At 42.3% G+C, this 288,358-nt stretch overlaps 7 protein-coding genes across 12 annotated transcripts; 3 read left to right on the top strand and 4 right to left on the bottom strand.

Annotated features, from left to right (window-relative positions):
- Window positions 1–78,071: 78,071 nt before the first annotated feature.
- RPS6KC1 (ribosomal protein S6 kinase C1) lies at window positions 78,072–163,935 on the bottom strand. 4 transcript variants are annotated; one of them, XM_038134141.1, is made up of 16 exons: window positions 163,266–163,925; window positions 158,595–158,630; window positions 154,136–154,256; window positions 146,969–147,084; window positions 144,917–145,010; window positions 141,159–141,218; window positions 139,986–140,348; window positions 126,039–126,157; window positions 118,486–118,578; window positions 107,669–107,716; window positions 105,989–106,121; window positions 96,463–98,037; window positions 96,102–96,191; window positions 84,663–84,745; window positions 83,852–83,947; window positions 78,072–80,687 (listed from the first exon to the last, which is right to left on the bottom strand). In XM_038134141.1, exons 1-16 carry the CDS (start codon window positions 163,368–163,370, stop codon window positions 80,577–80,579), a joined length of 3,243 nt encoding a protein of 1,080 aa, XP_037990069.1. In that variant the 5' UTR covers window positions 163,371–163,925; the 3' UTR covers window positions 78,072–80,576. The 4 variants fall into 4 exon arrangements, with proteins under 4 accessions (XP_037990069.1, XP_037990070.1, XP_037990072.1 ...); XM_038134142.1 differs by lacking the exon at window positions 96,102–96,191 and having other exon boundaries at window positions 163,266–163,935; XM_038134144.1 differs by lacking the exons at window positions 158,595–158,630; window positions 163,266–163,925 and adding an exon at window positions 157,296–157,314.
- A 2,114-nt stretch (window positions 163,936–166,049) lies between these two features.
- Window positions 166,050–182,178, top strand: ANGEL2 (angel homolog 2). Of its 2 annotated transcripts, none has more exons than XM_038134147.1 (9): window positions 166,050–166,752; window positions 168,295–168,731; window positions 170,875–171,128; window positions 172,346–172,415; window positions 174,162–174,583; window positions 175,563–175,689; window positions 176,340–176,400; window positions 178,273–178,436; window positions 181,589–182,178. In XM_038134147.1, the coding sequence occupies exons 2-9, from the start codon at window positions 168,302–168,304 to the stop codon at window positions 181,741–181,743; spliced, it is 1,683 nt and encodes a 560-aa protein (XP_037990075.1). In that variant the 5' UTR covers window positions 166,050–166,752; window positions 168,295–168,301; the 3' UTR covers window positions 181,744–182,178. The 2 variants fall into 2 exon arrangements, with proteins under 2 accessions (XP_037990075.1, XP_037990073.1); XM_038134145.1 differs by having other exon boundaries at window positions 166,083–166,693.
- A 607-nt stretch (window positions 182,179–182,785) lies between these two features.
- VASH2 (vasohibin 2) lies at window positions 182,786–217,544 on the bottom strand. The gene is made up of 7 exons (XM_038134148.1): window positions 216,993–217,544; window positions 211,783–211,871; window positions 209,373–209,429; window positions 200,857–200,931; window positions 192,153–192,534; window positions 190,190–190,305; window positions 182,786–185,661 (listed from the first exon to the last, which is right to left on the bottom strand). The coding sequence occupies exons 1-7, from the start codon at window positions 217,296–217,298 to the stop codon at window positions 185,592–185,594; spliced, it is 1,095 nt and encodes a 364-aa protein (XP_037990076.1). The 5' UTR covers window positions 217,299–217,544; the 3' UTR covers window positions 182,786–185,591.
- A 14,331-nt stretch (window positions 217,545–231,875) lies between these two features.
- FLVCR1 (FLVCR heme transporter 1) lies at window positions 231,876–242,208 on the bottom strand. The gene is made up of 10 exons (XM_038133124.1): window positions 241,476–242,208; window positions 238,230–238,374; window positions 237,550–237,690; window positions 237,178–237,245; window positions 236,832–236,935; window positions 235,599–235,709; window positions 234,468–234,573; window positions 234,139–234,250; window positions 233,562–233,629; window positions 231,876–232,192 (listed from the first exon to the last, which is right to left on the bottom strand). The coding sequence occupies exons 1-10, from the start codon at window positions 242,124–242,126 to the stop codon at window positions 232,130–232,132; spliced, it is 1,569 nt and encodes a 522-aa protein (XP_037989052.1). The 5' UTR covers window positions 242,127–242,208; the 3' UTR covers window positions 231,876–232,129.
- Window positions 242,209–258,685: 16,477 nt separating this feature from the next.
- Window positions 258,686–263,555, bottom strand: TATDN3 (TatD DNase domain containing 3). Its single transcript, XM_038133049.1, has 10 exons — window positions 263,430–263,555; window positions 263,326–263,358; window positions 263,164–263,237; window positions 262,881–262,965; window positions 262,077–262,139; window positions 260,928–261,037; window positions 260,474–260,529; window positions 260,159–260,271; window positions 259,312–259,392; window positions 258,686–259,047 (listed from the first exon to the last, which is right to left on the bottom strand). Exons 1-10 carry the CDS (start codon window positions 263,481–263,483, stop codon window positions 258,904–258,906), a joined length of 813 nt encoding a protein of 270 aa, XP_037988977.1. The 5' UTR covers window positions 263,484–263,555; the 3' UTR covers window positions 258,686–258,903.
- A 37-nt stretch (window positions 263,556–263,592) lies between these two features.
- Window positions 263,593–273,347, top strand: NSL1 (NSL1 component of MIS12 kinetochore complex; the record flags this gene model as incomplete). Its single annotated transcript, XM_038132171.1, has 6 exons — window positions 263,593–263,838; window positions 264,044–264,128; window positions 265,824–265,954; window positions 268,337–268,391; window positions 271,036–271,103; window positions 271,692–273,347. Coding segments are annotated over 6 exons (864 nt in total), but the record flags the coding sequence as incomplete, so codon positions are not given.
- A 3,329-nt stretch (window positions 273,348–276,676) lies between these two features.
- BATF3 (basic leucine zipper ATF-like transcription factor 3) lies at window positions 276,677–281,591 on the top strand. Of its 2 annotated transcripts, none has more exons than XM_038133849.1 (3): window positions 276,677–276,827; window positions 278,046–278,150; window positions 280,575–281,591. In XM_038133849.1, exons 1-3 carry the CDS (start codon window positions 276,714–276,716, stop codon window positions 280,758–280,760), a joined length of 405 nt encoding a protein of 134 aa, XP_037989777.1. In that variant the 5' UTR covers window positions 276,677–276,713; the 3' UTR covers window positions 280,761–281,591. The 2 variants fall into 2 exon arrangements, with proteins under 2 accessions (XP_037989777.1, XP_037989779.1); XM_038133851.1 differs by lacking the exon at window positions 276,677–276,827 and adding an exon at window positions 276,924–277,422.
- The last annotated feature ends 6,767 nt before the right edge of the window (window positions 281,592–288,358 follow it).

Raw genomic sequence — 288,358 nt, 5'->3', positions numbered from 1 at the left:
CATCTCATTGTGGTAGAGAGCTCTTGAGAATGTTATTAGCTGGGTGTTCGCCTTGCCGTTTTTCCACATGAGGCAGATGGGTAATTACGAAGCTAATAGTCTGATTGAGAGAAATCAGATGCAGTGGTTTGCCCAATTAGATGATACATTAGCTTCCTTCTTTGTAAGCAGCTAATGTGTGAAGCAAAGTGGTATTTTTGAGGGTCAGAATCCTTAAACAAGTGCCGAGTTGCAGATTATTGTGTCTCTCTTTTTTTTTCTAATGGAGGAAAAGTGCTAAGTCTTCATTACTAAAAGCATAGAAAATGCAAATCAGGCTCTGAAACAAAAGAGTGAAGGGACAGGCGAGAATATTTGGTGTCCAATGTGTCAACCTACAACATCAATTACATTGAAATGCAATGCATGGGAGCCTAATCAAGGATAGTGTAATTGTAATAATTGCATGCTTTTGTTGGAGAGCTGCTGCCATTGTTATTGTCAACCATTTGTTTTTCTCTATTGTTTAAGGGGAGAGTATTTAAAATATATATATGTGTGTGCATATATAACTGTGTATACTTGTCTGAAGAACAGTATAGGTGGAAGGTTCTGCTGCTACACACAGAATGCGTTGTCTTTCTTATTCCTGTTCTTTGGATGTTGGAAGCCCAAGAGTCTGAAGTCAGTTAAGGCAGGTAATGCTGAAAACTGAGATATGGACATTGACCTACAATCTGTGCTGAACAAGGAGTTACTTTGCCTTTTGCTGACACATCTCCTGAGCCAGGGACATGAGTTACTCCCAGTGACTGGCAAGTCATGAAGTAAGCCAGTGCTAAATCAGCCAAACAATCCCTGAGACACCTTCACTCTGCCTTCCTTCTTCAAAAGAGAAAGAGGTCAAAATAAATATTTTGCCCTGTTACATTTTCTACAGAGCTGCAATCTCTTTCTGCCATTTAAAAGGTTTTTTAAATACCTACAATCTTGACAACAACATTCAAGATAAATGAACATACAGGAGAGCACTGCATGGGAAAAATGACATCATGAATTTACTCAAGATCTTGTTAAGGGGGAAAAATGTAGGAGCCTCCTGGAAATAAAACAGTGATGTTTTCTGTATCCCGAAGTTAGGCTAGAAATTCTTCTTATAGCAAAGTGCTCAACATTCAGATCAAATGAGAGGTTTATTTTCTCACATCACTTTGGCTTGCCAATAGGTTGAAAGGGAGGCACAATAGAAACAGGCTAAAACATTTAACATAGCTGTTAAATCTCATTCTCCACAGCTAAAAAAGAACAATGCTGTACCGTCTTTACTGAGAATACACTCTCCTGCCATAGGAGGCTTTTCATGTATCTCTAACAATCCTGTACATACTCCAAAACTCACACTAATTAAAAGCAAATAATCAAATACATTCAATTTGAAAAGTTGGCAAACTCGCTTGTATTATTGTGTTAGCACCTTGGCACCAAAATGATCACATCGTGCTAATCTCATTGTGCAGGAGAGCTCTTGAGCATGTTATTCAGTAGGTCTGCTCCCTGCCCCCCATCTCCCAAACCCACTCCATCCTCCTCCTCCTCCTCCACCAGTGCTCTCTTTCTTTAACCAGACAAGCAAAAGCAGGACAGTATTTTCATGTTTCACTCAGAGGTACCCAGGACTTGTGTTACCTTTTACAGATATTTTGTTTCATCCAAGCTTAATTTCATCACCCCAGATACAGTGGGTAAACCTGAGAGATGTCTTAAAATAAACTAAGCAGGCTGCATGTGTTTCTCATTAGCTCTTACATAACATTCTTATATTATTGTATAGTGTAGTTGCCCGCCACAGAAACGTGCAGAGTATAAATGCAATAAACAAGTTAACAGCTTAATGCTGACCAGGTGATGAAACCCAGAAAGAAACACTTTAGGATTTCTTCTCTTTTAAAGATTTATTTTACAATCTTTTGCATACAGGCCTGTGCGCACCTGAAGTTAATGACTAACACCTCTAGATGCCCATTTGTGCACTATGAAGAAGTATCAGTTTAATTTTCTGCAAGAGTCTGGGAGGAATTTTCCCCAATAGTCCAACAAATTGAGACTGAACAGACTTTCATGATTAAAGATGTATTCATCCCAGTGCTTCCAGCCCCCGTATTTTTTCACAGCTGCAGTAGTAGCTATGGCCAAGGGCTACGTATGACCATGAGCTGGGTAGGTACAACCATTCAGCACTAGATTTTCTGCCTTGTTAGGTACGTAGGTTAGAACCGATACATTTCCCCCAGCCTCTTCTTCTTCTGAGCTAAAGGAATCATAATTCTTTCCAAAGTTTTACACTGGGGTCTTATGTCTATGCTTGGACATGTATTTGGTTATTAAATATATGATTCTTATCGGTGCCTTCCAATTTCAGATATTCCATGGTTTTCTATGATGTGGCCTGCCATCCTCCAGCCAGCACTTGCAGGTGGTAGATTTTTGCCTGCATTCCAGAATCTCATTTGAGAAAGAACTGTCTCTAAAAGACAGTGAATTAAAGGTCTGTGTCAGGAGAAATACCTATTTTTTTTAATTTCTTGACAGTTATTGGATAAAAACACATTAAAATTAGGCAAGTGCTACGGAAGTTCAGCACTGAAGATCACAATATTTCATGCAAAAAAAAAAAAATTTAAAAAATTTAAAAAACAAAACCAAAACCAAACCAAAACAAAAAACACCCCAGGAAATATCGGGTAGCTGGAGGACCTTTTCGACAGGACTGGAAGGATCCCACTCATCTCTTAGCACAAAGGCATTCACAGTGGAAGGTGGCACTCTAATATACTCTTTAATTGAGGAGGGTGCTACATAAGAGAGTCTAATTAATTTTTGACCTTCAACACAGTTCATATTCATGGCTGAATAATAAAGGAAGCCCACATGGCTGAACCTCTTAGAAAAACAACCCAAAAACTGCTGGAGAATCAGTACCACTGATTAGTCCCTGAACTCCATAGAGGAGAATGTGCTGTCCATACACCATCTCACAGGCTCCATTCCTCCTAGCAGGGTCAGAGGACTGCCCAAAAGCCTGAGGGAGACCTGTATCTAGTGGGGCCATGGAGGGAGAGCCAGACTCAGATTAAGGTAGCACAGACTTCCTAAATTGTGCCAGGTTGTGGTGAAGAAGCACTGCTTCCAAATACCCTGCTCCTCTAACTGGAGGGTTTAGGTAACTATAAACCTGACTTCTTGAAAAACACATTCATCTTTCTGTTGACTTCAGCAGGTATAAATCAGGCACCATACACGGACAGGCCAAAAGATGGATACTGCTGTTACTTACGTTAACTGCTATGACATATTCATAGTACAACATTTTGTTCATAAAGTTTGCAGTTAAATGTTGCTAAAAGGTGAACTGTGATTCACAACAAAATAGTAACTATTTGACTAAGCAAGTTTTACTTTTACTTTGAATTGCACCTAAATTTCTGTCTGTCATGAAGAAAAGTTCATAAGCCAACACAAGAAGTGTCAAGAGTAGCATCCAAGCTTGGAAAGCCCTGACTCCACAGGAAGAACTTCCATTGATACTACCAGGAGAAATGCTTGTAGACATCAGGATAAAATATGGTCTCTGAAATCAAAACTGGTTTGCAGCTTGACACATGGATGGATAGATACCACAGTGAGATTGAAAGAAATATGACAACCTAAGTCATACAAGGCAAACATGTACACACAATCACACTCAAACAGATGCTTTGGCTGAAACAGGTGCTTTAGAGGAACACGTAGATCTGTGAAATGGAAAAATTTAGATCTGAGAAATGGAAAAATTAATCTAAAACTTACAGTAGGATAATGAACTTTTGCAAGCAAAACTGAGGGAGGATTCAGAGGAACCCCTCAGGGACAATGTTAAGAGAACATACTGGCAACAAAGTTGTTGATGAACCTAGAGTAATTTTAACAGCAAATCTAACGGAGTTCTTCCTTCCCCCAGCTTTCCTATCAATTGGACCAGAGAGGTTTCAACAAAACACCCCCACAGCACAAAAGAGAAGGAGAAGGTGGATTTCTCCTAGGCATTACAACAGGCTGACACAAACACTTCAGTCTTGTTTGTGGTTAAATGCATCACCCCAGAGATCTGAGTGTGAAATCTGGACTTAAAGAAGAAAATCCTCATTTAGCAAGGAAAGCACTGCAATAGCTATGTGTGAAAGTTTGTCCGGTGCTGTTTTCTGCTTGCCATATGGCCATCTTCACCCACATTGAGAGCAACTACTGAGTAAAGCCTCAGCATCCTGAGAGATACAAAGAGAAATGCAAGTGTCTCATCAGCAAGCATGGCCCAAGGAACACTCAGTTGTCTATTTACACTGTTGCTTTATCTTTTTCTGATTTAAAAAAAAAAAATAAGTACCAATCCCAGAAAGTTTGGAATCACTTACATAGTTCAGTAGTTTTGTAGCCAAAGTTATAGTTTCAAACAATTTAAACTATTCCAGTATCTACTGTTCCAGATCTAGGGACTGTTAGGAGGAGAGGTGTCCTAAGGTCTTTCTACAGACTCATAACACTCAGGAGCGAAGAGAAATATTAGCCCTGTCTCTGTTAAATATATACACAGGTGTACCCCATAGGGAAGAGAATTACCCCCAGCCTCCCATCCCACAAAACCAATTCCTCATCTGTGTTTGGCCCTGATATTCAAGGGTTTTGTGGTTTTGGTTTTCAGAGGAAATATATAGGCACCATTTACTCAGATTCAGAATGCCATAAATTTACCACAGTGGAAAAAAAACTTTTGCCTCCTTTTTTTCCAGGGATTCAGGGGATTGTTTACTGTCAGCTGAGCCAGAAAACGGGTTCCTGCACCCCTCTAAAATCCAAATGTCTGTATTTACAACCGGTGATTCCATGTAAATGGGCTGCCTCACACTTTTCCTCATAGAAATTAGTGGCACAGCACTTGGACACCAGCTCTGAGCGCAGGGAACATCTGATCAGCACTTGCAGCTGCAGGGACAAGGAGCTTCCTTGCTACAGACAGAAGTCCCCAAATCTGCTGGCATCATCTGCTCAGCAGCACCTGAGACTATGGCCAGCCTCCTATGTCCTGTTTATCTGACACATCATCTCTCACCAGTAAGACTCCTTGGCCAGGGCTTTCAAAGGATAAACTTTCACACTGTGCAACAAGTCCTGAAACAGAGAGAGTTCTGAAATAAAAGGCCTCACATATGACCTATTGTTCTATATTGCTTTCTCTTTCCTGCTTGCTAATTACTGATGCTGCTAATACCTGAGTACGTTCTTGCTTCCTTTCAGCCTCCCCTTCCCTCATTAAGATCTCTCAGTGAGAGCCAGAGTCCTGCCTATTGCATGTGTTGGCCATGGAACCATGTGTTGGCAAAGAGCCACCTTAAACGTCACAGCCAGGTAGCACTGGAAGTTCATAGACACACCTGTAGGAAGAGGGGGCATGCTTTGGTTAATAAACAGCTTTAAACTCTTTATAGATTAATGCTGTGATGAATTTATAGATGGATTCAGCTGATGAATGCTTAAATGGACTTGAACCAAAGAAAATCAATATCTGATTTATCCAGAGGGTAGATAATCCAGAAACACAGCAGTCCTGTCTGAAACTGCCCTGCAGAAACATTCCTTGGTCCTGAGCTACAGGAACCAACTTTAATGGCTCCATATCACTGAGATTTTCCTAAAAAATTTCCATTGCTGTTACTGCTGATGGGAACTCTAGTGTAGACAAGACCCTCATCACATCCAACATTTTTATGATTACGTCTTTTAGTCTGTTTTCCAGGTTGGATGACATTGCTTTGCTTATTCATCACTTTTCCTTCTGGGTGCTGCGCTTGGACCTATTTGGTAACAGTCAGAAATTTTAATGTAGAAAAATTCTGCTCTGCTGCATTACCTGCTTAACCCCTGGCCTCCCTGGTGAGAACATCATCAAAGACAGCAGTTAAAGTAATGTGTAGATGAAAAAATAAACAGGGACCACCCATTCAGTCACCTGCCTCAATGACTAATCTTCATACAGTGTAACAAATTTCAGGCTCATAAGATGGTATGGTTCCATAATCCATCCCTGACTATCCAGGTACTGAGAAAATTCTTTGCATAGGTGTGAATATTCCCCTTTAGAATTAAGCAGAAATTAGCTTGTGTGTGAAAATCAATAAAAACTACCACTGGTGCCATTCAAATACAAATTGTAGTTACGTTTTGTGTAGTATTTGGAGAATTTTTCAGTTTTTAGCCTGGCAGATAAGAAAGTAAATTACCAAGGTAAAGAACAGCTATGTTCAGTGAGCACTGAAGCCTAGTAAATATTCAGTTTTTAATGGCATCCACTTCTATTTTGTTCACTGAATTATTGGGCTGACCTTAAATTAGACATCTGGATGGAGCTGAATTGAATATTGTGAAGATGAGTGTAATTACCTTGCTTCCCTTTATTCTAATTCATTTTATTTTTTTAATTCTTGGTCTGTGTGACAAACTGAATGTCAGAGTCCTTGTGGGTTTATCCTCACAGTAACAGAGAGCAGAGCTGATAGAGCAGATAGTGGCACAAGGGAAGATATATCCGCATTGCAGTCAGGGGCGTGACTGCAGGACCTTCCTGCCTTCCTCTTCATGAAAGGCCTGTTGAATGTACTGTCCACGTGTCAACACAGGCAAAAGAAGAATGCCAGAATTCTGGCACCTGCAAATGAGGTCCCTGCCTTCCTGGGAATTTCATCCAAACCATCTACACACCAGGCTAGAGTAGCAAGGCAAGTGCATCTGCCCACCTTAATCCACAGCAAAGGCACAGCCCTGGGATGTGTTTGGGGCTGTCTTTCACTGCTCCATACAGGCACTTCAGTTAATATCTCTTTGTACCTTCTAATTAACTTCAAAAACTTTCTAATTTTTTTTTCAGGCATATATTAAAACTTTCAAGTATCTCCTGAGCTCCCCTTAAAATTAGTGCTATCTAGCCTTCCATATTTTGTTGCTGACACCTTCTCTAACAATTACTTCTCCTGACCCACTTCATCTTGGGGAAATAAGACTCAATACTCTTTGATAAGTCATGAAGTAACAAAAACCGTGTCTACTCAGTCAGGGAAACTTGGAGTTACCACATGTACACAGACACTCAGCAGAAGTAGGTGTAGGAATAGAGAGTCCAACTGGTTAATGAAAATCTGTACAGCAAGCAAAAAGGAAGAAGGCCAACGGGAACTCCCGATAGCCCTAAGAAAACATGCAATGGCCCTAGATGTGTTTGATGGTAAATGTGACATGTCAGAGCGGCCTGGAAATTACCCCTGAAGACCATATTGCCTCAGAAGTTAAGTATTAGCAGCTGCATGCATGTCATTAACTCCTCACCTACCATGCAACTTTGCACTTGCCCAGGGCCAAAGATGTTAAAGGAGGGTTGACTGATTTTCTTACTGGGGGTAAGAAAGCTGCAGGACTTGCAGTGCCCAGAAAAGAGCACCCATGTACATGTGCCCTTTCATAGGACATTTATGTGATAGCACTGAGCATTTCAGGACTTTCAGCTGATTTGAAGGTTAATACTCCCATTCAGCCAAACAGCTGGATAACAGGCTATATTCCATGTTCTCCCAAATATTTTACAGTTATGGTCAAGCATACTGCTTTATCATAGTACTAAAGGTACGGGAATTATTGTTTACATTGACTTTGTTGTTTCTTGGCTGTGTAATTTTTTTATTAAGCAAACTTCAGAAGCATATCTTGACCCAGAGGGGTCAAGTATAGAGACAGTGTCAGTGAGAAGACTCAATTACAATGCAAAGGGAAAAACTGCAAAACAGTTCTACTGTCCACAAAGAGCCATTTGGAAAACAAAGGACTTCATCATCCTAACCCTCAGCATGAACCCAGATTTACTCCACAGACAGCAAATTCAGTGGTGAAAGCAGCCCAGAGAAGGGCATTGGGGCTCATAATACCTAATGTAAAAAGTTAGAACTATCCATATGAACTCGAACCTGAGAAAATGTTCTCATAATTTAATGGCAGCATAATAGACTGTGTCCAGGATTTTCTATTTTAGCCTTCCCATGATGTCTGAGACTTCACAACCACATTTCTAAAAGTACAATATCCTCTCTTTTGCCTGCTATTCTACAGAAACTTTTTTAAAGTTGTCTAACTAAGGGCCATGGCCATACACTTTGATCCACAAATGAATTCAGCATAAATGTGAAAGAGTATGTGAGGAATTTACACTGTCTAACTTAAAAGTCTAACTTCAGGTACCCACACTAAGACCCTATATAATCAATAGAGATAGGTGACTGGCTCTTCATGAAGGCCATCCAAAGGAGTGAACTCCAGTGTTCCACAATTACCTCTAATTTTTTTAAAAGTTTTGATTCTATTTTGTCTTTTCCATTTTATAATTTTAAAAAATATCAAAAAGAAATGAGGAGAAATAAAGAAAATGGCAAACTATGAAAAATGTACCTTTTATATTGAAATTAAAATTTTAATTCCAATAAAGTCATAGGAAAACTATTACTACTGACTACTAATTACCTAAAGGTATATTCTTATGATAAATGTTGGTGAAAATTGGTGTGAAAGTGTCAGAAGCAAATCAAACTCAAAGAACACCCATAGAAATTGTGCATAAAAGCATCCAATATTGCACCACTGTTTTCCTTAAAATTTACTACAAGCTTTCAAAGCAGAAGTTTACTGCATCTAACATAATAAGCCTCTTCCATACACAAAGTTATTATTATTAATGGATCTGGACATGCTCAGTAATGTCAGACCTCTACGTGCTCAGTACAGAAATACCCATTTACAGCAAACCAAACAACAAGAAAATAGCATCAGATCTAATTCCTTCAATTCATAGAAGCAGTTGCACAGTTTATCATCTTTTCTAATTCCCACTTAGAAATCGAGGGATAGGCCCTTAATAGATTCTTTTGGCTTTTTCTAGGGCAAAACAGGAAATAACTAATAAACTGGGATTTATTAACAAAACATACAGGATAATGTTTGAAAACCCTTATTTATTCATCCTTCTTAGATGGCTGACTCAGGTATGAGCAGCAAAACAACTTCTTTCCAGATGAACAGCATTGACCAAAACAAAAATAAAATTATTATCTACTGCTTGCCCACAAATAAGCTGCAAGATTGCAGTCTTATGGTATTCAGATACTCAAACTGAGGGATCTACCTCAAGCATCTGAACCAAAATGTATATTCCATAATGCCACATCCTATCTGAACACAGCACCTAGGTTTTACAGCAAAAATTCATCAGCTGCCAAACGTACAGGGCTGCAGATGCAATCCAGGCTGAAAAGTCTTCCTGCTGAATCCAAGACAGCAGTTCAATCCAAGACACTGTTCTGTTCATCTGAGCCCTTCCTGCCAAGTCACTACATCTGGCCCATCAGTATGTTCAACTAGAGGTTTTCTGGGAGCAGCTTTCTGTGGCTTTGGGGTTAAATTGCAAAATCTGGATCCTAAATCAACAGATCAGATTTGTAAGCAAATATAAGCACCACATTTTAATGCAGTTTGCTCTGTAAGTTCCTCTCAAAAAACAATCACAAATTAGGGGTATCTACTCTTACCCCCACAATTCCTTTCTGTGTTGCCAATAAACTCAGAAATAGAGGAGATTACTCTTGAAAGGATTTCTGTCTTATTTCTACACTAACAAGGCATTAGTGTGTCTTCCTAATTTCAGAATTTTTCTCTGAGTACCGCTAATGCTTTATTATCCAGCAGCAAAATTTAAAAGAAAGGTATTAATGTTTTCATTGCAATGGCTAAAAGATAGCCAACAGCTAAGCAAATTAGGCAACTGAGAATGGATTTCTAATACTCCAGTACAAGGAACCATATAGAATATATTTCTAATACTCCAGTACATGCAGCCATTCAGACCTCCAAGAAGGAGGCTGAAGCCTGGGTTAGAGTCACCCAAGCTGGCTATTCTGGAACGCCACAAGAGTACTCACAGTTCCTCCACAAGACCAGACTGACACTTTCCGCTACCAAATTTGGGCATTTTCAAAGCTGGCTACAAACTTTATTTCCTTATTTTCTATTCCAAGACACACTGAACACATAGGAAGACAACTCAAATATTTGTAGGTGAAACTTCAATTTCTCAGTGGGACAGCTTTCTGTGACAGCCACAAATTAAGGGGCAATTTTTTGACTTCTTAAAATACAGCGTGATAAACTGAAATGCCTGTAAAGAACCTGCTGTGGTCTAGTAGATTCACACAGTGACCTGAATTATTTTCAGCATTAACCTGTGTTATCACAGTGGAATTATGGGGGTGAGAGTGAGTTCACACTTCTGTTTGCCTTTGTTCCCTATGGTCATTGATATCAAAAGCCATTCTGCATGGGCTGTGAAAATAGATAGTGTCATCATTGTATTAGGCACTGTTGAGATGTATCCGAATAGATATTTTTGCCTAATAGATGGAATCACAGGCTAAGTTCTAGGTAGTCTATTTCACTACTTTGGTAAAACAGCAAGTTCTATCTGTCTGAAAATTTAGGTTTTTTATTATATCATATTTCTGTTATAACCTATTATAACATTATTTTAATATAATTATTGCATAAGTAATACATTATTTTATATATAATATTATGCATTGCAATTTCTATTATAGCCTATTTTGTATTGCATCAACTCACCTGAAAAAGGTAAGACCTGTCCCTTCAAGATATTTCAGTCCTCTCTAATATTCTCAGACTATCATGGATTTAATTCTATACTTCATGTCTTTTTAACTAATATACTCCTTCCATTTAAAATAAAACCTAAATAAGTAATAGAAAGTAAGCTGCTCATGTGCTAATAGACCACATTCTGAGCTTTGGTATAAACTGAATTGCAGAAAAGTTATATAAGAGTAGAAAAGAGAAACCTGGTCTTCACAGCCAAGCTTGAGCCAGCAAAAGCAGTAAATGCTGAAAACCTTGAAAACAGCTAGGGGAGCTGAAAGCTTTAACTTTCTGTTGTTAATTGGGAGATGTCTTTAATAGTAGGGCTGGTGACTCACACCACTGAAAACACGGGAAGAGATGCAGTGCATTAGAAACCTTGCCAGAGCCCATCACTTTAGAAGGCAGAAAGCTGAGATGGACAAGGAAAGCATGTTAGGTAAAAGCCATTATTTCCATTAACGGGCTAGTCCAATCATAGATTTTTGATTTGAGGAGTCATTGTTCTTGTAAATATTCATCTGGCTTTAAATGTAGCCAAACATATTCTGCTTCTGTGATTTCCCAATCTGTATCCAGTCATAAGAACTGCAGCAAAACCTGGCTCTAAATAGAGATAGCGAAAAAATCATTGAATCTCTATCTCTACTTGAAACACTTTACAGTATCTTAAGATGCTGGCTTCTGCAATGAGTGGACAGGATTGTACAAAGCTGAAGTCCCAGGCTTTTTCAATCACATCCGTCTTCTTGTACATCAGATTATTTCTGCCAAGCTGGCTGTATTTTTTTCCAAGCAAACCCTAACTGTCAGGGAGGTCTAACACACTGTTCCTTTACCATCAGTTTTGTTTTCAAACATACAATGGTTTGGCATGACTCCAGTCACCACCAGGTGATTTTTGGCCCTTGCCCTTTTTATTATCTGGTATCTCTTAGGGAACTGCAGATGAAACCAATAGAAAAGGAGAGAAAAAGAAAAAGCAGGAAAAAAAGAAAGACCTTCTCCTTTGCTTTCCTGGTAATGTGACATCTTGCCCTCTTGCACTGCATATTTCTGTCCAGCTGATGCTTTGTCCTAGTGGAATCGTGGTTCTGGTATTAGCTCCAAATGGTAGGCAGGCACTTTCATTAAAAACAATTACTATTTCCAAACAGGAGCTGGTTCCTCAGTTCCAGCCATTCTTGCTGTAAAACGTTCAGCTGAGAGGAGCAGATTGTTCCTGCTGAAAATGAATGGAATCTGGCAGGAAAACCTCATGTTTTTCCAATCCTAGTTTTTTACAAAGAAAACACTGGGATCTTGTTGAAAAATCACAATTGTTTTGGTGTGCACATAATTTTTCTCAGTTGAACTGTTTCCAGCTACAGGAGACAAGTTTTGTGCATACATATGTGCATGTGTGTTTGAATATATATGCATATATCTGCACAAGCACACAAGATTTTGTATCTAATTGCTATGTAAAAAAATATTAATAAGTCAAGGAAGAGTAAACTGGTTTTTGTTGTTAAAAAGCATTTATGCAAATTGATTTTTTAAACAGCTTCCACATTATGAACCTTCAAAAGAAAGTCAATGAGTAAAATACCATATCATAGTAACTGCTAGCCTCTCTTTTAATACTAGGAGAAGAAAGAGGCCAAGGTGACTGAACTGTTTATCCCTTAGTTGTTCTCAGTAACTTAGAAACATTGTCAGACTGCATTATTCCGATGAAAATATCAAAGGAAAGAAAACAGAGGAGACTGCCACATTCACAAAAGGAACAAGCTGCAGACGTCCCCATATTGATCACCTGTGTGGATGCTGCCATTTGGTAATAAGTGGTTTTGTTTACCTCAGACAGAAATAGATAATAGGTCAGGCTGACCTTGTGTCCATATGAGGGTGGAAACACCTCCTTCTAGTAGCTGGTTTTCCCCTTTCATGTGAAGCAGTCATGCCAGACAGGTTGGATGCTGGTGTGCCTTGTGCCTGCTGCACCTTGAGAGTTTCAGAGCACTCTCCAGGCAAAGCTCAGCCCACCATATTTGCAACCTTCAAATCAGGTTCTGACCCTCTGCACCAAACAGGCAGGATCCTGACACTTCAGCTGTGGCATCTCCAGCCACAACCTTCAACATAATTCAACTGCCTTCACCTGCACCTGACGGTCAGAATTGTCCAGAATTAGGCAATAAAACTTTCTCTACCAAAAATGTGCAACAGCCTAGTACAATGGCGCAGAACAGCCCACAAGCTGATCACTTCAAGCTGATCACTGCGAAGCCCTCTGATGCACTTTGATCACAGCTGCAAATATACAAAAGTCACACAAAACACTCTTGAATTTTCCTAGGCCGAGAAGCGGAGTCCCTGGTGTAGCCAGCTGTAAATCCCCGATTTTCACCAATCTTTTGGATCACCTTTTGACCCAACACAGATAAATCACAAAGGAAATTTAAATGGAAAGGATGACAGTATTATGGTAATTGCTCATTTTAAAAGCAATCACCTGACATAGAAAAGAAAAATGAGAAGCATTTCCATTTTCTGTTATTGCTCACCTAGTAGAATTTCTTGTCTCCCCTTCAGATGTTCTCACCCCAAATTTCATCATTATAAAAATAAAATTAGATAAGTTTACAGCCAAAAGGAACCTCAAAAGATCTGCTAGTCCAGCTCCTTGCAGCAAGGCAAGATCAACTACCTACACCTTGTCTAATGGATAGCTGCTGAATTTGGACTTAAAAACCTTGACAGAGAGTTCAAAACATCCCTTGTGAGTTTGCTGTTTCAATTGTTTGTCCAGGAAATAAGTGTGCAGATCTACCCACTCAGCACAAAAGCTACCACAAAATGAAGCATTCCTTCTGTGCTCCCTGCCAGCTTCTGGTCTGAGCACACTGCTCCATCTAAGCCCTAGGACCTTCCTGGGTGAGCAGGGGTCAGCAGCTTCCCATTGTGCAGCTGTGGCACACTTACCACGACCCCAGCCTCAAGATCCCGGCTGCCTTGCATTGCACAAGGGCCACAGATTCATTGCTCTAACAGGATATGGCACCCCACAGGCAGAATTTGAATGGCACGAAGTACATTGAACAAGCTCACTCTTCTTCTCATAATTTAAAATCACACACTAAATAAGGTGTCAGCAGACTTCCCACAAGGATCTACCTGTAAAGTCTTTATTGTTGTGTTTGCTTTGAAGTCAAGAGGAAAAAAATTCTTGTTTGCCAACTTATAATTCAAAAAATGCCAGAAGAACCTTCTTTCAAACAAACAAGATGCAAAAGAATTGTTGGCACCAAAGTGGTGCAGTCTTGTGAATTATGGAGTTATGGAATCATTTTGAAAGTAAATTGTATGCTACATAAATGTTCATGTAAATAAGAATAGATTTCTTCCACAGAAGGGGAGATACAGATCAGAGATACCAAAACTGTTTATGGTCAGCCATCGGAACTGTTTACTTGGTACACAGGTATGCAGCAGATAACAGAAAGAGGACATTCTAGTGTGGAAGAACTATAAAATAAAAATGAGGGGAAACTTTCTCTTTTTATAAAACACATCTGAGCCTGCAGTCCTGCAACACATACTGCATAGCAAAACTATTTCTGTCACTTGCAAATCGAGAAGCCTGCCTTTGTCAGCCATTTGCACATGTGAGGGATCAGAGCAGCTATTGCTCAAATGAATCAGTCATTTTTCTTGAAATAAATTAAAGCTCTGAGCCCTGCTGAAGGAGCCCTTTTGTATTTTTCCAGCAATTTTGTTATGTTTTCCATTTGTTCTGGTTTATTCTGATTTACACCATTCTCCAGTGTTTGAGCCCAACAGCTTCCATTTTAGAGAGAAACAAAACACTGCAGGGGCATTAAAAAGGCAGATACCAGAGACCAGTCCAGTTCCATACACCAGAGAATTCACCAGCACCTGAGCACAGCTGTGCCCACCAGGGCCTTGCACTTACCTGTGGAAAACACCTCATTGTAAGAGCTGATTCCATTTCTATTGAGTGTGTGTGTGTAACCACACATGTCTATGGGCACCTAGTAGGCCTGAGTAAGTACAGAAGTACAGAAAGGCTGTATCAAAAGTTGGGAAGTTTGCTGTTTGAAATGTCATTTTGGAGTACTACCAAAACCAAGCAGACAATAAAAACTACATTAAGGTAGAAAAATCAAATGTGACTGTTGTAACCCAGCTGTTGTGAGACACTTCCCACTCTCTGAAGGTGCACAAAGCACACAGCACAGGAACATATTACTGACAACTCATCCCACCAGCAGCCTCAGCCTGTGGCAGCAGCTCTGTGGGAATACCAGGACCAGCAGAGAAGGAACACAAGAAAAGCTTTTCCAACATGAATATAAAACCCTGAGGTCAAAGTTCTCACTTAGCCTTAAGAAAAAATTTGGTTCAGGCAAGCTGTCAAACCCCACATAGCCTTCTATCCGTGTAAGGTTCTTCCTGACAGGAATTAGCTGTGCGCACAGCTCTGCTGTGTGGTGGCCTTCAGCACACGAAGGAGCCACAAGCTGGTGGCACTCTTCCAAGGACCTAAACTACGGGCACAACATTTAACATTCACAGTCAAATCTGCACCTCCTGGTTTTTGCTTTATCCATGGTCTATGCAGTATATGTGAGCACTCCCCAATTCACTCCAGGTCAAATATCCCAGCTGAAACCACAATTTCCAGTTGTGTAACTAACCCTAAAACAATTTAAAGATAGAGGAAACCTATCCACTTCAGAGTGACTCTGAAGAGAAGGGCAATAATGTCTTCTATGGGTGACTCTAGATTCAGAGGATAAACTTTCTTTGGCCATAAAGGTGAAAAACCTGCCAACTGTTAAGTGAAAGACCGAGTTGTTTTCCTGCAAGATACCTCCAATCCTAAACTCAAATGGAAATCAGACATCACCAGTTGTGACCCCATTGAAGTCAAAGGCAGTTTTGTCATTGACTTTAACAAAACTAGGATTCACCCTAGGGTAAGGGGCATGGTGTTTTTCAGCAACCACTCATGTGGAAATTTTGTTTAGATGACTGACTGCCTGGAAGGTAGCAGTGGTAGACCACATAGTACCAGAAATGTTTCTGTTAACCCATATACTCCAGCATTTGAAACTGCAGATATTGAAGTACCCTCTTGTCCTCTAAAAAGAGTATGTTTCTATACCCTTGGCTTCTTACTCCACCTGAAGCTGGTTGTGCACCTGAGGTACCTAACCCGCTGTTCAGCAGTGCTACTGGGTCTGACTGTTTATCAAGAAACATCAGGGAGTTTTTATGTTCTCACATTGTAAATAATGTGACAGACCTTGAAAATATAATGTGTCTTTTTATAGCTACTGTATGCATTGTGAATTATAAGAACTCCTGAAAATAGAGTTGAAAATAGGCTGTTACATTCCTGCTTCATGCTCACTCAAATTTTGATTGAAAAAAAATCCACTTGTAATGTACATTGAGAGCATAAGAAATGGATAAAAATATAATAAGCTGGAATCTAAAAATTAATCCAACAGCATGCCTAGAAAATTCCTAAACTAATTTGAGGAATTCATCTGGTACCTAGGCTCCAGGTGGAAAAACCATCTGAGCTCAAAAGAACTAACATACATATGAAAGGATATTTCAAAATTCCTCTGAGTTGTGAATCTAAACAAAAGTTCTTGTTATTTCTCATGGTTTGACCCTACTCAGCAACAGAAATACAACCAAAGTCCTTGGCAAGACTGCTTGCTTGAGCATTGGCTTTTCAGTATAAGAAGTCCTACACTTGGTAACATTCATAAGAATTTTTACCCATGCAAATACAGTTTGGTATTAAAACTGCCTTGAAAATGCACACTGTGTAAAGGTTAAAACCACATTGCAGTACAATAAAGCTTATGCTTAGCTGAGCTGATTTTACCTGCTGTAATTAGAGAGGGCCTCGCATAAATAAAAGATAAAAATCAGAGGTGGAAGCAAAGTATCAGAAAATCAGAAAGGTTGAAAAAAAAAAAAGAAAAGAAAGCGAGAGAGATCCAAATAGCAGGCTTTGCATCTCAGGCTTCTTTCTAGTTCAGAAGCATCCATGAAACATTCCCCAAACTTTTTTAAATTCTTCAGTCTAAAAATTAGAGTAGAAGAGGGGATCTCACAAAATTTCCACCATTTCCTGCTTCTCCTTTCTGCAGTGAATTCCTTAAAAGCACTTCTCTGCTTCCACTATTGAGTCAAGTCATACAACAGGGTCAGAAGAAACCCCAGATTTCCTAAACACCATTCCTAAAGCACAGGAAGGGCCCCTTGGCTCCTTCATGTCCCTGCCCCCTCAAAGAATTTTTCCATCACTGTGCAAATGAAGGAAGATGCTCCCATAAATCCCTTTCCCCACTTACAAACTGCCTCTCTTTGAGGTATATTTTATGTCCACCATCCCTCTTTAGCTGCCAAAGAGCTTTCCACCTCAGCACTAGTGCCTTACAGAGCAACCACAAAACCCTGCAGTACAACAGAGCAGAGCTTCTATGGCTGGGACAACTGCTCTGTTCATCAATTCTTCAGCAAACCAGCTGATCATAAAAGTTATTCTTGACTAGGCTGCCTTTGTAACACCAGTCACCAGGAGAGCACAGCACTTAGGATTGGCTGTGGCCCTCACTAAAAATACACTGCATTCTCACACAACAACAAAAACTCCCACAAGGGCCAATGGACAGCAGACTAAAAACAGTAACCAAAGCTTTAAATCGCACAAATTACAAAGGTAGAAGAACTGAAAGCAGCATGCCACTAAAAGCCATCTGCCATCTTGGCCCGCCCATGTGTCCCTTCTCCCCAGCAGTGTTTTATATTAGTAATGATGTCTCTGTATTATGTATGACAGAGTCTCTGCTGCTTTGAGCAAGCAACAATATAGATGCTCCTTCAGTCTGGTGCTTTGCATATACACACTAGCTGCGGGAGCAGAAGATCTGCCTCCCATGTCTCTCTCTCTGGATCTAGTTCAGTTGGAAGGCAATATTCACATGCATATATTTTCCAAATCACATGTACATGCTGTATTATCAGGACTCTCATGTGCATTAATAATACACAAAAATACACAGAAGTAAGCATGGATTCAGCCATGATGTAGATTAGATGAGACAAGAAGGGCCAACATAGAAATACAGGAAGAATCAGCAAATGGTTAGTCTGATTATGGCCAGTTTTCAGAATATAAAACATGGTTTAGGTTTTTTTATTAATTAGTTTTATTAGTAGGTTAATTACTTCACCTGTCATTGAAGTTGTCATTTATAAGACTCTTTAAAAAGAATTCTCAGAAGAGTTTTGAAGGAAGAGAAATATGAAGCCAAAGAGAAATATGTTAGCCCTGGAAAGGTAACATAGTGATCTGTAAAAACTGCTGCCACTACCTAAGCTAATAGGTTAGCTCAGGTGTTTCCATGCAGCCCTGCAAATACCATCCAAGTCAAGAGGCTGTACTGAGAAAGGACAGTGACCAGGGACCAGAGAAAAGACCATAATATTAATCAGAGGAAAAAGCTTATCAGAAGCAGGTTCAAGTGAAATGACTACTTTTACAGCTGACCTCGGAAACCACTGCAGGGAAATGAAGTGGGTTATTGGCAAGTTGGTGGAAAACTTTATTTGCTAACTATACAAGTTCATTTATTCAAAGCATTGTGCAAAATACTCTGCCTAACCCACTTTCTGGGCTGCTGCACATTGGAAGTAAGAGAATCCAAAACACTTTAGCTGAAGTTCAGTGGGTGCTCTCACAAGACAGAGCTTGTAGATCTCTGCTACCATATGACTACAGACATTAGTTAGTTTACCTCCAACTTTCTAGTCAAAGAGATCTCCTCCTGCTCCAATAACTTCCTCAGCTTTCCCATCTCACTTGAGGAGACTTTGACAGACATCTGAGTAACTGTGAGGTTCTGTAAGGAATGTGCCATCAGCATGGCTCAGCCCTCCTCAGGAGAAAGGCTGAAGGCACAGGATATATCCAGGATGAAGGTAGGGAGGACTGAAGAGGTGCACAGCACAAAAAAAAAAAAAAAAAAAAAAAAAGGAGGTGGAAAGATATGAAAGCAAAGGAAGGATCAGACAAGGAAACTGCACAGGGAGAAAGAGGGAGGGACAGGAATTATCAAAGAAGGAAAACAGAAACCCAAAGCTGAACAGGTAGATCATGTGTAACGGTGGGTAACCAGCAGCTTAGGGAAGAACAAAGTCTGCAAATAACAGGAGAAATAAATAGCATGATGGAATGGTTGAATCCATGAAGAACCAGAGGAACCACAGAGACAAATGAGCTGTCCAAGTTTAGAAAGACAAAAGCAAAGGATATGTAGTAGATGTATTTTTCTATTTCGTTGTTAGAGCATTTTTCACTGTTAGAATACACAAGAATCATTCCACAGCTGACTTGGAGATCCCAAGCCAGTGTAATCTGTATTTGAGCACAGGATGTTATATACTAGCAGATGTCCTGATTTTCAAAGGTCCTAAAAAGCCATCCTGGAACAGTAAAAGTTATTTTACTAGATTCATAATTTGGACTCATCAAGCCCCAGCTTAGAGAACTTCTGGACAAGAACAGCTATTTGGCTAGCACACAGTATGGGTGAAGCTGTTCTTCAAGTCAAAACTTTTTAGGTATTCTCCCAGGCAAGCCGCTCAACTTGTGATTCCTTATACCTGTGAGATGAGAACATCTAATTCTATAATTCCCAGGAATATTGGCCAAGGTATAAAAAGTGCAATGAGATCCTCAGGAGAAAGGATTAGTTTTAAGTCCAGAGAGTTGACATTTACTTGTTTTTTCCAATCTGCTGTTTCTTGTAACTCCAAATCAAAAAGGATGTGATGGTGCAGGCAACTGGCAATATCATTGTCACAACAGCGACATCAGGACACAGAGAGCCCCAGCTCGAAAGGCAGGAGGAAGCACACAAGTTGCTACATCAAAGAGGACTGGCAGCACAATGCACTGTGTGGATGCCACATTCACTGCTCTCTGAAAACTGCACTTTCAAATCCACCATTCACCTCATATTTGAGTTTAAGCTGACTGTTATAGGGAAAAATATGTTTAAAAAAATATTCTGAGCCTGAGACTTTGTCTTGCTCTTGATTCTTGCAGCACATGGAGGAAATCAGCAATTTTGCACTGAAATGCCATTGAAGTGCTGGTCTGGACTGGGCTTTCTCTTGGCATTCTGGCTGTTCCTGCCTTTGTAAAAACTATCAGGCAAGGGTTTGTTTCTTTTTGAGAGATTTAATGAAGCTACAGACATCTATTTTAGCCAAAGTGATTTCATCTGTTTTTCCTCCAAGGCTGCCGAGCTGAAGAGTTATCATCAGCATTTTTCTCATCACAACTGTCACTCATTGGTTGGTGACCAACCTACTATTCACTTCTTCCAGCCCTTCTCCAGACTTGCAAACATCAAACAGTTCAGATGTAGATCAGAAAAAATGATACAAATAAAAACTAGTAGAGAAAATAAAAACTCAAACTACTCTTCAGAGATCTGTACATATTTTACCTCACACTGAAGGTATTTAAGAGAGAATCTACAGGCTACTTCCTGATTTCTGGGGATGTTGAGCTTCAGGCTCATGGTTTGGCCTCTTTTTTTTAGCCAGGAAAGCACAACTACAGGATAGAGGAAGAATTGCTCATGGATCCAATTACAGGACTGAAAGCCAGGAAACTGTGAATATCAATATTATCACCAGAATTTTCCCTTGTAAATCACTTAATTTCAATGCCTCCTCATTCCTATGTCTGTCTGAAGACAGACAGACTTGCCTACTTTTAAATAAGTCTCAAAGTTACTGGCAGAGAATCCCTTAGGCCAAAATCAGATTTGATTCTTGAGCACTTGTCAGGAGTTGAATGTGTAAATTACCAAGATTAGAAACAGCAATTTCAAAGTTAAAGAGGGCTTACAGGCTCTGAAGAAGCTTTGGGGAAGTCCAAACATATTCAAGATTGATCTTGTACGTAGAGAAGTTCTTACTGACATGAGATTTGTTTTCTTTTTGTAGCACTGGACCACAGTTGGAGGCATTTTCTGTCTGTCATTTGAGAGTGCAAAAATGTTGCATGAAAAATTGCTCATTTGACAGTCAAAACATTCCTTTCAGCACTGAGAAACATAAGAAACAATTAGTTAAGACATCCTAAGAAACAGAAATGTTTCACTTATTTACATAGGCATTAATGCAGAACAGAAAATCTAAATGGGGGTCAGTATCAGGCAATATTCTCTTAATCTTTAACTCCCATGGGATATTACAAGGAGTCAATGCATGATCTATGACATTGCAAGCTATGCAAGCTTAATTTAAGATCAAATACTTGCAGAATTAAAATAATAATAATAATAATATTTTTTTAATATGCGAGCTTTTCACCATCCATTTTTATTTAGTGAGAGACTGACCCAAGAAATGTGATAATGTACCTGATGTACTCAGTACAGAATGTCTGAACTGGTAATCAAAATAAGTCAAATGTAGGGGGAATTTTTAGAAATTCTTAATAACATAAAGTTATTTGGCAAGATTCATCAATTTTTAAGGGTATGTTACAAAGTGACTTTGCTTGATGTAAAGTACAGCTATAAGCAGATATTTGATCAATGTAAAAACATGGATCATCAGTCCACCAACATCAGAGACATCCTGATTTACTTAGACCAGTTGCTCTGCCAAAAGATGTGTCTTCAGGATGATTAGGTCCTGTCTATATGCACGAGGAGCAGCCAACTGCATTTTCATTAAGGCTCCTAAATGAAGTGGGAAGATCAGGATGATGATGCTGGAAATTGTGTACAGCTGATTTGAATCCTAGTAGCATTTGCTTAGGAGTGAAAATAACTGTAGAAGCCAAGTTAAAACTAATGGGGAGTTTGTTTCAAAAATTTACTCTTCATCATGTAATGTTACAATTGCAAAGATACAGTCCAAGTGTGGAATACCAGTGGGGTGTAAAAATCCCCTTGCACATTTGGAGAGGGATCCATCTCACACCAATGCAATGTAAACAAATATAAAACACATAACAGTGCAGATCTCTTGTTTATTTAAATGAGCTCTATTCCAAACCACAGAGAGATAATAATTCTGTAAAGACAGCCTAGAGAAGGAACAGAATTAAACCCCTAAACAGGATATACTCATCACTTATTGGAGAAGTGTTTAATGAAAAAATGCACTGGTTTCTCCAGCAGTGTTGGAAAAAGACACAGGCATTAAAATTAAAAGCAATATCCATGATGAAAAAATAAACGAAAAGTAAGAGATTATGTTCTAGCCCCAGATGAAGTTTATAGAAAACAGACAAAACAGAACTCAGTGATACACATAATTTCTCCTGAAAAGCACAAGCAGAATGTGAGGTTACAAAATCCCCCTAGAAATACAGAAAGGCTGACAGGATACCTTGCTGAGAGTAATGAATTATTTGCATTAATCACTACCCTTAAAAGCACAGACATCCAGAAAGAGTCCAGAACATTCTCAGTTTACTGGGGACAACACTTCCTGTTTTCCAGGCTTTCAGAGGGCCCCCAGTAGCTGCTACCTCAGCCAAACTCATGTAAAATTATTAAAGAAAGTGAAAAAAAGATTAAATTTGAAAAAAAAAAAAAAGTGAAAAGTCCTCAGAATAATACAATAAATGAATATTAAACAGTTACTTGGATTAGAAAATACATATTCTAGAGCTCCAAAACAAAGATGTCACTAACTTACTGATAGAGGCCTGTAACCAAGACCTCAATTCTGCCTTAGTATCTGAAGAAAGAATAGGCAAAAAATGTGAAAATATTGGTATGTTTCCTAAGGGCTCCATAGAAGACTGAGAGAATGAGAGATCAGAAAACTTGACCTCTGCAGCAGATAAATTGCTAGAAACCAATATGATGAATAAAATTTGTAAACGCATGTAAATATGATGTTCTGGGGAAAGATCCAACAGTTTCTACAAAAAGGAGTCATGCCTCACAAATTTTTTAAAGTATTCAATGAGCATAAGGACTAAGAGAGTACCAGGTCAAAACAGTGTGAACATCTCCACTTGCAGTGAAGCCAAGTATTCCCAGAATAAGAAATTAATAGCAGAAATCAAACTGCCCAATTAGTTTTCCCAATGGAAAAAGCATGTTCTTCACTATATTCATAAACAACCTGGGGAAGAAGTACAAGTGAGGTGACAAAGTTTGCTGGCAATACAGCATTGCTCCGAAGAGCCAAAGCTGAAGCTAATTGTGAAGAGCTGCTGAAGGATGTCATGAACTAAGATGAAACTCAGTGGTGGGAAATGACAACTAACACATGTGGGGAAATATAACACTAGTTATAGGTACACAGTGATCAGCACTGCCCAGGAGAGAGATCTTGGAGTCACTTTGCATAATTATAAAAGGTCACCTCGGTGCCAACTGCTGTCAGAAATGCCCAGAGGGGCTTTTAGGAATTGCCAGGAAATAAAATGAGAGAAAAACAGAATGAAAAAAAAAATCCATCTTGCTGCATAAATCAACAGTGCACCTGCATCTTAAATATTTCTAGTGTCTATCTCAGAGCACAGAATGCACAGGAATGCTATGAAGAGGGGTGGAATAGCTGACCATAGGCACAGGAGAGCTTTTTTTGCAGTGAGAAATGAGACTGTAACTCATCATACTGGAAAAAAATACAGCAAAAGAGGCATGTGATAAAGTTTACAAAAGCATGAATGGTTGTAAGAAGGTGAGCAGGGAATGATTATGTTAATACAAATAGTTGGGGCACTCAATGAATTTATCAGATAGAAAATCTTTTTTTTTAATTATTCTTCATGCAACACAAATTCTGATATTAGCTGTCATAGTGTGTTGTGAAAGCCAGAAGTATAAATGGGTCCAGAAAAATTAATGGAGAAATAAATCTATGAGAGACTATTAAATACAATGCAGTCAGAATTTTAGAAAGTTTCTGAAGTCCTGATTGCTGAGAGCTTGTAGGGTAAATCTTTGGGTTGCATTTAAATTTTCAGAAGGTGATGCTGTTATTGCTTTATGTTATGGCTCTCCTTCAAAGCTGACCAGTAAATCTAGGGTGTCTCTTATGCAAAGCATGTAGTCACATAACAGAGATGTTCTCTGTCCTCAAAAATATATCCTGTGTGGAGAGAAAAGCTCTAAAAGTCAAGACACTCAGTTTCAATTTGCTGCTGAATCTGAGAAACTCCAGATTTTTTTTTTCAAGCAAGTGTCATTGCTTGTACTAAGTAATCAGAAATTATGGGATGAGATAAAGAATAGCAAGATGCTGTAAACGGGATGGTTCCTGAGAGTGCCAGTAAGAGTGCCAATAAGATGCATTTAGTTTGGACTTACTTTAAGAAATAAGATAAATAATCAACCCATAGAAATACTTCACACCATAATACCTGAATTAGCAGATTTGTAGTTCAACAGTGCGAATGAACAAACCAGCTCTGATCAGGACTGGTTGATGGCAAGTGAGCCTTCGTTTAGTGCACAAAGTGTACTCAGCTGTGATAAGTACACCAAGATTTAAGGACACCATGGTGACTTAGATGCTCCTTCACTTATGCACGGGAAAACCATGCAAAGCCATTAGCTCTCAGTTCATGGAGCAGGATCTGAGTGCAGCAGCTTCCAGCCGGGGCACTTCTACCCACCATCAGCTAACCCTGGACAGGCTTCACTGAGCATCAGGATTTGCTCTCTGACTACACCCAAGTGAAGGCTGTGCTGCTAAGGATAAGAGCAGGCACCCTTTTCCCAGAGAGATATTGGAGCCAAGTGTACCCCGGGCTATAGCACCACAGGTGCTTGCTGGCACAGGGCTGCAGGCATGATTTGACACAATGGGAATGGGAAGAAGTCTGGTATTATGACCTCTCTTGCTGCAGCTTGCCGTGGCAGAAGAGAGGTAGGTCAGATATCCACAAAAGTTAAAGCCAAACATGAGGGCCTGTTTTGCTCTTCATTCAAAGGTACAGCTGCTGCATATCCAGAGGGATGCTCTCTTCCCTGCTTCCAGGAAGGATTTTCTGGTTTTGCAGCCAGGAGTAAGACTATCAGCATGTTTCAAACAGGCCACAGGTGATGCATGGAGAAATAAGCAATTTCAGAAAAGATCTGAAAAGAAGATCTGATCTGAAAAGAATCAAAACAGTGTAAGATGCCTAGTGACAGATAAGGAAGTAAAAGAAGAAGCTTTCTGCTTCTGTTATCTTTTGCCACTTCCTATTAATAATTTCCCTTGCACATAATTCTCTTCTTTCCTGCTCAGCAGCTGATACCACTTCTTCCTTACTGACAAGTAGATACTCACCACCTTAGATTCCCCAGCATGGATTCCAGCTAACTATCTGGAGAAAATGGTTTCCATGCCTGTTAAAAATGCCCTAAGAGGCTTTGCCCTTCCTCACTTCCGTTTGTCTGCATTGCAAGGCAACATTTCTGTTTCCAAAGAAGGAAATCATTAAAGGCAGTAAACAAATAAATCATGATAGTAGAAAAAGGAGAAATCACAATCTTTGTTCCATTTACATTTTCAAGAAAAACTTGAGACCACATGGATAAAGTCATATTTTGAGAGAAGTTGCATGTGAAGCAGACATGAACAATGAACAGAACTTGTATTGTTACACTGCTTTTCATCCCCTGTCAGCACAGAGCGTCTCATAAGAGAAAAACGTGCAGCCTCACCCCGAGTGCTGTGTGCGGTTTTGAGGGCCACAAGGTAAGAAGGATGTGAAGCTATTAGAGTGTCCAAAGGGCAATGAACAGGGTGAAGGATCTAGAGGAGAAGCCACACTTAGCTTGTTCAGCCTGGAGGAGACTGAAGAGAGACTTCACTGCAGTCACAACTCCTCATGAGGGGAAGAAGAGGGACAGGCACCAATTTCTGCTCTGACGGTGCCCAGTGACAGGATCCAAGAGAATGGCCTGAAGCTGTGTCAGGAGAGGTTTAGGATGGATGTCAGGACAAGGCTCTTCACCCAGAGGGTGCTTGGGAACAGGCTTCCCAGGGCAGTGATCACAGCACCAAGCCTGGCAGAGCTCAAGAGGTATTTGGACGATGCTTTCAGGCATTTGGTGTGACTCTTTGGGGTGCACTGTGCAGGTTCAGGAGTTGGAATTTGATGATCCAAGTGGATCCCTTCCAACCCAGAATATTCTGTGATTCTGTGGTCCCAGAGACCCTCTTTTCCAACTGTCTCAAATATGAGTGAATGTGAAGTATTTGTATGTCTTTCTTGCACATGAGCACGCTGCCTTGTGCATTTAAAAATATTCATGCTGGACAATCATTGCATGCACCTGAAGGTTTCGATTGCAGTTTCAGAGTTAAGCATTTTGGAAGCATACAGCCAAATCACAGGCACAGCACAGCACAGAGCAACCTCTAAGAGTCCCAGCTGCAGCAGGAGAGCAGATGGAGACGGATGAGAGAATACTTCTTACTGTATACAAGAATGAAGTTCCCAAGGGAGCTGCCATAAATATTTTCACTGTAAGGCTCTGATCCTTGTATTTTTACACCCTTCAGGGTGAATATCCTCACAAAGTGCACTGAAAAAAATAGCATTTCTGAAAAAAAAAAAAAAAAAAAAGAATTCAGATTTAGAGTGTGACATTTCAAAAGCATACTTCATATCACGATAGGTCTGCTCTCATTAAGGAAAAGGACCCCATTTTGCAGGGAAAGCTGGTGTGTGTGGTAGAGAAAAAGAAAGAGTTCTATTTTCAAGTTCAAAACACCACACAAAAGCAAGGTCATGTTTCCAGCAGTTTTGTTGGGGTTAGGTTACATCCAGTTCCAATGACGCTATACATATCAGACTTTAAAATAATACCTCACTTGATCTTACTCAGTAGAAAAGACAAACCACATAAAACAGGTGCTAGAGAGCAATGCAGCCTCCCCACAGTTATCTGGTTTACAAACAGTAAACTCTTTAGCCCTATTATTGTTCTCTCATTTGCCACATTCTAGCTCCAAAAGGCACTCTAGTTCTCTAAATTGTTAGCAGCTTTTATAGCCAAAGATAAGTATCCATCACTTTTAATTTTCATCGTTGCATCTGTTTTGTCATTTAGCTGCAGCAGGTTGTATTACAATGATTAATGAGGAAATGGATACAAACATTTTTATTTCGAATAGCAGCTCTCCGACAAGATCTGGAAAACAGAACCAAGCCATATGATTGTAAAAAAATAAATAAATACACACACACACAAACCTAAACAAGTGGGCATTGTGCCACTCTCTGTGAACACCCTTGAAATGCAAATATCTCTAGAAAGAAAGAAAAAGGTATATTTTTCACATTTGCTCATGTGATGGTTTGTTTACCTGTATTCGTTGGAGGGGGGTGTTTTGTTTTGCAATTAATTTGGCCCCTTTTATTTCACATAAATGTCCAGCTCAAGTGTGCCACATCAACTAATGGGTTCATTTATCTTTCAGGGAAAAGCCAAACATTGCATTTCTGTTTTCAGAAAAGGTAGCATATATAAAATGTACTGCTAATAGCAGAGGCCTTTAGCATGAAAAATAATAATTTTTATTGCTCTCTCTTAGACATTTGCTGTAAACATATTTCACCTGTAATTATATTCCAAAAAAAAGTATTATAGTTACCTAGAAACTTAGAAGTCAAATAATATTTCACAATTCCTGCTGGATGGAGGAAAGATTGCAAGTGCTTTTTGCAGGAAGCAGAAGACTCTTTCAGATTGAATCCCCTTTAGAACAATCCTTCAATTCAGAAGAATTAACTTTATTTCCTTAATACTGGTATTATATTCACTAAGTTCAAAGATTTTTCTAAGACAGCAAGAAAATTTATAAAAATATAGCCACAGGAAAGAATTATTCATCTAACAAACAAAATGTGTAAAACACAGATGAAGACTATAATATTAGACTGAGATAAATAATCTAGCTGGAGACCTATTAGATTCTACACTTTCATGTCAATGAAGCATTTGGCCTACCGATGTATTTTTGCCTACTCTGCCAGGCAGGGCTCAGGCTCTGCAGGAGAATATAGCCGTGGATCTCTGCAGGAAGAGAAGACCTTTTTTCCCAAGTAAAATGTTCCCTAACTCCACAAGGGAGGTTGGCAGTAGATCTCAAACTCTGGCCTGTCTTTTTAATACCCCTACAATAGCTCAGTTGGATTGAGACCAGCTGTTGGTGCATTACCATTTGTAAATGCTTAAAGCAACTACTCCTTGTTTTCTTGGCAACACGTACTGTGAAGGGGGGAGAAAAAAAAAGCACTTTCATTCAGACATTAAGAATTGCTAGATGCCAGCTTTGGCTTACACAAGCTATTGTTTGCACAGCTCCCTTCAACAAGTTTTCACCAAAAAAAAAAATCCTGTAGAGATAAACTGAGCCCCTAAAATTCTGATTTACATTATCTACTTCACTGGAAACAAGATTCCTTTTTTTAATCCAACGATTTAAGGTCACAGGTCTTTCAGAGTTTCAATTTTCCCAACACCCCCACAAAATCTACCAGATTGTCTTAGGAATTAAAATTATAACTTTCTTACTCACTGTTTAAAAATAACAGTGATTTTTTTTTTTTCCTGCTAATATAAGCATAAAAAAAAGATCTAAAATCAGATTTTGAGCATATGGAAGCTTGGGTGCAGGGGTAAAAAGAAAACAAAAATCACATTGGCATTATACTTCATCATTTGAGAAATACTGAGAGTCTCAAAATACCAGATTGATAGATTGGGTTGCCACAGTAAAAAGAGCCTAGTCACAGTAGAGAACATACACCAACATTTTTTATGATTATTATTGTTGTTCTTGTTCAGATATAAACAGTTCCAGTGACCTTTCATTGCCTCATCCTTTCCAACCGCCCCTACTAGAGCTTGGTGTACTGGAAGTGTCTGAGCATGAATGCGAGCATCTTGGTGGTTGCAGCTGCTAGTACAATAGGATTAATTTGCCATCCACCAACTCTAATGCCCTTCTGTTTCATCTTCTTTCCCCACCAGGGGCAGTGGTGACAGCATCTGTTCCACTGTTATTTTAGTGGCGCCTTTCGTGCTGTTATAGTTAAGGGTCTGTCAGCATTTCCATTACACACACACACACACACACATATGCATTTCTTGAGGAAAGGAATGGCTCAAATCAGCCTCCAGGAAAAAAAAATACTGAATGCATTGGGGTTGACAATGGTATGAGTGTATCAGAAAAGAAGCATTTGTATGTTTGATTTTGTGGTATTATTTGAAAAAAAGAAATAGAGATACAAGAGGCTCCAAGTAACCTATTTTGCATTTAGCAATGGCAAATAATGGTGAAAGTTGATTTGGATTGTTCTATAATCACAGAGAAAGCAACAATATCAAAAAAAAGACAAAGGAACATAATCTAAACAAGGTAATTGTTCCCCACCAAGCACCTTCTTTTAGGCAATTAATTTAGATGACAGGATACTACTTTAAAAGCATCTCAGACAAGATTTGATGAACAGATCAGCAATTGTGGGTGACCAACTCTCAACACATATCAGGAACCTCAGATCTTTAAGTTGAGAGTGGTAATCACAGAGTCATAGAACAATTTGGGTTGGAAGCGACCTTCCAACCCTACTGCCATGGGCAGGAACACCTTCCATTAGACTAGTTGCTCAAGAGCTCCATCCAGTCTGGCCTTGAACACTTACAGGGATGGGGCATCCACCACTGCTCTGGGCAACCTGTTCCAGTTCCTCACCACCCTCACAGCAAAAAACTTCCTCTACTATCTAATCTAAACCCACTGCCCTCCAGTTTGAAGCCATTCCCCCTTATCCTGTCACTACAGGCTCTTGTAAAAAGTCCTTCTCCATCTTTCATGTAGGCTCTGTCCAGGTACTGAAAGGCCACAGTTAGGTCACCCCAAATCCTTCTCTTCTCCAGGCTGAACAAACCAAAATCTCTCAGCCTTTGCTTGTAGGAGAGGTGCTCCACAGCTCTAATCAGTTTGGTGGCCTCCTCTGGACTTGCTCCAACAGATCCTTGTCTTTCTTGTGCTGAGAACCCCAGGGCTGGACTCAGTACTCCAGGCAGGGTCTCACCAGAGTGCAGTAAGGGGACAGAATGAGAAGAACATATTTTCTGCAGGTAGTCAAGAACACAGAGAGGTAAAAAAATCTCCCACTGCTAGGAGCTTGAGAACCTACAGGTGGCTGTTCCCAGCCTCTCTGATATGTGTGGGATATAAAGGGTAACGCTTTCTGCAGTCTGCAAGACACAGGCTCATCCCACTGGTGCTTTGTGGGAGCTGTTGCCCACACACACATCTGACTCATGAGCATTGCTTTCTATCCACAAAAGGAACAGAAAAAAAGCAAGTGCTGGGGCAATTAGAGAACAGGTCAACTTATTTCAGCAAGGAAAACCCTCTGGAAGATGAAAGGCTTGAGGTTAAGCCACTTAGGGCTGCTTCACAGACCCCACAGGTGATTTCTCTCCTCAAGCTATGTCAGACTTTCCATGTGAGATTACTGTGCATGTGCAGGTTTCCACCTAGTCCAAGAGAACTTTGAACTAGAAGAACTCAGATGAGTTCTCAAAATAAAGACCCTCTTCTTTGGCATGCTTCACTACTGCAGGCAGGTGTGACTCCTGCAATAGAAAGCAGGAATTATGTTTTTCCAGAGATCTCTCCTTACAGAGAGAAATTAACAGAAAATTTAGAGGGTCAACACAGGTCTTTCCTAGCATCAGAGTACTCACTCTAGGATTGGTATAATCTGTAATGCCAGATGTGAGTCTCCCCCTAGTCATACCAACACCCTACCATTTGCCGCACTTTCTGCAAATCTCTCCAGCATTTTGAAGTAATAGTGATGATTTGTCTTGCGAAATACAGAGACAAAAGAGATTTTAAGTTAACTGGGGATTTTCTCACAGCATACTAGGAGGGTAAAAAACAACAGTTAAGCAATTAATTTGGAGGCAAGGCTCTGAAGCAATGCAGATTTCTTTAGTCACAATCATGGTAAGCACAGTCCAGTCTCTGTGATTCAAAATGGATTAATAACATGATGTTTCTTTTTCAAGTTACATTATCAAATACCTAGGTGTCTTTTGTCACATCACTTAACTGCTCTGCATTTCAGCATCCTCATCTGTGAAATGGAATAGGTAATTAAACACTCATGAATGCTTTGGGACTCTTTGGTGGAAAGAATTATTATGGTGTCTTATTACTGTGAGACAACATGCAATTGTCTCAGGTCTCTGTAACAGCTGAGCCTAAACAGAAAAGGAAGAAAAATCTAAAAGCTCCACTGAGATCTTCTGTCCTATCCTCTGCAAGATGCAACTACTACTTCAGTCCATTTTCCATGCTGAAGAAATTGCTCTGAGGTTGATCACGCTGTGAAAATATTGTGTTGCAGGACTTTCAAAACTAGTCTGAGAAAGGATAAAAAAAATAACGTCTCCCAGAAATACTGTATCCATGGATGGTAGGAATTATTTAAGAGATGACTGAAAAGAGGAAACTCAAAAGAGGAACACATTATATAAACATATAAAGCCCTCCCTTCAGGAAAAAAAAACAAACTTAAAAGCAGCAGAAACCCACTCCCCACTGTACAGACAATTTCCCTAAAGCTCACAGCAATAAAAAATATTTTATATTGTCCCAAATCATGCCAGCAGAGAGATCTAGGTGGCTACTGCCCACCTCACAGCACTGAAAAAGCAAGTGCCCAGTGGGTATCATTCTCCATTATCTCTCAAACCTTTGCCACCAGCGTACAGATAGAAGTGACGGAAAAATGAAAAGTGTGTATATTGTAAGCGTTGGTTAAACAACCCCACAGTAATTCTTATTTGCTGGAGGTTTTAGAGAGCAGATGTAGGATTGGCAGGGGCTGGGAGCTGGCTATATTGTTCTAGCACATTTAGAGCCAACACAGAAAGAACACGGAAAGCTGCATTTTTTTGTGTGTATGCATGTGAATGTCTGTGTGTACGTGCATGTGTGTGGTGTGTGTGTGTTTGCCTTTTGCCATCAGCTCATCTAAGGTTTCTTGGATTCACACTGACACATAACAAAACCAAAAAAAAAGCTAGGTTGGTTCTCTTCCAAAAGAAATATGACTTATATCAGCTGCTGCATGAGAGTCTCTCAATTGCCACTACTAAGCTGCCTATTTTGCAGTAGCAAGTGGCCATGTGCTGTAACACACTGATTGCCTGCTTTGGTGGTATCGGTTGCTAGAATAAGGGCAAACAAATGGGGAACCAAATATAAAAAGCAGCCAGCAGCACTGAAGAAGCATTACAGCTGCCAGGCAATAACTTAGATAGTTACAGCTGCCATCACCTAGTTCACGCAAGCTTTTTAATATCTTTTGGCAGCGCTTGGTGTCACAGCACAAAAGGAAAGTTGGCACTTCCTAGCATACTTTGTTTGACATAACTGTGGGCAGAACCCAGCTGATACCTTCATCAATGTGTGTGTGTTTGCTCTTAAGGTACGTTTTAGCAGATCAAACATTGTTTTTCTCTTTCTGTTGCACACACCATGGTTAAATCATAGGTTGGGAACCACACCAGATAAATGGGAAAGAGCTCACTAAGCTGCAGCACACGGCCAGTCCCAGCAGCACCTCAGATAAGGAACACAAAAAACCCTGAAAAAAAAAGAAAAATACAGTACAGCAGGAGGGGCTGTGGAGGGAGGTTTAAAAAAAATAAATATACTGCTTTGCCAAAATGTTCTCCTGCCTCGCCAGTAGCAGCAGCAGCCTCAGAGCCAGGCCAGATTCTCTTCTCCATTTACCGTACTTATAAAAAACCCACAAGCACAAACACATAGACCATCACATACACATAATTAAAGCATCGACATCCCTTACTGTGATTTACAATCCACACCACCAGAAGTACACAGGCGCTCCCAGGATTTCATCAATGTCTCATCTGGTGCTCTTGGCAAACCCAACCTCTTCCTTAGACACAGCGCATGCTGCACCTCGTTCTCTCAGAAATGGGGATGCAGAGCTCTTCCCCTTATGTGAACTAGGGAAGACAAGCATTAAATGTGTCAGCACTGGCTGATTTGCTGCTATGGGACCTCATTTTGCAGGAGATTAATAAAAGACTAGCCTGCAGCATTGACTCTTGAGACTGCTTTCTATCATCACAAGCCTTCTATGTGGCCCACGAATTTGGGTTACAATATTGTACAAGGGACTGGACAGCCTCTGCATAATGATATTATTTTGCAGCTCTTAAAAGCAAATATACGGAGGGGGAAGATTCTGCCCCCAGGAGCTTCCATTGGCCATGAACAAAACAAGCCCATAAGCCTCTACCTGAAATCAGCCCAGGGTTCTAATAATGTGTTGAGTTAGTTTATTTGTAATTCATCCCCTTAAATAAATGCACTTATCTTTTAGGCCTCTGGCACTTGAACAGCATCAAAAAGCAACAGTATTGAAACAAACAGTTTTACAAGAATTTTCAGGTGTAACACACCAATGAAGAGTAGCAATTAAGCTGACAGGAGGAAAGAATGCAGAGAGCAAATATCAAAATTTCCATTTGAAAATTAGGAAACTACGGCACATGGATGTGAGATGATTGGTCCAAGCCTGACCCAGACAAGAGGGGCAGAAGGCTGATCATCCTGAGTTCATACTCAGCACCTCACCCCCACAAGCCAATTGCACCCCTGAACAGCAGAGTGAAGTGGGCTTCCCTTCAGGAAGAAGTGGAGTCCTGCCCCAGTCTGTCTGCAGCTCCATGGAAGCTGAGGGCTTTTGCTGAATCCAACCCCAGAAACACCAAAGGGACATTACGGAAGTGTTGCATGTTTTCCTAATGCATAGTATCTATACTGGACATTCTTTGGGTAAGGCAGATACTGACAATAAAATGAAAATGCATGTCAAGAATCACACCAATCTGAATTATTTATTTCAAGCTGATCTAGGAGCAAACTGTTTTAATGGGCAACATACAGGACAAGTGAACTGACTGTGGCTAGGAATGAATAAAATGCATGTGGTGGCCCATGGGAAGGACAAGAAGTTTTCTTTGGGACCCCAGGTGATCCTTTTGCAGTAGCAGAAAAGGAAAGCAAATCCATAAACATGCATATGTCCCCCCAGAATGGTCCAGGCTATGAATATATTTTGGAAGCTCCTAATACGCTGTGTAAAGAAACAATCATTCATGTGCACACACACGAAAGGACAGTCCCAGATTTACAGCCACCCACCAAGGTAGAACAGGTGGCTGTAATGTAGTAAAAATGTATTGCAAAGAACTTGTCATGAATTTCAAAAACAAAGACGCCTACAGACATAATAAAATTGATGTGACATTCAGTTAAAGCTTAAGCTTTCACCTATCTTAATAAAATGACAATGCAGGGGAATTCAAGGAAAGGGAGCCTTCCCATCAGCCCTCACAGAACAAAGTGTTTCACTCCGTGCAAATAACGTCATTGATCTCATCAATGGCATGGCTTACACCTGCTACATGGGTAGGAAATCAGGACTAAAGACACCCAACAAAATCACCCCAGACAATTGATGTAGAAAATAAATGCCTCAAGGTCCTGGCAAAGAAAGCCAAGTCCTTTCCTTCCTCTACCACAGGATATTGCATCTTCTTTTCCTTGATTATTTAAAACATTTCAGGGGAGATAATTCCAACTGTTAGCCACGAATTGCTTCCTCTTTTCCTTGATTGTGTTTTTAGTGGCAGCACATGAATTTGGAAATACTAGAAATCCAAGTCACCTCTCAACAGCTTGGGCACAATAAACTGACAGATGTCCCTGAGAACCCCAAAAACTAAAGTGGAAAAAGAAAGAAAACCTGATTTAAATTTTGCAGGCAAGGTTTATCCATCTCTATTAAGATGCAGATTAACAAGTTAGCCAGTCTGATAGCAGGTTATCATATATTTTAACTGGGGGAAAAACACAGTCAGGTGCCATGGGATAGAGAACAGAAAGAGTCTGGGATAAAGAATGAAGGATAACCAATTATGATAAACTGGTTTCCTTGGTAACTATATTTATAACTCTAATGATGTTGCTATTCTTTTAGCAATGAACATAAAGGTTTGGTATAAAGTTACATAATTCAGGCACACAAACCAGCATCTGTTCCATTGGTAAAGCTGAATCTATGCCTTAACACAAGACAAGGCACATCAAAAGATTTGCAAATGCTTTTAAACAGCTTCCAAATGTTTATAAACTTTCTCCTCAAGACAGGTGAGCTCATAGTGCTGAATTTCTATCTCCACATCTGGGCCTGGCTGTATGCAATTACCCCATGATCTTTGTGCCTGAAATAACACTCCAGATCAAGAGACAGTGGGCGCAGGGGCACACAAGAAAAAGAGAGGAAAGAAAACAAATGAGAAAACCTTGGGAATGATATTTGAGTTGTTGAGCAGTTAAGTGCATGTGATCTTTACCAAATGTTGCCATAATTATATATGGCATTCCTGACTGCTTCCAAATATTATGTTGGTAAACAGCCCCTTTATTTTGAAAATGTACTCAAATTTTCACTACTATCATCTGAAAGTGAGGTCTATTGATACCTCTCACTGCCATTTTAACCATTTTGAAAAGTCCATTGAAATTCCAGTATAAATTACACCTGTCCTATAAAGGGTCCCCACAAGGACTCACTTTAAAGAAGTAACTGGGGACAGCACCTAAATGAAGAATGTGGGCACCCTGTTGTTATGAATCTGTGATCCTGAAAGCAGGTCAGGTATACAGGAACTGGCTTCCTCCCTCCACATGTTCCCAGCTTTTCCCCCAGTGATTTCCAGGGTTGAAGGACAAGCATAGTTGATGCTCAGTTTGCACTTGGAAAGAAATAATCCTCCTGCTGAACTACACTCTGAGATAGGGGCTACTGTGTGCCTGAGTGTGTGAAATGTAAGCCTTCCTTGCCTGACTGAAGCAGGCTTTTCAGTTGGTGCTCAGCACTGACTAATGGAAGCACTACAGCTCTAGCATTATAATGCTCACAAATTTTACCCTCTGCTGTCTCTTTAGGCCATTGCCCCAAAGGCTTTCATGTTCCTAAAGCTGTCATTTAAAACATTTGTGAATCAGGATGTGTGGACAATAGAAGAAGCTGGTAGAGCCAGGGAGTGCAGATGTGAAATAATTTAATCAACAGCAATTTTTCCATTTACTTCAATGGGCTTTGGATCACCCGCCTCATGAGTGGAACATGTATTGAGGAGGAAGCAACCCGAGCCAGATAAAGAGCCAAGATACCAAAGTAACAGAGTTCCACCAAACAAGAGAGTCCACAGCAGCTGCAGCTTGAGATGCATGATGTAAACACAGATCTAGACTCAGCTAGCAGACTGGGAAAAGGACTGAAGAGAAAACTGAAAATAAGCAAGGATTTAGCCATCAAAGAACAGAGCTGTATGAGTTACTACTAAGAATATTTTTGCGGTAGGAAATGTTACATAAAGTACGAGCAATATTTAAAGAGCTTTACAGAATTTATCTGATAAGGAAATGAACGCACAAAGAAACAAAGTGAAAACCTCGGAATGCAGATTTTTTTGCCAAATCAGAGGGAAAAAAAGCCTGAAGCTTTTTATTCCCTATATGACATAAGTATCAGGCTATGATACTCATTGTAATAGTTATATCACACAGTGGTGCTGAGATCATTGTATGCTAGTTGACAATGCTTGCCCTAATTGGTGCCATTAAGTAATAAAATAATAATTGTACCTCAGATCATTGACACTTCAGAAATGGCCATTTCCAAGCGCAAACGGTGGTGTGTCCCTGTGCACAATTCAGTGCTGAAATGGTTAACACCATGTATTATGTGTCAGTAATGAAAACTAGCACTCAAGCAAGGAAATTCAAAGCTAAGGCTGACACATCATCGTTAACGCAGCCCTTTGTGCTTAGCTACCACAGGAGTCTTGGAGCAGCACATGGTGTTGTACCCCACACAATATGTGCTACTACAATACCGCATTCACAACACAATGAATTGAGGTCAAGTGAGTGACCTTAAAAAGAGCTTTCTTTTATTTCTTTAAAGAAACACCCCATGATATGTAGGAGCCCATTAAACAAAGCTGCAAGAAGATACAGTAAACTTTAATTAGCAGTGAAGGCAATAACCTCACTTTATACTTCATAATTTCTCCCACCATGTTTTATTACATGGAACAGTCATTTTAGTACCTTTGTACCTAAGGCAGCATCCATGTGGTGTGGAAAGGGATGTGTTGTTGGATATTTATTGTAATGGGGCTTCATGTGGTTGGAGGTCAAAGTGTAGGACTTTCATTTGTACATCACTGCTCTACTATCTGCTCATGTCTCTGGGTAACCTGATGTTCAAACCTTTTGTAAGGCAATTGCTGAGGAGGTTGTTCTTATTGTTACGAGAACTTGGAGAAAGGATGCTGCGCCCTGGCTTCGGCACAAGCCCACTGTGTGACACAGGGTACTCCGCCAAAATTTTTTCTCACACTCATCTCAGAATCTTCCATTTTAGGGGACTCAGGTGCAGCTCCTAGGATCTGGTCTCAGAAAGCCTGGGAACCAGTAGGTTCTATTGGCTTCTCAAGGCCATTCAGAACCAAGTTTGGAAAAATCACAAATTCATCTCCTCACAAATTACCTACAATTTTGAAATGTTGCCTTTTTCCTCTCTGCCTGTCAAAACATCCCACATCAAGTTGGACTTATGTTTTCCTAGCAGCTTGCAGTCTGAAAGGGGTACTATTAAACTTTTCTTTGTCCTTTTTATGTTAACTATTTATCTGATAATGGGGCACAATAGCTGAACTCCTTGGGGAGATAAGGACACTTTCTGCAGTTTACTGGTAGAAAACTCAATGCTTCTGGACCAGATTCACAACAGTGCTTGAAAAGCTATAACCCATCTGCATGGCAAAGATATAAACCTCACAACACCCAGAAGTCTTTTGGCACATCAGTCAATTGTGTTACATTTTGCCCAGTTTCCACAATTTTGCTTCTATGCATGGCTAGAAAGTGCTGTCTTGAAAAAGTCCACTCACTCAATGGGGATCAAGTACTTCTGCCCCTGCAGGCATCCACACACTTCCATCTATGTCAGAAGATCAGCGTGGCCTTATAGGCTCCTTTGGAACATGTGCTAGGAGGGCCTTCCATACAAAACCATCTCCATAGAACTCCATTTCCTATGCACCAGGGCTACAGGAGGAAAGTACGCCTAGCATTAATGGCAGCATTGGATTTGTATTATGTGTTTCACAGTCTTTGACCCACAACCTTCCTTTCTTAAGCAGGTGTGCTAACTAATGTGCCACAGAGTTAGGCTATCCTCACATCCTTTTTCTACCCCCATTAATCCTGAATTTTACAACAAGAACTGTTTTAAGGAGAGGCATGAAGAGTGTCCTCTCCTCTCATCCTGCCTACGACTAGCTTGATGTGTAGGATCTAATCCTACCAGAAAAGAGATGAAGGAATTAAGGCAGGAGAAAAGGAAAGTGAACTCCAATGTTTTGGATTAATTTGCAAGCCAGTAAGGTATCAGACAAATTTCTGCTGTCGCCTTGTCGGTTCTTGAGAGAAAGGTCAGACACTGAGCTAAGCCCAGGTACAGGGTGACAGTGCTAGTTAAAGAGTGTGCCTGGAGGACAGCATCTTGCAGTGGTCTCTCCCTGGCCAGCTCCAGAACTCCATCTAGATTTTACAACAAACCTGCACACCTACCTTCAGGCTGCCAATCTCTCTGTGGGCACTGCGCCACTGAAGAAAGGTGTTGTGACACTTGCTACAATGGCACTCAGTGTTGTATCTGTGCGGTGGGGCCAAAAGGCTTGCCAGAACTAGTACAGAAAATGAAAATATTCTGGAGGGATAAAATATATCAACCCAAATGTCCAGTGTGATAGCTGAGACATGAATACTGGATCAAGTTTTTCTTCTTGGAGCTTATTCATTTTTCTTGCACACACAGTTGCAAGCAAAATTCTGCTGATAAGGGTGGGACGTTCTGCTAATAAGGGTTGGACAATCTTCTCCTATACAATATTCTTTAACATGACAGCTTTTTCATGGACTAGCTCCTGGTCCACTCAGTGCTTTCTCATTATATAACTAAGCATTCCTTGGTGCTTTTCACATAACAAAGAAAATAAAACTACTTAATGACAAGAGGAGTTGGAAACCGTAACACCCAAAAGTCACCAGGAGGCCTAAGAAGCAGGTCTAGGAACCGAACCTGTTGGAATTCACTTGTTTATACAGATTGCAAGCTGACTGTGCCATTTGACATTCACTTCTGGCTTCAAGAAAAAGATTCCACTTTAACAAAAAATGTCAATATTACTTCTTCTTCTTCGCCTTCAAAACATACATTTTTCATGTATTCTGAAGTAAAAGGTCTATCCCTTCCCTTCTGTCTTTCTGAAAATGTCTGGAAACTGTAACAAATACAGTATCTATGTCAAATAGCATACCATAAGGCCTGATTTTCTTTCCCCACTTTTATCTATGTTGTTTAGTACCTTAATCCAGGAGGATATAACACAGAAAGACTCGTTTGCTGAGAAGGACTAAGAACCGAAAAGGTAGACAGGTACATACCACCCTTTATTTGAGTTTGCTGATGCTTTTCCTCTTGTAGAAGAGAACTAATTCTGCCCAGGTTCATATTAGGTATGACTCCTCTTGTGGTCTGAGACTCCTCTTCTAGGGCTGAGACTCCATTCACAGTAGGCTTTACCCCTAGGACGATTTTAGAAGACCACAGCCCACATGAAATAACAGGATATGGATACAGTTGTGCACTACATGCTCCCCAAGATCGTCCTTCCCAATAGCTTTATCTGCACCATCTGAGGGCCAGAATTATCAGAGCTCAAGCAGGGACATATGTGGTTCTGCATGGGAGCACGTCAGGAGCTTCAGCCAGCTGGTATCTGCACACACAAACACACACAGCCTGCAGAATATCCAGAGATATGATGCAGGTGGCTGGGAATGGGACACAAAGGTTTCTGGATTTAGAGTGCTTCTGAAGACTCTTTGCTCTAAGCAGGGCTCACTGAATCCACTCACAGGTTAGCCCTGGCACCCTGCAACCGCAGGTATCTGCATGCCTTCAAAATAAAATGTTTGGGACAATATTATGATGTGTAAAGAAAGAAGAAAGGCACTTTTAATAATGTGTCCTCCATCACTCCAGTTGATGCTAGTTAGCACAAACACAGTAATGTACCACAAAGTGTGATATATCCCCATCAGTGCTGCAGAGAAGAATGTCTCCCAGGGCACTATAATTACTTAAATGAAAGGCACAGTCAGCATTCTAAAAGGGAGTCTTGAGGTTTGAGAAGGGAACAAGAAATGTAACCTGTAGATGCTAAATGTTTACATCTCTTACTTTTCATCCAAACAGTTCATTTGTTTAGATCAACATCTCCTCAGATGTTTCTGCTGCAAGATGTTAAAGGATTAAAAAGAGTAAGGGAGAAGAAATTACAGAAATAAATATGATGCTCCTTTCCTCTTTTTCATTCCTCCTGACAAAATACAGCTGAAACCCTCAATATTAATAATGGGTGAGATATTACTAGTCTTTTTTTTCTGTTCTGGCAATGATAGGGCTGCAGTTCTGTCTGGTTCTACCTGACAGAAACACTGCAAGAAGCACCTAGAATAAAACGCAGTCCTTCAAGAGGTGAGGTATCTTCACCTCCCTCTGACTTAGTAAAGCAGCACTCCTGAGCATCTGGAAGATGCTACACACCACAACAAGCATGTCAACAGCATGTAGACCAGCCTTAGCAGCAGGCAAGAACAGAGGTGCTGCATACTCCCAGCAGCACATCCTCAGTGAATGCTGGGCTGAATGCTCTGATCCAGCACAGGCCTCTCAATTGCCTGCAAAAGTAATTTTGTCTGAGCACGTTACAGGAGCCTACCCACAAGGTGACAAACACACAGGTAACTGCCACAACCTCGTGACACAGGAAAGGGCAAAATCTGGACAACCCAACAAAGAGACAAGAGGTGGGTTCATATGAAAGCAAAGGAGAAAATTCAGCAGAATTAACGCAAGATGAATTATAACTTCTTTCATAGGTTAAGCAAAAGGGGCAATAACACTTAATGGTAGGTGTATTTATCTGGGTAATTTTTCCCACTTTATGAAAGGCACCACAGTACCATGGGTGTCATGTAAAAGTCCTATTGGGATAAACCTTTTCTAATCTGTGTTGAGTGCCTAAATCTTTGTTGCACTCCCAATCCCAGCAGGCTGAGTACCCAGACAGTATTGTCATCTTGCTCTACAAAAAAACATTGTAGAACTCTGCAAGAGTTCCAATAATACCAAACAAATTCCACTGTAAAATAATATCATCAATAACTTCCTTTCACACAACACCTTTATATCTAGAAATTATCAAAATATACTTGTTTAGATTCATCCTTGTTGCAACAGTACCAAATCTGTCTGCAACAAAATTATATCAGGTGTGGTTTTGGCCCTAGGGCAGCATTCAAGAAAATTTCAGTGCATTGAGGCTTAAATGCACCAAGAGGAGAAACAACCAATCAGCTCCAGAAATTCCAGGGATGCCTTCATCTCTCTGTTTTCCCTGTGTTTTTATAGAATTTTATTACGTATGAGTTACAAATGTGGGAAAACATTAAAGTTGAGCCAACTACAAAATAAGCTAATATCTTGTGTTTTCTAAAAAATGCAAGCCTAATTAGAGTTTAGGTAATTAAAGCTTTCACAGTTATAAAAATACAATACATTCATTTATGCAAATCTGCCACTGAGTGTGATTTCAGTAAAATACCATGTAATGTGCATAACGTCAGAATTTTGGTTACAATTGAAACGTCTGCAAAGCAAGTTCTCTTCCTAAATTTCAGACACATGCACTGTAATTCTGTTGCATTATGGATTTAAAACTCAGATTGCTTTGTCTTCATTTAAAAATGATTAGCAGTTTACATCGGATTTATGTGCTGGCATAGACTTTGTATCATTGAACAACTACAAGCTGATTTACAAAAGCCCAGATACTCTATGTGTATATCTATGTAACTACAAAGTAATATGTGATGGCAGGCATAACCAGCAGACATAATTTATAATTAAGTGATTAGCAATATAAGCCACTATTATTAATTAATGTGTAATGCTGACATTGTGCTTGGGGCTGTATAAACTACAAGTGTAAGGCAATCTCTGCCTTGGAGTGGCAAGAGGCTAAAATGACAGGTGACGTCTCCCAGTCCCACAGCTTCTGGAGAGGTGGGAGAAGGCAGGACCCGGCAGGAGTCCTGAAGCTGGTTTGGCACAGCTGGAGTGGCTCAGCCAGACCCAGGCCACTGCAGGCTGCCACAGCCACCAACACCTCTGAAATTATTAAATTATTAAAAAATTTTGCAGTGGCAAAAGCTGAGTCCTTCTCTCTAGTCCGAAAGCAATGAACACCAAATGCATAAAAGCTCTCCAGCATTTATAACCCTGGGAAAAAATCAGTAAAAATACAGAAGAAGGCAGACCTGGTGTCTTTGCCTCTTGCTTGATGGGGAGCAAGCGGGGAGAAGTCTCTTTGGGAGCTGTACTGATGACCTGTTTGCCACTCTGTCACTCCAGAGCTGAGATCGACTCTTGAAAGCCAAAGCCTGACCATTTTTCCTAAAAGATGAAGAAAGATTCACAGCATATAAGATCCCCTCAAAACTCCAACAGCTAGTTCTCATGAGAAAGCACCTAATGCACATCTGCATAAAAAAACAGAAGTGAGGAAGGTGGTTCAGAAACACAGTCTGAAAAGTGAGATGTCACAACCAGAGAAGTTAATCAGGATATGTAGGAGCACAAGAGCAGTCACTAAATATTTGAGGGAAACATGACTTTCCAATTAGAGCACATACTTGGGTTTGATCCTTTCTTTCCAATTTAGATTGAGATTTTAACAGGAGCAGCACATAGGAGAGCTATTTCTTGTTCACAGCATGCACAAAATTGCTCTGGGAGTAGTCACATTTCCTTGAATTCAGAAGGCCAAAAGATATGAAACTTCTTCCACAAATCAGTACAGCTCCAACAATGGTAAATACCCAAGAAGAAAGAAAAATCCCTTTCCATATAAGGAAGGGGAGAGACATATTTTAATACCTGCCCTATGAATTAGCCAGGTGAAGGTTGCAGTAACTAAAATTGGGGTTAATATTTTTGGGGGGGTAATTAGACTTTTTAAAACAGGTCTAACAGATACTGCCACTAGTTTTGAAAATCCTCTGCTTCTTTTATGCTCAGCAATCTAAATGGGAAAAAGTCCAACTTGGAAGTGTCCTTCATCATTATTTACATAGAGCCTTACCTGCTCTTTTGTTGATAAATCGAAAAGCTGTATTTGCAGCAAAATAATGATAATATACAGCTGCATGGGCAGATTACGAACAGCCAAGCAACCAGACAATTATTTACTGCGCCGCTATAAGACAGGCACTAACTTTCTTTACATCAACAAGTTTTAAAACTGTCACGCAGCTTTTAATTGCCATTAATAAGGTAGAGATAAAGCCCTCTGGGTCTTAATCCCATCATCATGGTGCCGCAAGTTAATGATATGTTAGCCAGTGCTTTGTATCACCAGCTTACAGAAGGGTCAGGGGGGACATTTCATCCTAGGCCATCAAGACTGTATTCCATGGGTAACCTCTAACCTGTTGGAGCTGTCAATCAATGAGCACTATGCATGAACACCATGCTCCTGGTAAATCTCCTTTCACACCTAAGAGTTTTGTCAGTCATCATCCATTATTAACAGTTCTTTCAGTTGCTACTCCTAGACTTCAAGTTGCCAGATCTTTTTAGGACAGCAGAGGATGATGGGCTATTGATCTTGTCTCAGAGAATTAGGGATCTACTCATGGGCTTGGCTAGCTGATGGCACTGTGAAAGGTAGAAGATTGTTTGGCTTGCTTTGAAGGACCTCAGAAGGTTACAAGAATACAAGAACTGTAAGAAACCTGTAAAATATTGAAAGGGCTATCAAGGAAACAGCTTCAGATGAATTTAGCTAAGAGATGAACTGGGATCATAAATGTCAGGTCATGGAAAGTAGCTAGGCCCCAGTAATGAGCAGGACCTCTAAAAGGTATTGTCACACAGATAATAGAGATCTGCATCCAATCTAGCGCAAGATTCATTGGCACTTTGATCAGATCTATGTCTCCTGTATAGATAAGGGCAAACAAAGAATCCAAAGCAAAGGCCATTTTCCCTAGCTTGCTATTGAAGTCTTTTTACAGAAAAAAAATACTCTGGAGACCAGGGGCTCTGTTGAATAGTTTTACATAGGAAATAGGACTGGAAGAGTCCTCCCAGGTCATCCCCTGCTACGTCTAACACATCATATCTCATTGATATCACAACATCACAATCTCATTGATAAATTTCTCAAGTTTTTTCTTGAAACCATGTAGTTTTCTTGCCCCTGTGACTTCTATTGGAAAACTGCTCCAAAACTTTACGTTATTAAAACCTTCATCCCTTTTCCAAAGAACATTTATTCAGTTGGCTCCTATCAATTGTTCCTATGGCATTCAATACACCCTTAATTTAACCAGTTCTCTCTCACCACTTACCCTGATAATATATTTATAAGGAGAAAGAGATCTCTACTCAGTTTTAGTTTTGCTAAAGACACAGTCCTTTATACCCCATTTCCTATCTGAATTTAATTTCCCTTCTTCTGGAGTCTGTCTTTTTTTGGCTGTCCCCAGTGCCTTGTACAAAAGTAGTCAGGAATGCCACATGTTTCCTGGATATGCTTCCCCTGATGCAACATCCAGGAGAACATCTCAGGGAATACTTCCCTTCCGTGCTGTTGTAGAGCCCCAGCATTTGTCAATCACTGGGAGATTCAGCAAAACACTTCTCTCTAACTTCCAGCTGACGAGCCTCCTGCTCAGAGCAAAAAAACATCTGCATGACCTTGTGGTTTATTAGTACTTCATTTTATCCGTTTTCCACTTCTCCTGTTGCCAGGGTCAGTCCTTCTCTGAACTGTCAAGGCCTCTCAGCTGTCTCTTTACAGACTTTGTAGTTGCACAGATTTTCTGCTGCGACTACAAATAAAAATGTTCAGATAGGTCAAAAGACTGATCATTAACAAACTTTGCTAGTTACTGTTCTTGTCCCTTGGCAGTTCTTTTAGTTCAGTTTTCAGCAGTCTTTCCTTAGCCATTTCTTTACATTTATTGTGCCATGTCTTCTCCAGCCCAAATAGTTTTCTTCTGTATATCACTGTATTAAACATTTTCTAGAAATCTTGATGAACTAGAATTTCTACTATATTTCTCTTGGTCACAAACTCAGTGAAATCTATCATAGCAATGTAGCAAAATTTATCTTTGGTAGGTAGCTATTGCTGTAGCATTTGTTAATTAATCTTTCTTCCAATAGATCTACACAAAGTTCAGTGTCCATGTATTATACTGCCAAAAAAAGGTCAGCTGCCCCTAATCTCACTCTATGAGAAACAAAGAGCTTAAAAACTTAGTGACATTACTCTGTGCAAAAAAAAAAAAAAAGATATAAGAACTGACCTGGCTTGGAACATGAGCCATTATGTAAAGCCATAACAATAAAATAATTCATAGAAAGTGAAAGAATTTGCCATCTCAAAATTATGACGCTATTTATTTAGAATCAAAAGAAGTTGAAATGTCCCACCAGCCTTTGATATGTTTTGAAGTTTATGACAGGAAGTATCATTGGTCACTGTTGTTAAGCTAAGACAACACCATTTAGTTGCATACAGCTACTTACCCTGGAGTGGGCAATGAGAGTACAGCAAAATTTTCTGTGTTGTCATAAATCATCTCTAACTTTGCCTTGGCAAATCCCAGGTGCCAGCCCCTCTCTAGTTATGACCTTGTGTTCTACAGGACAGTAACTTCAAAATTACAAACATGAGCTGAGCCCATGCTGCTATGGGCCTTTTCAGTCTGCTACTCATGATGTTAATGGAAGCATAATAATATGGACAACTGCCTGAAAATTACATTCCTTTGTGAACTCCACTGTCTCACCAGGTCAATTTAATTATTCAGACAAGACTGACAAAGAGACAAAAAAGTCCCATCACTAGACCCAAACCATGTACTAGCCACATCCTTCTGCCAGGAGAGAGGATGACTTTGACTTAAATAGAGCTGAGAGACTTCCAGTGGGACTCTGGATGTCCTTCATTACATTGGGTAAGTAATTTCAGCTTTTTGTGCCTCAGTTTCCCCACATGTAAAGTCTCCGTCATGATAGCACACTATCACAGACTCATTCTGAGACTTTTAGATCCTTAGGTGAGAGGTACTAGAAAGTATTGTTGACTCTGTAAGTATGCTAAGAAGCAACAATTCTGATTTTCAGCTGCGCCAATAAGGCTACCCCTCATATAAAGCTCTCAGCATAACAGTTCTTAAGGGTTTAAAGAGCCTGAGTTACAGCTTTGTTGAAGGAGCTTGAGCTTTCCTTTGTTGAAGGAAAAACAACAGCAATGTGCACAACATAGTAAGTGTTGACACACTTGTCACTGGAAGCCAGTAGATTTAGGTGAACATGAAGGTGACAGCAGACAGATACCTCAAACCCTGACAGAACTAAATGGCAGGAAATGTTTTAGCAAAGATCTGGCATTTGCCTACAGGCCCAACGCTACGAACTGCAGGGCACCGTTTCTATGACAGCCATTCACCTAATCCTCACTACTGATTCACTCAAAGCTGCCTGAGCAGTCTAAAACATTATCCTTTTCCTTACAGCTATACAATTTCTTTATTAAACTTCTCAGACCTGGGCTTGTATGAAATCCAAGAGAGGTCACCAAAAACTCTGCCCGTAACCTGCAGACCTGTGCAGTATGCTTGACTGTCTTCTTGCTAGGTATGCATAACTCCTGTTGTCCAGCCTTCTCTAGAGAAAGAGGACAAGGGGAAAGTTCATTGTCTCCTCAACAATTTGCAAGAATATCTGAATCAAAAAATAAAAGTTTTGTCATTTGCATGGCAAAGAGAGCAGGGAAAGAGAGGAAGTATTGTTAGGTATTGGTAATGTAAAAACATAAGTATGCTGTTATTTATGTAATTAGTTATTGCTTTCATTATGGGTACAGTCTTAATGGTTATAGTATTTATGTATAATTACCTTAATATTCACTGAAATTTCCAAGTAGCTCCCTAATTAACTGTCTCAAATATATAATTACATTGCATCTTTACGCAAGACTTGCCTAATTAATGTAGTTACACCACTTCTTTGTGAATGTGCATTATTAAATGCTCTTCGCATCATTCTTCTGACTTCTTGTAATTCACTCTTTACAAAAATTAAGACCCTGAATTAGAAACCTTCATGAGCAACCAGCTCCAAAAGCAAGCACCAGATGATCTTTTCTTAACAAAAAACAAATCTTACTAAGCCTCATTACCACTCCTTTCAACAAAAGCTTTCCATCTGGATCTGAAAGAAATCCCAGGTACCATTGTCTTTTAAGAGGGCATAGAAAACATATTATACATACATTTAAAGAGAAGAAGACTTTGCTGCCATCAAGGGTCCAAACTCCTGGACTTCCTAACTCATACAACAATCTAGCAGAGAGATCAAGTGACTGCTTGATAGCACCCCTATCACTTGACACTGTCAGGTGGCATTTTCAAAATACAAAAAAGTAATAAGAGATTTCGGGAGACTGTCATTATCCTCCAAAACCATGTGTGACATGGTTTAAATCAAGAACTTTGAAATCTTTTTTCCCAAGTGTTCCACCTCTGTGCTTGGCACACTGCAAGCCACTCTCAAATGCCTTGCATGTTACAAGTTAGCAGTGTCTCACAGCTTAGGGGATCTTCTCTTGAATTCAGCTCCCAGCTTCATGGGCAAAGGACTGAATGCCACCATCGACCAACAACGCATGTAAAGGGAAAGTTTCTGCTGTGAAGAATTTAATTCCATTTACAGATTGAATTCCTCTGACCCTCAGCATCCCGGGCAGCCCAGGTAGTGACCAGAGAAGAAGATTAAGAAGAAATTCTGGGACCTTTTCCGGTGGCAAGGTTTTTCTCAGGGGTCATTTATGCCCATATTCAGTTGAGGACATTACCAAGCTACTGAAGTGGCAGAGAGGTTAGGCCAGACACAGTTTCTCCAACCAGGAGTAGATGCACCGGGAAGTAGCAGAGCCGTGGGTCAAACTGAATACATTGCACACAGAGAATCTAGTTGGCAAAAAGAACATGACAAGCCTTACAATGTCCTCCAGTAGCAATGGACTCAACCATGTTCAGCTTGTTCAAAGGCAGCACATTTTTCACACCCTGGGTGTGAACGAAGAACAATAGGGTATTCATCACAGACATTTTCCAAGCATGTATGTACTGGTTAAGGAGTTACTCCAACAGTTGGGATTTGGAGAAAATCTTCCCAAGTGTACTTGTAGACGCTACAAGTGCTTCAGCAAGTGACACCCACCTGTCAAGTGAGTGAAGTGGGGGAAGAAACATGCTTCAAGGACATTTGCCTAGAAGATGTTCACCTGCAGAACTGAGGGGAAGGCTGACAGAACTATGACAAATATAGCTGCTGTCAGTTCCAAATAACCTGTTTTTTACATTAGTTATCCCTTTCCAATGTGAAATTTGACTTGACACATATTCATGGCAACTGAATCTCAGAGGTAAATTGGCAAAGCCTCTGGAGCTTAGGACCCAGGCTCATATGTACTTAGTTTGCAAAGTTTTCAGCAACGAGCTGTCAAATACAAGCGTTACAGGTATGTAAAACTAAGCAGCTCATCCCATTTCAGCTCCAGGCACACACTCAGCTCCACACTACATACTAGCACTAGGATACACCACATATTAACTACACCATACAGGAAGAAAACCTGATCCTGACAAGTCTGCTTGGATACAAATATAATTACTTTGGTAAGCAAAGAGTTAGAACGGCTGAGCTTTACAAGGCAGGCTGATATTTTCAAGTGTAGAAATACATTGTTAGTCATCTTAATGGATAATCTGACTTTCAGAAGTCCGAATAAGACCTGCCATGTGCATCTTCAAATATCCTGCCCTAAGCCTGTGTGTTTTGGCCATTTAGTAAGTCCTAAACTACCTACATCAGACAAACCTGTGCCTAAACAGGTTCAAGCACTGAACAAATATTAAATCCATCACTGCCAGCAAATCGTTGCTATTTTAAAAGAGCCTCTTGCTTTTTGAAATAGCAGATGCCAACTCATACCCTGAATGGATACAATAATTAAGCCCTTTGTACAGCAGTATTTTAGATAGATGTTTAATGTATCAGTTGAACATGTTTCAGTCAGCATGTGACAAGCGCATGGAAAATACGCTATCATTCCAACATGGGGTTTTTCCACTTGCCTTTTTTTTCAGTTCTGTAGTACGCAAAGAGTTACTGAAATAGCCAGCCATACAACATCTGGGAGAAAAAAAAACACACACAGGAAAATGCAGCACAAGGGCAAGATTCATGAAAACAGGAAACATTAAGAGGAGAGTGAAAATATGTCAAAACAAAGGAGGTAATACAGTGTCAGAACAAATGAGTTCACCAATCGGCAGAAGTTCCTCAAGAGCCTTCAGAGACCAGCCAGGTGACGTCTGCCACTCCTGACACAACAGGACAGCAACCTTTTTAACCTCCATTTTGAACACATATGAAGGATGGTGGTCTGCTCACAGACATGCTCATTCCACACAGAGAGGTCCATTTTCTAAGCCTGTGCCTCTGATGGGAAACAGTAGCATTTAAAGAGCACTACTAACAGAAAATGCAGATGGCCACAGGTGCCCAGCAGAGGTGTTTAGATCTAGTTAAAGCACCATTTACAACACCCACACTGCAGAGGCCTTTTGCTTCCATATGGACTGTGTCCATATCCTTTTCACCAGTGTTGGCAAAAATAGCCTTTTATTCGCCCAAAGTTTTGCCAGTGCTTCTTGCCTTCCAGGCACACAAGAGTATTCATTTGCACCCTTCATCTTCCCTCGTGTTTCATTCAGAACAGTTTAGTCACTCACTCAGATGTTATTGATAATATTCTGTGCATTGGGATAGTTTCACAACAGAAGAAAAAGTGGTAAATACCCAAAATGAGCAGCCCTCACTCAGACTGAGAACTGTTCACCCAAGCTCAGGCAATGTTTCAGTGACAAATACAAGTGTAGAAATCAGGACATGGTGCAACATGAGGAGCTGTGAAAGCAGAGGCCATTCTGCAAGAGATTACACAGACTTTAAAGCCTGTCAAAGCAAATCTCCCCCCGCCTTTCTGAGGGGACCCTCAGATAGAGGGAGCCTTTGTAAGACATCATCAGCTCTTGAATCTCTATAACTTTAGACAGAAAAGCAGCCAGGTATCATCTGTACAAAGACAAGTTCCTTGTGTGGATTTTCTCAGTCTTCTTATCACAAAACTATCTAGGAGGATTTCGACTGAGGAGATGAGGTATCTCAATGCTTTGTAACAAACTAATTCCCAGCCTGTGAGAAATGAAGGATGTTAAGGCAATTTAAAAAACAGAAAAAAAGACCAAAAAAACCTACAAAAAACAGTTCAGTGTAGCCTCACCCATTGGCTTTCTTTATCACTTGCAACAGATATGTGGGCTCTACCCGTTTCACAGTATTTCCCTCACACACAAAGGCCATTTAGATGTGTAGCTTCTGTTGACTTTCAAAAGAAAGTAAGCACTTAAATGCATTTGTGCCTTCAAAAATCTCCCCCTAGTGACACAGCTGTAAAATTAAGCCTCCAAGACTCGCAATAAAATGTGTTCACCAGTGCCCTATGAAACACCCCAAATAAAAATCACACTTGCTCATGGGAATGAAAGCAGTGCATGAAACAGAGCATTACTTTTGCTTCTCCAGCATAACTAGCCCTCTGTCTTCACCGACAGGAAGGGAAAATGATCCTGGCACAGGATTTGCCCTGCCCTGGGCAAGAGGAGTCATCAGTTGGGCCCCACTTCTCCTTGGGGCATGATTTTCCTTCCCCTCTGGCGCAGGGGGAGGAGTGGGGAGCCCTTGGGACCAAAGCAACTGTGGGCCATGGGCACTGTGGAAGGGCTGAGGGGAGGACAAGGAGGACAAGATGGACACTGGCAGCTGTGCAACAGAGGTTCTGGCCTAAAAATCCCATCAGCTTCAGTCCCAAATGTTGCCATCTGAAGGGTACACCATCTCCATGAACCTGTGTCAACACATGGCCTCTAAAAGGACTACAGGAGATAGGTTCTTTGGAATAGCTGCCCCCACAGGGGCAATGCAAACAGTTGTTAGACGCCAGCCTTGGCAAGAGGCATCTTTAATTTATCTCTTTGGAAACCGTGAGCTTGAGCTCTCCCTCCAGCATTGCAACTATACTGCCATTGCCATGGGTGCTTTATTTTACTTCAAGAAATGTTTAAGAGTTTCAAAATCTCCAATTTTGGTTTCAAAGGTACCCAAAAATCCTGTGCTGTGCACTCAAGATGCAAACACGATTGCAGAGTAAAGTATTGTTCCTGGGCATCTGTCAGGTTGCAGCAGATGTTGGGCCAAAAGATAAATGACTACAGACCCTGAAAGTTCATTGTAATCCAGAACCATGTCATATTACATAAAGACCTGCCGCTCCTGACCACAGATCCCCACAGTTATCAGGCAAACAAGGGATACCCCAACTGCCCCAGATGAAAGACCAATAGCAGCTGCCAAGGCAGCCCTATAAATGCAGAGAGAGCAGCACACTCTTCAGAGCCAGGCATCAGGAGGACGTGTGACCCGACTCCAGCCCCTGCGAGTGAGCAGTACTGTGGAGCAGCACCATGCTCAGCAGGACACTGGGAAGTGAGTCCCTAGCCACACATCTCATTTTTACAAAGTTAATCTTAACCATTACCTGAAAGGCAGCTCTTCCACAAAGTGTTAATCATTCGCAACAACAATGAAATCAGGAAACATTCAGGGGGTTAGGGAAAAAAAAAAAAAAAAAAGGAAAAAAGCCTCTTAATTACATACAGTGCTGCATGACTTCACAGAGCAAAGCTTTTCTTTAAGATCTTAAGACCACCCACAAGCATAACACATGGCCTGGAACCTGAAGAGAATATCTGAACAGGGGTCTCAGCATAAGGATGGGAGGGGGGCAGTTTTGCTTGGGCATATGCAAATGTTTGCTTCTATGGGATCAAATAAAAATTAACTATTTGCTGTGTCTGGTTATCATTTGTCAGAGCTGAGAGCTGCTTGGTAAAATGTGGAGAAATAAACCTTTAAAACCTGTCATACAGGAGGATTATTTGCCTGTGCAAGGCTTTAGTCGTGGGTTTTGGTGGTTTATGTGTGGATGTTGTGTGGGAACAGGACAACAAAGGCTTTGTTCAACTTGATCATCTCATCAAACAAGGCTAAAAGAATAAAAGTTGGGATGCAGGACTAAATGGATATGATCTGAATGCATATTTGTGTTACATCTAATACAACTAGCATCATAGATGAACAAGATCAAATAAATGGTAAAACCTGACAAAGAGAAGAATAGATGGTGTGTGGAGCCATCTGTTTTGGAGGACACCCAAATCTGTCTGAATCAGGAAGGCCAAACTACCAGCTATTCTAAGATCCTCCATTCCAAGAGTGGCCTAATACGCAACTACACAATCAGCTTCTCTCACCATCACTTTGGCTGCAACTTTTTTGTGCAATTAAGTAATTTATTCCTTTCTTCATCCTCCTGATTCTAATGAATCCAAGCCACAAACAAGCCCCAGTTGCTCCTATTCAAGGAGTCTGATTGCATCTGGCAGTAATTGCTGAAAATCCTGAAGAGGAAACAGGGAAGGAAAGCATATTGTTTGTGGGGGTAATAGGTGAAGACCTGCCTCTCTTGACCTATAATACATTAGTGTCAGTGAACATTTGGCAGCCTTCAGATGATTAGCAATGAAGATGAATCAAGCAAAAAAAGAGGTAGAAATCTGCCTCATCTGAATCGCCAGAACTGCATAAATTTGCATGTTGATTAGCTGTTCTTTTGTCTGTGTTCCTAATTATTATGACACATTATGTCTTCATCATGCAAGATTCTGATCTGTCTTGTTCAAAATGCATGTAGAAAAAAGTGCTGTTTATTGATTCAACATGTAACTTTAATTTTTATGTTTGCTTTAATTAAATACATATTTGATTGCCTTTGACTGGTGTCTCCTATTTTTTTAACTCTTATTTACTTCATCCTGTTGACAAACAAACAGGTAACCTTTCTTTATTCTCAGATCACTTGCTGATTGAAAACCTCCCCACCCCCACCCTTGTCTTCACTCACAACAACCTTTGCTTCCTTGTTAGAGCAAAGATTACCAAAAGAACTCCTTAGGTGGTGAAGTGTGATATCTACAGCCCTGAGCAGGATTGCAACGACCTTAAAAGCGTTGACAATAGGAAAGAAGTGCACACACTACAGGGTCAAGGTAATTTTCTTACGCCACAGATTCATCAGCAACAAGCCCAGGGAAGTACCTCAGCCTGCAGACTTTTTGATTCCCAGCATTAGCTACAACGGGACAGACTCTGCACACACACTTTTCCACTGACTTTCATGGTAGCCAGCTCAAACTCCAAAGCTCCTGAGCCCAGAGAAAGTGAATTCCCCACCATTCCATTGACTCTCCTAACTGGTTCCAATAGTTGGAATATTTTATCTGTTTCTGGGAAGTGGGAAACTTAATATTGACATTTCTTCCTTCAAGCTTTGTTCAAGGGGCTATAAGCAGTCAAATCTAATCAAAGCCAAATCAAAAGGTAATATGTAATCATGAGTTGCTTTGACCCAAAATAAGTTTCCAGAAGTTTTCCTTTGTTTAGAAAAAAAAGCATTAGGAAAAAAAAAAAAGCAGATTATACCATTCCAGCAAAAAAAAAAATCATTCACTCAAAGTTTAATTTATATTTCATCTCTTTCATTTTACTTTTTTAAATAAACTGGAAGTAATTTTGAAAATTAAATAACATTTGTAGTTGTGAAATCAAAGTATTTCATTGTAGAACATATTGGAATGTTTAGAAATGCTGAAATGAAACAGGTTTTTGGCCATTTTTTACTTTTTTCCCAAAATTGAAACAACTCCCTTCAAGCAGCAAAAATTCATTACTCTCTTTGTTTGACAGAAAACTGCATGTTTTAACCAAAAATCAGTTTCAGATTAAACATTTGACCCTCTCCTCTGCTGGCTAATATTAGTTTACCTTCATTACACGTGTGCTTATTGGGAGCTCTGACCTGTTCATAATAGGGCAAACAATACTTTGCTGGAATCTTTGTTTGTTAAATAAAAATAAATATAGTATTGTAATTTAGAAAACTAAATAGCTCACAGATCTTTTCAAATAATTCTTCAGATTCTGGGTAAAATATGAGAATCATCAGCATTGACTGACTTCCTCTAAACATAAACATTAGGTAATTTTTTAATTTTTTTTTTTAATTCCAAAATCCACCTCTTGGAGAAAAATAGTGAACAACCTATTAAATTTTCTCTAATGGCAATAGGAAAATGCCAGTCAGTGTACAGATATTAATCAAAGCCGTGCTGATAAAGATGCCTGAAGGTGAAAAACCCTGTATATTCAAGCAATTGATTTAGCTGTTATTTTTTACCATCATACCCCTGCCAAACCAAATGAGATTTGAAACAACAGTGCCTGCCATTTTTCACTGTTAATGGCACAGGATTGGCTGCAAGTGTAATCAGTTGCTTGGTACCAACTAATCATCTTGAAACACAGGTAAATGTAAATCCACATTTATAAGAATATAAACATGTAATTAACACGTAGCTGCAGAAAGAACTACTCAGACATAAAGACTTAAAGGTTTTGACATTGATCCATAAAGTAGGAAGGAAAAAGTTGTTGCATATTCAGGCTCTTTGTGTTTATTTTTGTTCAGTGCCAAGTGCATTTGGTCCCAACCTGATGGTACACAGTAACCACCCCCATGGATTTCCATTAAATACTGACAGCCAGGAGGAACCAAGGAGCCAGAAGAAATCTTACACATAGACACAAATAATCTCAGGGAGCTCAAATGAGACAGGTAATAGACTTTCTCCTTTCTATAATTCTCTCCTTGAGGCACTTCAGCACACACTGATCTGCACAGAGGCACAAGAGCTCTGGGCTCACCCAGCTTCCACAGCAACCAAGCAAAGCCAGAACAACTCAGTGTGTTGCAAGCTGGGGCAAAGTGCAGTGGACAAGTGGCCATTCTTTTACATATGGCTAAAGTTACTGTCATTTTAAAATCCTAGCAAGTGCTCTCAACCATGTGATTACAGAAAAAAGTGTTTACCAGTGTGCTGACAGGACAGGGCTTCTGGCTGCAGCGATACACCTCAGAACTCATTCCTGTCCTGGATTTAACCTGGCAATGTTGTCGGGCTTCCTCATGCTGCCGTCTGCCCAAGACTGTTCCAGAGTCCAGCGCAGAAGGTCCAAGTCTTGAAAGAGGGAAGACGGGGAACACCAACTGGGGAATTACCGACATGTTGGGAATTGACTGTCACCCAGCCTTGAGAAAATCTACCCTGTGGACATGAGTTCTTCCTAATCAATATCCAAGAGGGTTCCCAACTACCAGGAAATTTCCTACAGTTTCTAGCCAAAGGGCAGCTTGAACTATACCTGCTAAAGGTGAATCTTTTAAATCTGGCACAGTCTGGATTGAAGCCAGGACATGGAACTGGAGCTGTTCAAGTGGCATTGATGGATGACACCCTCCTGTCAGTGGAGAGAGGGCAGGCATCCATCCTCATCCTCCTTGACTTCAGCATTAACTATGAGATATTGCTGTCTCGCCTGATGGGTGGCAGAAGTCCAGGGTAATGTACTAAAATTATTTTGAATCATTCCTGCTGGTACACACCTCCTGACTTATGAAGAAGTGTTATCTCCAGCACTACACTCCTCTCTCCTGTGGACTCCTGATCTGTATTCGTCGTGGTGCCTCCCTGTTCTACACGAAGATGCTGAGTGATACAGCATGGACTGAATTGCCAGGTGAAATACAGCTATGCCTAAATTTCTCTGTATATACATACACTGCTACCACAACATGGCAGTAAAAGAAAAGCTGGTTAAGTCCAAGCAAAACAGAGGGAAGACAGATAGGAGACAAGAAAGCTTCTCTAAGACTTTGTCACTTGAGTGCACTGTGCATGGCTGGATGGTATATTTCCCCAAGTGGTGTGTTGGTTTCGTAATTTAGGTGTGCTCTTGGATTTGCTACTGATGCCAAGTTTTCCCATTGCGACCTCTGCAAGAAACACTTCTTTTCCATTGGTTAGGAGGCTCTGTGCCACCTGGGAGGTGATGACCTTGTCTCTGTTATTCATGGCTATGTCACTTCTCAGCTGGACTACAGTTATTTGAAATACGCAAACACGCAGCATTCACGCTTAGAAAACTTTATTTACTGCTGCAATGCATCTCTTCAGTGACAAAGGCATATCAAACCTGGCATTGGGCCTGGCACCAGCTTCCTGTGGAATTCCTAATTGAGTTCATGGTCTTCATTCTTATAATCCTCATCACATCTAACACTACATGAAGCTGCAGCGAAGGAAACATTTGACAGATTCACTCTACCAACCCTATGAGCTCTCTGCAGGAAGAATCACACATATCTGTCCAGAGCCCTCAGCTTGAACACCTTCAGGGAATGCAAACCTTCAGCAAATTTCACCTCCATCATATGGCATATTTGACTTGCATAAATGATAACATCAGAAACACGATACTCCATTATGTCCACTTCTCCCTTGGCAGGAAGAGGGAGGAGAGAGAATCAATGAGCAACTGATGAATGGATACAAGGCTCACTGTATAGTTCAGGGAGCTGGCTGTTATGAGCATGACCTACATGAGTTCATTCCCCACCAATACTACTGACCTCAGCCACCAACAACTCTTTCACAGGCCTCTCTCCCCATAAAAGTCTCCTTGTTGTGCTGCGTGGTTCCACCAGAAAAACCTTTTCCCCAATGCCTGTTCCCCATGAGACTCTCTCTGCAGGCAGCAGCAGTCCCACCAGCCACGCCAAAGCTTGGTGGCCATGGTACAGCTGGCTTGGCATGACCTTGGCACCAGCTGTGCTACCCCTCCCAGGGAAAGGGGGGCACTCGGGGGAAACCAGTGTGCAGGGCACACATTTGGGTCAGAAGTCCATGTCAGACCTATTGTGCCTGGGAGTTGGCCTAGATGTGACTGGAAAGAAACCAGATCTATCCCACTCACATTGCATTCACCATTTCTGTTTTTATTGGAAATATTGTTCTAGTTCAAATAAGGAGTTTGCATTAATTTTATACTTTGCCAGTTTCTTAGGATGGATATTATAATTGTTTAAACTGAAAGTTTATACATTCTTCTCAGCATATTAAACATGGTTCAAATGGCCTTTAAAATCATGTGTTCTTCTCTGAAGTATAAACTTCAATCCAAATAAGGCTTTTTAAAATTGATTTTTCAAGTACTGCAGTATTTTTAAAGCATTATTGTAAATCCCATCTTCAAATACTGAGCTATCTCTGAGTCCTGAAATCTGGAAAAATCACAGCAGATGTAGGTGAGATGGCAGTCACACTACCAGTAAGCACATGGAAATTACTCACAGTACAAGAACTTGTAAATATAATGAAGACCTGCATAAGGGATGAAAGCATTTTGCTTAAAAGCACTTTTCACTGAAATTCACACTAATTAAGTTATTGTGGCAACAGTCTCTTGTTCTTCCCCACAGGCTTCTTCCCCACAGCTAACTTACAAGTCACTCATAATATGGTTCTTCCTAATATGTTTATATCTGGGAAACTGAGTGTTGTATTGCACCTACTTTTTTTTTTTTTTTTTTTTCTGTAAATACTCTTTGTCTTCAAGAAAGATTGACACTAGTTCCATACTGAGATTTCTACTGATATAATGGAGAGTTAGACATATTAATTTTGCCCGATATTCAAATTGGCATAATTCCTAATCTACGCCAGAACAGAGTATTTACATAGTACAAATCTACTTGTGCTGTAAGTAAGAAATCACTACCATAAAGCATCCTTCTATCAACTAAATTGCACTCACACAACAGAGGTTGTGTTAATTTAACCAGGCTAACATGATCTGAGAAAGATCATGCAAAGCTTGCTGAAGTCATGGCAGCGACCTGCTTGTGGTCTTCCCTGGGGAGAAGGCTCACCAAAGTTCACATTGGCTGGAGCATTTTCACTCTTTTTGTTAGTGTGGCTTGCCCAAATCTCAAAATCAAATGAGAAGGGGAAAACAAAACAAAGGTGATGAGACCTGTGTTGAAACTTTGGAAAACAGGAGTTGGCCAGAAAGTTTACAGATATGGTCTACCCACTCAGTAGAAGACAGTTCAGGGTCTGGGGGACATGGTGCTTCCTGACCTTCCCACATCCCTGCCTAAGGGCCTTACCTGGTTTTATCCACCATTGTGCTGTCAGAATCCCACCATCTCCTGCTCCACTCTTCTCCGAAAACCTGGAACAAATCAAAGAGCATACGGCTGTTACAGTCTCCTTATAATCTTGCCTTTTTTTTTTTTTTTTTTTTTTTTTTTTTTTTTTTTTTTTTTTTTTTTTTTTGCTGAGGAAAGATCTCTAAAAATCCACACCGTAGTCCATGCCCTGCCACGCCTGCTCCTGAGGGAGCTGGAGGGGCCCTGATCACCCCCAGGAGCCTTAGCCTTGCTGGGGTGGGGACAATCCAACAGGTTCACCCAACCCCACCCTCCTTTTTTGAAGTTTTGGAAGGAAAGGGAAAAACAAAAACCTGAATCTGCTCACGAACTGACGAGCACGATTACCACAGTTAGCTGTGTAGATGTTAGCTTCAGGGCGGGGGCAGTTAAACACTCTAAGGGACAGAGTTACAGACAGAAATATACGCCAATAAGGGGTTGGCAAATTCCTTGAAAGTGAGGATTTGCAGGGTACTTTAGCTTTTCTGCTCTCATGGGTCCTGGGCAGCCCTAAAGGGAGGTCACCTCAGTGACCCACAGCCATGTCCCCAAGCAGGAAGAGACAGTGACATGGCTCTTGCCATCAGCAGCGGTGAGAGGAGCACCACTTTAGGGCGCAGATTATTGTTCCTCATATTCCTTTGTTTGCCATTGTAATCTCGGCAGTCATTCTCCTTGATAAACAAACAAGTGAAAAGATGCAATGAGGTGTAAGAATAGATTTGCACAGGGCAGACAACTGAACATTTAATTTATTTACCTCTCCTAACAGATACCTGGGGTGACATTTATTAATAAACGGCATTATCAGGTGTCTGATATGTAGCTCACAGAAATTAATTACCCAGCCCATGGTAAAACCATAACAAGCCTGCAGTGCTGTAACATTTGTGCTAATTGAAAATGAGATAAGTGCTGTGGGTGCAATTTGCATTCAATGCAGTGTATTAATTATCTTCAGTTCTCTTCATGATAAATATACCTGACTGAACCACTCTGCTAATTTACTGGGTAATAGAGTCATAAGTGGATTCCCTTAGGTGACCAGCTACAGGCATCGGGCTCTTTGGAACATCAAGGCCTTCCCCTTTCCTGAGCACTTATATGGGTTAGCAACCATGGATCACTTTTCTTGCAGGCTGGGCTGGAAGTACATGGCAGCAAACGCTTCTTGTGACCGCACGGCCACTCAGTACAAAATTGGGAAACAACACCCCTCACCCCAAAACTTCTGCACTGAAGAGAAGGCAGTTTGCCTCTGTTGATAGCACGCCGTGGTGTCTGATGGCAGCTCCATAAGGAAAGGATTTTCCCACCCTTCTCCTCACTCCCCTCCTCTTCATTTCACAGTCAGGTTATCGTGGGATTTAATTACATTTTGTGTGAAATATAAATTAATTGACTCTTGTAATACCCATAATGATCAGGAAAATTCAGATTTAAAGATACTGTGTAGTCCCAGTAGATTAAAGCACTAATTGTTCTGCTCACACCAACTATGATTTATGTGGGGATCAGGTTACAAAACCAATATGTGCTCAAGTTAAAGCTCTGTGGTACCATACAATTAGGGCTAAAGCTTTTTGTAAATGGGCCCAATAATGCAAAAAAGCTCTTTGCTAATCCTGGTCTTTTAATTCAGAGGTCACGCATTGTCTACGGCAACCGCTTATACTGTACACAACCACTGTCCTTTATTCACCCTCCCCGTGTAGCTTGGGTATCTGAATTTGCCACTAACCTTGGACGTGCTGTTACTAATTTCAGGGTAGGTGATGGCAATCCAAGAAGATCAGGGCCAGCGCTTTGCTGTGCTGCCCCCGGAGCAGCCTGGGCACGTTGTGACTGAGAGGTGATATCTGCCTCCCCCAGCTCCCCTTCAGTGCGCAGCCTGCCGATGGGGTCAGCTTTTGGGCTCTGCTGTCAGGCAAGCAGACATCCGGGGCAGCAGACGGATGGAGGTGACAGTCACTCTCACAGCTGAAGGGAGCAGGAGGTGGTGCAGGCAAGGAGAAGGGGCAGCAACAGAGGAGGGGGCAGCAACAGAGGAGGGGGCACAGGCCCTGCTCCCCTTCAACCCGCCTACCCCATGGCCAGCAGCACTTTGTTATCTTCATGCAGATGAGTGCTTTTCCATCATTTTGTCCTTGTCCCTGGGGTGCTAAAATTCAGCTTAGTTTTCCCTGCTGAGCATTAGTAGGACAGCTCTCCACCATTCTCCATCAAGTGCTGGATTCCCATGTAGTGAACGTGTGTGTGCTCACAGGGCAGGAGGTGGCATGGGACAAGCACATGGTCAGCGAGCCAGAGGAACTAAAAGGTGAGAAAGATCAATTCAGTGCCAGAAGAATCAGTTTGCTTTTTCAAAAGATCATCTAAGTAAGAGCAAAAGAACTGGAGACAAGGTGTGTTTCTGACAAAGACGGGTTCACATGTTCCAGTTTAAGACAGAGAAAGCTCTCTCAGCTCTTACTCTGTCTGTTTCTAAACACACCAACAACAAAAACAAGTTGTGTGGCTACCCAAATACTCCTTGCTTCTTGAGTTTGGTCAATTTAATATGAAAAGAGCACTATAACATTTTGAAACTATTTTTAAGGTGCTGATATTATCTATGCCAGAGACCTTAGCAGCGACATCTACAAAGGAGGCATCAATTATATCTCCTCATCCATTTCTTATTCTTTAGTAAGGAATTCTTTGGAAAGATGCAATCAAAGAAATCCTATTTCTTAGAAAACTCTGTGCGTTAGCTTAGCAGTATCACTTGGTTCAAATGACAGCCCAAAACCAGATTTCTTATTTTTCCCTTCAGTGGGCAGATATTAAGGAAAAGGAAAGCCTGGAAGAGTACTGGTTCTCCCAATCCAAATAATTATCTCACTAAAAGGACAAGGGATGAAGAGGGATCTTGTAAGGATGGAGTACTGCTGTAGTCCTGAACCCAGAGCAAGGGCAAGGTTATCCCACTGACACCAGAGCTGTCTGACATCACTGACTTGTGGAAACAAGCAGGCATGGGACAACATTCACTGCAGCCACCCTTGCTTTACCATCCACTCCTTTTTATCACCCAGGTCCAAGATGAGTTCTTCTCAGCTGTAACGCCTCATATGGACTCCACCTTCTGTTTCTGGAGAAGAGAAAAAAGTTCAAAGGGGAAAGGAGATCCACAACATGTCTGCAGTGCCTAAGGACCCCCAACACAGATGTCTGAGCTGGCATCCCTTAGTGAAATGTGCTGCAACACCTGCCTCTCTCAGCACCATGCAGCCCACCTGCATCTTTATCACCATGGAGTCCACCAGCAACTTCAGCAGCGTCACAGCCCTTGCTGGGGTGAGTAGGATGGCTGCTCTGCTGTGCTGTGCTGCAAAGGTGTCAGCATCCTCACCCCTTGGGCAAACAGGACACAGCAGAGTACAGGCACACAGCTTGCCCAGGGGTGCTCAGAAGGCTGCACCAGGGCTCAGGCAATGTCCTGCCCTGCTTTGTCCTTGTTTTGCTCTCAACATGCCAGACCTCACTGCCTTTGCACAGGTGCAGTGGGTAAAACACTTTCCTACTCTTTCAGGCAAGCCAGCTCTGCACAGAATAGGACATGAGATGCGATTGAAATCATGGCAGGGAAAACATGAACAAAAAAAGTCTTAACTTTTAGTGTGAAGCACACATTTGCTAAATAGAATCCTAATGGCATTATTGTAGCTAAAAACAGAGACTTGAAAATGCTGTATACATTATTATGTTCATTATCTACCAACTGCAAGAATGCTGTACTAAAACTAACTCAAAACACCTCAGGTAAGGTAATTGCTACTAATGGATTTGAAGTGTGCAAAATTGAGCATTATTACACAGACATAACATTCTCAACTTGGTGAAGCCGTTGGATATTGTAGCTACCAGCTCGCTCATCTCTCGATCAGGGAGAGATTTGAGGAAAAGGGCAAGCTCTCTTTCATTCGGCACTGGAAGGAAAATTCAACAACACGATATTGCAGCAGCCTGTTTGCACCTCTGTGCTTAAGAGGGGGTCAGTGCTTGCTTTCTGAATCAATGCTTCAGAAAAACATCTACAAAAATTTGCTCCTGGATTCAATATCTCGGGAAGGACCTGAAAGCAGACTTTGCATTTATAAACTTTTGCAACTTGTAGATCAAAAGAAAAGAATGGAAGAGGAGCCTGCAAAATTATGAGGGGATCCATAAATCCTATGTCATATTCTGATGGAAATTAAGGGCTGGCTCTTCAAGACATTCCAAGCCACTATAAAGCCCTTCTGTCTAAATACAGAAAATAATTTTAATAGACTCCCTGCTATGCTAGGATATGTCTGTGGGTGAATCACAGCAAATCTAAACTTCAGCAAAGTCCAGGTGAGTTTGAAACAAGATCCTTGATTCACCTGCTGGAAAAATCCCATATAACAATATAACGAATACATTTAGTTTGCTTGATGTCTTGGTTTTCAGGAAGGGTAGGATTAATTTTTTTAATTAGTGACTCTGCATAAAAATATATGATTCTTGTTTAACTGTTTGTTAACAGTAGCCCCCAGGTTATCCTCAGAAAGGGCCTCCCAGGAGTTTAGCTCTCTTTCATGAAAACAAAAAATTGAACTCTACCAGAGCAGATGATTTTTTCATCTTTGAGAAGTTACTATCTTATAAATTATTTTAGTAGTAACGCTAAAACTATGAAATGGTGTTTGGATAAAATTATGTAAAACATTGTCATTTCAGTTAATATGTAAAAAAAAAAAAATAAAATACGTGGCCGGGAGCTAGTAAGCTTCAATTCCTTCTGATTATGTTGAGGAAAAGAAATTAAAAAGGCCATGTATGTTCAAGATTAAAGCAGTCTCTATCTGAGTACAGAAAGCACAAAGAAATTTGAACTCACAGCTGCAACTGAAGGCAATGGGAGCTGTGCTTTGAACAGATAACAAACTAAGTCCTCTGAAAAATCAGACCATGCATCTCAGATGGGGAACTTAAAATTAGTGAATACTTTTGTACTTAATCTCTTTCTGCCTCAGTTCTTCATCATGAAATGGGGATAATACTACCACCCGATGCCTCACTGCAGTGCAGTGAAAATAAGTTCATTAATGTTTATAAAACATTCAGTTACCATAGTGATGAGTTCTATAGAAAAGCCCATGTGGAAATTAATATTTCTGTCTTCAGAGCAGTGTTTGAATAGAACACATTTAGTAAGGCCTGGGGCCACACAATGGGGAGAAAAGTAAACAGTAAATAACTTGCCATTGAAAGATAAAAACAATAATCAAATCAAAATGGCCTGTTAAACAAAATATTTTTAAAGAAATCTTGTATTTCTATAAAGTGAAATTTTATTTTACAAATTTCTACCAATTTCTTGGTAAAAAAATCCAAGCTGTTTTGCTCTTAACTTTCACTACTCTAGTTTTGTAGAGCCTGGGAGAGAGAATTTTCCTAAGGAGATTATTTAAATAATCTGGAAACCATTATCTTCTACTTTTCAAAAATCAAAACTTTTACCAATTTGCTTTGGCAAAATACGTGAAAAATCAGCAACATCGGTGTCCTCAAGATTGCCAAGATGGGTTCCTGAACAATCCTGACCCATTCAATCCAGCAATTCTTCTCACCAAGTCAGTTTGCAAAGTGGGCACTATAGGGTTTATATTTTGAACCATAAACCCAGGTACCTGGTTTGGATTGGTTGCAGGCATATCAGGTGCCAATTGGGCAATGAACACATCTATCTCTGAATTTGAGTCATTAACCTCTTGGCCATAAGTAAATCACAGGCAAGTACAAACTGACTCTGCATGACCTGTGCAGATAATGTGTAGATGAGAAAGCACCCCATTTTAAGGAGAGATAGTTCTGGCAGGAAAAGAGTCTTACCAAGAAACTGCCCCCATGGCCAATGGCAAGTTCCTATGGCAGGTGCTGGGTGACCCACAGCAAGCACAGATCAGGGATAAATTTGCCCAGGAGTACACTTTCCACCATTTCATAAGCTGCTTTTGAAACTAGATCCCCATTTTTTCCCTTCAAGCTGTTTTGCAGTCAAAGGCATTGCCTTTCCTTTATGAGAGAACTTTGAAAAAGCAAAGAAAAATCTGAATACACCTACCTTTCATGGAAATCAATTATTTAAGTCTTTCTCCCACTTGTCTGCTTTTGTCATTGCTTTCTCACACATTTCTGCCATTGTTTCCAACAGACATTTCACAGAACCATAGAATGCTTTGGGTCAGAAGGGGTCTTTGAAGGTCATCTAATCCAACAGCCCTGCAATAAGCAGGGACAACTTCAGCCAGAGCAGGTTACTCAGAGCCCCATCCAATGGGATCTTGAATGTTTCCAGGGATGGGACACCCACCACCTCTCCAGGCAACCTGTTCCAGTGTTTCACCACTCCTGTTGTAAAAAAGCCTTCTTTCTATCTAATCTGAAGCTCTTTTAGTTTAAAACCTTTACCTCTTGACCTATCCTACCTGTCTTTTTAGAAATTTTGTCCCCAGTTCTCTTGTAGCCCCTTTAGGCACTGGAAGGTGCTATAAGGTCTCTCTAGAGCCTTCTCTTCTCCAGGCTGAATCCCAACTCTCTCAGGCTGCCTGCACAGCAGAGGTGCTCCAGCTCCATGAAAATTTTCATTCCCCTTCTCTGGACCTCCTCCAACAGTTCCATGTTTTTCCTGTGCTGAATATAGTGGTAGAGCCTTCTACAGAAGTTTTATTTTCATTTAGCCACAATGCTTTTTTCTGAAAAATGAAGTTTCAAAATGTTGTAGGTGACAAGACTGAGGCGGGATAATAAACTGCTGGAATTATGTATTGTGCTCGTTTATTGAATTTGATACCAAGCTGGGTTGCTCACCTGCTTTTTTTCTTTCTGGTCAGTAACACTGTTGTCCTGTTAATTACCAGTAATTTAAAGCTATTATTTTAAATGTATAATAACAGAATTAATAGAATATATTTCTAATGTTCCTATGTAGGAAGCAAAGGAACCTGTTCACTCATGCAGAACTTCCACAGAGCCAAAACTTCAAGGTGTGTGGCTGCAACTGCTCTGAAACCCTTTTGTCCTCAGCTGTATTGGGAGGTGCTTCTGCTCCCTTCGTTAGCACAGGGTGACTCTCCTGCTACTCAGGAATTGCTGTGGAGCTGAGCCTGGGAGCCAGCACTGCAGGCAAAAGACAGCATTTCTAGTTAAACACAGCATCAATTGGGCTTGTGCAATCCACTGTCAGAAAATCCACTTAAAACCAAGACATTCATGGCATTTTAAAAACAATAAATAAATATTTAAAACCTGATAAATTTTAACAACAGTTCAAGCAGATCTAGTTAAAGCTGTTCAAGTAAACAAAGGTAAGATGGGTATAATCTTTCACATTTCAAAGCAAAGTCTGAAACTAATTGGACTTTGCAGGGAACTCCACCTACAAGAAAATTATGTCATGGTTCTTTATTATAGAGATGAAATTCTCAGGCAGGTCTGGTGCTTAAAAAGAAAGAAGAGCAGGCACTCAGGGCAGTGAGCATTGATTTTATTTCAGAATGCCTATATTTCTATATAGCACCTAAAGCTGAGGAGGCTGCAGCGTCGCTGGTGCTGCGTTTTTGCCAGGACATGCAGGGAGAGAAAGAGCAGCTGTGCCTGGAGCCTTCAGTATCCTGTCACAGGAGTGGCACTGCCTTACAGGCAAGGAGCAAACCAGCCCATAGTTATAAACTTGTCCCTCTGAGACAGAGAATCATGCAGCCCTTTTTCACAAACTTCAGGGAGCTGCACCAGGATTACAGAAGCTTTCAGGTTTCCTTTAGGAAAAACTCTTCCAAACCGAGGTAGCCTAATTATGAGACCTGAGTCTGCTACACAGAGCTCTCGTACCAGAAATGATGTGAGGGCCAATTGCCAGGAATAAACATTTACTGCATCAACAGGTGTTACATGTTATGCATCAATGAGGTGTACATCACTGAAACATAAAGACCCAGCAAGCCAACAGCACAGCTATCAACCAGAACAACACAGCTATAAAATCCTAATTAGCCTCATACACATGTTGTGGACATTTTTATTTATTGACATGGTCAAATTAACAGGCAGCAGCATTTATTTTTAATGATAGCCTTGAAATCAGCCCAGGAAGAAAGTTAGCATTAATGTTCAGAATACTGCATGCCATCCACGTTTTTCCAGATGAAGGTATATTTTAAAATAATAATTAAATATTGTCACCCTAATTAAGTTACCTTGAGCAGGTGAGAGAAACCCAGTTCTCAGTCAATGCAAATCTTGTTTGTCCTATTCTCAAGCTGTACAGGAAAACTACTCAACAGGAGAAACTCAGCAAGCTCCATGGTTTTAAGTGTGCACTTAATTTAGGTGAATGATGAGCTGTGTCTGTAAAGATTTGTGTTGGTCACCATGGAATGGAAGATTCCTGTGAAGCAGACAAGATGTAATTGCCAGTAAATATCAGTGCTAGCTTGGCCACACAACATTCACAGAGCAGGAGGGAATATCTTAGTATATTTATTATTACAGTGGGGAATTTTGAGAGTCACCCTAATCACTCTTTGAGACAGGTAAAGAGAAAGGAGCTGGGCAGCAGCACAATTATCAGCTGGGTCAGAGAAAGCACACAGAGCAAAGCAGAATGGCGAGCATTTCACAAGGTATTTTAAACAGGTTTACATTTGGATGAAGATATTAGGAGTTTTTGGATATTAAGCACTTGTGGAAATTAAATCATAGCTTCATGCATTTAAAATTTACTCGCTAGAAGTGCCTTCACAAACTAGACTGCCCACTTTAAAACTTCTGATCTACCCACCTTAAACAAGAATATTCTATAAATTGCAAAGAAAGACTGGGAAATGATCTGTGTGTAATAGCTGAATCAAGCAATTTGCATATTTTCATGAATTACTGTAATGTGTTCTGCTTGTAATTTCACTTGTATACAAAGGATCACAGTTGCAAAAAGTACCAACATCTCATGTTCAAAAGTGATTCAGGAGTCTAATTTCATAGTCCAAAATGCTCAGATGCTTAAAAATTAGAAGTTGAAATCATTGTTCTCTTCATTGCACTAGAAAGTTTTGCACTAAATCCTGCTCAACGGCTTAGATATGGGGTGAAAATTGGAGGGAGAGGAAAACCCTAAACCAGGACACACTATTAGAGGCTCCTTGGTTCTTTTGACTTGGCATTCACACATGTGCATGCAGATAAACCTGTCTCAATCTATTAAAAAAAGAAAAGAAAAGAAAAAAAAGAAAAAACCAAAACAAAATAACTAGAAAAATCTATTTTCACTAAAAAATTCTGGGTTTTTTTTTTTTTCAGGGAAGAAAAGGTCTGTAAGCTTACCTGAGAAAAATTTTCCACAGCAGTTCTATTTTTAAAAAATGGTGATGAATGACCCACAGTGAAGATGGGAGAAGGATCCAATTTCTACCCACAAGGGAGAAGAGTGAGGGCATGGTGGGCACCTCGGGCTGCAAGAGCAGGCACAGGATAGGGCATGGACACACAGAGCAAGTGCCTGTAGCTCCTGGCCAGTCTCAGCCTCTGTGGGGTCTCTGAGAGGGGCTGAATTATTGTGCCCAGGGAGCTCCCCCCCATCCTGGCCAAGTCAGGATACATTTTTATAGCCTTTCTTCAAGTGATAGAAATATCGAGGGGAGGGCAAAAAATAGGGGGGGGGGGGGGGGGAAGGGAGGCAGTTTCCAGTATTTGTCATTATTATAGGTTATATATACAGGAAGAAAGTTAATTAAGCTTTAAAAAATCCATCACACATCAATGGGTGCATTTTAATGAGTACAAAAAGTTGAGATGTTTACTGCCAATTAAAGTGGTTTTTAAATAAGCATTAATTAACACGGAAATTCAGAAGAAAGTTATACCTTGTCAAAGAAAGGCCAGTGCAGTCTATGCCCACTTCTGCTCCCATTCATACTCAGATAGTAATTACCACCAACCCTATATTTTCCATAATAATGAGGAGAGGCTGTCATGGCTGTCAAACAAAAACAAAACAAAAAAAAAAAGAAAAAAAAAAGAAAAAAAGGTGCTGCACAAAAATACTCTCAATCTGAAGTAAACTTTTGTTTTTAAATATATAATAAAAAGCCACAGGAGACGGCAATGTAGAGCAAGGCAGAGAGTGGGGCAGTCAGGCAGCCATGCCAGGGGCAGCTGGACACACATGGCTCCTTCCTAGGGAGCAGAGACTTTGGAACCTGTGAGAAAGCCTCCCCAGACAGTCCAGCTGAAGAAAGACCCAAGAAAGCCAAAAAATGAGCCGGTGTTTCATCCCTAGCACTGTTACTTGTGGAGGAGCTGATTCTCCTGTTAAAGCCAGGGAAGCTGTTTTTTTCCACAAAACGTGCTGACAGACCAGCTCCATGCTTCCCAAAGTCAGATCAAAGCAATCACTGCAAATAAGTTCAGCTTGCATGTGCATTTCCAGCTGGTGCAACTGGTGACATGGAAAACAGTATAACCCTCAATTCTGTCACTTCTCCATCCTTAAGGATTTCTTAGTAATTGTCAGGAGTTTCAGCTCTATTTCAGCTAGTGTCAAATCCTGAGGGGAGAGCAAAGGAAGTGAATTCTCCTGTTGTTAGCCAGGTGAACGTTTAAATATCTTAGGAAAACCTTCCCTCCCCCAAATGCATCTTAGGCACCAAGATTTTCAAACTGCCCTATTGAGAATGGCTTCTCTCCTCATTTCCCCAGCTGTGGAGAGATAAAAACCCCACTGCCTTTTCAGCCAATAGAAGAGGCAGGTCCCATTCCCAGCAGCCTAACAAATTTTAGACAAATCTTTGGTGTAGTGCTTTTGAAGTTAATTAAAAAAATAATAAAAAAAAACCAACCAACAAAACACACAAAACACAGAAAAGAAGGCTGTAGATATGCACAGACTCCTGTTCCTGACCCTTGGCATGTCACTCAGACAGTGTGCAGCCTCTCTGTAACTTGTGTCTATCGGGGAGTATCTGGGAGCCTTTTTCCTATTCCATGTCCACAGGCAATATCTGCAGTGAAATAAAAAAAGGAGAGCATTAAAAACCATTAAAAACATGGAAGTTTTGTTGAATTTAGCTGGACACAGTCTTCAGATCTTGCACTAATCTTTCTAACATACCTGATGGCACTACAGAGGAATATTTTATTGCTAGAAATAGTTGAGCGATTACTTCAGAGAAAGGACGGACGTAACACAAAAGAGTTTCCAAGTGCCGACAGGAAGGAGTGTTGCTCATGCAAAATTCCACATTAGGTGTTACAAAAATAATAAAAAAAAACCACCGGCCCTTGTGATGTCTGAACTCTCTGACACTGATATATGGACAAGGGAACACAGGAGGAAAATGACAGGGAGAGCAAAGCAAATACACTGGGATGCTTATGAACTGAATACAGGAGCCAAGTGTCACGAGTTGACCCTCTGTGTTTGCACTGAAATTTGACCACTCCAGACAAAATTCCTTCCGTGGGTTTTACCTGGGTTGGAGTTCAGTTGATAATGGCTATTTCTTACAATATTGTGACATCAATGCTGTTGAATCAAGACTTCAGCAGAGAAGTTGCAACTTTAATTCCTAAAAAAAAAAAAAAAAAGTAAGACCTTTATGTTTTCCTTAGAGGGATTTGACCCAGCTCTGATTAAAGGCTGGAATAAATAAGCATTGTGCATAGAGTGGCACACCAGGAATATGGCTTGCTTTGTAACAAATAAGCTGCACACATCCAAGGAAAACGCTCTCTCCATGATGACTGCAGAAAAGCCCTGTTGTATTCCGTGCTAGAAAATCTCTGACTTTGGCAGCAGAGCTGCCCAGTGCTCAGTGTGGATGTGCTGTACGTCACCCTCTGGGACTCCTATGGCAGCAACACCTGGACACCAGCACAGGGGGTTCTCATCATTCAGGAGCAAGGAAAACAAGTGAGGAAGTTGTGGTGGATATAAATCATCTGCACCTTTGTTATTAGGGTGAGCGTGGCACTGGGCTGGGGAGCATCTGGGAGAACCCGAAGAGAGGCTGAAGAGCTCAGTCCCAGCAGGATCAGTGGTACCAAACACCGTAGCTTCAGCCCCATTTTTTCAGGCTCTCTGATGTGAGGCCATTAGAGCTCTCAGTTCTCTGGGGCTGAGAATGTTCCCTCCTTCAGGCTTCCATGGGTTGTATGAGATTGCAGCATAAAGACAAAATAGTGCTACCTCACTGAAGACAAAACAGGATTTTTTCTCTTATCCATCAGACTTTTGGGTTGGTGTCCTCCTCCAGCTGGTCCAATTCACACTTAGTTGGAATGGGGACTATACCAGCCCCACTACTGGCAGGAATTCTTGGTGCTTTGAGTTTTGCAAAATAAAAAAAAAAAAAAAGTCAGCCTCCAGCCAAAAATCCTGTTCAGAAAGACCAGTGGGAACAACAATCATACTATCAACAGCAGGGTTAAAAGATAGAAACCTGAAGAAACCCAATCTGCTTTCAGTCATCTTCTGGAAGCTGTACTGACCCAGCTCTGAAGGTGGACTCTGAATTCAACTGACTGACAGAGCTCTGCAGTTAATCTCTTAAAATCATGAAAGATGAAGGACAGAAAGAGAGCTTTTGTTTAAAAAGGCCTAGCTGAAGGTTGACTTATGCTTTAAGCCAAAAGTGTTTCTAATTTTTTTTAATATTTCTCATTCATATAGAAATATTTTAATAGCCACACAAACTTCTACAGCTCTTGGGCCTCAAAATACAAGCTATAAGGATAAACTAAAAAGAAGGGAACATGCTTTTAAAATGTTAGAATGGAAAGAAAGCCAGCATTTCTGCAGCAAACCACCCTTTTGGTGGCTAGGACACAAGTCAGAACCAAGCCCATCTAGAAAAAGACTAAAAAATAAATGAAAGTAAAAACTGCTGTCATGTGAATGATAAAACCAACATTCAATGAATAACTTGGTTGTAAATGGAACCCCCTCAGGAGGCACATATATGGAGAGAGGAGGAGGAGGAGGAGGTATTCCCTTGGAAGTAATGTAGGAGCTGTCCAGGCTCCTAAGGCTTTGAGTAAGAGTGCCTGGTCTAGCCAATAAGCAAAGCTGTGCCATACTCCTAAGACTGTATTTTATCCTGGGTTTTTTTCAGTTAAATCAGTGAAAAAAACCCTACCTGTACTCTCTGAAATCAGTGGAAACCTGATTTCTTTGCATGCTGCTCTCCGCAGCCTCATCAGACACAACTGGCCAGGTGAAGTGTCCTTCCATAGGGCACAAGCATCATGACACAAGTGTAAATCTCAATATAACCAATGTCTTGCACCAATACTGGGACTTAAAAAAAACCCAAAAATGTCAGACAATGTTGGCTTGGCCTGGATTTGCCAGGAAATTGATAAAAAGTCTCAAAACCCAGCAGCACCACCAGGTTCAGCTCCATAAGTAGTTACAGCTGTAGGACAGACAGCTTGCCTGTACCAACCACTTCAATCATGCACAGCTTTATTGGTGATCCTGAAAGAAATGCACATCTCCTTCACTGACACATACACATAGTGACCCATCTATCTAAAAACCAACTTGACAGCTCTTGTCAACCAACTTGTACATTTTTTGTACAACTGAACAATAGGTTCCCATTCCAGTGAGGTATTCTCTTTTGGTCACCCCTCAATAATACACCTTTTGATTAGAAAATCACTTGCACACTAGAAACATTTTGAAAGGACTAAAGAGATGCCACACTGTAAAGAGAGTCCAAAGAAAATCTCCAAAGACATCTCTCTTTTTTCCCATTGACTGTGTGGCAGGAGCCCTGATTTACACCTCTCTACCTGTTCAAGTGACAAAGGTCAACAGCAAATTTCCAAAACGGAAACAAATCTTTAATTTTAGATACTACATTTCCAGAGATGAGGCCAACAATGTGACAAGATAGTATACTGGTATGAAGGTGAATATTATTGTGAAATGGGTGGGAGGTCAAAAAGCCACCCCCGAGCTACAGACAGGAGGTGACCAGTAGCACAGGTTCCATATCCCTGTGCCAGAAAAGCCAAACCAAAACATAAATCCTCACGTGCCTTTGCACACGTGCTGCAAACCAAGGTGTGGGACTCCTAAAGGGGCCGTGCCAGTGCTGGTGTCACATCACAGACAGGACCTAAGGTCTGCCAAGAGAGCTGCTACCTCCATTGTAAAGACAGCTTGCCATATGTTTTTTATTCGAAAACCAAAAATTATACATTTTCGAGAGAGAAAAAGAATTTTTCTAAAATCTAATTGACATAACAAAAAAAAAAATAGAGTACTGTGTTTCCAAGAGGGTCTAAATAAAAAGACACCCTGAAAACCTCACGTGAAACAGCTCTGAGCATTTAGAGGTTTCTCATGCATTGTATTGTAAAACAGCAGCTCATTCTTTTCAGAGCAGCAGAGGTAAGAGCACACAAATGATTAAACAAGCAGGTTTAACTATCTTGCACTGACGAGGAATTTGTCAACATGGGCTCGGTATTTATGCAGCTCTGCAGCAAATACTGTGTGGCTGCAGGAGTCAAACAGCTGTCTGTCAATAAAGCTATTCTCCTCGCTGGAACATAATAGCACAGACTCAACATGACCCTCAGAGGCCTCTTTAAGCTGCCTGGCTGTCTCCTCCTTCCCCATCCCTCCAGAGTCCTTCACCAGCAAGCTCTGAATTAAAAGGGAGAGTTAAAAAAAAAGAAAGAAAAAAAAAGTATTAGACTCTTTTCTATCCATCTTAATATTAAAAGTGACTTAACCCTGGGCAAGTCACTCTACACTCACAAGCCTGAGCTAAAGCAAAGTTAGGGAAAGACAGCTTTGATTCACCGCATGTGAAGGGCTACTGACAATCCCTTTTAATAGAGCTTGCAACATTAATGTAGCCAGAGCCACATGTGACACCCATTAGGGCCAGGGAGAGCTCCCACGCATATATTTCAAGGAAGCAGTAGATTCCCCGGTCCCAGAAGCTGTCTTCATTACAAAAGTCTAATGCATTTTTTATTATTCAGCCTTCAGTGGAAATGTCACCTTTCTAAAGCAAGCTGTTATCGTGTGTTTCCCATGCCAAACACATGGCCTCTAAGGAGAGGGTTTTATCTCTACATTTTTAGTGATTTGTATTTCTCTTTCAAGGAGCTCCATGCCTTAAGGCACCTGAAACGCTCACAGCACAAGAAGGTGAGGTTACACGGGATGCTGCCGACGAGGACAAAAAAAACCCAGGGCCGGGAGCCGGTGCAGCTTCCAACAGTAGCTGCCCTAGCCGATAATTCCCCTCCTTTAGCAGATTTAATTATTTTCCCTGTTCTTGGTTGGGACCACATCCTCAAAGAAGCAGGGCGCCCACCAAGCGCCGCCACCGCAGCCTGACAGCGCAGCCAGCACCACTGCCCGGCGCCTGCCAACCAGCCAGATGCTGCCACATATTGGCATCTGGGGCCTGGAAAAGCAACTGCGGGCTCCGTTTGGCGGCGAATCCTGACCCCGACAACTGAAGGAGACAAAAGGAAGATAGACGGGAGTGGGGGGCGGAAATCTCTCCTGACAATTTCACTGGTAAAGATTTAGACAAAAACCTATTGTTTCATCGCTCTCCAAATGAATAAGTTTCAGAGAGGAGAAGAAAAAAAACCCGCCCGGCATATTCTAAATGCTGTCAGAGTCCAGGGTGCAAGGACAAGGGATTATTTATGAAAAGAAATAATGAGGAAACCAGATGCCTGCCTTTCTCAGCCCTCTGCGCTCCAGTCACCCTAACAGGGCTTGTGCAACCCTGCTCATCAAAGACTTCTCAGCCTTAAAACACAGGGCAGGCTCTCAGTAACTCTTCCCATCTCTGCTACCAGGCAAAATGCCCTCCCTGTTTTATAGGGAGGCCCCCACAGTAAATCAGAGGCACAGCAAAGGCTGAGGGAAGACTAGCAGACCTAACCCCAGCCAGGGAGAGTAACTGAACAGCCATATTAACTGCACCCACCAGAATAGCAAAGAAACCAAAACAACATTAAAAATAAAAACCAAACCACAGAAACCAACCAAACAAAAAATCCCCACGCCTATTTCACTAACACCAGGACTGACTGTGTGGGTGTGCTTAAAGTAGGAAAGCAAACAAGCTTTCTATACCTGTTTCCAATGAAACTGGCTTCTCTCTGTAATTGAAGGGTAAGCTCCTGACCCCAGAAAAGTCTAAGTGAAAATTCCCAGTGATGTTAATGGGGCTGGGACTTCACACTGTGAGGTGACTTTACCCTGGGAAGGTGATTAACTCAGGACTCTGCAGTATCCCAGAGCACCCGTCAAGGGGCCTGCAAGGAGCCAGAGCAGCCAGGGTCCGCGTCACCCTATTGTGTTTGCTGGGCCTGGCAGGGGCTGGTTGCAGAGGAGTTCTCTGTGGCCAAAGAAGACACGATGCTGGAAAGGATGGCAGCAGAGTAGCAAAGGCAGCAGAGTAGCAAATTTTAAAATCTGGAGAAAGGATATGTGCCACTTGGCTCATGACCCATGCTGTTGAAGTAGCTCTTCTCCATGCCTAGTTTGTAAAGGAAGATTATGAGCTGGCAAATGTCAGACCACAGAGCACAAGCAAGACCCCAAGTGGAGCGTGGCTGGCCAGAGCTGTGTTCTAAATCATGGCACACCACCAGTCTCTCTCAGGGAGGCTCCTTCCTCGTTATCCCACTGCTGCGCGAGGTGCCATAAAACTCTCTTTACTCACACACTGCTGGGGGAACCAATTTCCTAACGCTTTTACAATCCCTGTACTTTCATATTGTGGGAGTAATCCTCTCTCTTTGCTTCACCAGTGCATGGGGATAACTGCTGCATTTAATAATCTGCTCCTGTGTCCCAGCATTTTGGGGCAGCATTTCAGAATCAAGGGCACAGAAAGGGCAAGAAAATCTATGACCAAGGCTGAAGGATGCAACACAGGACACGGATGGAGAGAGCTGAGGAAACCTAGAAAATACCCTGGAAATAAATGGCTCAGCTCATGGAAGGGGATGGGAGAAACTGGCACAAGTGAGGTTGTATCAAGATAAAACATCTCTTCTCCAAGGCAAAGCAAAAAGAGGTTATCAAGGCTCTGATAAGGAAGTCCACTGACCCCAGCAACTGCTTGTTCCTTGTCTGGTCCATTTTTATCCAGCTCCACCACTTGGCAACACCCTAGTCTAGCTTATCACCCCCAAAAGACTTTTCTCAAACTTGCCACCCTTAGGATCTCAGCAGCAAAGCATCAAGGTGACCACCCACAGCCTACCCAAGACAACACCAATTTCCCGCTGCCCAGAGCTGCACGTGTCCCCAGCCTTCCCACACATCACAGAACCACTGCAATCCTCTGGCAGCAGCACTAATCCCTCCTGATGGGTCCCTGGGCCAAGAAGATGGAGACAGAGCAGCCTTTGGAGAAGGAGAGCCTCTGATCTGCCAAGAGACAGTGAGGTCCTGTTGGGGCAGCACATCAAGCTGTCACCCGCTGCCAGGAGTCTGGAGCATCCTCTCTGCTGTACCCTGATTAGCCTCCTCTGCCCCGCAGCAGGGGTGCGGGAGATTTCACTGCACAGCACCAGCAAGCGGTGGGATCACTTTCATCGCTTTGCCACTAACAAGTTGGGATTTTCTTGAGGACAACGCAACCTTTGGGCCAGGGCTGCCCAGCTCTGCTCATGCAGATGGCTCAGGCAGGCACCAGCGCTCCACCGGCCCCGCGGCGCAGCAGCCAGCCCTGTGCTGCCAGTCTCAACCCCTGCTGCCAGCAGCAGCTGCTCAGCACCTTTTAAGCAAGTCCCATTCCCCCTCTGGGAGTTGGCTCTGCCACCCCTTCCCAAACAGCAGCTGGAGCCACGCAAGGCACCCTGTCCTGGGGGCTGCCAGCATCCCTGCTGCTGCTTGGCCCAGTCCCTCACCCCCCCCTTGTTCCCAGACCCACTCCCCTAAGCAGGAGCTCACCCCAGCCTGGTGACCTTGCCACAGCCCTTGTCCCCATGCAGCGCCATGGCGTGACACCCACAGGGGGCCCAGCCCTGGAAGGCACAACCACACGGAAGGTCCTCAGGCACCAGGGTGGCCAAAGCCCCAGATCTGGTCCTCACTATGCCCCAGCCTACCCTTTGTTGGGGGGCACGTGCCAAACAACCACCATTAATGCACGTGGTGCCACGAACCACCGCAGAGCAGAGCCCGCAGGAAGGTGCTATGCAGGAGCATGGCTGAGGAGAACAACAGGCCCCAGCCACATGAGGGGCCTCTCTCCAGCAGCATCTGCCATAATCCCCTCAGGACACCACGCAGCAAGCGCAGCAGTCCTCAGGGAACAAGCCACTGAGGGAGGGAATGGGCGACATTCAGCAGGGCGCTGCTGCAGCAAACCAATCCTGCACACCAAACTTCCTGGGGCCTGCAAAAAGCTGCAGGGCTCTGATTTGAAAGCCACGGCTCAGTAAATGCACGGAGCTGAGGGCCGGCTGCCGGAGGTGCCGCTGACTGGAGGAAGACGCTGGGTTGTCCAGCCACAGGATGGCACGTGCCGGGGCCCCCCTCACTTGGAGCACAGGACGAGGCAGAAACCAGGAGCCAGAGCACTCAGCTCACAGCAGAGCCCTCACAGAAAGCAAAAACCCAAAGAAACTAACAATTGTACTTTTTCATTTTATTGCTAAAATCCCTACCATAAATCTCACCAGAGAGGAAGTTTCTGTTTCTCCAGCTTCCTACTCAGCGTCCTTGAGAAAACAAATGATACCACACTCAAAAAAAAAAAAAAAAAAAATCCTGTAGTGGTTTACTTCACACTTCCCTGTACCTTGTTATGCTGAGTGTTTCATTTAGAGAGAGCTGACCTCCCCAGCCTTCTTCATCCCAGTGCCCTTCGCTGCGGGGACACACCAAGGAACAGGTTAGCACTGGAGAGAGGAGCCGGGTGGATGTTCCAGCGCGGGTAACCCTGCCAACTCAGCATCCCAAAGGTGCGCCCGGAGTCAGCGTGACAGTGACTGCTGTCTGCGAGGTGATTTTTACAGGAGACACAGGAGCTGTGCTACAAGAACAGAAGCTGTGAATACAGCCATTCAAAGTTATGTCCCTTGTATTTCATGAGGTGCAGTTTCTCCCATAGGTCTGGGCAGGGGCCCAGGCTTACCTCACGGCAATTCTACCCAAGGCAAGCCTTTGAACATTTTGTATCCCAGTTTCTCTTAGTAGGACACAAAGAATATTACAGCGTGGTTCAACAGGGTGAAAAGAATTACCACTTTGAGATGCCCCAAGTGTGTAATCTGCTGTACCTGAACATCCAGAGGAGAATAGGAAAATCTATAGGTTTATTTTACCATGTTTTACATAGACTGTAGCTAATTCTTGGGGGGGAAAAAGGCACTGATTTGTTTTGCTGTTAGCTATTAGGTGCAACAGAAGGAAGCGGGAATGAACACTCATCCAAATGGAGGTGTGCATCACAGGGCTTTGTAACAGGCACCAAAAAGAAGGTAGCTAGAGCATTTCAACTCATTAAAGCAAAGGATAAAAAGCACTGATCAGGTATGGTCAGTCTCCAAGAACTAAATGTGAACTTCAGAAAGCAAAGGTCTACATTAGGTTTGAAAGGTTTTGTTTATTAAAGGAATACATGTAAACACCAATACAACATAATACATGTCCAAGGAAAAAAAAATAAAAATAGAAGCAGGATTGGTTTTGTGCAATTAACTCCAGACCGTGCTTCCCTTGACAAACAATTATCTGAGTCAGTGGTAATGTTACAAATACTTGTAGCATCTCAAAAGCTCATTTCTGGCAAGTCACTGCCATTCCTTCTACTCTCCATGATCTAGATTTCCTCACTACTAACATACTTGAAAAAATATGTTGGTGTCATTAACTAAACCGAATGCTTTGCAGTGGGAGTGACTGATCATCTGGTTTCTGCCAGAATGGAGTTCTCCTGCTGCTGCTCACAGAAACCAGCTTGTGCTCCCATGCTATCTTATTCTGCCTTTGCTTACAGCCAGCACACAAGCACAACCTGAACACGACAGCATTTCAAAGTAACATGGAAAATACTTTTTTTGTACAGTTATCATCAGGCAAATGCAATGGGACAGATTAACACAGGCAGTGGCATTATCTGGTAGCTGGGCTAGAGAGCCCCAGGGAGGGAATCAGGTGGCCAAGGGGAGGGAGGCTTTCCTTGAGCAAGAAGCCCTCTCCAAAGTCACAGCCAGGGCAGTGCTGGAAGGAAGCTTGGGATCAGCTTGGTCTCTGCATTAGAGATTTCCGACCCGCTCGGCACAGGAAGTTGTTCCTGTGGCTCACCTGAGGGAGTTCCTGTTATGAAGCCAGAGGGTGGCGGGTTGAAATGCAGCTTCTGTGAGTGATGTAATCTTGGACGGCCCTGGGTAGGCAGTGATACTAGTGACCTGGTTACAACCTGCAGTGTTGTGACAGCCCCTCTGCTGGCCTGGTGATCACAAGAAAGGGAAGAAAGAAAAAAAAAAGAGAGGAGTGGAATAATTTTAAAAGGAAAAAAAAAGTTTCCAGATTTCCTTTGTTTAAGTGAAGCATTTTCCTTTTCCACTTTATTTGAATACATCGACCTGATGTCTAACAGATGGAGACTGTACAGATGCACTTTTGGGAGTGCCCATAAAATACACTGCTAAAATACAAATGGAAGGATCACTTTTTTTTTTTTGAGTTGTAAATTCAATAATCGTTGCTGTCACCTCACTTTCCCAAAGGAATTTGCCCTTTGTTCTCCGGATAAAGCTGGGCAGAAGGGGCGGGGGGGGGGGAAGACTGCAAGCAAAGGGAATATTTAGGAAAAAAATCCATGGATACATAATCTGTACATTGCAGTGTACAGTGTTTGTACATCAGGAACCCATACAGGCATGGCTGCTTAGCAGCACTAGCAGCACTCAGCAAAATATTCTGCATGTCTTATATTTTTCTCCCATTCTCCAGACATTTCTAGCAAACAAACAGGTCAGCTAATTGGCTCCTGCCCAAGTCTTACCCACTAGGGTTTGCTCAGAGATGTCACTTAGTCATTTGGCATGAGCAAATCCCAGGCTTCTTCCTGTTAAAGCAGCAGAGTGGGTGAAGGCTTTCTTTGATTTATTAGGAGTATTAACAAACAAACAGAGGAGTTCAGAAGCTTCCTCAAGCACAAGAACACGAGCAGAAAGGTTTTTTTCCTGAAGTAGCAGCTAAAAATAGGACACTTAGAGGAAGTAAAGTTCATTAAGTGATAAAGCAGTGGCTGCAGCGATGAAAGAAGAGTTTTTCCTTTTTTATCTATATATTTATTTAGTGTTATGTGTTCTTGCTCCTTATTAGAGTGCTGAAGCAGTGTTTATCCAGCTGAGGAAAAGAAGATTTCCCTTTCTGTAGTGACTTTAACATGTAGCTCATCAAATACAACAGTCAAGAGTTTTAAACAGACATTGCCAGCCAACAAAGTACAACATTTGACAGCATTATTTGCCTTTTATATGCTCTTTCCAGAATGGGAAATGATATGCTATTTTCAAGACATATTCCACAGTATTATGCAACAGCTTTCTTAATTTTTAATGATATATTATTTTTAATGTGTCAACTTTTGCATAAAGCATTTCAGTATTTTATTTAGTATTTTCTTTAGCACATACCGTTAATAAATTATTTGCTTTTTCCTTCCCTACCCCTCCAAGAGCTGCACTTAGCATAGGGAAATGGTCTATTGACACAATAAAAAAATACTTTCAACTGGCACAGTCTATAGACACTTCTATCACCGGACAAAGCACCAGGAGGACATTCCTGCCCCTGCTTATCTGGCAGTGCCAAACATGCTGCCCAGGAGCTGCCTCACAAACCTTCCTTTGATGAAAGGACTCACACACACGCAGCAACCAGCTGTGGTAAAAATAAGCCAGCACCCTGTACAACCAGTGATTCCTGTTAAAAGTGTTCACTTTTGGCTCTGTTGCTCCAGCATCCTTTAGCCATTACATCCAAGTGGTTTGAGACATCCAAAGGAAGCAAGTCAGGGTGCTCCTGTGCCAGAGAAACTTGTCCAGCTGACCTGAGTTTGTTCAGAGAGCACGTGTCTCTCATCTCTGCAGATCTGCCCATTCTATAAGGGCAAAAAATGGATGAGATTTGATGTCTTCAACACCAGCAACGCCAGCACCAAGACGCTCCGCAGGATTAAACTGCAAAAGCTTGACATAAAAGAAAAAAACACATGATTCAGTGAGTAAGAACAAAAACAACTGCTTAAAAGTTCCAGAGAGGTCTAAGGTAAGGGACATCCTACTGTTTTCCTGCTCTATGAATTACTTTCAAGAGTGCAAAAGCATACTTGAAATTCCTAAAATCCAGTAAATGGAAGAAGACTCCTTTCCTTGAGTATCAGTCTTACAGTCTTCAGAGACTACTGATCACAGCATGCAATTCCCTGAAGCACTGCACACTGGGACTTCATTTCAAGTGTAACCTCATTTTAAAAAGAGACAGCAGAAGCCAGAGCCTGCATCAGTAGAACTAACTCTGGACGCTGCGTTTGCTTCATGTTAACCTTTGCTCACACCACTGTGTTATGGCCACATCAGGGATAGCAGTCTGTAACTTTCCGTTTCATAAATTTTGAGCTGGTCCTAAAATATCAGGATAACATAGCCAGCTCTCCATTTCCTAAAAAAAAAAAAAAAGTTTTAAAGAGTCCTACAAATGGCCTAAAACTTAAAAGTCAAAACCCCAGTGAAAGAAACAAAACAGCCTAATGGCTTCATGGAAATTTCCTGAAACTCAGCACCTCATTTGCTTTTTAGTTGTACATCACATGCTGAATTCATGTGAAAAGGAAATCACAATATTTACATCTGTTTAAAGATACCAATCCATATAAAAGGGAATGCAAAGGTAAACTCCAAAGAAACTAATAAAGACATACAAACATATTTTGCAGTTTTCAAGAAGTGTTTATACTCTATTCAATTACAGCCAGTACAAAGGCACGATCTCTTGCTTGCTTTTTCTGCAACAGCTTAATAGGATAACTTCTCCCAGTTGTCACTTGGAAAAATGTGTATTCATATCTTGATGCAGTCAACATCTAAGTGAGCCTACATCCATAAACATAGGAATTTACACATTTTAAGATGGCTCTGCTATTTGCAGTCATAGTGTCACACAGTAAAAGTAGCTTGCTGACAGTGAATGGTGCTGCTCTGGTATCTCCCACAAGCCACAGATGCAGCCAGGGTGTATCTGCCTTCCCAGGAAATACAGGCAGCACCACCACAGGGAAATCACGCATGGTCACTTATTTTCTGGAGTTTGTCCTTCCAGAATAACTTTAATCTCAGAAAAAAAAAGTAAACTGAAACAAGACACCTATTGAAAAGCCACATTGCATATTTTATTGGTAGTAGAACTTGAAGGTTCCTGAAAACAAAAACCTGAGTGCAAAATTCCTAACCAACATAAAAAACAACTTTATCTTTCAGCAGAAATTAGCAGATCTCTGTTTTTCAGATGCTGGCTAAATGAAGAAGATGTTTACAATGAAGTCATCTGGACTGGAAGCCACAGCAGGAGACAACGCCTGACACAATTTTCTGTATAGCTGAACACTGATCCCGGAGAGTTACTCTGTGATGTTTTGACCTGTTTACCCTTGGCAGTGGGGGGAAGGAAAGTCGCAATGACAAATTGCTATCCATGCCAAGAGAGCTCTCTTCCTTTTCCTGACAAGGCTTCCTCAACAATGAATGGCAGCTTCCTTGGATAGTCACACAACAAAAATGTGATTTACTGCTTCATATAGCCAAACCTCCACCAGATAAGCCACCACCCTGCACTAGACAGCTTCATCTAACAGGCACTGGGGAGACTGTTCTCTGAACAGACATGGCCTTGTAACACAGCTGTGAGTGGCAGAAATACATTTGCCACTGAAACCCACCGGTGGCAAAAGAGAAGACATTCTTTGGCATATGTGAAAATAGGCAATACATTTGAATTGTACTAGTACTAATAATACCAATAGTAGTAATAATACTAATAGTATTATTGGTAGTAGTATTACTACTAATAGTATTACTATAGTGCTGGTAATACTATTAGTAGTACTAGTAATAATTAGTATTAGTCTACAGCAAAAAACAATCCTACACTGGCAGGGACACATGGACTGGACGACTTCATTTGTCTTCTAGTCTTAATGGGAGGAATTCCCTTCATTAAATGTGATTTTGCTTTCCTTCAGCTATTTGTCCCTTATAGCATCTGTGGGTGAAAATGGGATTTTTCCTCAATCACTTCCCTTTCTACCTTTGCCAGACATGTACTTTCACCTTCAGTGACTTCATGTCACTTAGTCAAAATAGGTGGTGTCCAAACATACAGTTCCATTTCCACTAACCATGTCACAGTAACAGCACAGAAATCAATCTGTCCCTGGCTCTTCTCACTCACTGAATTTTCAAAATCTGTTTCCTTTGTTTCCTTCAAGAAATACTTTGTCCACTCTGCTCTGTTCAAAACTACATCTAAGTCATGCCACTATTTATGCACCCGCTACCAAGATCCTCTTCAAACCTGAACAGCACAATTCGCATATATTGCTGCTTCTTCTCAAGTGGAACAGATCAGATCTAGGCACCACTTCCACAGTTATGTCAAAATTAACTAGCAGGAAGATTGCATTAATTGAATTTGAAGACCCTGTACTATATGTTCAGTTATGACTACCTAAAGCTAAGAGTAAACTAAAACCATCAAACAGTACTATTCCCAATAATTTTTAAATGGTGAATCAGTCTGGAAGCTTGTCTATATCTTACAATTTTGCCTTTTGTCCAACCTACCCACTTCTGACTACAAAAGTCATTGGATTCACCATTTAAAGCACTTTTCTTAAAAATGGCATCCAGAAAGTTTCCTGGAGGAGAGCTACACACTTTCAACCACAGCAAGGTCATAACCTCAAATCAGTGTGCTACAGGTTTCATAGCACTTTGAGCTATTTTGCTGAATTGGCATCAGCATTTTTTACTTTACTTCACTACAAATGTTTCCATGAACATTTAGGGCACAATTCCTAAAATGTTCATGCATCACCAGCAGGTATTTCCAAAGCATTTGCCAAACTTGTTCTTTGAAGAAATGGCAAAGCACTCCCGTTTTCTACAGACCCAGCCGGCAGCAGAAGTCAAAGTTTGCAAATGCAACAAGACAACTGGGCAAAATTCATTAGTGCTGACAAAAGGGCTATCCATGTTCCTACCAGGAGCTTTCTGGTTTTACATTTGCTTCACCAGAACAAGTTAGGTAGGTAAGTATTTGTCGCATCCACAGAGAAAACAAATTCTCCCCTCATCACCTGCTGAATCAGTGATCTGGCCTCCTTCGATACATGGTCTGGTATATTCAAAGAAGTATGAGTGTTTATTCCTGATGGATGGCACTCAACCAGAGACTGGAGGAGAAAAGGAAAAAGGGAAAAAATAAATGAAAGCAGGAAGGCATATTTATTAATTTCAAAACTGCAGTGCTGGATTATCTCCTACTGTCCATGCAAATTTAACACACAAAGCCAAAATTCAGTGCTTCCTAGTATGAAGTACTGGTTCTGGGAGGAATGTCTACAGGTGCTGATGAGCTCCCTGAGTTAGAGCTTTAGAACATTTACATCTTAAAGCTTCTGTTCTATTGCTCAAGTTTGAAGAGCCTGGGAATTTGGTGGACTTTGCTTTCTTTGTGCAGAGCCGTCAACCAATTACCAGTTTGATTTGGCTGAGCGCTCTTTGTCTCAAAATACCGAATCAATGTGTAACAGCAATTTATTGCTTCTACACAGTCTCAGGAAATACTAGTGGAAGTATTAGGGCAAAAGTTTTGTACATGTACAGATGGAATGTTAGAGAACTTTGATTTCACTGTAGCTAAGAGGGCAGCATAGTTTTGGTTATTTTTTCAGTCCTTAGTTTGGTACAGCTCTATTAAGATGCTCTGCTGAAGCCTGAGGATGTTTTGTTTCTCTGGTCCCAGGCAGACTAAGCAAATTGAGAGTGCTCAGGTTGGCAAAGCTCATCAGAGAAATACAATCAAGGGAATCACACCTGAGCACACCACTGGTAAGAAACTACTGGCCAAGAAGTCACTTTTATCGAGTCACTTGCCCCCAGCCCTACCTTCCCAGTGAGGAGTTCAAAAAGAATGGCACCCAGGCTCCACCAGTCACAGGCTTCAGTCTCTTCTAGGATAGCACCAACCTCTAAACATGAGACATTTCAATTAATATTAAAAAGGTCAGTTACACCTTCAAAATTAACATATATTTACAAGGTGACTGTTTAATGCTGACAGAACATATACTAAATACCACAGAGCTTTCATTATGCCTGCAATTTAGTTAGCCCTTTAGCCACCTACAGATTGCATTGTTCAAGCACAGCAACACCATACATTTCATGCATAATTTGTCTTTTCCATGCATACATAGGCACTTTCGAGACTTGGAGGCATTACAGTTATGGTTTTTCTATTCTGGACAAAACTGAACAATGACAGACAGTAAAACAAAGCATATTTAGAAAATTTACCCTGGCCAGAAGAGCTGGACAGATCAGAGTGGCCTAAAACATCCAGAAGAGCAGCACAAGGGAGGGTGCAGTAGTGCAGTAGTCTACTGCATGCCTTAGTTTCACATTTGAGGATAGGATCTGTCTCATGGCTAACCCACACCCTTCACTGGGATCCCCATGGGAGGCTTTTCCCAATGGTCTCATAGAGAGATATCAAATCTGCTTCCCACAGCATAACCACAGCCAGTAACTGTGTATTGCTACAGCCCAGCCCAAACTGTACATTGGTATGAAAAGTCTCTTCCCCTTGCATCCAACCCAACACTGCTATTGCTGCACAGGCACAAGGGACAGCAGGGAGGGGAGAAGGGGGTGACAGTCCCTGGCCATACACACACACACACACACACACACACCCCTATTCAGTAGCATGATGCATGCAGAAAACTTGGCCTTCACTGACCCAGGCTTTAAACTACAAAAATTATTAAATACAAACACACCACGCTGTCTGCTCTAAAACAGGCAGAAAACCAGATTGCAATGAAGATGAAATCTTCATTTTGACTGTCCAAAAAATGCAGAAGCTGCACTAAAATAGCTTTGGTGGCAAAAGCCACACCAGCTCCCCAGCAGAGGACAACAATTAGCATACAGTCACATAGCTGTTGCTGTGAAAAGCAGTGCAGCATGGGCAGAAAAATCCTGCTCATCATTTTATGGAGCTTAGCATGAGCACGGCCAAGGAGAGCTCCAGATGAGTCCCAGGCCAGGGTCAGGGAGAGGGAAGCATCACCCCAGAGCTCCCCAGAGGCAGGGAAGCGCAGCCACACTGAGCTCAGGGATGTGCAGCTGCCACACAAGCTGGAAGAGGCTCAGCACCTCCCAGAACTAAGCTCAGGCTGCTGTTGCAAGAGCAACAAGGAAGGATGGCTCAGACATTGTTTCTTGAGGTAGCACATCCCTCACATTGAAAAGTTTACTACACTTAATGGCCTTGGAACAACCGATACGTCACTGTAAGGTGCCACACAGCAGAATTCATTCCACTCCTTACAGATTAATGCTCCTATCAGCAACAAGAAACTTTTATAAAGATGTAACAGCAACCACATGAGGAACTGTATCAGGATAATTACATGCATTTTTAAAATGTTTAAAGATCCCAAGCAAGCACCAGGATGAAGCTGCAGTTACAGTAAATTGAGAGAATTTGTGTAAAAATCCAAATGTGTTCTTGCAATTTAATTTTAAAGTCCTTCAGAAAGTCCAACCTTCTAGATAACTATCCTTTAAAAAAAGCAGAACAAAAAAACCCTCAAAGCTGGGCCTTTTCACACAAACCAACTGGTGAAAGGTATTCACAGCAATTCTCAGTGAAACCTACTAAATGGAAATGCATTTTCAGTTCAAGGGAGCTCTCTTCCCAATAAGTATAGATTTTTATTTTTAAATTAAATTACACACTTATTACAGAATAAGGACAACAAAGCCAAGAATTAATAAGATTGACGACTACATTCTCCGTTCCACTAACTATCCCATATTGACACACCTTAAATTTTAGAATAATGCCACAGAAGGAAATAATTCATTTTCCCAAAGGCATTTAGTGGGAATGGGCCTCATGAGTTACAGCCCAATTGAAAAAAAAATTGCCTAAATGTGAAAAAAATACATCATTCAGAGTACAGGGAAAAGAAATTCTACCAAAAAAAATTTTACTCAGTTTTGGTGCTATTTCTCTTTATGCTGGCAATCAGAGATGCTGATCCAACTCTCTAAAGAACCAAAGTTACAGTGTCTCCTTTCATACAACTGTTCATTACAGGAAGTAGCACTGATGAAAATGGACTTATATAGAATAAGAGTCAAAAAGCAAACCAGAGTCCACTTCCTCAAAATCCAAGCTCATTTTTTCAACTGGCAGAACACTTTCAATACACACCAAGCCAAAACAAATGTCACTGCAGTTCTCTGACAAGAGCAGCACTGAACTGTTCCATCCACTTTTGGCCATGACCAAAATGACACGAGTGGAATAAATTAAGATCAGGCAAGTAACACAGATTTCTCCCAGGGCTGAAGGGCTCTGCCTGGGTTCTCATGCACAAGCAGAAGCTGCATAACAAGTCATCTGAACCAACACAGAACACAAAATAGAAAACTCAGCTGAGGGCAACACCTGAGTCCCCTCCTTCACAAAAACTAAATTTTAGCTCAACATTTTTCCTATTATGCAATGTCTGCCTTCCAGCTGCTTTCTCTAGGTTCCAAAGTTTCCTTATTCCAGGTTAAAATAAATGTTTTCCTTAAAAAAAAAATAAAATTTAAAAATCACTGTGTACACTACAAATAAACATATGTTGTTTACATTTCCTTCCTTCGAACAGGTCTCATGACTTCTGATGCAATACTGATCATAATAAGTCCAGGATACCACATCAGTATTACTGCATTTTAACTTGACTAAACATCATGGGAAAATTTAGAAACTGTAGATTATGAAGTGCTTTTGAGGGACACGGAGTAGCTGGCTAATGTAATATACCACACCGGGCATATGCTTTTTTTAAAGCTTCAATATTGCAATAAATCTGAACTACAATATCTGCCTTCACTAAGAAAACATTTTCATCTCAATCCATCAGCAAAGTAATTTAGACAATAAATGGTAGTGACACATAAGCTTAAGTGAATAACATGGGGATATTTGTGCCAAATCTTTCGTTCACAAACCTTGAAATCAAGGACCTTACTCGGATTTGTACAAAAATAAACATGTGTACACATGTACACGCTGTTGGTGCTTCTAGGACTGGCAGAACAACAGTTGCAGAAAAAACATTCCTATCATCCTCAAATAGAAAATCAGAGAAATAATAAAGTAGGGTGAAAAAAAGTCAATAGCTCTTCCAACTTTACTGCAATTTCATTAAAGAGAGAGCTTTCCTCTTTCTCCCTTCCCAAAGCATGGCCATGACATCAAGCACCACGAAGCACAAGTCAACAGCAATGCTACATTCCTGCACAAAGCAATTCCAACAGCAGCCACTGGGATAACTGAAGGGAAGGAGATTTGTAAAATGCTCTCAGGTTTAGACAGAGACAGATGGTGCAGGTAAACAAACACCTTCACTACCCTGTACTGTCCTCCTTCCAGAGCAGCTGGTCTCAACTGAAAGGCCATTTCTTTATGGTTTCCATACTTATCTCAATATTTGCATTATACGCAGCAATACCTTACTTCCTGATAAGGGAGACATAGCTGACAACATTTTTGTATTTTAAATAGAAGTGCCAGTTCTGAAGAAAGAGCAGAACTTCCCCTCTCCTGAACACACATTCTCAATAAAGCTATTGATGGCAAACCAAGGCTTATTTTCTCATTCTTTACACAGCAAGTTGAAATATATACCTTATATATACCTTTCCTGCTGAAGGATTTCAAAGGCTTTTACTACCACACTTGCCACATTTTCTTCCAGAAACAGTTTCCTCCAGGGCTGACAATAATGCCTCATGACCAGCACATGCAAACAGTAGCTAACATGGAAGAAGCCAGGCTTACAGGAGGCCTGTGCCACTCAGGCCAGATGGCTCATGAATCACAAAGAACAAAAAACTTAATAAAAAATTTTGTAGGACAAACAGTAAAATAAAATTAAAAAATTAAAAATTTTTTTAAAAAATTTAGAAAAAAGCAACTCCAGTCAGCTCACAGAAAAACTGGCTCTAGGTGGATATAGTGCATCCCCAGACACCCAGGAGTCAGGAAAGGCTTTTCCCTTACCCCACACTGCAAGCAGGAATAGCATACTCTCAAGTATCATTCCTACACTGATAGGAAAATAAGGAGACCCATCTGAACTACCATCAGGTGTCTGAAACTGTTCATGAGGAATTGGACTTGTTCAACATCCTGAAAAGAAATACAATGTTTTCCCCTTCTTTAGCCATTAAGATAAACATTGCATGAAAAACCATTAGAGACTCTGGAAATTCTATTTACCTTACACTCACTTAATTTTAAAAGATGACTGTTTTATCATCTTTTGATATCTATATATGTAAAGAAACATTTGCAGAGAATCAACTAAAATAATTCCAACCTAATTCACTCTCAACAGACTCAGTCAGCCAAGATACCGTAAGATACAGTCACTAAATAAAACATCCCACAAGCAATCTGGCCATAATGCTTTGCCTAAAATGCTTCAGCAATTTATAGAGCACAGTATTGAACCATTTATATTTAAGTATAAGAAGTTTATCATGGTCTTTAAACAATAAAGTAGTGAGGCAAGTCCAATGAACATTTGCTAAGATCAAATGGAGTATGAAAATAGGAAGTTTCATCTAAAAGTTATTCAAAAACATGAGCATCTATGTTCTTCTTTTGGGGGGGGGGGGCAGAAAGAAGAAAAAATAATAGAGGGAACTGTGTTCTTTCTTTCTTTCTTTTAGCAGCCCAAGATGGAATCATGTGACAAAAGAGACAAAATTTTATTACTGTTCTGTTATCAAAACAAAGCACACATTAATTAACCTCACAGCTAGCTCCCTTTATTTTCACAAGGCATCTTGTATGCTATCTTCAAGGTTTAGTCCCATCTGTAATATTAATACTACTAATAACAACAGACATAAATAAACAAAGGTAAAGTACAGTTTTTTCTGGAGTTAACAACTAGCTTTTATGACAGCCAGACTAAAGCATCTGATTTTCACAAATCAACAGCTTGGTACATCTTACTGCTTATTCTAGTTACAGAGTCTAAGAAAAACTACAAGACCATGTACTTCACCTGAAACACACTGAGTACTTACAACAAGCCTGAGATCAGATTTTTTTCAGAAAGTACCTGATGCTCTCCCCAAACCTATGCCTTCAATTACCAACTCCAAGTTCATGACATTTTGCTATTCAGGGAGCAGTCAGTTGTCACTGTTTTCTGCGGGACACTCTAGGGTCTTTAGAGAGCTGTCCCACTCCAAATGGTTGCTGAAAAACTGTTACTCTCAGCCTCACAGGAATCAGTACTTTTTCTGCACATCCAGACCTTATTCACACCAGCCATATATTTTTTCATGTTTGTGTTCGATCCTGTTTCCTATTGTCAGGGTTTTTCAAATCAAGCTAGCCCATTTTTCTGATTTTGATGCCCAAAGCTCCTTCACCTATCCAGATATTTTCTTTTCTTTTTCAGATAATCCTGAAACATTATTGTCATACAAAATCTAGGACAGAGTCAGAGGTAAAAAGCAGGAAGTCCAGTCTTACAGTATAACCATGAGACCAGCCCACCCCTCGACACATCTCAGGGTCAATGGCACTTTAATCTACCACAGTTATTTTGCTTCTTAAACAATCTACTCAAATTAAATTACTATAATACAGAATAGCAGATTTAATGAGTGCCTGCAAACTCCTACTGAAAAACACATACACAAATAATACGCAGATTTTTCTGCATCAAATGTCTATTTGGTAAACAGAGGCAAATAATCTTTTCCCTTATTAAGTAAATAAAAATTATAGCATGCAGGCTAATAATATCAACTAGCAATTTTTATTTTCATGCCATCTATTTTAGGTGACCAGCTGCACTTTGCATCTGTATTTTCAATTGTTTAAGAGCAAAAGTGACATATTTATTTGGGAATACAAAAATCAGGTTGCACATTGAAACATTTTTGCCTTTTTTTTTTGGAACAAAACCCTTTACACACAATGCCTTCTTTTTGCTTAGGTTTTGCACTGTGCACAAGTAACAGCAGGTTACATAAAACCAAATTTACCATATATTTATTTGTAGGCTTCTGTGAATGCTACTCTGTGTAAATAAGACTTGATTATAGCACACAGCTTATGAAAGCCTCAGAATAATACGATGCATTACTGATGGCCAGTTTCCTACTTACATTTTCTAGGAAGCTAAGCTCCCTTTGGCTTTAGGATCTCAAGCAGCAAATCTCCAGTTTTTAGTAAACACAGTCTGGTGAAAACTTGTTTAAACAAGAAAGAAAAAAGACTCTAAAGGCAGCCCAGTTCTGAAACCTCGTCCTCCAAAAACACTACAGGGATGCAACAGAAAGCATCCCCGCTGCTGGAACAAGAACTCAGGGAGTGTAAATAAAACATCTCATTCACACATCATATTTACACAAGATGTCAGACCAGCAAGCAGCTTCTACAACATGACACTTCACAGGTTAGACTGAAAAAGTACCTTAAAGATTTCTCTTCATGAGAAAATCCTCAACTTAAATCTGCTTTACTCGAAGACAGCCTTGACTAGGCAACGGCTGTAGACAATTCTGTCTTTCTCACAGGTATTAACCATACTGAGAACGGCTTTTCAAAAAAAAAAGTTACCAATTTTATTTTTTAAATTGTGACTGTCAGGAATGGAATACAATTATTACTGTATTTGAAAGTTAACAATTCTTTATAGTTAAGATCACAATGTTGGCAAAACCAATACTTAAAATAACAGAAGGTGATAATTTGCATTTCAAAATTCATCTATCTTGCTTTTCTCTCAATTAGACCAAAACATGTTGATTCACAGGTTTGTGTGTGTGTGTGTGTGTGTGTGTGTGTCTTTTTTAAACTTATTTATAGAGCAGAATAATGGCCCCCCTGCTAGGCTGGCATTTGCTCAAGTTTCTGTCCATGTAAATTGAATCTGTTACTGGAATTTTCCCCCCTTCAGAATACCAAGGCACATTAACCAAGAGATAAAGAGATACATTGCTGATACTATCAGCCACCAGGCAGGTGGATAAAGCAAGGGATTTTTTGTTAGTTTTCGTGGGGATTTTTTGGACAAATATGTGATAAGAGGTCTCAGGGGGCATGGAGAGCAAAGGGCTGTTTAAACAGAAGTGAATCATTCTCATCTGATCTGCTAATAACTTTGTGCTCAGACATCAGCTGCTCAGCGCACTTTAAAATGTTCAGAAAACAAAATTACTATAAAGAGTAGGAAAGTTAAAGGAAACAAAACACATAAACCTCACTATAGTCACCTTAGCCATATTAACACAGCAGAAATTCTCAGTTACAAATGCTTAATTTCTTCTTTAAAAGCAAATAGGTCATTCTTAGCCAAACCTCCCACAGTTTTACTTGAAGTGGTGTTGAGTTTATATGGTATGATTTATAATCCAACGTTTCCCTTGTGAATTAGAGAAACAACATTTGACTTATCATAGGTGAGCAGCAAAAATTTCGTTTGGGCAATAATCAAAGTATAGCACAGACATTACTTTTAAGCATCTGCAGACAGCTTTGCTGGTGCCAGAGCTGGTTCGGGAACTTTTGGGTTTTTTTAAACTGAGCAGAACTATACAGCAGTAAAGAGTTACCCAGCCACACCAACAGATTCAGCAGCACCGTAACATACCACGAGCTTACGAGCACAATTCTTGATGTGCAAATCATCACAAATGAGCCGCATCTTCCGTCTCCAGCTCTTAGGAGAAGTTAAGCAAATTAAGGGCAGCCAGTGCAACAGCAACATCCATTAATGGTACAATGCCACCTCCCGTCGGCAGCGGGGAAGTGCCACTCCTGCAACAGATGCAGCCCGGCTCGGAACCTATGCACGATGCAAAACGATCATTGCTATTTCACACAGAACTCATTATCCTGCTCGCAGGGAGCGCGATGAAGCTTTTTAAACTATTCCCTTCCCTCGTCTTTTTGAAGCTTCTGCATTTATAATCGTTGCAGTTGTTCTGTTATTTTATATATGCACTGCATAATGTCTTTTAGACATGTGCAGTCAAATTGCCTCTCCACTTCTCCTAGTACAACAGGAGCTGAACAAGTCCCTGCGCTTCACCAGGGCAGGGATCTGATCACTGCCGCGGTACCCACACTGCCTTGCTTTACCTTAATGCAAGGTTGCACTCTGGTACTCAGAAAACCTTAAACACAAAATCCTACACCCCACAAGCAAGTTCCACGTAGGTGGACCTCTACTGTCCCTTGACCCTGCAAAGCTTCCATACTAATACATTACTATCCTTAGCCCATCCAGCAATTAGTTTTCAATATATAAATTGCAGAATTTAGACTTTATGTTTTTCTTCAACAAATAGCTTAAGATTTAAATGCATCTTCATGCACTTCACTGCAAATCACTTTATAAGTTACACTGTAGAAAAGCAACATCTGAAACCTCAACAACTGAAAAGACACAACTGTTTCAAATACGTTTAAAATTTTAATGTAATTCTGTAATACAATTTCCTACCTGTTTTAAACTGAAGATATGCTGCAATGTGTTTAAATTTCACATTCATCCTCCCCTTTTTCTGCCTGCAGAACTTGCTCCTCAAAAATCAATGCAGAAAAAAACTGCAGCCCTAAACTTATCTGTTCTCAGTCTCCAACAGGAGACCCTAAAAAGCAATGCTTATTGATAGACACCTTCCCTTTCTTGCATACGTTGAAAGAAGGCACTAAATTGTTGAAATCAGGTAGAATACAAGTTATCATATCCAAATCTACCTCGAACTCTGTGAAAAGCACACAGCAAGCAAAACACAAAATTTTTACAAGCCAAGTTTCACTGCATCCTTCAGCAAAAGAGAAAAGGAGAAGGAAGGCTGACTACCCAGAGGCAGGGCAACACAGCACATAATCCTGAAAACACCTGGAAAATTCAGAACAAGATAAAGACTCATTTTGACATTTTGAGTCACTTATTTTAGACACTTTGTTTTATTACAGTAAGAAATCATAAGACCTGATAAAATTTTGTGAAGATAATTGTTAACCTCTAAAAAACTACAGCATTTTCCTCAGGAAAAAAAAAAAAAGGCAAAACCAAGTTGTGAGAAACACTTATATTGGAAAAAAAAAACTTAAAAAATAATTTTAAAAACTCAAAAACTTGTTCCTAGTGTACTGAAGGACAAATATAATTTCAAAATCCTTATTCGAAGAAGCAGCTTGAGGAGCAATGCTTTCATGATAAAAGGGTTCCGGGACATAGTACACTCCTCAAAATGAAAAAAAATTATCATCCAAATGAAGCTTTTTTTTTGTCCCCTGTAATACTGGAACCTAGATAAAGCTTATTAATGTGATTATTTATTTTAACACTGGTCAAAAGTTCTAAAACAACATTTACCAGCAGCAGTAGCCCTAAGAAAGCTGCTGTGGACACAGCTATACACCATTACTGAATCATTCCTCATAAAAGAATGACACTTGACTCCAAAATATATTTTGTGCTGCTAAATTATACCAAGTATTACTCTCCTTCTAAAAATTAACATGTAACAGCTACACTGAAGTACAAGCGTGCTTCACAGAGGTAACATTAAGATCAAGAAATCGGAAAGGCAAGAATCACGGAGCATTACCAATTCATCCACCTTGAACACATCTAATACTTGCATTTGCAAATCTTCACCTTGCAGACACACAAAGCAAATGTAGCCTGGGGTAGGGCAGAGAGGGCAGAGAGGGGAGGGCAGCTGCAGCAAAAAAAAGCCCGGATGGTACCACACCTGTGCTGTGAGGTGGAAATAATGACTGTGTGGAAAACTTTATTCTTGCATTCGGGGACTTCTAAATATTATTTCAACTGCTCCCTAAACACTTAATTACTGCAGGAGTTGGCTGGCTGGGGCTTAGGGGGCAAAAAGCACCTCTCTTTGGATCCTCATTAAAGTACAGAAAAATTAAGCTTTGACTTTCACAGCTCATTAATGATGACAGGGTGGGAAAAGGCTGCACTTCCATCTTTGCTAGAACTCGACTGGGGAGCGCTCTGTTCGCGGCTGCGTTAGGGAGGCAGGGAAACACCTCTCTCTAACAGGTTGTCACACAGGTTGGCAACCAGGACAGCCATCTATTTAACAAACACAGTAATTGCTGGGATTCCCCAATTATCTTGTTCTTGAATAAAAGTGGCATGAGGGTAGAACTAAGGTGTTGGATTTACTTTGATAGGTGGAAAGAATTATTTTCTGTGATACCTGCCCTTTTGACTTCCATAGAAAAGATTTTATTTTTCATTTATCTCAAGAAGCTGACATTCAAAGTTTGTTGAGACCCTACCACCTTTATTCACAGAGGCAGTTCCTTGCTGCATTTCATCTGAAGAACAAAACCACAGAAGAAACACCTAATGCCAAACTAAATTCAGAACTCCCTGGCTGGTAACTCTTATTCTAAATTTTTCTAAGCACATTTGCAGACCCTGAGCTTGAGGACTATCTGCATGCCAAGTTGCAACGCCTGGCCAGACCACGCACTCTATAGAAAGTTATGTTGGCATTTCAAGGTTGGAATGAAAACATAGTAATTTCAACTCTAAACATAGTTTTTATAAGTTAACTATGAAATTTTTAAAATATGAAGCTGTAAATGAAACACCTGATTTTTGGCTGTCACTGCCAAAAATCACAGACCACTGTATTAGCAGAAAATAAATTGGAAAAAGGAAAAGAGGGAGGCTCAGTTTCAAGTGCCATCCTTGCTATAAGATCCCAAGAGATATTGATTTTATCACTCTTGTGATTGATGAAAGCAGTTCTAAGGAAAGAGCCCTCTAAACTATTTCAAAGCCCACTGTAGCTCATCAAAAATGTCAGAGGCATCTCTGAGCCTATTAGGGTTGTATTTTTCAAACCTCTGTCATTCTCCCCCCACCACCCATGTCCTTTGCATGCATAATTTTTTTTTATTTTTAAGGGTTTTAGTGCCACCTTTTCAGCCTCATTTGCTGTTTTCATTTACCAAGATGTACTCACACACAGGAAATAACTGGAACAGAACATTCCTAACTTGCTTAAACAAGACATTCAGTACAACTACACATTATGGAAATGACATAACAAACACCACAGTTCAACAATAAAGCAGTTATGAGCCCTGTAGCTTTTTAAGACATTAAGGAAAAGAAGCAAAGAAAACTCAGATATTGCATGATCTCAAGCTGTATGCTACAGAGACTATATGAGAAAATGAAAGCTGCTAATCTACTTTCCAAGTGAAACATTGCAGGTGATTGCTCTAACCTGGGGCACAGTACATTCTCTCTATGGCATCGTTGTCACAGGAATCTTCAACCTCCCTCCACCTGCTAAAATACGTTAGCTGAATGTGTCCTAAAAACAAAACGACAGGAGAAATCAAAACATTTTTCCCTTCCATTTTCTGCAGAAGTGAACTGTAATTACTCCTTTTGTAGCTAAAAACAGTATCATTAAGAATAATGGCATCATTAAGTACTAGAAGCTATTACTGGGGGTGAATTTGCTGCACTGATAATGAAGCTCTAGACAGGAAATGAAGATACTAATTACAAGATAAAACGCCTACTCAGTTAATTGGAAGCAACAGCGAATAAAAAGAAATGCATTTGCAAAAGTTCCTGACCTCTATCATTCAATAAGATGTTGTTTGGGTTCAAATCGCGGCACACAATTCCTTCTCTATGTAAAGCATCAAGGGCTACCACCATTTCAGCTGCCCATCTTTGAATGCAATCCTCTGGGATATTAAACCTGGAGGTTAGCGCTAATCTTTCGTCGAGGTCCTGAAAAATTTGATGTATTTCTTTCTGCCCTGCTCCTGCTATTTTGTCTTCCTTCTTTGGTGCAGTCTTTTTACTTGCAGCTGCTGGTGACATAGCCGAGTCTGCCTCCTCTTTCCTGCTGTCTTCAGTTTGATTGGAAAACAGCGACACTCCATTCCTCAGCACATCTGTGTCCAAGCTAACCTCTGGAGCACCTGAGAGCAGGCTGGAAACACATGAACTTTCTTCTTTGCTTGTCATGTTTAAGGAGCAGGCCCCAAGCTCTTGGAACAGAGCCCCATCTTCGGAAGCACCTACCTCTTGGTCAGATGAAAAGAGGGTCCCAAGAGCCCCCTGAGTGACACCGCTTTGCTCATTAGCTTCCTTGTGGGCAGGATCGCCCGCTTCCGGTGCCACATGATTTGGCTCTTGATCAAATGCTTTGCATGGCTCTGTAGAATTATTTAATTGCAAGACATCAGGTGTTTCTAACAACTTTACTTCTGACATATCCCTATCAGATTTTGTAAACTTTGCTGGCCTTGACACGGCTGGCTCCTCTGTTTCATCAGACATGCCTGGTAAGTTTATTAGGAGATCAGGCCTTCCTTCATCAATGCTATTCACATCATCAAAAGCAGCATCCTTAAAGGAAATAACTGGCACAGAGTCATTTGAACCCCTGCTCACAGTGTCATGAGCTTTCACACTCATTTTGCTCTCCAGGGCATCCAAGCTTCTGTCATGATCTGGGACAGAAAACAATGGCTTTAAAGGCTCTGATTTCAGGTTATACAACTTTTCTCCAAACTCAAGCCCCAGGAGCTCACTAGTGCTATCTTTGCTGTCTATCCTGAAGAGCTCCATGGGGCTGTTCTTGGACCTAGTTAACGAGTCCAGTATCCTAGGAGGGCTGGCCATTTCTGACTCGGCATCGTCGATGAACAGCTTTCGTTCCTGAGGTGCAATCTGGGAGGTGAAGCTGTCACTGCCAACAACACTGCACCTCTGCAAGGAACTCCTCTCGTTGGTATGCAGCCCTTCACTCTCTGCTTTAGCCACTGGTTCCTCATTTAGGGAGCCAGAGTCAATTTTCTCCTGCCCGTATTCGTTGCACAACGTTAAATAACTAGTGGTGCACTCTTCTTCTGAGCTGGATGCTGAGTCCATCCACTTGGAACTCTCCTGACCATCTTCCTGGTTGCTGCTGTCATCCTGAGAGCTCGGTGTCAGGCTGCTCCTCAGTGGGACCACCTTCAGCATGCTCTCCCCATAGCTTTCTCTGGAATCAGTGCTGCTACCAGTTTCTTTAGGAGTTGGTGTTGGTTGCTCCAGGTAAATTTTAGTTGAACTGGATATTCTGGATTCAGGAATTTCAAAACTCTCTTCAGGACTTCTGTTTAGGAACTTACTGACATAAGACCACAGTTTCCCTCCTGAAAAAAAAAAAAAAAAAGAAAAAAAGGAGAGGATCTCTTAATTTCACTCAAAATAGAATTTAGAAATTTTTTTAATGAAACAGGAAAATATCCTCACTGTCACTATACCCTTATGTCCATGGAGCTATTTGGATCCGCTACTCTAGCAGGAAATAATTACAGGGACCATAACTTGCTTTTCACATAGATTTGTATTATTACATAAATATTTAAAGAGCTGCATCTGAAATTAAGCTGTTGCTTTTTTGTTTTTAAACTTCAGTGAAGTCTCATTTCAGGGAGTGTCTCAAATTGCAAAGTGGTCACTACTCTCCACCTGCTGCCTCAAAAGAAGCAAAAACTAGGGAAGATCAAATTGTTAGTGCCTATCACCACCTCTGCCTACACTGAATAATTCTGTACCACAGCTCTAAACTCATCAGCAACATTAGTGGAAATGGACTGAAAACTAAACAGCAAGTTCAGTAAGGGAAATTACCATATTAGCAGGATATTTTAAGGGTCTGTGTCTGTCTTTGAAAAAGTTGGGGATTTTAGTTAAATATTGATATACTTCTTCCATTTACTTCATAATTCGAAAAAAGCTTTTTATGTTTTGCTCCACCACACAAGGATTTATCAATACTTTAAGTTACACAAGCAAACAGTTCCTTCACAGCATCTAAGAAAGTTACATTTCAAAAAACAAGTTACATTTAAAAAACACAAACCAGGACTCTTCATGTTTCCAAATGCTGCACATATTAAAAAAACTCAGAGACCTCAAAATGTAATTTTAGCAAAATAAATCAGGAAGTTACTGTACCTCTTGTATGTGCCGAAGAATTTGGCTTAAAGCTAGCAAGTCTCTTTTGATAACGTAGGGAGAAATGCAATGTCAAGACATTTCAACTTGAAAGACTGTACAGAAGTTCTGGAAAATGCAGGAGTTTGAACAAAATCTTTGTAAAAGAAAAAATAAGTATCCATCCCATTGGGCATCTGCAAAGTTGATGGGTTTTTGTTGGGTTTTTGTTACTTATTTGGATAAAAGAGTTTTCTATTTTTCCAAAATACATTCTTTAATAGTCTGGGTTTTTTTAACACTCTCTTTATCAGGCAAAATTCCTTTAAAAAGTACAATAAAAGAAGAAACTATGATTGCCTAGGAACAGATTTTCTACACTCCCAGGTATTTCAAATAAAACTTATCAAAGACAGAAAAACCTTGACACTTTAAAAAATTAATTTGAATAATATAATGTGAAGTTTACCTGCCCTCCATCCCCCTGGCTAATACAAGACTTGTTTTTCAAGGGGAAAAATATCTCACTGGTTATGGTGAAAGCAAGTATATTAAAAACACTAAAAGGGAATTCTAACAGCTTGAGTCCAATGGTAAAAATGAAATTTTAGGTCTGTTAATTACCCTGGTTTCTGCCCAAAGTACAAACAGAGTTAGCACCAGGTCAGGATGACGCTTGCCACCTTCTAGAATACGGTGAGAAAGGATGCCAGGTAAACCAACAGGAGCAAAGGGAAGCAATGTTCACAGAGAAAGGAACAAGAACTGCTATACTGACCACTATAAACATAAGCACTTTAAATTCTTACCCAGACGTGCATTCAAAATATGCACCCAAGGTTTGCTCTGCCATAGCAGCAAGGCACAGCCCCTGGGTTCCTCCCAGCAGCTGCAGCCCCCCAGCCCAGCGAGGCAGGGCAGTGACTGACTCTGAGCCTGCCTGGGCACAAGTGACACCAGGCCCTGTGCTGGTGACACAGAGGGAGCCAGAGCTGCCTCACGAGCAGGATTTCAGTCCTGTGAGAAGCAGGGAGCCCCTGCACGCTCTTCAGGTGAGGCCACTTGCTTTAAACACACCGGCTCACACAGCAGGGCAAAGGAAGCCTGCCCTCGGAGCCCTGCAGCTTGCACAGCACTTCAGGATTACTGGTCTGCAGCTGATTGGTGAAAGCAAGAGTTGTCCATCCCATAATCACCAGCAGTTCTTTTGTAATGTTATACTTCTACATTTATTCATATTTTTGCTATAAAATGGCAGGGAGATAAAAAAACTAGAAATGTGAATGAGAAAGAGAGCGAGAACATACATAATTTTTACATATGTGAGAGTTTATCATCTTTTTCACACTTTTATCCATAACAATTAATTTCCTTTAAAATTTCAATTAAATTACTTCAAGTACTATAATAAAATAACTTTGCCCAGTTTATTAACTAGGCATGGAATTATTCTCATCCATTTCATACCAAACAATAAAATCTAATTTGAGAAGTACCTACTGCATTTAATAAAACACACTATTTAATAAAAAAAAAATATAGTCTCCCCATCCCACCTGCAATAAGATTAATTAGTACAAGCTAAACATTTTCATCTGCATATTACCAGTGCTTAGTCACAACAAATTTATTCTGAAAACACAAACCTCAGGTGTCAAAGTATGTTCACAGACCATGATCCATGAAGACTCATATAAGATTTCTGGAGCTTTGGGAAGTGCCTGGCACAACACACCACTTCAGCCTCCAGGTATGGCTTTAATGCAAGTATGAGCACCATCAGTGCTCCCTCTGAAGAGAGGGAAAGAAAAGGTCTTTCTAACAGAGGTCTGCCTTGAGCTTTGACCCAGGGTGACAGAAAGCTCAAAACCTTCTTCCTGTGCTCTTTTGTCACATCTTTTTCCTGTGTCATTACTGGACACCAGGTGTGCTTTCACATGTAACACCTGAACAGCTCTCACTGACCCAAACGTTTTGTACCCCTACACTAAGATAAGAAGGGGCTGGGCTACCCACAATATAAAGAATGCAAGAATTATCCTTGCACAACTTAAGTTTTTCACCTATTGACAAGTTAAACTGCTCTCAGGACGACTCCTGCCTTCTGCTCCCTCCACCTCACTTCATGCAAGATTTCATGCAGCCTCCACTAGATTTGGGCTTCTACTTGGATTACTGCCACTTAAGGGAGACCCAAGAAAGATTAAGGAAGGAAAAAGAGACATGTTGGGATCAATACTTCAAAAATCCACAGAAAAACCACTGGCAGATTTGAGAGGTTCAGTAAACATGAAAGTTGCAAAAGACAAAAAAGAAACCTCCTTATTTTTACAGTGTTCAGGAATTCACCACTGTCCACTTGTGAAAACAAGGAGAACTGCAACAATTCATTTGCTTTTGCAAATCTATTATCTTAGGTTTTCAAAAAGAAGTTGTACATTATTAATAACTTGTATTTAAAAACCACACTGGAAATGACTACTTACTGCAACTTCAACTTAAGAGTTAAACACAAGTAAACAAAACAAAATAAAAATTATGTCCAAATATGTTAACATACAAATATTTCAAGACTGGCCTCCTGGTCAAGTGGAAATATGTAAATAAATGCCATGCAATAATTGTGTTCTATAGTGAAAAACAACAATTTCATTCCTTTTTGAAAACATTCAATCCAGGGTCAAACAAAAGTGATATTTGTATCTGCGTATGTAATTATGCCTTTATGAATGACATACTAATAATCTTTCCCCCTCTCCCCATGTGTTGTGTAAGATCAAGAAAACCCATTAGCAAACCATGCTAATATAGGATCAGGAATCTATAAAACTAAAATTACAGAAATCAATCCAAACAAGTAAGCTTCAGTCACTGTCAAATAGTCCAACAGACTAAATAACTATAAAAGCTACAGTATTAAGCTAAAGTTTATTAGTGTTTAATGTAATTTCAGAACTATATTATTAACGTAACTAATTATTGTTTTCTTCCACCATGAACTGATTCTACAGCCAACCTAGTTCAGTCTTTCTGGTTTTATAAGCACATGAAAACCATCAAGGTCCACATTCTTCTGCAGTTATTCAATGAAAAAATTCTTATTAGCAGTGCCATATTTCACCAAATTTCCAGTATTCTGGAGCTCATACCTCTGCTTCTAAAGGCAGAATCTAAAAAGTTAGTGGCCAAAATAATCAGCAGGAAATTCAGCATAAAGTGACCAAGTGATGAACCTGACTAGAAATCTTTTATATTCTTTCAAACATTTCTGCAGCTTTTTTTATTAATAGCACTGGATGTAGGAACACCAAAAAGAAAATAAGAGACTATATAGCACATAAGACAGAAAAAAACAAAACCTAACAGATCAGCAAATTTGTCTCCTAAACATGTTTTTGTTCATGTTTTGCTGACAAGAAAAATTCACGACCAGTTGGATTTTTCCTTACCCAGTGATCAGACACTTCCCATTTCAGCTTCACATCCTGAAAGACTGGCTGACTAAGGAGTCATATTCCAAAATAAATCAATAGCTTTTGCTAGCTTGGCCCATGAGATTATTCCCAAGGATGAAGTACTGCAATTCTCGCAGAACTGGAATGCAGCTAAGAATGCAGCAGTCACTGTATTTAGGAAATCCCAAACAAAGTCAAAGTGAACAACCCAGGCTTCCAAATAATTGTAATGTGAGAGGGAAGAAAAACACAGTACTGAAAGACATATGCCTAAATTGTTCTCCAAAACTGGGCCCAACTCTCTACATCACTGCATAAGGATTTGTGTATGGCCAGGACTTCCAATCCTAAACCATGTACCTCATGAGAATTAATAGCCTTCCTTGCTGGAAAAGGAACCATTTCATGGTTTTCAAAGAATCACTGTCCTCCTTTAGAACAGAGACATGCCTACCAGTAAACTTCGCTATGTTAATGCAACGGCTACAAAAAATGGGGCTTGCACAGTTCCTAGGCCAAAAGCAAAGCAGACACACAGGCACTGCCATGGCACAACAAGAACATTCCACAGCATCCCAACGGCAGGCACAGTGGAGCTGCAGCTCCACATGAACAGGAAGCTGATCTCCTGCCTAATCTCCAACATGACAGTAGTTACAAGCACCAGAGTCCTGCATCTGCAGTCCTGTATTTCCAGTGCTGCTGGTGAATCTCTGCTGCAAGGTTTGCTAGTTTAGGCAAAGCTCCAATGCACTTGGAACAAAAGCTACTATTCCAAAGCAGCCTCCTGAAAAACTCACTTGCCAAGGAGCATATCACCTTCCCTACATTTTCTGATTGCTGTCAAATATTTACAGCTAGCATTATCTCCTCTCCTAACAACAAATCCCCAGCTTTGCAAGGCAGAGCGCTACTACCATGGTGTTGTCTATCAATTGCTGCATGCAGCAAGCCTCTTCAGCAGGAAGTTTCTTGAGTGCTCTCCAGATTGACAGGAACTCCAGCTTGTTTATGCTAAAAGAGATTTGACAGCTTCTAACAGCCACTTAAACTTTGATGTCCCATGGAAGCCCCCCAGCCTATTTTGAAGCATCTGTTTCTAAAATTTCAGTTGTTAGTAGTGCCAGGAAGAAGCAAGGCCTTATCAACATCAGATTGGCTCTCTCCCACACGAGAACTTGGCAAGTGTTTTCCAAAAAAGCTACAAGGTAACTTTATGGACTTTTGTGCTTCTGATGCATCCTTGAAGCCGCTTACTGTGGCCGGGAGAAAAATCTCTAAAAGAACCCAAGACCTCACTCACCGACCCTATGCACGTTACACCATCATGATTTACCAAAACAACCAACCAACCAGAGTCTTCCTCTTGAGTCTGTGGTCAAGCTTGCAGAATTCCACACAAAACCCAACAGTGCTGCTCTTAATAATATAGTTAAAATCTACTATGAACAGGAAACAGTAAGCAGCTTAGCAAACATATATTGTCCATTCATAATATTAAAACCTCTGAATTTGCTACAATACGAGCCACTACCCATTTAAATTAGTATTTTACCCTTCAAACTCACAATGGTGTAGCTAACATACCTAACCTCATAAATCAGCACCGCTTACAAACTTGACTGGCACAACCTTATTGCTTAGGTAGAATTACTTGGAGTATGAATATTTAGAGCATTCATAAGTAAAATTTCAAGAGACTATTACTTAAAAAGTACTGTCTTTAGAAATTTTTATCCTTTCCCAACATCAACTACAAGCACCTTCTCTATTCATATCTAGTCTGAGATGGACAACATTTTAAGATAGGTTTGTCTATAAGGATTCCTGGTATTATTATCCTTGTAATTTAAAGAATGAGTACTAATAACGTAAGACTAATCTGATCAAGACCATCATCAGTGGGATGAGCAAAACTAGTCTGCATACAGTGAAGCATAACTTTAGCCCTATTTTTTATTTAGCCTTTATTCACACAGAGTTAGAAGTCTTTCTCCTGAATCCCTTTCCAGCATCAGTGTCACAGCAGGGTGAGAAGCAGTGGCCATTGCCCCAGTTTGGGATTCGGAATCAGGCCCTACATCTGCAATACACTTATTGAATACATTCTCAGGCAATTTACTCATCACTGTGTACCCCAGCTACCCCTCTTCATGACAGAATGTATCACTCTTCCTCTCCCTTTGCGTGTTCTGAGCCCAGACAGTAGGTTCATGAAAATGAAAGAGCTCTGATCGTGCCATGTGTCTATTTTTCTTACTGTTATCACAATAAAATTAACACTTCCAGAAGACTGTCGTTGTCAGCTGCTCACATTAGGCCTTCCTTAAAACTTTTGTTCTTACATCTGACCACTTCTCCCACAAAATTCTACTACTACTCCACTCACTTTTCCATCTGTCTCAAGAAAGAACATTCTTTCTAAAGAGAAGAGCAAAACTGTAGGACTTCAGAGACTGCAGAAATATTAGGAAGACTTTTTAAAGTTATGTAATTATGCTAGTCTTAAGGGCAGCTGGTATCTGACAAGGATTGTGGGTGGGAATTTTTGTTTGGTTTGGAGCTTCCTTGGTTGTGGGTTTTTAAAAATACTTTTTCTCTGAACAAAATGTAACGGCTTATGTGGAGATTGAAGCTCAGGTGAGAATTACTGTGTCTATTATTATATACACACCTCAAAAAAAGTGCTGCACTGTACAGAGCAGCACTGTAAATTCCCAAGATCACCATCAGGCACTACTGCACTGTGAGGCTTTCCTTCCTGCATCAGTGGTCATGGCAAAACCAAGTCACACATTGCAGAAACATTCATTCCTGCTGCAAAGCTAACTCTAGCTGGCTTCATATGACAAATTGTTCATGAAAAAGCCAAAATCTAAGTTATTAGGGGAAAAAAGAAATAATATTCAATGTAATAAAATTATCTTCTCTATCAGTCAGCTTAGTTTCTTCTCATTGTCCATTCTGTCTGAGTTATTAACATTTCCTTAAAAAATAACTATTAGCAACCCCAAAATTTACATTCTGCACTCATTCTAAATAAATATGGGTAATTACATTTAGGGAATATTTAAATCCAGGTGTTAGACAAAAAAATCAAAATGTAATTATTTTGTGCCACCTGTTCCCTGTACATTTAACAGGAATTTTATAAATAGTTTGAAGGCACAACTCTGTGGTTCTGCTTTGAACTCCTGTGTGATGCCACTAGCTGTTTTCTTAAAAATACAGATCAGAGCAATATTAACCAACAGGAAAATGGTCATGGTTTTTAGCAGAGCTATTAAATTCTTGTGCAAATACTTCTCATTTTAACTAGGAGATGCTAAGAAGATTTACTAGACAAAGTTTATAAAAAGTAGCCAAAGACTTTATCTCTGAGAGGTAACTAAATAATGCAGATAGTTGTTGCAGTCAAAGCACTCCCTCTCCTGTAGAAAATAAATTGGAAGCTTTCAATACTGCTACAATTCAAGTAACACATCAGGATTTGAGGCTATTTGAAGCAGGAATCAGATCCACTGCAGAATGAGAGGGGAAAAGGGAGGGACAGAGGAATAGAGTGGGGTGTCTTACATGACACCTCTCTGCCACACTAAAAATATTTTAACTGGATGGATGAGAGATTCATTTGACAATGAAGTGCACCATTGATTAAAACTGAAAACCTTTGACTCTTTTCCACAATATGCTTAAAGCAGAGACAAACCTTCTGCGTGCTGCAGCACGAGGAAGACAGACTCCTCGGAGATGATGTACTTGTGCAGACACACCATGTTGGGCACGCAGCGGGGGATGATGGTCGTTCTGCTCCTGCTGCACTCACTACTTTTCCTTAGACCCTGACAGAGAACAAAAAGGTCAGTTGTACCCTCAGTTGCCTTTGGAGCCTGCTGTGCTCTGTGTTTATCAACCAAACTAATCTATCCGAGTTACTCTGGGCTTCAGAGAAACCACTCATCTGCTGCTCTATGCCCCTCGGTCCCCCGAGGCTGTGCTGATGGCATCTGGCGCGTTTCCAGAGAACAGAAGATGGCACAAAGCTGCCATTAAAATCAATTACATGGGTCAATGTTTTTATTAGAATCTCTCTCAAACTAAGTCATCAGGATGACACTCAGTTATTTCCCTGTGACCTTTTTTTAAATTTTATTTTTGCGTGTGACCAAAAGACACTATTAAAAAAATTCAATTCAAGTCTTAAAGACAAAAGAATGCCTTAGCCTCACAGGTAATCCTCACATTTCCATTTTACTTTACTAAAGACAGCAACCACCTCAATAAAAAGGGAAGGAAAGGATTAGTCTCCTTGAGAGGCAATGATTTTTGGGAGGTAGTGCAGGGATGAAGTTGCCAGAAGTGAAAAAATTGATGTGGGAGGGTGGAAGGGAGGGGAGAGAGAAAGAGAAAAAAATTATGTCAATAGTGTGACCTATTACAATATTGATAAACATAGGCAGTTACATGGGAAATTCAATGTTACCCTATCTGCCAGTAGATAATGTGAGGTTCTAATATAAAATATTCACAAATGAACCTTTATGAGAAACAAACAGGTTTGCTGCATCCTGCACATACAATTTCAAAGGCCGATGCACAAAGTTAAGGTGGGTTGTAAGCCTGATCTGAAGCAAAGTCACAAAATGTTAACAAGTAATTGTTAAAGTTTCATGTTTGGGACACAGCTTTTTTCCCATCCTTCCTGCCATTAGCAGTGGAATTCATGTCAAGCGGTGCCTGAAGTAAATGGCCACAAAAACAATACTCATAACTAAACCAATTCTCAGCATCACAGATGCTCTGAGCCCATTGGGGTCTCGATCTGAGCACTTTCTGAAACATAAAAGAGTAATGCAAAAATTTTATTCTGACCAAATAACTGTACAGACATGTAGTGGGTTAGTAACATTAAACTCAGTTATCTCAGTCTATTGATGTAAAATATAAGGAAACAAATTTGAAGAAGGCCAGTTGTATATTTCATCCAGAATCCACTTTGGCCAGCATGATGTTCCTCAGCTAAAGAAGACCAAACACAAAGTGAAGTGAATGTGCTTGGATTAAGGAGAATTTACACCTTTATCAGAAGTCCTGAGCCACCAAGGCTTTATAGATGTTTTAAGCAGCACATTAAAACATTAAATGTGTGATTCTTTACCAAAGCCTGCAGAAGCACCTCAGGTGACTAAACCAGCACATCTGAGCACTAGGGATGTTAAAGAGAAAGGAAAGGAATGCAACCAAACACTGACAAAAAGAATTCCAGGGCACTTAACATGTATTACCACAACAGCAATATATTGCAGGGGTACCTCTATAAATTACATACAAATTGATCTTTGTGTGGTGGTATAATTTCAGAGATCATATAATAAAAGATTTTACTCACCTTCAATATAAAAGTCTGTTGTGTTTTAGTGTCCATTACAAGCAAAACCTAAGCAAAAAGTAATCAGAATTTATTTAGGATTCACAGGAGTAAGCGAACAAAACATAGTTCTTAACTCTAATGTTGAATACTCTTACAAAGAAAGTGATATAATCAGTTTAAAAATTAAACCCCTGCAGCATACAGACTTGACAACCAATCTCTTTTTTTTTTTTAGCAAAAAAATGACTGAGAATATAGATCTCTAAAATTAGGGTAACAACAACAAAAAAGAGGATTTATTTAAATAGAAAAGTACGGATGGGTTTGCTGCAGAGACAAGAATGCAAGGAGCATCTCTGCTAGCAGTGCATCACCTCTACTGAAAGCACTTTAAACACAACAATGGGAGAAGCACTAAATAGCACCTAGACTCTTAGCAAGCTCCATTTGGTTATGTGTTGAAAACACAACAAACAAAAAGATACATGCGTATATACATTGAAGAAACTGCATCTTTAGAAAGCTGGAGCCCTCCGCCTTCAAGTCACCCTGCTCAGGAATTAAGTGCTTTCAAACCCTAAGAAGACAGATGTGCTTGAAAAGCGCCAGCTGCAAGACAGCCACACGAGCAGCACAAGCACAAGCTCAACCCTCCTCTAGGAACAAGAATGTGCCCTCACTGTTTATTTACAGCAGACATTGTAAGCTTTCAGTACAAATATTCACATACAGTTACAGCAAAAGATTTAGGCTGCAAAATCAAACTCCTAAAGGGCTTCTCTCCCTTGCCAGCACTGGGGTTACCTAACACTGGGTTGAACTGACAAGGAGCAGTGAAGATCAAGTCATCTTGCACCCACAAAGACTTCTTGCAGAGGAATAACACACCAGGAGCAACAAGGCTTCATCGGGTGGCAGGAGAACACCACCCAGCCTCCCTCAGCTCCCTGCTGCGAGGCGCAGCCATGCAGCCATGCTCTGCTGTCTCTGCATGGCAGCATTCAAAACCTACTTCTCCCCCCATTGCATCTCAAACATAAGAAGGAGAACTGAAGTATTTTCCAATCATTTCTCTCTCACAATACTTCACCAACGTAAACGAAGTCACAGACTCTTCCTCATTTCAAAGACGTCCTCTTTTACTAGGGTTGCAGACAGTTTTAAAAGCTTTCTTCTCTATCCTTGGGGGGTAAAAAATATCAACAGACGTTGGTGCTACTGACATTCTTCTAACAAAGGAATGACACACAGATTCCATTTCAAGGGCATGGTAAGGAAAGGCAAATATTCCCAGTCTTTTGAGTTAGCCAAACAACTTTTTAGGCCTCTTATATAGGGCTTCCAGAAACAGTGGAAACCAACTCAAAAAACAACAACTGTAAAACTGGTTTTGTTATCCTTGCTTAACCAAAAGGTGTAAAATTAAAATTAAAGAAAAACACAAAACCACACCACAGAAAATAAACAGAACAAGAGAAAAAAATAAAAGCCACTTTACAAGAGGTGCCAAAAGAAAATAAAAATGGTTTGGAAACACCCATGTGTTTACAATCACTCTCCTTCCTCTTCTCCCAAGTTTGTTTGCAACTAGACACTGTTCACATTGAGGCAATAAATACGAGAACATATGTGATTTTTTTTTTAAATGTGCCCTTTGACTGTCAATATCTCCCAAACAGGTGTTGGCTAAATGATTATAAATTGGCCTCTGGATACACCTCTTCAACTGAGCCGTACAGGACTGGCGATAATATAATTAGACCTAAAAACATCAGGCTGGTGAATGCTTTCCATCTGTTTGGCAATAATGTTTAGTTAACAATAGTCTTTAAAAGAAGCACCTTCAACTTCAGTTCTTAAAGTTATTTATAGGGCCATTCTTAACACACCAGCACTCTTGCTAACAAGAGCTTTAGCCACTTGGAAATTATTAGCCATACGGCTGTATATGAAAAGGAATGGCAGCATTTAACATCTGTATCTCTCCAGATTTACAAGCATCAACCTCATTTAAAGTCATTTCTTAATGAACAGCTCCGTGGTCTGTATTAATATTATAGTTGCATGCACAAAGATCATAAGGAGCCAAACATTTTTTTAATACCAACAGTAGGCCAATCAGTAATGAAGCTGTCAGCATAAAGGACAGAATAATAGCTTCTTTAACCCTCAAACAGGATTTGTTCATTTGTAGAGTAGAAGACACCAATTTAAAAACTGCTCATGGGTTTGCTCACCTTTATAAAGACAAAAATCTAATTTGGTACTAATTTGATACAATTGTCTTTCCAATAAAAGGCTCCTAAAGCCATCTTTTATTCCATGATAAAACAACTGCTATAACTAAAACTGTCATGAAATAATTACCTTTGATAGCATACCTTATTGCACAAATACAATTAATGTATTCCTCCCTTTCATTTTTCACACTTGCTTATCAGCACTGTATTAGCATATGGCGCAACAGAAGAGATTACTGAGCCCTCTCCCTGTAAGTTGAGGTACAGAAGCACCACCACCAAGGCCAATAAAGCAGGCAGCAGGTCCCTGTAGGGTAACTTCATCAGCTGTTATATTGCAGCATCAACACGAAAGCAGCAGCTACAGTTTTATACCTGCAATAACAACAACTGATATCCCTGTGCTTTTGAGGTTAACTACCTACATGGACTACCCAGTCCAACTAACCAGCTCCTTTGTTTTTAATTCCTATCAAGCATCCTACCTTCCCCAAGTGACTGACACCTCATTTACAGCTCCACTTCATTTTAGGGACAACTATTTCTTTGTTGATTCAATACCAACCTTTGGCAAGACTGTTTACTTCAAAAGAGACTCCAAGAAGCCAAGGAAGTGCCTTGGAAGTAACTTCAGAAATTCATGTAGTGATGGTCCATTTGGCCCTGGCAGACTGCAGACTTTACATCTTTACATTTACCTTTTATTACCCACCAAATCAAAAACTTGTTTCAAGGGAAAGCAGCCTGCATGCATTACTACAAAGAACCAGATTGTCCCAAATAATTAAAGGACAACATAAATGGGTAAGTCACTATCAGAAAGCTATTTCAGGAAGGGCTAAGTCCAGGAAAGAGAGGGCCGCAAGTATAATTGCTTGAATTTTTATCATTCATCCAGAGCAGAGAAAAGTCAGCAGCTCTTGGATGCATTACAACACTGCTGCAGAAGGGCACAACTGACCCAAGTGCCAACTTACTCTCCTCACCTCATGTTTTACGGTCAATTTATAGATAGCAGTGCACCAAGTCTCCTGTTTGCATTCCTTCACACTTCTCTACCGTGGCAAAAGTGTTTTTGTAATTCTAAGATTCCTTTTTAAAATGCAAAGTGAGTCCTCACCCTAAAGGCACGATGGGACAAAACAGGATTGCACAGAACATTCCCTGGGACAAAGCTTTGCTATTGTCCAGAGCAGATCACACAGAGATGCTGGCATTAGCCGAGGCTGCTTCTAGCTCACAGAGCTGACAGAAGCTCTTTCACCATGTAAGTTTTAATATTTAACTTCTCCTAATAATGAACTGCCAGCTGTAACATTCAGCATCCTGTCTCAGAGAGGAGGGAGAAGAAGGCACAGCAGGGCACTCCTGGGCACTGAGCAACTAGACTGTGACACAAAAGGAGACAAGGCAAAATCCCATTTGTAATACTAATGGATGAACAGAGTCAAGGTCCACATATCATGCTGGCTCTTACAGCTCTGTTGCTTACTCATTCTTTCTCTATTTTTTTGCACTGATGACAACCTCAACATGGCCAAAACCACTGACACACAAATAGCAATCACCACAAATAAATATCTAATGTAAATAAGTGTCTTCAGCAGCACAGACACCCTAATTTTGTACAAGCACTGGAGCTCTCAGGAACATCCCAAAAAACAAGTGAACACAGCAGCACTGCATGACAGCATCTCAGTAAAGTGCAGACAGCAATACCCCTCCATGATGCCAAATAGGATTTCCTACTCGTGAATTTTTTTTCCTTTCCTAAGTCAAGAGTTAATTCTGATGCTGACAGCAGCTACTTAAAAAAATTAGCTTCTTAGATTTGATTTACAGTGTACCCAACAGCTTAGAGGAAAATAAATTCAATTCAATTCAATATAGTAGGTCCAATTAATTGGAGAAAAATAAAATAAAACCTGCTTGGTAAATAACCATAGTCTAGCTTTAAGAAAACAGTTAATTTTAAGATCCTTTAAATGCACAGAAATTAGCAAATGTTTCGGTATGCTAATTTTTTTAATTAAAAGATATTTCTACAGTAAAAGCTCTTTCATATGCACTACTGATTCTTCATCAAACGTTAAGTTTCCAACTTAACACCAGTATAGCCGGTGGCAGCCTGAAGGTTTACCATCTGCTGCCACCCAAAGTCACGGTGGCCACCTTCAGAACATATGCATCAAAGCCCTGAGATAAGAGACTGAAGGAATACTGCAGAAGTCAGCATAAGGGGGAGCACAGACCCAGGGGCAGGCAACAGGCAAGTCACCAGGAAAAGAGAACATGGTGAACCAGCAGTCACCCCAGCGAGCACCCAGCCAAGGTCACGGGGGACAGCTGTGGGAGAAGGAAGGGCTGCTCTGAAGCGCGCTGCTCTCCCACCGGTGGCTTTAGCACCAGCGCACAAATCCTGTCACGCTGCACACATTTGCTTCCCCAGTTCCCCTTCCTTTCCTGGGATTTTTCCCCCTCTCTTCTTCACTGCCCAGCATCTCAATACTGATTTTTTGCCCACTTTCTGTTCTTTCACAGCACAGAACATACCTGTGCTTTTTATTTACCGGAGCAGCTTTTAACACTAATCAAAACAAACACATCAACACATTTGCTTACAAAAATGTGACTTTAAGTTCACTAACACAAGTGAAAAATAGCTCATGCCTGATCAAAGAAAATTGAATAAGATCTCTTACTGCGGAATCAGACAGCAGAAAGGTTTCCAAGACAAACCACAGCTAAGGGATTACTTTAAAACCAGCTCCATTTTGTTATTAAATTGCTGCTTTACACTGAAAACACATCATGTAAATATTGTCACCAGTGGGCCACCTATTAACTCTAGTCCTTATCTGCTAAACAAATGTACCCTTATCATAGAATAGATACTCTAGCAAAAGTCCTACAAACTTGAGTATGTATCAGATGATCATCTAGGATTTTTTCTCTTGTGTATACCCGAGGAGCTGAAAAATGCTGTAGTGACAGATGACAAGGAATGAGGCAAGTCATCCCCCTGATCCCTGGCACGAGTATTTGGGACTGCAAGAAAACCTCAGCCAGGGCTGGAGCTCAGCTGGGTGCTGCACTCAGGACACAGCTCTGTTGATGGGCAGGAGCAGGGGTGCAATTCCTCCTGCTCTCCTCAGCTGTGCTGGCTGTCACAAGGCTACCAGGATTAAAAGATCTACTTAATACAGATTTATTCTTGTCACTTTTCAGATTATACCACCCGGACTCTCACTCATCTCCCTCTGTCGTTACAGAAAGAGATTACATTTGGCTAATATGTATGAAAAATGTGATTATTCCTTATCCTTGTACCTGTGCAATATGAATTATCTTCAGTTTGCAATTATTCCTCCTTTCAAACCATTATTCTAAGGAACTTACAGCCTGTATATTCTATGACTTGGAATAATAGTGTACTTATAAGACAAATGGTGCAGCTTTAAATAATGAAAATGCTAAGAAAGCAGCATATATTCAAATTCGAATTTTTAAATAATTTGAGTCGGTTGGTAACAGAGAGGAAAGTCCATTTTCTTAAAGTAAACTAAAAACCGGCCAATAAATTACAAATGGTGAAATATTAACCTAGAAAATATATCTGGCAGGTTTTACTAATGAAAGCATTTTACAATATGAAATGCCACTGGCATCCCAGAGTAATTGCCTGGCACAAATTATTAAGCAACTTAGGAACAATTAGGAAGACAAACTTATATAATCTTGGCTTAAAAGAAAATATCTCAATAATTTATTTCTTTCTGAAGGCCAGAAGACATATAGTACAGCCTGCAGAAGAACATTCAACAATGTAATTTATTTTTCTAAAGGCAAGGGCAAAATTTGCATCACTCTACCAAATCTCACTCAAGTCAAAAGAAATTTTAGTGAAACAAACAGGAAAGAAGCTAGAAGAAAACAAGGGTTACAACAACAAACACTGAGAAATGTTCAGATTTGTGTAAATTGAAAGATTTCAGGAAAACAAACGGCATGTGTTTGGGGGCAGAGAAGAAGGGACAGGACCCTTTCTAGTTGGCAGAGAGACTACGTTTCAAAGTTGAGCAAGCTTTGTTACTTGGGGCTTGAAACCTGACAGTAGTTTAGGAATAATCCCACAGCAGTAGGGAAAGGAAGGTGGTGAGCCAAGAAATCAGTTCGACAATAACTCTGTAGTTGGTTTGATTTTGTAGGACTTGGCAAGCCACTTAAGAAACTAAAAGGTTATCAAAACATCAAACCAGCTCTTAAAAGTTTATTTGTATGAATAGTTACTATTATTACTTAGTTTCAGATTTTCAGCTTTTTTCTACTTCTATTTTCCATTATGCCCTGTTTGTATGTACATTCCAGCTCCCTTTCCCCCACACCTCTTAGGCACACGCAGCCGCTCACAAATCTGTAAGATGATCTAAAGGTGCTCACGGAGTGCACCTGAGAGCCAGGGGAGAGAAAACATCTGCTACGGTCAACGAAGTTTCACAGCTGCAACAGTCTTTAATCTCACCTCACAATAAAAGGCTGAATATTTAAGTTCCTAACAAACACTAACAGGATATAGCTAGCTATGTCTGTTACTCAGGCACAACACCACACATGCTGCCATATGTAGGGACTATTCCTCCTACCCAGATTAAATTTCATTAGAACTAGCCATAAACTGTTTGAATTCAACTCTGGGTCTGCAGATTATGCATGTGAAGTTGACATATATTCTACCTATTTCTGCCTTTTGGCACTTTCACTCATTAAGCAAACAAGCAGTGCTCACACTTTATAAATAATTAATAATATTAATTTGGTTCTCCTGCGTATTTTTAAAGTCACTTCACCAAAATGTACAGCCACCAAAATTAGGACTTCTCAGGACAGCATGGGAGACACAAAAACCCCCTATATTCACAATTAACAGAAGTGCTTCCATTTCTAATAAACATTATCTATCTCAGAAACTCCAAAAATAATTTTAACACGAGGCCCTGATGAGAGTATGTGGTTTTATTAGGTTTCATAATAAAGCTTAATAAAGTGTATTGAACAACAAGCTCAAATGCATGGCCAGCTGAGGAAGAACTGAACACAGCCAGTGCCAGTAACGACAGTGTGCCTTGACGGGGGACTGGGGAGGGGATAGAAGAGACATAAAAGACAGCCATTGGTTACAGAGGCATAGTTATTACTTAATGCACTCTGCTTTCAAGGTGAATCTTTAAATTGAATGAATCTAAATAACAGAGGGTTCTAAAGAATAAGAAATTGGGTTTGAAACAGCATTGTGAAGGTATCCAGCAGCACCATAACAAAGTCGTTTCTTTAGGGGCCGGTTGTAGCTTCAAAGGAAAGATTTGCCTAGGGCAGAAACTCAGCACAGAACCTGCAACCTTGATTTTTAATTAGGCAAATTTTGAAAGCAAAACTCTTCCCTATTCCAAAAAAAGAAGTTTCCTACTTTAAGGTACATGAGATGATAAAATAATTGATCATTCGTAGTTGGTGATAACAACAACTGCAATATTTAGGTATTTGTTTCCAATGCAGTACCTCTGGAAACATTATTAAGAGCCTTGCTGCCCAAACACCAGCACCTCACATTTCACAAGGTTTGCAGGACAAAAGCCACCTTTACAATTAGATTACACTTCCATTTTTAGAAACCTACTCACAGGCAGGCTCTTTACATATTAAACATATAAAATACCTGCAAACACCACCTCGTTAACTTTTGACACCATGAAGTGAGGAAACACAGCAGCAGCAGAACTCAAAGAAAAAAAAAAAGAAAAAAAAAAGGCTTCCTCAAGCAAAATATAAGTCCACTTTGGTATACTAAAATAGTCAGATTTATACTACAGCCTTTGCACGAGAGCAAAAGCAGAAGGATGGGAGGAAAGGCACATATGGGCATACTTCCCTGAATTTTCACAATAATTTAAAGAGCTTAATAATGCTAAGATCTCTAACTCTCAGATTTAGCAGAAAAGAGTCAAAGCAACAAAAATTATTGAGGTGACAAGGAAAGTGAAAGGGCAGAAAGGGAAAGAAAGATTGCACATTGGGAATAAACTAGGCTAAAATTAAATATCTAATCATTCTGCCTAGTCTAAAATAGTTTGAAAAACCCAGAGTTTCAGGTAGCAACAAGCATTTTGTTCATGAAAATGAAGCCAATTCAAAACACTTGAAGAGGCTTCAAAAGAAGAACAAAGAGTGACATTACTCTAAGGGAAAGCACTGAACCTTTCAGCATTTGAATAAGGGAAGGTTAACAGCTGGTTTTCTCGAGGCAGCACTGCAGCAGGCAGACACCACTCAGGGCTTCAGCCGTGGGAGAACAAGTCTGCAAACCAACCAACACCATTTTAAGTCGGTGTGTTTAAGCCAGTCTTGCACGGGGTTAGTCAAGCCAACAGTTACAATGCCAGTGGCTCATTACTACCCACATACCCACTTTCTGCTGAAACCAAAGCAGCTACACCTTAGGGTTAGAATGGAAGATTATTTTCAGGCAAAACTCTGCATGGTGCTGAATCAGTTACAGCCTTGTGCCCAAAAGCATACCATCTTCAATGCTGGCCCTGAAAATCAAAATCCATTTTCAGGAACAAGCACGCTGTGTCATCTACTTGGCTGCAGCAAGGATACTTACACATTGATTGGATTTCTCCATGATGAGAGCTTTAGGGCATATGGAAGCAGAGAAGGAGGGAAATGACAGTGATGGTTAGAAAGGAAGGGAGATGATGCTTTAAACCAAAGGCAGGGACATCATCTCCAGCCCACATATACATCTGCACACTTTTGTTTCATATTCAACTGCATTTTGTGTACGCATTATAAAACCAAATAAAATATTCTCTGGGCTTAGAGCAAGTTTTCATTTGCCTCCCAATTTTACAGACCTCTAAAAATATATGCTAAAAAGCAGCATACTCAGAATAAGGCTAAGATTGTGACACGAGAATCTGGAAGAAGGAATGCAGAGTACAAAGACACCTGAAAGAATCTGGCTCCCTTTCCTACACAGTAATTAAGCATGAACTCTGGGCCCTATGATACTGCTCACACAGGAGCATTCCAGCTGTATGCACAGGCCTGCTACTCCTTGCATACATCTTCAACTCAGAGAATCCTGTGTTTTTGTCATCATTGGAACACTGATTCTCCCCAGTTCTGCTTCAAAGATCTGGACATATTCAGCTCACACCTGGGATGCTTACTGAAACTGCTCAGAGAGAGCTAAGGAGATTGGGTACCACCAAGGTCTGCAAAAGCTTCATTCTGATCAAGCATCTTTTCCAGTAGCTGTTCATTAGCACTACACAAGAATGGAGATATTGAGAAAATCTTTCTTGATCCATTTCCAACATTTCTGCAGGCTCACTCTGTCAGAATAATTCACAAAATTCATGCACACCGCATCTATATAGTGGCCACTAACTTAGCACCTAGTAAGAGGTGCTACAGATAGGTGGTCTTTCCAACATGTCTCTCTGATATGTAGACAGAATGGAATACAGGCTAAATTCTGTACTTACAACTGAGGAAAGAAGATACAATGAATATGAAGTCAGAGCTTAGAAAACCTTGTGTGCTATAAAAACAACCATAGTACCTAATGTATACAGCCCCCTAAGGAGAAGTTATCAACTTATGCACACAATTACAATGAAACAGGCAAAGAAAAACAAAAACTAGTCCCAATAGCTAGGTTCAGTCCAACAAGAAAAAGCAACCAAGAAATACAGACCTCAAGGGATGAGCCACAGGTTTTTGATGCGCGTTACAAATGCATAAATTGACCATGCATCAGTAGCTCATGCACAAACTAGGGACTACATAAGGAACTATCAAAAGGCACAAGGGATTTGGCACAACAAAAAGGAAACGAGCCGTTACAGTCTGCATTAGCCACTGTCACACTGCTGAATAATGCATCATCTTAAAAGTATTTGGTAAGGTGGTAACTAATCAGCATTATCAAAACAACCCAACAATTCTTCTGGTCTCTTAATTAGGCTTGCAAAAAAATCCGTATGGTCCTTTACTGTTTACAGAATGGTATTATCCTGGGACTCTGGAAGACATTATTTGCATGACTCAAAAATAAGCTTGGCTTCATTGCTGAATCTCTGTCTTGGCAAGGGATTTCAATTCTGAATTCTCAGGGAAGGAGAACAGTCGTGTGTGTCCTCAGCTCCCATTTCAAGTAAGAGTTCAAAAGTAAGAATTTCTAACCTTCTATATTTTCAGTATCCACCAGACTGTTCAACTGAAAACACATCAACTTGTCATTACCCCAGAACAGCAACCATGATTTCATTTTTTAAAAACAGGCCTCTTCCTACTGAATGCTACCAAACATGTACCTTGTCCTTTAGCTCAAATACATTTTGCATGACCTTACATGAATTGCTTAGATAAAAGCCTTTTTTTCTTCTACTTTTGTTATTTTAAAGTGCAGATGCATTTGAGTCATTTTCCCCTTTTGTTTCATATCCTTAAGATCCACAGCTTCAAAGACAAAATGTCAGCATGCAGTCGATTTATGACTGAATTCTTGAAGAGACACTGAAGAATTACCTTGTCAATCACCCCAAGGACTCTGAAGGTCTTCAGTTCCTCGGCAGGGCTCCTTAGGTTCCAAGAGGGCCTTGAACTTAGTGATCCTGGAGGCTAATGGAAGATATCAAAGATTACACATCAATCAGGGAGGTACTTGAAGGAAGACTGCCTGCTGAAGCAAATGCCAGGCCGAAGGAAACTAAATTTATCATAAATCAGAGAGACTGAAGATGAAAGGAGAAGTTTTCTGTTTGTCCTTAGTGGGGGGAAAAAAAACAACTTGCAAGTAAATAAAGGTCAAGATAACACTGAAAACAAAAATTTAAGAAAGAAAAAAACAATGAATTTTTATACTTTCTATGCTTAATGGAACCCAGAAATTGATTACTTAGTTCTTACCACATAATAATAATCAATCAAAGCCTTACAGGTATTCTGGGTACAAAATAATTCAGAGATCACTGAGGAGGAGAAAGCAAATTAGAGGCTTTTTAAGCCTGAAGAACATAAAATATAGAACTATAAATGGGGTTCTCTTGCTCTCTGGTGAGCTGTATGAAATCTTTTTAATAATAAGGTGCACAACAGAAATTATTTCTAAAGCTGCCTTAAAAGGAACTAGCTATGTATCATTAATCTAGAAATTAACACCACAGCAAGAAAATTGGCAGGTGCTAACTATTCAAGTAGTTAATATGCTAATAGACATAGATGTTTGTCCATACTATGTTTTGTAGTTTCTCAGAGCAAATTCAAAGCTTGCATGCCAGAGGGGGGATCAATGTTTCAACTGGAAGTCTTTTGGGACAAAGATCAACATTTTAAGCATCCCATATACCTCTGGCACGTAAACAAATATTTTCAGCAGTTTCTAGTTGCCAACTGAGAGAATTTATTAGATCTTCCTCCAAAAATTCAACATGTAGCTTCTAGTAGAACCACAGCCACAGACCTGTATCTTTTCCTCACAAATAAGGTGCAGAGCTGCTGAATGCCAAACTCCTTTGAAGCATAACCAGGCCTCCCCAAGTAGATTTCTATCACACAAAGGTGTAAAGGAAGAGGGAGGTCAGCATTCTGAGGCAATATTTAAGAGCTACATCACAAAGGAAAATGGTTGGTAAGCAAATATGCTGCAGATTAAATGCTTAAGTATCAGGAAAAATCAAAAATTTTTCCCTTGTGATGAGAAACTCTAAGATCCTGAACTAGGCAGAGCAATTTCCTGCCACCCTATTTTTCCCCCTCAGGCATCTTTACTGTGCTATCCTCCAAGGCCAAAGCAATTCCTTGAAGCCTTCCCCATTCACTCAACAACATTCTCACCTTCCAAATTCCTTCCTAAAAATCTGTACTTATTTAAGTACTGATTGCCAGCAAAATCCAAAAGAAAGGACTACAAATACATGTTCAAAAAGCTTGAAGAAAAGTGTGCTTTTCTGGGCTCACTGTTGGGAGTTTCTTAGTTATCTTCATTTTTTTGTATGGATCAGATAATTGTTTTGTCACGTAAACCCTGCCAAGCAGGAATACCAACAGCAGTTGAGAGAAAACAGCCCACATTCTACAATCTATAACTAAAGGCTTTAACAGGAAGAAGAATAAAAAAAACTCTACATGAACTTTTTTTCTCCAAACCTAATTTCAGTTCCACATTCCAGTGAGCTGTTGGAAGTATTTTGAGAGTAGGCAATTTTTCTGCAATAATGAAAAACTTCCTTTGAAACAAAGAGTTATGCTAACACAGTTTATTCATGACAAGATTTCAAAAGCATTCTAAGGAAGACATTTAAAGGAAGAGAACATTTCCTAATCCTCTAGACTACTATGAAAGATTTTCACTTCTATCTGCTTGCTATTACATTTCATAACCATTCCTCAATAATCACACTTTTAATATTTTCTCTTATGAATAACATTTCAACCATGAATTAAGTTCATACATCTCTGCAGAAGTTAATAGTTGTCTAATAATGCTATACAATCAGATTTCTGCACCCATCCTGTCCAAAGAGCCAAAAAGCCCCAGTATATATATTTTAGATCCTTCTCTAAAATGTGACCAGTGGTGGCACCATTGGTAATAGTGTGTACAGAACTGATTTTTATATGCATGCTCTACAGTCACTTCTTACCTTAAAGGGATTTACAATCACATCCACAGCTCCCAGCAGGTTCTCCATTTTTATCAGTTTTGTTCTTTACAGTACTTTGGTTTCACTGTTTCAAAAGTCTAATAGAAGAGCCCAATGATGGGAAGGCATCACATTCTGTTGTGAAGCAGGCTGGAAGCAAACTCTGAATTCCCAGAACAATTCCCAAAACTACAGCAATTAAGCACTCTATGAAACAGCCTGCTCCTCTGAATAGAGTAAAAATCCAAGCTCAGCATCTGGGCAGCAAGAAGAAAAATAACTAAAAACCCTCACTCTCATAAAATAACAGAGGAACAAAAAATACAGGAAGAAGGATAACAAAAAAAAAATTTAAAAGCTTCATTTGCCTTTAGAAATGAGACAAATATTCTGAACAAACTGTCAGGCTACCTCTACCTGCAGAAGGCCTTCAGCAGCCTGTCCAAATGCTCAGCATGCTGCTCAGGTATCCCAGGATCTTCTCTGTTGTGGTCATGCCCTCTCTATTTTCAGACTACACTCTGACCTGCATAGCTGGATTTATCCAGAGTTGGGATAGGTATCACCAGATCCTCTCCCACCATCACCTTTTACCATGTATAGATTTCAAGTAGAAAAGGCCAATGCTGATTGTGATGCTCCTGCAAGGACCCAGCAGCCTGTGGCCACTGCTTTCCTTTGGAAAGCTCTGGTTATGTAAGCTACACAAGGAATATGGCCAATAGCCCTTGCCTCAGCTTTGGCATCGCAGCCAGCAGGGAGAAGAGCACATGGAGGCAGAGAACTCCACCAGTCAAGTAAGAGAAAGGGCATTTCATGTTAACTTCATTTAAGGCAAGAGCACTATCCCTAGCCCAGTGGCACAAACACCATTTGATGGGAAATCATAGAATATCCTGAGTTGGAAGGGACCCACAAGGATCCAGCTCCTGGCCTTGCACAGGGAAACCCCAAAAACCACACCATGTGTACATCTCAGGCTGGGGGCACCCCAGCATCTGTGGTGGGGTTCCTTGCACCCTTTTTTTGCTGGCATGCAGTGAAACACAAGGAATGGTGGTGTCTTGGTTGTTCCTTGGTTGCTCCAAGCAATCCACGTGTTCAAGCAGTGATGCCCCTTGCACTGGTCTCTTAAAAGCTTTCCCAGCACAACTGCTATTTTCCCTGGATTTCCCTCTCATTAAATATTTGATGTTTATTTTCCCCTCTTCATTTTTTTCACCCAGAAACCTCTGCTAATTTAACTGCTAATGCTGCCACCTTTGACATCAGCCACCACAGATCCTCAGGATAAGAAAAGAGAACTTTCATGAACACCACTGCAGATCTGCACATCAAAATGCAATCTCCCTTTGCCATTAAGAGGTCTGAGTCTGATATTTCAATATCTGTCTGCCTGTAGCATAGCCAGATCTTCACTTGCAGCAAGGAGATTCCTTGTTTTAATACAGATACACTGGAATCTGCCTCATGGGTGTGACAGTGCTTCCAGCTCTCCTGGTATGGCAAACATCCCGGCTTCTTCCTCTCTCTGTACCAGGAGAAAACCAGGCTGGATTTCTGCCTGCATCTGAACCAGACAGAACTACAGTGTGCTTCAGGAGGCCCTCAGTGAGCACCAGCTGGGGAATGCACTTTTCCTGAAGCTGGGACACACCTTGGATCCTAGAAGTTGAGACTGAATCTCTTATCTTATGTTAAATTTATATCTCACAGAACTACAGCAGTGCATTTTCTTTATACTTCATGCAATTTTCATGCACATTTAATGAGAATTTTAGGAAGATATCTTATGGAAACCACAAAGACTGCTGCTTCTGTTCGGGCATCAGGCTTGCATGTACCTCTTGTTACTAAATTGCTTTGAAAAATCAAAAATAATTGACATTTTAAAAGACATCAGCTTTCATAATGGTGCAAAAAGAAACAACTCTGAATATACAAAGTTAGGCGTAAGTAGAATCAGAACTAATTTCAAAGAGGGAATAAAAATATGCTTTATAAAAACTACCAGAGTTTAAACTGCCCCACAGCCTGTACAAGCAGCTGTGCTGGGCTTTGCAGCTGACAGCTATGCAAGACTCCAGCTTTCTGATGGTCAGGCCAGTGGGATTCAGAGGCTGTTGCTACAGCTCCCACTCAGGCTTGGAAGTGGTTCCCCAGAGATGCTGCTTATAAAGGGGCAGAGGAGAAAATGCAGCTTGAGAATCTGCAAAATGACCCAGTGCTGCTCTTACACAGCGCTCTGCAGCACTGAGAGGGCCCTGTAGGCTGCTGTGCTGCACCAAAGGAAGAAGAAGAGGACAGCATTTGCTACAGCTTGTTTTTCCAGAAGGTTCATGTGCCTGTTTAAAAGCTGCAGAAACTGTCTCCACATCTCCTACTCTTATGGGTCACAGCAAGGCTTTTCTTAATGTTTACAAGACACTCATCTGAGTTCCCAGCTCAAGGTCAAAGCTGAGTCAGTTCCCTATGTTTCTTTTCAGCCCTCCACCCAAACCCTTTCTTTAACAATGCCAAGGATTCTCCAAATACCATCTTCTTGTGCTCCTCTCTTCACCACTTGAACTTGCAAGCAGCAGGGTGGTTGCTAAGGATGCTATCCTTGAGAGCTACACTGCTGAAAAGTAACAAAGTAGTTGTTCTTCATTTGGTTTCCATGACATCAAAGACAATTTTGCTTCTCAGCTCTCAAATACCAGACTTTTGCCTCTTTAGGGAAATCTGGTCTTGGAGCAGGCAAGGGCCTGGCATTTCCAGCCACAAAAGAATGGCTCACTTCCTCCTTGCCCAGGCCCCCAGAGAAAAGCCAGGCTCTGTGCTTTACCTTCACATAGTATTCAGATGGCAAAGGGTACATTTAGTGGGCACAGTCTTTTGAGACTGCTGCAGGTGGCTCAGCCCATGGCTCAGCACATGGCTGGCATCTCAAGCCTTTGGGAGATCTGACAGGCTAAGAAGTGCAGGATAGTAACTGAACCTGCACTTCTGAGTTTACCCCTTCCCTTGCTGGACAGTTCTCTGGCCTGGTGGAGGAGAAGAAGGAAAAATTCCATGTGTAAGAAGGACGGGTCAGCCTAGCTCTGATGCCCATGACTGCTCCTTTTAAGGGCACCACAGGAAACACAAAGCCACCTACAGCAGGCAGAGGTGACAAAGCAGCTCTGCCCTGTGACACCAGGTCATGAACAAGAGCACTTTGCCTTAAATTCCCACACCCACTTACTAACCAGACCTCTTCCTCCGAGGTACAAATGGTCTCAGCACTCCCACTGCCCATGACATTCCCTGCAGTGAACCATGCTTTCCATAACAAAACTGCACTCTAAAACTCCTAACAGGGGCCCAGGTACTGCACTAACGTGCTCATCATGCACTTAATGTCTTTAGAAGGACGCAAAATATCTGCAAGTTGCCACTGGTATCTCCCAAGAATCCCACTGTCTAGAGATGGAGGTTCTTCCAGTGCACTTATCACTGTCCATATAGAGTGGATTAATTCATGCAAACTCCAATATAAACTATCTTGGGAAGTAAAAATAATAAGCAGTAACTAAAGTGCAAGAATTCAGGCCTGCTCACCAGGGAACCAAGACATGGGAACAGTCACATTCCTCATTTTCCTGAAGACATTAAGCAAAAGCACAGAGCATGCCAATTCTTTGTGGTCCCTACCACTACCCTCACAATAATTTTGGGGGTTAAGTCCTTCTCCCAGGTAACTTTCAACTGTGAACAAGAGACAAGCTGTTCCTCACCACAACCATCATGACCCATAAGCACCATGTGCCCTTGATATCAGCAAATTCCAAAATTCTAAGATAAAAGTAAAATTTATGCATTATGAAGAGCAGTAAATAAAGGACATTAAAATACATGTACAAACTTAGGAGAAAAACAAGGCTAAATCATGGCTGCATGGCCTTTTTTGTAAACAGAACAATCAGCCAGGTACAACACTTTGTACAAAACAAGATTTGGCGTGATTTGCCAATTTTGAGTTTCAACACAGAAGGAGAATGGTTTTTTATTCTATCTGCTTTTTTTTTCTTGTCTTATCCCAATTAAATCTGCTTTTCTTTGGATCTGCAAAGAAGGCATGTGTCTTATTCAGTACAGCATAAAAGAGGAAATACTTTACCTCTCAAGCTCACACAGAAAAATGCAACCTATTTCTTCCTCCTTCCCAACCACAGTTAGTTTTTAAACTTATAAAAAGGCAAAAATAGGTTGTTCGTGGATTTTTTCTCTCGTTCTTCAGTTTCCAAACACACTGAGGATTCCATTCAATATAGCTTCTTCCCCATTTTCAGGGGTGTTTGACCCAAAGAAAGAATACCTAGTAGGAGTTCATATCTGTCCAAAATATTAAATTGTTCAAAGTACAGTTCATAGCAACAGCAAGACTCCAAGCCTCACAAAATATATCCCATTTGGAACATCCTCAAAATTGTACTTGTGGGCTCTCAACATGAAAAAATCTACCCTTAAAAAAATCAATGTCTTTGCTTTTTAAATTTACTTGTTAGATAGACAGCTTTTAGAAGGCTTCCAATTTTTGCAGCAGTTGTCTCCTTAAAGCATTTTTAGATCTGTGCAAAGTAAGAAGCAATAATCTTCTATCCCTTTTGTTATCCCTTGATATTAGAGAGTCAGGAAGTTTGCAGCTTTTATACTTACTGCAATAGGGCAGTCATTGACAATAACACAGTTTAACATGACTGCAGCGAAAGTCTAAAGTAGAAACAGATAAATCCTAAAGGAACGTTTAAGGAAGGGCAAGTTAGATATTTATCGAGGGATCTTAGAACAAGCTTTGTTTGTCTTTTGTACAAGCACAGATAAAGGTATCCTGCTCAAGAAAGTGGAAATTAGCAGGGAAACTTCTCAAAAATCAAAAGGGAACTGATCCCACAAGCATATCCAAGAGAGACATTTCAAAGGATCAGGAAGAACCTTTGCTCTGCTAAGGACTTGTTCTGTGGAAAATTGATCTGATCCCCTCCACCCCGTGCTTGATTCACTTGTGATACAGCACTATGTGCTAGGCTAGAGAAACCAACAGATTTCTCACTCCCTACAGGAGTGAGACCAACATTCTCATGGAAAAGTCGAATGAAATGTTACACTCTAGCATGGTTTTTTCCTTTACCTTTAGATTCTTCAGTATGATGAAAAATGTCTACCTCATCAACCATGAGCAGTAGGAAAGCACATCAAAAGCAGTCACGTGTTAAAGCAAGCACTCCTCATAAAATTATGAAGAATCAGAAAGAATGGCAACTTAAAAGAAACACAACATTAAAATACTCCTCAGGCCTCCAAAAAGAGAAATTCTAGACAGCTTTTGAACCTTAAGCTAGAATAAGCTTTGCTACTTAATTATAACAAATTCTGAAAAAAATTAATTCAGAAAAAAAATTAATTAAAGCCTACCATAGAAACAGATGCATCTTCAGAGGTTTTATAGTAGAGACTGGAAATTTTTTCAGCACGCATAAGGTATTCTGCAGTCTTCCTTTTCACTGCTTCTCGACGAGTTGGACTTGATTCACCTCAATGGAGAAAAAAAAATTATGTTTTCTATAAAGAGAGAGGTACTAAGTAAACAAGCACATGACTACTTTGATTCTACCTTTTTGATTTCCTTTGGGTTATTCCTACTCAAACCTAAAGATATTCATCTTCTAAAAATCCAGTACTATGATCTCAGAGTTCTACAAAAATAACAAATTAAGCCTTGCTATAGACTACGGTAAATAAAAAGCCTTTCCTAATATTTCTGTTATTTGGTCTATGTTCCTATGGTAACATAGATTAGAACTATAAAACAAACCACTGACCCAAACCCTGCATTCCAAAAAGCAAAATCAATTAGGAAAGAAAGAGTAAGATGCTTACAACAAAACAACAAACTTATTTTTTCCTCAGGTTTCCAGTATGGACTCTCCTAATTATACATGAAGCCTAGAAATGCTATCGAAAGCAAGAAGGCAACTGAGGAGAGGCACTAAGAACTCCTGCTCACAGCTTTTCTATGCTAGACATTCCTTTCCTCTTGTCTTGGGGTAACATGGGAAGAAAGCAATAAGCACTTGCACCAACTACTTCACTTTCCAGATGGCTAAACAACCATTGTATTATTTCTGATCTACCCAGACTCTTGGTGAGAAGCACATGGCACCACACAAACACTGAATTCACTCTGAAGCTTTCAGTTTGGTTTAGGCATTCACATCCTGAGCGATGCATTGCCGCAACAGACTCAACCTGTGATGGCAACACCTAACCAGTCAACTGCCCAACAAAGATAAGAGACTGTGAGACACAATTGCTATAACAGATATTATTATGCTGAAGAGATTATTATGCTGAAAAAAAAAGACAGAGACAACTGTCCCAGAATAAGACTGAAGGACAGCAGAGACTTGATACAGCCCTGACAGTCTCTCCCAGCCCTAACTGAGGGCATCCAAGACTTGCAGAAACAAAGCCTTGACTGGGACAGGCCCTGCACTGCCAGGTGCAAGCCAGCACCTCTCAAACAAATGCTCAAACAGGGCAAGGAACTGCAAGGATATCTGCCCAACAGCTACTCCACATGAAAGACAAGGCAAGGAACAGGAGAGGCAATAAATTAAACACACAAATACACAAACCCCAACCAACGGCAGATAACAGGCATTAACGAAGACTGGAGCTCATAAGACACTGATCACCGGGCCATGAAAGGAACCGAGTGTAGCCTTGAAGGAGTTCAACCAGAAACTTTGTAACTGATAAGCAAAAAACAGGATTATTGTGGGTTATCAAGAACAAGTCTCATAAAAAAGGGCAACCTTATTATGGAACTTCTGATAGAGAACTCACCGTGTGAATGCTTGCATTCAGAAATTACAGTGGAAGGTTTTCAGGGGGCAATTGTGGCAGTGTGTAAGACATGGTGAGATTTTCAAGGGCAGAATTAAAGGTAGGGGGCAAAGGTGGATTGTTTTAAAATAGAGACTCCCATTCCTTTCATATCATGACTAGAGACTACCCAAACACACAGAACCATCACACCCAGACTATCAAGAGCAAGCAGAAGAGACTTTGGATCTACTCCAAGTTCTGGGATAAGCGATCGCTTGTAAGTTTTACTATCTGCTTCACTGCAGGAGGAAAAAGTGATTGTTCCCTCCTTAGATACAGACACAAGACTGCTCTGCAAAACCTTTGTCTACACGTGGTTTGAGACAGACAGAAATTCAGCGCACTTTCAGGATATAATATTATGGATATTTATCAATATCTCAGTAAGTTCTCTCATTCTAAGACCTCGGGAAATCTTGGTAAAAAGTTCCCTTCGTAAGACTGCCAGTCTTATTCCCACCTAGGATTTAAAAAAAAATAGCATCACTCAACTCTTTGAAGTTAAAGTTGGCACTATGAAAAGAGAGTAGATATACAGTATTTTTTTCAATAAGTCTGTGTTGCAATTTCCTAAAACAGGACTAACTCTGGCTTTCATCTCTGCAGGTAGTGTGAAAGCCCCGTGAAACTTCCTCGTGCCGATGCACTGGTGAGCACCCACATTCTCTCAGACACACCAAGCGGCAGCTGCTCAGGGAAAACAAGACATCTGCACAGCAACAATAAGCTCTTCAGCCAGCATTTCCTTCAAGCAGGCTGCTAGAAAACTGCTAGGTCAGTGTCTAAGGCTATCATAAAAGTCAAGCTTACTGCTTAATTGTTAGTTATGCGTATTTAGTTTGGATGTTTCTTGCTTTTTTCCAATGCTTCAGTCATTTTACAGTAATTAACGCAAACCAGCTAGGATGTCCCCTCAGAGCTGTCTTTGTTCTCCGTACTTTCACAAGACATGAATTTCAGTTTTCCTTCTACTTTTCCTTCCCGATTAATTTGTTAAATAACCTTTGCAAGCTGTTCCCCTCATTAAAATCTTCAGCCATAAAAAAGGGTGTGAATTCAAAATATAACATTTATTCAACAAGTTCTCACATCGTATTTGTGGATAAGATCATTAACAGTTTAGACTTTGAATACTTTAACAGGTGGATGATTGAGAATTAGGTTTATGGAAATAGGATTTTGGCCTTTTTTTTCATTAGTTTAAACAAGAAAATGTAAAAAACTACATTGCAATATAAATTCCCATTTAAACAGCCAATATCTCACAAAAATCTGTAAATAAATACGGGATATAAATTTAATAAACAAATAAATGCTACTTTAAAAGCCTCAAACACAGAGAGTAACAATAAAGACCCCATTAAGCTAAAAATAATCTTTAGCATTTATGCCAAATTCGAGGTCATAGAACTGTTCACTTAAAACCAAATAAATCACTAAAACACAGTACTAGAACAAATCCTTATATCTGACAGATGTCAAAGCTGTGATTCAGACTCGATGGGTTTTTTCAAATGCAATGTTACATTTTGCCATGAAATATTGGTTTTAGTTAAGCAAAATGTATTTTCAAAAGCATCGATTTTATTTTATAATAACTAGGAATAAATGATTATTCCTAATTTAAGAACTTTTGATTTAAATATTGTGTGAGCATATTGAGCTCCTATTTCCATTCTGTGGTTAGCTCACAATAATCTAAAGAGGTATCTCTCTAATTACAACTTAAACTTGAAAGGCATTTTTCTTTAAATGCCAGCAAACAGGAAATGTTTAAACTGTGTCAAAGCCTTTGATGAATCTTTACAACTGCTCATAAAAGCTCATCCTGCTTAAAATAATATTGATTTTTCATTTATTTTCCTAGATACTAGAAGATTTATGTTTCATCTGATCAGGATCAAAGCTTCTCCCCCCTCCTGATCACTGGGATTAAATCAGTAATGTCATTTTACACTTTTAAAAACTACAGTGCTAAAGCAAGATATAAAAGTGCAGCAAGGCTGATCATAGGGACCTAAGAATAAAAACCCCTCAAGATTCCCCATTTCTCTCTCTCTGCTTTAGCTACAGAGCAGCTGTGCTTCACACAGATTCACATGAATGAAAATATTAAGGCGAGAAACCACCCACTTAGTTTATTTTCCATATGACTTTCCTGTAATTATTTTGTAAACTGTTCACACAACAATATATAAAAACATCTGCAAAAACAGGTAATTAATGTGTCAAGCCAAACTAATGCATTTTTTATGGTGTCCATGCTTCGTCAACTGTAATTATAACTCTTTTTAAGCAAATGATGATGTGTTTGTTGCAATGTGCAAGTGGTTATTTTAGATGCTCTGTTTACTATTACTGCAAACAGAATATAAAAACTCTACAGCTACTTTGTTGCACATACAAGCTTTCATCCACACGCACAAGGCACAAGTAGGCTGCTCCCTCATTTTCCAAAAGCTTTGCCTATTTCAAAGAAGTAAAAATATCCTAAAATGAAAATTGGCTTTGGAAAGGCTGACCAGGCCACCCACTGACCAAAGTAGCAGTAAACCAGGACATTAGGACAGTAGCCAATGATTTAAAATTTGTTCTTTAATTTATATTTCTAAAGACAGCTCAGCTACAATATATTTACAAACATAGATATTCCTAACAACATTCAAATAATTTTGGGGGTTTGATAGAGGAAAACCACAAATATCAGAACAATTGTGGCACTGAGTTCTTCTGTGACTTGTCTGATTGTTTGCCCACAGTGCACTGATTTGAATGAAAAACACAAAGAAGCAGCACTTCCACAATGTACAGCAGTGGCATCTGGAAAACTAGCAGTATTTTTGTTTGTCTTCTGCTCAGAGTCTTCACTCACACTTCACAGTACCTCAGAAGAGGACACACCTTGGAGAGATCAGCTAACTCAACGCTGAAGTGTTCAGCTCAGTTAACTGCTCATTCACACACCAAATCCTCTGTAATTCTACCATATAGTAAAATTACCAATGCTTAGGTAGTAACAGCAAAAAGCTATTGAAAGGGGGCCACACTCAATAAACTTAGACAAATTTTAAAAATTGGGTCAGTAAAGACCGTGGACAAAAATCTGTCCTTTTTCCCTCAAATAACCAGGGATACTACAAAGAGAACACATCTCAGATGCATAGAAGTGCTGTCAAACTTGCTCTGGTGTGTAACTATTCTCCTCCAAGGATCAAGGATGAAATCATGGTGAAGATCTGTTTCTCTCTGGATGGTAAAGACAGCTCTAGTTGCCATTTGCTACAAACACATACATCAAAAAAAAACAAAAATCAGTAAATCGTTATATGTAGCATTTTCCCAGAAATTAGGAACTCTTGATATCCCTTCCTTTCTTTGTGCCTGACCAGTTCCAAATAGTCCCCCTTAAGATAATAAGAGGTTTTCCTCAGCAAGAGTTAATCTGTCGGGGCAACAGAGGTGCACTCCCTACTTGAGTAGGTGGTTGGCCGGGACAGGAATATTTTCACAGAAAAAGTAAGGCCATAAAGTTAGTATTACCTGTCCCAATCCTCTGTGACCTCCTCTTCCTGCTTTTCTCTCAGACTTACTAAAAATATATGTGGGCTGCCTTCCTTTAAAGAAGATATCAGAAGAGATTTGCTCCAGGAAGGAATATCCTCTTGCAGAACAAGCTACAAGGAACTTGTACGAGACTGCCTGTTGTGCCAGCCCCAAACTCCACGTTCTTAACAATTTAAACAGTGAAACTTTCTCTAAATACTGAAATCTTCAATGAAACATTTATAATTGCCAAATCTAACAGCTATAATACCATTTTTTATTTTTAAAAGTTTCTTTATCTTCTTCACAGTCTTCCTGCACATATCACCCAGCTGGATTGCTGAATTTTTCAAAGAATTGCTCTCTATAAAAATGCAAGGGAGTAAGCCTTAAAAGATTTATTTCTTCTCACAATGAAAAGAGGTTTAGCAGCACCTTCCTTATTAGTGGGTAGCCCAGCTGTTATTTTTGCCTAATTGGTTCAAGAGGACCTCTGTTCTTCTTAGGGCAAACACTTCTTACATCATGTGAAGCAGACTCCTTTGTCCATATTAGCCAAACAAAAGCTCAGGCACACCGTAAGTGACAATGCGACTCATAATCCAGCACGGGTTTGTGATGACTTTGGACACTGTTTTATAACCCCAAAATTTATTTCAGGAAGGGGAAAAGCTGCTGATTTTGGAACGAGTCTCCACCAACTTTCACAGGAGGGTGGGTAACCTTTAATTTTCAAACAATTACTTAAGTGAAATGTAGCAGGTGCTGGGGTAGACAGATACTGCAGCATCAAGGAAAGAGCTATAGATTTGAGCAGCAGGTGGAAGCTTGGAATTGTGAAATAAGACCACTGCCTCATCAGCTCTAGTATGCTTTACATTATATTAACAGCGAGTTACTTTGAGGTGCTGATCAAATTCTGCAGCTGAAAAAAACCTGTAAATATTAAATAATAAGACAAAGGTTAAGCCCATTATGATAAAACAGCTTGAAGTGATCTTTTTTCCTCTTTTTATTTTTTTCTTAACGTTTTGAGAGAGCTAAATTTATTAAGATGCAACACAATTATCAGAACCATTCTTTCTTGATTTTCTGAAGATTCAGGACAGTACTGCACTCTATCAACCAAGAAGAAAAGCCACTTAAAAGTTAAACCTTTCACACTAAAGCACAAATTTGTGACAGTGAGTGAACAACTACAAATTCTTCTTCCAACTTTCCAGTATGCTGGTAACTATTATGTCCATATGTTACTCACATCATCTTCACTGCAGGTTGCCTGAGACCCTTAGAGATCTATATTTCCTATGAAGTTGCCAGTTCTGCATCCTGTAGAAAACCTATGGTTACACACCTGTCATGTAAATGTCTAGGTAAACATCTCTCTAGGGAAAAAAAAATGTTAGCACATTTGCCAAAGCTAAGATTACACAGCAGAATGGTGTGGGTGAAACGTGTTTGAGTGACCAGTGAAGAAGGAGTCAGTAACACTGAACATAAGAAATGTAACTTGCCAGAAATATTAACCAACAAACATCTCCTTCTAGATAAACTCTCATGTTAAATCCACAAGGTGGTGGTAGCTTTTCATGGGTATGTACCTGGAAAAAATAAAATGAATGGTCACAGCACCCAGCATTTCAGGGAGGAAAGTCTTAACTTCCCATCTATCTGTTGATACTTGTAGTTTTAACTGTGAGGTATTTCACCAAAATAAGACTTAATATGACAAATATTCTTGAATGTTCTTCTGTTGAACTACTTCAGAAGGCAATAAACCCTATAAGTGTTTCAAGACAGAAGGACAAGCAGTGACATTCTAGCACAGAGGAGGGAACAAAATGGTGACAGCAGCAGCAAGTCCTCCAACACAAGCACCATTGGAACAGGGGAAGAGCACTGACAGTCAAAACAAGGAAAGATGTTATGCAGGCCACCATCACGAGAGAGAGGAAATTTCCAACTTCTCTGCACTTCTTGGACAAGGACAAGTTCAAATTAGAATTAGCATCCACAAACATCCCTTGCTTCAGAGCAGAGGGAATCCAGGCATACAGAACAGTTTACTGCAGGGGAAAAAAAGAAAAAGGCAGATTGAAAAAACCCAATTATGAGATTCATAAATCCTGACAGTCTAATACTACTCATATTTATGTATTAAATGCAATTCATATGTAGTTTTATATACTACTATGGGAAATGGTATTTTCCCCCTAGCATTCACAAGAATCTCTAAAACAGAAGAGCCAGCGGCAGGCCTTGTAGAGATCAAACCTATTCTAGTCCTAGAGAGCTCTGAAGCTAAGGAGGCTATTTTAAGATACTGGAAGAGTTAAGAGGGAAAGAAGACAGGAAAAAGAGCAAAGGAGGATGTGAAAAGAAAGAAGCTGTATATGCAAGAACTGTTTGGGAGAGAATCAGAGCACTGATTATCATGCAGCATCATGCCGTTAAACCTATCTATGCAATTTTTCTATTCCAGCTAGTAATTTGCCTCAATTCACCTACAGTGCCTAAGGCATTGAATTTTGCAGCCAGAGACTTCAAATTTTGCACCTGCGGACAGCAGCGGCACTGTAACCTAATCAGTCTGCCCTGTCTACCCTGCATGCTGCAAGAACTGTGGCAGCCCTACTGGGTCTTCTGATGGGAGGCAGAAACCCCACACAGCTACAGTCAAAAAAAGATTCCTGCACTTTGCAGCTAAGTGTTGTGGCTAACAACAGCTGAGATAAAAGGCAGTGCAGGCTGGAAGAGATGTCTGTCAAAGAGGCCAGGCACAGGCAGCAGCCTGGCAAGGAATTGCTATGAGGAAAGACTCAAATCTTGGAAAGGTCAGAACAGCACCAAGTCAATGGTGCTAGCTGTGTCCCAAGAGGGAAGGAAAATGAGATTTCTAAGGCTCACCTGGTCACGTATTTATTAATTCTTTAACAGTCACCTGCTAAGTAACCACATTCAGAGTCATCTCTACATCTCTACACCCTACATACTGGCTTGCAGGCATTACTACAACTCACTTTTACATGTATTGCAAGGCTCTAAGCTCTACAGCACGTACTAAACCTCAGATCTTTATCAGCCTCCTGGTGCAGAGAAGTCCTGCAGTTTAAATTGAACTTTGCCTTAAGTGTTCCTTTACATAGCCAAATCTGGCTGTATTTATACAGTAACCAGTTTCTGGCATAAACTATATACATTAACCATACTTTACTGGCACACACTGTATTTTACTGCTTTGCCACAATGAGGTGTCTAAAGCCAGCACTCTCACATAGGGAATGACATCACTCAGGGTAGTCCGTCCAGCACCTACTGCACAGTGAAGGATCCTACAGCACTGATCTGCTCTGAAGCTCTGTATGGTCTGCAATGGGCTTGGAAGACAACACATTCCAATTATGAACAGTTCATAGTCCATACTAGCACATGTTTCAGCATCACTGGCAGCATGATGAGATGTGACTTTTTTTTTTAACCAATCACAGTATTTCCAACATCCATTCTTAATCCAGCTGCTCATCAACAGACAAGTCCTGTCACATTTTTTTTCTGAAGCAGCAAGGTTTTCAAGGTTTTATGAAGGACTGTGATTTCAAGGTTTTATGAAGGACTAAGAGAGAGGGAGCACTTTGTATCATTGTTCAGAAAGCTCAGCCCAAACAGTTCTATAGCAAACAGGTTGAGTGATAATACACCATAGGAACACAGAAGCCTAAGGTCAGGGCAGGGGGAATGACACTTGCATCAGTCATCCCATCACCAGCCTTCCCTGTGGAGTTCAGCACAACTCCGAGGGTTTCCCTGCAGACATCAGCTCACACCCCAATTCACCTTCTCAGAAAACAGGTCTGTTGCTTCCTTAAAGACACTGCCATAACCAGACACATGTGCTGGATAGCTCAACTGTTAACGTAACTGAGGAACACTACTCAGAGGCCTTCACGAGTGAAAGGAATTTAAAACAGCTACTGTGTGGTAACAGAAGTTGTCTTCACAAGTGCCATTCAACAAACAAGCAAAGGAAGCCAGAAATGCGCTGGTGGAACGCCATGGCTGTTTCCCTTTTCGTAAAGTACTGTCTTCTTGGCATTCTATCAAGCATGCTCCTGTTTGCATCCCTGGCTCCATCACAAGTTCAAATCATAGCCCATCATAATCCCAGTAATTAGACACAAGTTGGTTTGTTTTCAGTATATCCAAAAATATCATCTAGTTGTCCAACGTATTCCCAGCATTTTATTGTATATGTATTTCTGGGTTAAAAGTCAAAGTCATTTTAGCAAGGTTTCAGTAATTTGTGTAATTTTTGTTCCAGCTCTGTTTACTGGATAAACATTAAAATAGCACAGAGCAGTGCAAAACTGACATTCACAGCCTGCTTTCAAAGACACCAGCAGCCTATTCAGAGCTTGTAGATCCCTAACACAAAACAGAGATACCTGGAAGACAGCTTGTGGCTGCTGACACTCCAGACTTCATGCAACAAGGTTCATGATGCCTAAACTAAATCAATATTCATTCTGCCCAGCCACAGCTGCTGCACATGTGAAAATAAACATCCCAAAACTCCAACGGAGTAAATGGGTCGTCTCCCTTCAGATGTTAATGTGCAACATGGACAGACCAGCAATGAACACATTTGATTTCTAAAACACATGGAAGAGATCCTGTACTTTTCTACATTAATTAGGCTGGCCATGTTGTGCAGCATTTTTGCTTCTTCACATGCCTGAAGTTACTGAAACACAGCAATAAGCAGCAGTGTTAACTCTGTTTATCACACACCTCAGACTGCCCAGATCTATAATGCATATAACTAAAGAAAGGCTGCTGTAGTAAAAAGAGGAGCAGTTTATAAAAACAGGATTACCTCCTTTATTACAAAAAAACTCTCCACAATTTCAGTCTCATGATCTGCTTCTTCCTAACGTAAACTATGCCCTATACCAAAGTCAGGGAATGCACTACTTTGCATTAAACAGAGTTAACTTCCAGCTAGAAGTTGGTGGCTTGCTATTGATTAGTGCATTTTTTTTCCATCTCCAGGCCTGAAGCAATGCACTGACCTCAAAGTGCTCTGACATGCTAACAAAACAAAGGAGCAGCTATAATTGTGAGCCAAAGTTTCTACCAGTTAGCATACTTGGTATGCTTAAAAATGCAGAAAACCTTGAATTTTAGAAGGTTTCAGATCCTAGAGAATTGTTGAACCATCCTACTCAACCTATGTCTTCCAAAAGTTTCCAAACCCTGCATGCAGCAATGCCCAGGAAAAAACAAGCAGAGCAGCAGATTTGGTACATATTCAGAAAAGGAAATTATGGCAGCTACTCCCTGTCCCTGCAAGCAAGTGAGCCCTGGTATACAAAAGGTGCAGTTCAAGGGCTACATTGCCAGTCCAAGATTTCATTCTTCTTCACACTGACAACTGGTTAATATTAAGAAGAGTATGGAGCTGAAGTAGGCCAGACCTGTATAAGGAGCAGATGCCCAGAGTCCAAGGTATACACCAGCCTCTGAGCACGCAGGCAGCAGTCTTTCCCAAGGGATAAAAATTGGGTCTCTTGGCAGGACTACAAATAGGACATGAAAGGATTTAGTACTAAACTCTGCAAGAGACTAGCAAAAGAAAATACATATGCACCTTGCCCAGAATAATTAACACCACTGTACATCCGAGAGCATGTGCACAGAGCTGAAAACAAAGTCAAGATGGACATTTCTCAAATATACAACACTTGCCTCGCCAACACTAGTGCCAGCAGCTCAGAGAGCTGGAAAGTCATCAGGAATATAACAGGCTCAAGCGTGCTCAGCTGCCTTTACGGAAGCCACCTACCTCAAACTAACCAGCACAGGTCTGTAAACCTGCAGCACTGAACTTTCCCGCGCATGGTTTTGTCGAGGCAGCCTTGAGTAGCAGATCTTGCGCTGAGCCTAAAGGAGCGACTGGCGCCAGGCTAACAACAGCTGAGATAAAAGATCCGCCGAAGCAGCTCACAGAGGCGCGGCACCTGAGCGAGCGGACTGTCTCAAAAGCACCGAAGATGGGCGGCATTCCTTCCCCCACCTCAGTGCGCTGCTGCAATCGTCCGATTCCAAGTCTCGGGTGGCAATTTCTATTTCCTTGCCGCCACCTCGTGGCCAAAGTCTGTATTCCCGTGTCACTGCACTTCCCAGGGAAAAAGCCACCTGCGGCCCGTTCTGCAGAGGCTGTGCACAGAGACAAGGGCACTGCACAGGTGGGTAAGGATCGATGAACACTGTGTTTCACTCTCAGCTGTTACAAAGTCTTATTTACACTGAAGAGGTGCAAAATAATCAGTGGCAGACGACCAGAAGCGTTTTGTAATAATTGCACCATCCTTATCTTTGAAAGGATTATATTATCCGTGTGAAACACATAACTAGGGGGTGTTTCAATAACAAGTGATTAGGTAGAAGCTTTGTGGGTTTTTACTACAATATACATTAAATGTTCACGTATTTATGCTAAACACGCTGCCGTCACAAAGCAGCTACATTAAAAAAGGTTTGTTTGGGGTTTTTTTTTTGTTTTTCTACTGTCCTCATAGGTCATGAGATGGCACATTTTTAGGAAGACATTTGGACCAGCCCTGCTATCATGAAGAGGGCAACAGTGTCTCTCTGCCAGTTTTCATAAGCTTCAAGGAGAATGGGACAAAATGAGCTGGATCTACCCAAATCTAGTGTGAATACCCAGAAAAAAAGGAATACTCCTTCACAGCCATGCAGGGTAACACAGAGAAATGAAAAAATAGCTGGCTGCTAAGAATCACCCAGTGTACAATTATCCCAAGGGATAATAAGATGCCACCTAAAATGCAACTCATTTCCATTACTCCCTCTTGTGTGCTATACAGATGCAATGTCAGGGATTGCAAAGAAAAAGGTGCTGGTGCTGGGTACATGTTTCTTCATCCATCAGGAACACTGACACACACCACACAAATAACCATCACTAACAATTTATTAGTAACTCCCACTACACTGAGTGGCATCAAGAAAATCAGGCAGAATATCACAATTTTCTAAGATTCCTTGAATTTCTACCTAGCCTGAAATAAGTGGGATATAAAAGGATTAACAGTTATCTAAGGCAGCTGGAAGAGTGGCTAGTCAACAGCACAGAAGAAAAAATTCTTGGAGGAAATTTTGGCAAATACAAGTAAGATGTTCAACCTACTCTGGTTTAACAAGTTCATATGCATGAGTTGAGCAAGTCACCTACATGCAAAAAGTCTTTCATAACTTTAAAGCAAACATATTACCCTAAGGATTACCATGAATTCAAAGCCAACACATTTAACCACCGCCTCAACTCAGGTATACACGGTAATTACCACAGCAAAAATGATGTGCGACAGACTGACTTGTTTTCATCCCCTAACAGTTTGAAACTGTTTAATAAAGAAAGCTTTTGAAGTTGAAGTTTGAACTGTCAGTTCAAAACAGCATCATGGCAGCCTCGCATCATGGCAGCCTCGCATCATGGCTGGCAGACAGAAGTGTTTATGACAAAATAGGATGTCCTTCAGAAGATCACAACTGAATGGCCCACAGGTCTATGAAAAGTGTACTTGCAAAGAAAGAATAGCTGGGCTCTCCAAAAGAAGACTGCCAGTACATTCACTAAGAATGAAAAACACTTTGACAACACAGGCAAGGAAAGGAAGGATGCTATTGAAAAGCCACAACAAGCAGCAAAGCAGCAACCCTACTGACATCACTGAGACTTGAAAAGAGGTGGATTTACTTTTGCCAAAAAGTGTAAGACACTTTAAGCAAAGGCTATGCACATATCTTGGCTCACACCTCTAGTTCTCATCAGTAACCTACCCATTATTTTTTGCCAGGCCCCATTAAATCAGCTCAGCAGGTAATTTCCATTGCTAGAACTGTTCAGAAGGTCTGGACCACTGCTGTGCATCCCACTGGGATGCAGCAAAGGCTTCTTGCTTGTGTGTGTTTGGTACATTCATGTCTAAGTCCAGATCTGGAGCAGCAGAATGCATCTGTGCTGTACACTGTCAAACAAAGGCACAATTCTAGTATCACTCATTTGATCTGTGTGGGACAGAAGCACAATACACAGACCCTGAATTCACTCCAGGAAAGAACAAATCTTTCCCTGTACTTCATAGTTTTAAGCCACTGTTGGACAAAATGCAGATTACATGAGGTTATCACTTGAGATTCTCAAGAGAGAGAAAGGAAAAAATTTTCTCCCTTACTGACAAGAGTGCAAGGAGGCAGAAATTTGCACATAGTTGCACCCAGTCTATTAACAACAGCTTTTGCAGATATACATTGACAGACCAAAGTCTTTCGAAAAGGTAAAAAAAACCCTGTTCTCCTCTAGCAATGCAAGCATGTAAGTTTCTATGCATCCTTTAGCTAGAAAAGGAGAATAGTTTAATGGAAGAAGTAAGAGGCTGTGAGACAAGAGCAATTCTAATCCTTTTGTGATTGGGAAGTTAACCTGAGTCTGCCTCTTCCCAAGCGTAAAATGGGGATAATTAATCCTCACTTAACCATGTAAATTAAATAATGTTTCAACAGTGCTGCAAGTGCCACATATTAATTAATGGCTAGGCACTAAAAAGGAAAGAGGCAAAAGTAGAGCACTTTGCTACTTACCTGCAAGTTGAAGGTTGTGCTGCAATTCTAACACAGGAGATATTGGGTACTTGGAAGATGAGACCCTAAATTATCATTCAGTCTTGGAGAGAAAATTTTCTCTCTCTCTCACATGCACACAGTTATCAGGTACGTGAAAGCCAAGCACATGTAACTCTGCACTTCAGATCACTTCTTTGCAACACAGTAAGCTGGTGTTAGCCATGGAAATGTCATAAACAAACATAACCAAGGAGAAGACAAACATCACAAGAAGATCCATACCTTGAACACCTTCCAGAAGCAGATCAACCCCCTTTCTATAAAAGCTTAAGGCAGTTTCATAATCTTCCTCCTCCTCCTTCTTCAAGGCCAGTTTTATTAACTCGCCTGCTTTCTCCAAGTAATCTTGTTTGCCTGGCTTAGATTTTAAGCTTGCAGTAAACAAACCATGGCTTTCCTTTTCTCCTTCAGGTTTGCTCCACTCCTGCTCAGATGCCAGCGTGCTTTGGACTGGGGGATCGGAAGTAACACAAAGGCCAGCAGCTCTACTGGGAGAACTTTGGTTGGATGCCATTCCATCATCTACCTCGGCGAGAGAATCTACATCGACTGTCAGAGAGATCAAGTCACTGTCACTGGAGAAGCCTGAAAGTCAGAAAGGCATCCATGACTCTAGATTGCTCACATACCTTAGGAGCCTTCAAAATTCCTTATCCCATTCAAAGACTTAGCTCTTTTTCACTTACACAGTTTCCTCAGAATGCCCACAGAAACTCCCTGACTGCAATGCTGTCTCTAAAAAATCTTAGGACCTATAGAAACATATTTTTAAAAATTAACTACAAACTCTACAGAACAACCAGTCTTCATTTCAGTACTGAGAATGAAGAGAGCAACATCTAACACCCAACTTAAACTTCCAAAGCAGCTCACCATTGGGCTCCAGGAAATTCCAAAACTAAACCTGTGTGACTGCTATTAGAAAAGTCAACCAGCAGGAGCCAAATTACTGATGCAAGAAATCCCAACATACTGTTTATAATCAGCAAGATGAAGCATCCTCAAAACAGTAAATTAGGAGTTTGAATTAACACAGAGTTACTGTCAGTTTACACATCATGCAGCACTCAGCTCACATATAATACATATAATCTTCCTTCATTGCTAACACATGGTAAAATAAATTGCTTAACACCTCTTTCATCATTCAAATCTGAGCTAACACATTTTATTTTATATTTACCATAAGTCACTACACTCTTACTGCACGCTGACCTTCAGTAACTAAACCACAGGTACTTTTCATGGTTATTTGGGAATAAATGGCAACAGTTATTTTACATATATACCATTTCAATCTGTAAGGATTATCATCCACAAAAGACATTCACTCAATTATGATTTTCTAATTATTTAATTTCTACAAATGTAATGGGAACAACTTCTAGATCTCACCTCCACATTCCGACTGGCTCGTAAGTGTCACATCATCAAGCCCACTTAAATCCTTTCGAACTGAAAAGAAGGACAAAAATGTTTCTGACGCCCACATGTACAACAGATTTCAAGTTCCTTTGCCATCAGAATGAAAATACATGGCCCTCCTATAAGTAAAAGTATGAAACTGCTCTTTGGCTATCAGAGATACCTATTTGTTAATAGATCGTTAAAAGTCGGTATTAGGTTTGCCATTTCTCACTGCTTACAAGATTCAAAACACAGGTCCTTGCTTGGATGGGGGATTATTCAAAGCTCACACTCCACCTCATTTCAACAACAGCAAGACTATAATCCCTATCTCTCTCTGCTCTGATGATTTACGGCTAAGGAGCCTTAAAACAGGAAAGTTTTCAAAGCTGGAACCTACACACAAGGGGAAAAAAAAAAAAAAAAGCCAGCTTTCAGTCTCAAAAACGTCATTCCAGAATAGTACTCTGCATGAGACATATGGAGCAAGCCACAAATTTGGCAGTGCCACCTGGATATCAAGTAGCAGTTTGTTTTATCACCTTGGCACATGTACCCACTGAGGCCATAAAACAGGCAACAAGGTCAAGACAGGTAGCTGTTTGCATGCACAGAGAAAGTAAATTCTGAGCTAAAACCTGGTGTCTGCTTTCTCCTATATTATTGTCAGAGTGATGAGTGTAACCACATTTCCAGGTAACACATTCTGACTTATTTTCAAAAAGTATGTGGCAGCAGCTAGAAGCCGACTCAAAGGCAACTAACTCAAACTTTCTTTTACATTTTGCAGCTGTAAAGTTAAAGGAGTTTACAAGTTATGGAAGAGGATAGGAAGGCACAGTAGAAATACTGCTTTTCTAAAATCCAGCAGTTCCTTAAAATGAGTGAGAGGAAAAAGACATGAAAGACAACAAATTATCAGCCACTCCTGGTCTGAAAAGCAAGGGACAGTGATACTTATGACACTATACTACTTGAGAGGAAGGGACAGGGTGCACAGAAGACAATGCTCCTGATCTTCTCATGGAAGGGCCATAAAGGGAAGTGTACAGGCAGAGAAGAAAACTGTGTAGCCCCCAATCCTGCAAGAAAGAAGGAAAACTCACAACAGAAAAGTTGGAGGAAGGCAGAGGATTCATTAACCAGCATAATAATAATGGGCCACTCACCTGCTCAATTTAGAGACAGCAATATCAAATTTGGGGGTGGAGAACTGAGTATTTATTAAACACCAATTAGAGGTACCAGGGGGTGAAAGCAGATCTGATTGATGGATGAAAAGTCCAGAGAGAAACCACAAATGGAAAACTTGGGGGTTTTGGAAGGGTGTTCTGGCCACCCAGATGAGATGAATTAGAGCCCATCCACACAGCAGATTTCACACAGACTCAAGATCCCCTCCCTACAGGCCAAACAAAACAACGTTTGCTCTTGTCTTGTAGCCAACTGGACCAAAAGCTGGTCCTGTACGAACACAGCTGTATGAACACATGGCACAGAGCCTGAGCTAATAAACTTTTCTTTAGGTCAGGTTTAGAGCTCAGAGCTGGCACCACACAACAACAGTCATGGGGTTTCCAGTTAGCTTATGGGGTAGGAAGCATCTCAAGTGCACAGGATTATTTCTGGCAAGATAGTGTGTACATGGTAAAACAGAAGGAGAGAGGAAAAAAAGAGAATGAAAAATAAATTTACTTCCTGATGAAGTTCTCTACAGAATCTGGTATGTTAATTGATCTAGAAACACTTATGAAGAGAAAGTTGGACATCTGACCATCATCCAATGTACCCAGAGAAGAAGACAAAGTGACTGTTTGTCAGGAATATAAGATGAGAATAATGATGCTGAAATTCAACACAAATCTCTGTACTTGTCTCTGCCTTGCTCATCAAGTATGTGAAAATTAAACAGAGTTTCCAAAAACTGGTGGAAAGCCTGGGTAACCTAGCCTCTTGAAAAGCAGATTCCTATGAAAGAATAAACTGCTAAACTCCTTTTACAAGCAAGATAATTGTTGCTTATTTTGGTACAAAAACATTTCTACTACTTTCAGTTTGCATCTTCCACCATTAATGTGTACACCTTCTGCAAAATGAACTTTGTCTGGAAAAAACAGATAAAAGAGAGAAAACACAACCCACCCTCAAAAGCAAACAGCAGCACCTGTTAAGGGATGGATTTGCTACTTCTCAGTACAACAACTTGAAGGAGCAGTGCCCATGTGGAGGCCCTTGTATGCCCACAGAAAGTGACAGAGTGAACCAGCCACAGTTAACTGCCAGAATCAGACTGGGAAAAATCAGCTGCAGGCAGGAGGCTGTGAGGAGAGTCAGGGAGAGGACTCAAGGCCAAGTATTGCCACTGCCATCTAGAGGTTTTAATGATAGACGTTTCCTTCTGTCCACAGCTTCCAGCCCACCAAAATCTGCTTTCAAACATAAGACAATGTGAGCTGGAAGACACCTAGGTTTTTAGAAGATATAACTCCACAAAATTCACATTCAGCATGTTCAACTCCTGTGCTCGCAGCTGTTCCAAGGATCCCGTAAAAGCCCTCCAGCCGATTCAGAAGGGTATCAAAGAATTTTTCTACTTTACAGCATTTTTTTCTTTTCTGTATTTTATCTGACATAAAGGAAGTGGTTTTCTTCTGCTAAAAATGAGGCTCTTGTGAATAATGAATAGAAACGTTCACATTAAGCACTTTTAGAAGCACTCTATTTTATAGGGCACAGTGTAAAGTGAGTGCATTGTCAGAATCTGAAATGTTAAATTTCACAGAAATCATTAAAACTCTTTAAGACTAGTTAATGCTATTTATCATAACTGCCCTCCTTAACTGAACAACTACATATAAACATATGTTTCCATATAAACATACGTGTTATATATAAACATAAACCTATATTTTTTATATAGAAACAACAACTTCTATACCTTTCCCTTCACAGAACAAAATATTGTGGGGACATTAGTTCATTTACATCACAGAAGGTACTACAAAATAAAATGTAAAGCTCACTTCCTACTTAGAATATATTGTACGACTAAGCACAAAGTTACTGACACAGAGAGATCCCAGTGACAAGTCATACAACCTCAAGAAAAAAAAAATTAACCAACCACTCTTAGAAGACAAAATAGATTTTTTGTTATGCAAGGATTGTTTTATCAAAGCAAATTCTATGCCAGAAAGATCAGATCCCTTCCTAAATAACCTTAAGACATGTTTGCATAATAATGTGGATTTATATATGCTAAGTGCTAAGCAATTCCAAAGGAAAACTTAAGGGTTGAAGAAGAATTTCCTAGAAATCACAAGGACCAAGCATAACTCAGAAACACATAAATATCTAAAAGATTGCATGGTACACAGAAATGCTTAAACTGACTCAGCCTAGAGGCAGGCAAGAAGCTCCAGTACAGTATTTATTGGGGCTGACTGACCCTTCCTTACAGCTCTACTATTATTTAGTGCACATGAACTACCACTAAAAGTGCCACTAAAATTACTCTACATGTGGTATCCAAGTCAGCATGTACACCTTTAGAATAAAACTTCCAGAAGTGAAGACAGCTCCCCTGAGCCAAATTTCTCTCTCGCCAATCCCAGCTCAGCATTTTTACCATAACAAGCAAACAGAAACTGGAGGCCAATGCTCCATGAAGAAATCTGTCACTTGCCATTTACGAGCTGCTTTAAAACACATCATGCTATGAGGTTATGTGGGAAGAGAAAGCAAACCTTCAGAGCTGCAGTCAGACAGGTTGTCAGTCAGAGAGTCAGACAGAGGCTCAACAGGACCAATCAACTCAGAGCCATCATGCACCTCTCCACCCTGAAAAAAAAAGAGGCAAAGGAATTACTCAGCTGCTGTGCTCTATGGAAATTCTCACTGTATAGAAGTGATAGCTGAAAATGATATTTCCTAATCAGTGAGTGCTCCATTACTTTAGAGTTAATGAATTGAATTAAACCATATAAGCCTGCAAAATTAAACAAGGACTTTCAGTTAAGCTATATTTGATTGTCACAGGCTGACTAGGTATCTAAATATTTAGGCTACTGCATCTTCAGAATTTTGAACCACGCAGAACTGCACACCCAAGTCTAACAGGGAGAGAATAAAATGCTACTGATCTCTTGTGTCACACATAGTCTGTGCCCTTCAGTGGTGCTCCCAAGCACAGGACTGTCCATCAGACTAATGTCCCACTCATGACCCACTATCTTGAGTTCAGTCATAGCTGAGACTTTACAAAGATACAAGGAGGACATTCCTCTCCAAGCCTAAAAGGAATCAAAACTAAGAGAAGTAACAATAGCATTAGAAACCACCAAAATGTTTTCAATGTTTTCTTAAATTTCTGCTTTACATCTCAGGTGCACACTTTCCATGCCAGTTTAACAGAAAGTGCACCATTTTCGAAATCATATTAAAAACAAGCATTGTTAATCTGTCTTGAACCAGCCCAGCACATTTTCACACAAGCCAGCTCATTCTTCTGGAGTTTATAGCACACAGATGCACAGAACACTCCCTTCAGGTGTTTCTAAGAATTCATTGTCCAAGTCTCTCTCTCCACAGACAAAAATCTGAAAAGGAACAAAACCACCCATGGGTAGACCTAAAAGCACACAGGCTGAGCTGGTGACAGACCAAACCTAAGGCTCACTTACAGGAAAGCATGACATCACATCGGCTAACAAATGAGCCTAAATTATTGCATTTGCATAACCCCCCTTGAAGACATAGTTTGTCCTAAAAAAACTTTGGTTTTCTAGTTTTATTCATTTCCCTGCAAAGCCAGAAAAGGTCCATTGGGAGGCTAAAACTAATACTTTTATTAAGCAAAGGAAGAAAAGAGAGGTCTAAAAAACTACCTAAAACCACAAAAGTATTTCCAAAGAACTGAAAAAAATGAAAATGCAAATAAACCAAAAAGTAAAATAGTCTAACTCGGTCTCCCAATCATTTATTGACACCAAAGCTTAAATAACATTATTTTAAGTATTTTAAAGAACACTGCAATAACTTCATCATGAAAACAAGTGAAGAATCTTACGCTTCGATAAAATTTTGCTCTTCCATATAGATATCATTTAAATATACTAAACACATCAATATGCTTAAGTCCCATCTCAGCCAGATGAACATTTCCTTAATTCCAGAGAGTTACTATCATGGGTACATGTAAATTTATGCTTATGAGTTTGCAGAACATTAGACTAAGCTACTGAAAATAAAGAGGTTTGAAGGAACCACTGAACAGAAACTACTTCACAGCTGTAATAAAGAGGAAGTCCATATCAATGTACTGTCCTAAAATTTGCTATGGAGACTGGTTCTCACAGCACTGTACAAGCAGCAGGTTGCATTAGATACATGTCACATTTGCTTCTGTGGACCTGAGTCCAAAAGACCATAAGGAAACAATGTAAACAGTCTTCACTCCTTTGGTTTGAAACTATAAACACCTACTGAAAATATAAGAACAGTGACAATATTTTTATTACTTCCCACTGGAATTTATCATCACAAGTTTTGCTCATCATTCAATAAAAAAAATTCAAATCCCTTCACCTGAAGTTCCTGTAAAACTTTCCACCTTGTAGAGGTGTGGCATGGGGTTTTTTTAAAGCCAATTTCCAGAGTGAATGGAAAACTCCCAGTCCCTTCACAAAGCATGTCAGACCAGCTCACTGTCATTCCGTGGTTTATAAAGTAAAGCAGAATCAGCACTATACTTCAGTCATGTCGGTAAGAAGCAAATACTTCTGCAAATACTAACCAACCTTAAAAAACTCTTCCAGCTGTTTGCTGTTATAGAGAGCAGGGATATTGGCAGAAAACTGCAAGAGATCTTCGGCACATTGCCTTCTTTCTTCAATCACAGTTTCATCAAATCGCCCTGGAACAGACACACAGATTGACAGTTTTAGAAATAACTGCACATTTATTTTGCAATAATAACTGCAACGAAAGAAAACAAACGAGACAAAAGCAACCTTCTGGAGACAATGCCCTGAGTCTATGAAAGTCACTCCAACGCTTCAGGAGAACATAGCAAATCTTCAAACTTCCTATTCTCAATTGTCCCTAGAGTCCCATCTTCTGCAATCCGCTCGGATGATGAAAGCTGGCAGCTACGACAAGAATCCTTCGCCCTCTCATCGTAAGAATATGTGAAGCAACACTCTTGATTAGCCAAGAGACGCTAACGGATGTCCAGTTTTATCTGACAATAAATGATACGTGCACAATTTGACAATATGCCAGTCAGTGTCAGCCTTGATTATGGCCCAAATCCTGTAAGGAGCTGAGCAATCTTCACGTATTCTCAAGAACAACGCACAATATGAGTGGGTAGTAAACAAAGTATTGCTAAAAGCCCCCAAACAGATCTTCAATTCCAAGGTGCCATTTATGGAGGAGACAAAGTGTAGGGGAGATGGTGAAGCCCTGCTACCAAACACTGAAGCTTTCCTCTGAAGTAACTCCATGCAGACAGGGTCTCATCTCCTTCTGGATTCAAGAGGTAAACAGAGCTGAAAGCAGCTCATTTACTAAAATGTATGATCATTCCTTTTTCTCTACTCAGCACCCAAAACATTCCAATTAGAAAAAACATACTTAAAAACAATCCCACAGTTCACCTGAAGAGATTTGCTTCTCAGGAGAAAACCCTTGGATTGCTACCTTAAATTCATATCCTTCACAATTGCACGCAACTTATTTTAGCTTTTTTATATCAACATCACTTTGTTGTTGAAATAGTTACAAGTTCACAAAAGAAAAAGGGCAGAGGTTAACAGTAATAATTGGAGGAGAATGGAACAGATATTGCAACAGCTATACAGAGGGGAAAAAAGGACTGGGAAGACAAGTTCAAGAAACAGTACTGCTATAACAGCATGACCAGAAAAATAAGAACCACCTGTGACAGCTCTGTGGCATTAACCTTTGAAGAGGACAAAAGAAACATTGAATACAAAAGCAAAATTCATTTATACTTAGAGCAAGCAAAAAAATAATCCCAGAAGAAAGTATCAAAGCAGGATTCTTTCCAGAAATTCTTCAAGTAAATAGCTCCTGCCCATGCGGTATCAGAAAAAAGAAAATAAAACTAAAAAGACACACACATACTCACAAGATCACAAACAAAGCTTTTGGGGCTTATTTTTCCCATGAAAGAAAAGACATCATTGGGCTAATTTTCAGCTGGACTGGTTCCGTGCCTTGCTCACCCTGCCGTTTCAGCTGTACAAACAGGAGCAGCTGTACAAAAGAGTGACCAACAAGCAAGCAGAAAGAAGGCAAAAGCAATGCTACCACGGTGAGCGGTAACATTGAAATCAGGTCCTATTAAACTGCTCACCAAACTTCCTAAGTCTTCAGAGCAACACTGGGGGTGCATTAGGGCTCTTGGTTCATTCCATGCAAAACTGGACATCATGGAAAGAAAACAGCTTCCCTCATCAAAGCACAGCAGTGTGGGCCAGCTAATGAATCTACAAATTCACATGAACACTGTTACAATGCAGTAGAAAATCAATGGTGAAGAAGTAAACACCTAACAATACCAGAAACAGAAAACTTTTGCAAGAAAAAAATTCTGTAAGATATTTTTCCTCGTTTTTCAAGAATCTCTCCCTGGTCCATTTCATCAAACTCAATAAAAACTAATTTTGCTTATCCACACCTTCTCAGTATCTCCACTGGGCACCAGATAGGACACATCAGGACCAGCTCTGCCAGGCTGACTGGTGTGCATTCACTGATTGCCAGGCAGCTGCAAACCTCACAGGTATGAGCTCAGCCTGCCTTGCCCTCAGCAGCACAAAAACACATGCTCTCTTCTTACTCAGGTGCCATTTCACAGACTTTGCAGAAGTATAATTACATTTGCAACCACTTTCACTCTCAAATTGAGCTGATGTTAGCCACATCAGTAAGGGGTTCAACTTTCTAAAGGCACAATTATACAAGCCTTAGTTTCTTAGGACGCTAAGCTAAAAAAAATAGAAGTACATGTTAGAACAGAGCTGTTGAAACATTTGTCACTGTCGCATTTTCCAGCCCATTAGTATCATGATAGCATCAGGAAAACTGCTTCTAGAACTAGAGGGCTTTAGGGGAAGGAAGAACATTATTCAGTACTGGTTCAGTTCACAGACCTCCTGGCATCTTGCTGGCAGTTTAATTCCCAGGCAGCCCTGCCTACCTCCTTCCTCCTTTTCCTTTTTTTGTACTTTCAAGCAATGCTGTATTGCCCAACACTTTCATTGTCACTCTTCTCAAGGAAATGCTCAAAGGTGCTTACGCAGCCAGCTCACTCTTCCAACATCTCTATCAGGATGTCATGCTGCATCTAAATCAACATTATTTCTGCTAGTCTTTACAATTCTCAGACATTCACACACTTCATCACAGGGATTGCATCTTTCTTATATTTTTAAGAAGTGTCAACTACAACTTGAGAGTATAACACAGTTCTTACTCCTCCAGCGATGATCCACTCAAAATTTCCTATTTACATAAAAACCAAAGGTAAGTTCCTGTTAAAAGAATCCACAATTAATTTTGTGAGGCAGACCCGAACAACTAAACACGCAGCAAAGTGTGTGTTCATGTTTCAGTTAGCTTCTCACAAGACTTCCTACTGTACACAGCACCAAATTCATAAATGCATTACTTCATTCAGTATCTTCAAAAACAAAGAGCATCCTTATTGTGCTTTATAATGAAAATCCTCTTTCTGACTCACTGCTAGTAAGTTATCAATATCTGGGGAGTTTTTGTTTCTTTTTTGGTGATTTGGGGGGGGGGGGGTTGTAGTATTTTCTTATACTAGAGTATATTTCTGCAATTGCTAGATACGACACATGCAGATTTACCCATATTTTGGTAAATGCCATGTACGGCCAACATACGGAAATACTTACAAGTGTCCAACAACAACAAAAAAGAAGTAGCTTGAAAGTACTGAAAAAAATTATGTTAATGCATTAGGATAGGACAGTAATCATGTCCCAGATATAGGTATCATAATTTTAGCAGCTGGATATTTTAGGCCATTTTAGATTTCCATTATCAAGTTCACTGAGGTTTTTTCCTATAAAACAAGTGGAAAATGTTCAAGTGAAGTACAGAGAAAGTCAGATGATTTCTTTTTCCCATCCATAGCAATTTTTCTGCTTTGATACAAGCAGCTCTACTGCAACAACATAAAAACACACACACATTGTGCAAGTCCTTAGTTGCATGAAATAAGGAAGCACAGCATGACACATTTGTTTTTAAATACATCTCAGTTCTCCACACCATCTCCTGAAACTCTAAATGCTGAACAGGAGATGCTCCTCAGCTTTAACACTTCTACTACAACTAAGTTTAACTGTCAGAACCACCAGGGCCCATTTTGCAAACTGCACCCTCTGCAAACAATAGGTACATACATCATTTAAAGCACAGGTATCCAAAAAACCAAAAACAAACAAACAAACAAAAAAAATAAAAAACCCACACAAAAAACCTGACAAAAGAAAAAAAACACCAAAAAAAAAAAAAAAACCACAATTGCCAACAATTCTACTCACAAATTTAATTAGAAACTAGTCTATAGGCTGCAACAATTGTAACATTGCCACAGGGAAGCAACACTGCAGAAATGGTCCATCAAAGCAGCATGGAAACAAAAGATATTGAAAGAGATGGACCTTGCAGGTCATCACTAACAGAATGAGACTGAAAATGAATTTTTCAAAACCTTGTTGTCTATGAAGATTGTATTTTTCCTCTAGTACAAAAAAAAACCCTTAGGATTTTTATTTTAAATTAAAATAAATCATATTGCAGTTACTATGTGCAGAATTGCAATGGAAGGGTACACTGTAAAATTTTACGTTGTAAATACAAAAATAATTCTTAAACTGGAGAGCCAGATAGGGCTGTTCCTTTCAGCTATGTACCAATCATTAAAAATTTGTTTATACATTACTCCACTTCTCTGTATTCTTCTGTGTCTCAGCATCATTTAAATGTAGGGGGGGTTGTTTTCATTTAGTTTTAATTTCAAGGAACTATTCAATAAATAACTGCATTGAATGTTTCTGTGTATTTCCTCCTCTCACAATGTACATTTCAGTCACTTCTGTTCACTACATACAATAGAAGAAGGATGTTTTTCAGAAGAGATTTCGCTCAGTTCTTCCCTTGCTTACAGAGCTAGTGTAAAAACAGTTAATTTGCATTTATAGCAATTTTAAATTATTCAAGATGTTAGACACCTATCCTCTTTCCACCCTGACTTTATTTTACCCCTCTCTTTTCTCCCCTATGAACAGCTATCATATCTTCTGCCTGAAATTATATTTTGCAAATACTAGCTTTGTAAATAATTTGTCCAGTGAGAACTCTATAAATCAGACTTAAAATAATCTCAGAATGAAACTAATACTGCATGCTTTATTTAATCATTACTGCCCATGCTCTGACATAGCACCAAAACTTACCCCACTTCCAACTTCATAAATAAGCAAAAAAAAAAATTACATGAAACTTGGGCACAGTTTAGCTGATGTGAAATACAATTTAAACCAGGAATTTCACCTAGCTCTACACCTAGCAGAGAACCACAAAATCTATATCAGAATTCAGCTTCACAGATGCAGGCCAACAAATGCGAAACACACTGCATGCTAAAACATACCAATCTGAGCCACACAGAAAATTTGAGAAAACAGCCTCTAGATGACTGCCCAACACTGCTAAAAAATGCCACACAAAGGAAACCTGCAAAAATCAGCACTAGATATGGACCAAAAAACACCAAATACCGTCTGGGTGCTAAAACATGCAGAATACATCCAAACCATGCAAAAACATGTAAGGCAATAAACACAAAAACCAGACACAACACATGGAATCTGCAAATACACATAAAGCATGCGCTAGAGATGTGGTAAAAAATGCCAAACAAGCTCAACACTAAAAATGCTAAAAATACGGGGAGGGGAAAAAAAAGGATGTGGTAGCAGGATGCAAAAGAAAAAACAAAAAAAAAAAAAAACAAAAAAAAACAAAAAAAAAAAACAAAAAAAAACGCGAATCCATGCTGAAGTGTGCTGTATGTTTTAAAAAACACCAAAACATATCCAAAACACATGGCAATGGAAAGCAGCAATGCCTAAGAAACAAAAGACTTTTTTTTAAAAGGGCAAAATCTTAGCAAAAAAAGAGCACATTAGAAATTCATGCCAAAAGATTCCAAACATACTGGACACCTGAAACACCACTGCAGTAATGCAAACATACTGGGACAACACTGTAAGGACCAAAATCCACACCAAAAAACACACAGAAATCCTAGACCAGAAACAAGAGCATACGGCAGATGCTTTTTAAAAAATGCCAAACATAAAAATGCCAAACATCCTGGACACTAAACCCCATACAATGTGCATAAAGAAACCATGAACACAAATGAATGTTAATTAAAAAAAAAAAAAAAAGAAGAGAAGAAAAAAAACCACCAAACTAAACCAACTTGTAAACACCATAAAAAGGATTTGATAAGCTCAAAATGCCTTAGGTTCTGAAAAGGATTTAATAAACCCAAAATACACCTCAGAAACTGAAAACTTCACCAAAAGGGATCTGGTGGATGCATGCCAAAAAAAACCACAAAACATGTTCAAGGATTAAAAACCATTAAAATGTCCAATGGTAAATTGCAAGTGGTAAATTCATGCTAAAAAGGCCCAGCAAATATACTGGATACACAGAAAAAATTCCACTGGATAACTCATAAAATAACACACTGAAAAATCATACCACGTATGTATGCAAAAAGAACCCACTAAAGAAATCCTGGACAGAAATAACATCTTAGCCATGCCCTAGGGACCAAAACCAGAACTAAAAACAGTCCAAATCCACACTGGAAACCTTTAACACCAAAAGCACATTAGAAACGAAAAAGCTCAAAACCAAACCAAATGTGCATGACAGATGCAAGTAAACAAATGTCAAACACTTGTTGGACACTTTCAAAATACAACTTTAAAATTCTTGAGAAAAAGGTTTCAAAAGCAGGTGGTAAACGTACACCAAAAGCAACAGTCAGCAAGACTTTAGAAATGCCTCAGAAACACTCACCGAGAATGCAGTATATGCATGCAAAAAAGATACCAAACATGCTGAACACACTAAAAAATTGCTGAAAAGCACTTAAAAACACAGTGTATATTGTGTGATATATATCTACACCAAAAACATAGCTCCAGTTTGTGCTGAACATGAGGAACATACACTAAAAAAAGGTGATTTTATAAACACAGCACTGCTAAAGGAAGTGTGGTAGGTGGAATTCTATACAGTCACACCACTGGAAGTCCATCTATAGCTCATTCATGAGGACATACACATCAGGATGAAGTTAAGACCTATAAGAGCTAATTCCTTTTTGTCACCTGTTTCTCTGGCAGATTGTTTTGCTGAAATATGTAAAACTGATCTCAAAAGCCCAACCAGGTAAAACTGACAATTGCAATCAAATTGCCATATAATTTTTTTTTTTCTGTAACAACTATTTAATACTTTAATACAGCTCACCACTAAAAATCAGACAGCTCGTGTATTAAATACTTTGTTTGCTGTTCATGTGCTGGTCACAAAGCTAATACAGACGTTATGCTCCTGAAAACAGGGCATGTATGTTGTAAAGATAGCAAACATATACATCAATAAATATCTTAGCTACTATGTCTAACATGGGGCAAGGACATAAACTCTTATGCATTACAAAAATAAACAAAAGCATCAAGTTATGATACCAGCACACCTACAAGTTGAGTAGAAAAAGCACAAGGAAAATTTTTCATCCAGCTACAAAACAAGATGTATTTATAGATATTGAGTTACCAAAGAATTTCAGCAGGTCAGGAAGAAATTATGCTTACCAAACACTATTGCTTTGGCAAAAGGTGGAAAGAGCTCTGTGTGTCTGCATAGGTTTTTATGAATTTGCCAAAGATCTTTGTGCAGTTTCTTAAAGTCACTGTATCTCTTCCAAACGATTATCTGAAGCAGAGAAACCAGAGAGAAGTATTAGTGAGGTTCATTGGTCATATTACATCACGCCACAAATCCACTGGGTTAATCACATCAGACCACTAACTCCAGCAAATCTGTTTAACAAAAATACACAGTCTGAACTGCCAAGTGTAACAAGCATAAAAAAGGTCATTATTTGTCCCCAACCCACATTTTGGCTAACAACACTACAGTGCATAGAGAAAAACTGAGTAAAAGCTGAAAGGAGGGCAAAGACAGCACTGCTTCAGTCATTCTGAGAGCCAGACCTACACAGGGAGCCAGTAGGAGAGGAAAAATGCTGAACAGGAGTGTTGCACTATCCAACATTCAACAGCACACTCTGCCTGGTGCAGCTGCAGGTATGGGGAAGAGACACAGCAGCAAAAGAGAAAACCAGGGAAGAGAAATCCCAACACAAGCAAGGAATTTTTAGGGACAATATATTAAGCACCCAAGACTAGAAAACAGCTCCTAAATTGTGTGTGTAAAGTGTGGATCAGATGTAAATGCTAGCCTCCATTTTAAATGTTTTTTTGTAATAACACCAAAAAAAAAAAAACCCAGTGTGTTCCTTTTGTAATTTAGACAAAAAACTCCATCTTAGACATAAAGATGTCATTGGTCCATTATACCCACTATTCCTGATCCCTCCTTTCCAGAAAGTAGCCATCTCCCAGGCAGGTATGTAACTTATCCTTCTTCCATCCCATTCTTTCCATTCAAGAAAGGAGGAGAACCCAGTAGGAAAATCAAACCAATGAAAGAAGTAAACAATAACATTTACACTTGACTGCTACTGGATTTGTTATCAGGATGAAAAGATATTAACACAGATTTTTTTTTTTTTATATATTGACCTCATTTTTGGTCAGACTCACTAAGCCATCACAATAAACCTCAACACTAATGTAAAGTGATTAAAGTAGAACAGAAGGCAAAAAAGGAGAGTGCATGCATTCAGCAGTTGATTCCACAGTCACACCAGTCAAATGTCTCAATTAACTTAATACAACTAACAACAACTTTAAATAGTTCACATATTTCTGAATGATTTACCAGGTTGCCTTCTCATGAGCAATCACAATTGAAAAAGTTGAATTTTTTTTTCAAGCAAACCAGATTTAGAGCTAAGCAAAAGGCTTAGATTTAGAGCATTTTTGTGGTTTTGTTGGGTTTTTTTGGTTTTTTAATACTGCAATCAGAGGCCTTCTAAGTTTTAGCAGATGCAAGTCCTTCCCATAGAACAATGCAGATATAAGGTAAGAGGATTGTCAACAGTGGACATGCAAAGCTTTATTGTGCCAACACACTACCCACCTTATAAGTTTAGCTATACTGGAACCAGCAGTCCTGATTCTGACTCCTTTATTGGCACACATTTTCATGACTTAATTACAGCTGGTACTCCTCACACACAAGTGAGGAATCTCAAGAAGGCAAACTAGTAATTTTGCTATCAGAAATAATAATTTTTCAATGCTATATTTTTATCTAATCGAATAACCAGAGAGTGCATGACTAGCACTTCTTGAGCAGTGTGCATATAGAACAGAAAATTGCTTAAGACAGTGAATTCTTTACACATTAAGTTACTGTATGCAATGTAAGTACTTAGAAACAACATGAAAAGCTGCCAGAAAATAAGAGCATGAGATTTCATTCCACTAAAAAAGCATCATTTTACACTGCTACAAGTGATCACTCAATAGTCAAGAAGAAAAAATAAATATCCCTAAGTAACTTGCATAGCAAGAGCAGTCAAGGTTATCCTAAAACATTCCAGAAGCTCATGGAAAACATGCCTTTGCATGCATGTGGCCCAGCAAAGTTAGCAGAGTTCCCACTCTAACATCCTCATTAGAAATTAGGTTTGGAGGAAGGACACATTGTATTTTGAGGCCCAACAAAGCACAGCAAGTGCTTTTATATGTCATAAAACATATGTTAGCCTTGTAAGGTGCTAGTCATGGCAAGGGCCAGTATATCTCTATTAACTCATGCAACTCATCTGTTCCACAATGAATAAGCCTTTCTCCTAAATGAACAGGAAAAAAAACCACCATGGGACTACCCTAGATGCACTTGCCTTACACACCACATTGCTACCATCAGTCCCCAGAAGCAAGGACATTAAAGTTAGGTCCACTGGTCTTTCTATATCTGCTATCCCTACGCAAAACTTCACATTGATCTATTTCTTTCTTTCAAGAGGAAAACCCTTACAAGGTTCTCTTCCTTCCTGCCCCAACAACAACAGCTGGGATTACATTGAGCTCTAACTGGCTGCAGTGGGAGAGGTGCTGTAGTAAAGACTTATATCTCAAAGGGCAGACAAAAGATGTGACAGAAAACTGGCGAGTGGAGTTGAGGTCACACAGCCTTAGGAGCAGCTGTACATATGTAAAGAATGTATCAACATCACAGCAGTGGCATTAAGACACCTGGAAAAGGCAGCAGGCACAGCTCAGTGGTCCTACACGGATGTAGGAAGCAGGTTGCATGAGTCACATCCTAAAGCCCTGAGGTGGTTTTGTGCACAAAATTTCCATTCAATTCCTCATTGAGCATTCTGGAAAACTGAGGTAAATTTATTTTCAGTGGGAGCAGGTTAAGGGCATATTCTTTTTCTTCCAAAGGCTGCCCACAGTTCTTTTTTTTTTACTGTAAGAGGCCATGCAACAGAAAAGCTCTCAACATATGAGGGTTTGTGACTACAATTCCCCCTTATGTCAACCACCATTTAGGATGTTCCTTGTAACAACCAACTATTTTCAGATAATGCTTATAACAGATTCATCCTGCACCTAATGTGCAGAATAATTAATAAGGTACAATGCAGGTGGAAAAGGGCAACTATTAAGAAGTTCATCTCATATTTATGTCCTCTTATTGTCTAGAGCATGTGAAACTGCATGGGTAACCTATAGCCACAAATCAAAGCAACAACTAAAAGATATGGTTTTGCTATTGTGTCAAAACTACTTAACACATATTCATGCAATATTCTAGCTGAAAGACACTTACAATATATTTTTCTGATGAATGGACTCATCAACAGCTCTTATAAAGTGCTTTTCCTCACAAATGAAGATTAAGGTAATGGCAGAATGTGCTCATGGATAGGTTCAATTCAGGAGTCTCCCTGGAAAAGGTGAACATCAAGCTACAAACTACAGTAATGCAGTTCTAAACTAGATCCATGATCATCTCTGATTCTGATAGGTTATTTTAATCTCCTAGAGATTTTTTTAAAAAATGCAAAAAGCACAAATGCTCATGCTTCCCTGATTCTCAAGATTTCAAAGAAGGATGCAATAAAGGCGTGTTAGATGTATTAGCCAATTCTCACCTCTGCCAAGCCACTAATCAGTAACTTATGTTTGACCACACAGAGATGCAATGAATTCAGTTATGAGCTCTTCTTTTATCAACTATGGCTCTCCTCAGTTGTAGTAAGAGACTGCACCAGAAACTGAACATATGCATGATGTCTGAAAAGCCATAAGGTTGTGCTTTTGCAGGAAGATTTTGCAGGTACATTGTATAATAGTAACCATGTCGAGTCACTAGTTTAGAAAAAAATCAAGGTGGGGGGAAGATTTCTTAATTAAAAAGAAAAAAATCTACAATGCACACATATGTAGTGTATTTTTCTCTCTCAATAAATGAGACCTGTGACAGACTTTTGAGGTATTTAAGACACACAAGAATAAAGCAGATCCTTATTCACAGACTCTTCAGAAGAGGCAAAGAATAAGCAATTATAAAGTTTTGTCAAAATATATCACTGGAAAATACTAAAGGAGCCTCAGAGAGATAGGCATAATATATATGACGCGCAGTCTAATCTCTCTCAACGACTCCTAGACTCCTCCATTCTCCCTCTTCACTAACAGACAATAATGGTGTAGGCTTTTCAGTGAAGCATTGGTTAAAGAGGAAAAGAGTACCTACAGCTGAGACCTAAGACTTGAATTGTGGACTGATCTCTAATTTTACCAGTAGGAGTTAAGTAACCATCAATTTGCCAATTCCAGCCCCAAGAAAAGAGCTTGTAAAGTTATCAAAGCAGTTTTGTCATCAAAAGACACTTTACTCCCTAAGACTTTGTTTCAAGTCACCATTCATCACTGAGGGATGAAATGCATCATGTTACACTAGCTACTGTTTTTAACTATGAAAGCTAAGGACAAATGGAAACATACGAAAATTGTTGGCTCAAGTACAAGGACAAAACACAGAGAAACTGCTAAATTACATCAAAGATGCTTCAAAAGTCGTAGTGTGATTCATAAAGACATTTGCACAAGTTTAAAATGTTACCTCCTGGACATCCTCTGGATTTTTTCTTGAAACAATCTGAAAGGCAAAACAAAATGAAACCATGTAAGTCCTTGGATTTTCAGTTTGGAAGTTAAAGAGTAACATACAATGATTTGTTGCTGAAGAGAAAAGTCTGGGAAAAGGAAAACAGCTGCATGGTCCTGTGCACTCAGGAAGTTCTGATTTAGTTTTAGAGAAGTCAAATACCCAAAGACAACACAGTGAGGCATTTCAGCAGCAGTCAGTCATGATCACACATACAGACAGACATACATTCTAGGCAGAATGGCACAAAAGGCATCTCTCAAAACAAACTGAACACATCTCCTATCATCTCTCCAGTCTCTTCCTATTAATTCATATTAGGGCAACATCACTCCCAATAAGAAGAGCTCACTAAGGCTACTTGGCTTAATATAAGCTGCAAACAACCTCACTGAGAATGTGAGGATTTGTATTTAGTAAGACAGTATTTCCACTTTACTTACAACCACCAGAGCACAGACACGTCTGACTATCCTTGCATATTTGTTTCTCCTTAAAAACTCTTGGCCTAATTAATTATAAATGACTTAGTCCAGAGGAAAATTGCAGTGAAAATCAGGCTTGGCTGCACACCATAAAGAAGTCTGTATTTCATCAAGATTTTTTTTCTTTAAATAAATATTGATCACAAAAGCCTTTGTAATCCAAGTTTTGTACTGGTCCCATAAAGAGCAGTAAGAGTATACCCCCACTAACACACAAACCAAACAGACATATCTTTAATTCATAACTGCAATTATCTTGTGCAAGTCAGTATATCCTTCATCATAAGAGCCAAAGCTGTTTAACAAAATAATTAGTCTATTGTTAGCTAAAGCAAAATAGGGCATTCTTAATGCAACTGGGACTGTCCTCAGCGACACGCCCCAGAATAATTGATGCCCTGAAGAGGTGATGCGTGTAAGGAAGCGCAGGGAGCCCACAGCACTTGCACCCCAGAGACTCACGCACCGTCCCGCCGCTCCGCAAGCACCACGCAGCTGTTGCTCTGAGATGGAAACCACCGAATCCACACTTTCCTCTTGCTAAGTGACAACAGCATACCTCTTATATCTCCCACAAACTCAGCTCTCTTCCTCACTTCTATTTTGCAAGAACCCTTGCCAAAGCCTCCCAGATTTTGTACCATCAGTTTACTACAGCCCAGCTGCTTATCTCTCACACATTTTGGAGGAGACAAGATGGAAAAGAGAAGCGTTTCTTCTCTAGCAATCTCCCAAAAGACCTGAAACATTTTCCTTCACAGCTCCATGTTCTCTCTCTCACCTTGCACACCAAAGTCCTCTTCTTCCAGCGTAGTCTACATTGATAAAACCATTCTCAACTTTTCCTCACTCTTGGGTAATCTAACATTTGGCAACTTTACCAAATGTTAACCTTGATGGCTGTAGCTCTTTCATTCACTACCAGCCAGTTTATAAGAACAATTGGTGAAATAATCCTAACCTCCTTTTCTAATAGCTGGCATACTTGATGCAAGGAGTCTGTAGAGCTGGGGGAAGAAAATATCACAGGCATGGCTACACATCACAGAGAACACCAAAGGGCAGACACCAACTGCTTTGCTTTGCAGTTCACCTTTAGTTAAAGCCTTGCAACAGTTTTGGCAGCTAGGGAAGTTACCAGATGGGCAGAAGGAGACCCAGAGAGATGAGTAATTACCCAGCCAGTTAGTAAGAATCTGGAATAAAACCCAGAGGCTCTGTTTCACACTTGTTCTTATGTTACACCGCCTTCTATATCTCCCAGCCATGCCAACTTTAAGTCAGTATGTAATAATTTATGTGTTGTCCTACTTTGTTCTTCATATCCTTTTCTGAAGGTCAATCTCACAAGAGGTTGGCCCCTTCCTCCCAATCTATAGTCAATCTGGAGACTTGGCATAGATGACCCAACCCCCTAAATTTTCCATGTACTTTTTTTAATCCTTCCCCAAGGATCAATGCAGTCAGTTCATTCTGCAAATCTGTAACACAAGCAACTATAACCTATTTTCAACAATATCATTAGGATACCCACCAATGAGCTAAGCAATGTGTAATTACTGCACCAGACTCCGAAAACAGAGATCCTACAAGGATCCTCAACATCAAGAAAAGTATTTCATACTATCCCATTCTTCATCTGACCTGCAGATATCCAACATAACTCATTAGAATTTTAATTATCATTAATAATTGTAATCTTCCAAATTCTCTAAACTTTTATTAGTGGCCTATATTTTCAGATATCGTTAAAGAACACTCCTCATATCACAACTTGCTAATATCTACCTGTTTCTTTGCATTTGGAAATGGGTATTAAAAAAACAATATTCATTTAACCTTGTCTGCATTTAAAATTATGTTACAGCTTATGAGTAAATAAAATATATATTCTCTGCTATAAAAACAAAACTTTTAAGAAAAAAGCTGCAATAATGATAGACCCTCCTTAGCACTCAGAAGAGACTGCATGGGTAGTTATGCTTTGGGCCAGATGTTTAGGACACACTAATACACGTGCGTTCTTTTCCACGATTATTTATCTGCATGACATTGAAACAGAAAAGTTCCTTTAACTTCACTTCACAAAGGATTCACTCACATACTGCACTAAGGAGCCACAAATACCCACTAGCACATACTGACTACCCTAGATCTCAGCCAGAATGATATTCAACACAACAGGAAGGCCCACCTCACTTTTTTCCTGGCAGTCCCCCAAAGTAGCTGAGCTGATACTCAGCAAATACAGCTGGAGTGCTGTGATATCAACCATGGAGCCAGATCACCACAGGAACAGGAGGGAGGAATAGAAGGAAAGAAACAGAAAGGGTACTTGATATGTACACTGAATCCTTTTTAAATCATTTTATTCAATTTCCCAAATCCTCACTTCAAGTACTACACAGATCACCAGAGATCACCAGAGCCCTGCTGAAAAAAAAAATTATTCATATTTCTGCACTTGGGAGTCCAAAGCACCCTTTACTGCAAAAAAAAAAAAAAAAGAAATAATTTTTCACTTTGGGGATTTTAGCTATCAAAACACTGCAAAACACTAATGATCTCTGGTTATGTCAGTTGAATTTGGACAGCTCACAGACTGATCAGCTCCTTGCTCTGAGCTAAATCAAGCACACCACCTGATTCTGCACTGCCTCGCTTGGAAAGGCACCAGAGCACCCACAGTTTATGGGACAAGGAGAGAGAATGACATCCCTAACTAGTTAGCCACAACTTGATTTTGAACAATTCTACAGAAACCAAAACATCAGAGATAAATTTAACTGGCTTTAGCCAGTAAGAACAAAACCAGAGCAAAATAAGCAGCAGAAGTCTCGGCTCATTCCTATTAGTCCTTATTTCACTGACACAACTTTTTAGTACACACAGACATTTGGGCCATCAAGAACAACTGCAGAAAGATGTGATAGTATTGTCTTCTTCTCTTCATCTATTTCAGGAGAGGCTTTTAAATTGCAGCATCATAGGAAAAAGCAACTTTTTTTTTTTTCTATTGAAAAATACTACGTTGTATTGGACTAAAAAGAACAGTTTAAACATATTTGTGTTTGGTGAACTTGGAGAGATAGATAGGTAGGTAGGTAGGTAGCTGACCAAAAATTTTTCTTTTAATTTTTAGTTTTACAAGTCATACAAACTGATCATAGGCTAACCACCTGACATTAAAATCTGTATACATATACTGAATGTTGCATTCTTTGAATTAAGAGGAGGGTGCTTATAAGCATACCTTGCTCTCACAGGCAGGATGTCTACAGCTGCAGTAACTGCAGGATCACGGATCATTTAAAGAAACTCTTTCTCTCGGTGACACCTCTTCTGATGCTCTCAATATTTCCCACCACACCTGTGAACTAAACTGCCACTCCTCTTGAACCTATTTCCACATATTTACTTACTCGCCTGCCTTTTTTGGTTTAATAGGAAAGTGGAAGAGAAAAGAAAGCATGGGATTTCCCTAGGAGAACACACGGAGCTTTCATCAAAGCCAGCACCACAGCAGCTCTCCCAACATCTGCAGCAGCCTCCCTGCTTCCCGTGCTAGGCCTGAGTGACCCAGAGAGCTCTGCCCGCCCGGGCTGGCGCCTCCTGGGCACGCTGAGCCTCCATGTGCGGCTCGGGCAGCTCGGCGCTGCCGGCGTGGGCGTGCAGAGCCCCCGCACTCCGCTCCCTGCCGGCTCCTCCCCAGCGCGCTGCTGTGCGGCGGGGCTGCCAGCAACGCTGGGCAATCCCACGGCAACCTCACCACGACATCTCGGCCGGAAGAACGGGAGGAAAAGAGAAGGAGCCGTTTGTTTTTAAGCAGCTCTCGCACGCCCTGCACCGCACAGCACGGAAATCGAGAGTTCATTGCAAAGCGCGTCCGAAGCCATTACAACGCTGCGAGGCTACAAGTTTGCAGGAGGCGACCGGGGCTCGGCTCGGGAGGGGCCGCCGTGTTCCACCTGCCCTCCCTCTCTCCCACCCGTGTCCCTCACAGGGGCTTCTACGTCGCGGCCGGGCACGGCAGCCGCGGGCGCTGCTCCGCACCCAGCCGCTGCTTTACAGCGCGAATGCGGGGCAGGCCGGGCGCGGGGAGCCGCGGGGGCGAGGGGCTGGGCGGCGGCCGCCGACTCACCCGCGCCGTGACCTTGTAGACGGTGTGGCCGCGGGGGTGGCGGCGCGGCTCCGTCACGGTGTAGAAGCGGGCCAGGTCGGCGCCGCGCTCCCGCGGGCTCAGCATCCTGCTGCTGCCCCCGCCGCGCCGCCCGCCCGCCCGGCACAGGCGGAAGCGGCGCCCGGGAACGCCCCGCCCCGCCCGGGCGGCGCCGGGGGCCCGGCCCGGGGAGCCCCGCCCGGCCGCCGCGGGATGCTCGGGTGCGCGGATCCCCGGCTCGCCGTCTTGCCCGAGGCTGGAAGTCCGCGCCGCAGGGATGAGGCCGAGGTGTCACGGCCCAGACGTGGCAGGCGCAGCCCCGCGGCGGCGGCGCGGCCCCGTTCCAGGTGCTCTGCAAGGGCACGGCCGTGGGGGATTTACACTTGGCGGGGACTGACTGCCGAGCCCCTCGCTCACACAGGCGCCCGTGGCCTCCACAAATCCGTAACGAGCCCCTGGTACGCCGCTCCCAGCGTCTGCCGTGGGCTGTTTTAGGCTATAATGCCCCAAATCCATAGGCCTGGAACGTAGAAATGACTCACGGATTTTAAAGAGGAATGCTACCAGAAAGGCAAGTTTGATGGTTATGGAGTCACCATGTTTTGTGGGTTGTGTCTCCTCCCGGATCCTTAAGCTGCACCTGGACTTCTCCCTGTGGATGGGCTCTCTGCGGAACACTTTGGTGTTAGGAAACCCTCCAGGGTTTGAGGGGCATTGCTTCAGCTCTGAGGAGCATAACTTTGTGCCACAGTACCTTGTCTTTCTGTAAGATTACCTTCAATTTCTTGTCTGTAGTGGAGTCTTTACTAATGTAGATCTCACACCTCAGATCATAGAAACTCGATTTTTTTTTTAATGGGCTTTCATTCATTTAATTGTAGATGTGAAAAAAATCCAGCTTTTCCTTATCAGGTTATTAATATGTCTGCTCTCATGCAGATTTTTGACATAAAGTGTTTAGCAATACTTAACCGCATGTCTTTGTGAAAGAGAAGAGTCTCTTGTACTGAAGTTCATAGTAAGGAAGTGCCTCTCCTTTGAGGAACATTTTTTTAAGGAAGAGGGAAGAAAGAGGACATTGGTTGTTAGCAGCTCACTTGTCACTCTCCTTTATCTTCTGAGAGGGGAAGAACATGTTTTTTACATCTTGTGCTGGTACACAGAACTTCATGGAAGTTCTGTAAGTTACCAAAAGTTTGCAAATTCAAGTACTTGGGGGAAAGAGTCAGTGAGTAACTAAAGAGACAAACACATCAGGCTTAGGAAATGCATGGAGCTGAAAACAGCAAGAGGCAGGGAGAGTGTTCATCTGAAGTTTGCCCAGCCCTGCACATTTCTAGGCATCTGCTGCTAATAACATTTAGAAAGCAGGAAACTGAGCTCAGTGGACCATTGATCTGAGCCACCGTGGCTGTTCTTATGTGCAGTGTAATCAATCAAAGCATCCCTCAGTGAGTCAGTTGCCTCCATTCACTAGGGAGTTTCAAAGCTCAAATGACTCATAAAATAATTTGGCTTCTACTTACAAATCAGAATTTGGAGATATCTAATTCTGCAGAACATCTTTTCACATGGTGTAGCCAACACAAAATAGTAACTAGATGGGAATAAAAAACCCACAATTAAGTGTTACTGGCTTATTAAGACTTTTCTAGGTCGAGGCAAGAAAATCTAGCTACACTGAGATGAGAAACAATTTGCATCATATTAATAGGTTAATCTTTTTCTTCTCTTTTGTCTATTATACAACTTTCATACTTTTCAGCACATCTTCATTTTCATTAAAACCCAAAGCTTCCATGATTTCTTTTTTTCCAGCATCACTACTGAGATTACTACTATGTAAAAACATTTGAGGCGACAGATCAATTTGGGTGTCCCTGTGCAGGTCAAAATACAGGCAATAACTGCATGTTATGTGTAGATTCTGCTCCTAGAAATAACAGCAGTTGTTGTTGCTATAGCTATGGCTTACTGTCTTCTGTCCTAGAAATACTTCTAAAAGATAAGAATACAAAAATTCAGAAAAGAACAAACCACCAAAACAATATGGTCTTGAAAATGCAGTTGGGAGATCCTTTACTACACATGTGTTATAGGGTGAGCAGTTTCATTCTCATATGGTGAAGAAACTAACAGAAAATGGAAGGGTGTTTTTACCTTTCACCAGTAAGTTGTGTCCAAGAAATGGAAAACCCAAAGTAGATCTGACACGTTGCCTAACTAGCGTGCTCATCACTGCATTATTTCAATTCCAGTCTTCCCTACCACTCCTGGGAAAACTTCAAATGTTATTTAAAGTCACTTTTATGACAGATATAAAAGGAATGCAGAGAAACAGTATTTTACTTGATTACAGTTCCTGCACAGCATCTGTACTATTCAGCACTGTAATTTTTCATACTCATTGTGCTACATTTCCTTACAGTAAACAGGGACAGCATTTCCTCCCTCCTCAAAAGACCTCAAGAAAGCGTTCCAAGTGCTTATTCAAGCAACATCGGCAGAGGATTGTTGCTGCAGCTGGAAGCAGCGGTGGGTCTGTCAGCGGGGGCTGCAGGGTGGGCAGGTCTCCTGCCCATCTCTCAGGCCAGCTCTCCTCAGCAGAGCACCTTCAGCTGCATTTTAAAACCTGACAATCTTGAAATACTGGCTTGGGTGAGCGGGGTTTGTTTTTTTTTTTTCTGCAAACACTAAGAATGGTGCTGCTGCCCTTGAAATATACCATGGCACCTTGAAATACACAGCAGCTCTTTCTTGGCCCCTTTGACTCTGCAGGAACACACGGTGATCCCAGGGAGAAGACCACTTACAGAAACTATCACAGAACACGCTGAGCTGGAAGGGATCCACAAGGATCATCAAAGTCCAACCCCTGGCCCTGCACAGGACATCCTCGAGCGTCATACCATGGGCCTGGGAGCGTTGTCCAAAAGCCTCTTGAATGATGCCAGACTTGGCGCCGTGACCACTTTCCTGGGGAGCCTTTTCCAGTGCCCGACCAAACAACCCTCTGGGTGAGGAAATACTGCACGAACACAGTGTTACCTCCAGTTAAACGCTTCAAAAGCCGCAGTCGGGCCGCCTACGTGCGGGTTCAGCTGCGCTCCGCAGCGGGCGCGGCCCCCGGCGGGGAGCGCGGGCTGGGGGGCGTCACCCGCCCGGGGCCGGACGGCGGCCGGGCCCCGGCGTCGGCTGCCCGCACTAAACATGGCCGCGGGCCCGGCCCTTGGACTACAAGTCCCAGGAGCGAGCGGGAGGGCGCGGCGCGGCCGCAGTCCGTGCGGAGGATGAGGCGGTGGCTGGGCGGCCGGAGCGCGGCGGCCGGAGCTGGCGCTGCCCTGGGCTGACCCCTTCGGGGGGCGCCGGGGCTGCGCGGGGCCGGTAGCGGGGCCCGGGCCCGCCGGGAGGTAACCGGGGCTGGGGGCGCTGGTGGCAAATGCCCGCCATTAGGCCGAGCAGGGCCGCGGTAAACAGCGCAGCGCGGCGTGGGGCGTTCTGCTGCCGGGGGTGGGGGCTGCGGGGTTTAGGAGGCAGCAGTTTCTCAGTGCTTTTCTGTAAAGCATGTGTTTCAGGGTTTTTTTTTTTGCAAAGGAGCGGTGCCTCTTTTTGCTCCTCAGTCATGCTGTGGTGTCCGGGGGGGTGTTTTGTTTTTGTCTCCGCCGGACTACATCGGGTGCGCTGTGGCGGAAAAGGGTTATTTCAGGACAGGCGGGTTTTGCTGAAAGTTGTATTAGCGATTAGAGGGTGTCCAAAGGAGGGTTACGAAGATGGTGAAGAGCCTTGAGGGGAATCTATGTGAGAAGCGGCCGAGGTCGTTTTCTGGAGGCTGAGGGGAGATCTCACTGCAGTCACAACTTCCTGTGAGGGGAAGAGGAGCGGCAGGCACTGATCTCTGCTGCGTGGTGCCCAGTGACAGGACCCGAGGGAATGGCCTGAAGCTGTGTCAGGGCAGGTTTAGGCTGAATATTAGAGAAAGGTTCCTCACCCAGAGGGTGGCTGGGCGCTGGAGCAGCTTCTCCAGGGAACAGCACCCGGCAGCCTGACAGTTCAGGGAGCCTTTAAACAATGGTGTCAGGCACATGGTGTGACTCTCAGGGTGTCCTGTGCAGGACCAGGGCTTGGATTCAACGATCCTTGTGGGTCTCTTCCAACTCAGCGTGTTCTGTGTTTCAGTGATTCTGTATTTCGGCTTATTTGCTCGGCTGAATGGCAGCTGAGAGGTTCTCACTTCAGCGCAACTTCAAGCATATCAAGCTTTGATATCTTTTCCTTATAGGCTCAAAATATACCTTATTTAAACAGTGAGGAAGCTGAGACATTATTGTTACTCAGCCTACTTTTCTATGATTTTGTTGAGAGACAGATTTCTTTCTTCTAAAGAAAAAAAAAAACCTAATACAATCCACCTTTTTTCATGGCTTTAGTTGCTGAGCTGTGGTTTGCTGTCCTGGAAAAGAAGTAAGAATACAGATTTAGTCTTACACTGGTGCTAGTGATGCCTTGAGACTTAGTACCTTTATTTCCCGGTTGTGTTGGCATTGGGATTTGAGCCAAATCAATGGCTTTTCAAACAAAGTTCTGACAGCTTGCAGGAAAGTGGTCTTCTTGTTCCTTAAAATAGCCTTATGATAAAGTTAATGCAGCATGCAAAAATGACCTTTTGTAAAGGTCATTCCTCTCAGTGCTTGAAAGGTCTGACACTTGAATTCAACAAGGCAGAAAATAAATTTTAAATTGTTACTGAGACGGATAGGGTTTGGATGCTAAATGGCACTTGTAACTCTGAGGGGGGAAAAGGATGCAAGATCACTTTGTAAAGTCCCATTTTGCATATCATTTAGATAAATGTTTAAATACCTTGTATATAAGTGTTTGAATATCTTGCATGCATTAACTTGTAGAGACAGAGTATCTTCTGTAAGTCCTGACCAGGATGACTTTGCCTCCACAGCTTTCTACAGGCAGATGTAGTTGTGTGCTAGTAATGACACTTGTGCTTTTTTGGTAGACACTCCATGCTGCCCCGCCATGTGCAGAGGCTGGGCAGAGACTGGATCACCCACTGGAATGGCTCCCAGATACTCGCCTTAAACAGCCCAGTTTCCAGCTGTATGAGATGGGCCGGACACTATCCTCCCTGGGCCTCGTTTCCACTCCCCATTCCAGCTGATTTTTCAGCAAACTGGAGATTCCCTCCATTTTTTGGACCTTGGAGGCAATTTCAGAACTCTAATTGGCATCTTGATAACTACACAAAAAGTTGTTGCTTTCACCTACCCAACCCCAGTATGAAATCTGAGGGAGAAGAACCATTGACAAAGAAGAGAAGACTCAGTGGCCAGGATGATACTTCAACTCCTGAACAACAAACAGACTTGTCTAATCAGAAGGAAGTATCTTGTCTTTCTGTACAACAGAATGAAGAAAAACATGGCAGCAAGAAAGGTAAAAGAGCTCTTTGCTCGTTTGCAGTGTTTATCTGTAGTGCTAAATACACCACAAGTTAGAGACATGAGCAGTAACATGAGGTACTGTTTTTCTTGCCACTCCTCTCAGGAAAACACATCTTTAAAATGGTCCAGTTTTATAATGCTGTTTAGTGTGCAAACTTGTATTTTGTGCTGTCAGACAGACTACCAGAACTAGGTTTGCTGCACTTGGCAGTGGAACACAGTCAGTTGTGTGAGGGATTGCCCAACCTGGGGAGTCCTGAGCTTGGTTCAGACAACACTCTCTCGTGTCTCTGTCACCAGGTCATGTCTGTTAACTTGGAAGCTCTAGAAAGCAAAAATATTTGTCTGGCTTGCTGTAGGGCTGAGCTGGACTGGCAGTTGTATAGCTTCGTTCCTTGGGCTCTGCCAGAGTTCATGAACCCTACTGGACCTGAACCGGTTTCTTCCCAGAGCAGTTGTGTTATGTGTGACCTAGAAAACTGAGAATGAATGCACTGAGTTTTAACGGTGCACGCTTCCAGTGTGCTTGTGTGAGTGTGTTCTTACAGCTGTATTCTGCCACTGGCATGTTAGCAAGTTTTGTGTCAGATCATGTCTGACAGAGCAGGCAGCACATGTGCTTATCCAGATAAATACAGGAGGAAGTGCAGAGTTGTCCACCGGGCTTAGTAACAAACTTCCATGAAACTTCAAAGTGTCTGAGTTAGCTTGTTACAGATACAATCTTGTACATAGCATCCAAATATTTTACTGAATCTTATGTATATTACAGTTTTGTCTAGTGTGAGACAAATAGAGCGACACAGTCAAAATTGTTGCCCTCTTGCATAAATCACTTCCTTAGCAAAATAAACTGGAAATTGTTTTATGACTAAAAAGGGCACTAGATACTCTCAGTGTCCCAAAGGGATTTTTGGACACAAATACCCATAAGGCTTAGAAACATCATATTCATCTTCAGGAGCCAAAGGAGGGGACTTTGCTCCATGCCTTATTTACTGAGTCCTCTCTTAACCCTGCTTGCCTTTTATCAGATAGCTTTATTTGAGAGTGTGGCTGGCACTGTGGTCCTTCCCAGTCACCCTTTGGTAGGTGGTGCTAGTTAAAGATACCTGCTGAGGAGCAATGTGGCTTCTCTCCCACCACAGAAACAGAACTTAAAGCTTTGCTGTATACACCGTAAAGTCCTGAATAATCTAAGCACAGCAATGAAAATTACTACCCAAAGAGGAGAGATGGTGACAGCTATAGCTGCAGTCCGCCACTGCTTGTTAGCACAGATAACTAGACCTCAGCTTGCTGTCAGATGAGGTCAGATATAAAGGGTGAAAATCGCCTCTGTGAGCTTTTAAGTGGAGAAATACATTTCTTAAAAAGTAATTGGATGCTTAATGATGGGCAGATATGTTATTATGAATTTTCCTACTAATAGTAAGTATGAAATTAAAAATGGTAGAAAGGTGAAGGATGCCTTTTCAGAAGTTCTTGGTAATTCTGAAACTTAATAATTTCTTGATTTCTCAACTGGCTGAGGAAAATTGGGTTCATACTTGTTTTGGAACTCCTGTAATAGACCCTGTTGCAGCTTATGGCTGAGTTTTACAGACTGCACACTCGGTAGAGGTGATTGATGGATTCCTAACCCTGTGTTAGCTATGGATAGAGAGATCAACAAGGTGCCCATGTGCTGCCCTAAGGAGTGTATCCCAGACTGGCATACACCATCTCTGCTGAAGAGGCAGTAGCACAAGGCAGTGTGAGACTCCCAACAGACTGGATTTGGCTCCCCAGTTATGCAGCCCTTCTACAGGAGCAGGGGGTGTAGTCTGAGTGTTGCAATCTCCCTAGAACATACCAGTTCCCCAGTTTCAAAGCAGTTGAAATTCAGGGCATATAATGATTTTGTGCAGTCTGTTTTGAGGTTGGGGTTTTTTTCGTTTGTTTGATTTTTATTTTTTTACTGATGCTTATCCATCTTAAACAGAGGGTCTGAATCACTGCTAATTGAATAAGCTTTTAGAATTAGTTAAGAGATTTGGAAGGCAAGTAGTTGTCAGTAGAATGATTTCCAAGAGCAGTAAGAAGTCATATGGTATATAACATAACTTTTTTTCTGCTTCATATGCTTTTAACAGGAACCATCAAAAGACATTGGGAATATTTCTGTCAGCAGAGTAAAACAATGAAAATCGCTAAAAATAGAGGATCTGACCAAAGAAGCACAGAAAAGGAGGCAACATTTGATTTTACAGTCATGTCCTACAATATTCTCTCACAGAATTTGTTGGAAGACAACTCTCACCTGTACAGACACTGCAGGCAGCGATTGCTATTCTGGACATACAGATTTCCCAACATCCTACAAGAAATCAAAGAGCTGGATGCAGATGTGAGTAGAAAATGAGCATGTGGATATTTCTTAAGAACTGGTAAAATGAAGTAGCAAATTCTGCTACTCTGTGCTGGGCTCTGAAAAAATACCTCTGTGGTTTTGGTTGGTTGTAGAGCTTATTGTTTGGTTTGAGGACACATAAACTATTGTAAGTCTTAATCAGGAAGTCAAGTCAATAAAATTTTGCTTCAATCGTTGTTCAGACCAATAAAAGTTCAGTGGTAGAATCCATCCTGTTTGTGTCAAAAAACAGTACTGAAAAAAATTGTTATATTAGGGAAGCCACAGAAAAACAGCCTTGTACCATTTGAAAAATGCAATTATGTTAGTAGTAGCCAGGAATCTGGAAATAAAAGTCCCTTCAAACTCTTCCTTTCTTCCTAATAAATTTATACATCCTGTGTGCATATATCTTTACAATGAGATACCTTGGATAGCTTTCTGAGAGGAGCAGCTGCTCTCAGACCCTAGTAGATGCAGGCGTCCTTTCCACAGAGAAATTTCTTGCTAAAGGATTTGTAACTGTTTCATTGGTTGGAACTGTAACCTTAAGTGAAGCAGAGATTTCAGAATGTTACTTGAGATTTGACTCTCCCTTGAGAGCTTGGATGAACTGATGTCAGCTGGGAATGTGGAATGTGTTGCTGCAGTTCAGCAAGCAGGGGTAACTTGTTCCCCTTTGGGAGCTCAGTCCTTTATCCCAGTGGTGGTTGTAGATCTGTGTTACTGCAGTGTGCTGGGGGAAGGCTCAGAAATGCTCACAGCTGGAGTTAGACTCAATGATCCTTGTGGGTCCATTCCAACTCAAAATAGTCTGTGATTCTGTGAACTCTCTTAAATGAATATTTTGAGTTTGATCTTTGGTTCAGGTTCTTATAATATGGAAGCCTGTTTTCCACCCTGTAGTATGCCATTTGCCTCTTCATCCCTGAGCCTTCCCCTGAACTGCTGAGAATGTAGGAGCAAGTTACTATTTTGACTAAATTGAATCTCACCTCTGAAAATGTCTGTCTGAAAAAGGAGAAATTGAGGCCTTCTTCATAATCTTAGGGAGCATTTTCTGTGGAAGAGTGAATTCTTTTGTGGGATTATGGAGTCAAAAAGCTTCTGAATTTGCTTTTTTTAGTACCTATACAGACTGGTCAACAGAGATATGCTGTAGTAACATTTTTATGTAATTACTAATGTATTTTAATTGTAAACCTTTGCCTTAGGTGCTCTGCTTACAGGAAGTCCAAGAAGACCACTATAGAACAGAGATCAAGTCAAGTTTGGAATCCCTGGGTATGATGAAACTCTTAGGACCAATACATTATCTTCTCCCCTGCAGGGATAACTTGTTTCTCTTTGAGAACTCAGTACTAGTTTCCTCAAAAAAAAACCTCTTTGAGATTATAGAATCAAGTCTTTTGCTATCACATGCAAAAATGTTGTGTATCCTCTTTTATAAATTCATTAAGTGCTCTCTTGAAACCACCTTAATCCTTTTTACCAGTATTCTTGTTGGGTAGCTCTTCAAGGGCATGTTTTTTCTGCCTTGAAACCTTCCAGATATTAGCACTAAATGTTATCTATGGTCAGTATATATTCATTAGGTTTTTATACAAGTGCTGTCAGTCAGTCTGAATAGACTGTCTTGTCACTATCCCTCCTGTGATTTTATGGAAGGAATATGTTGCTAAGGGTTGATTCCATGGTGGTTTAAAATGACCTAAATATTTTATACCCTGCACCATCTTCCAGTCCCAGGGCCCCACTTCCATCCTGGCACTGGTCCTTGTCTGATGCCAAGAGGACATAAAGGAGCAGCACTGGACTCACAGTTTTTTCTTTTTTGGTTGGTTGAGGTAGTCTAGCTCCCAGAATTGAGTGTTTGCAAAGAAGAGAGTAATGGCAGTACTGATTGAAATCCACTTGAAACGTGAAACAACACTGTGAGGCCAGGCTTGTGGGGGCAAGAGAGCTTGTAACTACTGTACAGGAGGATCTGGAGCTTGCTTTAGCTCTTCCTTTCCCCATCCCTAGCTCCCAGATGCATGTCCTGTCCCTTATCCTGGCCTAGTTCTGGCACTCACTGGTGAAATCCATCAGTCCAGCAGAATACTATCCAGACTACTTTTATTTTTCTGGGTTGGTTTTCTGTTTGCTTGCTGAGTTAGCACAAAGTGCCACAACAAGTGGCAGGAGCAACATGGCCTGAATCTGGGAGAGGGGAATGAGAATCCCCTGTTGCAGCACTGGTGTGAGCTCAGGTCAGCTCGCCCTACTTCACTAAGGCTGTGCTTCATGAACTCATATAGTCTGGGCAGGGCAGAGAACATTAAAAATGGCAAAACCTAGATACCGTTTCAAGATTTAATTTTTTTTCCTTACATAGATAAGGTCTTGTTTAAATCTTGCTTAAATCACTTCTACATAAAACAAAGAAATTGGCAAATCACTATTTCTAGATGGACTTGTTTGAACTCCAGTGCTGTCATTTGATAAGTGTCTCTGTTTCCTTGGTGAAAACTCGCCACTTGCTGCTCACTGGATAATTGCATAATTATGTAAATACGTTTGAGACCTTTGTTCCATGAATAATTTTAGACATTGACTAATGACTTAGCATGATTAAGGCTTTTGATTGGTAATGCTTCACTGGTTTGGTACTACTCCTAAACCATTCTTGTAGCATCCAGAAAAAACTTCAATGCACTAGGCCACTTTTATGTGCCTTGTGGGGGTTTCTTTGTTGTTTTGGTTTGGGTTTTTTTCCAGATAAGGAGATAAGAACATGACTGGTATCTTAGAGTTAGTAGATGTTTACACATTGCATAAGGTATTGGATGTTTACACATTGCATAAGGTATTGGACCACGTTTCCTGTCCTGCCTCACCTCAGCTAAGATTAGGGCAGAAAGAAAAGCGAACACAAGTCTATGTGAACTTCACACAGACTTTGGTACTTCTGACTGGGGGTTGACTGTGATGGGAGAAAATCTCTATTTATACAATAGTATTTTATGTTCTTAATTGCCTTTCTTGCAGGATATCACTGTGAATATAAAATGAGGACAGGCAGAAAACCTGATGGCTGTGCCATTTGCTTCAAAACTTCCAAATTTAGCCTGATTTCCTCAAACCCCGTGGAATTTTTTCGCCGTGATATCCCACTCTTGGACAGGGACAACGTTGGACTGGTGTTGCTGCTGCAGCCCAGATTTCACTGTAAAGCCAATGCTGCCATCTGTATTGCCAATACACACCTGCTGTACAACCCAAGGAGAGGGGACATCAAACTGACCCAGCTTGCAATGCTCCTGGCAGAGATTGCCAGTGTTGCCCCTCAGAAGGATGGCTCTTTCTGCCCAATTATCATATGTGGGGACTTCAATTCTGTTCCTGGCTCTCCATTGTACAGATTTATAAAGGAAGGAAAGTTAAATTATGAAGGACTTGCTATAGGGAAGGTAGGCTGTGCCTCTCACGTCTCACCAAAAAAATGGTTCATGCTGATTAAAGAGAAGTATTTGGGTGATGCTGTGATTGTTCCCATTGCAGTGCCTCTCTTAGTGCCCTGTCAGCAGCCTGCAAAGCAAAAGTTACTGCAGTTAAATAAGCTTGGCTATATTAGCTGTGCCTTAGGGAATATTGTGTCCTCTCCCAGCATTCTGAAAGGAAAAACTCACCAACAATCATTCCTGAAATTTAGTGAGTCCACAGAATGATTGTATCACTTTGTTTGGATGATTTTATCACTGTGTTTAAAGTGTCCCAGTCTTTAAGTAGGATAAAATAACCACTTAATCAAAAACCTACTGTGTGCTCTGTGGGAAGATACCTCTTACTGTAGATAAACTTGGTGGTTACAGTAATTGTAAAAGCAAAGCTGCAATTAGATGCTGAATCTCAACTGTTTCATGTTAAAAGATGTCCTGTTGTGAGGTCTTGTATGCAGCTGTTGGATGTGTCACATACTGGGTAATAGGAGTGACTGAACTACATAAAATGAGGAAACATGACCAAAAAAATAGCCAAATAGCCCTGCTGGGTGTTCTTTGCTAGTGGGGACTTGATTCAAGCCCCCATTTGACTTGACTTGCTCCCAGAAGGATCAGCATCCTGAAGCTGAAGTTTGTGCTGGGTGGCTCTGTATGCTGAGCCAGTGCTGTCACATTGCTAAAAGTGTCCTTGAAAGTGTCTCAGTGTCACAACCATCAGGAAAAATTTCGTACCTGCAAAGAACTTGCTATGGATAAACAGAGTGGATGTACATAAAGGGTGTTATTTTTACAGGGATTTGACTCATTATAAAAGAGTTATTCTAAATGGCTGGGCCTTTTTCTTTAAACTTTACAAAAAATGTTGACTTATTTCAGGTTTGTTTGGTGGGGTGTTGTTTTTTTTTAATCAGATTTCTGTCTGAAAAAAGCTTGTTGTCTTTCTCAGGTCTCTGGACAAGAACAGTTTCCAAGGGGACAAAGAATCTTATCTATTCCAATTTGGCCAAAAAAATTAGGTATTTCACAAAACTGTGTATATGAAATAAAACAGCAACTAAAGGAAGAAAATGCAGGTCAGTTTTGGAATAAATTAATTTTTGGGAGCCTTTGAAAGTGTCACTCAGCTAGTATAAAAACCATACGTTCTGTTTTAGTGGGGGAAAAACAGTGGGCTCATTAGAGTGTGAAGTGATTTATTCACATAAACTTTGCAAATTTGAATCTTAGTAAGATAATAGTTAGAAGTTTCCCTTCAGGAATTGGTGTGTAATGTTTAAACTCCTATGTTTCCATCCTGAAAGCCAGCTGTGCTGTGAGTGGGAGAGGGAGGTGAAGGGATGCAGCACATGGACATAGTGTGGATCTGAATTCTGTCTCAGTGCTTCTGAATTATAGTGTTGGCACTTCATGGAACACTTGGGAAAAGCAAGTGATTCCTTGCTGAGTATGGCTACATCTTTCATCCACAATTTTTTTCTTTGACAGAAAAAAAACAATTTTAAATGAAAGGGACATAATATAAAAGAGTATTTAGAGGGGATGTTACTAATGGAACAGAAGAATTTAGTCCAGCTTGGTGAATTGTATCTTACCTGCTGCAAAAATATAAGTGCACTTAAAGATACTTCTTTTTTTTTTTACTGTAGCTTTTCTGTAGCTCATCAGCATTGGTCTCACTTATATCCTATTTTAAATAAAAATTGAATTTATTTTTCTTTTGCAGGAGAAAAATTGGAAGCAGCAAAATCAGACGACACTCAGGAGATTGTAATTGCATCTGAAAAGTATGTATTGGAGGAAAAAAATTGAAGCCCTTGGCTGGTTACTTAGGGGTTTGTTTTTGTTTTAGACCAAATTTATGTCTGATTCCAGCTGTGGATACCTGATGATCACCCAACCCAGTCTGCCCTTTGGCAAAAGCATCATTGTTCATTTAAACATGAAAAGGCAAATCAGACAGCAAAAGACTAGAACTGGCAATAATGGAATGTGTGTTCTTCCAGGAACTTGGATATTTCTTCAGAATGCAGGGCTGAGGTGTCAGTGCTATTTAGAGGGCACTTTCTGTCTGCTCATTAAAGAATGCTTCTGGCATTTTTTTGACACTTCTTGACATAAACAGAACATCATCCTCTGTAGGGACATTGCAAGAAACATGTGAACTTCAGTCCACTTGCAGAAGCCATATTTTTAAAAGAGGGAGAGGAAAAAATAAGCCAGTGTTGTCCAGCTGCTGAAGTATTGGCGCGTCTCTGTCTTTTTATTGTTTTTGATACACTGGTTTATGGTTGTATAAAATCCTATAATACAGTGTGAAACTGGGATAAAGGAGGAAAAGGAACTGGAAAGGTCATAAAATCTTCCTTGTCATGAGTTCTGTGGGAGTATTTAAGTTCTTTGGGTCTGAGAAATGTGGAGTATTATGGATTTGGTAATACAACTTTCACTTAGAAAGAGGAAGCCATGGCTAGAACGCTGAGGAGGAAAATGTAACTGCTTTTTGAAAGCAAGAATATATTTGCATTTCCCAAACTGGTAAAGGCATATAAAGTAAGGCATAGAAGAAGGAAATTTCCCTAAATGTATGTATGGGATGGTAGGCTCCAAGTCAGGTATTTCTTACCAGAAATGAGATCTTGGTATCACTGCAGATAGTCATAGCAGAATTCTTGGTGATTCTTGGTGATGAAAAGGGTGTCATAGCATTTCCAAGAGAAGTAGATAACAAACGGGAGGTCCTATGCTGTGGTTTAAATTCATAGCATGCTGAATGCTTCTTGTAGGGCTTTCCCCCCTCATCTTAAAAGGGATGTCATGTAACAAAAGCAGAAATTACTACTTGTCTGTGTTGTACCAACTGGCGTGTTTGTCTCTGCTCTGAATCAAGCAAGATAATATGCCAATTTTTTTGTTTAGTTAGCTTGTGTTTCAACCAGAACACATTGCAGCCTAGGTTTAAGATGCAAGACGAGGCAGGTACAGCTGAGGGATGGATGATTTGCAGATATGATGGAAGCAAATTTCTGAGAGACAGGAGTTCTTTTGCTGAAAGATGCAGTTTTGCAGTTTGCTTTCAAGATTGAAAAGACCAGTGAGACAAAATGGGCTGAGCTGAAGAGGAACAGACAAATGATGGGGAGACAGAAAATGGGAGCCTGAGTGGAAGAAAGACATAGACATATAAGCATAGCCTAACTTGGAAGCTTATACCTCTAGCTTGAGGGAGGATAAAACCTCTAAAAATCTGAATTTCTGTTTATGCTGAAGGGTCTGATTAGATGAGTTTGTGTTTTGTTGCTTTCAGATGAGCTGCTTTCATGGACATTTTTGCCTGCGTGTCAGGGAGAGATTGCTGAGTGAGGACATATGAATGCTTACAGAATGTATATGGAGTTAAAAGCTATCTATTAAGTAAAGTGTCAGCTAAACCAGTTCTGATCAGCATTTTACTTGAAAATGCTGCCTCCATTTTGCCTTCAGAGTTTTAGGCCTCTCACACAAAAGGCTACAGGATGGCTTGCAGGAGAGAAACACTAGTTTGCATATCCAGATAATTAATTTTGTGTGTAACCATGAACTATTTGGTTATTTCTTCATTGCTTATTCCTTCTTGGTAATGGAAGAAAATAAAATTATTTCCTTTGATGTCTCTTTAGGTTGTCTTCGAAATTGCGGCACCATTTTAAATTGTCTTCAGTCTATTCTCATTACTTCCCTGAAACTGGGATACCGGAAGTGACAACTTGTCATTCCCGAAGTGCTGTCACCGTGGATTATATTTTCTATTCTGCAGCAAATGATGATACTGCTGACCAGCCAGGTAAAGAAACCAACTTCTAATTTTCATAAATGCTAAACCAGAATATTTGTTTGCTGTAGTGATGATTTCATCCAAGTGAAGTTCCTCAGAGGTTCGTGGTAGTGCTTTGAATGTCAGCTGTTACCCGAGAAACGTGGCCTTGTCAGCTCCCCACAGCTGGATTTGTAGTGCCACACAGGGCAAACCTTTTCATCTGACTGAACATTTCTGTGGTTCCTGTGTCAGCATGGAGACAAGCTGGAGGTACAGCAAAGCAGCAGTGGAAGTAGCACCTGAGAACTACTTCTGTCAGTAATGCAGGCCAAACCTACAGCAAGGCAGTATTCCTAATCATCTGATCAACACAATGATGAACAGCAATTTGGGGTGTGCATTAAACTGATAAACGAACCGTTTTGCGGCAATTTGCTTCTCAGCTTGTCTTGCAGTAATTTCTGCCAAGGAACAGACTCTTGGCCTTTGCTCTGAGCACGGTCACTGGCACAGGCCCGGCTGTCACTCTCCGGCTTGCAGTTGCAGCTAAAAGTCACCAGATGGTGCAAGAAAGTCGCAGTAGCTCTGTGGGAATTTCGTGATGGGTATCACAGTGTTTCTCCATGCTTTACTGCTCTGGGACTCGTTCCGTGGGTGCTTCTGAGCAGTTTGCTTTCCATGCTCCCATCAGTTCTGTGTTTCATGCCATCAACAAACATCAGTGCAGTGCCAGCACATAAATGTCTCTGCACAACTTGGAGCAAAGAAACCATTTCCATTCATGCTCCCACTGTACAGTGCCACTGATTTTTATAAATTAACTTTGTTTTCAGTATGTGGAATAAAAACACCACCTTCATCTCTTGTAACTTGAGACTAGATTGTTAAAATTCATTGAGTCGATTCACAGAAGTCTCACTTGTCATAATGTGCACAGTAAATGCTACCTTAATGTAAAATGGTAAATACAAAAGCTTTGACTGAAAAACCACAATATGGGAAGTATTTAAATTACTTCTGAATGCCATGTAATTTAATGGAGTGCTGTGTGATTGCAGAGTGTGTCTCTGCACTAAATTTAATCCTAATTCACCTGTTTATATATTTTTGCACCATTATTATATATTTTATATATTTTATATATATTATATATATATTGCACCATCATTATATATTTTTGCATCATCAGCACCATCATTGCTTCAGCAGAGATACAGCACTTTTTTCTTTTTGCACTTGTTTTTCAAATGGATTGTTCTCACATCAGAGCACAGAATGGAACCAAACTTGAATTTTCCAACTGCTTTAAACTAGTATAGTTTTTATTCATGAGAAATTAAGCCATGGTTTGGATTTTCAGTTTTCTAATGACCTGGGCCTCTGTATTTAAAGCTGCCAAAGTCTGTACAAGTGAATTTTAAATGTGGTCTAGGCTCACGGATTTTTTTTTCCATTTAAAGGGTTTTATTTTAAAATATTCATGCTTTATTCTGTCATGTTTATCCAAATATTTGATTTTGTATTCAGGATTTCCTGTAACCAGGGTTCAGTATCTACCTGAGTCCTGAAGGCACAGTTTTGCTGAGTGTTCTGAGTGATTTTAACCACTGCATGCAGACCAGGCTCTCTGTGGCAACAAACTGCTCCTTTCTAAATATGCAGGTGCTGTCCCAAGTGATAAATTTGTCTCAAGACCTGGTGGACATGTGCTCTAGAGCTCCCAAGAGATCTTTGCAGTAAAAAGATTTTATTTAAAGCAGCAAACAGCTTCTGGGTTGTTGCAGGGCTGGAAAGCTGGCAGATGGCAAAGGATGAAGCTGTTGAACTCTCTGAGGAGTTCAGCAGTTGCTGGGTTGTCCTTTAAAGTATCTCTTGGGAAGCCAGTACCAGGGTCAGCCAGGAAGTTCTGAATTTGCTGAGAACTTTCACAGAGATAGTATTTCTGTCAGAAGTTACAGCTGCAGTTTGTACTGGTCCTGAAAGCACTCAACTTGCCCAGGATCATCTCTGCACTCTGAAAGCAATAGGTAGGGTTGCTGAGTAGTTGTCTCACATGAATGCACAGCTCAGGAAATATAAATTTTACACATCATGGAAGAATTTCAGTGAAATTTCTCCACCTGAGCTGAAGAAGCTGGTTGTTATTTGATGATGGGCAAGTCATGCCTGACAGATCTAGTGGCCTTGAGTGGCAGGGTTACAGTAATTGTGGAAAAGGTAGAACAACTGAACATCTACCTGGGCTTGTGCAAGGCATTTGACATAGTCCTGCCCAGCAGCTGGAGAGATGGATTTGGTGGCTGCGCCACTCCATGAACTGGCTGGAAACAAACAGTTGCCATCAGTGCCTCAATGTCCAGGTGGAGACAAGTGGCATTCCTCAGGGATCAGTATTGAGACCAATGCTCCCCCACCCCTGGAAGTGTCCAAGGTCAGGCTTGATGGAGATCTGAGCAACCTGATCTAGTGGAAAGTGTCCCTTGCCCATGGCACGAGGGTTGGAACTTGATGGTCCCTAAGATCCCTTCCAACCCAAACCATTCTATGTAAGTGTGTAGTAATTGCAAGGCTTGAGTCGTGTTCACTCTTGCATGAGCAGTGTGGTGTTCCATCTGGGGAAGGAGGTGGGAATGGGTTTCTTAGGTGGTTATAGGAATAGGCACCAGGAGATAATGGAGATCCCTTTCTTATGATGAAAGGGAATAGAAAGCTAGAATACCTTCATCCTGATGAGCAGAAGTGTCTGTATCACATGCCACCTGGGGAACCATGTGCTTGAGGATACAGAAATAAAATGTTATGTGAACCAGTAACTCTAAAAAGATACTTACCTTCACAAGTGTCAGCTCTGTTTAGCAATGCTGTTGTCTAAAGTAATGGACTGGATTATATGAGGCTTTTTCAGGGGAGTAATGAACAAATAAATGCATTTTCCTTTTTATTTCCATTTACCCCTCCACAAAATAGTGTCCTTCTGAATACGTTGAGCTCCACTGATGAAACTCTATTTTGAGAATAGTAAAAGAATTTCTGAACTGTCATATTGGTGATTTTGCATGGAACAGTAACAATTGTGCATTATTGCTGCCATACTACTTTCCTCCTTCTACATCTGTATGAACGTGTGATATTTAGCCCACACTGATAAACATTGCCTTTTGGTTTGTTTTTTCTAACAGGAGCAGAGGATTCTTTTTGTGGAGGTCTGAAACTTCTTGGGAGGCTGGCACTTCTAACAGAGAAAGATCTTTGGACTGTTAATGGTCTTCCCAATGAAATTAACTCTTCTGACCACCTGCCACTGCTGGCAGAGTTCAGGCTTGTTGAACGGTAATATCCAAAAGACTTATGGTGTAGGTAAAGTTCCCTTTACCTTCTCTCTCATGAGATGATGATTATTATTTTTTTAAAATTCAAGCACTGCTGGTCCGGTTTAAATAAGTTTGCCTGCATGCTGATTTATTAGTGTTGTGTAAAGTAGACTTTGTAAAGGGACTTCCTTTTTTTTAAAAAAAAAAAAGCTTAATGTACTTTATGAGATCTTTTAGGGAGAAAAAGGATTTTACATTAGCTTCCTCTTTGATAAAGGAAAACATCTGTGCCAGACTCCAAATGGCATTATTTTTCATAAATATGTTGTAATTATTTTTATTGTAAATCACACTAAAAAGGACTATTCTGAGAACTGTGTGTTTCTTCAAGCAAAGGGAACTGTGTTTGTGTGCCTGCAGCATTTCATATTGAGTTCAAAATAATACTACAGTATTTATAATGAGTTCAAAATTTACTACAAACATGCTTTGTGGACACTTCCATCTTAACACTTCTGCAAAGGAATTTACTCAGTGTTGTCAGGGCAGAGGCTGGAAGATTGAACTTTCAGAGGAAGAAAGGCATATAGGCAAATACTTATGCTTTAAAAATTTGCTGCTTAAAATTCTAAGGGCTTAAATATAGGTAGCATTCACTGAAATATTTTTTAAAATATCTGAAATAAAGCTAAGCTTAATGAGCACACCACATCACAGGAAACTTAACTTATTTATACAGGAGCAAAAAAATTAGCCCTTGACATCTTAAGGTTTCATACATATTGAAGAACTGGTGACAGGGTGGGGTTTTTTCCATTTAGTTATTAAAAATGCTAGGTTCTATCTTGAAATGACAGATCCTGAGGTTATTAAATTATCATGGTTTTATATTTACTCTCACTATGCACTCATAAACATTCTGTATAAAATACAATTTACAAAGTAATTAAAAAAACACCAGACTGCCAGAATAGGAAATGTAGAGGGGCAGAAAACATATCTTGTAACTTGGTCAAACAACACATGGATGTGTACATAGAACCAACTTTGAAGTAACAGAATTGTCTTTCAGTGTAGTGCTGGAAAACCTGCACCCATTCAGACACATTTGTCTCCCAGAAGCACTTGTGGAATTTTCATCTGTGTTGCCTTTCCCTGACCACAGACAACTGCAATTAAAGAAGCTCCTCAGTCCATTAGAAAATATGAGCACCTGCCAAAACATTCAGCTAACATTGCTGAAAAGTTGGAGGTGGCTACTTTTGTTATAGTCGTAGGTAGCTGTAACTGAAGATCTTTCTTCTGCCTGTTAACAGTGAGGCTGATGCTGAGGATGAGAACCTGTTTGATCCTGGATGCTGTCTGGTTTCAAGCATCTGAGTAATCTCATAGATGCCAGCATACTTAGATAGAGGTAACAAATTTCTGGGTACACCCACATTACAGCTAAAAACATTGTTCAGTTGTAGCAACCCTTGTTAAGAGCAAAAACAAAAAAACCCCACACACATAAGTCATAAAAAAGACTACCATGATACTTTTATTGAAGTTTCATGCTGTGCATATACAAGTGATGAGAAAAAGCCCAAAAAGTCATGCATGTTTTTCTATACTATTTGACCACTTTGCTGTCACTTGAACCACACTTAAGACAAATGCCATCATAAGCAAGTTTCAAGAGAATATTTCAGCAGAACTTTAAACAAGGACCAAAAACCAATTTGTCAACACACCTCTATAGCATTAAAAAGCTTCAGTATCAGTTAAGAGAAAATAAAGTGTGCTGGACAAGGGTAGAAACTACATACAACCATTATTTGAGCTGAAGTAAACCATTATTTCATAGAAAAAAGTTGCAACAGATCAGATAACATTGTGCTATAGGATACAGCTGATCAAAGTTTTTCCACATCATTTTATCCATGAGAAGTCATTAAAAAAATTATTTAGGTCACAAGATACTGGGCAGCATGAAGTTTGAAACCAAAACTCTGCAGCTGATGTCAAATTACACAAGAATTTCTACCAAAAGAGTATTTCCCTCTCTTCAGCTTCACTCCTTAACCAAAAAAAATCCTTACTGTGAACACAGGAGTGGAAAAGTTTAGAGAAAGAGGGATGGGAAAGGCCTTCCTGTTATTGATATAGTAAACTTGGATAAAGAGGTGTCACACTTTTGAAAAGTTTTCTTTCTAGAGCTTTTGAAGTCTTAATTAGTAGAAAGCCTTTCATTGGCTGTAGAAGATTGCTGGGTTTTGGCTTTTTCTTCCTGTTCTAGGCAGGTAAAATTCAGGTTTTTGAGCAATGAGGTCTGTGAACAAGCAATTCTTTCCTTCCATATTCATTTCTTTTCTGGCTGATGAAAATGTCCTAGGAGCTTACATCATTCCATTTGAATAAGCATTACTGTCAGTCTGTAACAGCATCCATCTTCATTGAGATCCCAAAAAAGTAAGTGCCCAGGAGGGGAGGTACATCAGGCCCATGGCAGCATCATCTATAAGCACAGCACAAAGGGTAGAGGCTGGACATGTACAATAATCCAGTTTATATTTAGGCACCTAATGAAACATTTCCAGGAATGCAGCTCTCAGATGCTTCCAGAGAACTTCACTAAGTCAAATGGTGGACCCCAGTGAGTCTTACCGCATCACTTGAGAACACTGCTGTCCATCTCAGGTCCTTAGCCAAGTCTTACAACAAAACAACTGAGCAGGGAGGAAGGAGACAAGCTTGATTTTCATCTATTTCAGTCCCACTTCCTTATTCAAGTCTGACAAAGCACTTGCTACTACAACACGTTCAGGAAAACTCCCTGCCCAGCATGGCAGGTTTGACTTCAGCCTGCCATGCCTGATTTAATACAAGGTGTAAAGGCATCACCATCAGAGACTGCCCAGTCTTTCAAAGACAAGGTTCAAATTTGCACATAAATGTGGAGAGAAAAGCACATAGACTTAGGTTAGCAATTCCCACAGTTTTTCCATTATTCCAGGTACTACATATATGAGAAAAAAGCTGACTTGTCTATACAAAACAGCAATCTCTACGTTTTGTGCTTCAGCGGTGTAGTTCAGAAAGACTAAAAGCTTGTGACAAAAGTATAAAAAAATTATGAAAGTTTAAAAATTCATTATTCATCAGTTATCATCATTTAAAAAACCTCAAACCTTGTATCTTGCCTAACAAGATGTCAGGGTTAAGAATACAGTTGCATATTACTATTACTTAACATCTTTCGGCAACACGCAGAAAATAATAATAGAGGTGGCAGTAAAACATCCAGTGCTGTTTTAATACTCCCAGTAATGCTGGGAAACAGTACAAATCGGTTAGAAAACAATAATACTGACAGTTTTGCATATCTATTAAGTCTAGTGAGGTAATATTGATACTTTAAAAACTTATGCCACTTCTTCACTGCTTGCTTTTATTGCTGAATTAAAGATTAATAGTGAATTTGATTTTTTTAAATTGCACTGAACCCCAGCACATCTTAATACTAAGAATATGATTTGTTAGTTACTCCAATGCAACCACCCAGCACAAGGCCAAGTTCAATTAACACTTGTACAGGGAAATTATATTTGAAGAAACTCACACCACTGAAGTCACCTGCTACATGATGGGAGAGAAAAGAAATCTCATATCCTGGCAAATCTAATTTTAGGTTCTCTTCACTGATGCCTTTTCTATAAATTGAAATAAATACTGCCACCAAAAAAAATTACCCCCTACTTTCTAGGTCAAACTTTTATTGTGAGAGTACATAAGTTAAAGAACAGTCGCATTCCTTTTTCCTTCCAAGGGAGTGCAGGTAAAGTGCAGCGGCAGCAGCGGGAAGCCCTCTGGAGTCCGTGGCACGGCTGTGTCAGATGCGGAGCTGGTAGCCCACCTCGTTGAGTGTAGCCAGGTCTCCTTTCTTGTCCAGCACCGCCGGCCTGTGCACAGGGGAGGGAAGAGGGCGCTGCTGACCAGTGATCCCGCATGGCCGTGCAGGTGTGGAGAGCACAGCAGCCACACAGGGAAAGGCCTGCCTCACAGGAGGGTGGATAAAGCTAATGTCATCTTAAACACAATCCTGGTACTACTGTGATAGAGCTATCTGTGTGTTGTCTCTAAGGCCACGCACCAGTGAAGGACAAGCTGTGCTGTGCTGGGATCCAGGATGTGAGCCTGAAGCACCCCCTCCTCCTGACTTGAGAGAGGGCCTAAATGAATAGCTAGGACTAGACACACCCCACCTGTCATCTACCCTGGAGTAGGACTCCAGCTTTTAGAACAAAGCCAAAACAGCTGAGAGCAAACAAGCAGGGCCTCTCACATATGGCCACTGCGTGTTGCCTCTCCCCCAGCCTGCACCCTCCTCCTGGCTTGGTCTGTGTGAACGTCTGGAGCACACCAAACAGAAAAGACAGGGTGGACTCCCTTCAGCCTCCTGGCATCCAGCATTCTGATACCATTCACCTGAGCAATCACACACACATGGATGCTGTTAGGCCATTTAAGTATTCCAACAGCCTGAACCAAAGGAAATCTTGAGCTATCAGTCTCTCTCTTCTTAGCAATGGAAAAGCTCCTGCAACAAAGTTGTCAAACCAAAATTATCCAGTTGATTTATAGTCTGGAAGTGTCTAATCTGAGAATTTATTGCAGGCTCTTGGCTGCTTTCACACTAAGCTGTCTGTTTGCTTTTCTAAAGGCAGACATTGTTTAAAGCACACATTTCTCTACTACTCTATAGCACGTCTGCTTCCCTACAAAAAGACAGCTAAAGCCCCAGCAGTACAATGGGAGGCTGATCATGGCTCCAGTGCTTTCAGCTCCTCAGCCCTGGTTTCCAGCTCTGTGTGCTTACTCTTTGCTCACTCTGCAGCAGATGTGACCCCTGAGTTTGCACAGCCAGGCTGGCCCTTATCTCCCCGCTGCAGGCTGCCAGCCCATTCCCGCTGGAGCAGCTCAGGGCAGGCAGCAGTGCCACAGGCAGGCTGGAAACCAGGGAAAGCCCAGCCCTGTCTGTGGCACACTGCTGGAGCACACACCCCGGAAGAGCTGTACTGCTGCAGCCCCAAGAACTGAGAGGGTATAGCTCACACATACATGTGTGCAACAGAGCCTCTGAAATATTTTTTAATTCCTCGATTCAATAAGGATTTTTTTTTTTACTTTTAAGAGCAGAACTGCTAGCACCAGATCCCTGCTGAGAATCTGCACAGCATTTGAGGCATCTAATGCTCTTCTGCCTAGGGGCATAATGAATGAAATCTGTTGCTTTGCCATTTATCTAAGCACCTCTCATAATAACCTCACTGCAGTACTGCCCTGCACCTTGCTGTTTGTTTGTCTCAGTTTAAGTAATCCACAGAAGTGAAGGAGTCTTCACTGGTCCCTCTCACTTGCAGGAAGGGATCACACTTAAAGAAATCACTGTAAGATAGTTTGCATTTTTCCACATTATTCATTCCGAGCAGATGGGATTTGACTAACCAGTAAACAAGCTACAAGCTGCATCCCTCAGAGCTTGTGTAGGAGTCAGAGACCAGCAAGAGACGCACTGTATGAAATTTCCAGTGTCCTTCCTCTCCCCTTCTGTCCAACTTAGAGATTCTCTTCCCACCTTTTTCTCCCTCCCTTTAATTAAAGTCACAATATGGTTTTAATTAAAGCATGTCTGGATGATAGCACCTTCTCTGTTTATCCAGGAGAGATGGGGAGTCACTGTACACCCATGGTTACATGCCCATTTCCACCCATACACAACTGTCTGTAGCTTTTAGCTGCAAACAGACTGTCCTCCATAAGTTTTAGGAAAAGACAAGACTTGGACTAGAGGCACACAGATCCCATTCTCCTTGGCTGGCAAATGACCTTATGCCAAACATGCCCTCTGAGGCCAGGGGCCTCTGCTTTACTGGCCCATCAGATCACACCTCCTGTCCAAAGCACTCTGACCACAAGCAGGTGAGCAAGCTGTGCCCAGCTGCTGGGCACACAGGATTCATGAGCTGTCTGCACTGGAGCTGCCTGATGTTACACATTCTAATGTAATCCTGCCCCCTTGCACACCCTGATAAAACAGACTAGCAGAATTTCCCTTTCAGCAGCTACACTGGGCTGGAAGCACACAAGGCCAGTGTTGCCACTCCGGTCAAAGAGCATGCATGTTAAGGCTCAACATGAAATTGAAAGGAAATTGATCTGGTGAGCTGACATTTAGGAGCAGAGATTCTCCAGACTACTGCATGACCCTCCCTTCCAAAGTCATAGCAACTCTCCCAAACTCCTCCAGCTCCAAGAACTCCTAGTGAGGATGAAACACTTCACTGCCTGTTCCAGCACAGGTCTGCAATTTACTGCACCCTTCAGCTTTGGGACTTCAGAGGATGGGCCAAGTGGACACAGTAAAGCTTCAGATTCACCAGAGATTTGACACCATCTTATCAATATCCTCTGTATTCATGCAGGCTCACACCAGCTGTGGGCTAAGAGCACAGGGACTGCTGCACAGCTCAGTTAACAAGCTGCAATCTGACTACACACCAGCCTCCTAGGCAGGCATGCACTGGGTACTGCATTGCCACCTGTCCTGCAATGTGCCCCACCTGCCTTGCAGCTGCATTTCCAGGCTGAAAGGCTATCGTGGGCTTGCACCACTAACATTTACCTAATGAAGTTGAAGGGACAAGGATGAGAAGTTAAATGTTTGTGGTTCTGAAATCCTCTTCCATCCTTAAGCACAGTTTCAGCCTTTGTCCTTCAGAAACAATCCAGCCAAGATACTCTAGGTCACACTCCATATCCTTCAGTGGGAGATTTCTCCCAGCAGGCCCATATAATTTTACTGTTGACAAAACCCAGGCTGTAATAACAGCTTGTCATCAGCAGGTGAAGCCTTTCAGATGAATGTGTTATTCTGCCCCTGCCAGCTCACACTGGAGCAAAAGACTTCTTTCCCCCTCCCCAGCAAGCTCAAGAAAGCTGTAATTACAGCACATGAGTAAGAGATCCACAAAGAAACAAAACAGTGTTGATAAGCACAGCCATTCTTTAGCTTGGATCCCAGCCTAAAGCCTAGCAAACCTGACTCTTTCCTATTCTGTGTATAACACAAAGGCCTCTCACTCCATCAGGTTCTCAGAGATCCATCAATGTGGAGAAGAGAATACCTCGTTTCTCCTCTTGTATTTCTTGCCTTACATCAACCGCTGCACATGCTGGGATGTATCATTCAGCTCATCCCTGACCTAGGAATGCCATTCCCCCTTCAGGGCTCACAGCTCATCACACTGTGTCTGGGTCCTGCATCTTCTACCAGGGCTTATTTTAGAGTTACATATAATTTGCTCTTGATACAGAGCAACAGAACAGAACCACTGAGCAGGTAACAGGTGGTGAAGCCACTGCAAGGCCACCTGTACACTCCCTGTCTTTCTGTCCTGGAAAAGCAAAGCTGCCAAGGAGAGATCAGGCACTGCAGAGCAGCCACATGCCCAGCAGCTTTTTCAGGAAACCACCTCAACTGGAGAGTGTCCAAGCCCAGTGACACTCATTCCTCTCCAGAAATACTTGATCCACTCCAGCAACTGCAGAAGCACTATCAGAAACTCAAAAATGAAACTGTTCCTCAAAGAGAATCTAGGAGGTGAAGAAGCCTGAAGCAGCTGAGCCCATTACAACTATAATTGTCTATGCACTAAGCAAGGAGCTCTCAGTGACGAAGCCCAAAGTGCAGCATCGTGGATTGAGTGTGAATGAACATGTAAAAATAAAAGCTTGCTGTGAAATCATCTGCTGCTAACGTATCTTGAAGTTATGTTTAGAAGGTTACTCTAATGTCTTTGTTAGCTGCTTTAAAATAAATAAATAAGTGCTGAGACAGTAGTCTGGGAGCCTATTTAAAAAGCAATGATCATAAATATGTGACTAATCTGGGTTGCGTATAGGCTTTCACAGTTGTCAGCTTCCTGGCATGGAGCACTACAGCTAGAACTCAGCTCTTCCACATCTAAGGTAGGGGAGTCTGTATTGCCAGTGGCTGTAAAAGGCCTGTGGATCTGGAAGCACAGTTTTATCCATTTAGAGGTATTGCATCCATCCTTCCCCACACAGCTGAAGAACAACTCTTAGCTACGACACACATGGAAAGCAGCCTGGGGTTTTTTTTAAGCTGATTAAAATCAAAGAATACAATTCATGTGATGTTGTCACTTTGGAAAGACAAGTTTACTTTTCCCCTGTCTCTGTAAGCTGCACAGTGCAAGGATCTTGCACGAAGGGGCCATCAGGCAGCAGGAAGCACAGCAATGCCAGGACATCAGCAGTGCCAGCAGCTTCTGGAGCCTCTCTGCTAACAAAGGCACCTGGTGCAGTTTTCCTGTATATGCCAGTGAGCACAGGACTTTTGTACAGCAAAGTAACATCAGCAGCCTCCCCTTGCGCCCCAGCAGGGATGGTGGCAGGAATACTCACGATTTATCTCTCCTGCAGGCCCGTCTCTGAGGGCTGCCTGGCCTCCGGCGAGGGGACAGCGACTTACCCCGGGGTCTCTCCTTCATCGGAGAATGGGCACTTGAGGGTTTCAGAATCTGTGAGAGATAGGGGAGGGAAGGAAGTGGCCTTCAATAAAGGCAATGATTCACTACAAATAAAAATTTAAAATAAAGGGCCTCATACAGTAGCAGAGATGGCACACAAAGAGCCTTCAGTCCCTTGGGGCTTATTCAAATCTTGCCCAGGTTAAGAGAACTCAAAGCTGTTATCATGTGATAGCTGTTCAGGGGCCCCCTGCAAGAACTACTTGGTGTCACCAGTTCAGTTCCCAGCTGAATACTGTCTCATCCATGGCTTTCTTCAGAGCTGGCAACAGCAAGAGATAAGAAAAATGGCTTTGAGCCTCAGCTGAAAGAAACTCAGGCAGCCAAATCACCCTCTCCAGCTTTTCTCTCAACGAACAGAGGTGACCATCTCTCAGGCTGGCAGCTGAACTCTGACAGTGAAGCTTTTCAGTAGGTCTCCAACTTGCCCCCATCCTCCAGGCCCTCCAAAATCAGAGGGCCATCAGCATTACACTCACACTCTGGACAGCTTTAAAGACCTGATCCTCCAAACTCAGCCCACTCACAATGGAAGCCCTTTGAATCCTGTAGTAACTCAAGGGAAAGATCAGATGCAGGGCCTTCAGCCTTCAAAGGGTTCAAGGCTGTGGTCCTGGCCCTGAGGCACTCACCAGGACAAGACCCAGCATCACAGCTCAGTGCACAGAGAGCTGGTCCCTCTATCAAAAGCAAGTAGAAAATTCAGTAAGTCATCCACCCATGTGGACTTCTTCAACTTGAGCCTGCTTCAGCTGTTTGTTCTCTGGACAGTATTAAAAGCGCATGAATAGAGAAGAAGGAAAAAACCCAAACTTAATTGCATCAGTAATCAAGCCCATATGCTTAAGCATGGAACAAGGTGGCCCTCAAAACTCCTTGGCAGGGCAGGAGAGATGGCAGCAGAACATCGGGGCTACAATGCCACTGGCACGGCTCACCCCAAGGTCAGGGCAAGGTGCCTCAGCCAAAAAGGCACATGGCTGCTACGTAGGAGCCGTCCTTTAGCAGGGAAGGGGACGAGAACCCAGAATAACTTGGACACGATGCCACATACCTCTGCACAAGAGCCAGACCCATACTTAGCAACACACCTGCTCTGCTCTCACTGCTGGCACCCAGCTGGACAGGCACCAAATCTGCTTCCACCACAACCACAAACAAAGAGTTCAGCTCCTCGCCCATGCCAGGCTCAGAGGCACGGTCAGGGACACCCCTCATCCCCAAGGGCAGCCAAACCCTCCAGGCCCCTGGCAGCCTGCCTTGTCTCCCTGTTGTTTCCCAATGAGCTCTTCAGTCCAACCAGCCAGCAGGGAAGCCTGTCAGGGAGTCGCTTTACTCGCCTGTCCCACATAACCTATTCTGTGATTTAGCAGAGAGTAGTAAACATCAGCCCCCTGGCATGTCCTGCAAGGAGAGGCTACCACTGACACAGATGTCCCATGGCACCTCCTGCAGCTCATGGGGAAAACACAGACCCCCTACCTGCAACCGGGCCACTCTTCCCAGCAGTTCCAGCCCCAGCCATGCTGATTCTTCCCAATCACCTTCTTCTGGAGTCACTGAGGAAAGCAAACTGGGCAACAGCTCCCTGATAGCCAGGGACAAGTATGGGCTCAAGTGTTTCCCAGGCTAAAGGGGAGATCCTTCAACTAAATAGCTGTAAGGGCTCGAAAGCACACCAAAAATCCTGGGAAGCAGCACCAAGAGAGATGCAAGCACCGCCTCAGCACACCTGATACCTGCGTGATCTCAGGCTGACACAGAGCAAGACCCATCTCTGCAGGATGGGACAAGGCACAGCTGCCTCCTGAGCCCAACACCCAAGTGCACGGACCTACCTTCATCCTCATATCCCTGGCAAACTTCTCCAGCTCCTTTCTGACTTCTGTGCGCATCATTTTGGACACATTGAGGACCAGCTGTTTCCACTCGATGGGCTGGAAGCTGTGCGGCTCGTGCGGGACATACAATCCGATTTTGACTTTTTTGACTGAATGCAAGTACTTTTTATAGGAGTCTTCGAATTCGAAGATGAGGTCGCTCAGAGTTCGGTAAGTGAGAGGTTTGTCCATCAGATCCGATCGCCTGCTCATGCCCAGCGAGCCGTAGCGGCCGTTGCAGTAAATCCCAAGCACCACGTGATGAAAATAGTTCCCTGAGAAGTGGGTTTTAAAGCTGATGGGGAACCGTTCCACGGAGGGCTGCCCGTTTGTTAAGTAGCTGGGGTGCACTGCATCAAGGCAACAACAGTGCTGGGAAAGCAGCAAGGGTTCAATTACACCTGTGAGACATCTTCAGCAGCTTTGGGGTTTCTAACTGCCAAGGCAAAGGGCTTTCCTGTAAACACAAACTTATTCTCACTGTGTGAGAATTCATTATCCCACATTCATCTCTGTGCCCAGATACTGCCAATGCTGCCAAAACCCATTTCACTGCTTGGAAAATAACATGCTATGGTTCAGACGGGGAAGGGCATGGCTCTTAATCACACTTAGGGAAAAGATAAAAACCACAACACTGTTCAGGTCAGCACACCCAAAGAGAGACCACCCTCCCTAGATCTGAGGAAGCTCCCCATTTGATACCTACACAAACTCCCATGTTTCCAAAGGGAAAAGTGTTTATCTCCCTTTCTTGAGGGTTTGATACAACTTAGTTTACTGAGCCTCATTTTCTCATGTCTTCAAATAGTACCAAGAAACTTGGATTTATTCCTCACCAAGGTAACAGCCTGCCTTTCCTTCCGTAAACTTGCCTGCAACATTGCACTCCTCATACAGAGTGTTTTAGCATGTTACCCTTGTAACACATTGCTGAGAGGAACCAAAGGAAACGTCCAAGATGAATAATTAATTAGATAAGCACAGAGGCATGGTCAGAAACAATGCTCTTAAAAAGCAAACCCTGTCCCTGGAATCACTGGCCATTTCAAAGGCACCACATGCAGAGGCCCAGACCAAGCTCTGTGCCAGTGTAGTTTGTGATCTCAGAGGGGAGCTACGTGCAGGTCACCTCCTAGGGAAGCTGCTGGCCCGTGCCAGGGAAAGGACAGCCTGAGAATCCCTCGCACAAGCAGCTTTGCGTCAGCACCTACGTTGCACACAGCTCCCTGCTGCTAATCCTGGGACAGCTGAAACTCACCCTGGCTCCACGTGCTGGCACCTGGCCCCTGGACAGCAGGTGCCCTTACCCTCCGCAGCTGAGGCCCCCTCCCACGCCTGGGGGATGGAGGAGGGATGACCAGAAAAGGCTGTAGTAAAACACTCCAGCCTGGGGTTACTCCAGCCAGAGGCACCTGCTGTAACCGTGGAGTCATCCCTTGAGTCAGCTGGTCACGGTGCTGCCACTACAAAATATACCAGCCCAAAAGGCAGCACTGCCAGGATGGTGTCGGGGCATCCTGACAGATGGAGGAGTGGGCTCAGTTCCCACTGAAGCTGCAGGAACCTGCTTTGTCCAGGATTCTGCTCTGGGGATCACCAGCATCCCCTCATCTCCATACCTCATGCCCAAAAAGGAGGTATTTAACAGCAGTGAAACAAGAGCCACCACACAGCTGAGAGATCCTGGGATGTTATTGTGACCAGCCTTTCTCCCCTGCCTGCATAGCATGGCTGCCAAACAGCTGCTGGGAAACTGAGAGCACAAAAAAGCCTTTGTAAGACTGTAAAACACAATTTGGACTCCATTCTGGGTTCTGCCCAGCTTGACATGCCACCACCTCACCACCAGTGTGACTCCCTGGGATGCTGACCCCTGCCTGCACCCTACATTTCACCTCTTTGTTCTACAGGGTTGCATGAAAAGCATCCAGTGGCTCTCATCTCTCCAAAACATTTTCTCAGGGGGATATTTCATTCAGTGTTTGTTGAATTTCACAAATTCAAACTTTTGGATTCTGAGTAAATGCAGAAACCAACTAATAAGAGGTTTATAAACTGCCCAGAATCTGAAGTCAAGAGCAAGGAGTTTCACAAAAAAAAAAGCAAGAAAAACACATTGACACAGAACTTTCGGAACAGCCACAGGGAAGCTTTTCAGATCCATGTCAAACATGTTTAGCTGTATTCAGTGCTAGATGTCATCAGCTTTAGCAGCCTGGAGAAAATGTGTTAGAGGGTAAAGGAACAGACAACACTGTGGGCTCAGCTCACAGTGCACTTCACTGGCTATATGACCATGAGTCTGGAAGACTGTGCACAGCAGAGCACAGACCTCCCTACCACACACATCTGTCACCCAGCCAAGGCCCAAGGCCACGTGCATCCGCCTCCTGCCCCACCGCCATCAAACACAGACACCCTGCAGCATCAAAGCCCACCACAACATCACCTGTGCAGAACAGAAACAGCTCTATTTGCCTTAGATGGTCTCACTGGATCACTGCTGCCTTAGGACTAGCTTCTTCAAGAAAAATACCTTCACCCCACCATCAGTAGATGACTTATAATTAAAGATTATAAATACACCGCAAGGGCAGAATGGGGCCCAGCGCCATTATGTCAACTGGAAAACTCAGCACACACTCATCTCATTTAAAAGGTCACCTTGCTTCAGGCCTTAAAAGGTGCATCCTGTGTACATCAAAGTCATGTTACAATAATTTGTGTCCTACAGACCGATTCCTGCAAAAGCCCATTGTATTTATCATTCTGTGTAACTGAAAAAGCACTACCTTTTATTAACACCTATGAAGCTTTCAAACATCGCCACTATTTTTCCCCCTCATTATTAAAGGGTTTTCACTCTGCTCCCCAAGTGCCTTTCTGTTAAGTCCATACAAAGCTTTGGTGGCCACCCGCCACACATACACACTTCTGCCACAAGGGCTCAGAGAAGGTGCAATTTAATCTCATTAAATACTTAGTAGGAGTAAAAGAATCTTTTGAGGGCAGAAATTACCCATCATCAAACAACCCAGCAACAACTGCTGTGGAAATTAACCTTTCGGTACAGGTTGCTTCTGCTGAGGGACTGGTTAATGAGAGTCCCCACCCGAGATGAAATACACAGCAAATGGGCTGGAAAGGCACGTCAGATCTTCCCCTCTGTCCATGCATCATTATTACAGCTTTCCTTTCTGCTCAGCCCAAGGAGAGCTGTATTGTGGCAAACAAAAGGCAAGCACACAGCAATGCTGCAGCTGTAATCACACTTCTGAGCTGGGACTGTAACTGCAGGATGGAGAGTCAGGGAGTGAATTACATGTCACAATGGAGAAGCAGTGCAGAGCAGGAGAGGACAAAAGCAGCTGCAGCAAAACTCAGTGGCCTCCTAATCCTGGGTCTTCTTGACAATCAAGATGATGGAGCCATGGTGCCAACCAACAGGACAAAAGGCAACAGGCACAAACTGAAGCACAAAAACTCCCAAGTCAGGCACAAGAGTCCTAGCACATTGGTAACATCAGCCCAGAGTCCAGTCACTAGAGGGGTTCTGCAGGGCTCCATCCTCAGCCCAGGTCTCTTCAACATCTTCATTATAACACGGACACAGAACCCAAAGGAAGTTTGGGGACAGCACCAAACTGAGAAGAGCTGTTGACTCCTTTAAGGGCAGAGAGGTGCTGTAGAGAGACCTCAGCAAATTGGAGAGATGGGGAACCACAACCACAGAAGGTTTAACAAGAGCAAGTGCTGGAATCTATACCTGAAAAGGGGCAGTGCTTCATGTCTTAAGAGCCCAGCAAGGGTGTCTTTGCTAAAGTCTGGTCAAGATGAGCACAGAAAACTACAGGGTGTCTGGTTGCCCCCCCTCAAGCCACTCCCATGGGCTGGGGCCACGAGCAAGAGCCACTGAGCAGCAGTGAGCTGAAGGGATGGCAGCAGGCTGGGGAGCAAGGAAGCAGCTCTAGTTCTTAGCAATGCTGAAGCTGCTATGGAATAAAAGGAAAATAAATTTCAAAACCATCAATAAGGCTTCAGTAAAACCAGAAGAGTTGATTTTCCAAGCAGCTGCTCAGAGGGTCCCCAACCACCAGCAATAAACACTTAGAGAGGTTTCCAGCTGGAGTCAGATAGCATTTCCCATGGGCTTGGGGTTGCTTACTGTAAAGCAGAGTGCTACTGAGCCCACAGCTGGATGTTATCTACACAGAGGGCACAGAGTTCCCCCTGGCAGCTCCAGGGTCCATGTAGGAAAGGCTCAAGCAGCTGGTTCAACTTCCCAAAGTGGGACTGCCAGGGATATCCCTTAGATTGGGAAACCTACTCTCCAGTGCCTGGCTACAGTGAGAGGTGGGACTACCTAAAGATTAGACCCCGACAATGTGAGCAACTAAAAGCTCTCTCTCAGCTCTTCACAGCCACCACAGGCACTGCAGACATTCGGCACCATCTTCCCTTCCCATATTTCAGTTAGCAAGTGGGTCAAGCTGTAGACAAGCATGCAGGAGGCAAAGAGGAGCACTACATGGACATTAATATCCTGCAATGACTGCAAGAAACTCTCCCACTTACTGAAAACCCTCACTTCCAGCCCAGGGATGTACCTGCAGGTCTGGAGATGGATGGACTCAGATCTCCAGTGGTGATAAACATCATCCATGAATTGCATCCACAGAAGGAACACTGCAGAAGCTACTGAATAATTTCTCACTCCTGAGACACTTTTGCTCTTCTCTTCCTTGTTAATGATATTATTGGCCAGAGGCTCTAATACCCTGTGTGGGTCCAAGCGTTACCTCACATGAACTGGGAGAAGGATGCTGAAGGCAATGGGAGTGATTTATGTGACTTATGCTCAGCCAATGTGGATGCGTTCCGCAAGACTCCCCGAGGAGGGATGCAGTGTGCAGCTTCCCTCTCCCCCTCTGATATTTTGCTCTCCACGTTTTAATAAAGTGAATGCAGCACAGATAAAATTCCCTTGGCACTTTCTGGTTTACTATTCCCTTTCATGAGATCAAATCAATTGGATCTTCGCTCAGAAAGAGTGGGCTGAACGCAACATTACTCAGCTGATTTACGGCTGAACTGAGAAATGCCCTGGGGAAGACAGCAGGAGGAATGCTTCTGGTTAGGCACTGACAAGCAGATCATGTAAGCAGAGAGATGAAGCCAGTTCAGACAGCTACACAGAGCAAAAGAGCTGTGCAGACTGCTGCAAAATAATACTGGAAGATCTGTTTGAGCTTTCGGTCATCTCAGAGCAGCTGCTTCCTTGGTGTGTGCAGACAGGGTAGCTCAGTCCTTTACCTCACAGCCCTACAAAAACGCTCCAAGATCAAGTGCATAGGCAATTATGCAAAAGTTAATTCTGCACCAAGAGGGATTATAGAAGCATTTTATAAGAAGTCACACAGTAAAAGGCAATTTTTAAAAAAAGCCAGCAAGGAGCTCAATTAAAGTGACATCTCGCTAAGCCGCTCCGCGCCAGCCGGCCTTTGAAGGAAGGCTCACACCGAGGGTTGCTGGAGTGGGCTGTGCTCTGTCAGTATCCAAGCAACACTCAAGGCCTGCCAGCACACAAACTACAGCAGTACCTTATTTCCAGACACATGGAATGGAACCAGAGGTTAACACACCCACAGGGCTGCTCAGCTCAGGCCTGTGTGAAGGCACTGGCTGGAAACTCAGGAGAGGGTAAGCACATCTTCACTGGAAGGCCCCTGACCTTGGAATGCTTCTGCCCTCACCGTGGCTGCATCCAGAGGGCAATGCTGAAGATCAGAATCTCATGGCTGCCAAAAACCAGCAAACTTCCTCACACACCATGCCAAAGATGCCTCCCAAAACCCCTCATGCTGCACATGCATCACAGCACCGTGAGGTTCCATATTGGCACAGGCTCTGTCCCAGCCACTTCCCAGACACACAAATTCAGGTGGCCCATCCACTCGCCACTGCTGCACTCTTTATGTACCCACACCTCAAGCAAAATACCTGGGGTTTATAGTGCATGAATCTTGTAAACCTAAATGCTTCTGTTACTGGACCACCAGCCAGCGGACAGTCCCTGCTCTCAGACAGACTTCCAAGACTGGATGCAGAAGTCCTAGAAGGACAAGCCTGACCCATACACTCCTCTGGCTAAACCTTCTCAATTTAAAAAAAAAAAAAAAGTTTGCCCTAAGTTCGGGGTTTTTTAATTAGCATCTAGAGACAGAAAAATTCATACACATCTTAAGTCTGAAGAAATTTCAAATGACAACAAATAGTATAAAATATAGCTTTTGACTATTTTGCTTCCTTTACTTCTCAAAAAAAAAAAACCAAAAAAAACAAAACAACCCCACAAGTTGAACCCACAAGTACAGATTCTGTAGGCTACTAATCACCCTTTGCTCCTGTGGCATGTGGAATAATCAGTTCACTGCTAGAAATACAGCACTGCAAGCCACACTGACACTGCAGAGGGGCATCAACTCCACCTGGGGATTATTTCCCCCATTCCAATAGCTGGGGACACAACCCTGACACAAGGGCAAGCATATCAGATCCACTGACATCACTTCAAGGGAAATCAGTTAATATAAACTTTTTGGGCTTCAGGAAAGCTTTCAATACTGATACTCCCAGTGTTCTCCTGGACAAAATATTCAGCATACAGCTAGAGAAATACAGAACACAATGGGTAAGCAACAGGCTCACGGGTCAGACACAAAGGGATACAGCAATTAGGGTGACACCAGGCTGGCAGCCACTCACTAGTGGGCTTCCACAGGGCTCCATTTTAAGGCCAGTTCAACCTCTTCAGATTATGTGGATGCAAGTCTCAAAGGTATGCTTCATAAGTTTGCTGATGACACAAAATTGGGAGAAACTGCTGACTCCCTTAAGGGCAGAGAGGCCCTGCAGACAGACCTTGACAAATTGGAAAGCTGGGTGATCACCAACCTATGAAGTTTAACAAGGGAAGTGCCAGATTTTGCACCTGGGACACAGCACACCCAGTTGTGTGGTTAGACTGGGGAATGAGAGGCTGGAGAACAGCACCACAGAGAGGGAACATGAGTCAGCAGTGCCCTGGTAGCCAGGAGGGCCAACCATGTCCTAGGGGGCATCAGGCACAGCATTGCCAGCTGGGCAAGGGAGGAGACTGTCCCACTCTGCTCTCCTCTGGGGCAGCCTCACCTCAGATGCTGGGGGCAGTTCTGGGTGCCACAATATAAAAAGGATATAAATCTATCAGAGAGCATCCCTAAGAGGGCAGTGAAGATGGTCCTTGAGGGGAAGCCATACAAGGAGTGGCTGAGCTCACCTGGCTTGTTCAGCTTGGAGGAAACTGAGGGGAGACCTCATTGCTGTCTACAAATTCCTCCTGAGGGGAAGAGGAGGGGCAGGCACTGATCTCTGCTGTGTGGTGCCCAGTGACAGGACCCAAGCGAATGGCCTGAATCTGCGTCAGGAAGGTTTAGGTTGGATATTAGGGAAGGGTTCTTCACCCAAAGGATGGCTGGGCACTAGAACAGGCTCCCCAGGGAAGTGGTCATAGCATCAGGCAGCCTGACAGAATTCAAAAAGCATTTGGACAACACAGGGCCTGAACTTCCATGGTTTTTGTGGGTCCCTTCCAACTCAGGATATTCTACGAGTCTATGATTTCTCCCTCTGGAAGGGCTTTGAAGGGGGTTTGAGTCTCTTGTTGACATCAAGCCCCTAGGACCCCAATCCCTCCAGCTCAGGCAGAGCCTGTCAGCATTCCCAGGGGAAACCCTGTCAGCCAGAGCCACCTCTCAGACTGCAATCCAAGGCCTATCCCTGGCACACATTGCTCAGCCCATCCCCTTCCCACCCTGCAGCAGCCATGTATTCTCACAGGCACTACCTGCCAGGCTCTGCCAGCTCCCTCTCCCACGGGAGGGGGCAGCAGCAGCCAGCAAAACGCTGCAGACACATCCCAGGAAATGGTTTGCTTATTTTCAGTTGGGATTTGTTTCAAGTGAAACTTGATCATTTCTGACAAGATGTGTCTGGCAACCTGTTCCTGCAGCCTGGCCTTGCCCTCCTCCAGTGTTTTAGGATGGTGCAGGTTGATTTATCAGTGACACCACCAGCAGGCAGAGAAGCAAGTCAGTGTCTAAATGACTGAAGACTGAGTAAGAAGCAAGCATTATGTTAAGGGGAAGCTCAAATGTTTAACTGTACCACACATGTTTCTGCACAAAGCACAGCTGCAGGTTCAGAGACAAAAGCTAACAGGACTTGGCCACATAAAGATCAGACAAACACAGAATGCAACCCACCTCCTCGGGTGTCACCAAGCTCCAACAACAACCAACAGAGAAATGCTAACAAAGTAAACAAGGATTGTGTAAAAAGGGACTTATCTGGGCACTGTGCGTCCAATCCTGACATGCAGATTACCAGGGCAGGAGGCAAAGTCTGCATGGCCAAATCACAACACTTGTGAGCTGGCACACAGCATCCCAACTCCCAACTACAAACCCAGGCAACTCAGCAACTTAGTGATGAATACCAGAGCAGCTCCCCAAGCTGCTGGCACTCACCTTTGGCTGTGACACTCTCAAACACCATCTGTGAGGGGCAATGTATTCAACAGAGCTGCAGTGGAAAAAGTCACAGGCACGTGAAAGGATACATCCCCAGGATAACTGCTTCAAGGCATTTGATAGGTAAGGACTCCCTGGTCATTTCTTTTGCTGTCTCCATTAACCTAGAATAGAAACAAAACAGTTTTCAGTCCTTCCAGCTAGAGCAATTGACAGGAATCAAAAGGTCCTCTCATACACCAAGAGCCAGGCACCTCCGGTTCTTATCTCAGCAAGACCCAGGGAATTTGATTCTCCCCTTCAGTGACTTGTCAGAGTCCTGTTAACTTCTGGAGAATGACTGTGGGAGGAAAAAAAAGAAAGAGAAGAAAAAATATTTGAAGGTGAATGGGAGGAATGCAGTCTTCTCAGCATCTGGCAGCAACTCCCTGAGCATCACCTCAGACTGTAACACAAAGCCCCACTGAACTGCATGAGCTGGCAATCATGGAAATCCCAGAGCAGGACTGAGTTCAGTTTATTTTCAAAATAATCCTGGCTCTCCTCTGCAGGAAAAACAAACAAACAAACCAGCCAGGAGAGAGAGGATGGTTACATGCTCCCCTAAAAGCTACAAATGCCTCCATAATTCCATAGCTACAGCTGCAGACCAGAATTTATTGCTTTTTTTATCAAAGCCTGCACTGCAGAAAGCTCTACCAACACAGACACTTCACATCTCTGCAAACTGAGTTATTATTTTGCTGCTGCTCCACACCTCCTGTGGACAGGGAAAGTGGCAAAATCCACACAATTTCCTGCAGGAGTGCAGGAAACTAATCATGCCCAGGATTTTGCAAGTTTCCAAACTTTAGTTAACAGTCTAGACACTGCCTCTGGAGTACAATAATTTGAAAGGGACAACACTGTGACAAGCAACCTCAGGTAAGCTGAAAAAGCTGTTGTGCCAGACTGACACTGCACTACTTACCTAGTAGGTAACCTATCCCCTTCCACAAACAGATCCTGGAAATCCTGGACAGTTTGAAAAAAAAAACCAAAACTGGAAGCAGCCTAAAAAAGGCCAGAAGAGTCACATCTGATGCCACACCAAAAAACCACCCCCCCCCAAAAAAAAGCGCAGCTGAAAACTAAGCCAAAAGATAACTTTTATTTTGCAGTCTTCTCTATCCATATCCTTTCTCTGGGAAGAGCTTTGTAAACAGATACCTACTCTACGGAAATACAAGATTAAATGACAAAAATATTTGTATTAGAGAAGATTATGAAAATATGCATCTGAAACCATCAGTCTGTTTCCCCCGCTTTCTGATTCACGCACCTCATGCATTTAAAACCTTTTGTTGAATGCAAGTGACAACAGAGTTTCCACTGCTATTACAGCCTGTCACAGCCATTTCATGTCCCATTTATCCAAGTCAGAAATTATCTTTTCATTTGTAAACAACCACCCTTACACTCTGCCTGCAGTACAGAAGACTAATTACAGTTTGCCTGCCTCCTCCACACTCACAATCAGGCACAGAACCCCAGAGAACTGCTGGAAGCACAGAGAAGCCAAGGGGAGGGCACACAATGGGGCTCCTTCATTGCCCACAGAGGCTCCCACTGGTCACAGCAGTGGCCACTGCAAAGCCCAGTCTCTGTCTCAGATTTGTTATGTGCAGATGAGGCATGGGAGGTATCCATAAACAAGATAATCCATTGAATTTCCTATCTTCTAACTACATGGGAGTCACCAAAAAAAAAAAAAAAAAAAAAAAGAAATTATGATTATGAATGTGCATCATGAGGAAAAATGTCGAGTTGTAAAACCATTTACCTGCAAGCCATTTAAGCCATTTGGTGTGACCTGTGCCTGGTTAACACAGTCCGAGGGCAGGGCTAGCATCTCCTCCTCAGGCACACACAGCAGCCTGCAGCCAGATCCAGGAGCTGCAGTGGGACCTGGCAGCTCAGAGATACCAACGGAGCAGGACAGTGAGGAGGGTCTGTGCGAGGGGAGCATCGCCCAGGAGGCACCACCAGCTGTCAGCGAAGCAGCATCCACCTGCACTTGTGGGCAGGCTGTGCCCTCACACACAGGCACCCTGGACTCCCAGGGAGCACTCTGCAAACAGTTTGCTTTCTCTCTGCATTTCCAGCACGGACCGCAGGGTTTATGTGCATGACCCAGTTCAAGAGCCACTGAGAGTTTTTCTTCCACTTTTAACAAGCTTGAATCAAAGCATAGCTTTAAAACCCTGTGTTTGTATTGGAAGCAGAGCCCCTGGAGAATCCCCAAGCCACTGCTCTGCCCAAGGTAGCACAAGCCAAATCTAAACCACTCCACACAGTTGAAAGCAGACTGAAAAATAATCTGGCTTCTCAAAAGCCTGGGAACCCACCAGCTAATCTATCCTATACTTAACCTTGCATCTAAGAAGGTCTCCTAATGTTTAAACTAAATCCTTCCCTTTTTGCAAATCAAATCAGGAGCTATTTCGGCTCTCCACAGTGGGCATGGAGCCCATTCATCATCTCTCCTCTCGCTACAGACATTTGTATATGCAAAAGACTGTAATCTACCTTCTCCTCTGTAAAAATAAGAAAGCAGACACTAATTTTTATTTAATTCCTCCCACATTCCCCCTGAGGTTATGATTTTAGGACAATGTTTGTTTCTTTCAACTTTGGAATCCCTTCAACCAACTCACTTCTCACAGTCCTTTGGCTAAGCCCACAACAGTACAAACAGACCAATTTCCTTCTGAATCCAACTTTCAATGCATATTTGCAACCAAGCCAGCATGCTGTTGGGTTTTCTCTGTTGGCCCACACTGAATCAGGTTCTGATAGCTTTTTGTGGGGTTTTTTTTGTTGGTTGGTTGGGAGGTTTTTTGTTAGGGGTAGGGATTTTTAAGCTCGGCTTTTTTGGTGAATTTTGTTTGGTTTCTTTTATTTTTTTAAGCTCAGCCTCTTCTTTGCCAAACTAGCTTTTTGCTCTCCACAGCTGGCTACTCCCAAACTCTCCTATGCATTTGCCCTCCCTAAATTATCTCCCATTTGTTCCAGCCCAAGAGATCACTCTGAATATCCCAGTTTCACTTTTCATAGCCTTGTCACCTTGTGCAGCCTGGTCTGCAAATCATCCATCAGTATACAATTAGCCTTATCCATACCATTAGGGAAAAACTGAGCTGGGACAGACACTGCACGCCTCAACTGACAATCTCTGCTAGGCAAGACAGGTAAAGTGCCACTTTCTACATGCTGCTTTGCACCAAGTTGGGACCTTACATTAAATAGTTTTATTTAGACTCAAGGTCCCTGCCTTATCTGCAGAGATAAGATGTGGCCTTATCAAAAGCCACACTAAAACAAGGAGTTATTACATCCACATCTTCTCCCTTGTTGACAAAAGCTCTTACATGCTCATAGAAGGAAATTCTCAGAAACCAACAGTGCCCAACAATATTAATGTTGCCTTTCCCTTCCCTTGAACTGCACATAAACTCAAAGTTCCTAGACTTATCTTTTCCCTTATTCTTTTTAAAGACTGCTATCTTTGCCTTCCCCAGCACCCACCCTCCCCATGTTCTCTAACACAAATATTAATGGTTGAAGGCTGCTCGTCAGCTCTCTAAGGGATCTGTGGCAAATGACCTATGGCAAATGACAGAGCATTCAGCTCATTTGACAACAGCTCATTACAGGTGCTCTTTGATTTGTCCTTTCCCTCTTTTCCCTCACTCCTAAATCCTTATCACACTGTCTCAGATGTTGATAGTGACCAGAAAGTCTGCAGTTAAATTTGTGAAAGGAGATTTAAGGAAGGCAGAAAAGAATTAAAAAACAGCATCAAGGATTTCAATTCCCTGTCTTAGCAGGGTTTGCTTCTGGGATTTTCTTTAAATCTTGACAGTTACCTGAAAAGAGCCCACATATATAGCTATTCTTTACAGTCTTGTATATCAGACAGCTGGGAATTAGCCCACAGTCACCCTCTCCCCACACTCCAGTGAGCATTGGGGGCAGCCCATCTCTTCCAGGAGAGACTGCTACAGTCAAAGACAAGCACCCTGCAGCTCCCCTCTTTGTGGCATTTACACCACTCTCTGACATCTGCCAGGCAGATCTCTATTCCAGACCACAGCGAACACTTCTGCCTCTAACAAATGTAGCCAACAGGAACAGGCTGCTTGTTCCTCCCTCAAGACCTAGTCCTTGGCAGATAGTGATACTTCCTTGTTAATTGATTCAAATTTCTTTCAGTGTTTTCAGGAGCCAAGCAGGACTATCTCCCTTGCTTCCTGCAGTAACAGAGGCCCTGAAAGGAGCTGACTTTGCCTCTTCAGGATGCTTTCTGTTTAAAATGGTAGTGTCTAAACACGGCTCATAGGAATCATTAATTCATTTTGCTTCCAGATTTTTCATTTGGGGCACTCAATTTCATACACAGGTTAGAAAAATCTTAAAACTATTCAGCATGCCCAAAACTGGAGGATCTCACCAGCTGGCACCGATCACACTGGAGTCCCTTCAGGGATGACCATGCTTAGGAGAGGCTCCCCATTACCTTCACCAGAAAGACTCCTACAAGACTGAATAAATTTATCAGTGAGATCTTCCAGCATATTTTTCCACAAAATTCTCCTTGCACAGACCCATGTATTTGTATGAGGTCTATAAAATCTCCCTCTCCCAAGTTTTCCTAAGGCTCCTGACAGTTTCATTCATGATAATGAAGGCAAGAGAGAAGTGAAAGGCACCAACAGGAGCAAAAGGACATAAAACAGCAGAGCAGATATGGATCTTGTGAATCCTCTCAAAAACAGCGTTGCAACAGCAGAAGCATTTCCACCACATGCTGAACACCCCACCGTATCTGTAACATCCCCCTTTGTGCGAGAGAGAAGCAGATGTTCAAATGCCTTCTGCAGTCTATTGTCTGGAAATGCACTAAGCCCATTTTTCTTTACAGCCCCATCAGTGTTCCTTAATAACATGGTGTGTGGAAACAGAATTATTTCCCATCTCCCCTTCCCTGTCATTTGGTTGCATTGCTGCCACGTGACAGCTCCGATCGTGCTCCTTTCCTGCAACGGATCACACATTATATCTGCTGCCACTGACAGAGCAGCTTCTGGGCTCCAATTCCTCAAAGACCACAGAACCTACCCAAACATCAGTTTCTGCTTCAGTTGTAGGTCCCCCTGTTCAGCTGGCACTTAACTGGAGGGAACAGTTCCCCCCTCCCAGATCCTCTGTGGAGGACAAAGAGATTTGTTTCTCACTGTGCCTCATGCCTGCATCCCAGAACAGAAGCTTCCAGAGGGCTTATCTCTCCTTGTAAACCCAGCAGTTACAGCTTGTTGACATTGAAGTCACAGTTACAGATATTACTAGATATCCAGACATACACTTTTTTCCTAAAGCTTTTACATGATCTAAGCCTGAAGCTTTAAAAAGAATTACTATGTCAGTCAAAAGTACCATTTTTGATCAGAATGGCTGTACCAACAAACGTCTCATATAGGTTTAGCCAGCATAATCCTGCATGGGAAAAGGAAAACCAGTCTTACTGGTGTCTGAAAGATTCACATCACATGCATACACACACGGATCAGCAGAGCTGAACTTCACAGGGTGCCCTTTACCTATTTAGTACAAAAAGGTACATCATGAAGCCTGTGAAGGGTACTGTCCCAGGATACCTGTATAAGCAAAGCACTCCTACAGTGGATGTAGCTACACCCATAAATTTGGATTTTATGCAAATACAACCAACTCAGGAGAGGTGAGACCCAGGCACATTTTCAGACACAGTTTGCCAGTACAACAAGAACAGCACAGCAAGTTTACAGGTTCACAGCTCTGCCACCCTGACTCGCACAGCTATGCCAACAGAAATCTAGCATTTCTAAAAGTGCTATCTGTAGGCTAGACAAATCCACATGGTGGTCTGGCACTCTAAATTTTAAGTTGATAATAAGAGTAACTTTTTTTAAAGAGACTGTAAATACTGAGTTATAGCAAGACTATATCCCTTAATGAGCACCCATAGATAATTTATGCTCTTCTTCCTATGCTCAGACACACATTTTTATTTTCTCATACATCACACTGATGCTGGCAGTAAATCTCTACAATATCTAGTCCTCCCTCCATAATAGAAAAACTCATTAATATGCCCCAGCTGCTTTAGGACACTTTGACATGAATTTATGAATATTCAATTTCCATCTAGTACTCAGCTTCTTTGTGTCCAGCCACTGCTGTCTTGAAGAGAGGCTGCCAAGTATCTCGTAACATTTTCACTAGCTTTGAGCCCTCACATTACGAAATCAGCAATATGTTTAGTGTCAATAAAGCTCTGGGAACAGCCTCATTTTTCAAGAGCCAGTGGCAATTGGAGGCCTTCAGCATCCTGCCCGATCAACTTGCAAACGCTGTGTTGCAGCAAGCGAGACCTTTCACCACAGAAATTGCTCAGAGCAGCTCCTGTCACCTCGGCACAAGACACCTGTCATTGCCATGCTGGGAGCAGATTTCTTGCAAAGTAGAACACACCTCCCAGGAAAAAAAAACTTGGAGGTGTAAGTGATTTTTCAGCTTTGATGAAAACTGGCCAGATGAAGGAAAGGGAAGCTTTTGTGCACACCTCAACACATTATTCACACAGAAACACCAAAGCTGGGGTTGGAATGGACCTCTGGAGACCATCTGCCCAATCCTCCTGCTAAAGCAGTTTCATTTAGAGCAGGTTGCACAGGTAGGTTTTGAATATCTCCACAGAAGGAGACTCCATAACCTCTATGGGCAGCCAAGTGCTCAAGTGCTCTGTCAGCCTCAAAGTAAACATTTTTTTCCTCATACTTAGATGGAACTTCCAGCTTCTGCCCATTGTTCCTTGTCCTGTCACTGGGGACCACTGAAAATAGTCTGGTCCCATCCTCCTGACTTGGCCAGGTAAATTTTAAAAATATCTGAAATCTAAACCAGAAACTGTGAGTTTCATAAAAACAACTGGAATTTTGGTTTCATCAAAACGACAGGAGCTTCAGACAGCCTTGCATGCGTTCTCCTTCTCAAAACTGGAGAAACCAAGACCAGGCAAGTGTTAGAGCCCTACAGCAGAACAGCAGCAACACGTGCTCCTGACAGCTCCACTTCTCCCAGCACTCCCATCTACCCAATCCAGGAGCAAAGCAACACAGGCCTTAGGACTTTACACTGTTTGTGTCCAGCATACACCATGTTCAGGCAACTGTGCCTGGAAAGGTGGCAGCCCCTGAGGGGTTGGACCATTCTCAGGGGCACCATCCTTAACTCCAAAGAAGTCCTGCCACCCCGTTCCAAGAAGTTCCAAGCAGCAACAAGAGAGGAGTCAGACACTCGCCCCCAAGCAAACACTAAGGCAGATAAACAGAGGAAATGGCTCCACTTGGGAGGTGATTCAAAGCCACAGGCACATCTCCAGCTGTGAGCACTGTATCTGTTCCCTTCTAAGAAAGAGCACCATCCTCGTAAGTCAGGCTTTTATCCAGCCTAGGAAGACAACGACCTTTTAAGTGGTTAGTGCTGAGCATAATTCATTTTCATCCTTCACTTCCTTTGAAAAAAGTAATGGGATAAATTTAAAAATGAGTGAGCAGCTTGAAAATTGGTTTAAACTTCTGTATACCCATCTATCATTCAAGGCACAAGATTTGTTTTAAACTAGTTCCACCAGAGCAGTGAACATTAGATAAAGGAGGTGAGAAAGATTGCTGTCAGCAAGATGAAAACCTGAAGCACAAAGCTGAGATGGGAACTGAAATTATAGAGTGAGGGACCATTAGTTTATTAACAGAGAACTGGGAAGAGCTGGAGACAGAGCAGTCTATGGGAGTAATTATATTCTGCTTATCTTAATTTCACCCTAAAATAAAAGTATAATGCTGTCAGCACCCTTTCTGCCCTACCCCGCTAATTTTATTAGGTTCTCTTAAAGAGCTGTCCTAAGTATGATGCAGTTCTAACATGGAAGAGACCCCAGCTCTCTGCTGCCAGGCTCCCTGGGCACATGTTCATACTCGCACAACTCATCACCAACCAGCACAAGTCCACCACATGGACAAAACAGCAAGATGAGCAGCAAGGAAGAAACACAGACACTATTTAAACAGTCCATTATGAGCCTCCAGGGAAAACTGCTGTGCCCAGGATGTCCAAACTCCTGCTGCACTTCGTGCAGCTAATCCCTTCCTACCACCTGCAAAGGGCATTTCAGCACAACCAGAATATCAGGACTTACTCAGTTTCCAGAAAAGCAGCCCAGCCCAACACCAATAAGCAGAGAGTTTTCCCACCCCTGTGCATGCAGCTCTGGCCTGCAGCCAAGCAGCTCCCACGCAGCTGCTGAGTAAGAGCAGCCCTTCCACTTGCTGGTCTCGATGGTCCTTTTGCCACCCCACGGACAGGGTGGCAAGACGGGACACTCCTCGCAAAGGCAGCAACAGCTCTGGCCCTGCCAGAGGAGCTGTGGCACAGAGGGCACAGCCCTCCCATGCCATGGTGCTGCAGTGGTTGAATGCCAGGTGATCAGGGACAAGAGCACTAGACCAATTCCAGTGACACTTACCCACTCAGAGGTCTGGTTTTTCTGATCTCAAAGAACTGTGTTCCCGTGTGATTGTATCTGTGTTTTGTCTGTTAAGGGAAAGTAACTTAAAGCAATAAAATAACACTGCTGAAAAGGTGAATTTCAGTTCTGAGTTCCTGCTGAAACACAAAACAGACAGCAAAAGCCATTGACTCTCAGATATGAAACACGTGGCAAGTATAATAAAGCAAAACTTTTCAATTGTCTTTTTACATGACTTATTAACAGCAGTAGGTGCAGAATTAAGGTTGACCATCTAAAATGATACTCAAATTCAGACTTTGAAGGTTATAAATTCTCTTTTCCACTAGGTCCCGCTCACTACTAGGTTGCAAGATTCGGTAAAAAGTCTCACACATGGGCAAGAGAAAGCTTTCATATCCTACCCAAACCAATCAACATAATCCATGATCTGAAAAATCTTATTTCCTTTAGAAGTCTTTTAACTCCATCAGCCTGATGGCTCACCTGTGACCTGTCAACCAAAACCATTGCAGGTGCATCCCTTCACACTTAGAAAATATAAGCCGTTCTCTAAAAGATACGATGCTCTTGAAATGAAAACAACCAGCTACGTGCAAGTCAAGGTCATTAGCTAACACTAACTGCAGAAAAGTTCGTCACAAATTATGCCAGCAGACAGTCAACCAAATCTCAGCAGCCCTTTGCTAGAAGCACGGGCTGCCACACAGCAGCATCAACAGAAGCAGCCTCTTCCCTGCTCCTTGTGCATTTCTGTTCAAGCAGCAACACAATAAATCAGACCAGGAAAACAATCTGTTCAGTAAAAACAAAAACAAAACAAAAAACACAATTAAGTTTTGTAAAAAAAAAAAAAAAATTCACACTGCCCTGATTTTTGCTAGGTTACTTTTCCAGTTGAATCTCTTTCCTAACCTAGTACCTAGTACCTAAATTCTATTCCCATCAGAATGTTCACGCCAGTAAAACTGGTGATACCAAGGCAGATACTAGGGCACAAGCAGGTGACCCCATGGAAGCTAAGAGTTGCTTGCAAGGCATAAATAGCACAGCTGCTGGATGTATAACCATAGCCTAAATAAAAACTTCAGCTCTCACCAGGATGCTCTGAACCGACTTCAATAAGAGTTCAGAGTTCTCCACAAACAAGGCTTTACTTCCCTCCTGCCTTCAAAACTAATTCATGAGGCCCTTTCAGGGTGCTCTGCACAAAGCATACATCCTCCTTCAGCCCTCAAAGGAAGCCCAGATGCTGCTCCCCAGCCCACTTTGAAGCTTTTCTGAACACAGATCCAAACCTGTGCCTAAGGCCTGCTCCTGCTGCATAGAAGAATGCAGGATTTTAAAACCACTGCGGGGGGAGGTGGGGGGATAATACAATTTTTGGAGCTCTGTATGACACGGTATTCTCTCTGGCACAATCCCAGCGAGCAAGAAGCCTCTTGTCCTGGCCAAGTGGCTGCCATAAAGCAGAGAAATGCACTGTCCCCCTGCAGAGCAGGCAGGCCCCAGCCCCCTGCCCACAGCAGCTGCTGCAGCTCCAGGCCCGGCTGCCGCCTTGATCCCAGCCACGACTCCCCACCAAGCTAACCGCGCCTGCTATTTCTGGATGTTCTTCCAGCTGCCTCCCATAGCCTTCTTAATCCTTACCAGCACTTCACAGTCATTCCTCATCCCTCCCAGTTTCCCCACAGACACAAAAAGGCAGAGTTTAGGAAAAAATGGGAACAGAAGAGCAGCATCTGGGCCAGCAACCTTCTCTGAAATTATCTGTCAGCAATGGAAGGTTGGAAGCAGGAATTGTGGCGTGGAGCAGTGACAGACAGGCTTGACACGTGTGTAGATCCCTGATGAATCCCCCAAGCAAGGTGGAACATCTGGAAGGGAGATGCCTTTGGTCAGTTCCTGTGTCACAGGCAAGCCTGCCCACCTTGGGGTCAGGACAGCTGCTTGTGCCCCTCACCCCAGTGACAAGCACTCCCTGCAGGCTGAGCACACAGGCAGTCCTCAGGGAACCCACAGGGGCTGCCCAGGCAGAGGGAGAAAGGGCTTGCCACAACACTGGCTCCCTCTTAGTCGCTTTATGACAAGATGCCATATTATTTCTCCAGGCATCATGATCCGATCATAATATCCTCATACATCAACTTCAAAATAAGCACTTCTGTTCCCACCAATGTCACTTCAGTTAAATTTTTCAGTATAATTTAAAGTTAATTACATCTTCCAGAGGACTGCTATGACAAGCTCAGTGCTGCTGGTGCTATCACAAATCCCTGGAGGCGTCCCTTTACCCCCAAATGATCCCAAGCCCTCGCAACCAGCTAAAGCTTCAGTAAAGCTCTGTTAATTCACCCCAGGCACAAGTCAGCCTTCTTTCCGGGGACCATACACTCGAGAAGGATACTGCAGCATCTTCATGTAGGTCTGTATTGCCTGGAGCCATTCTGGGATTGACATGGAGAGCTTGTAGTTTGGCACTGGCGGCACTGAGGGCTGGACACAAGAAAAAAAGATAAAGAGGTTAGACAGCCACGGCTCCCTGCAGAGCAGATAAGTGATTTACTGAGCAATGGCATGTGCTTAGTGCAACGCAACGCTGCAGCACAGATGGCTTAAGCCCCACGTGAACTCGAGCATCAGGCAAAGTCATTCTGCTGACCACAGGGGCTGCCCAGCAGCAGAGCCAGCCCTTCCCTGCACAGAGACCGTGGCAGGCTGATCATCAGAGCCGCCAGCATCCCTCAAACACCACCCTATGCAGGCAGGCAGTGCAGCACAGAAAGCTTATGCTCCCCATTGCCCCCACAGCACAGGGCAGTTTGGATGAGCGGAGTCCCAGTACTGACTCTGCTGTTCTCCCTCCCCCAGGAAGCCATTTCCAGTCTGATTTCTGGCCTCCTTTACCACAAGAGAAAGATAAAAGGAGACAAGGATCCTAGGCTGCATAATTTCCCATCTGCCATATGTCTGCAGCACACTTGCTGGGGAGGGAGAGCACAGCACCTAGAAGACCACCTGGGACCCAAATATTTAATGACATTAAGACACTTAAAGATATAGACTGGCAACATAATGGGATTTTTCCAAAATCTGATAAGACATCTGCTTGTGCCTAAGCATTTTAAGAAGGCAGGCCCTCAATCCACATTTAATCCCCACAGCTATTTGGCTCCTGAGCCTGCAACCACGCAGGAAAGGGGCACAGCCTTGTCCCAAATCCACTTATTTCAGGGGTGAGACTGCAAAATATGGGGTCAGCAGATATTAAAGTGGGCAGCATGGCTAAAAAGAAGTTAGCACAATTCTCACGCAGTGGAGGAAGCAGTTTCTTTGAATATTAATGCAGATTCAAATTCAGGAGCCAGCAATCTGAGCAGCTGTGACAAGGTGCAAAGAAAAGCGTCCGTGGGACCACATTGTCGTGACCATAATTTAAAGCTCATAAAGTGACATATCACTGTCCTTCATATACTTCAAGTCAGCAGCTACTGATAAGAGCAGCAAGTTCAGGTGGTATGGGGCCATTTCTGCCACAAAGACTGTCCTGTCCAGTTCCCACCTCCATTAAGTTTGTGTTTGCTTTCAGAGAATGAGCACCAGTAATCCCAAGGCAACAAAACCCAGAATTTACTACACACAGCAAGTTACTGCAGTGAAACAGTAAATACACCTTGGAGAAGGGGGAAAAAACACCAAACCAGAGACTCCTACACTACTGGCACACAGAAACATACTGTAAGTGGCAAGCAGATGGCAAGGCTTCCAGCTCGCCCCCGCCATCACAGTGCTACATGGGCGCTGGCATGCCTGCACACACGGGATTTCTCCTCTCACCAGTGGGAGTTATGAGCAAGACTCATTAGCGCTTCTTAATCATGGTTTTCATGCCTAAGCTCTTCATTAGAAACATTTTTTTTTTTTGGTTCCACAGGTTCCTTTCCCACCCAGCCCCTTTAGGCTGGATGAATTATTCACCTGTCCCTTCCAGCACGAAGGCACACCTGGACTCAACACACCAGACAAGGCTCAAGTTCCAGAAGCAGCAAGGAGCTGACAGAGGGAATTATGGCAGGGCTGTCACGCCTTCCTGGGGCAGCCATTTCTGCTCCAATACACTCAGTCCTTTGCTTCAAAGATCCAGAAGCTCTAGGTGCATGCATTGCACTTACACAACACACCGAGGCAATGGGAGCCCCAGCCAGTGAGGGGCCTGGCTGCTGCAGAGGTGGGGATTTCATCCTTTTCCCAGCTCTCACCCTGCTGTGGGACCCAGGACAGCATCCCACAGGGATGGCACCAGTGTGAACAGACATAGCCCTTCCTGAAACCCACAGTGGCCACCCTCACCAGAGGGGACAGGTTCAGACTCCAGGTGAGGTGTTCCCCATCTCCAAGGTAGGTGATCACATTATTCAAGGAGGATGATGCTGTCAGATACCAGAGCATAGCCTAGAAAAGAGAACCAGGGTTTTCCCACTGGCTAGAACATATTCCAGTTACCTCAGCAGGCCTGCTGAGCCAGGAGGCCCAAGCCCCTCCAGATGTCAGGCAAGAAGGGAGAAGCATCCACAAGCCTGAGCCCACACAGGGCAGCACTGCTCTCCTCTCTCCAGTGCAGGACAGGCAGTACACACACCATGCTGCCAGCCAGGCCAGGCAGTGGGCAGCCACATGCCACTCCCATTCCTTTCAAACATTTTTCCTTCCCTGATTCCTGCCCCAGCTGCAGGACGACTGATCCTGGGCACCCACTCAGCATGGAGGAGAAGCCAGGGCTGCACAATACAAGTGCAGGAAAGCAGAGCTTTGTTGTGATTGAGGATGCAGCCCTCCAGCTCCTGGTATGCATCCACAGGAGCAAGGAGCTGGCAAGAGGTCATGGATGGCAAGAGAAAATGCAGACACAGCACTACAGACCATGAATTTGTAAAGCAAGTGAAATTCAGAGACGAGTCAGATGAAAAGCCTTGACCTCATATCAGTCTTTCCAAGGAATAGCAGCTCCAGACAGTGGAGCTGCTGCAGTGCAAGACCACGTGGCAGAGCTGGAGACTCATCCCGTGGCTGGAAATGCTGTAGTCTCACTCCACCACAGATATCCTGTGTGGAACTCGTTTTGCCTGAATCCACTGTCTCACAAATTGACCAGAAAGTCATTTTCTACCAGCTCCCCCTGAAAGCACACTGTTACTCAGCATGGATGAAGCAGACAGGCAAGAGTCCTCAAAGCTGCTGAGAGGTTTAATTTATTACAATCTCCAAGTACCTCCAAGATCACAGAACAGGTAAAAGATTGCACAGCCCTTCCATACTGTGAGCCTGCACTATTTGCAGAGCTCAAGCCAACGGTCAGAGGTGGGGAACCCACAGGCTCCAAAAGTGCCCTTGCAGACAAGCCAGCTTTTTGTAAGGACTCTGCCTCCCAAGAGAGATGCAGCCCCGCACCTCTGCAGTTTGCATTTGTTGCAGTAAGGGCAACCTCACAGACACAGTCACAAGCTACTTACCACTTAGTGTATGATTGCTGAGACTAATGCCAAGATGATTAGAGCAATCAAGTGGAGCTTCTTGGAGAGGGGATGAGAACTCTCTCCCATCACTAGGGATTAAGAACAGATCAGATGCAGAAATGGAGCAGTTGCACATGCCACTCACTCAGCCTGAACCAACTACCAATGCAAGCAGATTACAAATCATCTCACAGGCACAAGTTTCCCTCATCACTCCCAAACAGCAGGACCTGGTCTTTTGCAGGCTGACACATACCCTGCAACACAAGCCAGTTAAAATAACTTGTACCACCATTTAAGGAACAAGTCTCCACTCACATTCCTACTCTGACCCAGAAATTACCATCACAACTTTGGTAATCCACTACCACTTTGGCAAAAAAACCCTGCTCCTAACCTGCATGTGCTCACCCGAGATCTGTTGGCCCTAATAAGGGCCAGCTAGTCCTCAAACTACTCTCTGACCCCAGAGGTCCCACACTTAGCCAGCAAGAGCTACTTAGTCACAGAGGGCACCAGGTCCTCCTGCCCCTGAAGAATCTAATCACTGTAACAGGGATTTTGCATCCAGGCACTTCTGGAGTACACCTCCTACAGCACTGGGCACCGACCATGAACATCAAATGATTTCAGATTTCAAAATATTTCTATTCTGCCCAGCTTACACACATGCTACAGAGAGTGAGCCCAGAGCTGTGGCACTGAGGAAGAAGCCATGGGCGATGCTCTCTGGGACACTCCCACAGGAATACAGTGTGCAGGCCAGCACACTGGAGCCACTGGCTTGTCTCTCACCAGATGCTTTGTCAGTCACAAAAAAAAAGTTAGATGCTCTGGAGCTGGGAAGTAAAGGATGAAAGTCAAGTCCAGCATGCACTCTGCCATCTCTTAACACCCATTGGGCTAGCAGGACATCTAGACTGGCATAAGCTGGTCAGGCTGCTGAAACAAGAAGTTCTGCCCAGTCCCTGCCCCTTCATTTCCACCTCAAGTGCTTGTGTAAGTACAAGATGAACCACACCAAGGAACCAAACTCAGTATAACCTGATTATTCTTTAGTTGGATATGCTCCCCCATCCAAACAAAGGCTGGCTCCAGCACAAGGAGAGCAGAGTGGAGAGAGATGGTCCCTTTTGCACCTGCACTGGACTGAACATTGCAGAAGAGAGACAAAAGGCCTTTTCAGCCCGCAGCTTATTCAACAAGCACCTTCTCAATACAGCCCTACACAATAAGATTTCAACTTCCCTGTGCACAGAATTTCCTCTCCACTCCACAAGAAGAACAGGCACATGGCTCATGTCAGTATCACTGACAGCTTGGACCATGACAGCAGCAGCCCAACCATCTCACCCCAGCACGCACAGGGGTATGAACCAAGCCAGACTTCAGCGGTCAGCCCACATTAATGCTGCCTGATGTGAGGAGCGAATCAAGCTCAAAGTCTGCCAAAGCAGAGAGTGTTAAAGACATTGTGATCAGTAATGCAGCACAGTGTCAAGAAGCCTTGGAACAACAGCAGACATCAACATTTTATTTGCTGTCTGGAGGAAAAAGACTTGGGTGAGGCAGAGCTATTTGAGGCTTGTACTGAGGAACATACCAGACAAAAGCATTTGCAATCTTTCCACATACTGGAAAAGAAATGCCTGAGTTTTAAATCCCTTGTTACATTCGAGGAGCAACGTTGTGTTTAAGGAAACACCTGTGTTCTAAAAGCAAAAGAAAAACCTGCTTTAAATTGCACAAAATGCTTAACTCAGTCCCTGAAGATTTCTTTTAACTTTTGTTTTCTGTTTTTTTCTCCCCAAGCTAAAAGGAGTAATTTTCTTCCTACCTGTTCCCCAGGACACCCACTGCAGCCCCTAAGCACCCCGCGGTCCCCGTACCCCGTTCTGGGCGCTTTCGGACAGCAGACGCCGCATCCTTCTCCCCAGTGCCCCGAGAGCATCCTCCGGGCGGCGGTGTCACACCCTCCCACCCGGCCCTGGAGCCTCCTCGGCCGCTCTGCGCGTACGGAACGCGGCAGCCGCCGGACGGCCGACCTCGGGCCCGGTGTCACCCGCTGCTCCCGCACGAGGGGACACCGACGGCTTCGCCTTACCCGAGCCAGGCGGGCGGCGCTCCGGATGGCCGCCGCCACGGCGCCGCCGTCGGGGTGCACCCGCTCCACGTGGCCCCACATCCGCTCCCAGGTCTGCCCGTCCATGGGGAAGCCGCTCTTGTTCACCAGGAAGAGCGAGCCGCCGTCCCGCTGCTGCTCCTGCTCCTCCTCCTCCGAGCCCCCGCCGCTCCCGCCGCCGCCCGCCGCCCGCGGCTGGGCGCTCCGCGACCGGCCGCCCTCCTTGCCGGCCGCCGCACGCCGGCTGCTCCCGCGGCAGCCGCCGCCGCGGCCCGCCACGCCCGTCATGGCCCCGCGGCCATGCCCGGGACCGGGACCGCTACCGAGATGTGCCCCACGGACTCGCCACCGCCCGGCCGCTCTTTATGTGTATCTGTGTGTGTGCGCCTGTGACGGGCGTGCGGAGGAGGCTGGGCGGGGGCGGGCCCTCGCTAGCGCCGCCGGCCCGCTCGCTCCGGGCGCCCCGTCCCGACCCCGGTACCGGCCGCGGCCGCGCAGGGGGCGCGCCCCGCGCCGCGCGCCATGCCGCGCGTTACCGCGCGACCGGCCGCCCGCCCGCCCGCGGCGAGCCCCCATTGGCCGCCGCAACAAAGAGGGGCGGGGCCCGCGGGGCGGGGCGGGCCGCCACTGGCGGAGACGCCGCCGGGAGGCGCCCCCTGCCGGATAGAGCGGGACACCACAACCGGGCGGCGCAGTCCGAGCGCTTTCGCCCGCAGCCGAGCCGAGCCGAGCCGAGCCGAGCCGAGCCGAGCCGAGCCGAGCCGAGCCGAGCCGAGCCGAGCCCGGCCGAGCCGAGCCGAGCCGAGCCGAGCCGAGCCGAGCCGAGCCGAGCCGAGCCGAGCCCGGCCGAGCCGAGCCTGGCCGAGCCGAGCCGAGCCGAGCCCGGCCCCTCCAAGCCGAGGCGATCCCCTCAAGGCGAACCCAGCCCAGTGCTGCCCGAACCCAGGCGTGCGTCCTGGTCCCCACTGCGTGATGGACGCCGGAGGATGGAAGTCCTCCTCGGAGAGAGCCGGGCTGCTCCGTTCTTCCCAGCAGAGCTGGAAGATCCGCTGTTGAGCGCTTAGCGGTACGGTGGTGGCAGTGAGATCCCGGCCTGAAGGTCAAGCGCTGCCGAGAGAGGCCCCAGGGAGGGGTGGGCAGAGGAGCGCCCCAGGCCCGGCAGAGACCGCGCTGGCGGTGCTGCCCGCTCCAGCGCCCCGTGTGCCCTGATGGCTGTGGCCACGCTCGGACGGGAATTTTCAGCTCTTCACATCAAGCTCAACAGTGTCAGTGTAATAATGCATCTCCTAGAGCTGTGAGTGACCCCCATCAGATACAAATACTCTGAAAAACATTGCTCCCGTCCCCTGACCATGCCATTCTGCTGCCGCTCTGATCTCCCCTGCTCCCAGACAGGAATAAATTTCTGCGGTGCCCTAATCAGCTTCCCGAAGGCTCTCAGGAGCCAGGAGTGCATGATGAGTTGCTAATCGCTCTCCACAGGAGCCGATGTCTCTGTGAGTCCTACCAGTAATCCTCCCTGCTGTCCCCTGGCCACATGGTATGCCAGAATCTCATCAGGGGGTTTAGCAGGAGGGAGGACAGCGAAAAGCTGTTCCACCAGCTAAAGCAAATCAAGGGCTTCGGCTTACGTGGCTTGCCCAGTGTCAGCTTTCAACCCAGTGTAGAACCCCCCCCAAGCTGAATGTAGGGCTCTGTGTGTAAATAACAACACAATGCGGGGAAAAGGGATAAAGGTCAGGGTGGATTTAGAGCTGCTGTGAAGTCTTCACCCTCTCCACTATGTCCTGTATTTCCCTAACCATCAAGCAAACGCTGCAATTGGAGGGAAAATGTGCATCCATGCTGGGCAGAGATGATACACACACACACATATACTCTGCTGGGTTTGGAAGCAGGATCCCAGGGGAAGCACAGTCTCTCCTGGAGCGCAGATGATGCTGAACATCAGCAAGATGTGAGAGCACCAAGAGGAGTTCCCAATGGGAGATGATGAAACACAGAGATCCAGAGAGGCTGCAGACACAGAGGAGAGGGCTCTCAAGGAGCCAAGGGAGGCTCAGGCAAGACAGTGCAAGGAAAGGAAGGCCAAGAAAGTCTGTGAGTTCACTGGAGCAGAGCCAGGGGAAAGCCTGAAAATCCTTCAGACCTGGATCTTAGGACAGTGCCAGTGTGGCATCCATGTGTGAGCAGCTGAGGGGCACACTGCACGTGACAGAGCCTGGAGTGCTGGGCTTACACAGCAGAATGTCATCCTCAAGGATGCTGATACACAAGCTGGCAGTCACGTATATCCCAGAGCCTTGTTCCCTGTTGGAACAGGCAACCATGTTGGAGCTGTCATAGCCTTGCTCAGTGCTGCTTCACTGCCCAGAGCAGCCAGGAACCTTCAGATCATGTTTTCCTACACCCACCCACTTCTTAAGCCACCGTGGAAGGGTGAAGATTAGAGTGATGCTACATGCTTTGCAGTTCAAAGCCTCCTGCATCCACCATGTCAGGGTGTGCTCCATGCCAGAGGGAAGGACTCTCCCTGGCCAGACAGGTAAGGGGCATGGCAAGGTTCAGACACCATGTTCTGTTCACAGCATCTGCAGCATCCAGACCGCTTCCAATCAGGACTGAAAGAAAGAACATTCTTACCAGCTCCTCCCTGATGCTCAGGTGGAAGAGTGACAAGTTGAACTCCTACAGGTCAGTCAGTGTGTCCAAGGCCAGCTGTGGGCTGGACAGGCAGGGCAGAAGTTAGCTGAGGTCCTGGAGCTAAAGGCAACTTCAAAGCCACAGCCTAAGGAAATAAAAGTAGTGTTCCTAAGTCCCTACAACTAAGGGAAAGTCTTAATAACCCTCTCACCAGCTGCAAATTAGGTGTAAAAATAGAATAATGCTGCTTTGGATTAGCCAAAGCTGTCCCTGGTATTAGTTATGAACAGATATTCACGATGAAAGCTTAATTTTGATACTGTGACTCTCGGCAGAGCTGCCTTCCTCCCTGCTCTGTTTGCAGGTCTTCCTCTCACACCAGGTTCCTGTCCAGCCTCTGTCCTAGTGTGCTAGACCTGTTGGACTTTGGAATTCAGTCACTTTGTATGGATGTACCTTTCTAAAGCTAGCTCTGAACGACACTTCCATCTACAGTCCTACTCCTAGTGCAGAGCTCATTGCTACCACAGCTGCTTTCTGGGTCAAAGGAACTAATTTGATCATAGAATCATGTAAGAGGGTTTTAACCTTCATTATTTCCAATTGCAGGCTCATTTAAATGCAGCATTCAAAAGGGCCTGCAGTGCAATTACACAACCAAGTGCAGGAAACTTAATAGCTCTTAATTTGCACCATGGCAGCAAGGTGATGTCAGCATTGGCGCTTTTTTCAAGCAGGCTTCTTCTCCAAAGTGCCACTCCCACACCCCCACAATCAGTCCCACTATCCCCTTCCTCTGAGAGCATTCTCTTGCAAACAGCAATGAATTCAGCCCCGCCACACAGCAAACCCTCACCGCCCTGTGATATTGAGCAGAGGAAGTTCATTCATGTATTTATTTGGACTTGTCTGGGAAAACACTTCCTCTATTACCCATTGTTTCCAAACAGCCCTTCTTGTGCAAGGAGCCAGCAGGAGAAGCCTTTCCTGGGCAGCAGCTCCAGCCTGACCTGGCCTCAGAAGAGGGAGCTGCAGCCAGGCTGGGGAAGGACAACTGGTGTCATTTGCTGTCTCATGGCCTGCGAGGTCTCATGCTGCTTGGAAATTAGGAGGTTTTCTGCTCTGCAGATCTTTTGCCAGCATAATTCCAGCCTTTTCTAAGACCTTGTCCAGACTGCTATCAACAAACCTTGTTATGTGAAAATACTTCTCACTGTGAACAGGAATGCCACTCTGTGCTACCAGGGCCACAAGGGAGGCAACAAACCCAAAAGTGGAACAGGACCGGCAGCAGCACTGCAGCAAAAGATGGGCTGGTCAGCAGATTGCCCTTGCTCCTGCCCTGCCTGGCCAGCCCTGGCTCTGCAGCTTTGGATACCTCCAAGTCAGGCCATGTGGCAATTCCCTGGGTCCCAGTCCACAACAGCACCCTTCTCAGAGCCACAGCCACGCCACAGAGCTGGCCCTGGTGCGTTTGATTTGATGCCTCTGCAGGCAGGCAGAGGGCAGCTGCTCCAGCAGCCCAGCCAGCAGGGGCAGGAGACACGTTTTGTTCAACCCTCCTAGGAACAGAAGTTTTCTTTTGTGCAAGAAGGGAGTGGCAAATCTGCTGCCATCCAAGGCTGTGCTGGGAAGCAAAAGCTTGTTTATCTTTTCCTGCTTCCTTCCATCAGATCTGGACAGACCTGGGTTCTTTCCCAGGTCAGTTTAAAAGTGGACACTAGTGCTGTACCAGTACCAGTTACCAGTGGAGCAGGAATGTGCCCAGTACCTCCAGCTGGCAGCACTCAGTGCAAAAGCCTGAAGCCTGGATACCTTCCCAGTGAGAGGAAAGCTGATGTCTTTACAAACAATTTCATGGGTGAAGGTGTGGGTGTTAACATCTTTGAAAGGGGTCTTAATGTCTCTACTAACTGTGGGGAGCAGGTTCCTTGCAGAGCTCAGACAGCTCAGCTCCTGAACCAAGTAAGTGGGGTCTGCACAAGCCTGAGTTTCTGAACTTTGGGGTAAAATGGTAGGCTCAAGGGGTGAATATGTGGTAGGCATTTAGGGAAGGCTGTACTTTCCTAGTACCTCGGCCAATGAGGAAAGGAAGGGGCCAAGATGCAGCCAGGAGTTTAGGATACAAGGAGGCTGCACCCTCCAAAACCTTGGGAGAGAAAAGTTTGCAGGCTTGTGCTCCGGTGGACTCTCTCCCTTTATGCAAGTAAAGTTGCAGGACTCCTCTGTCTCCTTTTTGGACATAAAGCTCTGGCATTTGTGGATTTTCCTGACACCAGCTTAGGCACACTGTTCTGCTAAAGCCAGGCCAAGTGATCTTAATGGCTTTTTCTGCATTTAGCAGCCAGCAGAGCGGCTGCAGTCCAAAATGGTTAATCCTGCAGGGGTGCTTCAGCTTTGCAGAGGGCAGCAGTAAAACACAGGTCAAGAAAGTTTGCCCTCTTTAAGTAAATTGCATTATTGCAATGCAAATATTGGCCCATTTCCTGAAAAGACCATAGTGACCTCATTTGATCCATTGAAAGGAATATAAAATTTGTTTGTTTGGGGCTTTTTTCCTAAATTGAACATTATACTGGAATGGGATTTTTTAGTGATGAAATGAAAGGTCAGACTGTGGTAAGGATGTAACCCTGGCAATATGGCAATGGCTGTTGGTACAAGTTTGCAGGAGTGATTTGCGTAACCAATAATAACTTTCTGTACTCATAGAATTTCCCTGTGATCACTGGGAAGATAAATATCTAAAGCAGACTTTAAAAAAAAAAAAAAAACAAGCTATAAAAGAAACGCCTGAGGGTGTGCTTCCTTGGAGCTTTCCCCAAGGTAGCCCTTTCTGAGAACTCTTAACCCACTGTTTATTTTGCAATGGTCTAGCAGAAAAAGCAACCATCAGCTGCTTTGGCTGCACCAATGAGGACCTTCAGCAGCATGTTTTGATTTCTGCCTGAGCAAGTCCAGGATCTCCTGCAATAATTCTACTGCAACAAATCATTACAGTGTTTATTTTAGATGGGGCTAGATGGACTCCAGTTGTTCTCAGACTAGTCAAACAGGCAAGTTTTTCTTGCATTAAAAAAAGATTTTTTAAAGCATTTTAAAAAATCGAAGTGTCATGAAAGGCCTATAAATCAGACCTTCCCCAAAACTGGTTTGCAGATTTTCACTTTCCACTCCCAATTGCAGGTCAGCATGTCCTAGTAACCTGACTGAGCCTTTGCTAACAGTGAAATAACCTTTTCCATACTTCCTACAGTCACCTCACTCTGGTCTACAACTGTTGGCATCAGGTACAGGTGAAGCTGTTGTTCCTGAGTGGTGCAACATCAGCATCCCAATTAGTCTGCCTTACTCCTGTCTTGTTCCAAAGTTTCAGTCTCAAACATTGCAGTAGCTTGGGAAAATAATTACATCAATACAGTTTGCTCTGAAGGTCTTACTTGACACCATATCACATGATTTGTTCTCTGCAGCAAGCTCTGCTTACAAAAACAAGAAAACATTAATGTAACCTTCCATGAATATTGCCTTTTTTTTTACCAATTTCTTCTTTAAAATTTAGTCAGAGGGTAAACTACCCAGCCCAGTAGCTTTTTTTCTTTTTTTTTCCCAGGGGAACTGCATAATAAAAATACAAGTAGAAAAGAACAGCAGTGTCTGAAAAAAATCTGCTACCTAGAAATAAGATTTCTTTTCAGCAATCATCAGCACCCGCAAGCCTTGTCACAAAGGAGCTGCCAGTGGTGGCACCAGAGGTGAGAGTCAGGACTTACCTCCACTGCCAATTGAGCGCCTGAGTCATCCCTGCCTTCCTGGAGAGAGGAATGCACTGCAGTAAACCCCTGCCTGCTTGAGGTTAGAAGCAGGGTTGTTGTTGCTGATCAGAAGTAAATTAAGCAGTCTAGTTGTGCTACGGTATAACCTGTGCCCTTTAGGAGTAGTATGATGCTGGTTAGGAAACACTAACCAAATGTCGTACTTTAATTATTAAAGTTCCTCAAATACATTTTCTTTCCAGGAAGAATAAAAAGTAAACTGGAAAAGTTATTAAGCCTAGCAATAGAACGTGTCACAGGCCCAAACACCAAAAGCCTTTGAACTGAGATGCTGTGTGAAACCTGCAAAGAGAAATGTGTGATTTACTGTTCTCCATGCTATGGTGCTACGAGGTGTCATGACGACACTGATGATTTCATCAAACAATTTTTGATCTGAAGCATCACTTCAAGCATCCCTGGGAGACAGTGCTCTGCAGATTAAGAGTCCCCCTTTCCAGAGAGTGATTGAAGAGTAATCAAAATGCTGCAGAAGCGCCGGAAGGTGACAGTGAAATTCAAATACCACAGTCATTTTAAAAATAAAGCTCTTAAAGGAAATACAGTAATCTGGAGCAAAACTACTTTTTTTCAGCCATCTTCATTATTTGCTATGACATGAGTGATAGTAATCTTCAGAGCAAACTGAAGCCTACAGAGCACCTTCTGGCTTTGGAATCAAACTCAGGAATGCTGTAATCACACAAGCTGTGGACTTGGAGGAGACTCCCTAATGCTCTCAGTGCATGCAGACGTGTCAACCCTCATGAGATTCTCGCATGCTGAGCAGATGAAATAAGTCAGAGAAAAATCACACTGACCATGCAGCACTCTGTTCCCCAAAAGCTGGGGGACCTCTATATCTCCCCTGGTGACAGTGTGCTTTGGACAATTCCATCAAGCTTCTTCTGAGCCTTTGAGGCTTTCTCTACCCTTTTGAAGCTTCAGTAGGGCAGTGACAAGATGAGAAATCATGGTATTTCTAGGCTTTAGACAGTAGCCTCCAAGTGAATCTCAGGCTTTTAGTGTTAGGGCCAGAAGAAAATTCAGTTGTTCATTGGGAGCAGAAGATAACACAAATTCAAGTCCCCTGGAGCCAGTTAATGATCTCTGGGTGAGTCATTCTCACCCCTGTGGGACAGTGTCTCTTCATTCCACACAGGATGTACATTCTCTCTAATGCCTGCAGGGTTGTTCAGAACTAGCTGATGAATTATTCTGAGAAAATCAAGTTGCCTTCCAATATTTAGTGGAGAAAATGCCATGCACAGCCTTGGAAGCTGCACTATTATATTTTAACTTCTTTTTCTCTTGGCAGCAAGCTTGACAATTTGATTTCTAAAAGAATAACTGACTCTGCAGTAATCTGCAGTCCCTCTATTACCTTAATCAAACTAGTGATTAACATCTAAAAAACTTTAGGACTGCCCCTTTCTGAAAAAAAAACCCCAAAACTCTCTGCTTCAGCCTAATGCAGGCTAGAAAAATTTCTGAAGCCTTCAATACTTCCCCAGGATTTTTCAATCTGCATGGAGTTTGTAGCTTTTGTAGAATCTTGTGTCTTTTTCTGGAAACTCATAACACAAGGCCACAACACTGACAATGCCCTTTAGACACTATTTACTACCTTTTTTAATGGTCTAAACACTGTTACAAGCAGAAACAGTTTACTAAGGAATCACTGGAAATTAGCGCCCTAGAGGCTGAATTTTGATCCCTGATATTAAGCAGATACTAGCTTGTTATTCACAAATATATAATTACTCACAAATCAGTAATTTTCCTAACCATTGCCAGTACTTAGCCTTTGTGACATATCTGCTGAAGTCCTTTCTACAAAGTTCAGGATATTATTGTTTTGTTTTCTGAGAAGTTGTTGTTTAATAGAGCTGTAAATATTGATTTAGAACATGGTCAGATAGGGTTAGTTAATTGTGCAGCACAGACAGAAGGAAATCCAGGAGACTTCTAAGAAACCTTTTCCAGCCCAGGAAGCAGCTGGACTGTTAGGCCGGCTATTTTATCCATACACAAACCACATCACTTTCTGGAAGGGGTAATAATTGTTAGCTTTAGATCACAGAGCCTCCTCCCAGCTATAGAAATAATTATCTGACTAATCATAGTCAGGATGGCTTCACACTTCCCATTTACCTGATGAGGTTTCTAGTGTTTTCTTGGAAGGACCAAGAATCTAACCAGAAAAAAAAGAAATCAAACTACCAACCCCAAAACTCCAATGCCAAAGAACCTTTAGACATAATATTTTTTCTGGGATTGTTCCTTCCTAGCTGTGGGAATGTTTAAATTACAGTGCTAACTGGGGATATTGCCTGCAGCTTTCATCGAGGTACCATAAGAGGAACATGACCTTGTGGTCCTGGTTGTAAAACTAAGAACCCATCTGAAAGTTCAACCCAGTGTTGAACTGCATCTCAGTGTTGCTTTATGACACAGGGCTTGTGTTTGCTGGGATTTTAAAAAATGAAACATTTGCTTACCATGACTCTGCATACTTTAAAGCAGTTTCCTCAAATTTGGCTGGCTCACACCTGGGCTAAATGCCTGAGGGTGGGTGACAGAACCCTTGCAGAGTGTTCACAAGGGTTCTGTAGTACTCCCACTGAAGACACTTCTGATTTTAGCCATAACTGAATGTAATATCTCACTTCTATCCCGTCTCAGAAGTTATTCTACCCTCTCCCCCTAGATAATCTCTCAGCAACCAAGTGCTTTATTAAAAGAATATCTGCACTACCTTCAAGAAGCGGCCTTTGGATCGCTCTGCTTTAGGGGTTAACTTACCCTTTCATCTCCTCACAGAGCTTTTCCAAAGCAAAGGAGAAATCTCTGTGCTAGAGCAGTACAACTTGACTACCAAAGCTAGTACTTTAATTCTTTGACCCAAGAAAATGTCTCTGGATGCCAATACTCTTGTGGAAAATAAATTTCTATACCCTGCATGTACATGTATATTTATTAATGACACAGTAAGTCATACACTTACACATTTTCCTACATTAAAAGGCAGGTTCTGAGGAAAAAAATAATCACTTTTAGATTAGCAGCTGTCAAAAATATTACTCTTGGCTCCAATTAATTTAGGCATTATACACTTTATTAGTAACATAGAATGTTAAGGAATGATGCCATCCACATATTCACATACATACAGTATTGCAATCAGAGAATATTCATTAAGAACTTTTAATTTTGTCTTGAAATAGACCTGGACACTAACAAAACCAAAATATTACAGCAAAACATTTCTTATCCTCATGAGAACAAAAACATGAGCAGTAAATAACATGGGTCTTACACAGAAATAGATTTCTCTTAGGAAGTTTTTTTGCTTAATTCATTCTAGTTCCTGCATTAACATCACTTCTCCCTCCTCACAGAATTCAGACCGAATGGTGGGGCTGGGGGCAATCACACATTATTGTGTGCAATGACAGCTTGTGCTCCATGAAACATCAATAGCCTGTGACACTTGAGAAGGAGACACATACATGTATTGAAAGACAACAACTGTAAAGGTCACACACTCCCATTCACACAGAAAAACTACTGAGTTCACAAAATGGAAAAGGAAAACAATAAGTGTTTACAGCTTAACCAAATTTCACTTGGTTGTAGATGCACAAGGTAGTACAAATATTTCTCAAAAAAACATTTTTTTCATTAGGCAACATGGGCTGGCAGCTCTAATTACACACTCCACTGTTTGTCTCTGAAACAACAGACTGCCTTGAACAAAAGAGATAACCAAGAGACTGAAGTTAGAAAAGCCCTATTGATGCATTAAGTTTTAGCTTTCATATCTCCCAGATTCTGTACTGCATAAGTATATAACTTTGAAGTTCATATAAAATGTTAGCAAATTCTCTTCACAGTTTAGTTTGAAAAAACAATCCTTTTCCAGCTTGAGAACCAAGGACATCATCACAGCTTCAGACCCAAAAAGCATAAACAACAGTGAATTGAGGAGAGCAGTCTGGGAGGATGGGACTTAATAACCTGAAGCTGTAATTGGACAATTAACCCCAAAATGTAAATGGACCAAAACTTATAAAAGTGTAAAAACATGTGACCCATCACCCATCTCGGGTATAGCCCTGGCCACACCCAATACTTGTACTGCCCAAGGTGTTTCCTTTGAAGGCCTTTTTAATAAATACCTGCTTATTTATTTTATTCCTTTAACACTAACTAGCCTCTGTTCTAGGTAGCCTCTCAAGGCATCATTATTAATCTGAAATGATTAATATATATTGTTGCTACTTCTTCCCTTGTTCTTTCTTCCTCATAAACCATGGGCATTTACAAACAGAAAGAGATGTTATTGAAGACAAGCACCCATCTACAAATACTTGTTCTGAGGGACTTACCTACCAGCAATTCCAGACTCCATCCTACAGGTCTGGTATTTTCACACCCAGCCAATAGGAATGAGGGGTTTAAGGCCGTGGCAGGAATCCTAAATAAAAACGTGTCCATGTTCTCTGAGTCTCTTCTACTGAAATTACCAAAAGTTTAACATGGTTGGGAAGAAACGCACAGGTAAGAACTAATATTAATGCTAATCTCTAAATTTTGTAGCTGAACGTTATCAGTTGCACAACCTGCTGGGCTTCTGGGAACTTGGGGTAATCCCCTTGTTTATGCTCCCCACTGTGTGCCTCATGTGTCTTCTCTTGCATCCTCCAGAGCTTTCCTGAAACACTTGGAAAAAAAGCAAATTGAAAAGCAAAAGCTGATGCATGGGACTGGGATGCCTGTTCTCACTTGGTTTCTTACACCATCCTCTCCTAGTTGATATGCAATTCCATTCATGATACAATTACTTTTTTAAACAGTTTGAATTTTTAGTCCCCAACTCTACTCTTGCTGGGGGGCTGAGCCAGGATCTGAAGGCTAAGAGTCAGAAACCCTATTTGCAATTCCAAATGCACATGGAATTTCCAGGCTAAGAAGGTTGCATGGAGAACTCATAGCAACCTTCCACTACCTGAAGAGAGACTACAGGGAGGGACTCTTAGTCAGGAATTGTGGTGATAGCACAAGAGAAAATGGGCACAAAGTGAAAGAGAGAGAATTTAATTTAGATGTCAGGAATAAATTTTTTACTGTGAGAATGGTAAGACACTGGAACAGGTTGCCCAGGCGGGTTGTGGACACCCCAATCCAAGGCCAGGTTAGATAGAGCCTTGAGCAGCGTGGTCTAGTGGGAGGTGTCCCTGCCCATGGCAGGTGGGTTGGGACCAGATGATCTTTAAGGTCCCTTCTAACCTCTTAACATTCTATGATTCTATGTTTGATTGAGTGGATGTTTTCTGCTAAAACCCAAAAATTAAAAATTAAAAGCAAAAACCACAAAGCCTCAAACTACTCCAAATTTATTTCTGCCATGAACTAGAACCTCGATTTCTTGACAGATGATAAGACTATCACATAAAAAATACTGATTTTCTCTTTATTTGCTCTTTATTCTGCTGCTGAGCCTTTCATTTAAGTACTTTATCATTGCCTGAAAATAGCTGATAGGTTTCCAACTTTCAAGCTCCTTTTAGAAGGGGAATATTAAATCCAGGATGTAATTAAGCCTTCATTATTAGTTATATTTTCTTTTCAGGGACCCTGCAGGGTTTCCAGCAAGCCAAAATCTTCTTTCAACCTTTTCAGAAGGTAGCCAAGTAATTTGGCAGAAGATAAAAAACACAAGGAGCCAGAACTAGAATATTTCTTCAATAATCAGCTGAACATAACTAAAGAAACTGGAAACTAGTAATGAAGAAAGAAATTGAAAAATAAATTTTAAGAAAGGATGAAAAATACACAATCTTGTATTTTGAACAGTATATACTGAACAGGTCAGCAAACATCCTGGATACTGGCAAAGACTTTCTACTGGACATTTGAAAACAATTCCCCAAAACTACAAAAAAATTATCTTGATAAAGTTTTGCAACACCAAAAGTCAAAGCAACCATGCATGGGCCATGAACATAAATATTTTCTGTATCTGTATCTTGATGAAAAACATATATATATATCTTGGCACATGTTATTATAATTTCTCCAAAGGGAAAAGCCACCCACATATGTCACAAGGCAGAAACTTTCATTTGTCTCACTCAGGGTGAAAACCTGTACATCCCTTGATGGGGCAGCTTCAGTGTAAAGGACTGACATAATGAAAGCATCTCTACTCTCACTCCTATACCCTTGCCTGCCATTTGAATAGCCAAGAGTGACTTTTCCTATATTCAGCTGCTTCAGCAGTGGACTCTTCCAGAGTTTGCCTCCCCAGGAACAGCAAGGCCTGGCCATTTTCCCCCTAGCACTGGACCCGGCAAAGAGACATGAACCCTTTTTGGCAAGGCAAGTGTTCCAAGCGCGCTTAGTTTATTCTGATAGGTCTTCCCCTATCTAAAGCATTTATCATACAAAATGTTTAAATCGAGATCATCACATTTAGAGGCTAAGCTTAGAAAGATAAGTTTTCAGGGCCCTTTTTATACAAAAGGATATTCCTGAGTCTACAGTGAAATAAGAAAAAGAAAAGCCTTTAATTATATTTACTGTACTTAGAAACTATCTTGGAGTTTGTTGTTGTTTAACCTCAGCTATCCACCAAGCCCCAGGCAGCCGCTTGCTCACTCCCTTCCCCACCAGTGGGATTGAGGATGGAATCAGAAGGGTAAAAGCTGAAAAACTTATGGGATGAGACAAAGACAGCTTAATAGTGAAAGCAGAAGCCACACACAGAAGCAAAGAAAAACAATTAATTAATTTACTGCTTCCCATGGGCAGGCAGGTGCTCAACCATCCTCACCAAGTGCAACAGCTGCTTGGGAAGAAAACACCATCACTCCAAACATCCCTCCCTCCCTCCTTCTGACCCCCACTGTACACACTGAACATGATGTCACATGGTCTGGAATATCCCTTTGGCCAGTTGGGGTCACCTGTCCTCCCAACATCCCATGCACTCCCAACTTCCTCACCTCTTCTGACATATGAAAAGCAGAAAAGGCCTTGGCTCTGTGTAAGCCCTGCTCTGCAAGGATAAAACATCTCTGTATTATCAACCCTGTGTTCAGCACAAATCCAAAACACAGCCCCATGCCAGCCACTGTGAAGAAAATTAACTAGCCCAGCTAAAACCAGCACAGAGTTAAATAATTCCACATCCCCAACTCTAACAACCTGTGGAAAACTTCGAGCAGGATTCTGCCTTCTGGATGGCACTGCAACTGTGGGAACTCAAAGACACAGCATCACTGATGGCGCTGAACTTGCAGGCTCAGGTTGCTGAGCTAAAAATGAAATATTTCCAAAAAGTCCACTAACCCAAGTTTGACTTTCCCAGCAATAGTATTATTGTAGTGCTATCAGTTCTGTGGGTGTGTAGATAGAGCACAAGGTAAAGGAGAAAATTTTCAAAAGCACTGCACTGAATAACCTCCATCCCAAATACAGATAAATGAAGTAACAAAAAGTTACTGTTAATAATGTCTGCTCATTTTGCAGCAAAGATGATATAAAAGGAAATATTTGATCAGAAAAAGTGAAAATATCACTATTTTCTTTTCACTATTACTATTACTTATCACTATTTCCTTACAGCTTTTAACAAACTGCAAAAGACATGATTTAAGTTACACAAGCACAGGAATTTCACATGAGACAAGTGATACAATCCATAAAAAGGACAGAACATGTTTTCTGGTACTCCACAAATATTCAGAGGTTTAACACACAAAATGGAATTTCTTCAGCAGCACTGATTAAACTCAAGATGAGGCAGGGATCTTCTTTACAAAGTAAAGGCACTGGCTCTTTGTAAACACGTACTCCTCTCTCTTTAACTGAGAAAGCACTCAAAGTATTCTGTGGAGGAAACTTGTGTGGTAGTGTTCCATTGCTTATAAATATTTCATAACAGAGATATCAAAGGCCTTTGTCCTCCTTTTTTCTGTATTTAATAAGAAATGCTTTTTCTCCAATTTATCTAGTGAGAAACTTTTTAAATCTCCCCAGAAATGCTACAATGAAGTTATAGCAAGAACAGTGTTTTCTCTTATCTGCCTTCTGATACCCAGAAAGAAGTTTCAAGGCAAAAGAAATATCAGATGCCAGTATGAAACACACACGTCATCTCTTGTTTTCAGTATTGTGCTATCACTTTTCCAGAAGGAATCATTGGCTTATTTTCAAATACAGATACATTTAAAATAAAAAATGAACTTGTGAACATCCTCCTGCTGTGCATTTCCCTACTCTTGACTTTTCAAATGCACCAGCAAGACTGAACAAGAAGATACTTCTGATCATGACAACTGTACTTCAAGACTCCTGCTTTTTTCAAGTATGCATCCTGAATGCACATCTCCCTACTGTGGAGAGTGTTCACACAGTTCTTTACTAATGAAACTGCAAGACTTGGAAATGTTACAATAAATATTCCATACAAAGGTGAATTGATTGCATCTTGAGCAAAATGAACTGAGCATCTTCATAGCTTCCAGTACACAGCTACCACCAGTATAAACAAACACATTTCACTACTCATACACACAAATCCAGTGATTACACTAGCTCGTATCGTCCATATCTAACCACTCTTGTGCGTTGCTGAGTCACCTTCTGTCAGCTTCATAAAGCTGACTGAATCTTTAATGTAGTGCTTTCAGATTCTACAGGACTGTCAACTGGTACCTGAAGAGGGAAATAAAAAAGTAAAAACACAACAGGAATTAAGCTGTTATTCAACAGAATTATACTCAAACTCAGTATTCTTGGGCAATTATTAGGTTAGGCTCCAGCAGTATATGAAGTTAATTAGCCCAATTAAGCAAATTATATGAAACCCTATTTTCTTTTATTTTTGCAATAAGAGAGCCCAAACATAGAATTTAGTTTCTTAGTATAACTCTAAAGTATATATTTACTGCATATAAGTATCTGTCACATGAAGATTGACTTCCCATTTTTTTTCTCTGTTACATTTAACCACAGTAGAATCTTGATCAAGGTTCAGTATCAAAGTGATATTGTACATTATTAACACAGGCAGGTCTCAATCATGCATGGCAACATCAGGGCGAGGACTGCAGCTTTTCTTACACCCTGGCTAATATGAATGAAGCTGTGTGATGATCTAGGCTAATTAACGAGGTGATGATGGGAAGCAGATAAGTCATGAACAGCTCCAACCCCTGCTGGGAAACCCACAGGATGCCACACGGAGCACACGCAGCTGCCAACAGGTTTCAGGTTCAAGTTAGCTCAGGCAGCACCAGCTCGAAGTTTCTGAACCTCATACAGACACTAACAGTGTGCAGTCGGTCACAGATGATCAAAAGCTGCTGGGCATGCAAGACACCTACACAAAAATAAGCATGGCAGAGGATCTTGTGATGTCTGACTCCAAAAAGCTGTCTCATATCTTGATCCAAACAATCAAAAACCCACAGCACTGAAAAAATTTTCCACTGAGAGCTTTATTTCTACTACTAACTGTAGTAGCTTAGAAAAGCTGCTGAAACATGGAGCCTTATGATCATCAGAAAATGCTATGCTCACTCTTCCTTTAAATTGAGAGAGTCAGCAGGAGAACAAACCCAGCTCTTCATGCAGCACTGCACAGAAACTCCAGCATGGCTTCTGTTTATCAGACACTGACTTCATCTGAAGAGACTGCAGGTATTTTAAATAAAGTACACAGTCTAAAGGATGGCCTCACAACCCAATAAACAAAAAGGCTTCACAATTTACAGTGATTCCCTGCTATTATGAAAAAGCAAGATTCAAGCAATAAAATTAATAATATTAGCCACTTTAAATTCAAATATTCAAAAAAGTCAAAAAAATTCTGAGAGCAGAAGTTTTTTCAGTTTTTTTCACGGGAGTTAAGGAGAAAAACAGATATGGGAGAGCACCATCCCATGTGGCTCTGTTGCTCAAAACCAACATGGGATCAGTCATAAGACTTTGTCAAGTACTCTTTTGCAGCTGCTATTGTTATGCCAGTAGAAGTCAAGCATTCAAGTAGGTAATACATCATGGTAGAAGAGTCACCACTTACAGCTTTAACGTCCAAGTTCATTATCCCTGAATTCACATTGTGTCTTCGCAAATCTGATTTTATTAAGGCTGAGAAAAGAAGGAAAAAGGAAAGCTGGTTCACACCTTTGCAGTGGCATGCAATTCAAGGGAAATGTTTGCAGGGTGCAAGCACACAGAAGCTGCTTTCAGTGTATTTTCGAAATACCCCTATTTTTTCTTTGCAGTTTGAACTCACTGACAATTTGAACTTGCTCCTTACAAAGCACACAAAGACAATAAAATCTTTCAAACCACAAGCACTTAAAGAAAAGCTTGATAGTTCAGCACTTTCAGCACATTAGTGAGTCAACATGTGTAAACACTGGCACAGTTCCAGAGTGCATCAGCAATTTCTTGCATTTGGAAAACTGTAAACTGCCTCCATTTGTGCATTTGTTTCTGTTTCTCACCCCACTCTGGCGATGGACATCTGTCACAAATTCAAGACATGTCTCAAGAAATGGGGGTCAGATGGCTGTCCATATATTAGCAACATCATCCTAAAAGCACCTACATTTTCACATTAAAGAGAAGCCATTACTTGCACTTGTAATTACCTGTTAAAATAATGCCCACAAAAATCCAAGCACAAAGAAAGATGTTTCCTGCACGAGGACTGTAGTCTGTTGTGAGCTTTCCTTGAACAAGTGTAAAGACAATTCCAAATATCTATAAACAAACAAGTAACTTCATCAGGATCACACAGAACAGAGTCATCATTTTACCTTTAAAAGTTCCAGGTCACATCTTACAGAAATTAAATTTTAACAAACCAGGACTACAGCAACAAAACAGAGACTTAGCTAAGTCTAAGAAAGCCTTCCTAGACTTGAGCATAATGGCATTCCTGAACATTACTTCACTTGAAGAAATAAAATGCTGTAACCTGTGCTGATGCATTAAGGAGACCTGAGGAAGTGCCTTCAGACTCTGGATATGTAATTTCCACAGCAAATTCAAACCCAAGTGGAAGATAACCAGTCATGAAGAACCTGTTGAAGAGAAGAGTAAGACAATGACAGGTGTGACCTTCATCCATTACTACAGCTAAGAAAACTTAACATACACACATGGTGTTATGAATTAGCTGGGATTCTGAATTGTCATGCGTTCATGACTTAACAGAATTCAATAATTCCAAATAGTAGTGACTGCTTCATTCCGTCGCATAATTCCAGAATTTTAGCCACTCATCTTTCTCTTTAGGGCAAAGCTGTTAAAACAGGTTTGTTCTATTTCCCATAACCACCATACATATGAAACAGCCTTTGCAAAGGAGTCTGCCAGCCACTCCATACTAGAAGACAATTACTTTCATATGAAAGCCATGCACAAACATTATCATTTGATCAGCCCAAATATCCATGCTGGAGGACAAAAAGAGACTATGAGAAGGGAGTGAGGCTGTACACTTGAACACCTGCTGGAAGCTGCTATGGAAGAAGCTGAGGAGACCGATGGATGATAGGAAGAGAAAAGGCTTAAAATGCAGCTGAGGTTGGTTGACTGGTTTTTAAACTGAAACTCTCAAGACACTTCTGGTCTCATCTTGACTTCTGTGTCTGAATACAGCAACATTCCCTCAGCCCCTCTTGAGGCTATTAGATCAAGTATCTATGAGCACAGCAAACAAAGCAACCAGCATGTTGCTCGGGCTATCAAAGTATAGATTAATGAAAATGCAGAGAAGCCAGTCTTCCTAGATCTGCTCAGTTAAACTCTAATCACCTACACACTGGTCAAGAGAAAGCTTCAACTTTACTGCAGACAGCTTTTTGAATTGGAACCAAGCAAATTGACCACATAGAGACCTCTCTTAGGTCCATAAAATGGTAAATGAAATTTACTGAAAAGTGAGTTACTTTAGCTTTATTCTGATGTAACAGAAGAAGAAACCCTATCTGTACTGGGAGCTAAAGGCATAGGCTGAGACCATGTAAAATTATCTAGGTAAAACATTTAAATATGTTTCAGAACAGAAATGCAGTAAGTCTTGTAGTGTTCTTTAATTGCTCACCCAAGCACTCCTCCAGTCACGAACACTACTATAAGGTATCCGAGGTCCAGGGTGAAGGTAAATACCAGCAACCCAATGAAAGAGAGAATGTAAACAATCAAAGTAGTTTGCCTGCAACCCAACAACAACAACAAAAAATTAGCATTGTTCATAGAAGGCCGTAGCACATTGCTGAAGCATGGAAGGGTAACACGAACATTACATAAGCCATTCTAAAGCTATAAAATTTGCTTCATGTAATTCTGCCTCAAACTTAGCATGCAGAGAGCACATTCCTGAACCCTTCATTATCTTGGTTATCTGGCTGCTTCACTCAAGGCTAAGGACACTTACTCAAACTCTCGAAGAATGGACAACCACAGCACATACTACTACCTTCAGACTATTTTAGTTCTCTGCTATGCTGTACCTCTTGGCCATTCTGCAGTGCTGCCCTTTACACAATACATCAACACAGGAGCAGCTGAGTCCAACACTATGAGCAATAAAAGTCAGCCTACCAAGAGGCAAGTCAAACAAATCTCATTACAGTGTTCTATTTATTTTGAATCTGGAAGAACGGATGTCTTCCAAATTCTTAAAGCACATATTGGTAAGCCAAAACACATGCAGAAACAAAGCCAATCTACAGCATTAACATCCATTAGGCTTGTAGAGGCACATAATGTACTAAGTGTCACAGGGGAGAACTAATCCATCACAAACAGTGCTCCAGGGCAGTGCTCGCTCCTGGGGGCACAACACCATGGATGATAGACCCAGGAGCTCCTACCCCAGAAGAGAGCTCTGCTCCATGGTCATCCCCTGAATTAAAGCCAACATTACACTTACTAATAGGATCAGGAGTAGCATAAAAAAAAATTGAGAATCCATCAGCTGGCCATTTTACAAAACAATGCAAGGCAAGCTTTGAGACTTTATGCTTTCCTAGGAGAAGAAGCCCACTGGGCCACCTGGTAAGACCTACAGTGCTTTCCTTGCACTCCTGAAGAGACAGGAGTAGATGACAAATCCCTTTGCATTCTGCTCCCTCATTTCTTTTGGCCAATAACTAGTAATAGTATCAAGCTTTTGCTGTAGCTGCAGAAACTTCTCTCCATCAAGGCCACTAAAAGATCAGGGACCAACTGCATTTCATCAGCAGATCATTTCAGCCCTTATGGTGGAGTATTTTCCTAATGCAATTGCACCACTCTCCTACCCCTAACCCCACACATGCCTACCCACACTTACTTGTATGTTTTAGTGTAATCCAGCCACAAACCACAAATAATCGAACCCACCATTCCTGCCACCACCAGAGTCAAGCCAATTCTCCCAGCGTTCACTTCTTCTCCCTTTCAACAAATATTTATATGGTGCTCATTAATAATTGCTTCCATTCAGAGTCAAGTTCAGACCTCTTGGCAGTCATAAGTGCAAACAAACATTCCTATGACTCCCACAGCTGTATGGCACAAGAAACTGTACAGAGGTATAAAAGAAATCAAATGTCTGAGCACACATAACACCTACAAAATTAATATCACCTCTGCAAATGTACAGTGAAAAAGAGAAATAAGAGATCCAAGAAACTTACCTCATAATGAGTTACTATCATCTGGTTTAATAATGTGGAGACAGAATAAAATGCCCCAGTCATAATACCTGCAGCACCAAGAAAAAAGCTTCAGTTATTCCAGGTGCAGCCATGCTGAGTTGTTACCCTAAAGAATTCATCTTCTGACATATAAGACTCACAATACAAAACCTTTTATGTGCCAGGTAAAATCTCTTCACTGGACCTATAAGTGGTATTTTGCATCCTTACGGATTTTTCAGCACTGGCACCTGAGTAAATAAAAGTTTGACACTCCCTCCCCCATAGAAAAACCCAACAATTAAAATTCTGTGTGCTTCTGGCCCGCATTTGAACCTTTCTGCCAGGCTACAAGCAGATAGCACCACTTACCATAACTGATTAGCAAAAGTATAAATGGAATATTTTTGAACAAGTTAATAATGGACTGCTTGTAGGAGTAATCCTCAGGAGGTTTAGTTTGCAGGACTGCTTGAGAATGACTGGGAGGGTATTTGGGCTTCTCTTCAAACACTGGGGAAAAAGAAGAAGGAACAATTTTTGATTAATCTCTACTAAACTAATGTGATTTTTTTTTTAAGTGTTTCAGCTTGATGAATTTCAGGAGAGTGAATTAACACAGGAGAGTAGTTTTAACAACTCCATGAAAAAAAAAAATTCTAGATTTTCTCATGGAAGAAGTGTCACATCCACAAAGAATGTGTTATCTGGTCACATCTGATTGCTACCAAAATACGGTCAAAGACAAACTTCGTCTGCAATACATCAGGACCTTTGTATATAAATTGTAAGATTAACAAAGTGAATTAACATTGTATCATAAATCCCTGCAGCAAAGAAACTGAGAGAACTAAATATTCTGAAAGAAATCACCCCATGTGAAGCACGGCATAGAGTGAAATGGCTTTGCTTAACCCTGTCACAACAGGTAAGTGAACACAAACTGGAAAAATTGTAACCTCAACTACTTTGAGCAGTCAGCTGCTTTAAAGTGAGACATTGTAAACACCTCCTGTAGCCAGCATGTAAATTCCAGAAATTTAAACACTTACCAACTCCTGCTAAGAAGAACAAAAGTGTGGACACTATCGCTGTTCCGTAGAACATGATGCCGATGTTATGTGCCATAAGATCAATATCATTCGGTGTATTTGGGACCAAAACAGGCGGCAACAAAAAGCCAATTGCAGTACCAAGCTATAAAGAAAGAAAACAAAACCAAAAATAATTTCCCTCTCAACATAAGAATTAACAGAAGTGAAAAGTCTTACCAGGTAGAATTTAGAATTGTTATCATAATAAACATTAATAAAACTTGAGTATCACACTTCTGAGCCACTTGCTCTTGATGTTGTTTTACAAGCAGATCTTCTATAATTCATGTTTAATCTTTTCACTTCTCAACTGAACTACAATACCACACTTAGTGCACATATTTACACTACACATAGTATTTATACAAGAATCTTTGTACTTCTCCAAGAACCTTTCACAGGAAATGAAAGTACCATGCGTGAGCATGAATTTGTATCAGTAATCCTGCAACTGAAGACCTACAGATGATACAAGATTCCAACTACTCTTGTAGAAATGATCTTCATTTATGTCATGCTCCTGCCACTACAGTAACAAAGCCTGACTGCAAGATTTACTGAAGAAAGACAGAGCAGAGAAAAGCAAGAGAAATACCCTAATTAAGAGCAAACTGTACGATTACTGGTAAGGAAATAAATAAAAATCACAGAATGAAGAAGTAGTTGGTTTGTGTGTGGAGTAAATTCCAATGTAACAACTGATTTTGCATTAAAGTGACATAAAACAGGAACTGAAATTTTGGGGATATATATATATATATACATATATATAAAAAGCATTTTAAAACATGAAGGAACAAGTCCAGGACTATTTCTTCTCTTCTTCTATCTTCAGTTTCTCTCTTCTGCTCCCCCAAAACTTAATAGCATTTTAAAGTGTTGGAACATTTATTTTTAGGTAAAATTAAATGAAAAAAGAGTACCAAAGACTGTTAGAGTAGCAAGCCCGACTATCAGAAAGCACGCACATTAGAGGTGTGCCACTGTGCTTACAAAGCACCCTTTGTGCATGCCCTGATGAGGTTTTTGCTACCTTTTTACCTCCCAGACCATCATATTGACACAGTATCCAGTGGTCACAGGAAGAATTTGTCTCCTTTTGTCCTCACTCTAGTATGTGAACCCTACAAACATGAACTGAGCACACAGTTACTTTTTGTCCTTAGGTATACTTCTTCCTCCCCCAATAGGAGCCAGTGAAGTAACTACAATGTTCCAAACAAAGTCGAGTGATACCATTTTCCATCATATAAATCTAGACAGGCTAAGGCCAGAAGAAAGTGTTCCAATGAGTTTGGCATGCCTCATTTAAGATGCTAAATACTTGTGGAGATCTGGCACTCCCGACAACCCTTGACAGGTACATCAGCTGCAATGATTTGTGCTCCAGCTGCAAACGATCAGCATTCCGAAGAAGTGAGATCTAAATTTTGATAACTGCTCTGTTCCTCCCCTGCCTGCTGTCCCCGGCCGCTGCAGCTCTGAAGTTTCACACAGTATCTGATAAGCAACTGGATGTCCATCAGCTGTGTGGGTTATAGCAACCTGTTCCATGACACAGTACACATTGTGCAATTATGCAGTACAGCGAGTGGGGTGCAGCGACGTGTTCTGTTACACAGTTACACAGTTCACGTTGTGCAATTATCAGTACAGTGAGACCCAGCAGGAATGCGTATGCAGAAGGGAACTGCAGTGGGACACACGGACATTACTTCTAACTTCCAAGTGCCTAACTTCTTGCTACTCTTTCAATCTAGCTTTTGAGAGTTTTTAGGGTTTTCATAAGGAAGTAAAATGCGAAAATAGAAAAATTTTGTTGTTCTATTGACACACTTCAGCAGGCACACTGAGGTCAGTCCTAGCTTCTGGAGGGGAATACACTCCAGAAATACCCACAGCTTGTTTTGTTCACATCCTGATCCTGTTTCCCTTGCCCATCCTTCTCATGGTTCCCATCCACACAATCTCTGCTCTCCCGCTCCTGTCCTACACCACTTCAACCCCACATCTCAGCATCCCAGTGAAGCATCAGTTTCAGGCTCCAAGCTGAATACCTGACACTCTACTGCAGAACTGAAAACCCAGTAACTCCTTGCTACTGGGAGGACTAGTGCATGTCAGAAAGAGCGGAAATTTAGCTGCCAAAGAAACCTTTAACCTCATGCCAGGATACCGATCCAAAATTTTTGCCTCACTGCTGAAACAACCAACAATTTCTGAAATCCTCAATCCAAAAGAGACAGTTGACTTGTCCACCAGAAACCTTCGATGCAAAAAAAAAAAAAAAAAAAATGTTTTGGAAGAACTGCGAACAGCCAGGTATGAGCTAATGAGGGATCAGCTAGGGTTAGGTACACCTTAACTGTAAATGTGCAAAATGATTGTCACTGCTGTCATAATGCAAAGTGCACAAACATAAAACCATTAGACTCACATGATAAAAAACAAATCCCCCATTATCTTAACCAAACTCTACCTATGACCTCAGCCTGCATCAGTGATGCTGATTTGAATCTTAGCAATTTTTTTTTTTTTTTTTGCCACAGGAGGGAAAAAAAAAAAAGTCTGGGACAGTGGCAGGAGGTGAGAATTAGGCTATAGGAGGAAAAAGCATCATACCTGCACCTGTGCTTTCAGATGCACCTGTTCCAGCTCCCTGAAACTGGCCAGGACCAGGGAGCTTGAGGATTTCCGTGACTCAGTTATCAGCTCCCAGCAGTGATGTGTACTATCACAGCGTTACACAAAACTTCAGGAGTCACCAGGGTATTGACTACTGGCACCTGGCAATTAGAGGCCATATTTTAAAAAGAAGAAAAAACCAATATATGTTGTCGCTGGGGCTTTTAATGAAAGTTCACGTAGTTCATACCCCTCCAACCGGGGGTGGATTCAGTCAAATGAATCCAAGTGCCAAAATGCAAGAGAAAGAGGAAGTGGAGCAGGACCACTTCTGAAAAGGTTCTCGACTGAAGCACTGCCGGCAGCTGCTGGAAGCCGCGAGCTGCCACACGCTGCCACATGGCCCGGCTCCCGCACCAACAGGCCGGCCGGGCAGCCCCGCGTCCTCACCCGGACACTCTCCCAACACCACATCCTGGAGAAAGCCTTCTCCCACTTAAGCACCAAGTTTTTAACTCGAAGCCGAACTCCAAGGAAGCCCACTTCTCCGAAGCCCCCCTCGCTGCCCTGCGGCCCTACCTGGTTGCCCAGCACAGCCACGGCGCAGGCGGTGGAGACCTCGGTGGGGCCGAACCAGACGGAGGCGATGCGGGAGGGCAGCCCCAGGATGAAGACCTGGGCGACGGCGCAGACGGCCTGGGCGGCCAGGGTGAGCGGGTAGCGCTGGGGGGCCAGGCTGCCGCACTTGAGCCAGGCGCCCAGCGCGTTGAGCCCCGCGCCCAGCAGCGCCGTGAGGCGCAGCCCGCGGGCATCCAGCAGCCAGGTGGCCGGCAGGATCAGCGGCACGTAGGCCACCATGTACACCATGGACAGCCAGTCGATCTGCGTGAAGGAGACGCCGTAGAAGCCGGCGAAGACGTTGCTGAGGATGCTGTACTGGATCCATTGGAAGGCGTTCACCAGCGAGTAGCAGCTGAAAACGGCCAGCACCGCCAGCCGCCGCCGCGACAGCCGCGTCTCCAGCCGCGCCTCCCGCCGCACGCCGCCCGCCGCCAGCATCTCCTCGGCCTCCGGGGCCGCCTGCTCCCCGCCGCCCGCCGGGGCCGCCCTGCCGCCGCCCGCCGCCTCCTTGCCGGGCAGGAAGCCATTGCAGCGCTGCAGCGGGGCCGCGGCCGCCGGCATCTCCCCGCTCTCCCCCTCCGCCTCCTCCTCGCCGCCGTCCTCCACCATCTCGGCCGTCTCCCCACCCAGCTTCCCCGGCGGCGGGCGCAGCCCGGCTCTGCCTGCCAAGGTCACCTGGCTGTGGCTCCGGCCGCCGCCGCCCCGCCCCGGGGCCGGGCCCGGCAGCCGCGCCCGGCGGGCGGAGCGGGAGGCGGCCCCGAGGGCGGGCGGGACCCGGCAGCGCTGCCGTGGGCGCGGTGGGCTCGGTGGGCAGGGACTGCAGTCCGGGCTGCCGGGAAGTGTTGGGAGTGTGTGCATGTGGAGATGATAGATAGATAGATAGATAGATAGATAGATAGATAGATAGATAGATAGATAGATAGATAGATAGATAGATAGATAGATAGATAGATAGATAGATAGATAGATAGGAAGGATAGATAGATAGGATAGATGATGTAGTTGTTTTGTTGTTTTGTTCACAACTCTGCTCCCGTTTTCTTTGTCCATCTTTCTCGTGGTTCCTTATCTGCACACGATAGATAGATAGATAGATAGATAGATAGATAGATAGATAGATAGATAGATAGAAAGGATAGATAGATAGGATAGATAGGATAGATAGGATAGATGATGTAGTTGTTTTGTTGTTTTGTTCACAACTCTGCTCCCGTTTTCTTTGTCCATCTTTCTCGTGGTTCCTTATCTGCACAATCCCAGCACTCCTGCTCCTGTCCTGCTCCGCTTCAATCCCCACATCCCAACATCTGAGTGCTGTATGTGCGCACACACGCAGACTCACACTTTAAGTCTTTTAAACTGAACTTACAAAGGCTGTGTGACTTTAGCTGGCTGCATGAGAACGATGGGGCGATAGTAATGACGTAAATAATACCCACAATATCTCCAGGGAAGGAGCAGCATCACCTCCTTCCTGTAACCTTTTTGGTGGCTGGTGTGCCCGGCCCAGGCAAGGCTGGGTGGGCACAGACTGGTGCTTTGTGGCCCATCCCTCTCCTGGGCACAGGCAGGGCACCTCGGCTGCTGCTCCATCTGTGCAGGGACACATAGGCTGCACCACATCCAGCACATCCTGGAAAATCCAGGGCTTTCCCCTGCCATATTAAGATTTGTCTCTTTGTGGTGGTGATGCAGAGAAATGTACTGAAGTGATAAGAGACGGATGGGCAGAGACAGAGGCCCAAATTGCAGCAGAGGGTGGCCAGTACAGTGCATTATCAGGGTGTGTGCATCCACCCCAGTCCTTCATTGCCTCCAGAGCCGCAGGCAAAACATTCCTTGTTTCCACTCAACCTCTGAAATTTGATTTGACACATCCCCCAGAAAACTGGCCGTCTGGCTCATGTGCAGATATCACTTCAGTAAGCAATCTTCCCCCAAACCCTGCCCAGTTCATGTCTGCACAGGAGCCGTGTCTGGCAGCCCCTGTCACTGTTTGTAATTCTGCTGCTGCAGACAGTGCCCCCTAATAAAGAGACAGATTATTCTCCGAAGCATAATAAGAAAATACAGAAATAGTTAAGTTTGCTAACAATGTTAATAGTATTTTACTGGTTTCTGTGCGAAATCGTTTGGAACGTGTTCAGCAAATAACACACTGCACATTGTCCATGGGTATGTCAGAGCCTAATCAGCTCTGTCTGGGCTGTGGATACACTCAGCCACCAGTCTTAAGTACCCCCACTAATTAGGAGTTGGTATTTTACTCAAGACTGGTTGACCTATGTAAGCCACAGTTCCTGATCTTATTTACACATGCTTCAAACTATTAATTTGGCCGTGTTTGCTTTCCCTGAGCACTTAGCTGAGCAACAGTAGAAATGATTGCAGGCGCCATGGAATTTTAGAGACTACTGCAAGTAGTCCTGAATTTGCAGGTAAGAGGTGTGTGCAAGAAATCTGCTCTTTAAAAAGAAAGTTACCTATGTCAGATTCAGGCCCTTCTTGCCTCTCTCACTCTTGGAAAAAAAAAAAAAAAAAAAAAAAAGAAAAAAGAAAAAAAAAAAAAAAAAAGCTGATTGATTTCTAGTTTTCCTGTGTAAGATCAGATGCTTGGTAAATTTCTCTCAGTTTCTCTGCCTGACTTGTTCTAAGTACTGCAGCAATGGAGCTTTTTTTTTAAAAAAAACAGGACATCAAGAGGAAGAAGTATAGTGGGAAACAAACATTATCAAAGCAACAGAATAACTGGCTTTCACTTTAGGAATGTATATCCATATTACACATTGTGTGCTGGAAACACAGCTGAGACTCTGTCTGTGCCGGTGCTTGCAGCAGTGGCCCTTCATGGTCTCTGGCACAGGCTGTGGGTGGTCCTTGAGGTCAGGGAAAGGGCTGTGACACTTTGGCTGGTGGAATAGATGTAGTGTTAGCATCCTAAATTATTCTTGTTCTTTTGGAAGAAGGTACAAACACTGATCTACAGCTGACTTCATTTAACATTTTTTCCCCTCGAAATTTGGATGATCTTAAAGTCCATCCAAAGACAGCATTTACTCCTTAAAACCAGATGAAAATAGGCTCTGTTCTCCCACTCTTCCTTTCCCTACTGTTGCACCCTTGCCTGCTTACCGCTACAGCCAGCTAACAACCTCAAAGAACGGTTCAAACTCATCCTGTGCTAAGAATGGCTGGCACATCTCGGGTTGCACCGCCGCCGTGCCCACAGAGCATCATCTGTCTTCCCTGTCCACCCAATGGCTCGGCACACTCAGTGTCATGTGCTTCCTGCACGGAAGTAGTAACGAGACACCAGGGAACTGGAGGGAAAAGGAGAGAGGCCGTGGATGCAGGCGAACTCCGGGAAGGAGACTTCTTCCAGAAAGAAGCAAGTTTATCTACAGCAGATCGACACAGGGGCAAATTCATCTTTGCTACGCTGCGCTGGTCTCAGTGAAATCAAACCCGTTTGATTTTGGTGAGGTCCAACCAATGCGTTTGCATCCTGGGGACATTTATCTCCAGAAGCACCCTCCTAAAAAAGAAAGGAAAAGGCAAACCAAATTTACAATACGATGGCAAAGCTTTGATATCTATCTCCTGCTCCATTTCATAGGTTTCGCGAGCATCACTTCTGATTTACAGCCGTTTGCTCAAAAGGCAAGGCCAAGGACAAAGTTGCCCAGCAAGAGAAAGTTACCCCAGGAGAAACATCCATTGTAGCAGTTCTCTTAAAATGTGAGTCCCTGGATTTCTACATTTCATGGGCAATTTATGAAGCTAAAACCAGAACACTGGTATCAAAGTTTACAGCACAGTTTAGCTTAAAATTGCTATCCGTTTTAAATTTACCCTCTAACTGAAAATGTAGTCTCTCCTGAATACTCCTATGGGTGATAGAGCCAGACCTATCTCAGGTATACCCAAGCATTAACAAAGTTATTTTCCTGAATGCTCTGAAAAGGCCAAAATACCTCTTATGTATCAGGCAGTCTCTGGGAAGTAAGCTATACAAATTTACTCCATAAAACTTATTTCCTTGTATCCGAATTCGAAATGGCAGCCAGGGACCTAACACTTAAATTTTTGGGCTGGAGAAGGTTAAAAGCAATTAGAAAAGTTAAATCCTTACTTGCAGTAGTGTTTTTGCTCCTTGTGTAGCATGTGTGCCATTGAAAGACGAGTGTATCTTCACAATTATTTTGAAACCTAAAATTCATCTTGCGCTACTACATGTTTGTAAAAAAATGTCTCAGAAGGAGCATTTTTAATTCAATCCAGGGCATTTCACAACATACAGGAAACTCATCTGTAGAGTGTTGCTTTCAGGGTGTTAGTAGCTTTTGGACACGCCTAGCTGGGTTATCTCAGTCATATCAATTCCTAGTTATGTCCTCCTTCCAAACCTCAAAATGGTATCTAAGCCCCCCATAAAAACCCCACAGTTCAATCCATCTTTGGAAAGCATGAGGCCAAAGTTAGGAGTCTGAAATGGAGATTGTAGAATATTGCTAAAATTCCAGCAATTCTAAAACAACCCTAGAAATTTTATGTACATCAGACACACAGTGAAGACTTCCAGATCTTCTGGTTTTAATGTTTCAAACCATGTATCTCAGTCTGCTAGAAAAAAGAAAAAAAAAAAACCAAACAAAAAAAACCCGAAAACAAACAAACAAAAAAAACCCCAAAAACAACCAACTTTATTTTACAATGTATTTATATCTTGGTTATGATTGTCAATGCAAAAGCTGATCTATCCAAGCAGAGAAAACCTACATGACAGGAGTGCACCAGGTCCTCGTCTCCCAGATGAGTTGTTTAAAAAAGAAAACCTCAGCAGCTCAAGAAAGGGATTTCGGAACAAAAGATCTGAAGCCATCCAACTGAGCTAGAAATGAACTATTTTAGCTGGATATTAAACAAAGCTCAATAAGTTGGACTTGAAATAAAGTAGTTGGACAGTCACACGCCTAAATATCTTGGTGGAAAGCTCAGAGAGAATTCAGGGGAAAACGTAAACATCCTTTTCCTCCTATGCAGTCCTCATTCCAGCTACATTTGCCCACAAGATAAAGCCAGAACCCTCAACTGAAGAAAAAGCATTTGCAACTCAAGGCACTTGCCTGAAATTTGTTTGTAGCTCCAGGAGTTTGCCTGGCCACCCCAATTTGGGAATACGACTGCCCACAGTAGGCATGTTTGCCAATGACCTGGGTTCAATTTCTGATGTATTGATAAGAATATATAAGTGCAGAGAAAAGGTCTGAATTTTAAAATATGGGTAATTAACTTCTCTACTGTAAACAATAGAAATTTGTGTACCTGGGTGTCTCAATCCGTACAAAAGATGCAGAAACATACATCTGGCACTTCTGCTTGGCTGCCATCTGCTTTTAATTTTGTAGCTAGCAATCAATTTCATGTCGGTAATGGAATTTTACCCCTGAGTTTCCTAGCAAAGCAAGCAGGGGAAAAACTACTGACACAAAATAAATTTTTAATACAAAAGAATCATCATGTCAACAAATATAGTTGGCAAAATTTATCAGGTTCTTATTCTCCAAGATTAACAGGCTCTTCATATATTACAAAAAATGTAACTTTCCTTTGAATCCTTTATGCACAGTAAGAAAAGTGTATATGCCCACAAATAAAATAATAAAATGTATGGTCTGTAGAAGGGTTGTCTTAGATGAACACTCTCTTTTTTGATCAGCATTCGTTCACTGGAAGGTCATTAAATTTGGGGAAAGGCTTGGAGGCATTTTCAGTGTTACATCACAGATTCCCTCCACTGATACACCAGCACAGCAATGTGCTGTCAGGCAATCCTGATGACTTGGGTAAATTTCCTTACTAAAAGACAACCAAAAAGCTGACAGGTGACATCAACCTGGACCATCAGAGGCCTGTGGAACAGGAGGGATTGGAGAAGCTGTACAGACACAGCCAGGTGCATCTGTGTGTGTTCCGCCACAGCTCGAGGAACTGCTGGGCTGCAGTTCATCCCACACCAAACAGCACACCTCAGACGTGGCAGGATTCCACTAACACACTCCACTTTGCAACTCAACTTACAAGAATTCAGTAATGTGGGCATTTTCTCTGTTGGCTGCAGCAGGACCACAAGTAACTAAGTCAGAGGTAGCCTCTGTGGATGCAGAATGTCCACAGAGAGCTCCTGCTCCCTTCCCATCTGCATAGGAATGATGAGCAATCAGCTGGTGAAACCACTTTTCAGAGCAACAACAATAAAATCTTCACTTCTAGGATGTCTCAGAGTTACAAAAAAAAAAAAAAAAAATAAAGCACTATGCTCTTGAAAACACATGGTGCAACTCTCCTTCACTACCTGATTCATTACACTTTACCTGCCTGGTCCATGCACACAGATCCTTTGAAAATTAAATGGAAGGGACATGTGATTTTGAAGCCTCTCAGAGCCTGGTATGAAAATGTGTTTTAGAGACAGATTGCTCACCCAAGCTTGAGAAACATTGCTACTTTTACTGTTGAGGAAAACCAAATATTTAGTAACAGCTTGAAGTTCCCAATTTGTCTCTGAAGAGGTTATCAGCAGGAAGAGAGCCTTTAAAGGTCTACATGCATTCGATGGGGGAGATGCTGGCTGACCTCAGCTTAACTAAAAATCAGCAGGATTTTTTTTTTTTTTTGTTTAGACTGAGTAACAATAAAAGAATCCTGCCCAGGACCCTGGCTGTGAGAGTACATTATGGAAAATCCATTGACATTCCAGCAACGTTAATCATTCTAACAGGAAGTCAGACAGACAGACACCAGGGACTCTCCTTGTTGGAGCTCCTGTGTTGGGAAAGCACTCCCAACAGTTCTCCAAAGACCCTTTTGAACGGTAGTCTTTTGCACCATAGCTACAACATATAAACTATTTCAGATTAGCTGCAAACCCAGAATCTTTCACAGAAAACTCCCTCCCTTTTGCTGTCAGGGGAGACACACTTAGTGCCCATATCAACCAGTGGGCAGCTCCTGTGCCAGGACAGCCCCAGAGCGTGTAGAACTTTTTGCATGTGAGTGACAACATGTATTTCATCCAGATGTTTAGAGACCTTGGCCTTCTGCTCCCACCTCCAGCCTGCACACTGACCAGCTCAGCACCACGCCCAGCTACTGGTGGCACCACAGAGAATGGAGGGCACTCGGCACCTCCAGCGGTCACCCAGTTCCTGACATCCCTGAGGTGCCCACAAATACATTCATCAGTGCGTTTCATCAGAGCAGCAGTCATATGGTATCAGCCCAACAGCTGTAGTGTCCACCTAAAAATCATTTATCTGTCTTGTGAGTACCCTGTGGCTCTTAAATATAGGACGACAGAATTTATTTTGGAAAAGATCTTTAAGATCATCTAGTCCAATTCTTAACTCAGCACTGCCAAGTCCACTACTAAACTATGTCCCCTAGTGCCACATCTGCATGTCTTTTAAATACCTCCAGGATGATGACTCCAGCACTTCTCTGAGCTGCCTGTTCCAACACTCAAAAAGCCTTTCAGTGAAGAAGTTTTTCTTAATATCCAATCTAAACCTCCCCTGGTGCAACTTGAGGCCATTTATTCTTATCTGCACCAGTGCAGCCGGGGATATAAACATGAGAGGATGGCCCATGAGAAGCAGTCTCACTACAGCAATCCATACAGCAACATGCAAAATACGTCCCAGCTCTGCCAGAATGGCATTCAGACTGTTTAAGCCTTTGCAGATAATCCTGCAATTCCAATGAACTGCAAACACAGCGTGAACAGAGTATTTGTGTCCCTTAAGACCTCAGACAGTACCAACAGTTCATAGCTTTTAGAAACCTTAGGAGGGGAATGAAGTGGAAATAACTTGGGTCCTGGGAATAACTGTGCTTTGAGTGCTCTCTCCTCTCTGCTGGCTGTACAGCAACCTCGGGAGCCGTGCTCAGGACAAAGGGGATGTTGGGTGCCAGAAGGCAGACTCACAGAGTTGCTGAGAGGCACAGGGCAGTTCCACACACTGGTGAAAGACCATCACAGCCATGAGCTGGCTGGCAGCTTCAGAGTACCATGCTCAGAGACATCTCTCCTCCCAGCCTGAGTGAAGGGATAGGGAGAGCTCCAATTGCCTCCCTTTACCCAGGCAGATTTGGCAGTCTTGGTGACTCTCCTGTCAGCTCAGCTACTGCCAGGATAAATTTCAGTGGTGGAAGCAAAAGGCCTTGTTCCTCTTCCTCAGACCAGAGGGAGGTGATAGAGCAGCCAGAGCCTGGGGCAAGAACCGAGCTGGGTGATGTTGGGATGGGCGGTGGTGAAGGTGGAGCTCCCACTGCTCCCTGACAAGGGGTGGGCTTGGCAGAGGCTGCATTTTTTGAGGAACTGAAGATACCTAAATGTTTGGGAATTTTTATTTATTTGTTTGTTTGTTTTATTATTACAAACACCAAACTGTTTCATTGAGAATATCATACTGAGCTTTCCCTTTAGAAGTGTGGAAATTATTGTTTTTATCTGGGCAATACTGAAAAATAAATGTGCCTCTAGTTTCACGATGGGCAGATTTTTTTCAAAACAAAAGCCTATAGGAGGCTTAGCTTCAAACTGCTGTGTGACTTCTCTTTCTCATTGGGTTTTTTTCCAAAATCAAAAAAATCCCAGTGTCTCAATATCACTCCAAGGGGAAACATTGATATGTTTCATGGCAGCCACAGCCAATTCTTCATACTTGCTAGTATTACTTTTCCTTTTACATTGATTCAGATACTGGAAACTGATATTTGGAAGAGAGAGCAAAAGGTGAAGGTTCATGCAAGCCAATTATAACCCTGCTGAAATAACTTCCAGGAACTCTGCAAGGATTAACCTGATCAAACCTTGTAATGGCAAGAGGGAGAAAATAACAGCAAGAAAATATTAATAAAAATAATAAAAGAAAAATAATAACCAGCTTGTACCTTTTCTAGGATGACAGACTGTGTCCCAGCAAAGTTATGGAGCAGCATGTCCTGAACATCCATAGTGTACATATGAAAGCCAGGGAGCTGGGATCAAGCTGCAGAATTGAGCAACCTCAACCCTGTGTATCAAATTTTCTTACAGCAGGATGAGAATGCTCCAAGACTTTAAGCAGCACTACAGCCACTGAAAAATGCAGAGCTGGGATTTGTTAACCCTGCCCTCCATATGGTGAAATGGCTGCTGAGATTCCCTTGATCCACTGGTGGGTAGGCAAGGACCACCAAATTAAGTTACCAGCCACCAGAGGACTGGCAATGGGCACATTTTTCAGTTAGCACCTTCCTGGTCCAAAATGGGACTTGCAAATACAGGAAAAGTCTTTGTTCAATTGCTCAGCTGCCTCTCTTCCAGGTCCATGGCACTTTTTTCTGTCCTATTGTCTTCTGTCATGTTTTATTTTAAGATACTGGTTTTTAATGAGTGGAAAGGATGTCTTTTTTCCCATTAGATGAGTAAAACTTGGTATATACATATCTGCTTAAAATAGTCCACAGGGAGAAAAAATACCTCACAAAATCATACTTTTTCCATAATTAAAAAAATCCACTGTACTGGGTAATGCTGTGGCAGTGACTGTTTTCCTCCACTACCTTCACCACTCCTCCCTCAAAGTTACAGTGCTCTCCTTGGTCTTTGTTTCACTAATTTTCAGGTGTATTTTGGGATTCCTTATGTTACTAGGTCTGTAATAACCAGCACCCTTGAGCCTCTGAGATGAAGAACCATAAAAAGAAGTCTCCTTTGGGAGAATCTTGAGGAAAGGGCTAGGAAGTCTGCCACATCCTCATCGGAGGCACAGTTGGAAAGGAACAGTTTTCCAGTTCACTTTTGGCAAAGACACCATGCTCCTAGATGTAAGTGCTCACAAGTGTGGTTATCTTTTCATCTTAAACCACTGAACACTTAGATAAACTTCAAAACAATCACTAGCGTTGTTTAGGGGATGCCTGTGGAGCTGTGATGCAGGAAACAGGTGTTGAGCTTAGTTAAAGTCCCACGTACAAAGGAGACACTCTGAAATGTTCTGACTCCTACAGGCAAGTCCAGCTGTTTTGCTGTGCCAGCTGCTGCACAAGGGCTCTCTGCTGCTCCTCACACTGCTGAGCCAGGGACACAATCCATGGAGTGAAGTCCACACAAAAAGTCATCTAAAACCTCATGAAATGTGATGAACTTCAGAATGAGGGGATCAAATGCCTTTACTAGCTTCATTTTCTCAGAAGAGTGGCAGAAGCTTTTATCAGAGAAGAAACACAGCAGAAGATAGCACTCTTCAAAAGACAACAAACTTTGAAATGTAGTAATGTATAAATAATAAAAATCAAGCAAATGTGAAAACAGCTGCAAAAATACTCCTGGAACAAATTAAAGTAGCTTCAGTAGCTTCCCTGCAATGTCTTCATTGCAGGAAGACATTAGAGTTTCAGATATCTATCAATATGCTCTCCTTGTTGGATTTTGCAATTTTCATTTTACTCTTGCATGGATGTTTAGCCAAGAAAATGAAGTTTTGAGGTTTAATCTTAACTCATTTCACATCTATTCATGCAGAGGAATGTGAGCAGTCAGAGGTTACAATGAGTTAGCTTCAGACGGTTTCCACAGAGCCAAATCCAGCACCCTCTGGTTCTGCAGAAGTCAGAGCAGATTACCTCACCGATGGCCACCAGCTTTATCTTTGTGTTTCCTGAAGAGCAGGACAGATTCCATGGCCTGTAATAAACCAGCTGAGCCGTGGCAAACAAAGCCACAATACAAAACTGTATTATGGTACAACTTGAAAAGCAGACCATGAAAATGACTGTCCAGGACAGAGGCTACCAGTCTCCTGTGTTGCTGACAGCTTCTAAATAACCTAATTACTCAGCCCTTTGAGAACAAAATTAAAAGATAGATTCAAAGGGAATTGGAGGAGTGTTAGTCCAGGTAACTCTGCTAGTGAGCAAATAAAGGCCCTATTCTTCATCATTTGGCTGAACTGAACCTCATCTTTTAAGTGCTGAGAAACCTCTAAGGAACCTTTTAAAAGATCTCTGGCAGCTGGTCCCGTGTCCTTTCCAGAGGAAAGGCAGTTGTCAATGCCAGGGAGCAGGTCTTTTTGAACCACCCTTCCAGAGCAGTCCCACAAATCACTGCCTTTTCAGCCAAGCCCTTCATCACTTTGGGCTATTGTGCTGGTTTGGGCTGGAGTTGAGTTAAACTTTCCTCAAAGTGCCTGGTACAGGGCTGTGTTTTGGATTTGCTTTCTGCACAGAACTGTAAATAAATCAAATGCCTTGATTCTGTGTGTGGATTGACCTTTTGCACACCAGGTGAAATAAAGTGTAAGAAACTATTTTGGAGCAACAACAACAGCCTACATGTACTGGTCAAGAAATGCCATCTTTGGATAAATGCCACACACATGGATTGGCAATGGATGTGTCGCACTACCAGGAGCACAGGAGGGATTATTTTGGACAGTGCTGACATCTGCTCGTGCACATTATACACCACATCAGCCAACGGCACATGCACTCACCTTTGCTTCGACCCTGTGTAGTACAGAGCTGGGTTTCCACCCTGACTTTTCCAGGCAGGAATAATGACTCCTAGAGAAACGGGAAGTTATCTGGTGATGTTGTGATTGGAACTCCCCACATGGTGCTCCATTTAACTTGTTTCCACAGCACTCAATTTGTTTGCTTCCTCACCCTTTGTTGTGTGTCCAGAAATGATCTGAGCACAAAAACACTCTCTCTATATGATTATAACAATAAAGCAGTGCCAAGCAGCACTTCAAAGCTGCCCTCTCTAGGCAGTGCACTTCACAAAGACAGACCTTCCTGCTAGATAACCCCAGGTCCATTTCACAGGTTCACCAGTACTCATGGGCTGCACAGACCTAACATGCTCCAAGCAGCAGGTCCAATTCCACCCAGGACATGCAGCATCCCATGCACACACATTTCTATGGAATTCATTTAACATGGTCATGGTGACCCTTAGTCCACATCCGCAACTCAGAGGTTTTGACAATGGTCAACATAATCTGGCAAGGAATCAAATGTCTTGGAGGTGCAAAGTCCCTAGAAGGTTTGTGGGAGTTTGTGGACAGGTAGATGACACTGTCTCCATTCCCTCTTGTGGCCACCAAGAGGAGTCACACACCCAGCTGCTGAGACCGATGCCAGCAGCTATCCAAACATGATCTACCCAGACTAATCTTGCTAAATGACAATCCAACAGGCTCGGGGTGGGCACCACGGAAGAGACATGGGAATTACAAGGAGATGACAGGGACGCAGAAGAAAGCCAAGGTGATGTGACAAGCAGAGTCCAGAAGGTACATGGAGGAGCTGGTTGTACCATGACAGAGATCAGGGAGAAACACTGGGACCTGAAAATGCAGCCCTGGGATTTCTGGGCTGTAATGGGAGCATCACAGGACATGAGTAGGAGATTGGGGTTGTTGTGGTGAGGAGATCATAAATCCCTGGGGGAAAAAAAGCATTATTGGTTGTGCTGCTTGTGAAACAACTTCTATCAATGTTGCATCATGTACTTTAAGGTGTGATTGGGCACCAACAAGGAACCCAGCACCCATTTGCACTCTTGGGTGACAAAGCACACAGCCCTGGCACAAAAAGAGCAGATGCAAAGGCTATATGGGAACATTAAACAAGTTAAACCCAGCGTCCACACTCTGCCGCAGAAATACAAAATATATGTGGGCACCTCACCTGGACTGTGGTGCTGCCCATCTGCTCTGCTCCGAATGGGATGAACCCCACCACACACATGATGGAGTCAGGATGCCTGTGGGGGGCTGAGGAGGCAGGGACACGTCAGCTGCTACTCCCTGGCAGCCAGGTGCAGTAAGTGCAGGCAGCCATGGGGACCTTGCAGCAGATGGAGAGGAGAGAGGACAGTGGCCACAGGGAGGGCTCTGCTGCTGCTCAGCACCACGGGCTCAGTGAGAGGGACCGAGCAGGGTGGGGAGCACAAAGAGCTCTCCCTGCGCTGCAGGCAGGCTTTAACAGCCAGCCCAGGCACAGACCCAGCCCGTCTGCCTGGTGATATCTGGGGCAGCAGGGCCTCAATCACACTGCCCATACTGTCACTTTTCCATGTCTCACCCACTGCGTCTCCAGAACAGGGGGATGTCCCTGCTTCCCCCCTTGCTGCTGCATTGTGGTCATTCAGGCAGCTGTACTCACCCTTGTACCAGGCAGCTGAAGTTTTGCTCAGCCTCAACACAGCCGGTGTCTGCCCTGGCAGGCTGGGCTCATCTGAATCACTGCCCACAGACACCACACAGCCGCCTCGCCTGCCCTCCGAGGCAGGGTACAGGGCATATCACCTCACCCAGACACTGCAGGCAAAATCCATATATATTGATTCTGCTGCTTTGATAGGACATCAATATGCTCCTCCAGACTCCTTGTCCTCAGTGCCGTGCCTCCGAGGTCCTCCAGTGCCTCATCATTTCTGCTTCCTCAAGGGAATCCCACCCCTGTTTTCACCATCCAACCCTGAGCAGGGTAGTGGCCCTGATTTCCTTTGCTTGGCCCAAAAAGCATCTCTCTGAGCACAGCACCAACCATTCGGGGAGATGGGCATCAGCTCCTGCTCCAGGGTTCAGCAGAACCTTGGTCCTCACTATGGTTTCTCATTGTTTTATCACTCACAGGAGCTCAAAGGGGCATAAAAATCCACCAGCTCCTGGAGGAGGCACTTGGCACTCACTGTATGGTGGGGCCACCACCTAGTGCACTCAGGGTTTACATGCCCATACCCCAAGAGATTCACACTGATAGAAAAGCCAACCCCAGCAGGGAAAATGAGCAGATGGATAACCACCTGCTGAAGAGGAAAACGTTGAGACACTGGGTGCTATGGCAATTCATATCCTTTCTTTGATCTCAGCAGTGTCTTTGTACTGCATATAGAAAGCAAAGGGGAGAACAATAAAGCTTTATGCTAAGCCAGTGACTTTCTCTAGTTCACTTTCCTGCTCTGTAATGGGAACAGAGGATTGAACCCCAGCCTGCATTAATGAAAAAACAAACAACGAACAAAGCAGAACTTCATAAGTGATGAAAGTTGTACTTCCAGCCATTTATTTATTTCCTTTTGCCTCTTAAGAGCTTATCTATGCATTGCATAGGAGTCTGTTGGAAGCACCTCCAGTAAAAGTCTTTAGTCAATTTGTCATTTATTATCATGATAAATAGCAGGAATAAGCAGCATTTCATCAACTTGGCCTCATTACCATCTCCTCACTTGTTCCCATGTCAAATTCTGGAAAAATTCAGAGCACTTTGTCCCAGAGTTCAGATTCAGGCCCTGTTAATCCATGGCTAAAAACAAATTTCAGAAGAAAGGCCCTGGGAGGTGATCCACCTGCAGCCCTCCAAAGACTATTTCAGTGAGCACAGATAGAGCCCTTTCTTGGTTTTTTATCACTCCATGTACATCCTGCATGTAAAATGACATGGGGAGTCTTGCAAAGTGCAACCAGATCCACTGTTTGTAGCATCCCAAGGAAAGCTGATGCCTGAAGGTATGATGGAAATTGAGACCTACCATTTTCCAGACTGCTGCAGACAATCTGTGCCATTCCTCTTTCTGAGATGGAGGTCACCTGGGCTGTGTGTGACCTCCAAAATTGGTGGCACGGCTGAAGAGAAAACTTGGGTCGCCAGTTACTTTCCCAAAAACTAAATTTGCACTGTGTCCCTCCTCCAATACATCCTTGGCGATTTCAGTCTCCTGTGTTATGACACACACACACACACACACACACTGATGTTGCTAAGACCAGCCTCTGTGGGGATGATGGGCTTCCCAGTGCGTAGCCACGCAGCTCCCCCAAAGCCATCCTGCCTTCCCCAGCCTCTCCAGGCCAGGTGTTAGCCTGGGAATGCAGGCAGAAACCCAACCTTTCTGTTAAATCCCCCTTTTGAGGTAAAGTTACAGAATGACTGCTGAGGATCAGTGATGTTTTCCAGCTCAGAAACCACATTTCCTTCTCACTGCACAGCAGCACCTCTAGTCCTGAGCGAGCACCTTAAAGAGTCTCCTATGCAGCGCAACAACTTTATTTCCAGTGCCTGCTGCCCACCCCCAGCACTGACTGCAGGGACTGGGGCACAGCTTGCACAGGAAAACCAGCAGCACTCGGGAAAGGGTGCTGCTTCTGACCCTTGTTATGTCAGGGATGTCAAGGCAGGCTGGGACAAAACACTGCGTTTTCCTTTTCTGGAACTCCAGGTCACCTACGCCATGACTTAGCTCTGGCGCCGTAGGTCTAAGGAGAGCACAAAGCCGGTTTGTTTTGCCATGATTCCCTGCCAGGCTCACCCTGCCCATGGCTGTTGCAATGCCAGCTCTCCCTGGCCCAGAGGAAGCAACTCCGTGCCTCCTTCACCAGCCTCAGCCACACTCCTGCACCACCAAAAGCAGCTCCAGGCCTGGTGCTGCAGGGCCCAGGGACCTGGGCTGTCCCAGAGCCCCATGCCCCCTGGGGGGCTGCCACCCTCGGCAGTGCCCTGCCCACACATGAGCTCCAGGATGGAATTGTGTTGAAGGTTTCTGCCACAGCAAAAGGGAATCAAACACTCAGGAATCATCCTACTGCAAGGCTAAGGCTGAACCAGAGAATTGCCACCCCCCTGCAGAGACAGGGATTTTGAGGAGACTACTTAAAATTCCCCCTTCTTGCAAAACCAGTGTTTTCATCCACTAAGGATTCCATAGAGAAAAATAATTAGGTCAAAACTTAGCAAACAGTTGGATGCTGCCTGACTTCTTACCCAAAGCACCTCCTCACATAATTGCATTTCCAAGCAGTACTGGGAGACCGCCCAACACATAGGCAGCAGGAAGCACATGTAAGGCTGCCTGGTATCTATCACATGTTTAGTATCTCCAATGCCATGATTAATAATTAAGTGAATCACGCTAATATTCTGTCTGTTGCACACCTGTTCCCTAGCACCTTCTGCAGGCAAACTCTGTCCTTTGCCCCATTTAGTGGAAGTGGTGCCTGCAGATCCAGGATAAGGAACGGCTCTCCACTGGATCAAACACCCAGCAGAGATCCAGGTGTTTGCTACTCTAAATACATGTTGTAGTAGAGACAAATTGTGCAAGTTTGGTTGTTTGCTGCAGGCTGAAAACTGTTTAGGAACACATATTTAAACTTAGTAAGATACTTCTAGTCAAAAGGCAGAACAGCTGTTCTGATAAAGGCAGCAAAAAAACCTCTTGACAATGTGGTTTTAAGAAACTGAGGAAGACGAGGTGGAGGAAAACAAAACTTTAGGATGGGGCATCACTTACACTGCAAGCTTTGACCCTTTCTCCCCCCTGAGGTGGTCATGAACTAAGTTAATGCTTGTGTATTTTCTTCATTGACCTGATAAAACTCTCCACAGTGAGAGAAAACCTCCACTTCCTTAGTGGCCCTCAGAACAGCTGAGTGCCATGTAAAACACACCTCATTCAATTGCTGGTTTATAGTCAACAAAGTTTTGGTCAGTATTTCACAGGCCCACATCCACACAGGTGCTGTGAGGGAGCACCAGAATCAGCTTTAGGACACTGGACAACACAGCTGCATCCACAGAGACCACCTCTAAGATATCACAAAATTGAGCTTGTCTCCTTTTCACATCCTGGGTCTCTTGATACTGAGCAGCCAGAAGAGCGAGTCCTTGCACTAAGACCAAACCCAGGCTTTTTGCTTTGAACTCAATTAAAAAAATAAAGTATTTTAAAAATCCAAGAAAATCCATCTTAAAGTAGCCAAGGAAAAGGAGTAGAAGGGCTGTAATTCTTCCAACTGTATTTTGAAAAGATGTTGCTTCTGCATCCCTCAGAGTCCAGTCAGCACAGAATACGGAGAATGTCCATCCCGCTGGGGTTTTTAATGGCTTAGAAAGGGATGTGTAGTCTGCCAGTCATAACAGGACCATTCTTATCATGACTGGGTCCACAACTTGTGACTTTCAGTCAGCAGAAACAAGGAGTGAAGGGGACATCAAGCACTGTACAGTGGCCATCTCCCAGAGTAGAAGCAGCTGGCAAGCAGCCTGAGAAACTAAACTGACAATTTTATGGTGCTCTCCTTTACAAATTATTTGTTCAGAGACATGAGAGATGGAAAGGAACAACATGTCTTTATCACATTCAAGAGACTATTATGGTGCACACCAAAGGCCTTTAGAAATTCCCTATTTTCATCCTATCCAGCTATGTAACACTCCTTGCTTCTTGAACTTCCAACTGCAAAACTCCACTTTAACACAAGATATACGTTGGTTTTATTAATTACACCACAAGTAGTACTTTCTGCAACATCATATATTTCAGTTTCTGAATCTATATCCGAATAAAGCGCTGAAGTTTAGGGAATACTTTTAGTGCATTCTGTGTAGTCACTTCTATAACTTCTCCAACTGGAATTCCTTTAATTTTGGCAATGTATTCAGCAGCAATGTAAATATTTTTGGGTTCATTTCTCACCTGAAAAAGAAACAAAACCAACCAAATTACAGACCCCTGGAGTGTTACAAGTGTGTCAGATTCAGTACTTTCTGACACAACTTCAGTCACATTGTGGCACATGTGTCAGAAAAATGTATCCATTCCTCTTGGATTAAGTTCCCTTGGCAGCTTCTTTCCTCTCTTGTAACCACACTTGAGACTATGTCACTATCTCGCTGACCTCCACCACAAGGTGTGGGTTTGGATACAAATACACAGAAGTCCCTCCCTCCCCTCACCTACCTGTTTTTCAGGCCCCAGTGCAGGAGAATCAGTTTCCAAGCACATACTTTCCAGTGGCAGCTGTTTCACAAGCTTCTGCTTCTTGAAGAAAATAAGACAGCCATTAAATGCTTTATGCACTTAAAACTGTGGGGAAAAAAACATGAAGGGAGGATATTCCCTACACTTAGAGGCAACATCAAAAGACTTTGGTGCTACTGTTTACATTTTATCAGTGATTTCTGAATGGAAGCAAGAACACCTGGAGCTGCTCAAGAAGTCCCTTCAAATTAGGGTCCTCTGTTCTCTAAATATCCAAAGTACTATTATCCCAAAGCTGAACTCATTGTTATTTATTAAATCATGCAGTTATATTTTACTTATAGAGTTGCCAGTGCAATTCTAATTTGCTGTTAACTGTGCATATAATATGTGCACCTTTTCCTCCTCTCTGCTTTACCTCTCAACCCCAGTCTGTTTTTCTTCCTCCTAAGTACCTACCCTCATCCCCCCATTATATCCACCCCTCATGCTCCCTCCACTAGAATCAAACTTTCTCCTCTCTTGCATTTCCTGAGCTTATCACAGAAAGCAGTCCTATCACAAAAACTACTCCTTCTCTACATGTCATGTTCCTGCTATAAAACAGTACAGTGACACAATTTTCTGAAGAAGAGTTCACCGGAAACCACAACAAAATGAGAAAAAAAACCCCTTGTTTCTCAGGAATAGCTGAGCTGTTTTAGCCAGAATTCCCCCTCCGAAGTCCAGCTAAGGCAAAAGCCCCAGGCAGAAATTCAGCCAGAGTAAAAATGTGCAATGCACGGAGAAGGAGCAGACTCCAGCTGGAACTGGGACAAAATGTTACCTGTTCACTCCTTATAATGGAAGGAGGAATGGAGAAGTAGTATCCAGCTCTCACCCCTTCCATGGCTACAGACGGCTTCCCATCAAAGGCATGGAGCAACACCTTGGTAGCACCTTGGAGAAACAAAGCAAACCACATCATCAGCAGGGTTACAGCATGTCAGCTTTCAATGGGACCTTGGTCCCATATGGAATTAACATAAAACTCTGCGCTATTGCTCCTGAGTTAAACACACACAAACTGGTGAGGATGCGGCACAACTGGAGAAATCCTGTTGGCAAAAACCATGGCAGAGGAAATGCATTAAAAGCATACCTTGCTCCTTCAAGAGATTAATGGTTGGTCTTCCAGCTGAGCGGGAATGAACATTTCTGCACAGCAAGGAGAGGCCCAGCATTAGGAAACTTAGCCAAATACCCATTTCTTGCAAATACAAACAAACTAACAGTATCTTGGGATGAAAATAATTAATCTAAATCTATACTACAAGTTTTATCAAGAAAAAAACCCAGGGATGTATATATTAATCCTTTCAGCTACGGTGAAGATACAGGAACAACATAGCATGGACAGGGCATGTAAGATGTCTGTACAGAAGTGCTAACATAAGGAAAATTCTACAATTAAATCTCAGACTGACAGGACACTTATGCCAATTTAATCCATCTAAGGAAAGTTCTGTGGGCACTTAATAGCCATAAATCCTGGGAAGTATTTCAGCATATACTGAGACCTGGCAAATTCTCCTTCTGGTATAAAAAAAACCTACAACGGCAAATCCAGTCTTCTTGCCAGCTCAATCTGCTTGATCAAAACCTGTCTTTGTCCTTCCTTCTGCTCATCGGTGCTGGCAAATCTGGGAGTGAAATCTAGTCCAACCTACAGTACAAGAAGAGAAGGGAAAAGTTTTACAGACTTAAAAAAAACATAATTAGACATACAAAGGCATACCATGCTTCAAAACTGCAGTGCATTTCCAAATATGTATACTAGAGAAGACTGCAATTAAAATGAGCTCAGCTGCAGCTTAACTCAAAAAAAGAATGCATTCTCAACCACTAGCTTTTCAACTATGAAAGCATTTGTGGGCAGACAGCTACTTACAAGGGTATTTAACATTTTAGTCTGTAACTGGTTTTCTGGGGGTTTACATTCTATTGAATATTATGTCAGATTAAGTCTCAAATATGGATCTCCAGTATAAGCAAAATTTCTGACCTGAACCCATAGCTTTAGTCCAATCTCTAGCAAAATTACCCATTAACTCTATACTTTTTTGATTTAAACATGTTCAGGCAAAATTTAACGTTTGTTAAAGCAGTCCCATTCACAGTTAGATGAAGAGAAGTTCTTCATATACAGTACAACATGGCAAATTTACCTACAAAGCTCTGCCAAAACCCGCTTTTTCTGTAGCCAGTGCACAACCAGATGTAAGTCCCTCTGGTACTAACACACAAATTGAGGCAGACTCCATCCTAAAGCCTCAATTCATTTATAAACAAATGTAAGACAGGAGACAACAGATGGATAGAGATAGATGAAGGATTTAAAAAAAAAGAACTGTACAAGTTACTGTGATGTACTGAAATCACAGCTTAGCCTAACTTTGTCAGAGAAGAAGGCAGGAAGGACCTGCCTTTGGGTATAACATGAGATAGCATAGGTATGTAATTGTCCAACAATTCCAGGAGCATAAATTTCATCTACTTTGTAATAGCAATAACAAAGGGAAAGATGGAATCAAGCAAAGCTGTAAGGGAGAGCACATTAAGAGAACTACCAATCAGACTTAGTGCCTGCTCAGGCTGATAGCAATTATTCTCACATACAGAAAAACAAGCTTTGACTCAGTTTTTGTAATTTCAGTGACAGATGTTGCTGGAGAGATTTAAATAAGTTACAGAATTTCACTCACTTCTCCAATCCCCACCAATTTGTCTTTGTAAAGTTCTATAAGAGGCAGCGCAGCATCAAGATCCTGCAAGAAGAAATGTACAACTCTCACTGCCCTTACAAGAGGAAAGGGTTATGAACCCAGCATTATGATTAAATTGACATTTCCTTCACTGTTCTGAAATTCTGTACTTTACAACTTGCCATTACTTTGAGCTGTGCAGTCGGATTTTAGAAGTCTGAAGGATTTATCTTCTTTACTTAATAATCATTTAATCACATATATTCATTACACATTATTATTACATTTTATCTCTCTCTCTCTCTCTCTCTCTCTATATATATATGTGTGTGTGTGTGTGTGTGTTTATCCTGAAACCTTATTCTAAATACTCCTGAGCTAACTTTTCACAGTAGCAGCAGAGGTAATTAAAACAAGGCCCAAAAATAACTTGGTAACATTAAATAGCTGCAGACGGCTCCCTGAGATTTTTAGGATAAGGCCACAAACAGTTGCCTTCCAGTTCCCATGTTAGCAAAGGAACATCTGTACATGTTGTTTGCTGTAAGCAAAGCACGCTTGGGATTTCTAAAACCATTTCACTGCAGTAATACAGCCAGATGACTCCAGAGAACAATTCTGCTTTAAGGGCTAACAGGGACAAATGGATGTGCTGAGAGAGCCTGCGATTCGGTCCACTGGGTCTCCTTGCATTACAGAGGGCAGAAAAACCACTGGGCAGACCTGAAGGTAAATCAGGCAGACCAGAGCATCCTGTCGTCTGTCCTGCAATGTCCCAGCAGTATTTTAGAGGCCGCGTTTCACCTTCAAAGTAACACTGCGCTGCTCCTCTGGAGAAATCTCTTGAACGGGGTGAACTCCGAGGCATGGCAAGACAAACCCTGGGAATCTAGGCACGGAATAGATAGCAAGAGCGTGAAAGATCACAGAGAACCTAAGTTTAACGCCAAGAGCCCACAGAGAGCGCAGGTTTAAAGGCAAGAAAGGCCAGCTTGACTGAGGGGGGCAGCGCATCCCCCGTCAATCCCCAAGGCGCAGACCCGAGACGGGACACGGGTGGGCGCCGGGATCCCCGCCGGCCTCGCACCTCTCAGAGAGCTCCACGACGCTCCGGAACTCGCCCGCCCGCTCCGACACCACCACCAGCGCCGACACGGCCGCCTGCGGCACACAGAGACCCCCGGCCCGCTGAGACCGGCGGGGCCGCGGGTCCGCGGGCAGAGGGTCCCCTCAGGCCGCCCCGCCTCACCTGCTCCGCCGCCCGCACCACGGCCGCCACGTCCTGCAAGAGACACGCAGCGCCTCAGCGCCGGGGCCGCGCCCGGGACCCCCCCCCCGCCCGCCGCGCCTCACCGGCTGGAAGCAGGGCGCGGCTAGGTGGCAGTGACAGTCCACCGGCCCCGCCATGCCGCGCCCGGCGGGAAGGCACCGGGCGGCCGCGGGTTCCGCTTCCGGGCCGGCATTTTCCCCGCGTCCCAGGCGGGAGATGGCGGCGGCGCCGCCGCCGGAGCCGGGGCCGGAGCCGGAGCCGGAGCCGGAGCTGGAGCCGGCGCCGGCGCCGGAGCCGGAGCCGGAGCTGGAGCCGGCGCCGGAGCCGGCGGGCGCGGGGCTGGGGGAGGCGGGCGCGGAGCAGCGGGACCCGCGGGTGCGCTGCTGCTCGCGGCGCGGGCTGGGCGCGGTGCTGGAGCTGTGCGCGCCCTTCGTGCGGGCCCTGGCGCAGGGACAGCCCGGCGGGGCCGCCGCCGAGGCAGACGCGCTCTGGGTGAGCGGGGAGCGGGAACGTCCCGTGCCGGCACAGGGCCCGGCGGGCCCCGCTGGCAGCGCTCGGCACACGGGTGAGGGGGCGGCGTGCCCCGGGGTGGCCCCCGGGCAGGGCGGTGAGGCGGGACGGGCTCTTCCTGCGGGAGGGATGGATGGATTCACGGATGGACCGACGGATTCTCATCGTTCTGCTCCGTGCCTTGCAGAACTTCGAGGCAGCGGTGCGGGAGAACGTCACCATTAACGGGCAGCACTGGGAGGAGGCCTCGGATGACTCCCGGCTGCAGAGCGGTAGGCGTCGGCTTCCGTTCGCTTCCTGCTGGCTGGGTTTGTTTTGGTTGGGTTTTGTCCAGACGTAAAAGGGGTCCGATTGAAAGGGGAGGTTCTGACTTGATGTATGGAAGTAAAAACTCATTCTTAGGATAACAGAGCATTGGAAAAGGCTGCCCAGAGCTTGTCTCCAGCACCGGAGGTTTCCAAAAACCCTCTGGACCAAAGTGCTCTGAGCAACCTGTTTTGAAACGGGCTTTGACTCTGCTGTGAGCACGAGGCTCTGGAGGGCCCCTCCAGCCTGAGTGTTGGGGGCAGTGACCAAGGTCTGTCAAAGGACCCTAGGAGACTGTCTGTGGCTGCTATTGAATATAGTGATTAAGTGTTGAAAATTACTGCTATATGAACATATGTAATAGAAACAATGTATTTATAATTACTGTCTTTTGGATAATAGTAGTGGAGATTCTTGGTAGTCTGGTATCCAAAGAAAATTTCAGTGTGGTTCATTCACTCACCTGTGTTGGCTTTAGGTGCCCCTTGCCTGCAGCTTAATGCTTTTTGCAGTTGCACAGAGCTGAGAATACAGATACATTGAGCTAACTACAGAGCTGTTAAACCAAAAACATTGAACTGTTTTTTGGTCTGGATGCTCTGAGCAAACGTGGACTCTGAGCAGTGTGTTCTAGTTGAAGATGTTCATGCTCATTGCAGGGAACTTGGACTAGATCACCTTTAAATGCCCTTCCAACCCAGACTATTCTCTGATTCTCTGAAGCACCTGCAGTTGTAGTTCTAGAATGATAAAACTCCAGCTACTTTGACTACAGTGTCAAAAATGCACTGATCTCATGATGCAAAATGCAAAACTAAGACACTGTTATTTGCCCACAGCTGCATAAAGCAGGTGTAAGGGCTATATTGTGCTTTTTCATTTGATACAGATTTACTCATGTAGTAAAATAGCGTAACTCTGATCCAGTTTGCCACCAAGAGATCTGGCATTTTGTGCCTTCCATGTTTATGTTGACCAGTGGCTTATGTCTTTCCTGTCTATATTTAAATGGTTTCATGGTGATCTTAAAATAAACAACCAAAACAAACTCACGGACTCCTAAAACATTGGCTTTTCTTTCTGAGTTTTGCAATCACTTCATTCTGCACAGAGTATCCCAGAGAGCGTGCTCAAAATCCATTCTTGACCACTAGATTGAAGACATTGCATGGTTTGCAAGTTATCCTCAGCACATTAGTGGGAACAGTGAATTTAAATGTTAAACTGCTTATTTGTGCACTGTGTGATATAAAATATGTTAGGCTTTCAATTACTGTTTGTACACTTGGAGTTTTTTAATGCTTGTAAATCACACAGATAAACCATTTTTCTCCTTAAAAGATAGCCATTGCTTCATAAGAGTTTTTTCATAGATTCAGTGTTCATAGGGCAATACATTTTTTATTTTTTTCCCAGATGGTTCTCTGCCTCTCCCCACCCCATATCATTTACTTCAAAATAACTGGCCAACATCAAGTTATGCTCCAATCTCTATACTTTCTTAGCAAGGAGATTCAAGACATCCACTTATTTCTGTGTTGATAATCGTGCATTATTTTTTTAAATTTGAGATCTGAAGCTTCTTTTTCTTGATAAGTTTGTCTCAAAAAAAAAGAAGGTCTGAAAATTCCACAGTAACTTTGTGTGTTTGTCACTTTCAGATTCTAATATTCAAATCCTGGAGGATCAATTTGATGAATTAATAGTCGAGACAGCAATTAGGCGTAAACAGTGGCCTAAAAAGATCCTGGTGCATGCTGTCGAAACCATGAAAGCAGAGCAAGAGATGCTGGTGAGTAACCTAAGATTTCCAGAAAACCTTTGCATTAAGAAATCAATCATCCTGTGTTGACCTTTAAGCTCCTTCCCATGATTGCTTTTTATTCTTTATCATAAAATGAAATGGCTTTTTTTCATTAACTGCCTCTGCAGTAACTAGGGTTAAACTTAGTAAGTTTACTAAGGGTTGCTGCAAACTGTTGTGACTGCGTCTGAATTGGGTCTGTGGCACAAAGAAACTGGAGCAGATTGCTTCAGCCTGGTGACTCTAGATTTACAAACCAATAGGCACCTATTTATCTTCCCAGTTCCTGAAGTCCTTGCCCAAGGGCTGGACTGGTTGAGGTTGAGGTACTAAATCTTACGCTACATACAGACAGATAGTATCACATGCCGTGTACTACTTAAAAAAATGTCAGTGGCTTCCTAAGCACTTTTTTAGAGCTGGTAACTACATCGAGTAATGCCTTTCAGTAAAGCATGGGAAAAAAGGCAGCGTGGATTAATGAATCAGCACAATAAATTCTGTGGGATTTTTGCACACAGTGTAAAGTAACTACTGACATTAAACAGCCCAGTCGTGTCCTCAGCTGCTGGATTTCTTCCCTGAAGTTATGTTAGGCCTCCCTTTTGCTTACCTCGTGATTAATTAGGATCCCTTTGGCAAAAAACAAGTGGCTGAGGCAGAGTCAAACACTGGCACAAGCTGCCCAGTGAAACTGTGCTATCTTCATCCTTGGAGATTCATGGAGACACTCGAAAGTTGACTGGATGAGTTCTGAGCAACCTGCCCTAGTTGGCCCAACTTTCAGGAAGGTGTTTAGAGGTCCTTTCCAACTTCAGCTATTCTATACTAAAGCAGACAGGGAAGTTTTTTAGAAAGTTGTGTAGGAGCCTGCGTTGTTTTTCTGAGGACTAAAATTGACAAATGTTAACCCTGTAGGTTAGCCAGGCAGAGCTGATTTACAGTAAGGAAAAGTGCATGGGTACACTTTCATCTTACACCTGAGATATTTTCTGACATATATTGCCTTTTGTGATCTCTCTGTTTTGTCAGTATATTAAGTACGTAAAACAAACAAAATCAACGTAAATAAAATATGCTATAGCATAATACCAAGATTTAACAAGACCTTTTAATCTTTCTGCTATCTGAGTGCCACAGTGGATTAGTTATTTGGAATGCCTCTCATGCTGCTTTTCTCTTGATGATCTCTTCAAAGTTTCCACCACCACAACTAGATGATTATTTTAATTAAAATTATCTGCTAAAGTTTAGTTTATCCCTGTGAGAATTTGTAGAAATATATGTAAGAAATATGGAAAGCTTAGTTTATCTCTGTAAATGGTCCTTTTTTTTTCATCTCTCAGCTATTTCTCCAAAGGTACCAGTGGTTTCTTTGGTTGAGGATTTCTTGTGTTCTTTAATCATCATAGCTAAATGAGTGATGCTTTCTGAGGCATGAAGAGCAGCAATGTGATGTGATTTATCTGGAGAGAACCAGTCATTTATTGTGGTGATTTCTTTGTAATTGCCAAAGCAAGAGATCATCCTGTGGGTTTTCAGTCAATATGGTCTGTAGAGTTTGAGGCTAATGCAAGCCATATTTGTTCTCCTGCTTGGAGCTGTTACTGCAGACTTGCTAAGTTGTGTGAACTGTGAAAAAATTTCTCCCAAAACTACAGCAAGGAATAATTAGCTTTCCCCTACTTGCTTTTGCTTGAAGAAGATTGAGGGACAGCTCCTGAAGTGGAGAACACTAACTTGCAGATGATCTAACTTCTGTTCCCTTGGCCTTGCTTTGTTTCCTTCTTCCCTGTTAGCTGCTTCTAATTCTACCTTTAATGTAACTGAGTATGGGTTATATCCAGTTATTATTAGTTTACTTCATGTCTCAGTTAACTGATGTAAGGTCACAAGACTCACAGTTTGTGGAGTAGGGTGTTCTTAGTTCTGTATAGGGCTAGGGTGTAGTTGTTTAAGTACTTTTCTTTTTCTTAGCTTTTTGTCTTAATGTACCCTTTGTTGGAGTTTGTGGTTCTGTGAAAGCATGCTGGTTCTGTGAATGGCTCCTGAGAAGCTAGAGCAGCTCTTCTTCCTCAGTCATGCAGCAGGTGGGGCAATGCTTCTTCCAAAATGCCTGGATGTCAGTTCTCATGCTTTAATAATTAGAATTCTGCAAACTAAAGCAGATTTCTGGAGACGTGTTTACAGTGAGTGTAACTGTATTAACCAGAATGTTATTTTCAGTAACTAGGTATCTATAATCTGTACCTCTAATACATTCTTGATCTAAATAATTTCACCACAATCTCCATTGTTCTGACTGCTATATGTATATTAGGTATCTCTTAAGCCAAGGGGTATTTCACAATTATTTTTTTTAATATGCAGAAGCTCTACCAGCCTGTGGTAAAACCAGCAGACATAAGACCTCAGCCTTCTCAAGGTAAATATTTTGTGGGGAGGGCAGCTGTTCTGAGGAAACACTGCCTCACTTACTGGCTAACTGTAAATGTTTAAAAAGTTTTCTTTCTTTAAACTTGTTTAAAATTGGTTGCTTATAAATTAACTCAAAAGCTAGAAGTTTGTCATAAGTGAATGTGTTGCTGCCTGAGTTTTACCATATCCATTTTGCTCATTCTGAGTGCTGCCTGCAGTTAAGCACTGTACTTGAAGGCAAAAAGCTCTGTGTGTGTGTGTGTGTTGGGGAGAAATTGTCACAGTTACCCCCAGAAGGCTTCCGTACTTCTTTCCTTCATCACTGGTGGAGGCCAGATGGGGAACTGGATGGATCACTGGCATTGTACTTCATCTGTTCTTGTGTTCCTTTTACATGAGTACTAGAAATGCTTCAGCCTCTCTTCCTAATTAGTCATTTCCTTCAGGGAGTTGAAAGCTGTTGTGTAGGACTCAGTGGTCGCAGTGTTGACTCTCCTAACTTGCCACGTAGGACACAGGTTTCATCCTGCCTGTGTCAGTTGTGAGAGTTGATGAAGGAACAGAGCTGCAAACAACATTTTAAGTTTGCTGCATGATTTGGAAAGACACCTTGTACAGACTCCTTGGAGCAAGGTGGTGGATTTTGCAGTGGATAATTGGGATGTCCTCTTTTGAGGTTGGCTTTAATAAATGGGAAGTTTTGTGTTGCCTGTTGTTAAGTATTGAAAAATTACAGATTTCAGCAGTGCAGTTGTAATTTGAAAAGTGAGAACCCTCATTATTGAGTTACTGCACATGATGTAACAAGCAGTGGTGCTCAGAGTTTGAGGAGCTGAGCTGAATCTTCCAGTTCTCACCCTGCTGATCTGACTTCATTCCAAACATCATTTCCTCTTTGTAGATGGGAGACATGGCTTCCAGCAGTGCCAGCCTGTGCAGCAAAGCAGCCAGTAGGAGCAGTACAGTGGTCACTTTGTATCTAAGTTCCTTTTGGTTTCTAGTGTCCAAATCCAGGCTTTTCTGATGTCAGTCAATTTAGTTAGTAGCAGCTTGCACTATGATATTGTGGTTTTGGGTTTGGTAACTTTAGCAAAGTTGTAGCAAAGATACCTTGGAGTTTATGGAGCATTTTGGTATTATGTAGTCTTTGGGAAGTTTATGTATCCCAGTTTAGCAAGTAACCAGAAACCAAAAATGTTTAGATTACTCAATACCTTTCATTTCCTTGTTTCATTTCCCTATGTTTTGGAAAGCCTTGAACACTGAGGAATATAATGCCATCTATGTCAAGCCAAACTCTTGCAGGCAAATTTCATTTAACTGTGTGTCAGTCTTTCTGTACAATAATCCAAATAATTATTTCTTCTTTCACTTAACTCCGTCCTTACCATTTCATAAGGTCACCAGCCTCCTCATCCCAATAATTTATTGTAAGAATGCTTCATTGTAGATATATCCTTCTTTTAGAGAATGCCCTTCCACAGGGCTCTGAGATGAGTTTAAAGAGGTTGCTTCTGGACTGCTAATTCTTCCAGACTGAATGGTGGTGCATTTTAGTGTCCATGTTCCTGTGGGGATCATGTGTTCCTAAACCAGCTCTGACCAGCACACTGGATACATGGACAGTTCAACAAGCACCATCTCTTGGTGGTTACAACATTTCAGCAGGGAATCGCTGTAACCCTGAGCTAGAATGCAGTGACTGACTTCAAAATACCTTCAGCAGCACAAATAAGATTGACTTCAAAACAGAATGCTGTGTTTAACCCTGACAGGGTTTAGGGGTGGGTGCACCACCTGACACCGCGTTCTACTGCAGGCACTGGTGAAACCCTACAGAAAACTAATAGTAGTGGAGGTGAGGCTCCTTATTTCCCAGAAGCATGCTAATCTGCTCATTTTAAGTTTTGTGGATGGAGAACATGCAAAACAGTTTCATAATAGGCTAGAGTTTAACTCTTGAATACAGAATTAAAGTACTGGTGATCTTATCATATTACTATTACAGTCAAATATATGCTGGTGTTCTGCACCTGCTGCCTGCTTCAGTGTTCCTGAAAGCTGGGGTTTTTTTTTCTTTCCTTATTAGCACAGCAGAATTAATACAGTTCATGTTATTTATGCCTGGTTCTTTTTGGTGTTGATGCTTGATAAGTTAAGCCAGAAGGAGAAAAAAAAAAGCAGCCTTTATTGTAAAAGCCAACTTGTCAGAGACATAGGATTATTTACTTGCCCTCCTTAAAATGGTTTTCTAAATCTTATGTTCCACAGTGTGTCTATTCTCTGTGTTCTGTGTGGGTTTTATCAAATGTAATATGAGCTTAAAAGTTTTGAAAACATATCTTTCTGTAGAATTATTTCTTTACAACTGTTCTCTTATTTCAAATACTGGCTTTGTGTTTTCTAGGTAAGAACTTATGGGGCTTTCTGTAGTTGGAACTGCTAGCCTCTACTTCAGTTTGAGTGATAAAGAGTATTAGTAGTGAGATATACCACGCCAGCTCTTGTCCTCAGTGTTACAGCGAAATGGATGTGCTGCAGGTTTAGGTTTTATACAGGGACTTTACTGGTTTTCTGTCCATTTTCTGATAGTGAGTAGTGGGGAGAAGAGTTATTTTTCAGAAGTTGATTTGGGCTGTGTTTGTCTGTAGATGCTTACATCGCAGATCTGAAGCAGGCGACAGAGGTGGCATCCAAACAGATCAGCGAAGCAATGCAGGTGAGACCTCTGCGTGCTCCAAGAGAAATATGTTTTTATTTTCTTGATCTGGTAATATGTCACAAAACAGGAGTTATAACTCATCTTCCTTATGGTTTGGTAGAAAAAAGCCTGTGTGTGTACCTAGGAAGCAGGTGAAGCATTGTGTTTGTAAAGCATTCCCCCTCATGTGGTAGTAAGGGAGATTACCCTGTGGCTGTAGGAAATACTTCTGCTGAGATTTTGGAACCTGCAGCATCTGAAAAACAGAACATCTTTTGAAGACTTGTATGACATCATCTGGAGTATGACATTTGTTACTTCAGTACCTGCTTAGGCATCAGCTGTGGTGTTTCTGTGATGCTGCCTGAGCTTAGAGATGCCATGAGGGAATGCTTCAACTTGGCACACTCTTTGCATGGTTTCTGAGTGCAGACACCTCACTGTTGGGGTGGTAGCTCTGCATTCACAACCCTCACCCACCATCTTGAGCATCATCTCTGCAGACACTGAAGCTTTTGTGCCTGTTAGAATCTCATTAGCATATTGTGTGCCTTATAACCATTGTTTTTCCCATGTAACCTGAGATACTCGGGTTTGTTTTTGCAGTCTATTCCAGCACTCATAGAAAAAGCAGAAGGTTTTTCCCAAGCATTGACTTTGCAACCAACCTTGGAACTCTGCAAGCTGCGGCAAGAAGTCTTTTCTGGTTTCAAGGAGAAGGAGGAAAACAATGCCCAAAATTCAGTGCCACCAGGAGAAGTCACACCAACAGGAACTGTTTGCAGTAAAAATCCTTATGTTTTGCTGAAAAGAAGAAAAGCTGCAGATTCCCCCGAGAGAAAGCGCTACCCACTGCGGCGGAGGAAGATCACTCTGAGTGCATGAATTTCTCATTTTGTGTTTTCACATTGGAATCTCAGTTGTACTTTTGTTCCATGTGTTCCATCTTTTTTCTTAGAACTCATCTCCCCTCAGTGGGAGCTTCTTTATATTATATAAATATATAATATTTAATATATATATATATATAATATACATGGGAGCTTCTTTAATTAGTGTTTGATTTCTTAAATTTTTCTACTTTTGGTGGCATGCGGATGGTGTATGGTACATGTACCAGTAGCATCCAATATCCAGCAAGTGTATTTGCCATTTAACTCATTTTTTGCTCTTATATTGCAGTTTTTAGCTTGAGTCCTTGTGCTTCTCAGAGTTTGTGTGCATGCTTTATGTATGTGGGCAGTCTTTTAGGAAACCACTAACTGCTCATTTACATTAAGCATGTCTCTAAAGAGTTGGAGAATGTCTAATTCTCCTAATGCACCTTCATTGATTACTGAGGCATGTGGCTTTTATATTAAGGAATTAATTGACACTGCAGCATATTGAAATGACCAGATTTGGTGCGATGTTGGAGTTTTAAGGAAGTCCATGCACACATGTGACATTAGTCCTTGCTATTCTACCTTTCCTGAATGTAGGTCATTTAGGCTTATTTATAGTCATGTTTGTTGAAACTTGGATTTTTAATAATTGTATGTATTTACTTGCAGCGTGCTCTTCTGAACACGAATTCAACCATCAACATCTTAGGGTCTGATATATCATTTCATGTAATCCAATTATGCACCTGGGGATTTCCTGAGCAATATTTCTACCCAAGAAAGGATCTTGACTTGGGTTATGTTTGCATCTGTGTTGTTTGACTAAAATTTAAAGATCAATAGAGGCTACCAGTTAATGGTATTCACTTGAGCTAGCTTAATTTTGTTTTCTTTACTCATTAGTGCCTAGGAGGTTGCAAATTAGTACTAAATTGAGCATTGTGCCTTGAACATTTATAACTTTTTCTAGTTTATGGTTGCATGTGCCTGCAGTAAATACTCCTGACTAGTATGTAACATATTTGTTACACAGTAAATGGAGGGGGGTTTTAGAAGCTTTGTTAATGACATGTTTGGTGCTAAGAAGACAGGTCCAACCTAATGTCTAAGAGACTGAGAGTTCTCAAGAAAACAGATTTTAGCATCATTTATTTTGTAAAAGTGAGCATCTGTACTGATACTTTGTATATGTAATCATATGTAAATATTTTTCCTGACCTTGTATATACAAATGTGTGTTTTTATATGAACTAAATTAAATCAATTAAGGAAGATCAGAGCTTCAGATAACATTGTCAGTTCTAATCCTGGAATGGATGGTGGCTGAGCAGTGAGCCTACTTCAGAGGACATCTGTGTTAAATTCTGGCTTGAGTAACTGAAGTAGTTCCATTTACTGCCTTTGAACTCACAAGTGTTGTTAATCTCAGGGCTGCAAAGCTTCTCGTGTAAGAGAGGACAGGATGTGAGAGGGACTGAAGCTGCAGGGCTGTGGAGTGTGCGGCTCAGACGGCTTCTCACACAGCCACTTGCTATTTTGAGTGCCCGCACTCTGTGCGCTGTTGGACATCCCTGCTACGGCTTTCTTCACACAGATCCTGGCTGTTGCTAGGCTAAGGTGTGCCCTGCAAGATTCTGCATGGCAACTATTACAGTATTTGGCTATTTCCTCTGTTAATAGGAAGATTCTCTGCTCTTTGCAAATGACAGGCAGGTACAGAAAATAGCTAGGAATAGGTATCACTTTGAAGAAGTTCCGTCAGAAATAGCTGGAGCAGGACAAATGCGATAAGAAATAAAAAGGGAAAGTACTGTGGTTTAAGACTTAATAAATAAATTCATAGATTCACACTACAGTGCATGTTTCTGTTTAGAGACTAAGGGATAGTTGGCCTGCACAGGATTTCAAGTAAGTGGGAATGGATGCCCTGAGTTAGAGCAGTTGGTCTTTTGTTCCATAGCCCATGTTGCAACTGCAGCTGGGTGGAAGAAGAAAAATGCAACTGGAAATGCTGGCCAAGTGGACTGTGTAAAGAAAAAGCAATCAAGATTCCAAGTGCAGTGTATAAACTAGGAATTTAAAAATCTGACGGCTACTTTTGGCCAAGCAGCACTGGAAAGAGACCGTCCCTTTAAATGCAAGTTCTATGATGAGTTAAACTCAACATGAATGTTCAGCAGTTTTTCCAATGGTTATTAAAAAATTCTACATCCAGTGATACCTGCAACTAGCTGTTCTTCCCATTGGCAGAAATATAGTAAACACTTCATTTTCCCCACTTCAGTAGCCTTTTGTCCTTCAGTTAACTTTTCATAGGAATTGGCAGTGTTGTGCAAGACATGTCTAATCAGGCTTCTACTGAAATGTCACAACAGCCAAGCTTCTTATTTTTAACTTGGGACGAATTGGTATTGCATCAAGAAATGTCTGGTAGTTTTTCTTTATATAGCCTTTGAATTTTGTAAGACAGCTCAATGGTGATGGATGCTTGGTTCATTTGCAAACGGAGTTAGAATTTCTTGGCTTTTGGGGGCGAGACAGAACATCTCACTGTTTGTTAGTGTGTCCTGTCTGCAATGTGCTTTTTTGCTCATAAAGCTAGGCCACCCCCACCCAAGAAAAACTTGCAAATTGGAGCATTATCTACACATGCTTTTGCTGTGTGTACTTTCTGAACAAAGAGGATTACAAACTCTAAAGGGGAAGCTCCTCTTCCAGAAATCTTCACATGGACCCTGACGTCTGTTTGGAAGCCGGGGTGCTCTGAGACCCAGTTCTGACACGTGCCATTCACCAGAAGAGCCATGCTGTGTTAAGCTATGATCAGAAACTAGTCTGCATGTGTGTAGGCTGCTTCAGTGCAGACAAAAATCACTGATAAACTGCCATTATAAAATGTAAGCTTAGCTGACTAAGCTGCTTTCTGGGCTGGTTTTCTCTCCTGCACAGAAACACTGCCTTTACTGCTGCACTACCTGGAATTACTGTGTAGGCATTTCTACAGATGTACCAGAGATAGCTTTAATACTAAGTAGAAACTTGTTCCCACAAGCAAATTTTGACTTGTCATTTCCTTTGTCATTTGTTCTGAACAAGATCAGACTATGCAGGCTCAAGGGAGCTGTCCCCTGGCTTGTCCCATGCTTGTGTTATCCTGGAAACCTTACTCTGCAGCTGCTGGGAATTACTCAGTGAAGTGGATATTTATTCAGGACTAATAAATTCTTGGTGAGCTGCTCATGATTTGATGCTGTCAGCTACCTGGTGCAGGTGCCATTTGTGGCAGCATTGCTCCTGGAGCATGGAGTTCAAAGTCCCTCTGTGGAAGGGGACTTTCTTTCCCACAGATCACTCCAGAGGGCTGTTGAGATGTCTTATCCACATACTTCATAGCAAGAGAACATACCTGTTCCCTGAGCTTGTGAAAATACTGGCTTTTACTCCTGTTTGTTTCAACTGAGCTTAAGCTACAAAGGCAGCAAGATCCCAGTGCTCTCTTTTTAAGCAACTGTCCCAACTAAGTCTCTGTTCATGCCCTCATGTACTGCTTCCCTTTAACTGCCTGAGGTGTAGTTCGTGCAATATTAGACTGTTTCAAAGGAGCAGTTGAGAGCAATTCACCCTCTAGTAGCTCTCTGCCTGGTGGCCAGGGCTGCTTTCCAGGAGGTGCTGGTTTGGATCCTCTCAGCTGGAGAATGGCACTGAACCCACACCTTACTGCTGCCTCCATGAGCAGCTCTTGGTGAACATCCTGCTCTTGGCACATTAGATGACAAAGGGAGAAAGAAGCAAGACTCCTTTTGAAGAAACCAGGGAGTGCTCTGCGAGATGCTTGGGAGACCCAGCACAGTCTGGGGCTGCAGGTTAGGTCAGGGTATATTGATTGGCACAAGTGTACTTCCCAGCTCTGGTCACCAGCCACCTTCCCATGGCTCTTAGGGTGGCAAGACTCACAGGGACTGGGTCTTCCAGGGTTGGAGAAGCTCTTTGAAAAGTGCAAAATCAAATAAATGCATGGATAGCCTGTAGGGTTGAGACACAAGCTGCTTTGAGGTGGAACAGCTGGGGAGAAGCACTTCAAACCAAGGAAGTCATGCTCCGGTCTTTTAGTCACAGTCCCAGAGCCTACCAGGAAACATGTGGCAGAGCACAGGCATTGTTTTGACTCTTGGACTCTGGGGAACATGGTTCCCTCACCTTTAGCATGAACTGTTAGCCAGATCTTCCTGGAAGGACAGTCTATATTTACTCAGTTTGCCAACTCTTTAACTTCATCTAAGCTGGATGACTCAAGCTGCTGAGGAAACCAGAAAAATAGGGAAGTATCTGATTTATTGAGATACCTGGGGCTTTATGACTGACTGCCCTGCAGTTTGGGGGCACATACCCTCCTCTCATGGTCATGTGTTTGCCTCTGCAAGTTGAGCACAGCCAGGAGGGTACAAATCCTTTTGCAGAACAGCAAGGATGTTGAAGTAGCTGTCAGTGCAAACACCCCCTTTCAGAGCATAAGGCCAAAGTAAGTGCAATTAAAATGCAGGAAGGTGTTACGAGAGGTAAAAGAAACAGTGTTCTGTTAAAATACTCCCGACAGAATGGTGGAAGAGAAAGATGTTTGTCTGCAGCAACTGTATTTCCAGCATTCTTTGTCTGGCTTTGCCTTTACAAGAAGTCTGTCGCATTTCCTTATTATTTAAAGGAAGAGGGTAGTAGCGAAAGTGAAAATCGCTTTATCCCAGCACGGATGCCGTGTCCTCCCACCCACGATCCCGGGCTGAGCTGGCTGTCCCCCATGTGGAGCTGCTGCCGCTTCAGAGAGCCGATGTCGCAGGAGCGCGGCGGGCAGGAGCGGCCGGAGGTGAGCGCCGGGAGACACACGGGGGCGAGGCCGGCTCCAGGGGCAGCCGGGAGAGGAGAGAAACTGCGGGGAGTTTATTTCTGCAGGCGAAAGAGCGAGTCGGGCTGCCCGGAGGGGCGTCGAACCCAGCCGGCCCCCGGGGCTGGGGCTCTCCGGGGGGATTTTCAGGCAGCTCCTGCCCGGCAGCGCCGTGACCCGGACTTTCCCCCGGCTCCCGGCGGCTGACGAGAGCCGGCGGTCCCGGGGGGCGGTCCCCGCGGGGGAGCAGTGCGGGACGGGGCGGCCGGGTGGTCCCGGGTTCCCGGTGCGGGCAGGCGCCATGTGACGGCCATGTGGGCGGCGGCTCCGCCCCGGGCCGCTCCGGCACCTGGCGGCGGCACCCCCGGCCCGGGGCGGCGCGTCCCCTGCCCCGGCCCGCCCCGGCCCGCCCTGCCCTTGTACTGCCTTCCCTCCGCTCCCTGGCAGTCGCACCCCCCGCGGGCCGGGGGAGCCCTGCGGGCGGCTCGGCGGGGCCGGGATGTCGTGCGCCGTCCCGGCGGCGGCGGCGGGGGCCAGCGCGCTGTCCCGGGGAGCGGCGGCCGAGGGCGGCCAGCAGGTAGGGACCGGGCGGCGGTGGCGGGCGGGCGCATGGGGCTGACTCACGCCGGGCAGCGCCGCGGCGGGGGTGCCCCTGCCCCTGGGCATCGGCCCTTCTTTTCCCGGGAGGCGGCCGCCGTGCTGGCTCTTCCCAGGTGGGAGCTCGGGAGAACCGCCGGCGGTGCGCGGAAAGCGCCGGGGCACGGCGCGGGCGGCGGCTTTTCCCCAGCCGCGGGCAGCCGGGAAGAGAACAGGGCTTTCCTCCTCGCTGCTCGCACCTCCGCCCCGTCGGCCGCGCTGCAGCGAGGCAGGTGTAAAGTGCTGCCCGCCGGGCGGAGCGGGAGCGCCGGTCGCCGCTCGGGTACTCGGCTTCCCCCATCAGTAGCAATGCCCCTGCCCGCGGGGCTCTGCGGCATCCCCCGGGCAGACTGCCGGATTCCACCTCTCCCCTTCGGCTCCGTCTGTGCAGTGGGGCCGAGGGATGCGCTGCTCTTTGCAGGGACCATGCGGTCTCTGGGAGATCGAGTATTAGCGCTGTAAAATTGGAAGTGTTCGTTCTCAGAAAGTTACACACCCGACTTCGGGCATCATCTGTGTGCACCTTGCAAACCAGCGAAGTGTTTTCTGGTTGATGTCTTCCAGAGTCGTGAAGAAGATGACAGAAAAGTAAGGAGGAGAGAAAAAAATCGAGTTGCTGCACAGAGGAGCCGGAAGAAGCAAACACAGAAAGCTGATAAACTTCACGAGGTGAATGGGTATTTGGTGCTTTGCAGGCATGGCTTGGGTACCAAACACGGGACTTTACAATAAACAGGAATTCTTAAGCAGACGTGGGCCTGTCTTCACATAATCCTGCTGTGGGTGTGAGGCACAGAAGGCGTGCTGCCTGGTTGGCATCCCACAGACACTGGCACCGCTCTTGGACAGCGCAGCTCTGCCTTCAGTGACACTACTAGGAAAAGAGAGACATGGTCCAGCCCTTGCCTCATCCTCCCTCTTTTGCTCTTCCTGTAACCACCCAAAGAATGGGATCACAGGGCTCCTTTGGGCTAAACCAGAACCGTTTTCTTCTGTATTAGTGTTAAGATTGTCACCTTTGCTGTGACAGTGGATGAATTCTTGGTGTCTTACAAAGCAGAAGGTGATGGAAGAGGAGGGGACCATGCAGTGGCAATGCTGGCTTAAATAAATTCTAGAACTGTGGTGTTATCACTGCCACTCAGCAACGGGGTTCCCAGACATACCCAGTTGAAAATGCTTCTTAGGAGCTTGGGAACCTGCAAGTGTGAGAGCTCAGCTTGGCTAGCTGTTACACTTGTATGCTTTTAAAAGTAACAGTGGGTGTTCAAACAGATGAAATGAAAGTAATTGATTCTTCCAGAAGCTCTTAATACCACAATGTGGTGTGCTTTTCTTGTGTCCCCAGTGCAAACACTGGAGGACAGGGATCCCTTTTCTCTGGTTTTGGATGTTACCTCACACTACAGTGCTCTTGTAGCCGGGAGTCAGGTTTTGGGGTAAGTGTCGGTTTTGCAGCACACTGCCACTGTGGCTGAGTCAGTTGCTCAGCTCTGAAGGTTCATCACAGGCTTTTTTCTCTCTCACTGTGGAAGGATTTGCCAGCAGTTAGCAGAGACTAAGAGGGACAGTGTAGGGAGTTTTGGGCTTGGTTTTTCCCAGATCTCCTCTGAGTCAGCGCCTGAGAAAGCCAGGTGCAGGGTAGTTCTGAAAAGGGGTAACCCCTGGCTTTTGTGGAATCATTTTTGGGCCCTGTGCCATCCTGCAGCCTCTCTGATGTTCCTCCTGAACTTGGGGATCTTCCTCGTGGTGGGAATCTTCATTTTGAGGCACACAGGTTTTGCCAGCTGTAGGCAGATCTGCTTGAATAACGTTCGTTCTTAGCAAGGACAACGTGACAGTTTCACCCCTGAAAATGAGACAGAGCAATGGCACAGCAACATTTATTCCAAAACCCAGAACCATGGGGTTTGGGGCAACAGGAGATGAGCAGAATGACAATGGGGGTTGGACAACTTGGCTGGAGTTTGGCTCCAATGCTGTGTTAGGAGGACTGTGCCTGTTTTACTCTGTGAGAGGTGGCTCAGGGGTGTGAGGGAGGGCCAGGAGCCCAAAGTTCTGCAGCAAAGGGGAGCAGAGGCAGTGCCAGGCTGCCCAGAAGAACATTGCATGAGAGGGTCTCCCTGCTGCCTTTTAAGGCACGTGTAGGCTTTGAAGTTTGCTAGGAAGCTTTCCCAGGGAGGTGAGATTGAGTGGGTGGATGTTGAGCCTTGGGCCAGCAGCAAGACATCCATCTGCTGGTTTTCAGTGGGCTGGCTCTGAATCTCTAGCTCTCTTGTCTTTGGGATGGGAAGGCATAGAAGCAGGAACACTTGAGACACACAGTTATCAAAAAATGTGACACAGGAGTCTTGCATCCATCACATGCATGCTGCAGAGCAACTCAAAATTCCTCTGCAGTTAACAACAGCTTATTTATTGCCAGAGAAGCCTTAGCTCAAAAGCAGCCAGGTCAGGGATAACCAAAGAAAGTGGTCTGGCCTTCTGGTAACAAAATTAATCTGGCCTCAAGCTGGCATGATGCTTCCCTCCTAATGAGTTCTTGGGCTTCTGAGAAGGTGTCTACAAGCTCTGGCAGGCCTGGAGGAGAGCGCTGGACATGCTGTGCTAGCCTGGATAAATGGCTTTTCCCTGCACCGCCCTGGGGCAGAGGCTGCCCTTCTCTCACCAGCAGTGCCAGGCACCGGGTTTTCCCAGCACCTCTCAGCAGTCAGTGCTTTCATTTTCTCTGATCTCACCGTGCAGAGTCCATTTTGGCCCTTCCCATCAGAGGCAGCCCAGGATGGAAGAGGCCACCATGGGGACACAGCCATCCATGCCTGCAGCCCTGGGCTCCTGGGGGACTCTGAGGGCAAGCAGCACCTCCTGGTCTTCAGGGCCATGAAAGGAATCCCAGTGTGGTCAGAGCACAGGCTGTAAAGCACTTGCCCTGTTCCAGCACCCAGGCTGGCTCTGTCTTTCCTCAGCACTTTGTAAGTTGTAGTAAGAAACCACACTGTTTTTCTACTGGTGTGTGAATGTACTCAAGGTGGAAGCACTGAAAGGAATGTTCTGACTGTAAGTTGTTATTTTTTTTCTTCCCCCTCCTTCCAGGAATATGAATCTCTTGAGCAAGAAAATACCTCCCTGAAAAGAGAAATCGGAAAGCTAACAGATGAAATGAAACACTTGAGTGAAGTGTTGAAGGATCATGAAAAGATCTGTCCACTATTGCACTGCACCATGAACTTTGTGACCATACCAAGGCCTGATGCACTTGCCAGCTGCCTACCAAGATGAGTGCTCTCCTCAATCACCTCTCAATGTGATGTGTGAAAGTGCCATTAACAGGAGGTTTCAAGAACTGCCTAGTGTGCAGTTCTTCCATTGAAGAGGGCTGGACTTGACCACGCAGCTCTAGTCCACAATGAATTGTTACAGTCTTCTGAATCTCAGGAAAGCACCAGTATGGAAAAAAAGACAATTTGAACAGCAGCTTCTAACTTGGTAGACTCTTCAAGCCATGGTTTTGCCTTTGGAAATGTCAAAGTGCCGTGCAGCCCACTATGGAGCGATGGAGTGTAGACAGGGAAAAGTACTGACCTCAGACTGGGATGCCTTTCTCCCACACATCCACTGCCAGTAACCCTTTGTCACTTGTCACCCATGCATGTCATGATCTGGCTGCTGGGTTTTATCTCTCTAAACAGGTTTGGTTAATAAAAGCGATGTCTCATCTCTATAATGTTCTCCACCTTCTTCAGTAATCGATGTCTTTATAGCATCTCTGCTTTTCATTTGCAGGTCGATGCCAAAGTCTAATGCTAATCTTCCTGTTAGTTGTTCTATTATTTACTTATCGCCTCTTCATTGGTTCCTCTTTTGACGTGTGTGTAACAAAAGAGTTTTCTTAGTCTTTAATATTCCAAATCATCAATCCTGCTGGCATTAGTCCTTGGAGTGTTTTATATCCTAAAATACGGCTTGATCAGTTTCTGATGATGATTGTCTGCTCTGTGTGAAAGAAAAGCAAACAGAGTTTGATGGTTTTAAATATTGTTTTAAAAAGCAGATTTTAAAATTTACTCTTTTAATGCACCCACTGGAAATGAACAAGTATCTTCATCCTTCCTTCATCTTGCTTATTGCCTCTGGCAGATTATGTCTGTGGATTGAGTTTTGCTAAGCATTTTGTTCTATGTCAACACTTAAGGTGTTTGATAATTGCTTGAAAGAAAAACATTCTGTTTTCTTTTTCTTTTTAGTTACAAAAAGGAAGTATGATTGCAATGTTATTTAGAAATACACAGAAAAATGTGTTTACTTTCTCTGAAGATTCCTAATAGTGTCAACTTCTTGAAATGTGGATGCTGTAGCTTGGAATCCAGCAAAGAGTCTTTTTCTCACAGTATTTCACAAAGAGCACCTTTGGATAGTAAAAATCTCCTCCCCATTGCCAACTCTCTCACTTCAGCATTTGGATTTTTTTCAGTTAAACTCATGGGATTAATTTCTCCCCTCACCAGGTCACAGTATTTATCAGCAGAATATGATCTTAAATGTCTGAATTTTAATTTTTTTAAACTTTTAAATTAGTTTTTTTAGTGGAATGGTGCACTGCTGATCATTGTCAAGACAGAATTTAGGAAACCATGTAGTCAACTCTGCCTTCTAAAGGCCCTTCTTGTACCATTGTCTTAGGCTAGAAACTCCAGATGAGCTGTTGGCTTTTGTAAATTATGTGTTAGGTTGTTCCCAAGAGAATTTCCAGGATTTGCATCTGCAGCCTAAATGCTGTCTTCAAAGTTCCTTATGGTCCCATAAGAACTGAGTCATCCCACAGAGAGAATCTGCTGCAGTCCCTCCCTAGGAAAATAAAACTCTCAGTACAGTTCAAGATTTTGGGTAATGTCCTTGAAATTATTCAGTATGTCGCCCTTAAAATGGAAGCTATCTTATGAATATTCATCCACACGCTCACATTCCCTCAGGCACTGGATGCCACTGTGTAATTTGGGCAGAGTAGAGATGTAATGGAGGAACAGTAGCATGGTGGAAATGAGCAGCATTCACTCTGGGAAAACCTGTCACAAATTAGGATGAAGGGAGAAAGGGAATGTTTCATATCTCTTAACTAGGTATGTGCAGCTGACTGGAAACTATCTAATTGAGGTCAGGACTGTACAAAGCTGGTCTCACATACGGAGCCCTGTGAACCCTCAAAAATGGGAGGAAAGATCAACTAGTCCAAGACAGTCTATCCCAGCAGAATCCTTCTAAAGACTTTTGTTCCACAGATGCTGTCTTCTAGAAGTAGAAATCTAATTCCCTGTGTGAAATCCTCCTCCTTACACATGTATTCTTCTAAACATCTGTCTAGAAACTGACTCCAGCTTATCACTTGGTGTCATATCCAAGTTCTGTGGTAGACTCCCCATGAGTAAGCACTGTTCTTGTTCTGCAGTCAAATCCATGGTGTCTGCACTGAATATCTATGCAGAGTGTACAGGGGAAGACAGCAGAATTCTCAGTGATGTTGCATGATGGAGACAACAGCCTAAGTCCAAGAATATGTTGCTGTTCCTTGGAAGGGCTGGGAGCCCTGTGGGAGCCCTCACTGTCCCCACTTTTTTCCCACAACCTCAGGGTACAGCTCCAGCTCTTCCTGTGCATCATGTCCATTAGGACATGTAGGGCATGGGTTGCTTCTTCCTCCATCTCTTGCATCACTTTTTTTCCCAGGAATATTTCCAAAGGGCCTTTTGCATCATTCTTCTATTTGATAGGGGCACTAAGGCACTTCACCAATCAGTATGTTGTGTGACTAATGTTCAAAGGCAGCTGGGAGCCTCAAGTAAAAGAAGTGAGCAAAATTAGTATCCCAAGCCATTTACATCCAACATTCTGATATATTTATAGAATTAATGTGATAGCAGAATCATGAGCTGACAAAGACCATGAGCTGTTAAAGCACAGTCTTATGTGTCCCAGCACATGCAGGGATTACACTTTTTGCATGAGCTGTTTGTAAGGATATTGATTTACAGGAACCTTCAAAATAGAAAGTATGTTCTGGAGCCTGGGATAATTTTTACATGAATAGGGAACCAGAAAGGAGAACAGAAAGGAAAAAGCCCATTTGTTAAGGAAGCAACAGAAAATTCTTTTTCAGATCCAAACCTCTGCTTTTGCAGCAGTGTTACACCATGAAAAAAAAGTTTCACATCTATATATGGCTAAAATCCCACTTGATGTACTGTAGCTTCAAAAAGCTTCCAGTTGGTTTGACTCGTTCCCCACAAAAATGTGGTCTGTATCACATCCACATGATTTTCAGATGCAGGTAAATAGGGAAGATCTTTTCTATATTCAGATCATGGTTTATGTGAGGTGCACTGTGAACTGCAGTCTTATTTGTGGATGTGTCATGTAGACGAGGATTGCTAACAAAGCTGGATTTTGCGTCTTAGGTTCACAGTGAAGGTTACAGTTTGCCTAGATCCAGTGTGGATTTTTTTTTTTTTTATTTTCTATGAGTCTAATGAAGAAGCAAAGTGCTTACTGCAAACTTACAGACAAAAGTATTTCTTTTAGGAACAGACTGGGTCCAATCCAGCTATTTATCTATTATTTTCTTTTGGGTTTATTTGGGTCAGATTGAAAATGATTATATTTTAAAAAGTTAATTTTCGCCTCCAAAGCTAAAAAAATCAACAGAAAGGCAAAGTCAGGCTTCCCATTACTGCTCATGTAACAGATCAATTGTCATACCTCAAGACAGCTTATTAGAAAGTCTTGCTCCTTCCGACTGGTATTCTACATTCATGCCTGTGAACATTCGTAAGTGCCTTAATGTACTTATCCAGTCTCACTGAAAGTACGTCTTAAAAATAAATAAAATTTAAACCAGCCTGTTCTACAGACTTTGTGTTCTTTGCCCTGGTACCAGTTACTGTAATTTAGTGCTCCTTCTGCAATGCCTCCTGATCTCATCTGCATTTGGTACTTTCACTAGCCTTTGTAGTCTCATTATTTCAAATGCCACTTTTTTTTTTTCTTCTTCTTCCTGTATCCTTCTTTTTCTACATAGCTTGGTGAAACATGCCTTAATGGAATCAGTTTTAGAGGATCAAGGCTAATCTGTGGGGCCTTGTAGAAATTGCACTTCACTTGTATACCGTGTATATGATTAAAGGCTTTGAGGTGTGCCTTGTTTTGTCACTCGAGTATTAAGGAAGGTGTCTGGGCAGTCTTTTAAAAAGTACTTAAAGGTGGCATAACCTTTACTGTAGCCTATCAAACCCATACTGTTTCCTGTCCATAGATGAATGCTTTGCTGCATGGCATTTGGGGTTTCCATCTGTGAATCAGTCTGTGAATTTCTGTCTCAGTGAAAGTGATAGATAAAACAACCATTTAAAAAAATCCCTTTTGTCTTTTTCCCATCAGTGCAGTGATATAATTCCTGTTACAGGAAGGAAGGATGTCTGATTAGCAGGAGAACTGGGGGGTTTATTTTCTGTTACAAAGACTAAATGTCATTCTGTTTATAGGAGGGTAGGAATTTTCTGTTTGTAAACCCTGGGTTACTGTCAAGTGGTCATTGGAGAAACATCTTACATGTACATAGAGCATGTGGTATGGGCACACATTCAAAAGGGAGTGAAAGAATTTGGATTCATTCTTTGCAGAAATGTGGGATTTATGTTGATTTCCCTGGAAGTAGAAACGGTCCTACAGCTACCTCAGAGGACATGCAGTCCTTTGCTTACTCATTTGGGTAATATTTAACTCAAGAATAGCTACAGGCTCACTGGAAGTGGGTACTCTTAATAAAGAAACAATCATCCCTGGGATTGCATGCTCCATTTCTGGCATTCATTCAGGTATTTTTTTCCTACATAGCTCCTATGGAAAAAAAAAACTGCAATGGTAGAGTAGGAATCTTTTCTCACTGCAGAATTTTGAAATCATGGCATCAAATGTATTGTGAAAATAGCTGGCATAGCTTTTGCAAATAACCTGTTTCCTGCTAATTACGAGTTTGGTCTGCTGCAAAGGAATCATTACTGTTCTCTTTAGTAGTGGAAAAACTTAACCACAAAGGTCTTGGTGTAGAATAAAAACATTCATTCGTGGAGCCAGTACTGAATGGCTACCATGCTCCAGTGTGCACAGATTATCTCATCCTGAAGCAGCTTCTTCATGGAGCCAAAGAGAAAATGACATCTGTAAAACGTGTGTTTGCTTTAAATTTGCAGTAGGAGAGCTTTTATTGTATGTGTTTAGAAAGTTCTGCAGACTGCTGGTAGAGCTTGCTACACCCATCTGGCTGCAGTCCAATCAAGTCTACCCAGACCATTCCCCTGGAACACAGTGTGGGTACATCTCCAGTCAGGTGGAAAAGCTTTCTCCTTTAACTGTCACATAATGAGCTTATTGTCAGGTTTTCATTATTCTAAATTATTAAAATATCAAAGCTCTTGAAATTTTAATCAAGGGTTGTAAGTAGTCTCTCTTGGGATAAGCAGATTATTAAAATTTGTCTTCCCATTAGAAACTGTATCTTGAGAGTACTAATTTATTATCTGTCTCGGGTAAATAATCGGCGATAAGGAATAAGCAACAAGACACTGCTTCAATTTTGATGCAATGCCATATAAGCTACAATTGCTTCAGCTGGAGAAGCTGTGCAAGAATTGAAAAATAGGGCTAGCTATTGAAAAAGTAGAATTAGCTGAAGGAAAATGGCAAAAGTTATTTTTGAAAAGCGAGCTATTAGGCTAAGAAATTGTTTGTAAGTGGAGGTTGTCAAGGACTGATCACAGACCTCTCTTGTTTAGTATCTTTGGTAAAGGCTTTGGGTACAAAGGGACCATTACTGCAGAAGAAGGCTGAAATGTCCTGCAAAAGAGACTGCATGACATTGCAGAAGGGAATAGAAATGCCATTATTCATAGAATCATGGGACAGCCCATGCTAGAAGGAACCCTGAAAGATCATCTGCTCCAGCCTTCTGGGGACAAGGGAACCTAGATGAGATTATCTAGCATCCTGCCACAATGCCAAGGGTACAATCACACACTTAAAAACAATTCACAAGAATTTCTGTCACAAGGTGGAGATTCCTGAGTTGGAAATGCCAACGGAAGGAATGAGCCAAAGTATATTAGCAACTGACGCTGAGGCACCAATGCAGTGGAGCAAAAAGAAGGAAAAATAGGCACTCAGATGCATAGGGATGGGTTTATTTCTTTATTTGTGTATCTGTGTTCAAAAGAGAGAAATATCAATGTAATTATGTGAGAGCCTGACCAGACCTCATCTGGAATGCTGCACACATTTCTGCTCAACCATGATAAAGAAAGATGAACCAAAACTAGTACAGGTGCACAGAAGGGCTACTGGGAAGGCTAGGGGAATAAAAAAATTTTTTTGAGACTTCAGACACAAATAAAGTCTGAAAAGTGGTGGGATCATTGCCTATGTAATAACATCAGAGTAAAGATCATGTAAGGGCTGTCATAGAGAAGTAGTAGTGTTAGTAGAAGAATAAATAGGTATAACCTGTACTTGTTTTTGAGCTATATGTGTGAAGAAGATTCTACCTGTCGGAAGAAAGACATCAGACAGCCTTCCAGCAGAAATGATGCATACTAGCAATTTTGTGGGTTGGCATGTGTGTGTGCAGTCCACTTAGTTTTGGGATGAAGGTCATGTATTTCATGTGGGATGAATTGAGTATGCTGCTGATCCAAAGTATTTCCTCCTGTCCTCATGTCCTTATTCTCTTTGGAGAAGGCTTGCAATTGAACTTTAAAAGAAAGCAGATCTTAAAACAAACAAAGCAATCCCCTAAGATTTCTTTATCCAGAAACTCATTTTCACAGGAGGTCAGATGTAAGGTTTTGTCAGAGGCAGAGCCTCTTACCGAATTGAATTCTTTGATTAGATCCATATAAGGAAAGAGCAGAAAAAAAGGGAATTTTCTAAATGCCTACCATTGAACCATGATATGTTCCCAGAAAAAAAATATAAAATAGAACACTGTTCACAGAGAAACAGAAACAAAATCTACCAGGAATTTGGGGAATTTCCCAAGCTGTTTAGCTGTTTACTTTTAAAGCTGAGTTACTCCATCTCTGCAAGTATGCATTTCACAGAAGATTGCAGGCCATTTTTGTTTGTCTTACATCCAGTTCATTGATTAAATATATAAACAGGATGTCTTTAAGAGCAGAAAGTTTTAAAACAGGATTTGATACTAAGCAAGAGCTCTTTTAGTTCCCTTTTAGCTATTTGAGTTTCATCTTTGCTTATCAGAGCTGTTTTAGGGTACAGTAATTTCCAAGTGCACTATTGGGTGCGAGGTAAATAATCTCTAGAGATGAATATATATATTTTTTAAATTTCTTACAGTAAATGACAATAGTACATAAGCTAGAAATTTCCCTTGTAAATTCTGGTCATCCCATTTGTTTGCTAAGTTACAGTATGGACTCAGGACCTATTATGTCAGTGCACTGAGAGGTTAAGCACTCTTGCTCATCCCTTTCTAGGGGTGGGTGATTCATCAGCTCTGCTAAAGGACTTTATTAATAGCCAAGAACAATCAAATTTGAAAGAGTCTTTTTAATCATACAGGTGAGGAAATTACTGACATAACTTAGGTATTGTCCTGTTTTCCAGGTGAATAAAATGTTGAGGGAGCCTTCCTGTGTGTGAACCTTTGTCCTGCTGGTACTTCCACCCTTCTTCCATCTGGAGTTTCAGATGAAAGTCAGTGAAGTCAGCCCACGCAGAGCAGCTTGCAGCAAGAGCAAGATCTTCCTGTGGACACAGTTCAAGTAGAGGAGCATAAATGGGAATATTGGTGATTGAGGGCTGTAATATAAAGT

Source organism: Motacilla alba, chromosome 3 (assembly GCF_015832195.1).
Source record: "Motacilla alba alba isolate MOTALB_02 chromosome 3, Motacilla_alba_V1.0_pri, whole genome shotgun sequence".
Lineage (NCBI taxonomy): Eukaryota > Metazoa > Chordata > Aves > Passeriformes > Motacillidae > Motacilla > Motacilla alba.
Note: the sequence above shows the minus strand (reverse complement) of the source record. Positions and strands in the feature narration are given on the sequence as shown.

What these genes read in the sequence shown, in the direction of transcription:
- RPS6KC1 (XM_038134141.1), bottom strand. Translation starts at nt 163,370, where the DNA reads ATGCTGAGCCCGCGGGAGCGCGGCGCCGACCTGGCCCGCTTCTACACC. An exon ending in ATCCAGAGGATGTCCAGGAG is followed by an intron (nt 154,257 to 158,594) that starts GTAACATTTTAA and finishes TCTCTGCTTCAG; the next exon opens with ATAATCGTTTGGAAGAGATA. An exon ending in AACAGACTTTTATATTGAAG is followed by an intron (nt 106,122 to 107,668) that starts GTGAGTAAAATC and finishes GTTCTCTGTCAG; the next exon opens with GGTCTAAGGAAAAGTAGTGA.
- ANGEL2 (XM_038134147.1), top strand. Translation starts at nt 168,302, where the DNA reads ATGCTGCCCCGCCATGTGCAGAGGCTGGGCAGAGACTGGATCACCCAC. An exon ending in GTCAAGTTTGGAATCCCTGG is followed by an intron (nt 172,416 to 174,161) that starts GTATGATGAAAC and finishes CCTTTCTTGCAG; the next exon opens with GATATCACTGTGAATATAAA. An exon ending in TGATACTGCTGACCAGCCAG is followed by an intron (nt 178,437 to 181,588) that starts GTAAAGAAACCA and finishes TTTTTCTAACAG; the next exon opens with GAGCAGAGGATTCTTTTTGT.
- VASH2 (XM_038134148.1), bottom strand. Translation starts at nt 217,298, where the DNA reads ATGACGGGCGTGGCGGGCCGCGGCGGCGGCTGCCGCGGGAGCAGCCGG. An exon ending in GAAGCAGTTATCCTGGGGAT is followed by an intron (nt 192,535 to 200,856) that starts GTATCCTTTCAC and finishes AGTGCACCCCAG; the next exon opens with CTACTTAACAAACGGGCAGC. An exon ending in GCCTGCAGGAGAGATAAATC is followed by an intron (nt 185,662 to 190,189) that starts GTGAGTATTCCT and finishes CCCTGTGCACAG; the next exon opens with GCCGGCGGTGCTGGACAAGA.
- FLVCR1 (XM_038133124.1), bottom strand. Translation starts at nt 242,126, where the DNA reads ATGGTGGAGGACGGCGGCGAGGAGGAGGCGGAGGGGGAGAGCGGGGAG. An exon ending in TGGCTGTGCTGGGCAACCAG is followed by an intron (nt 238,375 to 241,475) that starts GTAGGGCCGCAG and finishes CTTTCTTTATAG; the next exon opens with CTTGGTACTGCAATTGGCTT. An exon ending in GTGACTGGAGGAGTGCTTGG is followed by an intron (nt 234,574 to 235,598) that starts GTGAGCAATTAA and finishes TCTCTTCAACAG; the next exon opens with GTTCTTCATGACTGGTTATC.
- TATDN3 (XM_038133049.1), bottom strand. Translation starts at nt 263,483, where the DNA reads ATGGCGGGGCCGGTGGACTGTCACTGCCACCTAGCCGCGCCCTGCTTC. An exon ending in AATTGGTGGGGATTGGAGAA is followed by an intron (nt 261,038 to 262,076) that starts GTGAGTGAAATT and finishes CTTGTACTGTAG; the next exon opens with GTTGGACTAGATTTCACTCC. An exon ending in TAATCTCTTGAAGGAGCAAG is followed by an intron (nt 260,272 to 260,473) that starts GTATGCTTTTAA and finishes TGTTTCTCCAAG; the next exon opens with GTGCTACCAAGGTGTTGCTC.
- BATF3 (XM_038133849.1), top strand. Translation starts at nt 276,714, where the DNA reads ATGCCGTGTCCTCCCACCCACGATCCCGGGCTGAGCTGGCTGTCCCCC. An exon ending in GCGGGCAGGAGCGGCCGGAG is followed by an intron (nt 276,828 to 278,045) that starts GTGAGCGCCGGG and finishes GATGTCTTCCAG; the next exon opens with AGTCGTGAAGAAGATGACAG. An exon ending in AAGCTGATAAACTTCACGAG is followed by an intron (nt 278,151 to 280,574) that starts GTGAATGGGTAT and finishes CCCTCCTTCCAG; the next exon opens with GAATATGAATCTCTTGAGCA.